The 252,598-nt window shown below is 38.0% G+C and overlaps 32 protein-coding genes and 1 pseudogene across 57 annotated transcripts; 15 read left to right on the top strand and 18 right to left on the bottom strand.

Annotated features, from left to right (window-relative positions):
• Positions 1-4,571: 4,571 nt before the first annotated feature.
• LOC105171636 (uncharacterized) lies at positions 4,572-7,017 on the bottom strand. Of its 6 annotated transcripts, none has more exons than XM_020697507.2 (3): positions 6,675-7,017; positions 5,940-6,036; positions 4,572-5,793 (listed from the first exon to the last, which is right to left on the bottom strand). In XM_020697507.2, exon 3 carries the CDS (start codon positions 5,586-5,588, stop codon positions 5,004-5,006), a length of 585 nt encoding a protein of 194 aa, XP_020553166.2. In that variant the 5' UTR covers positions 5,589-5,793; positions 5,940-6,036; positions 6,675-7,017; the 3' UTR covers positions 4,572-5,003. The 6 variants fall into 6 exon arrangements, with proteins under 6 accessions (XP_020553166.2, XP_011091111.2, XP_020553167.2 ...); XM_011092809.3 differs by having other exon boundaries at positions 4,572-5,740; XM_020697508.2 differs by lacking the exon at positions 5,940-6,036.
• Positions 7,018-15,642: 8,625 nt separating this feature from the next.
• Positions 15,643-18,333, top strand: LOC105171637 (auxin-responsive protein IAA14). Its single transcript, XM_011092811.3, has 5 exons — positions 15,643-16,032; positions 16,396-16,628; positions 16,757-16,892; positions 17,147-17,208; positions 18,039-18,333. The coding sequence occupies exons 1-5, from the start codon at positions 15,776-15,778 to the stop codon at positions 18,074-18,076; spliced, it is 726 nt and encodes a 241-aa protein (XP_011091113.1). The 5' UTR covers positions 15,643-15,775; the 3' UTR covers positions 18,077-18,333.
• A 5,929-nt stretch (positions 18,334-24,262) lies between these two features.
• LOC105171638 (Sec23/Sec24 protein transport family protein) lies at positions 24,263-29,221 on the top strand. Its single transcript, XM_011092812.3, has 2 exons — positions 24,263-25,242; positions 27,352-29,221. Exons 1-2 carry the CDS (start codon positions 24,532-24,534, stop codon positions 29,005-29,007), a joined length of 2,367 nt encoding a protein of 788 aa, XP_011091114.1. The 5' UTR covers positions 24,263-24,531; the 3' UTR covers positions 29,008-29,221.
• A 1,229-nt stretch (positions 29,222-30,450) lies between these two features.
• LOC105171639 (magnesium transporter MRS2-I) lies at positions 30,451-35,608 on the top strand. The gene is made up of 11 exons (XM_011092813.3): positions 30,451-30,992; positions 31,333-31,362; positions 31,982-32,129; positions 32,297-32,418; positions 32,960-33,034; positions 34,125-34,352; positions 34,422-34,466; positions 34,875-34,919; positions 35,023-35,052; positions 35,132-35,251; positions 35,348-35,608. The coding sequence occupies exons 1-11, from the start codon at positions 30,717-30,719 to the stop codon at positions 35,432-35,434; spliced, it is 1,206 nt and encodes a 401-aa protein (XP_011091115.1). The 5' UTR covers positions 30,451-30,716; the 3' UTR covers positions 35,435-35,608.
• Positions 35,609-37,579: 1,971 nt separating this feature from the next.
• On the bottom strand, positions 37,580-38,335 carry LOC105171640 (PRA1 family protein D). The gene has a single exon (XM_011092815.3). The coding sequence runs from the start codon at positions 38,227-38,229 to the stop codon at positions 37,717-37,719; it is 513 nt and encodes a 170-aa protein (XP_011091117.1). The 5' UTR covers positions 38,230-38,335; the 3' UTR covers positions 37,580-37,716.
• A 1,300-nt stretch (positions 38,336-39,635) lies between these two features.
• LOC105171643 (phosphatidate cytidylyltransferase 1) lies at positions 39,636-46,560 on the bottom strand. 4 transcript variants are annotated; one of them, XM_011092822.3, is made up of 12 exons: positions 46,472-46,560; positions 45,369-45,572; positions 44,645-44,898; positions 43,078-43,229; positions 42,598-42,739; positions 42,008-42,164; positions 41,703-41,750; positions 41,522-41,608; positions 41,046-41,174; positions 40,888-40,944; positions 40,363-40,446; positions 39,636-40,272 (listed from the first exon to the last, which is right to left on the bottom strand). In XM_011092822.3, exons 2-12 carry the CDS (start codon positions 45,450-45,452, stop codon positions 40,183-40,185), a joined length of 1,284 nt encoding a protein of 427 aa, XP_011091124.1. In that variant the 5' UTR covers positions 45,453-45,572; positions 46,472-46,560; the 3' UTR covers positions 39,636-40,182. The 4 variants fall into 4 exon arrangements, with proteins under 4 accessions (XP_011091124.1, XP_011091125.1, XP_011091127.1 ...); XM_011092823.3 differs by having other exon boundaries at positions 46,405-46,507; XM_011092825.3 differs by having other exon boundaries at positions 46,400-46,496.
• A 2,389-nt stretch (positions 46,561-48,949) lies between these two features.
• Positions 48,950-52,222, bottom strand: LOC105171641 (DNA-directed RNA polymerase V subunit 7). Of its 7 annotated transcripts, none has more exons than XM_011092820.3 (4): positions 51,769-52,212; positions 51,258-51,369; positions 50,869-50,938; positions 48,950-49,746 (listed from the first exon to the last, which is right to left on the bottom strand). In XM_011092820.3, the coding sequence occupies exon 4, from the start codon at positions 49,729-49,731 to the stop codon at positions 49,201-49,203; it is 531 nt and encodes a 176-aa protein (XP_011091122.1). In that variant the 5' UTR covers positions 49,732-49,746; positions 50,869-50,938; positions 51,258-51,369; positions 51,769-52,212; the 3' UTR covers positions 48,950-49,200. The 7 variants fall into 7 exon arrangements, with proteins under 7 accessions (XP_011091122.1, XP_011091119.1, XP_011091121.1 ...); XM_011092817.3 differs by having other exon boundaries at positions 50,869-51,040; positions 51,769-52,207; XM_011092819.3 differs by lacking the exon at positions 51,258-51,369 and having other exon boundaries at positions 50,869-50,941.
• A 586-nt stretch (positions 52,223-52,808) lies between these two features.
• LOC105155230 (DNA-directed RNA polymerase V subunit 7) lies at positions 52,809-56,310 on the bottom strand. 5 transcript variants are annotated; one of them, XR_016067779.1, is made up of 2 exons: positions 54,404-55,068; positions 52,809-54,297 (listed from the first exon to the last, which is right to left on the bottom strand). XR_016067779.1 is itself a non-coding variant. In XM_088885723.1 (2 exons), exon 2 carries the CDS (start codon positions 55,051-55,053, stop codon positions 54,496-54,498), a length of 558 nt encoding a protein of 185 aa, XP_088741849.1. In that variant the 5' UTR covers positions 55,054-55,062; positions 56,192-56,310; the 3' UTR covers positions 52,809-54,495. The 5 variants fall into 5 exon arrangements, 2 of the variants coding, with proteins under 2 accessions (XP_088741849.1, XP_088741850.1); XR_016067778.1 differs by having other exon boundaries at positions 52,809-54,287; XR_016067777.1 differs by having other exon boundaries at positions 52,809-53,178.
• An 828-nt stretch (positions 56,311-57,138) lies between these two features.
• CFM3A (CRM family member 3A) lies at positions 57,139-62,070 on the top strand. Its single transcript, XM_011092828.3, has 9 exons — positions 57,139-58,257; positions 58,942-59,431; positions 59,508-59,638; positions 59,954-60,304; positions 60,489-60,645; positions 60,722-61,014; positions 61,245-61,304; positions 61,424-61,513; positions 61,683-62,070. The coding sequence occupies exons 1-9, from the start codon at positions 57,322-57,324 to the stop codon at positions 61,833-61,835; spliced, it is 2,661 nt and encodes an 886-aa protein (XP_011091130.1). The 5' UTR covers positions 57,139-57,321; the 3' UTR covers positions 61,836-62,070.
• A 1,095-nt stretch (positions 62,071-63,165) lies between these two features.
• On the top strand, positions 63,166-64,728 carry BHLH92 (basic helix-loop-helix (bHLH) DNA-binding superfamily protein). 2 transcript variants are annotated; one of them, XM_011092831.3, is made up of 3 exons: positions 63,166-63,562; positions 63,893-64,186; positions 64,518-64,728. In XM_011092831.3, exons 1-3 carry the CDS (start codon positions 63,233-63,235, stop codon positions 64,593-64,595), a joined length of 702 nt encoding a protein of 233 aa, XP_011091133.1. In that variant the 5' UTR covers positions 63,166-63,232; the 3' UTR covers positions 64,596-64,728. The 2 variants fall into 2 exon arrangements, with proteins under 2 accessions (XP_011091133.1, XP_011091132.1); XM_011092830.3 differs by having other exon boundaries at positions 63,167-63,562; positions 63,893-64,728.
• A 94-nt stretch (positions 64,729-64,822) lies between these two features.
• Positions 64,823-67,236, bottom strand: LOC105171646 (DNA-directed RNA polymerase V subunit 7). Of its 2 annotated transcripts, none has more exons than XM_088885810.1 (2): positions 66,905-67,236; positions 64,823-65,659 (listed from the first exon to the last, which is right to left on the bottom strand). In XM_088885810.1, the coding sequence occupies exon 2, from the start codon at positions 65,643-65,645 to the stop codon at positions 65,115-65,117; it is 531 nt and encodes a 176-aa protein (XP_088741936.1). In that variant the 5' UTR covers positions 65,646-65,659; positions 66,905-67,236; the 3' UTR covers positions 64,823-65,114. The 2 variants fall into 2 exon arrangements, with proteins under 2 accessions (XP_088741936.1, XP_088741935.1); XM_088885809.1 differs by having other exon boundaries at positions 64,823-65,679; positions 66,905-67,231.
• Positions 67,237-67,807: 571 nt separating this feature from the next.
• On the bottom strand, positions 67,808-69,783 carry LOC105171649 (Ribosomal protein S19 family protein). Its single transcript, XM_011092832.3, has 4 exons — positions 69,660-69,783; positions 69,421-69,566; positions 68,719-68,776; positions 67,808-68,242 (listed from the first exon to the last, which is right to left on the bottom strand). Exons 1-4 carry the CDS (start codon positions 69,660-69,662, stop codon positions 67,994-67,996), a joined length of 456 nt encoding a protein of 151 aa, XP_011091134.1. The 5' UTR covers positions 69,663-69,783; the 3' UTR covers positions 67,808-67,993.
• Positions 69,784-71,093: 1,310 nt separating this feature from the next.
• Positions 71,094-75,293, bottom strand: LOC105171650 (P-loop containing nucleoside triphosphate hydrolases superfamily protein). Its single transcript, XM_088885788.1, has 9 exons — positions 75,134-75,293; positions 74,722-74,916; positions 74,211-74,434; positions 74,016-74,074; positions 72,970-73,191; positions 72,720-72,849; positions 72,201-72,514; positions 71,928-72,072; positions 71,094-71,649 (listed from the first exon to the last, which is right to left on the bottom strand). Exons 1-9 carry the CDS (start codon positions 75,141-75,143, stop codon positions 71,410-71,412), a joined length of 1,539 nt encoding a protein of 512 aa, XP_088741914.1. The 5' UTR covers positions 75,144-75,293; the 3' UTR covers positions 71,094-71,409.
• A 1,879-nt stretch (positions 75,294-77,172) lies between these two features.
• On the bottom strand, positions 77,173-82,209 carry TZP (zinc knuckle (CCHC-type) family protein). Its single transcript, XM_011092838.3, is given in 8 exon segments — positions 77,173-77,569; positions 77,754-77,866; positions 77,962-78,077; positions 78,269-80,381; positions 80,564-80,710; positions 80,816-81,066; positions 81,068-81,256; positions 81,886-82,209. Coding segments are annotated over 7 exon segments (2,934 nt in total). The 5' UTR covers positions 81,154-81,256; positions 81,886-82,209; the 3' UTR covers positions 77,173-77,461.
• Positions 82,210-87,028: 4,819 nt separating this feature from the next.
• On the bottom strand, positions 87,029-93,770 carry LOC105171652 (protein WVD2-like 3). 5 transcript variants are annotated; one of them, XR_016067957.1, is made up of 9 exons: positions 93,550-93,741; positions 91,726-92,248; positions 91,138-91,223; positions 90,927-91,014; positions 90,751-90,822; positions 90,364-90,474; positions 89,925-90,206; positions 87,771-89,645; positions 87,029-87,539 (listed from the first exon to the last, which is right to left on the bottom strand). XR_016067957.1 is itself a non-coding variant. In XM_011092844.3 (7 exons), exons 2-7 carry the CDS (start codon positions 92,242-92,244, stop codon positions 89,934-89,936), a joined length of 1,149 nt encoding a protein of 382 aa, XP_011091146.1. In that variant the 5' UTR covers positions 92,245-92,248; positions 93,612-93,770; the 3' UTR covers positions 89,679-89,933. The 5 variants fall into 5 exon arrangements, 4 of the variants coding, with proteins under 4 accessions (XP_011091146.1, XP_020552740.1, XP_011091144.1 ...); XM_011092844.3 differs by lacking the exons at positions 87,029-87,539; positions 87,771-89,645 and having other exon boundaries at positions 89,679-90,206; positions 93,612-93,770; XM_020697081.2 differs by lacking the exons at positions 87,029-87,539; positions 87,771-89,645 and having other exon boundaries at positions 89,679-90,206; positions 90,927-90,996; positions 93,550-93,742.
• Positions 93,771-97,072: 3,302 nt separating this feature from the next.
• UAH (ureidoglycolate amidohydrolase) lies at positions 97,073-102,326 on the bottom strand. The gene is made up of 12 exons (XM_011092847.3): positions 101,857-102,326; positions 101,133-101,218; positions 100,676-100,750; positions 100,251-100,379; positions 99,577-99,663; positions 99,130-99,329; positions 98,919-99,021; positions 98,288-98,379; positions 97,944-98,006; positions 97,537-97,777; positions 97,392-97,432; positions 97,073-97,243 (listed from the first exon to the last, which is right to left on the bottom strand). The coding sequence occupies exons 1-12, from the start codon at positions 102,049-102,051 to the stop codon at positions 97,146-97,148; spliced, it is 1,410 nt and encodes a 469-aa protein (XP_011091149.1). The 5' UTR covers positions 102,052-102,326; the 3' UTR covers positions 97,073-97,145.
• Positions 102,327-102,474: 148 nt separating this feature from the next.
• On the top strand, positions 102,475-105,306 carry XRCC4 (DNA ligase IV-binding protein). The gene is made up of 5 exons (XM_011092848.3): positions 102,475-102,900; positions 102,978-103,120; positions 104,282-104,410; positions 104,772-104,894; positions 104,986-105,306. Exons 1-5 carry the CDS (start codon positions 102,756-102,758, stop codon positions 105,205-105,207), a joined length of 762 nt encoding a protein of 253 aa, XP_011091150.1. The 5' UTR covers positions 102,475-102,755; the 3' UTR covers positions 105,208-105,306.
• Positions 105,307-105,335: 29 nt separating this feature from the next.
• Positions 105,336-106,750, bottom strand: SYP111 (syntaxin of plants 111). The gene is made up of 2 exons (XM_088885926.1): positions 105,962-106,750; positions 105,336-105,840 (listed from the first exon to the last, which is right to left on the bottom strand). Exons 1-2 carry the CDS (start codon positions 106,565-106,567, stop codon positions 105,511-105,513), a joined length of 936 nt encoding a protein of 311 aa, XP_088742052.1. The 5' UTR covers positions 106,568-106,750; the 3' UTR covers positions 105,336-105,510.
• A 616-nt stretch (positions 106,751-107,366) lies between these two features.
• Positions 107,367-109,231, bottom strand: LOC148786759 (polygalacturonase inhibitor-like). The gene has a single exon (XM_088885645.1). The coding sequence runs from the start codon at positions 108,629-108,631 to the stop codon at positions 107,642-107,644; it is 990 nt and encodes a 329-aa protein (XP_088741771.1). The 5' UTR covers positions 108,632-109,231; the 3' UTR covers positions 107,367-107,641.
• A 265-nt stretch (positions 109,232-109,496) lies between these two features.
• LOC105171659 (uncharacterized) lies at positions 109,497-110,857 on the bottom strand. Its single transcript, XM_011092852.3, has one exon. It carries the CDS (start codon positions 110,838-110,840, stop codon positions 109,653-109,655), a length of 1,188 nt encoding a protein of 395 aa, XP_011091154.3. The 5' UTR covers positions 110,841-110,857; the 3' UTR covers positions 109,497-109,652.
• Positions 110,858-110,987: 130 nt separating this feature from the next.
• On the bottom strand, positions 110,988-113,220 carry LOC105171660 (PPR containing-like protein). Its single transcript, XM_011092853.3, has 2 exons — positions 112,406-113,220; positions 110,988-111,975 (listed from the first exon to the last, which is right to left on the bottom strand). Exon 2 carries the CDS (start codon positions 111,930-111,932, stop codon positions 111,099-111,101), a length of 834 nt encoding a protein of 277 aa, XP_011091155.1. The 5' UTR covers positions 111,933-111,975; positions 112,406-113,220; the 3' UTR covers positions 110,988-111,098.
• A 596-nt stretch (positions 113,221-113,816) lies between these two features.
• On the bottom strand, positions 113,817-120,852 carry LOC105171661 (CwfJ-like family protein). The gene is made up of 11 exons (XM_011092854.3): positions 120,736-120,852; positions 120,071-120,176; positions 119,284-119,764; positions 119,052-119,200; positions 118,038-118,241; positions 117,793-117,957; positions 117,080-117,469; positions 116,468-116,547; positions 116,001-116,364; positions 115,265-115,477; positions 113,817-114,657 (listed from the first exon to the last, which is right to left on the bottom strand). Exons 2-11 carry the CDS (start codon positions 120,113-120,115, stop codon positions 114,328-114,330), a joined length of 2,421 nt encoding a protein of 806 aa, XP_011091156.2. The 5' UTR covers positions 120,116-120,176; positions 120,736-120,852; the 3' UTR covers positions 113,817-114,327.
• An 844-nt stretch (positions 120,853-121,696) lies between these two features.
• On the top strand, positions 121,697-123,846 carry LOC110012694 (uncharacterized; annotated as a pseudogene).
• Positions 123,847-135,050: 11,204 nt separating this feature from the next.
• LOC105171662 (uncharacterized) lies at positions 135,051-140,804 on the top strand. 2 transcript variants are annotated; one of them, XM_020697488.2, is made up of 7 exons: positions 135,051-135,234; positions 135,325-135,612; positions 136,276-136,345; positions 136,957-137,216; positions 138,184-138,297; positions 138,767-138,818; positions 140,011-140,804. In XM_020697488.2, the coding sequence occupies exons 2-7, from the start codon at positions 135,517-135,519 to the stop codon at positions 140,556-140,558; spliced, it is 1,140 nt and encodes a 379-aa protein (XP_020553147.1). In that variant the 5' UTR covers positions 135,051-135,234; positions 135,325-135,516; the 3' UTR covers positions 140,559-140,804. The 2 variants fall into 2 exon arrangements, with proteins under 2 accessions (XP_020553147.1, XP_011091157.1); XM_011092855.3 differs by having other exon boundaries at positions 135,052-135,234; positions 135,484-135,612.
• Positions 140,805-141,485: 681 nt separating this feature from the next.
• Positions 141,486-146,318, top strand: LOC105171663 (quillaic acid 3-O-glycosyltransferase CSL1-like). The gene is made up of 8 exons (XM_011092857.3): positions 141,486-142,217; positions 143,343-143,429; positions 143,604-143,735; positions 143,950-144,162; positions 144,273-144,372; positions 144,474-144,652; positions 144,940-145,287; positions 145,728-146,318. Exons 1-8 carry the CDS (start codon positions 141,564-141,566, stop codon positions 146,190-146,192), a joined length of 2,178 nt encoding a protein of 725 aa, XP_011091159.1. The 5' UTR covers positions 141,486-141,563; the 3' UTR covers positions 146,193-146,318.
• A 6,700-nt stretch (positions 146,319-153,018) lies between these two features.
• On the top strand, positions 153,019-157,176 carry LOC105171675 (quillaic acid 3-O-glycosyltransferase CSL1). Its single transcript, XM_011092866.3, has 8 exons — positions 153,019-153,648; positions 153,786-153,875; positions 154,017-154,133; positions 154,269-154,478; positions 154,585-154,687; positions 154,765-154,943; positions 155,076-155,423; positions 156,414-157,176. Exons 1-8 carry the CDS (start codon positions 153,043-153,045, stop codon positions 156,960-156,962), a joined length of 2,202 nt encoding a protein of 733 aa, XP_011091168.2. The 5' UTR covers positions 153,019-153,042; the 3' UTR covers positions 156,963-157,176.
• A 441-nt stretch (positions 157,177-157,617) lies between these two features.
• On the top strand, positions 157,618-161,114 carry LOC105171665 (quillaic acid 3-O-glycosyltransferase CSL1). The gene is made up of 8 exons (XM_011092858.3): positions 157,618-158,294; positions 158,389-158,478; positions 158,616-158,735; positions 158,978-159,187; positions 159,289-159,391; positions 159,500-159,678; positions 159,774-160,121; positions 160,303-161,114. The coding sequence occupies exons 1-8, from the start codon at positions 157,686-157,688 to the stop codon at positions 160,843-160,845; spliced, it is 2,202 nt and encodes a 733-aa protein (XP_011091160.2). The 5' UTR covers positions 157,618-157,685; the 3' UTR covers positions 160,846-161,114.
• Positions 161,115-162,605: 1,491 nt separating this feature from the next.
• Positions 162,606-166,345, top strand: LOC105171676 (quillaic acid 3-O-glycosyltransferase CSL1-like). The gene is made up of 8 exons (XM_011092867.3): positions 162,606-163,229; positions 163,322-163,411; positions 163,963-164,082; positions 164,320-164,529; positions 164,630-164,732; positions 164,816-164,994; positions 165,087-165,434; positions 165,656-166,345. The coding sequence occupies exons 1-8, from the start codon at positions 162,621-162,623 to the stop codon at positions 166,196-166,198; spliced, it is 2,202 nt and encodes a 733-aa protein (XP_011091169.2). The 5' UTR covers positions 162,606-162,620; the 3' UTR covers positions 166,199-166,345.
• Positions 166,346-167,793: 1,448 nt separating this feature from the next.
• Positions 167,794-171,562, top strand: LOC148786758 (quillaic acid 3-O-glycosyltransferase CSL1-like). Its single transcript, XM_088886173.1, has 8 exons — positions 167,794-168,687; positions 168,781-168,870; positions 169,054-169,173; positions 169,415-169,624; positions 169,722-169,824; positions 169,909-170,087; positions 170,178-170,525; positions 170,748-171,562. Exons 1-8 carry the CDS (start codon positions 168,079-168,081, stop codon positions 171,288-171,290), a joined length of 2,202 nt encoding a protein of 733 aa, XP_088742299.1. The 5' UTR covers positions 167,794-168,078; the 3' UTR covers positions 171,291-171,562.
• Positions 171,563-175,483: 3,921 nt separating this feature from the next.
• LOC105171666 (quillaic acid 3-O-glycosyltransferase CSL1) lies at positions 175,484-179,516 on the bottom strand. The gene is made up of 8 exons (XM_088886069.1): positions 178,788-179,516; positions 178,617-178,706; positions 177,926-178,045; positions 177,480-177,689; positions 177,281-177,383; positions 177,019-177,197; positions 176,581-176,928; positions 175,484-176,359 (listed from the first exon to the last, which is right to left on the bottom strand). The coding sequence occupies exons 1-8, from the start codon at positions 179,394-179,396 to the stop codon at positions 175,817-175,819; spliced, it is 2,202 nt and encodes a 733-aa protein (XP_088742195.1). The 5' UTR covers positions 179,397-179,516; the 3' UTR covers positions 175,484-175,816.
• Positions 179,517-185,620: 6,104 nt separating this feature from the next.
• On the bottom strand, positions 185,621-189,298 carry LOC105171678 (quillaic acid 3-O-glycosyltransferase CSL1). Its single transcript, XM_020697206.2, has 8 exons — positions 188,676-189,298; positions 187,734-187,823; positions 187,523-187,651; positions 187,219-187,428; positions 187,025-187,127; positions 186,760-186,941; positions 186,338-186,685; positions 185,621-186,243 (listed from the first exon to the last, which is right to left on the bottom strand). The coding sequence occupies exons 1-8, from the start codon at positions 189,285-189,287 to the stop codon at positions 185,695-185,697; spliced, it is 2,223 nt and encodes a 740-aa protein (XP_020552865.1). The 5' UTR covers positions 189,288-189,298; the 3' UTR covers positions 185,621-185,694.
• A 10,900-nt stretch (positions 189,299-200,198) lies between these two features.
• On the top strand, positions 200,199-203,750 carry LOC105171679 (quillaic acid 3-O-glycosyltransferase CSL1-like). Its single transcript, XM_020697111.2, has 8 exons — positions 200,199-200,846; positions 200,994-201,083; positions 201,225-201,344; positions 201,512-201,724; positions 202,147-202,249; positions 202,355-202,536; positions 202,630-202,971; positions 203,079-203,750. Exons 1-8 carry the CDS (start codon positions 200,229-200,231, stop codon positions 203,619-203,621), a joined length of 2,211 nt encoding a protein of 736 aa, XP_020552770.1. The 5' UTR covers positions 200,199-200,228; the 3' UTR covers positions 203,622-203,750.
• Positions 203,751-208,141: 4,391 nt separating this feature from the next.
• Positions 208,142-212,681, top strand: LOC105171680 (quillaic acid 3-O-glycosyltransferase CSL1). The gene is made up of 8 exons (XM_020697458.2): positions 208,142-208,787; positions 209,091-209,180; positions 210,659-210,790; positions 210,895-211,104; positions 211,191-211,293; positions 211,376-211,557; positions 211,648-211,995; positions 212,072-212,681. The coding sequence occupies exons 1-8, from the start codon at positions 208,176-208,178 to the stop codon at positions 212,627-212,629; spliced, it is 2,235 nt and encodes a 744-aa protein (XP_020553117.2). The 5' UTR covers positions 208,142-208,175; the 3' UTR covers positions 212,630-212,681.
• The last annotated feature ends 39,917 nt before the right edge of the window (positions 212,682-252,598 follow it).

The following is a 252,598-nucleotide window of genomic DNA, read 5'->3' as shown; positions in this document are numbered from 1 at the left end:
GTGAGATGAAATTGTTGTAATAAATGCGTGGGCATTGCATGATCTGGGCAAACACAGACAGACAGACAGAGCCACATAAATCCTTGCTAAGGGTCCACTCTTATTTGGTGCAGTGCATGCACTCAACCCTATTACATACCACACCACTCCACCCACCAAAACCCCAAATTCATTCTTACCATCTTTCAACCCCATTCATCCATGTCTCAACTGATGTCCCACAATTCACACCATGTAAAACTCTTACATTCATTCAGCCCACTCAAATTACTAAACAGTTTGTCTTCATAATGGGTTTGTTTTATGTGTGTGAAAAAATGTATTGTGAGAATTGAAATGGAACGTTTATTAATTTGTTGCCATGAATGATGTTGTTGTAATTTTTGTTTGTACAAGAAAGTTTTAGGGGAGGGAGGCTGCCCTAATCCCGAGCCGGGGTGCATGTTTGCAATGTGTGTTTATGTCATAAACTTACAGACTTGTCGTTTGGAAAAAAAATAAATCGCAGTAAAGAATCTTTTCAAACTACTCACTTTTGTGCAGAGCATTGAATAAGGCGTGAGCGGATGCTCAAGTCTGTTTTCTTCTCATCTTTTCTTGATCACCTTTTGGCTCTATTTTCTTCAAACGAATTTAATATCAATCATTCACTTAATAGATGCATAATTCAATTAGCGAAAATTTCATTTTAAAAAATCTTGAATTGGACATGCATTTTAGTGATAAAACACATTCCATCACCAAACACCAACCAAACCGGTCCTTAACATATTAGTTCTTGTCTTATTCAAAAGATAAAATATCTCAAAAAGAAAGAAAAGAAAATTCTGAGGCATAACCATGATGACCAAACAAATTTAGCAAAAAAATAAGGACTAGTTTGCAATTCTTGAATGATCATTTCCAAGAAAGAACAAATTGAGTAGCAAAAAATAAGGGCTACCCCACGAACCACCCACCCCCCGCCACACACACGAGTGCTGTCCGTGTCCCTTATACCTGGGGCCCGAACTCACACGGGCCTTTGCTGTACTCTCTCATCACTGCTTGCTGAGCGCCCCCCCCCCCCCCCTCTCATACCTGGGAAGGAAAATGCCTTGATATCTGTCTGTCAGCTCTCTTACACAACCATACTCTTCCCAAGTTGCCAATTTCGCCACGTCAACACCCCAAACACCACTCATATCTTTTTCTTTTTAATTATTGTAATAATTAATTATATTCGAATCGAGTTTCGAAACTTATGTGGGGCTTGTGAAGTTGGAATTAATTCGCGCGTAACCAATATCTCAATATTTGCTGGTCGTGAGTGTATATCGTCATGTGGTGTCGTGGACCAGTAGTCCACGATGCACGAGAATAAAACGTACGCGAGTGGGACTCAAGCCAAGTAGGCACCAACACTAATGATGTAATTAAAATCCAAAAAGCTCATCTTTGCAGACCATCATGGATGCTAGAAAATCAAGTTTTAGAATTATCAGCACTCAAAGCACACTTGATAAATGTATCAAATTAAACAAAGAAAAGAAAAAAAGAATGATATTTATGCACTTGTAAAAAAAGAAGTTACTAAAAACAATTAACACCTTTTTATCATAATACAATCAAGAAATAAATTATGATAAAAATAGATAAATCAAAATAGTATTAAGTATGCATGAGTATAGGATTATTGCAAGATTTAATCAATTAGAGAAATGAATAATTACTTTTAGGGTCACATCTTTAATATATGTATATATATATATATATATATATATATATATATTACAAACATCGCCTATGTTGAGGCGAAGAATTTGACGGACCCCTACCATATGAACACGAAATTTGGGTATAAAATTGTATGGGGGGTGGTATATATCCTTTTAGGTTGGACCATCAACCATCAAGGTATTTACCCCTATAAATGCATGAAAATGAGTTGGTAGTGACATACATTCAACATTCTTGCTCTATTTTTCAATCCAATTCTAAATTATAATAGATTTACTCAAAATTATCTAATTTTACTATGATTGAAACAAATTGTGTTAGTAAGCTAACCGTTTAAGTTGCATTAAGTGGATGAATACCTAAGAACATGCATGACTTGTTTTAGATATGCACTAAAAATTATTATTATTATTATTAGGCTTAAAGGCAATTTTCGTCCCCTAATTTCAAGTCATTCTCGTTTTAGTCCTCTAAGTTACTAGGATTCTATTTTGGTCCCGTAAAATTGAAAAAATCTCAATTTTGGTACAAATTTGGTCGGAAAGTTGAGTCACTCGCCGGAAAAAGTCACATGCTAGGCATGTGACTTTTTAAATTGGGGCTTGTATTGTGATTGGCTGAAAAAGATGATATGGTGAAGACATGGCCTGAAATTAGGGGACTAAAACGAGAATGGCCTGAAGTTAGGGGACGAAAATTGCCTTTAAGCCTTTTATTTTCAGCCAATCACAATGCAAGCCCCAATTTAACATGTGACTTTTTTCGGTGAGTGACTCAACTTTCCAACAAAATTTATACCAAAATTGAGATTTTTTCAATTTTATGGGACCAAAATAGAACCCTAGTAACTTAGGGGACTAAAACAAAAATGACCTGAAATTAGGGGACGAAAATTGCCTTAATCTTTATTATTATCATCAAAGTGTAAACAATATAAAAAAATATTGAAGGACTACTTGAGGATTCTAAGATTTTGTGGGAAAATTAGCAAAATAAAGATTAATACTTCAATATTTAAATCAATAATAATTTTGTCAAGAATCAAGCAATCGTATAAAATATATTGAGCAGTGTAGGTTAAAATAAGAACAGAATTTACCACATTAGTTAAAATAAAAATCCCATTGGAGGCTAGATTTGAGGTTTATGTCAAAATTCCTCTGCTAACTAGTTTTTCGTTTAAGGTGTCATATGAGGTGAAAAATATTGTTACTGTGTCAGCTAAGTTGATTGGGCCACCAACGGGTGGGAAACATGCCTAAATTAACTCCATTTTGCTAGTAAGCTCATCATTAAGATTTGAAATTCTAATACCCTAAGTATTAATTATTATTATCATCATCATTGTTCTAATCGACCCTTCATGTTCTAAATACCAACAACATGAAATGATGACGATGAAAATAAGAATAGTAACAAATAATAATGTCATGCCGACTTCGTGTCTAGCATATATGCTAATCAACTTAAAGGAAAAATGAAAAGGATGGATGAAGTATCAATTTTTGTAGTCTATTTTTTTGGAATTATGGAGCAATATGATTAAATTGGTAACAAGGACTGAAGTTGATGGGGGAAGGAATGTCATGAGGAGTAGTTGTATTCCTATGGTTTCCAACAATAGTAGGATTTGTAATTAAAGTGAGATCCATATAAAGATGTCATAAAAGACGAACGAAAGTATTTTAATTTTGAAAGCAACCTCCTAGTCGAAGATCAAGGGGTTGGGAATATCTCTCTTATTTCTCTACTTGATAATCAGGGAGCCCGGCTGCAAGAGCATATCCCTCCGCAACTGGGGACCGAATCCAAAAGAATTCTATTGTATCCCTCACGCCTCACATTTATGCACACAACCAATCTGCTTTATTTAGTTGTTTTATTCATTTTCAAATATTGATTCCAACATTGGAGTGTTAATGATATTTTTACAAGTTCTATTCTTGGAATTTGGGAGCCGAAGCCTAAATATCCCAAATTGAACCATGGGACATCAACCATTTTTTGCTCACATAATTATGATTTGTGTAATATAGCAATAGAAATTGTATAGTAAACTTGCACTGCATTTAATAGTTTGGTGGGGATGTAAATTTAAAAAAAAAAAAAAAACAACAACAGCCAGAGAATTGAACTGTCAAATATACATATATTGAACTTTTTTGTAAATTATATATATATATATATATATATATATATATGTATATATTGAAGCAAACCGAAAGTAATGAAGATTTTTGTTGGAGATTGTTCTGATATATTGAATAATATTTGTTGATGTGTTATCTTTGGATCATATACGAGTAGAAAATCACAAGTAGGAATTAATCAATAATCATGCAATAATAAAGTAGATATCATATTTATTTATACTAATCATAAAGAAAGTAAAATGTATTGATTTTATTATACTTTGACCAATTTCCCATCTAGTTTTTAATGAAATTTATTATTTTCTCATTTTCACTCATCAGTATGGATACTTGGAATGCTTCATCATATATATCTAATTATTTAAACAATGTGAATGCTTCGGTTTCATTTTGTTCAAACAATAATAAATTTTATGCTACATTTGAAATCTTTTAAATTTATAATTATTCAAACAAATTTAAAAATTTTGTGAGTAAAAACTTGAAAATTTTTATAATTTTGAATTCATCAATTCAAATATAATTTAAAAAACTAACTTTTAAGTAATTATTATGAAAAGAGGATAAAATAATTGCATTCAGTTAATATCGCCCATCAGTATTTTATACAATGAAAACTCATAATGGTTTGATACTCCTTACAAAATGATTTGAAATTCATCATATCTGATACCAGCAAATTATGTATATAACAAGGGCTTTCACAATAGTTGGATAATCATTCATATAGTATTCACTCCTAGAACAATGCTAAGTACATATTTCGGACGTCTCCTTCCCACAAAAACAAAAAAATTTCTAGATTAGAGGGACTGCTCTTAGTACAGTTATCACATTAACGTCGAAGTTCATTTCTTGTACATATTCAGAAGCTAATAATGCTTCCTAACATTATTAAGATGAAACAAGAAATGATCCTGTTGTAGCAGAAAAGGGAGATACAGTTTTCTACCAAATTTTGCGATTCCTGCAGAGACAGGTTAGTGAGTAGAGCCAACGGTTTAGCTTGAGCTTTAATGCTTCTGAATAATAAATCGTCCTGAAGTAATTATTCCCCTCGGCTGTGAAAAAGATGAACTTCGTTGTGAGACTAATAAAAATCTAAAACACCCTACAAAACGGAACAGAGCATTATTCCATCACTGCAACTCCACCGACAGCTGTGATTTTCTCTATGATACTGTTTGCCTCATCTTTCGTCACTTGTTGCTTGAGAATAACTGGTACTTTCTCAACCAAATCTTTAGCTTCCTTCAATCCTAGATCCGTAAAGGAGCGAATCTCTTTAATCACCTTTAGTTTTGCACCAGCATCAAATTTTTCTAACTTGACATCAAAAGTGGTTTTCTCAGCCTTTTTCTCCTCAGCCTTAGAAGATCCAGCGCGTGCGCCCACTTGGGAACCCAAATCCATTCCTTCAACAGAAATACGTTGCAACATGGGATGCATTACCTTATTCCTCAGAGCTGGGCCGATTTGCATTCGCTCTTCTGGGGGCAGCGATGCAATTTTTTCAGCAAGCTGAACAATCTTGTCTGAAGGTGGAGGTCTCGGCCCATATGGATCATAGAAAACAGGGTATTTGTATATCTTGGGCTTGGCTTTGGGATCTCTTGGAACAAAGTCAGGTTGAAAACACCTGTGCTGTAAAAAGTTGGTTTTTGTGCACACGTTGGGGCAAGAACGAGCAATTCGACATAGAGTACCTAATTTCATGGTTTGTGGATTAGTAGTAATGATGAGCCAGGAAAAACTGATGGCCTGACAGGAGCAAGATTATATATTTGTAGACTCAGTGCAAATGTTTAGTGATTCCACACCAATCAATCATCACCAGCTGATCTTTGCCTTCCAAAATCAGCTTGCAACTTGAAGGGGAAACAAAGAGAAAAAGCAAGAGACCATCATATTCGTTGACCACCTTCACAAAGATAATTGGGGAAAAAGAACCAAAGATAGCAAGAGGAGAAGAAAATATATGGATACAACATAACATACTGGGTATGAAACATAGTGAACAGATAACATGCTTCGCTTTTGATATTTGCAAGTTTAGCAAACACTTACAAGTATGATTCCAAATCGAGAAATGAAGAAATTGAGCCTCAACTAAAGAAGGCTTTATCTATTTTCTCAATGCCAACTTTCTCCACAATTGCTCAACCTATAGAAAGACAAACCTTTAGTGCCATTAAACAGTCTCTGTCACTTCGGGTAATTAGTAATAAGATAGTATTCATCAAGCATCTCCATGTGCTTTCTCACTAGGCGCATCTTTATCCGAAAGACAGAATATTAAGGAAAAGAACCACTACAAAATAAGTGCTTAGATGATCACCTAATCATCATATAGATTTTACTCTTTTAAGATGGTTAAGAAAACACCAGTTGCAACACATAACAACCCAATTTTGGATTAATCGGTAAAATATGCACCATGTCTTTGGTTTATTCAAGAACATGCATACAGCATGTCGCCTCGAACAATTAGCTAATTAGAAGCATAATGTTATACTGTAATCCTAGAAACTTGTACTAAGAACAGCAAATGGTTGTACCAACAGCGAATAGACAAAATGTTAAGAATCACTGGCCCAAAACCAAGAGATGGAAATATGACAGGGAACACAAACAAAATCGGTTCCCAAGTTTAGATCTTGCAAACACACACACACAAGACATGGTTACGAACGAGGTTTAGAGGAGAGACATTTGCAATAGATAAAAGAAAATCTTATACTGGAAAATATTTGCAGTCACAATATGTTAATCAAGAGAAGAAGCAGAAATGGTGCAACGAACCAAAAGAAGCAGAGGTAGACTATGGCCGGAGATTGCAGCAGTAGCGTTAGACTGTGGATGGAGATGGAAACGGCTGCCGTACACCGAGAATAGAGACCTATCTTTTGAGTAGGTGCTGGTGACGGTGGAAAAGGCAGAGAAGCGTATGTTTTGAGGAGGTGCAGGTGAGGTTACCCAGCAGGCGGCAATGGCAATGGCAATGGCAATGGCAATGGCGATGGCGATGGCGATGGCGGAGGCGGAGGCTGAAGGTGGTGGTAGGGGGCGATCGACGAGGAAGTGGGGCAGAAGTGGAGTTGGAGGAGGATGATTCATGATTAGGGTTGAATTCGGGTATAACCCAAACCCATGTAACCAGTTTTAGCGGGTCAAGCTATTTGTTGATATACGTATGGATATTGTTTGTGCACTTAACTAAATGATTTAATTAATTTTTTATTAATATTAAGAAAAATATAATTTTATTTTAGAAAAAAAATGTTGTGCCTTATTAAAAAAGAATTAAATTCCCATAAGGAGAAAATTTTGAGACTTAAATTTTTTAAAATTGTTATATATATGCTACAAAAATAAATAAATAAAGTTCTTATATGAATATTACATTAATATACGCGTATATATATTGATTCATCGGGCGATTTATAATCGTTGAAACCACCATTCAATGAAAAATTAATAAATATTAATATGTAAAAACTGTCATAATTTATGAAAATTTTAAAACTGAAATTCATGTATATATTTATAATATTTTATTAGAATAATAAAGTAAAAACATAAAGATTAGTAAAGCTGAGTATTACATGTACATGCATAATAAAGATAGTCTTATCAAAATTAATATTCTAATCATAAAGTATCATATATAATTATTTCTAAAATTCAAGTAATGTAATTATTTATTTTATCCAAATGGTCAATTTCAATTTATTTAGATAAGTAAGTTAATAAACTAATTTAATTCAAATCTTTCTATGTTTGATATGTTATTAGTGACTAATTATTGCTTTTCACTGCAAAAATAAAAGTTGATTTATTTCTTTAAAGTTTTTTCGATATTCGAATTAATAAAATATTTTCACTCGATCTAACTTTCTACATTTATCCCATGCAAGAATGTAAACGGGATTTTTATAATATTTTAAATATTCCAAACATTAAACGATGACGACGATGAAAGTAAGAATAGTAATAAATAATAATGCTATACCGACTTCTTGTCGCGCATATATGCTAATCAACTCATGAAAACTTTAAGGATAGATGAACTATCAATTTTCTTGTTTATTTTTTTGGATTATTATGGTTAAATTGGTAACAGGGACTGAAGTTGATAGGGGAAGGAATGTCATGGCAAGTAGTTGTGTTCTTTGGTAATTCTAAGTTAGGTCCATATATATAAAGATGTCGTGGTACTAAAAAATGGACAACATACCTATTTAGGACCACCTCAGTCGTTCTCAACGTCGGCCCAGAAAATGTCATTTTAGGCCACGTACGTGTATAGTTTGCAAGAATTCTTTAAACCCCAACCAATTTTATGATTATATGGTAGCTAATAATTACTCATCTTTAATTTGTGTTTTGAGTTTGAATTTGACTAAAAATGTACAATTTTTTTTTTTTTTGGGATAATTATGCTCCCCTTTTGAGATTTGATGAATTATATGTGAACCCCTGTAGTTTGAAAAATTATATGTAACATCCTTAAAATTTGCTTCTGTCTAACAAATAAGTCCCTCTGTTAGTTAAAAAAATAAAAAAAAAATCTATATTAACTCCTGATTGATTTATTATTGATCTATTGCAGATCAAATAAACTCTTTTATGATCAAATTACCCTCATACGTTTTCACGCATTAACGCATGTGAGGAGGTATATTTTCATCATTATAAGGGTAGTTTAGTCCCAAAAAATTTTTTTGACCTGCAATAAATTAGTAATCAGTCAATTGAGGGTATATCAATTTTTACTCAATTTCTTTTATTAATATTAACTTTGATTAATGGAGGGACTTTTTTGGTCAGGCGAAAGCAAATTTTAGGGGTGTTAGATGTAATTTCTCAAATTAGGAAGGATCTATGTATAATTATATCAAACTTCAGGCATGGAGAGTGTAATTATCCCATTTTTTTTTAATTTTTGTTGTGCACGTATTGGAAATTGACGGTGGCTGATTTGTAATACTTCTTTAAAAGATCTTATAAGTTCTCGCATCTTGTAAGATGTTAAATCTTACTTTTAAAATAAATTTATTAAATATTTGGATAAAATAAGATTATGGAGCTTATAAGGTATTAATAATGACATATTTAATAATTGACATGTAACTTAGAAAAAAACGATCAATTACATAACAAATATAGTAATAAATAACTCGATTAGAGCATAAAAAATTTTCATAATTTGAGAGTGATTACTTATTATATTATATCCACGTAGCTCGTGGCATATAATTATATTGTTTCATTTTGACCCAACACAAAATTGGTTAAAGATGAATATACAAACATAAGTATTTACGTTCTTATCCTCGAAAAGGTTGTAATTGACAATTGGAAGACATACTGTCTCATTAGGCCTTTTTTTTAGTATTATATCTATTCAACGAATATATTGATAGACTAAGAACAATTAACAACAAATTACGATAATTCTTGATTCAATCAATATATTAATATAACTGTAAATAAATTACAATAACTCATATAAAATAAGACATATACCTAAATATTCGATAGGACTCGAATTATAATTTTAAAGCTCTTTATGAAACCCATCTTTAGTCTCAACCACTGTCCCAAATCTCATTAGGTTCAAAAGGGTGAAATTGTGACAAACAGAAAATAAAGACAAAAATGTCATAAACAAGGAAAAAGATCCTAGAGAAAATCAAACATCGTAAAAGAGATTGTACACCCCTAGGAACTGCGATTCACCCGATCTTTTTTGAGCCCCAAATTGATATTCTCCACTCCCATAATCTTTTAATTATTTTAATTACTTAATCTCCACTTTTAACTTTGAGTTCATCACTAATTATATGCATATGATCTGTCACATAATCTCCCCGAATCGATCAAGCAACTAGTCTTCATTTCCTTATAATTAGTTCTTACAAACCCTATATATATCATGGAAATTGAAAATAATCAACATAGGATCTCTCACAACCTTGCCTCAATCATACCTAACTTTATTAATTTTAATTTCTTGGTTAATTATATCTCTATGATCATGGCATTAATCATCAACCATATGAAATAATTATTTGCCGACAAATAATGGGATCATATATATACAACTTAAGTCCCATAATCATTATTTAGTATACATATTATAATTTTGAAATTAAGAACAACTCGTGTGAATCATCTGATTGCTAATAGGTATAAAATAAATCTGAATTATGTTACTTACTAATTTATTTGAAAAAAAAAATTAAGTTATCCAAAGATAATTATTATACATTTATCTAATCTTCAATAAAGTAAAGGATACTTAATCAAATAAAATTTTGATAAATCGTTTGGATAAAGGTAAACGATCTTAAATTTATTACATACAGTTTCATATTAATTAGGACATGCAGAGTTTCAAAAGACCAGTTTGTTTGAAGTGCTAGAATGTTAATAATTGAACGAGTAGCTAATGTTGTTTCGTGAAGAATCTTGATTAATATATATATACTAGTTTGAACGATCGGATCGTATCTTTTGAAAGATCTAGATCGTTAATAATCAAATGAATGGCTGGTGTTATTTTAATTTTTGGTATCGATCACTCGATACTAATTCGGGAATTTATTAAATTTAGGTTAGAAAAATAGATGGAAGAAAAAAGAAAAGAAAAGAAAAATAGTTGAGCCCAATGGAACTCTTTTGGGTTAGTAATGATTTAGTGAAGTTGATTAATAAAAGAGATGAATGGTACCACAAATATAAAGAAGGTGGTGAGGTGAGGTGAGGGCAATGCATGTAATTTCGATAGAGTTGAGGACTACAATGCAATTAAAATAAAAAGACATTCCAAAGCAATAAGTGGGATGATGAGCCCCCACCATGGGGGATCCATTGTCCCAACTTCAACCAACATATGGAATAATTATTATTGTGCCCAAGATTCTCATATATTGCATTTGTGGGACTCACAACATTAAACTACATTAAATTTGGTAATAATTTTATATTACCTATGCTTTTTTTAATGAATTTTGTATTACCTAGTTGATGTAAGATGTCTCCTCTGAATAGGGTAATCAAGAGGAAAATCATGTATTACTAGATCTCATGATCAGTTGACCAATAATGAGTCATCTTTATACATAATTTTTATTTTTTCTTATTTAAAGATTTTAATTAAGTGAAATTAATTAGGTCAAGGTCAAAAAGTGAACTATTTACTACTGTCAATTCAAAGGGTTTTCTTTGGTTTTTTTTTTTTCCGAAATAGGTAATCAAATAAAATTCTAATTTTGGATCATTATTATTTTTTCGAACTCAGTGACTGTACATATATAGTAAACTGATAAATATTAATTTTTACATCAAGATTCTTTTTTTTTTATTCATCGTACTTTCTTCTCCTCTTTTTCTACTTTTCTCTTCTTTTTTTTTTTAAATAAATTAGTTACATCATAAACATCAATTTATATCAATAATCATAACAATTATTTTTAACTAAAATTAAAAAATTTCCTATATTTGTGGGAGGGTGTGGAAAATTTCCCTGATTTAAATGTTTATAATTAAGTCCTATAAATTAGAAATATTATCACATGTATTACAATTTGGTTTGCATAAATGGTCGTTAGCTATCACTTCAATATATAGTTGTTACGAGTGGCAACATAGGTGTCCACGTGCGATAAGGTTCAATTTGGCCACATCTTCCTATATATAATGTTACAAAAATTAATTTACGCTCTCTAAATATTTCGCATTTTGATTTAATTCGATACAGGCATTTGTAAATATTGTTTAACTGTTGTTTTTCCATTCTAGGGTCTTATAAATTTCATTTTATAAAGTTAAACAACTTTTAGATCATATGCTTTGGTAGCAAATACTACAAAAAATAAAAGAAAATGAAGAAATTATTTAGGAAAGTCCTAATTGGTTAGTAAATATATATAGTAAATTAATTTCTAAAATTTATTAAAAATGATTAAGTATAATTTTAGTTTATATAATTATACCATTTTTTACATTTAATTCTTTATTTTGTTAGGGTACTTGTTGGACTGTAAATACTACCGTAACTTTTTTTTTCTTGATTTAGATGAATTTGGCTGAAAAGTGGCACGTGCATTGTATGTGCTGGTTAAAAAATTGAATTTCTCACCGTATTGGTTTTTTTTTGGTATGTGGCATTGATTTTGGTTTATTTTTCTCATGTCTCCTAAATATATACCATGAATATAAACTATATTTATCTTATAGAAAAAAAATAATCCTTGGTGAGGGGTTGAAATATTTTCCATTTATTCATGAAAAAATAAATATATAGTTTACAATTAATTTTACACCTAACACATTGACTATATTTGTATATGACCACTATATGCTTAGATGGTCCATTGCCCACCTGATGATTTCTTCACTACAATATGTTGAGGGGTGTTTGGACCACCTCCAAACACTGCCCAATTCATGAAAAGTTAGGTTATTGTAAGAGAAATAAGACTCCAAAAGTAAACTCAAGTGGGAGTCACTTTCTTTTAATTATTATATTTATTATTGTGTGTGTGTGTGTAGATAAGGAGTAGGTATTTGAATTTCTTGATTTTGCCAAAAAGCCAAGCAAAAAACAGTCTCTTGTTTTCTTATGTGATATTGACTCCACCAAGTCCCAAAAGATGAAAGTGGTGTGTTTATCTTTAGGGGAGCCCTTTTTTGGACAATTTGTATTTGGGAAGAAAATGTGGATGGGAGGGTTTTATATGATGGGCTTCTATCATTGTTTCTATAGATATCATATATTTCTGTTGTACATATTGATTCAAGGGGTAAAAATGAATTATTATTTTTTTTGTCAGTCAATTGTACGTTCAGATTATTGTGAAATAATTCGTAAGTATTTCTGTATGTGAATTTCAGTCTCAAGAATATATGAGCAAAATCACAGTTTTAGTCTCATAGAATATATGGTTCAACACTTTTAATTTTTTGCTTTACAAGATTATTGAAATGGTCCCAGATTTTGAAAAAAATTGCCTTCTAATTTATCGAATTTTCAAAATGGTCCCAAAATTGAGACAACTCCACAGTCCACACATCTAACTCTCTAATTTACAAAATTTATAGGACTAAATGTATCAAGTTTACTCGATTTGTGATTATTTTGAAAGTCACATAAAGTATAGGACTAAATATTTTAAGAATGTGGGTCATTTTAAAAATCTCATAAAGTAGAAGACTAAAAATATTATTCGTCTTATCTTATATATGTAACTAAAAGTGTAATTTTACCAGAATTTATGTTTGGATTTGTTGGTGGAGATTGGAATCGGAGTTATTCAAATTGTTATGCATAAATTAAGAAAAAGAATAATTGCATAGAACAATCAAGAAAGGGCCGGGGGAGGGGGGGGGGGGGGTGATGGTGATGGGGCAAGGGCACAGCTAGGGTTGGGGATGTTTCCTTCTCTTGAGGATGTGACCTGTCTGAAAGTCACCACCATGGGCTAATAAAGCTTTAGAATGAGTGATGTTGATGAGTGGCATGCAATGCACTGATTGATGCTCATGTGTCATGCACCCCAATTTTTGACATAACATGTATGCTACCTCTACCATTTTCATATATCCTATATATCTATTACTCACACCAAAATCATTTTCGGGAAATTCAAAACATTTTTATTATAACTTTATTTTTTTATGTACCCATAATTCTTCTCTTTTACCTCCTTTTTTTTTTTAAATATATATATACAACAATATTGCAATATTATATATATACTATAAGAAAACATATATTTATATTATAAAATAATAAGTGGCGATGACAAGATTATCGCTAATGATATATATATTGAGTTATAATAATTTTTTATATTTAGCATAATAATTATGTATAAATTGTCAATTATCAATATTAAATATATAAAATTAATTAATAATTATTATTATAATAGATAATAATTATTATTAAAATAAATTATGAGATTCGAACTCATAATCTCCTAATTAGGATCTCAGTTTCACCCACCAATGCATGGGTCTTAATTCTGAAAAACCCCACACATATACATAATGAATTACCGCTCTAATCATTTGAATTTCATTGAATTATTATATACATGCTAATATCTTCTTTTATTATGTCATGCATGAAATCATATGAGTGTGTATGTGTGTGTGTGTGAGAATGTGGAGTTTCATACAACAAGATCTCCATTATTATAATATGTATATCTATCTATATATATCATATGAGAGAGAGAGAGAGAGAGAGAGAGAGATGTCAAAATTACAATTAATCCGTGCAATGCATGAATGATTTCTTCATGTGTGTGCATATGCACAATGGATGGTGAGCAGCTTCCTCGAAGAATCTCTTCTCAAAAACACACACACACACATGTGGGTGTGTGTATATGTATGCAAAAATATTTGATATATATATATATATATAGATAGATAGATAGATAAAAGTTGCAGGGTTAATTGCGCCTCTGATATGTTCCCTCCAACATGCAGCCGACCCCATTTATGGTGGGAAGGAGATGCAGAAGATTGGAGGGCAGCCATTTTCGGCCATTTCTCCTTTTTTAATTATTATTAATATTGCTTTCACACTTATATATTTATTTTATATTTATACTGTAAAATGAAATTAATTTGTCTAAACTCAATTAAGATATATCTATCTATATGTCCCAAGAAGAAGACTTAATCCTAATTAATTTTCATAATTAATAAGCTAGCTATCCAGAAAAATATTATATATGATGTAGGCAGACGTTCCATGTTAAGTACAAATCAAGAAGGTGAGTGATTGATAAATCACAAGGCCTTCTTTTCCTAATGAAACGTCTGTTCATAACAAAACTGTAGCGCTCATATATACAAAGCTTCCAGAGAAGACAATACTTCATGCAACGGGACATCGATCGAGTCCCAAGCTAAATTCTTTTTTAAAAATAAATTTATTTCCAATTAAGAACACCTTAATTACATAACTTTCATAATGTGATTAATATATATTCATTCAACTATATATATATATATCTGTATAACGTACTCAAACTTAACTATCAAGTAACTTTGGCCACAAGTATGAATTCTTTTTAATACATCAGTAATATATACTACAAAAAAAATAATCACCAATAACTATATAGCATATAACTAATTAATAAATATTTTTTTACTAAAATTCATTGTTAATTGTTAATTTATATTAACAACAAATTCCACTATTTTGCGATGAATAAATGTTGAAGTAATTTCTTATAGTAATATTTTTCGTGCTATATCAGAACAATATGAATCCCATCACTACGCATCATTTTATGTATTATAATATTTTCAAACTTTAATACATTTATATATATATATATATATAAAAGATTAATATCTTTCATTATTTTGGAATAGAAAATGAATTAATGATCATGGGTTTTCATGGACCACATCCATTAATTGCTCCCCCTAATCATGCCATTCCCATATGTTATTTAATTCCTTTCCCATAAAAAAAAACATCCACTTGAACCATTAATTAACAGATGAATAAATTATTAATCCATCATATATATAATTCTAAAAGAAATTGGCTTAGGACCCTTTAATTTATTTATTTTTTAAATAAAGAAAATAACTTTAATTATTTAATTAGTAACATGGTAGCTCTTGATCCCAGAAGATCAATATATAGTATGCATTTTCCACGTGTCGGCATGCTATCCGTCGATACTTGATAGACCAATGCATCCATTGGTATATATGTACATCAAAGTTATACATATTGCTCCCCTTTGATATCATTACAACACACACACACGCACAAACACACACTTTGAATCATCACGAAGTAGTGGGAAGAAGAGGAAGATCGACGACGAAATCGAGGGTTTTTCAGAGCAAGATTTTCCATGGAAGTTGGCCGGAAAATGGGGGGGTTGCTGGCGGAGGAGCAGGGACTGAATCTGAAGGAAACCGAGCTCTGCCTCGGCCTGCCTGGCGGCGGCGGCGGCGCTGACAAGATTACTGGGAAAAGAGGCTTCTCTGAGACTGTTGATCTGAAACTCAACCTTCAGCCCAATGAATCAGCTGCTTTAGATCTGAAGGAAACCTCGGCTATGGACAAGCCTGTGCTTCCTCCCAAGGATCCAGTCAAGCCACCAGCCAAGTATGTATATCTATACGCTCCTTATACCTATACATATATTTACACACACAATCATGTGTATGTATATGTGTTTGTATATATACATATATACATATATGTATGCATGTGTATATAGTCGATCGTTCAAAATAAATTTAGTCAGACCTAACCAATTATACTGCAGTTGTGCTGTTTAAACCGTAAACCATAAGTGTAATATACTGATCATATGATTAATTCATGAAATATGTATTAAAGTATTAACTTTTCTGTACCATCTTTTGTTAGTAACATAGGACAATACTACAACATATTTTGTAGTGAAATATCATGTCCATAACACTATAATTAAACACATATATATGTTTGGATATACATTATTAGGGCACAAGTGGTGGGATGGCCACCAGTGCGATCGTTCCGCAAGAACATCATGGCCCACCAGAAGAGCTCAGACGAGGAGGCGGAGAAGGCGGCATGCAGCAGCCCCACGGCCGCCTTTGTGAAGGTGTCGATGGACGGGGCGCCCTATCTTCGTAAAGTCGACCTGAAAATGTACAAGAGCTATCAAGAACTCTCCGATGCCTTGGCCAAAATGTTCAGTTCTTTCACCATGGGTAATTTTACAACTCTTAATTTCATCTATAATATATATATATATATATGATCATGGATTGAAATTAATATTAATTCAATTTTTTCATATATATTATTGAACTTGGTGAATTATGTATATTTAAAATAGGTAACTATGGGACCCAAGGAATGATCGACTTCATGAATGAGAGCAAATTGATGGATCTCTTGAACAGTTCTGAATATGTGCCCACTTATGAAGATAAGGATGGGGACTGGATGCTCGTGGGGGATGTACCATGGCAGTAAGTATCCATAAATTCTAATTTAAATTGAATTTGGTGAACTAATTATATGGCAAGTGAAATATATTTGTATATAGTTCAAGAAAAATAAACAATCACATAGTAAATGCATCATACTTTCTGTAATTAATTTGGTTCGATCGAACCTAATTTGAATAAGAATTCTCCATATCTATATTTATATATATTAACTAATAATATTTTCAGAAAAAAATAAATTATAACTAATTATTATCACGATTTATTATATACAGGATGTTCGTGGATTCATGCAAGCGCCTTCGCATTATGAAAGGATCTGAAGCAATTGGCCTAGGTACCTATCTTCCTTTATACGGAAAAAAAAAAAAAAAAAACCCTTGTTTTTGTTTAACTCATATATTTATACTACATCAAAAGTATTTGTCTCTCACAAACGAAGGTTATGATACCGCAATGATAATTTTATCGTTATGCCAATAATACTCTTAAGCTGATTTTTTTTTCTTTTCTTTGTTGCTCTCTTTCTTTCTTTCTTTTTTTTCATTGTTTTATATACATTTTTTATTCATAATATCTATATATATATATATATACATATTACATAAAAAAAAAACTTTTTTTTCTCTCATAAACGACGGTTATGACACCACAATACCAATTTTATCATTATACCAATACTCCTAAATTAATTTTCTTTTTTTTTCTCTTTTTATTGGTTTATATATATTTTTTTATTCATAATATATTTTAAAACATAAAATGTATCTATATCTATACTAATATAAAAAGAAAAATTCATCTACACTCACAAACTGTGGTTTATGACACCGTTGCACCAATTTTTTGTGAAGTAAAAAATGCCCTTCATATAAAACAACTAACTTATCCAACTTTTCAAAATTTACATTAATTGATAACTTTTTTTTTTCTTTCTTTTTATTAATGTAATGTGCTGGTTTATATATTTTACTCTAATTTATAATATATTCTAAATATAAAATATTATTTATTATATACACGTAGAAACGACGTGTCACAATTACTAGTATTTTCAAATACATACTGTATTCACAACCGTAGATAAGTGTGTCTTACATCGAGATCGTCCGTATTTTTGTTTAATTATTATTGATTTTTTTCTCTTTTTAATTTTGTGAAATTCAGCACCAAGAGCCATGGAGAAATGCAAGAGCAGGTGCTGATGGAACTATATTACATGTATGTTGTGAACAACTTGGTTTGATTTGAGCAGGGGAAGTTGTTTCTACGTGTGTTTTCAATTTTCTTTTTGTTTTTTTTTTTTCGAGTTTTCGTGTCGACTGTGTCTGTATTTTATTTTACAGTATATATAGATATGAAAAACCGACGGACATTATTTGTATTGGACAAGAAGCAAAATGCAGTACTCTCATATGTTGTCTGGCTTGTTATCTTATTATTACGACTTTAAATTAATTAATTGTTGGGCTTGCTTAATAATTATTATTATCTGTACGTATATAATTTGGCCTTGCTGTCAAATTTATGTTCGTGTCTTCTTTTTCGTGAAATAAACTTTAAAAAAATTGAATGTTTTATTAATTAATTCGTCCCCAGATTCTTCATATCTTGATTTTTATATTTAAAATTTATTAATTATTGCAAAATCACAGTATATTGATTATTGTAGTCCCCCAAGTAGAGGGCTGAGGGGAACAAGGCCATGTGCATGTTCATGGGACTATTCCTTGCATTACCATTTCTTAATTATTATTTACCTATATATATAAACATTTATTACAATTTTTAAATTATATGATTTTTTAAATATTTGATTTGAATGATTGGATATTTATTTGTCTGCAGATGATATGATAAAATGTTATAAGTCAACTTGGATGTGTTGGAAATTTGTATCAATGCATATAGTAATGGTGGTTGGGACTTGCGAGCACATGCATGTTTCATACATTTTTCTTTTTTTTTTTTTGTTTAATATAAGGTTTTATAGAGGAAATTTAATTTATAAAGTTATAATTAATTAAAACTTAGGCATAATTACACTCGCTTCTTCTTAGATTTTGTGTAAATGCACTGTAGTTTGAAAAATTTCATCCAATATCCCTGAAATTTGTTTCCATCTAACAAATAGATATCCCGTTAGTCAAAATTCACTAAGTCTGTTGATATTAACAAAAATAACTGAATGAAAATTAGTGTTTATCCGCAATTAGCTTATTAATGAAACTATCATTATAACGATGAAGATATACCTCTTCATATAAATGTATTAACGTGTGAAGATGTATAAGGATAATTGGATCATAAAAATATTTATTTGACCATAAATCAGTTTTAAGTCAATATGAGGTAAATATGAGTTTTTATCCGATCTTTTAATTAATATCAGCAAATTCAATGAATTTTTAACTAACAAGGAAACTTATTTATTAGAGAAAAGCAAATTTAAAAATATTAGATATAGTTACACTAAATATGAGTTTATGTCAATGGTACATATTTGAACTTTCTATTTCAAGAAATATTATTAAAAAAAATGAAAACGTTTTAATTACTACCTCTTAGGACTATAATTTCTGGTCAAATGAAATTAATGCATGTCCAAAGTTAGCAAGAAAGTGCTCTTGGATCGCAAAATTAATTGTGTAATTCGAGGAATTTGTCTTTTTGTGTAAATAATTAGAGAATTAAATCCCAGTGTATCTAATTAATTAATTGTAGTCTAAGAATTTAAATATATATAGATATATAAATATATATTAGTTTCTTGAAATTCAATAGGAAAAATTGTTTGTTTAATCTTTTAAGTTTTGTCTATTATTAATTTTAGTTTTTTAAATTTATCTATTTTAATTTTAGTAGATAACTTTCAAAAAATACTTAATTTTAGTTCTTTTGACCCAATTTTGAGCAATTTTAGCCCTACACAGCTCTTTAAGAGTGATTTTAGTCCATATTATATCCATTTATTTTGCATCTTGTAGCCAATACTCGCCTAGAATGGTATAAGAGTCTAGATTTATTGAGAAAATATTTATTATTACACTTAGAGCATTAGGATGGACTATTAGTTTTTATAATCAAAAGGGCAAAAGAGTCATAAATTAGGTTAAAGCACTAAATCTATGCAAAATTAATAGATAAATGACTAAATCTTATAATATTATCAAAGATAAACAACCAAAATGAACTCAAAATTAAAGTTATAGGCCGAAAATTTTCTTTTTTCCAATAAAATATAATTCTAATATGCAACAACTAAAAATCCAACAAGTAAACCTTTATAGTAAACTTCGTTATCAGGGACTTTAAAATCACATATATTTTCTATACATGTGGGCCCTTTCTATACTTTTTTCAAAAAGAAAATTAAAATTACACTTACACCTCTTTCTCGAAACTTTACTGTTTATTGACGTTCGCAAAAAAATTACATAAAATTTTTATTTTACCCCACATTTAATATTCTCATGTAATAATTTTGTAATTATAAAAAAAATATATAATAATATTAACCTTATTCCCTATCTATATATTATATTTATCCCTTTATAAGTACAAAAATTATAAATAAAAATATTAAATAAGGGAATAAAATTTATATGTAATTTTCTTTTGTTGATGTCAATAGTTTTCTTTCAAGCCCTAACAGAAGAGGGTCAAGTGTAAATGAATAATGTTCAGAGAGGTGTTAGTATTATTTCAAAAAAAAATAAAAAAATTAGAGAAAAGTGTAATTTCACATTTTTAAAGGAATCTAAGTATAAATAATCCCGTATTTTTTTTTTTAACTTTAATGCAAGTTTTATAATCAAATATGTGTCCACTACAAATTAAATGTCAAAATTTGTCGAAGTTGATTAAGGACTATATCTAAACAAGGTTTTGATTGTCGCCTCATCTCATCTCATCTCACTCAAAAAATGTTAATATAAGTGGCTTTCTCAAAAGAGGGCTATCTTGAAATCGGTCGATTGGAATTCTTTTAGCCAATTCAATTCTTTCGAGTATTCTCTATCGGATTTTTTTAGAGACTTTATTCGGATTGGACTTCTTAGGAATATTTTGGGCCTTCTAAGGACACTTTGAACTTTGCATTTTTTTGAGTTCTTGCGATATCTTTTTTCTTTATGGATGATTTAGATCTTTTTGGGCCAACCCATTTTAATTCGAATCAATAGAAATGAGTAATTTTTTAACCCAAGTTAATTGTCACCGTTTTGAAAATTCTATTATAGAAAAAGATACCAATTCAAAAATGGGTCGGGTGTGAAATTTGGCCCAATACTTTTGTTGTGCTCGGTGATCGTTTAATTTCTCAGCCCAAGAGGAGGTTAAGGTGAAGCCCAATGAGTTGCAAATGCAATGCAGTAAATTGGTTTATTCATTTTCCAACCATGCCAAAATTGGTTAGAAATTACAATTTATAAATTAAATTTGATTGGTGTTTCCTTCGTGTCAAAGCCCCCCCAAAAAATAAAATTCTTAATATTCTTCAAATGACAAATTATTTAATTAAATCATAGGATTAATTATATTTAAACTTCTTATAAAATCAAAAAATTACACGTTCCTCAAAAAGTTTGAAATTACACTCCACCCTCTCCAAAAATTTTCTTTTTTATACATAACCTCCATGGCCGTTTTTCATGTCTCGCCCGAGTAGGACCGTATCACAAATTCGAGGCCCATTCAATATGCCAACATCTTGCCTTGATCCCGCACGGCATGCCCGATATGCCTTCTTGCCTTTCGGCGTGGCTTCACAATTTTCCCACAGTGCGGCGTCGCCCCACGATCGCTCATCTTAGCCAACGAACCCCCATGGACAGCTAAAACCCAATAGCACGTGCCATGAGTTGGATTGCTAGGTCTTAGAATGCTTGCCTCAATCACCCATTCGCACGAGAGGTGTTGCCCCTGATATCTCGTAGCCTGCGGAACAACCTTGCGCGTCATATGGAACCTCTTGGCCGCTTTTGTGCTCAACGTAGGCCATCCTGGCCCTATGCTACCCTTCCGGTTCTCATGTCTTTCGGGGACTCTAAACACTCCTTTAAGATGCCTAGAGTCGGCTCTTGAAAGCCCCCAAGAGATGCTCATTCAGTGTCGAAATTGCCTACTGTCGCTGTAGTCATGCACGGGGAGGGTTGGCTGGAGCTCACCACTGCATGCCTCTCTTATAATAGGCTTAAAAATATTTTTTTCTTGTTCCAAGAGCAGACATTGAAATGGCCGAAGAGCGCACTTTTTTCGCATCTCCTTAACCGACGTCCAAATCACGTGCCGCTTGAACCATTCTGTAGTCTACGACTTCCACATCATAACTCTAGAGTTTAGCCTCATCGGATCATCCATCGCTGAGGAATTGCCATGCAATACTCTGAAACTACAGTATCGCCACTGCATTGGGAGACTCTGAACATCATCGTCATTTCCTACTCAAACAAAACCGTCTAACTTTGAAACATCTTGGAGGTGTTCCCAACACTCCAAGAATCTCGCCATTGAAACAATTTTGCAAATCTTCAAAGATAAAACACTCTATTTCACATATTTATCTCCTACTCATGCACAGAGTGACGCTTGATCGTCACCCTTACATCTCCATGCCCAAATGTCCTCTAAATGACTTCATACTTGGCGGATACCATCCCCACACATCAAGGAAGTTTTTCATTTGAACAGTATTGCAATCCCCAATTGATAAAAATCTCTGCTCGAAGGTCGTTTGGGCACTTGCGTACCGGTCGGCTTCACCTAGCCGCCCGCACGTCCTCCACAAGTCGCTGCTGGCCATCTTGCCCAAGGAGCTGCCAATGACACATGGGGAGAGGGACATGACGAGAAGGTCCAGGGGAACAAATCTTTGAAGAAGTGAGACTCTTACTAACTAAAATCTCTTGACTAGGATAGGTTTTTTTTTAAACTTTTCCAACCAACAAGATTAAGATTCCAAGAAGGCTTATCCGCTAACAACCACCTCCCCAACTCCCTTACTATTGGCGAAATTTGGCTATAAGACCAGGTTCAACTCCCTCAAACAAGGGATGTATCTCCAAGCATTCATAAGGTATTTCTATCATACATACTCGTTTTTACTCACGATTTTTCATCATAATTCATTATCTCATTATCATATTATATCTTTTCAATATTATTGTTTTAATATTACATATTGATTAGGCGTCGAAGTACTAATATTTATTTTTGCAGGTTTTCATCTTTAAGCTTGCTAATTCGGCCCACTAACAGTGCATTTTTTGCACGCATCAAACTTATAAGCTCATAGATCTTATAAGATATTTTAAGAGTTTAAACATGCTTCATCTTATTTTAAAATAAGTTTTTAAAAATATTTGAATAAATAAGATGCCAGAGCTTATTGATTGCTAGAATGATTGGCATAATATGCTTTTTATATTTTAATAATAATCGAGAAAACTATCAAATTATATAATTATATAAATAGATAATTTTACTTTTGGGAAAAACTTCAATTATATGGCTGGTAAAAGTAAAATACTAATAAAATTATGAGTGTATTTTTATTTATTGAATATTAAGATTAAAGAGCTTATAAAATATTTTAAAAAAAGATGAGTGAAGTTCGCTTCTATTTTTTTTTTTTTTTAAGTAAAGAGTTTATAAGAACTAAAACATTATATTTTAGGAACTTATAAACTCTTCAAAAAATAATTTGTTGAACGATTTCAAGAACTTATTATATGTTTAGCCAAACATCTTCTTATAGATCAACATAAAAATAAAGGATAATTACGTTCTCCTCCCCTGAAATTTGGTCTAATTACACATAGATTTTATATAGTTTAAAAAATTATATTTAGTACCCCTGAAATTTGCATACCTACAATAAATAGGTTACTCGTTAGTCAGAATTCATTGATTAGTTGATATTAATAAAAAAAATTAATATTTATTCTCGATTGAATTATTACTAATTTATTGCAGATCGAATATTTTTTTTCTGACTAGACTACCCTTATAATTATGAGATATACACATGCATTAATATGTGAAGATGTATAACTGTAATTTAGATATAAAAAGATCTATTTGACCTATAATAAATTAATAATAAGTCAATTGGGAATGCATATGAATTTTTATCCAATTTTTTTGTTAATATTAATAACTTCAGTGTATTATTAACAGAAGAACTTATTTATTAAATAGAATCTTAAAAGTACTGAAATTAATTTTTTAAATTATAAAAAATTTACATGTAATTATATCAAGTATAAAGGAAATTAGTATAATTATACCTGAAAAAAATATCAAATACTTTTCATAATTCAAACTTATTTTTTCATCAAATCCTATAAAATCAAATCCAAAACCATCTTCAAACATTTCAAGCAATGTCTTTTTGGGTCACGTGACTAAGCACGTGATGCACAGTCGCCGCAGAACTTTTCTGAGTTCTGCTTTATTCCCAGTTTCACCCTTCGCCGGTATCATCATCATCAATCATCTTTGCCGGCTGACAGCAATTTGGAAAAGTAGTAATCTCAAATTAAAACCCTCATTTCTGAAATATCATGAAATCCCCACAATCTGGATATCCCTAACCCCTTAATCTGGATTGGGATTCATTTAGTCCCGGAATCCTAATGAAATTCATCTGATTTTGTCAATGGATTTCTCCGAATTGGAAGGGATCGAGGGTTTGCGTTGGTCATGGCATTCATGGCCCATTTCCAAGCCCGAAGTTGCATCACTGGTGGTTCCACTATCGATTATGTGTACTCCGTTAACGCCATTCAGCGAGCTGCCTATCCTCCCTTACGAACCCCTCAATTGCTCCCAATGCGCCGCCGTCTTGAACCCCTACTCTCGCGTGGATTACGTATCCAAAATCTGGGTTTGCTCGTTTTGCTATCGGAAAAATCCCTTTCCGAGATCGTACGCTCATATAAATGAAAACAACATCCCTGCTGAGCTTTTTCCCACTTATAGTACCGTTGAATATCATCTAGGGACGGGTCCGGCCTCGGGTTTGGCTTCGGGCCTGGTAAGAAGTCCTAGTGGGCTGTCCGGATTGAGGTCAAATACTAGTTCGTTCTCGAGTATCTCTGCCTATTCCGGCTCGGGTTCGGGTTTGGATTGGGCTGGGGTGGGAGTTGCAGTTGGACCAGCATTCGTGTTTGTTGTGGATGGTTGCTCGTCACCGGAGGAGCTGGAAGCACTGAAGAGGGAGTTGCTGCACACAATTACGCGATTGCCGGAGAATGCTTTGGTTGGTCTGGTGGTTTTTGATGCTATGGTGAAGGTATATGATTTGGGATTCACGGAGTGTTTGAAGGTGGTTGTTTTTCATGGCGAGCGTGAGCTTTCGCCTGAACAGGTACAATATTTTCAAAGATGTCGAATTTACAATTGAAATGTCTTGTAGGATGAAGTTAAGGATGGTTTTTATAGTCCTATCTGGGTTTGAATTGGTATTGTTTTACATATCATTTGTCCCTAAAAGATTTTAAGAATTGCCAATTAGAACGAACTATCTTTTTTCAGTATCAGAATAATGTTGTTGCATCAATGGGAAATTCCCTTATTCTCTATGATATCAGTTACATTGCTGTGATGGGCTTACTAGAGATGCTTTACGCTGTTACTCTATCCACAAAGATACCTATCTATATGGAAATAGATCTATCTATGAATCAATCTAGTCTCTGCACATTGCTTGCCTTGTTGGTTTCCATGTCTGATATCGATTGATATTGCTCAGGAGTAAATGCCTTAATTCACCCTTTCAAATGTCAATTATGCAATGGAAAAAGGATAGTTTTTCCCTTGTGCCCCAGTTCATGCCATTATAGGTAAAAATTGCGGATCTGATAATCATAGACTCATTTCCTGCTTGGATACAAACTTAAGTATTGCATACTTAATTAGGGTGGGAAAATTGAAGTTAGTCTTCGTTATCACAATAATCTATGAGATAAATTTTATATACTAGGAGTTTAGCCATAAAAGGCTGCAATCAGAGGTGTGCTTTACTGATCTGTGTGTAGTAGTAATACATTGCCGTAGTCAGTGTCAACACGACTTAAGGACCAATGTACTCCTTGCCTTAAACATTATGTTCTTATTGCCTCAAATGATTTTAAGTAAATCAAGTGCATTACGAGGACATTGCATAGTGACTTTGCATTATTTTTCTCATATTTGAAGCTTTGAGAATTTCTTTGCATAAATAGTAGATTTAACTGTTTTGGCAATCGGATTAGGAGATCTGACATGATCTTCATGCTTTTCTTGTTTTGATACTGGATTGAAATAAATGATTCAATAGCCAATGTTGATAAGTTTTTTATGTTCATTTTGTGCTCGTTAATGTACTAATTGCAATTTTACCTGTATGACCAGTCTTTGTGTAGGATACCCCTCCTTCAACCCGCCTTTGTTGTAAACAATTAAGTTCTTCTGACATGAAAAAGTAACCATTCAACAATTTCGTCATATTTCTTGCATGCGAAACTCTTCGCATCCACTATCAGATTGTACGCAGTATGAACTCCAAGTTTGGCAATACCACATGCAGGTTTCGGCCATTTCCAAATTCTCACCTTTTGCCCCTTGTCTTAGCCTTTGCTAAATGGAAGAACACCACTAGTCCCAAAACTCAACCAGTGTAGCACTAGTACCTTCTTCATAAGGCCGTGTAAAGCTGATCTACATGCTCTTTTTTAGATGCATTTATACTTCATGTTTGGAGCAAAAATTTCTGGATGCTGAACCTTTGAAAATATTGGAGTTAACATAGTACATTTTGCTGTTATTGAATGGGAACCACCAGCCACTGCCTTAATTATCATAAACTATTAGGACATTCATTTGCACAGAGGAAACAGAGTGAAGCATGAAGTTCTTTATATTTCGACTTATACTGCTTTTATTTGCCATTTTAGCTTGTGCTACTTCACCATCAGTGCCTATCCTGCCAGAAGAGACTGATTAAAGTGACTATTACTGTGTCAGTAACTTTTTATGGCAGATTTTGAGGTGTTAATTTCAAGTTGCATGGTGGTCTTCTAGAGTTGGATTAGTGAGCCCAAAGGCTCATGACAATACTTCGGCCGCTGAGGTTGATATGGATCGCAACTATTTATGTTCTAATTGCTGTAGCAGTTTTTGGTAATTTGTCTAATGGAGGCTGTATATTTGTGATATAATAAGTTATTCTAATCTGGTTGAGCTATAAAGGTGGTATATTACTTCAGAATGGGTCTTCAATGGCTTCAGCTGAGGAATTTTCATATAGCTTAAGTGTCACTTTTAGTATTTATTATGGTTAAAAACCATGTAGGGGATACATGGTACTAGAATTAATCGAACGGCACCTTAAGAAACTTAAAATAAGCTGAGATTCTTTTAACTTGCTCTAGTTGCCTTTTCCATTCTCATATTCAATCTGTTTATTTTAATCAAATGCATAACTACTTATTGTCAGGTCAAGGAGCTTTTGGGTCTCCATCACATGAAGCAGTCTCTTGGGAAGGCATCAGCAGTACAAAAACAAGGCTTTCTATTACCAGTGTCTGAATGCGAGTTCAACATCATGACAGCAATTGAAGATATCCATTCGTCACCTTTAGTCAAGCCAGGACATCGACCTCTACGGTCTACAGGGGTTGCGATATCAGTAGCAGTTGGGCTTTTAGAAGGATGCTTGATAAATACTGGTTCCCGTGTGATGGTCTTCACATCAGGACCTGCAACTACTGGGCCAGGGATGATTGTTAACTCAGATCTTAGTTATTCCATTAGAACTCACCGTGACCTCCATAATGGTTATGCTTCCTACTATAAAACATCTAGTGAATTTTACAAGCAAATATCTCACAGATTATCCGACTCATCGATCATTCTTGATCTGTTCGCCTGCTCTCTGGACCAGGTTGGCGCAGCTGAATTAAAATTCCCAGTTGAAAGTTCAGGCGGTTTCATGATGTTAGGGGAGTCATTCGAATCTGAGCAATTTAGAAAGTGCTTGCGTCACATGTTTGACCGTGATGATGATGGAAACTTAAAGATGTTTTTTGACGCAAGCATAGAGATAGTTACAACCAGAGATGTGAAAGTTTGTGGAGCTCTTGGCCCTTGTGTTTCTATGCAAAAGAAGAATGATTCAGTGAGTGACAAGGTGATTGGTGAAGGTGGCACCCTTATGTGGAAACTGGGTACTCTTACCAGCAAAACATGCATTGCTTTCTTCTTTGAAATTGGGCACGAACAGAAAGCTCAACCCAGCTCTGCATTTTTCATACAGTTCATAACTAAATACAGATGTAATAACATGGGACTTCGGAAGAGGGTGACCACTGCCGCAAGAAGGTGGGTGGGGAAACATTCACCAGAAATTGCTTCCGGTTTTGATCAGGAAGCAGCAGCTTCAGTTATGGCCCGACTTGCCATCCACAAGGCGGAGAGAAATCTTGCTGAAGATGTTATCAGATGGCTTGATAAGACTTTGATACAGTTTGCATCTAAATTTGGGGATTATGCACAGGAAGATCCGTCTAGCTTCCGCCTTTCAACCAATTTTTCCTTGTATCCACAATTTATGTACTACTTGAGGAGATCCCAGTTTATGGATGTTTTCAACAGCACTCCAGACGAGACGGCCTTTTTCCGTTTGATGTTAAACCGTGAAGGGGTGGTGAATTCTCTGATCATGGTCCAGCCTACCCTTTTCCAGTATTCATTTGATGGGCCACCTGTCCCAGTAGTTTTGGACGTATGCTCGATCTCCCCGGACGTGATTTTGCTTTTCGATTCCTTTTTCTATGTTGTCATTCACTATGGTTCTAAGATTGCACAGTGGAGAAAGCTTGGGTATGACAAGGACCCTAGCCATGAAAGTTTCAAGAAACTCTTGGAAGCTCCAGAGCTTGATGCCGAACAACTGGTGGCCGAAAGGGTTCCAGTGCCAAAACTTGTAAAGTGCGACCAGCACAGCAGCCAAGCAAGGTTTCTTCTTGCCAAGTTAAATCCATCTGTTACTCAGAATTCGACTCATACAGAAGGTTCGGAAATTATATTCACCGACGACGTGAGCTTGCAAGTATTCATCGAGCACTTGCAAGCTCTGGCTGTGCAGGGTTAGTGGAAGGAATCTTGTAGAGAAGTTTGCTGGTGTATGTAATATTGGAGGGGTTGTTGTATCATTGTATTCTGAAGTTTTGGGTGTATAGGGGAGGAGTCAAGAAGAAGAGGAGGAGGTTTCATAGATATAATTGGGTGTGTATTATCATGTGAGAATTTTGTTTCATTTCACCATTCTTGGCTGTTTCAATAGCTAATGCTATTATTTAGACCTACATTATTATACCCACTCTAATGCTTACTTGGATAGATTTGGATCCCACCCTATCCTGTTGGGTAGCCCTTGTTTCAATACTCCATAACACCCCAAAATGGATTTTGTCCTTCTCTTTTAAAGAAAGTGTAATTTGTTATAGACATTGGGAAGAAGTACACTTAGGGATGGTGAGGCGATGGGTTTGAGTGGACTCGGGACTCCTTCCATTAATTTTGGGAAGGATTCGGGTCTTATCCCCGTACCCCCTCCTCTCAACTTTGAGAATGACTCGAGACCTATCTTGTATTGGGCCGAATCTAATTCGGGTGGTTATTTTATTTTATTTGTTTGTTCTATAAAGAGAAAATATTTAAAATATGAATTATAAATAAAATTATTTATCAAATATTGAAGTCCACAAAGTAATTCTCAAGCACATATGAAATTGTTCTTAACAAAACAATCTACACAATTCATAATTATTAAACGTTAGTAACAACTTTTTATTTTCTTTATCATCAAGTATTGCGGGACAATTTTTAAATATCTAAGAATAAATAAATAAAATAATATACTATTTTATTAATATTTAAACTTTAAAAAATTTTATAGAAAACAGATTTATAAGTGAAGAAAAGTAAAAAAAATAAAAAGTATATATAATATATGTCGAGGGTTTGGATTGGGGGGTGGTCTTTAAGGAGCCGAGCTAGTTCTAATTTTTAGAATTTGCTATCCGCTTCGTCTTTAAGTTTTTGAACCTAAATCCAGGGCAGTAGGTGGGGTTCCAAACTGAGTTGTGTAAAATTTCAAATTCAATTGTCATCCCTAATTATCTTTCTTTTAAACACAAAATTTTTTGGTTTATTAGGAGACTATTCTCTCTCTCTCTCTCTCTTACATATAGTTGTTGCTACAACGGATTATTATAAGTTTATTCTACATTAATCGAGAGAGGGGTTCTTGAATATTTACTTCTTTAATAATTGAAGATTATAATATACATACATAAAATATATAATTTTTACTGCACAAGATGGTGTAGTTACTCTCTCTACAATATTAGATGAATATTTATTTCATAATTTTTAATTTTATTTATAAATTATTGAATTAATGCAGTAATTAACTTTCTAATTTATTGAATATTGATTTCATGTGGGCTTCTAGAAAAAAAAAAAAAAAAAAAGGGTTTAAATAAAAATTTAAAGCAACCATTGGGCTGTAGCCCCAACCCCACTCCACCCCACCCCAGATTACGTATAATTCATACTTTTTTATCGGGAAAAGAGAGAATTCTCCGAAGACAAGACTTCTCCTTCTCCAGAGAGATTACAGTTACATACACAAAACAACTATATATATATGTAATCTCTATATACGCGCACTTTCTCTATCTAGGATTTTGTGATCTTCTTCTCAAGAAACTGGAACCCCATGCAGCACACCTATTAATCTAAAGAGAACATTAAGAAATTTGGGTTTTTCTTTTCCGCAGCTAATGGTATTTGAGAATGACGGGTCGAGAAGGTGGCCATGTGGTGCCGGTAGATGCTCCCAACGCCGTCTCCGTCTCCGTCTCCGTCGCCGGGTTCAAGAAAAAGGGTGCTGGGTCAAGAAGCTGGATTTTAATGGATTCTTCGGGTCAAGAAATTGTATTGGATGTTGATAAATACGCGATCATGCACCGGGTGCAGATTCACGCTCGTGATCTCCGCATCCTCGACCCTCTCTTGTCTTACCCCTCAACTATTCTCGGACGTGAGAGAGCCATTGTTCTCAATTTAGAAGTAAGCATTTTCAATTTTCAGAATTTCTGTATTTTGGACTTCACTTTTCTTGTTCCTACTTCTTTTTGTTTTTTTCCCGCTGTTTTAGTGCCTTCAATAATCTAGTAATGGGTTCTTGGAAAGAGTACGTTAAGGCCCTTTTTCCTTTTCTGGCTTTGTTTTTCCAAAAGTCTAAGGTTAAGGGCTCCCCCCTCCCCAAGTAAATGTTGAATTTTTAATATTATTCTTGAATTTGTACTGAATAATCTTTAGTTTTTTTCTTCGTGTTCGTTCAGTCAGTAAATATTATTTTGAAGGTGTTAATGTATGTACTTACCTGGTTTCTTTTGTGTTCATGCAGCATATCAAGGCCATTATTACAGCTGATGAGGTGAATTTTTATATATATGTATTTTTGTACATTAAAGCCAAGGTTTTCAAAAATTTAGTATTGTCAAATGGAGTTGGTGAAATTTGATTTGATGCTTGTGAAGCATAAGTGTTTGTTTCGATGAACTCAATGACAAGGTAAAAAACGTGCTAAGGATTTAGGTTGTCTGTTTGTTTTCCAAACTCCTAGTTAAATGAGTTTGGCTTTGGCCCTTACAGCTGACATTCATTGGATGACCTCACACTGTTTTTCCAAATAACATGAAAATGACTATGCTGTCGCACTTATATAATACTGCTTACCTTTAATACTTATTGACATGAACCTTTTTCAATTTGACCTGTCTCCTGTTGCATTTTCACTGTGAACGTTGTTGCTACTTGGATGCTTCACCTAAGTTGATGTTTTTGTTTACTGATGATACTTGTTGTTCAAGCTTCTTGAATCATGGAAGGTCAAATTCACAGCATGAAGAATGGCCACCATATCTCACTCACACTGACCATTTTTTAGGGAAACTACTCTTTGGTAGTCAGAATTATCTGATAGATCTTGAAACATACTAGACAGGACTGTTGCTTCAGTTGCAGGCTTTGATTTTGACTCTGCTATTGGTTAGGTGTTGCTTCGCGATCCATCAGATGATAATGTAGTTCCTATAGTGGAGGACCTTAGAAGGCGACTTAAATCAGTGAATTTGAATAGAGAAGATAATGGAGATGGCAATTTGGCAGTGCACAATGATGTTGAAACTGCTGATGAAGATGGTAATTTTTTTCTTTCCTTATCTGAAATGGCATGCTGGTCTTTCTGATTCTGATGACAGGGGAGGGGCCTATTTTTTCTCTTTCAGTCTTGCTGGATGTCTAGAAATTTCAAGTTTCTTAATGACTAGCAGTTCAGTGTATATAATAATCTATATGGAACATTTTAGATTCTCCGTTTGAGTTCCGAGCCCTCGAGGTGGCCTTGGAAGCCATTTGCAGTTACCTGGCTGCCCGCACAATAGAACTGGAGACTGCTGTTTACCCAGCTCTAGATATGCTTACATCAAAGGTGCATTTCTCTTTTTTTTTTTGTGCGTGTGTGGCATGGAATATGATACTTCAATTAGAAAATCTAAAATATAAAATATGTAATACAGCGCAAAACATTCATAATTCCTTCCCCATTTATGCAATTTTGCTACTTTGTTCTTGCATCTCCGAAGTGCAAGTGACTTTTGGCATTGGGTGAACCTCCAAGTGTGTTCGTTATGCTGGGGTAGTGATAGACCTGATTAGACAGGGGCTTTTCTCCTTGCATACCGTATTTGTTCAACTTCCGTTAATGTAGTGTAGCGACATAGATCTCTCAGAACTACATTATGGTTTTCATCTGAAGTCAAAATCTTTTTTCCTATGAACTCTATGTAATCTTTGTAATTTGGTTTTTGATAGTAGTTTACTTTTATTCTTCTTGGACCCTAGTGTAGATCTTTATGTGCCTCATTTGGTTGGACCACAATCCCTTTTTCCCATTTCATTCTCTATGCATTCCAGTGAAATATTGTGAAGTTCGAGTATTATATGTTGTCTAATTATGTAATTCTTTGCAGATTAGTAGCCGTAATTTAGATCGAGTGCGTAAATTAAAGAGTCAAATGACAAGGTTGACTGCTCGTGTACAAAAGGTAGAAACCCTTTTAAAAAGGTTGAGTATGAAAATTTCCATTTATGACAGTAAAGCTCCATTTTTCTTCTTCTGTATTTTGCATTGAGGGCCACCTGCAACGACGCCTTATATGGTTACCTTCTACAGTTCACTGCTTTTACCACAGATATAACTGATGTATGTGATTTAGTCTGAAACAATATATAGATGTTTGTCATTTTTGTCTGGAGAAAATGCTTGGCTCTGTTGACTAATGAAGTCTCAGCCAGCTGAACATTTTAGCTAGTATTTAAAAAACTTACCTAGCCAACATATAATTTCTTGTTAATGCAAGACATTTAGTTTTATTAGATATTGTTGGGGACAGATACAGTTGTCAATACCCAATCCTCCACCCCCCCCCCCCCCCCCCAAACTCCCCTTTGACATAGTTTACCAAGGTTCCCAATCTTCTTGCTTCTAAAGTACCATGCAATATTTGGCTCCAGCTACTCCCCCAAAATCTTCCAAGAGGATCATTTTTTAGGTCCTTTGATCAGATTTTATTTCACATACCGTATTGGTGGTGCAAATGAATCAGGATGAATGGGAATCTGGGTAATAGTTCTTTTAGTCGCTGTGACATGGGGTTGGATGGTAAGGGTTTTTTAGTCTCAACCTTTTCATTTCTAAGAGCATATACACCTTCACCTTAAGAAAACATTTCTATTCACCTAGCCATGAATTAATAGTCTACTTTCCTGTACAAGGACCTATTCTCTCTGTGTATACCATGTAATCCTTATGTTCTCCACAAGTTGAAATTTAGATTCACATGACGCCACCAGTCATTTTATGTCCAACCAGGTCCTTCAAGGATATACCTCAAGACTGCATTATCATCCAGTCAATATTTAGATCCTACCAAACTATAATATACAAGTACCAAGTGTCCAACTGAGGTTATGGGATCTGGAAATTAGTTGGAAGAGATCCTAGAATCTTGTCTAGGATTTTCATAAATAACCTCGATGTGCATCACAGCCAATTGATTTCTGCCACGCGTCTTACAGAGAGAGGAGAAATATTCTATTAGTTACCGCTGATTTTAGTCCAATATCTTCATGCAGGTTAGAGATGAGCTAGAACAGCTTTTGGATGACGATGATGACATGGCGGACCTTTACTTATCTAGAAAGTTAGCTGCCGCGTCACCTTTGAGTGACTCAGGCGCAGCTAATTGGTCCCTTGTGTCACCTATGGTAGGCTCCAGGATATCTAGAGCTAGTAGGGCAAGTATGGCAACAGTTCGTGGTGGGGAAGAAAATGATGTTGAGGAACTCGAAATGCTACTTGAGGTACAAATTCTGATCGTATCAGGATTGAGTTTTACAAGTTGTTTTTAAATGGTGACTATTCTTTTTCAGGCTTACTTCATGCAAATTGATGGCACACTCAACAAACTAACCACGGTATGTAAATTATATTAGTTATAACTTAAAGCATTTCCTGTCCAAATGTTATTTAACACCTTGAATTATGTATCTCATCCAAATGAGGGGTGGAATTGCGGCTGCTTCAACATTTGGATTTATGTGAGGAAAGGTTCTTTTTTATTGAAGAGTTACTGAATGAAGTGATAGGATCACCAGGGGATTCATCAGTCCTCCAATATATAGTTGGTACTTGACAATTTATGACCAGTTCCGGTTGAGCTCCATTTGAAATTATTTGTTCTCTGGAAACTAAAACAGTCATTATGTCATGTCTTCATGCTGTTTTGGCTTTGCAGTTCAATACTTTAATTTATCTTGGACTATTATCCTTTGTACAAAATAACCACAGGGATTCTTATGCAATCTTGGGTTTAATATTTGCAGCTTCGGGAATATATCGATAACACAGAAGACTACATCAATATCCAGGTAACCAAAGAGTTGAGACATTTGACATTTGACATTTGATTGATACATTTTTTCCATCTTGAATGAGCCGCAATCTAAACCATCGTAAACTGTTACATTTCAGCTTGACAATCACCGAAATCAGCTGATTCAGGTGTGTTTCCATGCACTTTGGAATAGATTATCATCTTCTGCTGGCTGAATGTCATTATGCTCTTCTTTTCTGGCTGCAGCTAGAGCTATTTCTCAGCTCTGGAACTGTGTGTTTATCCATTTACTCGTTGGTGGCTGGAATTTTTGGTATGAACATTCCATATACGTGGAATGATGATCATGGTTACATGTTTAAATGGGTCAGCATTGTATCTCAATTTGTTTAGAATCATCTTTTTACTTTGTAATTGATGTCAATCACTATCTACTATTGATATCTGTGTTAACTTCTGCAGGTGGTTATCTTCACAGGGGTTCTTTGCTCAACAGTTTTTGTACTTATAATTTCTTATGCTCGCTACAAAGGTCTTGTTGGTTCTTGATTGAACGGAGAGGATGCGATGGAAGTTGAGTCAATCCAATGTATAGATGACTGCAAATTTTTTTTAGCTAGCTTACCATTTTGGGTTGTGGTGACTATTATAGTGAATTCATAAAGAAAAGCATGCTATTCTTTGATTATTTTTTTTTAATAAATTATTATTGCTAGATGTATATACAGGTTCAAGGTTAATACTCCAAAGAAAATTCTTTTTCCTTTTCTCTTCGCTTGCTCTTTATCCAATTCAACCAAGTAGAATTCTTGATGTGTACATTCTTATAATAACAGCAGTTTCAGTAATCCTGGGAATTTTTGTCACAAGCTCTTCTCAATTGCCGTTGGATGTTTTTGTTCAGTTAATTTTGATTGTCCGAAACCTTTTCAACCAAACCGAATCTATTACATAGTATGCGTCAGTTCACTCACCCACCTCTCCTATTCTCATCACTTGTGAATTGACCATAAAACCCTCACTTGCCTCAAAAAATTGTCGCAAATAAAGTAAAAGGGCAGGTTGGTCGCTACTTGTAAACTGTAATTTTTTAAAAGCAAAAGAAAAAAAGCATTTCGTCTGATGAACAAAGAAGCAGTATATGTTGTACTCTTTGTTGTTGTCCTGAAAATAATTGTGCAGCTGCACCACATGTAAAATTCTTGAATTTGCTGATAATGGGGCAACCAACCATTTCTCGGTCTTGATTGGTAGAAGGTCCCAAGACAGCAACTTCCAAAGTGTTTGCTTCCAATGAAATACAATAAATCAACATCAATGAAGGTAATTTGGTGATTTGAGGACTAAACTGAATTTGTTAAGAGATATTTTGGGCAAGGTCTTTCACAACTCCAGGCTCACAAAAGCACTGCATACCCCTAATGTATAAGACCAATATTGATACCAATATTCGCTGGTTTTTTCCTATACGATTATCTTGATATTTCCAATCAACAAGTGTATGCTACCAAATGTTCCACCGAAAATCTCTAAATCTACCTTCAAAGGAATTCTCGACAAGAAACTTTATCAGATAAAAGCAGAGTTCTTACACTTGTGTTTCCTCATCTAAGGTCCAGTAGATAGATCTTTTCTCATTACGAGAGCTCTTTCGGATCCGCTGGTTCCATGGACTCCAGACATTATGATGAGGCGTTTTCAGCTCTTCTTCGCTCTCTGTCAGTCTTTGGAGATTTTCAAGTGAACAAAGTTCCAAAGATGGAATAAGGAATAAAGAAAACCAACTGCAAGTAAGCAAAAATAACATCCATACACACTTAACAGTAAGGCTAAAATGTTTGTTCCACTATAGCAATCAGCATTACTCATAGTCATACTGAAGTAAAACGTATGAACTTCACTTCTCCTCAAGCTTTCTGACAAGGCTAGCTAGGCTAACACTCTCTGCCGTCACCTTTTGTTCTAAATTTCTTTCATGCTGCTATTTCACCCAGTCTAGTGTTTGCATCTAAACTTTAAATTAAGAGTAACTGCTCTCCAGAACATCAGCCATTTTTCCCACATAGAGTGACCAAACGGGTTTGTTCTTCTTCACCTCCCAAGGCCTTTGCCAACCCCTTATCCTCATCTTTTACATTGTTTGAGTTCATGTTCTCTTGGCTAACCAGTGCTGTCTGTCACTGTCGCCTAAAGGACGAAATCACAAGAATATTTGACAACAAGTGTCGGTAACAGCTAACAAGTTGAGATACAACTTACCTCCTCACAAGAATGAGGAATAGATCTACATGTCTATATCAATGGTATTTGGATTGAGCCGGTAATCCCAGGATTATACAACAGAAACCATACATTATCACCTCATGCTAGTCTAAATATGGTATTATTTGCATTTTCACAATCAACAAAGTACCATAAGTCATCAAGTGGATCAACCCAGAATTTCTGTAACCATATCAAAAAATGTCAGGAAGAATTACAGCATGATGAAGTATAACAGGTAAAAACATCATGAACTCCATGTTTACTGTAATCCTGATTAACAACTTCAGCAGTACACTAAGTCGCATACTGGGATTAACAAGCTTCCAGCTTGCATCTCAATTCACAAGATTAAACAAATAAGCAAAAGAATTATGCATATAGGGTAACACACGCTCGATTCAATCCCCTGACATAAAAATCAAGACTCTGTAAAACTAAATGGAACTCCCATTAATCCAACATTTGTGATCAGAACAATGGCAACAGTAAACATAGAAAATGAATAAAGAACTAAATTTCAAAACTAAAATGCCCCTAAAAATCAGAAATCCAAAGAACCCTAATTTTCAGACACTAGCATACTCCCCCCTGGGACTATCCACAGCATTAAGCAACGACCCATATGGCGAATCCTCCACAGAATCCTCGGGCGACCTCAAAACCCCATGAAGAAGCACGATCACGGCCCCAACAATGAGAGCAACCAGGAGTTTGGACCAAACTTTGGTCCACAAAAGTGCAACCAAAGTCATCACAACGAGAAACCCAACAATTATTTTCTGATCAATATCGTAATCCAATATAGTGAGGGGTTCATCGCGCGAGACCAAGTATATCCAGGCGGCAAAAATGCATAGGAAGAATATCAAGGTGAGGGGGCGGGTGAGAAGGGTGAGGAGGAAGACGAGGAGAGTAAGGACAACGTAGTTTGGGAAGAAAAAGCGGAAATTCTGAGTGAGACGGTAGGAGGATTCGGAAAGGGAGATGGGGAGGCTAAGAGCTGAAAGGTCTAGGAACTGCGGCCATGGGCGGAGCACGGCGGAGTTGGTGGTGGCCGGTGGTGGAGCCGGTGATGACATTTGTTGGTCACTGATTTTCTTGGAATTGATGTTAGAGAAAGGAGCAAAGGTGCGAAGTGCAAACGAATTTTTGAAAGAAACAATTAAAGAGTAAGGAATTGTTGTTTACTTGTATTGAAGTAGTCATTTTTTCAGATTTAGGTGAATAAATAAATGAAATTAGTAGATAGATAGAAATTAAATTTAGGGTCAACAATAGTGACTTTTTTAAATAGGACAAATTACATTTTCGCCCATTTAAAAATATAAAACTATATTTTTTCTCAAATAAATTTTAAAATTGTACCTAAAATTCTTTTACACCTGATCCCCAATCGTTTGAGGTTGGATGAAAAATACTGACATCAATAAAAAGATACATAATTTTCAAATTTACTTCTCATTTAACTTTCTCATATAATTTTTTATATTTATAACGAGATAAATATAATATATATAAAATTAAAATAGTATAATTGTAATCAAATATTATTTTTGAATCATTGCTATTGGATAATCATATACTTTTTTTCCTTCCTATGTGTGAGATGGGGTGAGATGAACATTATTATTGTGTATATTTCTTAAATCACTAGATAAAGTACTTGAACAGTATATTTTCAAAAATTGATGCATGTTAACCACACTCCATTTATAGGAAGTAAAAAAGCACCATCACATGACCAATTTTTTCGTTCATCTATGGCTATTTTCGATCCAATGGCTATAGTTTGATAATAATAGTTTATAATAATTATACTCTTTTGACAGTATATATATTACTTTCCATCCGCTTACAAGTATAAAACTATTACAAGAAATCGCAATTTTTTTTCTTGCCAACGTCAGTATTTTTTTCATTAAAACCCTAATAAAAGGAGGATCATATGTAAATGGTGAATTTTTGGAGGCAATATAAGTGTAATTGCAAAAATGTAATTTAGCATTTTTAGATGAGATTTAAATGTAATTAATCATTTTAAATATAATTTTTTGTGTGCAATTAATAGAATATTTTCCTTCAAATTTTAGGTCATCCCATTTAAATAAGTGATAATATTTAATGAAAAACAACATGTTTCTATTTTGAAAAGGTTATGGGGGGGGGGGGTGTGATGATTCTGCACAAGAACTCATTATAAGGGTCTCCTTTCTTTTTGAAAGTAAAAATTATAAAAAGAAGGTTTGTTGCAATATCAGACAAACTAACCATATTTATTTAGGGTCCTTATAATAGCTATTGAATATTGAGCCAAACTTTACCAAACGTACTTTTGCCAAACCTGACAACCTTAATTAATGTCAATACTTTCTTTTTATTTGAATTACATAAATGAGAAAGCATAGCAGAATTACGTAGAAACAAAACCTGTGCATCAACCGATGATATATTTATAGAAGCATTACGTAATGAATCTGCCGAAAAATGACATTAAACCACGAGTAATAACTAATAAGAACCAACACTCAACCTCATTCAAAGACAAATACATATTAGAACCAACGTCTGGCCCCATCAAATCATTCTGGTAAGAATTCAAACCCACATTGCAGTAAAAACTTTTTGCCGTCAAACTACTAAACACCACAAGTTTTGTGGTAGAATGGAAACTGCTTCTAAAAGGATGACAACCTTCTATTCAGTCAATGGTGTACACTTTCTTGAGCCCAGAATGCAGCTGAAAACTTGGTCTTATTGTGTGCCGCCTTAAACTTAAAGAGACAAGATACAGTAGGTGGAAAAACTCCAAAGAAGCGTATAGATTTGGCACTACATACTGTGAACATCATCACTATCAATGGTCCAAAGTACTATACAATGCAAAAAAGATTGGACCGCCTGCACCTAAATATGGTTGTAAGGAAGAAAGACATGGAACATGTACATGACATGCGAGTTTTAAGAAAAAAATGAAAATACATGAAATGCAGACGCGGTGGATATGTAAATTACAGGGGCTGGTTTTCTGAGATTCAGGATTCTCCAAATTGCCTCTCCATGATTATCTGCCCAAGTTTCATGTACAGAGCTCGCTGCTCCTCGTAGGTGAGGTTCATCAGTATCTACACCAGAGGAACAAGATTGACAAATATTTTTTAATTTGTAGAAAATCATTAGATGGGTTAGCAACTGACTTAGATGTAGATGTTTACCTGGTCCATAATCATCTCGATCGATAAGCTTTGCGGTATGACAAATGACTGGTGATAAATGTACGCAAAAACAGCCATCACCATCTGAAGAATTGATGAGTGTTAACCATGGATTGAGACAGAGCAAGTATTAATATTACAGGTCGCTTCAAGCATTTAAGTGAAAACAGAATTCAGATAATCAACTATGCGTTTCTTAAACTTTCAGGAGGCCATATTAAGATTTTAAAATGGCGTGATGCCTACAAACATTGGAAGGTATGTGGGGGTACTGGGGTTTGTTATCAACAGTCAATTTGTTCTGTATATCTTGCAGGATTGTTTCAGTTAAAACTAGTAATAAAACTGAATTGTTTGATCAAATAAGTAGTTAATTTCAATCAGGGATCTTAATACAGGAACCGTAGATCTAATCTAGTCAACTTCAACAAGAGACTCAGAAAGAAAAGAGGGAGAGAAATGAACAAAATGGATGAAACTTAAGTTTACAGTATCCCTTTCCATTAATACTTTTTCAATTACTACCTGGCAATCCATTCTATCAGTGATCCCACCATGTCCAGGAATGCTATCACCAAAATCCTGTGACAAACACAAGATAACGAGGAACAGGTAGAAATTAGATCATAACTAAGAATATCGACAGTCATGGATAATTGGATTTCAGAATAGTGATGTCAAACCTTAATCTTGAAAGCTCTTTTAAAGCCACTGGCAAAAAAGCCTCCAAAAGGTGCTATAATTGAAGCAAACAGACCAAGACCCAATGCATGCCACTGCACAGGCAAAACAGAAATCTCTCTCCAAGGAAACTGCAAAAAAAGTGAACAGCGAGCTCAGATTGCCAGTTCAAATCTGAAAATCAGTAGCGTTTCTTAAACTTTCATTTTCAATGATCTTAATGACAGGGGAGCTTGGCAGCATAGGATAATGCTGCTGATGATCAGAAAGTAAGAGGGTTGAGGCATAAGAGAAGTTATCAACTCCCTTTGAATTTAGCTATTAATGTGGTGAATATTTGTACAATTCACAGAAAATAGACAAGATTCACTGTCAGAAGACTCACAAGATAAACAAAAACTCCCAAGCATATCATGTTCAGTATGTCAACAATAAAATTTTTAGATAACAAGATGTATCAAGCATAAATCGTACTTACCCATCCAGGAAACCACTCTGGGAGAGTAAAATATTCCGGCTTAAACAATGGACCAGGATCGCAATGAAGCCAACCAGTCGACAAATCCTATAATTATGTAGTAAATAGAACATTTAAGTCTCTCAAAAACAGACGAGTAAACTACGTAACCAAAGAATATCTGGTTTAAGGCAGCAATTACCTTCCTTGGACAAGTCAACCACTGAAAGCGACCCAATATATTTGCCAGCTGAAAGAAGAAAGCACGATAAATGCATTGGTAAGAATGTTGAATTCACTTGCCATCTTATTTGTTTATTTTGAAGAATATTCTGATGACGCAAAGTACATGCAGCCATGCAGGTTATTTACTAGCATAGAAACACCTAGAAGTATATCATCCCAAAAAAAATACATGAGTTTGAAAGTCCAAAATAGGCATTGATAGGTAGCTAGAAACCTCTATCACTTAAATAAAAATTGTCATTAAATGGATAAATTGCTTACCACGAAGGCAGAGATCATAGTAGTAACAGAAGCTCCAATAAAGCCCTCCCATGTCTTCTTTGGTGAGAGCTTGATCAAAGGAGTTTTCCCAAAGAAGAACCCAAAAATGTAAGCAGCAATGTCATTGATGACAATAAGTGATGCTGGAAGAAGGAACCTGCATTGTTGTTAATCTGTGTCTGAAGTTCTTTATACAAGCTCAGCTAATATGGATATAATTAGAAGACTTCATGTTAATTACAGAAATAAATACAACCATTTTATGGTGTACACTCAAATTCCAGAGAAGTTGAAATCCAGATATAGAAGATCTAACAGTAAAAGAATTTTGGTCAGTAATTTCTAAAAGAAAGAGGTAGAAGAAAAATTCAAGTTTTCCTTCACATATTCTCCAAAGACCTACCCACAGTATTTTCTCCCTAGGTTCCATAGCAATTTAGGGCATACAACCAAATCAGGACAATGGTGTGTATACAAATTTTCTGTTAACTCAGCCAGAAGGTGGCAAACTGGTGAAAGTAAAACAACTAGACCAGTACAAGTCAAATAAAATTAAGACAGAATAAAACAGGGAAACAAAACTGTTATACCAGAAAATCCCTTCAAAAATATTTGCCCCGGTGAAAGATGACTGTGTAAACACCACAATCAAAATCATATGCGTCCATGCATATTGGCCAAATTGATACTTGTACATCTTCTTCTTCAATGTAAGAATGAACCACATAAAACCTGAATCCACCCAGAGAAAGATGATATTCAGTTTCATATTCGACTGCCAGAAGACATCCTAAAGAGCACTGCAAAATGATTACATGAAATATGGGAACCAGACAAATTTCATAGGTATATACGAAGGCAGAGTCACATTTTGCTGATGGTAATATCTAAAGACTAATGTTGTATGTGATCCTGAATGTAAAAACAAAAGAGGCTCTCGGTATGTGATATTAAGTGCCATCCACCACAAAAAAGTATAACATAGAAGAAGATGTAATTTAGCAATTAGATATCTCAGGGCCATGTAAAGAAATAAACAAAAGAAACAGTTACCAATTATCTGTACCAACCTGCGATATACAAGAAATAACAGGTAACCATGTGATACTTGATAAATCTGCCAACAAGCTTATACAAAAATTTGTCTGTAGTGACAGTATTCACAAGCCTCTGACTGAGAATCCGACCATATACAAAAAGCATTGCTGTGAAGAAGAAGTGCCTGGAAACAGAAGCATTGAATTATGTTTCAAAATCCCAAGAGAACATCCATGTTAGCCAGGTGTAATCTTCGAGTAAACAAGAAAAAGGAAAAGCCAGAAGCAGAAGCAGTCCCGTAAAAGATAAAGAAAATAAAGCCAATACATCCAAAAGTAAGAGACTGATGCCGGATGTTATAGCTGTGCAAGAATGTCAAGGAGCATAAGAGCTTCACAACTGAGACGTCTAAACTGGTTGTAAGTGTTGATTACCTGCAGGCGTATCTCTCAGCTTCGCCAAGAAATTGAAGAACAGATGATCTATTGTTTGGTCAATTTCAGTAACTAGGTGCAGAAAAATTATCATAGAGAAACATTAAGTCAGAGCAATGTTATCCTTCAGATGACGTGATACTCCACTCTTATGCAACTAAACAAGCTGTTGGAAGAAGCGCGTCAAGTGACCAAATAACACCACAAAATACATTTTCTCAGGGATTAGGACTGATAGGACATCTCATTACATCCTTTACACACAGCCATTAAGTTCAAAAAGGAACAATCATTTGAGCAACTGTAAAGCGAAGCAGGTGGCTGAATACATAGGGGGTTGGAAATAATACCTTCTGGAAGTGGTAAAGGACATAGAAACTTGTAATGCAGAGGTTACTCCAAAAATGAGAAGATTCATCAAAAACATGAACCAAAATACAAGGTCTTTAGAACAACTGATTGTACAGCAACTGAGGCAACCAGTTTAATCAAAGGTGACGCAAAAGACAACCACCTCAAAAACACACATAAAAGAGGATATATATATATATATATATATTGTTGCCATTGGCAATATTCAATACCCACTGTCCTTTAAGATGGTGGAAGGCACCGGATTACCCTTCCTAAAATTCAATGTGAACGGTAGTGAAGTTCATTACAAAAACATGGATGAAACAAATGATCCTTAGATATGTTCACAGATTAACTGCTATTTCACTTTCATGTTACAGACGCCAAAGAAAATTTTTGTACAGTTCAAATTAAGCAGATTCTCTTAATAAATCAAATCAAGAGGAAGTATCGTATAGTGCCAATGCTTTTAACTTATCATAGAAGGAAACAAAGTAAAAGCATTAAATTAAGAGATGGAGGACATAAGAAGATCACGAGAAGATTATGATAAACTGCATATGCTATAGAACTAGTTTGTAACAAATTCAACATAAACAAACAATCCCAGAATGATCATAGAGAGGTTGATTAAATTCAAAGTAAGCTAAAAGCCTACAGAAGCTAGTTTCTGGCTTTTCACGTGCTGAGAGACCACAAGCACTAATTACCTAAGTATTTTAGCCGTAGCAAGAGATCGTACCCAAAGCACAAAAAAGAGAAGACCAATAACATAAAATTGAGAGACCCGAGAAGAGGCGAAGTCACTTACCAATTTAAGAGCCTAAAACCAGGGAGGTGTCTGTCTTCATGTGCTCTCCTAAGTAAATTGAACAACTCCTTAGCCATAAAAATTTGAATGACAACAACCATGGCCCATATATAAAGGTGACCCATGTAAATTATCAAGACAAATCCTCCAATCATCCAAACAGTTGAATACGTGCGGATTAACATTGACTTGTACTTATTATGGTCATTAACGAGTAGATGACTGCCATTTGCTTTATCATCTTCTGGAGGGACCTGGAGTTACAGAAATGTAAAGGAAAAGAGAATGAGAATTTTGAGAATAATAAGTTCTGATTAATACAGTCAAATGCTAAAATAGCTCATGAATTGTTTCAGATTGAATTGGTAACGACAGGACAAACAGTTTAGCTCACAATTATCTTCAACGTGATTAAATCTTTATTACTGTATTTCAGCAATGAAAAGTTCCACAAAAACATTATTTTCTTATGTTATTTCCACAGTTCCACTTACATTCTCTTCCATAAGAGAACTCAACCTCATATCCAAAATGAGGGCAGGTGATTTATCCTTTGTTTACACAAACTCTAAAATTTTTCCAAGCAGACAAGCATACTACAATGAACTTTTATCAGTCCATGCAACACAATTGAATGGAAATGGATCTTATAAAAGTGTGCTCAGATGAAGGTTGCTATTATAAGAGTATGCTTCTTTAGTTGTATCTTAGAAAGATAAGTAACCTCATTTGAACTTTTGCGCCGACGGAACCGTGAAGTGGGCCCACTGGATGTTGACGTACCACCAGAACCAGTATCCTTTTGCATCTTTCTCTATGTATTAGACCCACCAACAAGCATTCACCTCAGAATTTTAATTGAGAGACCACCTAAGCAACTATGAGCAAGAATAAGGATGTTTATAGCCCCACTTCAATCTCCATGTTGCTGGAATAAACAAAAACAAAGTCAAATAAGAAAAAAAAACTCCTTCCTTTTGTACTGTCAATACCAACACAAATTCAAAACTTCCCAACATGGTCTGCAAGAAATAAGAAAAAGGAGGAAAAATTAGCCAAATGCAAAATTAAACTTCTCCTAGTTATTCATTATGATTTATTTTTTTTTCATCTTTGTAACAATTACCCTTGCTCCATCATATCCCATCCCATTTAAACATTCAGGGTCTACTTTTTACGGCAACTACAAAGATACGAGAAAGATCCAAAAAGCAAGTCAGAAGCTTCTAATAATGTTCCGAGCAATAAATACACGTCAATTTCCTTTCTTTGGTGCTGCTGCTTGGCAACCAGAAAACGGAATCCTGGATTCTTTGTTTTGATTTCATTAGTAATTTCACCATAGAGAAGAACAAGAAAGAAAAGACATATTGCTATATACAAATTTCTATGCTCTTCAAAACCCAAAAATTATATGAAGTAGACATATTTTCTACAAGGTTGAAGATTAAAACAGCAGAAAACCAAAGAATGCATCTTGATGCGAAAAACAAAAGGTCGGCACTTAAGAGCAGAAATATATAGCAAATAGAGATTGCAGCAGCTGTAGGATGCATCTTGATAACAAAAAAATTCAACCAACTTAAACCCAATACAGTATAAAATTTACTTGAGACATATACATCAATTCGCAAAACCAAAAATGAATTCCGCCCACCATTAACATAAACTACGCTGCATTGCTTCAACAAAACCAACATAATCATACAAGAAAAAAAAGAATCCAGCAGCGGAAGAGGAAAAGAAGAACGAAACTTGACCACTAGTAAGGTGACAGGCGCTAACTCAGAACAGAAAAGGAGATTAAAAGTGCGAGAGAGATCTGACCTCTGCCTCTCTCTCTCTCTCCTCTCTCTCTGGGAAGGGCAAAATAGAAGTCTTGTAGACTGCAGTAAGTGTGAGGATTGGACTTCAGAGTTGAGAGTTAGTGAAGTTAGGTAAAATATTTGGGGTGAATAAGCAATTAAGTGAAAATGTGGGGGTTAATTGCAATTTTAGTCTACTTACTACTCTGCTTTTACTTTTAAGGATTTTTCATTTTTTTTAATCATAGATATCTTTATGTAAATTTTTATTTGATTAGTGGTATTGCATCAGATTCCTATATTACTATGTATTGTTATTATAATAGTTGAATAATTTAAACATATTTTTATAACTTAATAATTTTAAATATGTAAAAGATAAATATAAAAATTACATAAAAAATGGATTATAAATGAGTATGTATATTTGGAAAATATTTGAGGTAGATGATAATATATTTTGGACGAAAAATAATGATGAATAATTTCTTTTATGTGAATGATTTTTTTTTTTGTTAAATTATTTGTCATTATTTCATTTAAATATATATTCTTTTAATAATATCTGTTTTTTTTTTAAAAATTTACTCAAGATGTTTACCGCTAATAACAAATTTTTTTTCTTAAATTGTTTATGTTACTTGTCATTGACAAATAAATTTTTATGTTGTGAGAATACATTTTCGGTTGATAAAAGAGCTCAAGTAATTTGTTTGTTTACCGTTATTTATCTCACTTTATATGAGTTATTATTTATTTTAATTTATTTATTGATCATAATCATATTAACATATTAGTTAAATCGTCCACTATTTATGTTAATAAACAAAAGTCAAATAGGGATTCAATGAAAATTTGTGGCGTGTAAGATAATAAATGAAAACATGGGAGTTCATTGGACTTTTTGTTCATTAATTATGCTGAGTTAGTCCATTTCAAGTGGAGTTATTTGCATTCGCCTCTTCAAGATTTTCTTTTTTTTATGCTCACGCATTCGTATAAATTTGAACTTAAAATCCCCCCATAAAAGATTTTAAACCCAAATTATTAGGTTGTCCTCTGAAAGACCCCATCTCCTCGAGATTCTAATTTTTGGCATTTATCCTTTTTAAAATTTTAAATTTGATGGAGTAAAATTTATATAAAATTCCACCATCCTTAGACGGAATTTCAAAATTGGAGGTGAATATAAAAAAAAAAAATTAGGGGGTTTGGTTGTAATATATTTATTGTAACTATAATTAAAGGTGATTAAATTTGAATGGTAGAGGGGATGTGATGAGAAATTATACAAGTTGATACACAGTGTATAGTTGTCAGTTGTTTGGAAACACATGGTTTGCACAGCTTGCTTGCTTATTCAGGTGCTTTCCCACCTTTACACCTTTAGAATCTTGTAAAAGAAAAGCAGCAATGGTGGAGTGGGCATCTCTTCCCTAGATAATAAAATGTCTCATCATCAGATACTCTTCCCTGTTGTTTTTGGAATAGTGAATTTAAAATTAGAGATTTTCAAATTTTTACTGGTAAATTTTTTGAATTTATTTGGATAATTCAATGTTATTAGAAAAGCTTTAAATAGTTCAACTCTTACTGTGAATTATATTTGCTAAAATATTACATTTGGTTTGAATCGATAAATTTGAAACTAGAGATTTTAAATTTCTAATAAGAGATCGTTTGAATTTGTTTGAATAATTTAATACTAAAATGATTTCAAATTCGTCAGTTCTCATTTTGAATCATTATACCTTGTGAAGTATTGATGGATTTTCATTTCTTTTAATAGCGAGTCGTGCAATTCAAATAATTCCATCCAGATGTAGCCTTTAGAAATTTCAAATTCTTTTTAACACGAAATCAATTAGAAATCGTTTCGGTGGATTTCCCTTTTTGGAACTGTTATATCTCAATCTTAAAAATTGGCAAGTTAATCAATTTTCCACGCCTTTTTTCGATTTAGTCAAAATTATATATTTGGTATACTACGGATCATTAGTACTTTTAATTATGTAAATTACTCCATTTACACATTTGGTCTTGAACATCTCATATTTAGTCATTTTTTTATAAATTTAATTATGTGTCCGACAATTTTAGTCCTAACTACATGACAATAAATGATATCTACTTCAATATGAAGAGGACCAAAAATTTCAACATATGATTAAATTTCCCAAAATAAAGACCAAATGTGAGGTGAAAACAACCAAATTTGTTGTAAATAGAGTAGACTATGGACCAAAAATATAATTTTGCCTTCCAAATTTATTACACCTACCGGTAGGAGGAGATTAACAGGCCAATGACAACATAAGGTCTTTTGTTTGGTTTATGTTGTATTCAGCACACAGTTGCATTCAATGATCAGCTTCATAAAAGAAGTTCAATAGCTAAATGAAATATTTCTATCCACATTTTTGGGTGATCAATGTTGACTTTCATGACATGTTGATCATAACTTCTGTTTCTGGGTGATCATTTTAGTATATTATGACCGTAATCAAGTTTAAAATTTACATAAAACTACTAACATTAAAATGTAATGTACATAATCTCTAGTTATTAAGAGTATTGTCAAAATCAATATTTAAGACTAACTACATCGGGAGTGGTCCAATCTTTACATCCTAAGTATGAACCAAAGGTAAAAGGTTGCAAATAACAACACTGATTCATCCATCATTTGTAAGATTAGAACCAGAATACAACATAATCAGTAAAACCAAGAAAAGGGAGGATAAACATGTCCTAATTGATGGGTCCAAGAAAATCACCCTCCAAGCTGACAACAGCCCTGAAATCTTTCTCAGCTTCGTCGTACTTCTCAGCAAGCACCAGAAAACGTACCACCGTACCCTTTTCGATTTTTGTGGACTTGTCGTTCCTGAAACAAGGGTTCTCACCGGGCACGTACTGATAATCAGCCATTTTAAGATGGGAGATGTATACTTTCTCTGCTGGGCCACATTTCACGAAGACACCGTGCTTCAGAATTTTGTGGACGATGCCTTCCAAGATCTCCCCCGGGAACATCTTGAAGGTGATGCAGCTGAAGTCGACAGGAAAGAGGAGGTCTCCGGAATGCTGCCTAATGATGCCCTTCCCAATGTGGTCCAGAGTCGTTACAGCAAGGAAGTAACCTATATCTTTTGAGGCCTTCTTGGCAGCAAATTCGTCCAGGAGGCCGATTAAAATGGCCTTCTGAAGGATTAAACCTTCAGCATCGAGGTTCTGAGCCGGAATCACCACATTCCATGATAACTGTGATCTAAGAAACATTTTTCAGGATACTACCTGCGGTGGACAGTAGACATGTGAGTGGAACTTTAGAACAATTACACGTAAAACTAACATTGTAATAAGAAATTTGTGGTCATGGTAGAGGGGAAAAGATATTTGGATTATTAGCATAATGTCTCTGGGAAAATGCAAGAACAGCATGGATTCTTGATGTTTATTGGCCAAATGATCACAACAGAAAAACGAAAATGACAGCTAAATGAAAAAAATGGTAAGTAGAACTAACCGAGCACTAGAAATACACAATAGGCACCAAATTGGGAAAAACAACATGATGGCATTAGTCTATTCACACCATGCTGGCATTTGTTATAGTTTGTGTCCCACATGGGATATTATTAATACCGAATGAAATTCAAAACACTGACCAACTTATCAATGATACCATGTTGTGCAGTTGTTTGCCAATCGATTATCAAGTTAATATCTGAGGAAGGATAAAGAATCACTTTTGTTCTTTCCAAAGTAATTAGCCCATCAAATTTCTACATATAGAACAGCATGTTCAAATCTTAAACACTCATGGAAGCCATATGGTCACTGGCATATGTGAAAGAAACCCTAGATATTCATCCGATTGGTTCAATGCTACCATTAAGACCAATTCAAGAAAGATGAATGTTTTATAGTTAGGCGCAAACCTCATAGAACCATAACAAGTTACGACTATTATCAACTGATTGGATGGTGATCTTAACAACCCCAATGGAGATGCCAGAATCATTATGAAACAACGGATCTTCATAAAAAGTTGACTGTAATGACAAACAAAGGATAAAACCAAATAAGCATCCCTTCCTTCACTATATAGAGTTTCTGAGGTTTTTAGAGCTATCCAAGTAATATGTAGTTCTTTTTCCTTGAAATAGGAAAAGAATGCAATCAGTCCATCAGGTTTGATATTGAACAAAAGATCTTTGTTCTGATCGATTAGTGTAGTATCTAAACTATAGACCATTCTATTCAATCAGGGAGTATCACGAGAAACAGCACATCCAAACAGAAAGCCAAATCAATAGTAACCAAAAATATATAACAGAATATTTAATGGAAATAGCACAAGAATGATATCAAATTTATCTTCATGACTTGTAAGATGGTCCTAATATATCCCACCTCAGAAAGGTAAGAAAAAGCAGATTGCTGTGTCTCTGTTTCAGGGGCTCGAGAAATCCAGTAAACAGGCCTGCTAGCAGAACAGAGAACACCACAAAATCTGTATTAAACCTTATCCTCCAGGCATTACAATACTTCGGGCCTGCTGTTCAGGTTCTTTACATTATCTTATCTACACGACAAACAATTCGACAACTTCTGTTCAATAAGTTACTGTACTCATAATCTTTGCAAATCACACAAATTTACTAACAATAAAGAAGAAAACAGAAACTATAGTGAAAAAACCAGAAACAAGTTCTTAACATAAGATTAGAATTTATCAAAGATAAAGAGAGGAAGAACAAAGGTCTATTTGGCTTTCTGAAGATTTGAGTAGAATCCACCACCCTTTTTGTCAATTATCAATGCCTTCGACCCCGTCCTTCACTTCTTCTTCTTGCATCTTAAGTTTGATCCCAGGAGAAAACACAAGCAACATCCTAGAACTCAGCTCAAAACCTAAAACCCAAACCCAAAACAATGCAGAACAAATTCAACCTATGCTACTGAAAACACACACACTCACACAAAGAGGGGTAAAAAAAGCGATGCTCAGAAGCCAGCTTAGCAGAAGAGTCAACAACCCAATTCATGAATCAACATAAAATCCAGTAAAACTCAATCTTTTTCTTTTGTGATGGGGAATAAGATAGAATTCATAGGTGATCAACACAACGAAAATTTCAGCATACGCTGCTACAGACAGACCCAATTCAAGAATCGATACAAAAACTGCAAAGATTCAACCTTTGACGCGTTATAAAAGAAGTAAGGAGCGGAGGCAACAAACACTGCATTTGTAGTGGTGATTACATAATACATCTCAAGAAAGGAGAAAAAACATTGCAGATAATAAACCTGAAGAATGCAGCAACCAAATTCTAGTGAATCTCTCGTCTTCTCCGTAAACACCTCAATAAGCTGCTTCGGTGGGACAGTGTGTTGAGGGCTAGAAGCAGGCAGTGCGCTTTATACCTTTTTTAGATTTTTATTTAAACACAGGCCTGGCTCTCGTAAATACCGATTTGACCACTGAGACCCCGCCACCCCGGCCACCGTAAAACCCCGCCACACCGGCCCCCGTTGGTTGGTGTGCGTGTGAGTCGCGACTTGGCATAGAAAGGAGATTAAAAGTGCGAGAGAGATCTGACCTTTGCCTCTCTCTCTCTCGCTCTCTGGGAAGGGCAAAATAGAAGTCTTGTAGACTGCAGTAAGTGTGAGGATTGGACTTCAGAGTTGAGAGTTAGTGAAGTTAGGTAAAATATTTGGGGTGAATAAGCAATTAAGTGAAAATGTGGGGGTTAATTGCAATTTTAGTCTACTTACTACTCTGCTTTTAATTTTAAGGATTTTTCTTTTTTTTTAATCATAGATATCATTATGTAAATTTTTATTTGATTAGTGGTATTGCATCAGATTCCTATATTACTATATATTGTTATTATAATAGTTGAATAATTTAAACATATTTTTATAACTTAATAATTTTAAATATGTAAAAGATAAATATAAAAATTACATAAAAAATGGATTATAAATGAGTATATATATTTGGAAAATATTTGAGGTAGATGATAATATATTTTGGACGAAAAATAATGATGAATAATTTCTTTTATGTGAATAATTTTTTTTTTTGTTAAATTATTTATCATTATATCATTTAAATATATATTCTTTTAATAATATCAGTCTTTTGTTTTAAATTTACTTAAATTTTATATATAGAACCATAATTTTCTATTAATAATGTATAAGTAATTTATTGGACCCAGACCCATCCCAAACCCAGTAAATAAAGTACCAAATCCACCCCAGGCAGATCCGGGTCGGGGCCAATTGCCATCCCTCAATCTATTTGGGGTCTGGGGTATTTCTTATATCTTATTCTTTTTCCCTTGTGTCCAAGTGCAAAACAGAACTGATAATTTTTTCAAGATTTAAAGAACAGAACCCCTGTTTATTGTATAACCTGGCTGCATGTAATTTTTTCCAAGATTGACTGGCCCTTCACTCTGACTACATGCTTCACACGGAAAAGAACTGATAAACAACCCCTGTTTCACAGCTTGATGAAGGAGACCACGTCTAGTTAATAGAAAAACGTGTTGGGACAGGGACTTGTTATATTCCTGTCATCTGCTATTCAATCTGGAGACTGCAAGAAAGTAGAGGTCTTTCACATCATTTGCATGGACCTTTCTGTTCTTGTCCAGCAGGAACTGACACTTTCAAGACAAAGTCCACTTCAGGAAACATAGGAGCCACCTGCATCAGATGAGAAACAAATAGTTAGACTCGCAATGGTGAGATAGATTTGAAGGACTATGCAGTAACTAAAGGCTTGCAGCTATTCTCCGGTGGCCCCCTGTTTAAGTAAAAGGTCAAGATTAGATAAGACGACAATCATATACTGCAAGTAAAGGTTGAAAAGCCACGTTGGGCTCACTTCAGGAAGCATATCAGTGATGTACATCGGATGGAAAAACAAGAAGAAATGAAAAGCTATCACCCAAACGTACCTTTTGAGGGTGACGTGATCGATGAGTTTGAGAACTTATTTTACATGTCTCCATTAAGACATTCTAAGTTAGGCATAAGAAATTCAATCATGCATAGACTGAAAACTTGATAACTGGAAGCATGATGCGCAATTACTTTCTAATGTTTCCTAAATGCAATGAAGAATTTATCAGATCATAATACTTCAAACCAGAAAGAAGAACCCCAGATAATACATGTGAGAAATCCAGCTCCAGATAGAAAGGTACATACTAGACAAACAGGAAGGAAAATTATGTAGCAGAGAGGAAAAAAAAGAGATCGACTGAAATTCAAAGATTAAGAGACACATTAGACATAAACTTTTATGAGAGTAGTGTTCTAATATTCCTTGTAATAAAGAAAAATGTTACATATGTGTTTATAGCTGAAAACAGAGATGCATCTAAAGGCATAACAAACTTCAAAAGTTTGTTATTTAAGAAGAATAAAGGAAAAGAGAGCTGATACAGTCTAACAGATTCCGCAGATTATAAATCCACAATAAGAAAACTGTCTCAAAGTTTACAAGTATTTCCTCTGGGTTGTTTTAATTAAATCGGAACGATTCATTTGTTTATGTTTGATGGTAGCAGGCTGCTAGTCTATCTTCTCTTCCTAGAGCAGTTAAACTACAAAAGTCGGTGGTTCCTCCCACTGCATATGCGACCACATTTGCCTTCACTTTTAATCTCCATTCACCAGGATACCACCCAGCTGCCGGACCCCTATCCTTAAAGATTAATCTTTCAATATATTGAGCATACGACATCCTGTGTCCTTTACTTCCTTATGCATCCACACATTAAAAGACTTGGCTAGAAGGTCCACACTGACTGTTTGAAACTGAGAGCAGTTAATGTTACCAGGCCATATTCATTAAAGCAACTTCCATAGTGAAAATCCCATGAGTAAACAACAAAAAATAGGAAAGAAATTTACTCTTCCGTACCTAAAACGGCTCATCAAGAATTTGTTAACACCCTTTCCCTTTTCGCACAAGTGACCGCAAAGAATTGACCCTGAATAAAACTGATTATTGCTTTACAAATCTATTCCATCTAACCCGTTCAATGAAACTGGGCCAAGGCCATCAGCATCTATAGTTGCCAGAACTCTAAATTCCCTCCACCTGTCCTCTACCCATTTAACAGCAAAAACCATGTAACGGAGCACCACACCAACCTCAATCTTGGAAGAATCCTCCCGCACATAGATTGGATTTTCCCCCGAAACAAAATAGTAATTTGGCATCAACCTTGATGATAAATAAACCATGTTCATGGGTCCAGACTTGAGAAAGACACCACATTCATTTATTTTGTGTACAATCCCAGTCATGACTTCGCCATCCACAGGTATAAAGGTTCGGCAGCGGAAGTCTACTGGAAAAAGGATGTGTTGTGAACTGAACTTATTGTCTCCTTCCCCTATACTAATCAATTTTGTTACTGCAAGCAAGTAACCATATTCACAGGCCTTCATGTTTGATAGTTGCTTCAGAAGGCGGTTTGCAATAACACTTGCTAAGACCTCTCTGTTTTCATCCAGGTTTTTAACAGGGACTCCAACCCTCTTGGTAAATATTACTTCACGCAGCATACCTACAACCTGCATAAGATGAGAAAGGAATATTTGGAACCGTGGATCTATGACACATTTGAATGGCAATAGTAGTGAACAAGCAGCTTCGAAGAATCTCCACGTTCGAGTTAAAATAAAAAACTAGATTGAAAAATTAGACATGGACTGTGAACAACCTTAATATAAAATGTCATATTATGCTCATGCAACTAAATAGAAACACCCCTGCTCATAAAACAAGAAAATCGAATTCCAAGGATTTAGAGTCCAACAAAAGTTTTGACTTCTAGACATTACTCAAAATTTTACATTTGTGGCGACAGATTTACACTAACAACCCGACATGAAACATTCCCTGCAAGCTACTATCCTAAGAAATCAACAAGACTATGTAATCATAACAACTAAACTCAACCTGAATTCTTCTCAGACGATGCATACTAATCGGACATTCCTACTCTAGCTCTCAGGTCTTCTAGTTGAAAACAAGTCCTTATGTTGTAGTTATTACCAATGCAAAAACACAGATTTTATAGCAACTGGTCAAAAAGAACTTACACATGTAAAAACACATTCATATGATGCTTGATTTTTTTATGCATTTTTGGAACATGTGAAGCACGGCCTCCATCTATAAACAGATCAAACGAATATGCAGCATTCTTACTGACGTTTCACTCATTAACGTCCACGAGATACGACGCCCTCTTGTTTCTTACTGCTGGATGCTTACAAGAACAGGCAAATTTCCATGGAAAAGAATAATATTGCCTCAAGGATTCAATTACACTCATTTTGATCTTGGGATTAGCAAATTTCATAAAATTAAACCTTTTTTCCCCCTAAAACAAAATCCCACTTGACTGAAACATAATTCGCAATCCTGCCTAAACCATCTATGATTCTGTATCATATTTTAGAATAAACAAATAAAAAACAATGCCAGAGTATGGAAATCAAACAAAGCCCATGAATCGAAATAAACCAAGATCCAAGAGAGACATACGCATACAGTCTCAACGTATAAGAAAACAAGCAAACAAATTCAGCAAGATAAATCCAAATGGCATCCTAAAATCACATGTATTCATACTAATTACACACCTATAGGCATAGCAAGACAAGGAAAAAAGGGAAGGAAAAAAAAAAATCTTACTTGAACGAAAAAAGCCAACTGAAATCGAAATTTAAACTACAGCAATGGGGGAAATCGCCACCGAGAGAGAGAGAGAGAGAGAGTATATTATTTCATTGGCTATATAAGTGACATTTTATGACAAATAAATACTAAATTGATGTTATTAATTCCTATAAAATGAGATTTAATAATTTTAATTTTAATATATTTAGGAAATCCTAATTATAAATATATAAATATTTCCAATCACTAAAGCAAGATAAAGTGTGACTTACACTTATATATCCAATTAAAACGATTTTGATGAAATTAAATTTTAGCATTTTTTTATATTCTAAATCTCTTAATTTAATTAGAATTATTATATTTCTTGAAAATATTCTATACAGATATTAATTTTATTTAAGAACTAAATTTGTCATTTTAAATATCTATGTAAGTATTTTGATTATGTGAAAAAATATCGAATACAAATTTAAAATTGGGGTAAATTGCAATCCACTGTCCAAATATGTTATAATTACAAATACTCCATTGTTGTTCAAGAAATTATAAATACTTTAAAATAAATGGTTGTCTAATAAGTATCTCGTACAATGGGCTGTTATAAAAAGATATTTATTATACCGTCATTAATTCTAAAGATATGTGTGAGATTTTTCAAATATTGATAAAGTATTTATAAATATGATAAATCTTATAAAAGTTCATTGTAATTTATCCTGTCTATGTTAATTTCTTCTTTATTAAAGAAATGAAGATTTGTGTTTTTCTTTTTAACCAAATAATAAAAATTAAATTGTTATAAAATAATGGAAAACCAGAATAAATTGAGAATTCCTTCATAAAATTTCCCAATTTCTGAATATTAAACAACGTGTGCAAGTTAGCGTGTTTGGAAGCAAGAAGCTAGCGTGCGCACCTCGAATATCAAACACAAGCGCCCAGGATATAATCTGAGAATGACAAAGCTCAGCAGTAAACCTCTCCAAAACCTTCACATCATTACTGTATCAAAGTTGAATTTCTGTATCTTCATCAATTTCTCCCTCTCCAATTTTCTGTATGCAAATTCTGTTTTTCACCTTTTCTTTTTAATGCAAAATTGTAATTTTCATTGTGCTGTTAAATGTGCATAGAATCTGAGAATGGCTGTCATGCCCAGTTATCAATTTTATCCCAAGAACAGTTTCTTGATGGATACATTCCAGAGCTCAGTCTCCAAATTCCATGTTAGAACTACCCTTCAGTTCTTCAGGTACAGTTCTTCTTTGCCTGTCAAGAACCGATTTTTTTGTGTAATCGATGAGACCAGCAGTAGAAATTCCGTCCCACAGGAAAACCCACATAAAAGATTCAATCTTTTGCCCAGAAACAAGAAGGGTGGATCGAGTTTTTCTGGTGAAGAACCTATTTCACAGTCGAGCAATAGTAGAGTTATCTTATCTCGTAGTTCTTGGTTGGCAAATTGGGATGTGACTTCCAAGCCCAATGGTGGGAGAAGGCCTCAGGCTGTGGTGAACTATAGGAATAGAGGGGATGTTTCGAGTTCGGATTCCGAAGAGGGTACAAGTACTAGTAGTGGTGGTAGCACAATGCAGAGGATTGTTGAGAAGTTGAAAAAGTTTGGTTACATTGATGATGATAGTAATAAGAACGAGAATATGGGGGGAGTTATTGAGAAAGGGTCGATAGAGGACATATTCTATGTTGAGGAAGGGTTGTTGCCTAATACAAGAGGTGGGTTTTCGGAGGAATTCCCTTTTGGGGATGAGAATGGGGTTGCAAGAGGTAACGGGGAGGTGAGATTCCCCTGGGAGAAAGATGCATTGGGTGAACAGAAAAGGAGTTTGGATAGCCGAAGGAGCCGTAGTTTGGCAGAATTGACTCTGCCTGAACCGGAGTTGAGGAGGTTGACGAATTTGGCTCTTAGAATAAAGAACAAAACAAGGATTGGCGGAGCAGGGGTGACGCAGCAAGTTGTCGAGACTATTCGTGAGAAGTGGAAAACATCTGAGGTTGTCAGGTTAAAGATTGAGGGGCCTCCTGCCCTTAACATGAGACGAATGCATGAAATCTTGGAGGTTAGCTTCTTTAAAAGTTTGGAAACTTTAGTGTATTTTAGAGTTGATGCTACTAAAAAGATTTTAGTGCAATCTGTAATCACAATATGTTGTTTCATGATCACGTGAAGACGTTGTATTAAGGGTTGTAATAGGACTGATACAAATAGTGTTTTAGGTCTTTATACCTCAAAATTTCAGAATTTTGCCTGTAGTTTGTTAGAATATGTCAAACTTCCAGAACATATGTGCTAACCATAGTAAAGAACTTGTGATAAATCTTATAGCAATCGGATTTTGGATTTGTTTTACTCTCTTTGGGCAGCAAAAAATGATATATCATCTGTATGACCATAACACATGGTGCCGTTGTACTGCATTTCTGTTATAAATATTTGTAAAGCTTTTAACAGGAAAAAGCTGCATATTTCTTTCATCATTAACTTTCCTTTGCCACATGTGTCCAACCCTGATTCGTATAGTCTAATTGTTCCATGGTCAAGCATCCCCAAGTCTGTCATTATCTTACTAAGTCTCGTGGACCAGTCGAACTTCGCTGAGATCTTAATTATATCTATGATGCCTAGAATTGAAAAGCAGTATAGTTCTACTTTTCCTTACCAAGTATTGAAGATCTCCATTTTCAATTTATGATAATATCGTTGTTCTTAACTGTACAGTTAACACTGTATTTCTGTTGCATAGAGAAAAACTGGTGGATTGGTTATCTGGAGATCTGGCACATCTCTTGCGCTTTATAGAGGTGTGACCTATGAGGATTCTGCAACAAAATTGAAGAAAAGAATATTCAGGAGAAATGAACTACCCCATAAGTCCCACTCTGCCACTGACAAGACTGGTCAGGATTCTTCCGAATCTGGTGTGTTACCTGACAGAGAAGTACCCTCACCTGAATCAGTTAGCCTCAACCCAGATGATAGAGATCCTGAAACATCATCTGAAGTGAGATATGAAGATGAAGTTGACAAGCTATTAGATAGCCTAGGCCCACGGTATACAGATTGGCCAGGAGATGATCCACTTCCGGTAGATGCAGATTTGCTCCCAGGAACCGTCCCTGGTTATCGACCTCCATTTAGATTGCTTCCTTATGGTGTGAGATCAACACTTGGGATGAAGGAGGCAACTGCTTTACGAAGGCTTGCAAGAGTTCTGCCACCACATTTTGCTCTAGGTATGAAACTTTTACATAAAGAAGAGATTCCATAATCAAGCCTGATACTATGGCATTGATGATTGGCGGTCTCCAGGAAGAAGCAGGCAACACCAAGGATTAGCTGCAGCCATGATAAAGTTATGGGAAAGAAGTTCAATTGCTAAAATTGCACTTAAACGAGGGGTTCAGCTAACAACAAGTGAGAGAATGGCAGAAGATCTCAAGGTAACATAATATGCTCCATATCTCAAGTTTGTTTAGCTTCCTTAGACTCAAAGAAGAAAGTAATAAGGTAAAAATCAATGAAAAATATTAGAAAGGTTTTAAATCCTATGGGAATGACTAACTACCTCAATCAATTCCTAGCTAAGTCCTTTAGTTAAAGGTCTTATATCTTATGCATTTCATTGTCCAGTGAGCTCCTCCTCTCTTCTTGTAAACAAATGTGCAATAGTGCAAAGAAGACCTAACTGATGGTCAAAGCCAATCATTTTCTTGACAATTGAATTGACATAAGGGGTTAATGTGCAATCGATGCAGAGATTAACTGGGGGCATGCTGCTCTCGAGAAACAAGGATTTCCTGGTCTATTACAGAGGGAAGGATTTTTTGTCACCTGATGTTGCCGAAGCATTACTAGAAAAGGAGAGATTGGCAAAGGCCTTACAAGATGAAGAAGAACAAGCACGGCTGAGAGCTTTAGCCTTGATTGCTCCAGCTGTGGAAGAGACTGATGAATCTGGGACTGCTGGTACACTTAAAGAAACTTTAGACGCTGACACTAGATGGGGCAAACGACTGGATGATGTCCACAAGGAAAAAGTGATGAGGGAAGCAGAAGTGTTGAGGCATGCCAACCTTGTCAGGAAGCTTGAGAATAAGCTTGCTTTTGTAAGTTTCATAGCTTTGTTGTCAAGAGGAATCTTTCTGTGATGTTATTCACCAAAAATGGCAATTGATCTGAAGAACTTAAGATAACGTTGTTGATCATCTTTTAGTGCTCTTATTTTCAAATTTTCATAATGTGTATTTGCCTTCCCTACCATCTTAAATAACTTGAAATTTATCTAAACAGGCTGAAAGAAAACTATCGAAAGCGGAGCGAGCCTTGTCAAAAGTGGAGGAGTCTTTATATCCAGCAGATCGTGCACAAGATCCAGAAAGCCTTACTGATGAGGAAAGGTTTATGTTTCGGAAGCTTGGTTTAAGGATGAAGGCATTTTTACTTCTCGGTAAAACAAAATTATCCATTCCCCTAAAATTTTTGCTTCTATCTACATAATTCGTTTTCACACTTCCCCTTTTCAGGTAGGCGTGGTGTTTTTGGTGGAACAGTGGAGAACATGCACTTACACTGGAAATACCGGGAATTAGTGAAGATCATTGTTAAGGCTCAAAACATTGAAGAGGTCAAGAATATTGCACTAGCTCTTGAAGCTGAGAGCGGTGGCGTATTGGTTTCCGTAGACAAAGTATCCAAAGGATATGCGATTATTGTTTTCCGAGGCAGGGATTATAAAAGGCCTTCACTGCTGAGGCCTAAGAACCTTTTGACGAAGAGGAAAGCATTGGCACGGTCAATTGAACTTCAGAGACGTGAGGTACCCGAGTGTGGTTGTCTAACCTTTTAACATTTCAAATCACTTCTGGCATGTGCATCCTGTTGGATGATAAATTAATAGCTTATGCCAACTTTCTAAAATAATTCTTCTGCCTCTTAATTGATTTTGTTACTGTTTTTACAATTTTCATGTACTTTGTAAAATTCAGAAACTGGCCATGTGATCATTAATACCTTTCTGTTTCTTACTTATCTTGCGTTGTTTCACAGGCCCTCTTGAATCATATGTCAACCTTGCAAACAAGAGTTAACCAGCTCAGAAGCGAAATAGTATGGCTTCTATTCTGCTCGTTAAACGCTCAAGAACTATTTACCGTTTTTTTCTGCTTTCGACAATTCTTTTTTCTCCCTTGTCAAATGTTAGTGAAATCATTATTTGACAACTGTAGGAACAAATGGCTGCTGTTAAAGAACAAGGTGATGAAGAACTGTACAATAAACTGGATTCAGCTTACCTTACTGAAGATGAGGACAGTGAGGTTCGTACGTTCTTCTGATTCCAATTTTCAAATCGCTTGATAGTATGTTTCAGATACTCTTTACCAAGTTATTTCTTCTCGAGTAAGAACATGCCGTAGAATTTGATTTTTCTGCTTCTCAAGAACTGCATCAAATGCCTTCCTCACCATCGTCTCCGACCTTTTACAGGAGGAAGGAGACGAAGAAGCTTACCTCGGGACCTATGACAGCGACAACGACATGGTTGATGAAAATAACGATTCAGTTCATAATACCTATTTGGGAACAAATTTTCCTTACGATTTCCAAGAGGAATCGGAAACAGAATTTTCTGAGCCATAGGGCAGTAAAAGATCAGTAAGGCTGGTAAGAAAAGGAAGCAGAAGATATAGCTACTATACTTTTAACCTTTCTTGGCAGCATTGATGCAAGAAATGTTTGATTCCATCTGGTCCTCCAGTCATGTTCAGATTGAATATAGCGCGCCGTTAGCCTTACAAAAGGCGAAATATGTAGAGCTGTGCGATGTGTAAAAATTGTTGATTATTGGAATTACAGTGCTTTTTAAGTGCCTCAATGATGTTGAAGAATGCAAAAATCAGCTTATTTTCTGCTTGAGACTTTGCAGCATTTATGATTTCTGGCCATGGATGATCAATTTGCGAGTATTAAGCATGTCGGACAAGCCAACAAGGGGGAACAAATAACCAGCTCTGCTGAAGTATCTTTTTGTTATATTCAGAGTGTTCAAATTTTTTAAGGGTAAATTATAACAAAATTTCTTACATATAATTTTATTATTTGGAAAATTATAAATATTTTTTAAATAAAAAATAATTATGCAATCTTAGACGATATGGTGGAAATTTTTATTTTACAATTGCTGTTTTTTTTCTTTTAAAAGAAAACATTTGTAAAAATGTAACAAAATCTGAGGGTGGTTGGATTAGTTCATAAAAATATTTTAATAAAATTTTAAATAATATATAAAATTATAATTTATAATTCAAAAGTGTATTTTGACTAATTTACCATAAAAATTGAATGAAAATTTGATGGATCTAACAGATGGGTTTGTTATTGAATAGATGTTAAAAGAGAGGACTATTTTGCATTTTTTTCAAGTGACGAGGATATTTATTATTACATCGTACCTAAAAAAAATGGTAAGTTACTTAATTTTCTATTGCAAATTAATTATTGGATTTCATTTTACATATGCAATTTTTTTTTTAAATTATATAGATGACATCAAAGTATATAAAAAGTTAAATATAAAATGCTACAGAGAATTCAAATTCATTACTGCAAAGAAGATTTGAGACTTTACAAGGAAGCCTCCTTTTTTCTTACCAAAAAAAAAACATAAAATTAAATTAAGAAGACACGCTCTATAAAATTGAATTATAGCTCTTACTAGGTAACATCTTCTCTCTCTATACATAAATATATATAATAAAATATTCTAACAAGTTCACTCGTTAGTAAGACTTTCTAAAACAAAAGGCATGTGATAATTTCCATCAACTAATTAACACTATACACTAAAATAAACTACACTTATGCCGAGGTCCACACTGATTTGACCAAGAAACCTCAATTTTTGACCACATGTTTAATGTGATTCATATGACAACTATGTTGTTTCTGCATATATAAACCACAGCCCAGATAGTTGTAGTAACCGTTAAAGACCAAGATTTGAAATTCCTAGGAAAAGGAGTTAAGAAGGAGAAGCCATGGATGAATTCTTCCAACTATATAATTCCCCGGGGAGCATTTCATGGTTTGAAGAAGCCCTTTTGGTGGATCAAAGTGCTTTTGTCAGATACACAGACCAACCCTTTGAAGGTCTTGCATCAACGAGTAGTGGATCGAATCATCGGATTAACGTAAACAGGAGGATGATAGAGTTCTTGAAGAGGAGTCGGGTGGCGCCTGTCCTAATCGAGATGGTAGAACCTGACGAAGATAGAATCCACAAGCATAGGATGGATGAGAGGGTGAGAAGGGAGAAACACAAGCAAGGCTATCTGGCCTTGCATGAGTTATTGCCACTTGGAACAAAGGTAGGTTAGTTTAGCTACCTCGACATATTGCATGGACGTTAGATGTTATTCATGTTGTTAACAATTTCTTACATAATGATGTCAGCATTTCACTTTACGACATGATCATATTTACTTTAGATTATTGCATCATCATGCCAGCATTTCAATTTATGACATGGATCATATTTGATGCGTGTAGGTTTCCTAGCATGAATCATCTATGCTTGTACACATATTTTATACATACATGTAGCGTGTTGAGCTGACACTGATATCCGGACATAAATGTATGATTTTCAGACACAAACTTGTATATATAGAGGTCTTGATTGATTTGGTTTGTGACAGAGTGATAAGAAGTCAATACTTGAAATGGCCGCCAAGGAGATTGAAGAGCTGCAGAAGTACAAGAAAGAGTTGAAGAGGCAAAATTGGGGAATGGAGATGGTCTTGGATGCGAGGAAAAATGAGACAGCAGTGGAAAAAGCTGAAATTAAGCTGAAAGTAGCTTATCCTGCTTCCGGGGTTGATTCTATGTTGGAGGTTCTTAGATGTTTGAAAAACACTGGTTCAACAGCAACAGCCATACAATCAAGTTTTTTGGAGCATGAATTTGATGCAGTACTAGAGATTGAGACCAAGGTGTCTGTCTGTCTCTCGTTCTGGGACACACAGACAACACGGACACTACACAAACATGGAACGCGACAATTTTCTCTTTTAATAGATGCTCTCTTAGAAAAGCATACAGATATTTCCTATAACTACACTTCCATCATTGGTCTTCTGTTTTAAGCGAAAATCTATAACATATAACATAATAACCGTAGTTGCCTGTCATTTTTCTAGCCCATCTCATGATATCAAGTTCTCAAACATGTAATTACATAGACAATGAGGTCTTGACTTATATAAATCTTTGCATTTCAGATCATAATTTTTCAATTTTATATATTTTCTCTTTTTTGGGCAGATAAGAGCACAAGATGTTGAAAAGGCAGTGCAGAGGACTTTATTTGAAGCGGAGAGGAAATTTCGTTTCCAGCTCTAAGTAAAGAAGGGCAATGGAAGCTGCTTGACAGTGTTTGATAAGTGGACAAAATGTGATTGTGGCTATGCTCAAAGACAACGTTGTTGCCAAATGTTGACCACTAATATTATATTACATAGTTTCTCTGCACAAATATATAGTTGTCACCAAAAGAAGTATCTGGGGATGTAGAAGCACTGCTAAAATCAGATTCTCAGAAATTCAGGCACTGCTAAAATCAACAAGAATGCCAACTAACAGTACAAATTCATTAATTAGGCAGAAGTTACAAAATCCTAGCCAACTTTTTTACACAGCTCAGAAAAGAAACTAAGACAACAAGGTAGAAAAAAGGTTCAGAAGCACAGCAATTCTGCCCCCTTGAAATCCCGCAATAATTGCAGATGAAGCATATTCTAACTTCAAAAGTGCGAAACCTTAAGAGTGACTGTGGAACCAATACTAGGTCTCCTGTTCTTGATTGGCTTATACATGTTCAGAACTCGAAAAGATAGCAGCCAGTTGTTTCTGGTAAACTTGCTAAGAGATGGGCCCCAGGTAATCACCCTCCAGGGTGACAACAGCTCGGAAATCTTTCTCAGCCTCTATAAACTTCTCCCCAATCACCAAGAACCGCACCACCACGCCTTTTTCAATTTTCGATGACTTGCTGTTCATGAAGTAGGGGTTTTCGCCAGGCACATACTGGTAATCATCCATTTTCTGATGAGAGAGATAGACGCTCTCTGCCGGCCCACATCGCAAGAAGATGCCGTGTTTCAGAATTTTGTGGACTATGCCTTCCAAGACTTCTCCAGTTAGCATCTTGAAGGTGATGCAGCTAAAATCGACGGGAAAGAGGACATCGCCAGACTGCTGTCGGACTTTTCCCTCCCCAATGCTGGCAACTGTAGTCACGGCAAGGAAATAACCAAGATCTTTGGAGGCCCTCTTGGCAGCAAAGTCAGCCATGAGACGAGTGATGATAGCTTTCTGAAGCATCAGACCTTTCGCATCCAGATTCTCAGCAGGAAGCACCACATTCCATGACAACTTTGATTTAATATACATTTTCTAGCTAGTAGCTGTCATATACAAGATAAAACTGCAGATGTTCTTGAGAATTAATCACTATCCATAAAGTCATTTGTTTACAGACGTGCAGAGGCAAAGAAACAGTGAGCGATACAAGTATTTAAAGGAAAATGTCTTCAGGACTAGAGAAAATCGTCTCCTTCCCTCTTTCCAGGGAAGGAAATGATAGACATGAAGATTGATCATAAAACAGAACATCAAGTTAAGCCAATGCAAATAATCTCTCTACTAGAGCCATCACCAACTATTTTACCAGCCTAGTTTTGGCAAGAAAAGAATGAAGCAAATGCAATTGGACTAATGGGGCACGTGGTTGGTGCCCATCAGGCGGTGCTCAAATAACTGAGATAGGATATCAATTAAGGAAAGTCATTTCTCAGACTATAAAGAAATTAAACCAACGGTAAAGCAAAACTAGCATATTTATGCAATGCCCTCATTGGGAATTATTCCAAAATCACTACACTTTTTCTGTCAGGCTTATTAATATCAAGAAATTATCCGGTGAATAATTTTTCATTAGATAACAACTATCAACCGTAGTCTTCATCGTTTGCAAGGTTCTCCCGGAAAAGATGACATTACTCTGCTTCCTGATATAACATTTATTATATATAATTTGCAACATCATTCAAAGTCCCCGAAGCAAGAAGTCTCAAGCCACTGCTATGGTACTGACACCTACTCCATCTATGTGCCAACAATGATCAAACTGAGATCCAATCAAAGATCAAGATTCATATTTCTCAAGTGATTACATCCATCAACTGACTAGGACCCTAAAAGAATCAAAGTCTTGTACACTCAGTGAAGCCAACAGTAAATAGCCTAGGGAAGGAAATACACAATCATCTCACAGAATCAGTAAGAACAAATTACCCATCCCAGGAACGATAAAACTTTAGGCATTAAAATTTATTACTGCCCAAAAAAAGGAAATAAGGAGAGAAACTTGTTAGGGTTGCCACAAGCAATAGGCGATACTTGGTCTTCAGTAACTGATGCTACGAATTACAAAAAACACAGAGAAAGGCTAAGGAAAGAGACACCCAGAATAGAGGAAAAGTAGTAAAGGTAAAGACCCAGTTTCAAGAATTGAAGAAAAGGCGCAAAGATTCAACCTTGCAAGAAAGTATTAGGCGCAACGCACGCACGCACATGCATTCAGAGAAGTCAAGACAGTAAAAATTGAACAACAGGTGAATGTAGAAGAGGGAAATCTAATGAGTGTCGACCTGAAGAATGCGAACTGTAAAATTTTCGGCTGCTCTCTCTATAACTCCTGGAAACCTGCCCCGTCTGTGTGCGTGGTGCCTTCTTGTCTTCTGGGCCGGAAAAGGGTGTTTTATTTTGTACAAAGCATCATCAGTCTTGGCCCTTGTGGGTGGTTCATTGTTCAAACCCCCACCCACTCGACAGGGGGGGGGGGGGGGGAAGAAAAGGAAAAAGAAAAAAAGAACCACACAGTGACGTAATAAAGCTATGCAAAGGGAATTACCCCATTTTTGGGGGTTGAATAGTAATGTTATAATGATTGAGAGGGGTTTGTTTTGAATTTTGAGAAAAGAGAGATGTGCATTTGCTTTGTGAATGGTGGTCAGGTCTCTTCTCTTCTGCTGTTCATTTTTAGTCTGGCCCTGGTCGGTCTTCACTCTTCAGTGTTTGACATCCATTAATTTCTTCTCCCTATGTAACCCCCACAATATTTTCAATTTTTATTGTATAGATACAATGTCAAGAAATTCTTTAGATATTATTTACGCCAAAAAACAATATTTCACTTACAGAATCATGCATCATCATCATTTACCTGCCCAATACTCGAGAATCACTTGAATCATATTCGTCTGAACAAGGGTATAATTTTACAACTGAACAAAGACTTAACTGTTGTCTTTCATCAAATAAAACATGGTAGCTATATATATATATGTGATATCTGAGCTCCACTTGTAAAGAGTAACCATATGATGGTTTTTCAAATAGACAGGAGTCAGGACAGCTTTTTTCCCTGATTTGTGTTTCATACATCAATGTCTCATCCTAGCACAAAATTGGCAGCATGATAGTGTTAATCTCTTGACCAGTATTAACACAAGCTAAGCAATCAAAACATAAGCCTAAGTAACACCAGAGTGTGAAATATAAACCTCTTTCCATTAAGTGAATCAAAATAATTATCCATCAGCAAAACTTTTCAAAACTAGTTGTCTCTCAACTAAAATTCCAGCATCTAAGAAACAAAACTAACAAAACCACGCAAGAAATAAAACTTGAGGATCCGGACATTCATCTTTCCCCTGGTATTCTTGAACTTCGGTTGCTCACTTCAGAGGAATGAACCTTGAAGAGTGGGTGGCACCAATACCAGGTCTTCCGTGTTTGACTGGTTTGTATGAGATTGAGAACTCAGCAAGATAGTGCCCAATCATTTCAGGCTTGATCTCAACTGGGTTGAAGGTCTTGCCATTGTACACACCAAGTACACTTCCAATCATCTCAGGTACAATGATCATGTTGCGCAGGTGGGTTCTGACTAATGCAGGCTTCTCACCTGGTGGAGCCTCGCGTTTCTACAAATTTACAATGTAAAACCATAAATTATAACTAGAAGATAGAAAACCATTTGTCACCAATCATAATGAAAAGCAAGTAGCAAGTCAATCTAACATTATGGAGTAGAAGGAACCATCTACGCTAAACAAGCTACTAAAATCAAGTTAGTAATATAGAAAGAAATATTTTATAAGCCAAGATTCAATTGCAACAGACATAACTTTGGGATGTGCATGTCAATCCGTATTCCCTCAATATTTATTAGCCAAAAGACAGTTCTGCAAGAATTCATTATCTGGTACTTGTCAATAACAATTCCTAAAATTTCATGAATGACAAATGCTTAAAACAGCAACTATCAAGTCACTAAGGAACATCTAACAATTGTCCAGCTCGGACAAACAAATATAACATGCAATGAGATAAGGTCGAAAAGGAAGAAAACAAATTGGCTGAATATTATAAGACACAATTCACTGTCTTGATCACTTACAGCCTTGCGTAGCTTCTTAATTAAAGCCATTGGCTTCCTCTTCAACCCTCTCTGGAACCTGCCCATTTCATCATGCAAATGAGAGAGAATGCAAATGTCAGATGATCCTTACATTCAAGAACACAATACACCAAGCTACTGGCTGAACAGCACAGCCACACAATCAATCTTGTCATACGCTATAAGAAACCAACTTAGTTACACCTTGAAAATGCACAATAATCGTGTCTAAGGCATAAAACAAGCAAGATTCATCATCACAATCACACATTGCAGAAATCAATAATACTTGTAGAAAAGCACCTTATGTAAAATTAAGGCTTTGCCATCCATTAAATCTACTTTAAGTAGTGCCTATTCAACTGCGCAACTGACTGATAATAGCTATAGCTAGTAGTTGAACTCTTCAGCGCACAACACCAAAGAGATCACACATAATTACATCCTATTCAATGTACTGGACAGGTATAATACAAACGCTTGCAACCAATACAAGCACAGAATTCAAATACCAAAAAGACAGCCAAAAAGTGCTATAGAAAAATTCAATATTGCACCTCATATTACATTCCGTCCGATTCACTACCCATGCGTTAGTTCAGTAAAGAATACTTATAAACAGAGGGGGGGATAAGAAAAAGACGAAATCGTATCCAAAAACATAAAATCAACCGTGTTAAAAAAGAAGAATATAGTACTTACCTTCTTCTGGGACGCGCATTGAAGAGCTTGACGAGTTCCTCGGTTGACATATCAAGAAGTGCATCAAGATCGACGCCCCTGTAGCTGAACTTCTTGAACGTCCTCTTCTTAGGCTGTCCCGCCGCCACATCTGCGTCGACGTCCGCCTGAAAATTCACAAAAACACATAGAGACAGGAAAATAAGACGAGCGTGTTCGACGTATCACAGAAAAGTGATATAATCTTGAAAATAACCTACCATTGTTGTTGCTGCTGAGGCTGGTAGAGATGGTTGTTAAGTGAAAATCTCCGCGGCTAGGGTTTCTTGGTTAAGGAGATTGAGAATGAAATGGGCGGATTCTTATATAGGAAGTTTAGGGCAATTGGATGATAATGGGCTCGGCCCAACTTTTCAGCCCATAAGAGAGCCCTAATATTTCTTGAATTTGTGTCTTATAAGACAAGCCCAATAGATATTAACCCTTCTTAAATAAAATCGAATTTAGAACCCAATAAATTATCTATTTACATAAATTATTTTTATATTAGGCAAAATTACAAAAATCGTTCACGACAAATAAAAATAGAAGTAGTTTGTATGATGATGTTGATATTTTTTAGGGGTATATGTATAATTTTTTAAAAAAATAGGGGTAGTTTGTGTAAATATATGTGAACATTTCTGATTTTATATGTGTAATTATTTAAAATACATGAATAATTTGTATAAATATAATGTAATTATCCATGAATTTATAGGAAATCATGTCAAAATTAAATTCAAATAATTGAACTTATACATTTTACCCTTCATATATCTTTCACACTATACATTTTTTAAATTTAGAGTTCTTGAATCTTTGATAAAAAATTTTGAATGAAATAATTCAACACCAAAGATATAATCTATATATGAGGTTGGCTCTTAGAAAAAATGTAAACTTCTATGCATTTTAATCAACTTTTCATCTTATTTCTTCTATGGGATTTTTTTTTAAACACCTTAATTTTCGATAATCATTTTGCCCTTTTCAATTTTAGAATATACCGTTTCTACGATCGGTCAAATTAAGATAAATCGCATAGAGGGTGCGTACGTCAAACGGCTAGTTCCGAGAGAGATAAATTGTATTTAACCCTCTAATATTCATACTCAAGTCATATGAGATGTGTAATTTTTTATGATTATATATATATATATATATTTGTCGTGGTTGATAACTAATATTTCGAAATTATTGATTAAAATTTGATGATCCATTATTAATAATTAATATATGACATATTAAATATTTTATAATGTACTCCCTTTATACCTAATCTTTTGTTCCTATTTCTTTTTGGTTTTCCTTCTTATGAATGTCCCAAAATAGCCAATTTCCTAACACGAAATCCCTTTTCCCAAAATTGCAACATCATTCAAAATAGGGATTACTTGTAAAATTTCATCCTCTAATTAAATGGAATACATAAATTTGGATTATTTTTATTATATAAAATGATTCAATCAATGTCAAAGTTGCAAAACCTGGGTAAGAACTAATGTTCGTTGTTACTTTGACACGCTTGTAATTGTTTTTATTTAAGACTTAGGCCAATTAAATGACCTTCTCTCCTAATTTTCGTTTAATCCTTTCTCCAAATTGAAAATATTTCGCCATAATTGAATATGGCCAGACCAAATCAAGAAAAATAACAAATCATACGAAAAATATATTACAAACCGATTCGATCAAATATAACCTGGACAATAATTTTCTGTCCAAATCTTGATTTCCTACAAAGCTCATTGCCCATGTCGCAACAAATGTTACCAAAATCAGGCAAACCCAAAAGATACACTGACAGTCCTTTCCTTTTGGCTCAATCTGTTTGCAACATTTTATTTGCACTTTGAAAGCCACATAAGAGTGCTATTAGCACTGAGCTCAGAACATGCAGCAAAGTTAGCTCCAGACAGAAATGATCAAAGATTCAGGTTAAAAAGAACTTGACAGTGCCTAATCTAATTAAGCAACAGGGATTTCAATTTTCATGACTGCAGTTTTGAGCTCCAGCTGAAGACTTGCCCTCGTAGAAAGCAAGACTACATCATTCCAAACTGAGCCAGGCTCGTGTATCTGATCCGGCCCTTTGTAGAGCTCGTATACCGACTCTGCTTCATCGTTCAAATTGCTTACTGATTCTAAGCATTTGATTTCGTCGGGATCGACCAACAGGTTGCTGTCTCCGTCTTTCCATGCAATCAACTGTGCATACACGAAATGCGATAGGAATAATGAACTCAATCATATAGAACAATGTGATTGATAGCTCTATAGATTTATGAAATGATTCTGAGTGGCCCCACTGCAGCCCCATGTTGGATGAAACTAGGGACTTTAGCAGCACATAAGCCTAAGGCTCCGTTGTCAGTGTTGAGGTGCATTTTCAGTACAAAACAATGCAGCTCTGGTCAGAACGGACAATAACTCAACAGAGCTTCTACATTAGGAATAGAAAGAAGTTTGGAGTTGTTTAACTTTACCCTGGGTGGACCTCCTGGGGCGTTTGTGCAGTATAGCCTAGCATTATCCACAAGCTGAGAGTATCTTGGAAATGAACTAGCAAATCTCTTGTGGGATTTCAACTGAGCCTTCACTCTCACTGCCCTTCCCATGTGTATTGCTCTCCTGCAACCAGATTGCAACGTAGTTATTCATGTTTCCCAACGACCACCCGAGTCCTTAATGAGATTTCTTTCAACTAAAATCTTGTAAAGGAGCTGCTTGATGTCATATGAGCTTGGCTGCAACCTTACCTTATACCTCTGACAACAGCAAGGTAAGCATCACAAACAACTCCAACCAACTCAATCCTGTATGGTTTCCTGACGGTAGCCTCTTCTCCCTCGTCTTCCACCTGAACCCAATAGTTCTCGGTTATGGTGCCATCCTCCGCAACCTTGTAGCCTTCTCCCATCCGGTACCGGTGCTTGTGCACATTTCTTGCCATAGCTATTGTCTGCTCCACAAACGGCTCCCACGACAGGGTGCCGTCCATGATCACATCACGTCCTTCATTGAGCGCAGTTACCAGGAGGGATGATGCAGCATCGGTCGATGATTGGTGCACCTACCACAATCCGGTCATGCTAAATAAGGGATCTAAGGATTAAGACCAAATACAGTGTAGACCGGGTTAAATGATTCTGTTCTTCACTAAAACAATGATCCAGGTACAGATGTGCATTCTATGTACTTCCGAAAGCTTTGAGATTGCAATATAACCATATCACATAGTATAACATTGACTTTTGCATAGGAAACAGAGACATTACAAGTTCAGCAGTTTGAAGCATGTCTTGATGATGCCCTCGTGAGCTGAGGGCTCGGTAGATAACATCTGTCTCCTTGAAAGCATCAGCCTCGACAACCACAGCATTCGCTGCTGCTCCTGACCAAAATGATCTGCCACATTCCCAAACATCCGACGTCAAGACAACTCAACCTCGTTTCCACTTCATGTTACAAGAATAACCATAAACTAGACTGAATACTTCAGCCTTTTAATTTCATGTTGGGACTTACTCTTTCATGATGTCTTTTAGGACAGTACTCTTACCGGCCCCCATGCCGCCACCCATAAGGAGGAGCACTGGAGATCGTTCGCTTAGAGCCGCCGGCACCATCACGTCTGAATGATTTAATGCTTCATTTCCTTTAGTCCCAATTGCTTTCATCTCCTCTACAAGTGTGGAGAACAATCTTTTCACTTTGAGGTCCTTTGTTATTTTCTCGAACCTTTGTTTCCTAGAACAATGTTGTTAGAAACAAGTGATCAGCTACACATTGGTTATTATCTCGTCCAAATTAAATATCGACGCCTGCACAAAAAAGAGCCCTCATAATTTTGCAGCATCGAATAAACAGTTGCCTAAAAATTGATAGAGACTACCAAATGATACCGTGGGAAATTCTAACTCCAACCACATTTAGTCAAACCTGAATCAATTACATGGTAAGTGCAATACACTGATTGTGTGATTGGTGTACAATTCAAGAATTGTAAATATATCACACTTGATATATGACTAGTTTGATTTGATCGAACCTAATTTGGATAAAAATTCCTACTAACGCGGTATCATGTCAAGTTTATGGGCAAGACTCTCTCTTTAACATAAAAACAAGAACAAAGAATACAATTATTGGAGCAGCTGAGGTTTGTTGTAAACTTCCCCCCGGTAAGGATAAGCACAAATTGGGGAAATAAGTGGAGTGTTAAAGATCTTTTGTCCTACTTTCGTACCCATATCACACTCACGCATTAATAATATATATGATACCAATATATATGTGACATAAGACTATGACTGAAGATCTACACTCTGCATTATTATTACACTTACAAAAGAAATTGGATGCAACACGCCGTATCCATCCAAAAACTTCACATTCTACCCACACTAGCTAATTCAACACTCCAGAATACTGCTCCTTTTGTTATATCTATAAATTCTAACTCAGTTGGTAAAATTGATTATAACTTCAAATTCTACTAATATGTAAGAATTAGTAATTGAAATTTATAACGTAATTGGAACCAATTCACTGGTCAAAACAAAACTTCTCACCTTGTAGCTGCCATCACTAAATCCTTGAGCCTTTTTTGTTCAGAATCAACACTCAATACCTGCAAAATTTAACACCCTTTAACATTTTTTTAATAATAAAAAAAATCTTGAAAATCCTAACATAATATCTTCACTTTATTTTCTTTTTTCTTAAATTCAAAAAAATAAAAATAATAATTAAAAAAAAGAATGGACCTGAGTGATGATGAGAGGGGCTTGAGACCAATGAAAGGCAAAGTAGGCAAGAATGCATCTCTCAAATTCTTCAACCAATTTGACAAATAAAGCCTCAGCGTTTGGGTGATTGGCTAAGTACTCATATATCTTACCATCAACACCTTTCGACCTCTTCAAGTACTCATATCCCAACTTTATTAATTCCGGGCACTCACTTTCATCTTCAAATCCCATTTGCCTTGCTGCCAAATTCAAATTCCCAATATTCTTTCATAATTATACACACCCAACTTCCCCAAAATTACAGTTACATACTCTTATTTTAAGGGTGTTTGTGCAAATTTTTAATATTAAACATGGTCTAGTTATAATCACAATTATTGTCAACGAGTGTAATTGTAATTTTACAAAATAGATAGGGTGTCTGTGTATTTAAACTTAACTTCAGGGGTGGCCATATAATTCACCCTTATTATTAATTAAATGGACAGATACACGTACACAGTACATTTAGTTACCTACGACATACCAAGATAATGGGAAAACCTCTCGATTTTTCCGACGCGGCCGGACTCCGTCCGGTCCAAGAGCGGAGCAAGGTGGTTGTCAGCTCCCGAGGACTTCGACTTGCGGTGGCGGAAATGCATGACGACGGCGGAGATCACCCCGATGGAGGTTGCAGCAGCTACGTGTGCAAGAACAATCTTGCCAAAACCGTGTAGATCTACACCAAAAAGATTTTCATTACTTCGTACCTTCTTCTATCTACACACACCCCATATATATATATATATATATATATATATATTGGGTTTTTTAGTGTGTTTATGTGTTTTTGTGTGTGCATATACACAGAGACACATGTATATATGCACATACATATTTGCAGATATTGGTGGTTGGGGGGGGGGGGGGGGTCAACGAGGGTGTGGCTTCATTACCAGGATGCATAGTGCCTCAGAAGAAACGTCTGAGAAGTTGAAAGGAAAGTTAATTTGGGTGAGTCTGAGACGTGCAGTGAGTAGTTTGATGTGGTGTGGATGAAAGATGATATAGTACATATTGATTCCTCACAGGAAGATGATACAGTACATCGTGTGGGTCAACGTTTCCATGTTGTAATAAAAAAAAATATATATATATAAATATATACACACGCAATCACAAATATATATATATATTATATGGTATATTATGATTAAAAAAAATGCATGAATTATTTGGCCACAAATGTCCCATTTCTCGTCCCAATCTAAAGAGTAGGAGAATTGTTTTTTTTTTTCTTTTTAAATAATGTGTGAAAATATTAGATATTTTGGGCGAGGATGTGGAAAATGGGGATGCATCACAAAAGTAGCTTTACGGGTGTATAACCAAATTAAGATGAAAACAGTGTTTTTGTTTTTTAATTGCTTAAATGAAGTTGATTTTAATTAAAAGTTATAAATAATTTTTTATTAATTTTTACAATTTAATGATATAATTAGAAATATTAAATAATTTTTAAATATCCAAAGTTTAAGTTATTTTATTTCAAATACACTCTGACTTTTATTATTGTCTAACTTTTATGGTCTTTTCATAAATAAGTCAAAATTCATGTACACATCATTTGCACCTTTTTTGTCTTCTTTTCTTGGAATATTTCTATTTTTTAAATTTCTACTCATAACTATTTATTACAAGCACTCTTCACTTTTTCTTTAATTTTGAATTTCTATTTTTGTTTTTTGTCAAAACTACACGTTCTTGCAAATATTTGTTTAAGTGAATGTAATAACAACGAGTCCAGAAAAATCATATAACACAATACATAAAAAAAAATAAAAAAATAGACTCTTGAAATAATAATTAATGAACCTACAAAAACTGAGGTAAATTAATAAAATATTATCACCTAATTATTTTGAAAAATATTAAAACAAAAGAAGGAATAATTAATATCATGATATAAATGTTGAAGCTAATAATTTTTAATTCTTCATTCTCATGTATGTGTGGGTGGGGGTACCCACTGAATTATTATCTATCTTACTATTTTTATTTAATCCAAACAACCATAAAATTAATTTCTTAATCCACTTTTCTTGTAAATTATTCTTTGGAATTCGGCCAAATTAAAATGGGTTAGGCCAAGGGAACAAATTAAAATGACTTGACCAGCTACTAATCGCTATATTTTATTATTATTGGGGAACATTTAATATTCTTTCTATATATTATTTTGTTGGGTAGATTTGAATGAGGTAATGAAGACAAGCACTAAATTCCCATTCACCAATTTTTATTTATTTATTCACCACTAAGTATTACGGCTTGGTGATTCGGGCCTAAATGTTGCCACATGAACCACGTGGATTAAAGATTTTGTCAAGATAATGGTTTTTATCTTTATTTTTATTACTTTATGTTTATCTTTTAATGAATTAGAATTTTAATTTTTGATGGACTCATATGATTTTGAATATGTCGAACCGAACATTTCGTCTAAAAATTTAAACTGTTGAAAAAAAAATCATTTCACATTAAAATCTTAATAAATGAGATTCGAACTTAAGATCTCTTATTTAACTGCCTCTAATAATATGTCAAATGAATAGTGTCATTGTATACCAATCGCACGACAAGTGTATTATACTTACCATATAATTACTTTAAATTTGATCGAGTCAGATCCAAACTAAAATGGGGTTAAGTGTGAGGAGAATTTTTGAAGGAGAAATAAGCGTAATTCAATTTTTTTTTAGAGAAAAATATAATTTTATATTTTTAGAGGAGGTTTAAATATAATTAACCAATAAATATAATTCTTGATAACAGAAACATTTAAAATCCATTGACTCAGATTTTTTTTTTTTGAGTTAATTGAATAAAATCTCAATGATTGAATACACTTTGTTCGGGCAGGTGGGGTTGAGCAATCTGTGCTCAAAGGTTCACGGGAAAATTTCCCAACAAATTCAAGAATGCTGTCCAGAAGTAAAGACAAAAACAGCTTCATCAACATCAGCGGTCATCATCGAGAATTCTTACCATCCCTAAGTTGTAACCATTATTACTCAACAAAACTATGCACATGAATACCACTCATGTCCATGCCATTCTGGACAAAAGAATCAATAACATAACAGACTCTGTTTTTATCTCAAAATTTCGTTGTCGGAACGAAAGGGAAGAGCATACCTCATACGGTGCTTCTGGCAATGTGCCTGCACAAGCTAGACATACGCATGAGTGTTGCGTGTGCGATGGAAAGAAGACGAATAAAACTAAAAACCTAGACGTTTTCTGTCAATGAGTTTCGAGTTCAACTCATGTAAAGAAGGCATCTGGCCACCGTTGTTCACTATTCTGATCCACCATGCCTTGATCTCGTCCTGCATAACAAGTTTGAGAAGTTCGGTTGAATTGATATATAAACATGTCGATACGAAGATGAAGCTTTGACAGTTGTGCATGAACAGAGACGTAATCATCGTGTCGAGTTTTCAAGAATACGACAGCCATTTTTAGTTGAAGTGACCTCTTTAGAGTATCAGAGAGAGTTGATAAGAAACCAACCTCCAGAAAGTCATGGTTGGACACGTACTGACTCCCTACTGACGATTTGATCCCTCCAACGTCTACAAAGATAGAGTTCTTGGACGTGCAGTGAATAGTCGCTGCCGTATCCCCTATTGATCCATCTCAAAAGAAACACAAAGAGAAGGATGTTTACAAATATAAGCAGCTTTAGCTGTTTGGATTTTATACTTTAAACAAAAAGTACCTGTTATGCGAGCAACATAGTAACCTGTCCCACCTAATCCTGCTTCCCACTGTGCAAGCCGCAAACGCAGGAAAAAACCATTTAAATGCGGCAAAGAGATGTTGGAACTCATCCATCTGTGAGCACAAGCATAGGAGCTGGATCAGATATTGATCAGCAGATATTCAAGAATGGAATCAGATGTCAAGAACAAGCAGCCAGAACGAGTATCTGAAAATTCTTCTTCATTCAGATATTCATAATGAATTATTAAAAGTCTCAAAAACAACTTCATCATCATTTGGTGTTTCTGGAAAATCTTTCATACCTCAGAATATCAGCACGAGACATCTGCAGTTTCCTTATCGCATGAAATATCTCCTCCGGAACAGCTGCACTCCGTGCATTAATGAAATTACATGGTGAAGAGTTCTGTTTGTCTTTCAAATCATTTTCTGAATTCAGTGCCGTACTCTTTTGATATTCATTTGAAGAATCCAGGCATGGTTTGCTACTGCTGCAAGCCATGACACGAGCAGCAACTTGCTTATTATCATCATTTTCTCTGCCAGGATGGCTCGTCTCATTGTCAGCACAAAGCTGCAGATAGCAAGCATTGTACCGACTAATGACACCACCATTCCGTTCTGATTGTATATGCCTATGTGATGACACCAAGGGACAAGAAATCGCCCAGTGACCGGACTGAAAGCATCTGATGCATAAACAAGGAGATTCTGGCACCCTATCAAATGAACTAATCTTTACTAGGAGATCGTTGAGCTCAGTATCAGTTAACTCGGGGCATTTACGCAAATCATGGTCACTTTGGCCACAAAAAAAACATGTCAGGGTGGAAGTTGAAGATTTTCTTTTTTCCGATGGATGTTTAATGTGCTTGATGGCATCCAATCGCTTTGCAAACACAGACGTCATTGCCTCTGAACTTCTAAGTTCTGGAGAAAGTTGGACAGGACTCAGTTTATTAATGGGCTTAAGATCAAACGATGAATCAGATGTAGCTGCAATTCTCTGCATCTCTCGTCCAGAAGCATGAACATGGTCGTCAGAGGAATTGCCCCTAGCCTCAGAAGTCTTCTGATCAATAGAGAAAACATTAGTTATCCGACTACTAAGTTTAGCCTTTGGGGGTGCCATAGAGCAAGCACCAGCTTCTTGAGTAATCTGGTTGCAGTTTTCTAAAGTAGATGTTTTTGTATAAAGGCGAGTAATCCACAAGCTGGCAGGAGGATTACTTTTTTCAGGCATACAATTCGCCAGTGGGGTGTTAAGACATCTATGCTCTGCAGTGCTATTCAGCACGACGTCTGTAGCTTTATTTTCCGCTGAGCTCGTACCACAAGCATATGAAGTGCAAGCAAAATCTGCAGAGAAGATCCACGGCTTACTGTTTCTTGATATATGTTGACTTACTTCTTTTTCAGATAAAATAATCTGCTTGCAAGAGTTATCATTGTTTCCGTCACATGATTGTGGAAGATTCTCGATCGACTTCTTACCAGCCACCATAAGTTCTTTAGACTCTTCTGTGGAAGAATGATCCTTCTGCACTACAGAGTTAGACATCTTTGCGTTTCGACAATACAAGGACTGAAACATAGTTTCGAACCCCATACTTGGGCTCTCACAATCATGTTTCTTCTTGTCCTGATGATAACTGCCAAAATCATCATTGGAAAGAGCAAGTGGAAAAGACCCTTCTTTACTAGAATCTGAGAGACACTTTACCATGTTCGATATCCAATTTGTAAAAGAGCTATCATGTCTGGCAATGGATGTAGAATCATGACATTCTTGTACTTGCTTTTTCATCCTTTTGCTCCCAACAAGCTGTTCTTGATCATAACTATGTCTTTTTACGGGTTTCGAGAATAATCCAGTGCTGTTACAACTTTCCACGCTCTCATTGCTGTCATCCCCATCATTTGATGATCTCCCATAGTCATAGATACCTCCATCAGATAGTGCTTTCTCTTTCCCCTTGTCCTGATACAAATCAATCCTGCTATTCGTAGGAGATCTGACAACAGGAAGAGAGCTCTCCCCCAGAGGCCTTGCTTCGTGTAAAATGTGAGCTGCCTCAGCGAGACGGCACGAGTCATTTTCAGCTGACGACTTCGTTTTCAGAAAATGGCGACCAGATATAGAAACAGGGATCCTGGTTTTATTCTTGTTCACGTCTCCAGAAGCCGATGTTACTTCCTCATCTGATTCCTCTCGGGCTTGCAAATTTGGAAGGGAACAAGCAAGAGGCTCCGAACGAAGGGGAACGGCTAAGCGCATTATATCACTGCTACTAGTGTTGAATTCCAAACGATGACTCTTGCAGCGAGTTCTTCTGCTAAGCTTACCAGAGAATCCCCTGTTCATGGCCTTGTCGATTTTACCGTCAACTGTCCCTTCTGCTAAATTATCCTGCTCTGCAGAAAACCAACAGCCGGATTAGATGCAATGACAAGAAAGGGCCATAAACTAACAAAACCATGATTTCCTTATTTTCTTTTCGGCATAGATCTTGAAGGTCAGTATAAAGTGAAAACAAATTTTAATACTGGAACAACATACAATAGCATAGCAACAAGATAGACAAAGGACGATATACCAGAATGTTTCTTGCTGCTTTCTGCAATATCAGCAATTTGGACATTACGTGAACTCGACAAATCCTCCTCTCCATTGTCCTCGCCCTTTTCCACCTTATTTGCATCGCTCCTTCCAGCATCTTCTTCCATTTTGCGTTTGCTCCCGCCTAAACAACAGTTCACACGATTTTCATACAGAAAAAAGCTCTCAGTCAGCAACGAAAGAAGACAATACAAGAAAGGAGTTAATGAAACAAGAAATAACATAGTACCATCACACTGTCCATGAATTGCATTTAACTTATCATCGACAGCTTCATTATCCCCATTCTCCTTGGATCTCATACTCTCTGACATCGAAAGATCCTTTACTCTTGGTCCTGCATCCCACATGTTGTCAGGCATGCTTGAATCTGCACATTTGAGGCTCAAACCGTTGCGTGGCGACCAAACTAATTCAGATAGAGGATCATATGCTGCAAACGCCATCTTGATACTTGAGGTTGCATTTCCACCTGCACCTGCTACCATCCAACCATGTCTCTTCACTGTAATTTGTCAAACCCAAAGCAAGTCCTAGATCAACGTCCTCGTCATTTGTATTTGTCATCAGCAACCTCTGTAACTATACATCCTGGATTTCAGGAATAACCCGTAAATTGCTTTCGTGACCTGGATATCCGAAATAGAGAACCATATTTTTCAAACACAACCTAGTAAAAAATGAAGAAAATCAAGATTTAACACGACCGTCTTGCAATAAGACCTGCAACTAATAACTCAAGCATACAGAAGAGAAGGAAAATGCAGAGAGGAATCACAACGATAAATCAATAAGACTTTGTTTCTCGATGCGCTTGATCTCAACTACAATAAAACTTGTATATCGTGAGTCTGGATGAGCAAACACCCTTCAGCCAATTCAGATGCAATCCACCAGCTCTATTTAGAAACTAATGACGAAAGCTCTATCTTTATTCTAGAAATCCAGAGGCTACCTTTGACTCAGAATATTACAGGCTTGAAGTAACAAACTAACAGAGCCCAATCATGATATCTAAATTTGGCGAAAAAAAGTGATTTCTTGAATTTCAGACATACATCTTAGGATGTCTTACTTCTCAAACTCTTGATCCCTCCATTTCTCTAAAAAAACCCAAAATTTAGAGTGTCCTGTTTATAAAGGTACTCAGATCTGTAGTCCCATATCCTTGCATACAGTTGTTGTGAAACAACTTAGCAAAAATATATGTCAAAACAAGAGTATTATTACCAATTAACAACAGTTATTCAACAGAAACATACCCATTTAAAGTAAGCAAAAATTGATAGTCCCACATACCTTTTTAATCCTCAATTCATTGCAGTTGGATCAAACCACTGTTTCTCTCTCTTTCTCTCTCTCTAATGCACAAAGTTTTATCAACAACACCATCAACATAGTGACTACATTAATCCAAGAAAGAAAGATTGTAAAAGAACTGCACCCCATATCACAAAAGCAGTTTCAGAAGTCTGCAGTCATTGAAGGCAAAATTCATGCACTAGTGGCTGAGAGGCTGCCACGTGGGCGGCTGCATCCCCAGAAATTCCAAAACTAGTATGAATAGATTCTGTCTGTATTGCAGTACGTATTTTGTACTACGCACATACACACACTCAAACACACGCACACACACGCACACATACTAGTGATAAAAGTACAGAGCTTAAAGATTCTTTAATAATACACAATCAAAGTCATTCACATGAGTACAAAGTAGATTCTTACATTTTTGGTTATGTACGACTAATTAATAAAATGATTAGGGGTTTGGACACAATTATCTATTAATTACTGGGAGGTTGGTGGAATATTATACTACTGTCTTCTTCTTTTAATTATTTGTATGAACGAGGATTTATCTTTTCTTGCAAACGCGTTTTTGACTATGATTAAGAATGTTTTTGGACATAACAGCTACGTCGTGACATTTGGATCTTTCATTGATAGTAGGTTTGTGTTTACTTCCGTCAATAAAATATGCTTTTAAAAAATGGTATAAATACATCTAAATTTTTGTCCAAAGCAAAAAATTATAAAAACCACGTCGAGAAAACTCTAACCTAAATTATATCCATCGCAAGAACCACATCCTAAGATAACCACTTAATGTCATATGAAATATTAATCCATCCCTAGGAAGAAGGTGGACTCAGCATCAAGCACATTCAGTCTTGGAACGTGGTTCTACTTGTTCGAGTACTATGGAACATCCACCGCAAGGCAGACACGTTGTGGGTGCAGTGGGTCAACGGTGTCTACCTTAGAGATGCATCAATCTGGGACTGGCAACCGAAGATGGGAGATTCACCACTCCTTCAACGGCTTGTCGAAATCCGCAACAGGGTGGTCACTGAATTCGGGTCTTCGGAGGCAGCGATTGAGCAGATGACGAGATGGTCCACCCCAAAGGGTCTCCAAACGTCGAAAGCTTATGAGTACTTCAGGCCGAAACTTGCGAGGCATCCTTGGAAAGCAGCTATTTGGAGGCTTTTATCCCGCCGAAGTACTCATTTATCTTGTGGCTTGGCTTGCGCGGTAGACTAGCTACGAGGGACAGACTTGGATTCCTCCAAGAGGAGGATATGTGCTCACTATGCATCAACACCAAGGAATCGGCCAAGCACCTTTTCTTTGAGTGCCCGTTCAGCAACTTCGTTTGGTCACGCATCCGACAATGGCTTGGCATTAACTGGACTATGTCAACCCTTCAAAGTGCGGTCAAGTGGCTCAAGAAGGAGAAAACAGGTTCCTCCGTGCAGAACAAAGCGCGACACCTCGCTTTGGCATGCACGGTGTACACACTTTGGAGGCAGCGCAACGAAGTCATCTTCGAGGGGTCAACGGCCTGTCCCGAGAGGCTTATTAATTTAGTCAAGGTTACATTGTATAGGGTCCTATGGACACTCTTCCCACACGGTTTTGATTGTTCTTAATCTTTAGCGTGGGCTTTTGTATCACCCGGAGTACATTGTAAATATTATTCTTGGTTGAATGAAACTTACATTTCACCAAAAAAAAAAAAATATATTAAGATAGAAAAAATTATACTTGAGATATATAATTATATAATTTTATGTGAACAACTGATTAATTAATCGTGACGTGGTCATATATACTTGGACCATGAAAATACCACCCCACATGAGGTCCGAAACTTTTACTACATAGATAGATTCCCATTTAAATTTCGTGTGAGGGTTGTGGTCCTGAATAATACATAAAATGGTTTGGGGCTATCCATAAAGAATATTTTTGGGGGATCTCTTTCAAGAATATCCATATGGACCATGCAGACAAGACAGCCCACCACCACCACCACCACCACCACCCACCACCAGACATCCACCCCTCCATTTCCATTCATCCTAATTTGGGATCACTTTCACAATTAAGGTTTTGATAATTTATGGTTGATGCTACAATTAGAAGATATATGACTTCGTTTTTGTTCATTTAGTATTTGGAATTGTGCTGGATGCAACATATTTTGACACATACGTTTCAAAAGATGTAACGATAATTAACACACATCTCGTTATAAATACAGGTCAAAAGTTATTGTATTTAGTGCAATGAAATATGCGTAAATCATTATTTCGCTCACGAAAAGATAATACATGTCGGAACCAACTGGCCGACACCTAGTACACGATACTAAGAGGCAACATTTGAAGAAAACATTCATTCACTCATAATTGTATAACAATCCAAACACACAAAGAGAAGAAAGGAAATTTAATTTATATTTACGTCAAGGTTCCATAAGGGAAGTATCAGACCGCCCCAATTTGGGTACACAAAACTCAAGTACATAAAAATCAAAGGTAGTATGTACACAACGTTCTGTAGTGATTTGAAATTAGCAATGCTTTTTCCTACCAGTCCTTTTTGAAGCCCATCAACAAAGGCAATGGCTTTGCAAGCGCCCAACCCTTTCAAACGCACCACAATATAATGCATCCGTTGTGTGAGGGCAAAATATTTTTGTAATCCCATAAAATAAGGATAGAAATTTTTTTGGTATCACAACTATGATAGGTAGCGCTTTTGATTTCATAAAACTCAAAATCAAGTCTTTTTAGTCCCAAAAATATGATTTTTTGCCTTTTTAGTTTCAAAATTACGTTGTCTTTTAAGTCCCAAACAACCCATTTTTAGTCCCAAACCCACAATGTACGGACTTTTTGAAACTAAAAATACGTAATAATGAGTTTCATAGTATTAAAAGCGGCATTTGTCATAATTGTGGTACCAAAACAAATTCTGGCCCTTATTTTATGGGACTAAATAAGCATTTTGCCCGTCATGTAATTAACTCTAATGAAAACCTAACTCATTAAATTTTCTCCCACATTTAGTTATTTTTATACGAATATCAGTCCGCTACTCTAACTTTCGTAAAGGAAAAATAAAACGTCAGAAATCATATTGTACGACTAGATGTTAATTAGCTATAACATATATAGCAAATGTTAGTTTAGAAACAACAGAGCAACTTGTACTGAAATAACTTTGATGGAAGTTATTTTCTGAGATTAGTCAATGCTTCATTTTATTTGAGTAAGAATTTCCATATTTGGACTTAGAATGTAACCATGTGGAATTTGTTTGGTCAAACAAATAGGCTTTCCAGAAGAATGGGTTGGACTTGGAACAATAATTCCTGTATTCTATACCCCTATATTTTATGTTATTATAATATTTTGTTTTTTTTTTCATAATTATTGTAGAGAACCATATATGCATGATAAATTTCATTATATTCGCTTCAAAAATACGAGTATTACAGTCTGCTGCACAAACTAATATCGATTCATTCGAGAGTTGCCCCAACATCAACATTTTAACTCTTAAATCAATCACGAGTTTTGAGTAATTTCAAAAAAGTCAAGAATTTGACGAGCAACGTACTTCCTTTTTTGATTAAGCGACTTGCAATTATTAATTTTTGTTTGCCCTAAATTAAAATTTTATTTATTATTATATAAAGAACAATAGTGGAAACTCATAAACACTTTTGTCAACAAACAACTTCCTTTACAATTGGGTCACTAACTCACAACAAAATTTATCTTTTATATCATCAAATAGACTTTTCTTACCTTCTTAAAAATGAAATATTGGCTGCTTTTTAGGATTTATAGTCAAGTCACAAAAAGCAAACCTAAGGCATTTATTTGAACACACAAAACAATTTTCTTTTTTTTTGGTCCAAATTGTGAACCCTTTTATGAGCACAAGACTGCTTTTTTCTTTCAACATACTCAAGTTGTCTCTTCTCTTCTTTTGACTCTTGTTAATTATGAGCTCTCAGTGTCATCACCAAATATTTTGTGCCCTAATAATGAAGCAATTTTCCAATATGGTTTTCAAGTGCTAAATAATTGTTGCAAAAATCAAGAGTCCCACCATCATCACCAAATGTTTTTCTTTATTTTATTTTTGTGATAGTTACGTCTATACCTCTTGATTTATGATTTATTTTACAGAAATCACTCATATATTTAAAAAATTACGCCTACACTCATAAGGCACGTCAAAATTATTCACATAAATTGACCTTAATTTTTTGAAAAAATATACATATACCCCTTGAAACGTCAACATCTTACACAAACTACCCCAATTATTTTTTTATTGCCATGAGCAATTTCTGTAATTACACAAAAGACAGAGATGGTTTGTGTAAATAGAACATAGAGCAGAGATGTAAATGTAATTATTCCTTTATTTTTTAAAACGAAATTGGTTCCATATTTTTAATCAATATGTTGGATCTTTTGCACTAATTACAATAAATAAAATGCGTCTATCAATATCCTCGACTCATTAATTTGTCAATTCAACATACATAAATCAAATATTATAATAAGAACTTTTTGACTTTTACTTTTTCATATATATATAGACATATAAATGCCTTGATTTATTTAAATTTTCAGGACCTAACAATGTGAAAAAGAATTAGTGAATGGTGTGTAAGGAAAATTATGTCTGTTGTAATAATATTATCTTAATAACTGTAAGAAAGAAATCCAGACAGTAAGCACAAAATCTGTACAAACTTTCACTTTGTAAAAGTTTAAGAAGGGGTCCAATAATCAGGGGAATGTTATGATGGCAGTGTAATGGGTGTAAAGGCTGTAAATTTGTTGAGAAAAAAAAAAACATCCTTCATCTCATGTAATAATAATACTAAAGTAAAAGTTCACAAATCTATATTCTTTGTCACTCTCAACAAGTAAAGTCCAACGGAAAGATGAAACCTTGCTTTGTTTTTGCTTTCCACTCACATTTTCACACCCAACCCCATTACTGTTTTTTCAAATAACTTTGGTGAAAACATTGAAAACATAAACTAAACTATATATATACCAAACATCAAAGATAAATGTGTTAATGTTTGATACTATTACTTTTGGTTTATATTAAAAAAAAAAAAAGAATACATTATAAAGACTCCCCTTAAATTTGGTATAATTATAAATATTTCATACTGTTTGAAAAATTAAAAATACCCTTTTAGAATTAACGACTGTCTAAAATTGTATAATAGGTCGTTGCGATGAAATATTTGTTAGATAGTCGTTAATTCCAGGGGATATTTGTAATTTTTTGAACAACGAGCGGGGATGCCTTTTGTAATTTATCCTATTAAAAAAGATAATTTCTAGCCGGTTCTTTATTAGCCGGAAGCTTGTACTACCATCCAACACGTCAAATAAAGACGAAAGATTTGAGCAACGTACAAGTCCCAAAATCCTCCTTTTACCTAGTTAGGCGGCTTTCGTTCCGGTTGATAACGCACAACATATTACTTGTGCTCTTTCTATCTTTTTCCTTTCTTTTTTCCTATGTCCTTGAGAGATTTCCAGAGCTCAAAACTGAAGCAGTTGGCTGCAGATGATTTACAGTCTTTTCATATATCCTTCTTCCACCAACACCCCTTTCTGAAATATACTCAAATAGACAAATTACAAACAAGAAATTATATCTTATAAATGGTAATCCAGAAGAAGTAATTAGACTACATAGTCTTCAAACTTTGATACAACTTCAAGAATTAAATAATTCAATATCATCAAGTGCCGTAATAGATACACAGACACATACATATATTAAAACAAAAACCATGAGATAATTGAACCAAAAAAGCTTTTGGATTCATCAAGAAAACATACCTTGGACATAGGTCATCAGTTCCAGAAGCTGAGGGGAATGAAGCCTGGTCCGAGATCACTCAACAGAATCTGTATACATACGCACTCAATCACTCAATCAAAGAGCGGTCTCGAACCAGACAGCATTCCCCTCAACATTTCATCACAAAGTACACTTGTGGAGGGTGGGGTGGGGAGGTGTTGTTCGAGAGGACTATGTTCGATTTCTGGTATAGCCATGCATTGATTTTTCATGGGGCCTTTTTATATACGTTGAGGGGGAGAAGAGGGGGCTTTCTTTTTTGACAAGTAGTCCCACTTTTTACACCTTCCCATATCATGCTTTTCACACACAAATATTCATTAAGACAGCATAGTTTGGCATAGTTATCACGCATCCTTAATCCTTTGTAAATCCCAATATTGACTATAGAGAGTGTAAATCAATATTCTATGTTTGGATCCCATAATCCTCTCAAGAACAAGGTTTGTGTATGAGATACTTTCACATTGAAGATTTAATCACACTAGTTTTCCAATTTAATGATTTCTTTTTTCGATAATCCAATTTAAAGATTGTTGAAAGTTAATGACGTAAAACGCGTATATAAAAGATTAATTACGACAACTTTCTCTAAGAATCAGTATGGATTATGGAAATATTTTCACATCTATTTTTTGAGGAAATGAAACATTAATTTCGAGGAAAATTATTGTAAGTAACTTTATGTATGTATGGGTCAAACGCTTATATTGTGGGAACAATGACCTAATCGGAATGCTGTCTATCAACTGCAACATACTCAATAACACAAACTATTTATTAGAGATCAGAGCAGTGAATTTGATTGCTTAATGTGAAATTGCAACTGAAATTATTATGTGAAGGGGTGTTTGTTTTGGCTTTCCCAAATAGGAAAAAGCAGAAAGAGAGAAGTAGGAGTACTTTAATCAATGAAGTCATTGTTCCAGATAAGAGTGATCCAAAGCTTAAACATAAAGGAAATGAACAAATAGGGGTGTGTATGAATGCATTGTGTTGACTCTGCTGAATTCTGGCTTTCCAGTTTTGTCTAAAGTTGATGCACTAATAATCTTGAAAATGATATTTAAAGAGAGAATAATAGATTTGTCGGAAGAATTTCAAACGATTCCATATTACAAAGAATTTAAAATGCTGTAATATCTCAGAAAATAGCTCAAAGTTAGAGTTGAAGAATTTAAAAATTTGTAGTAACATGAAATTATCCTAACAAGTTGAATGGTTTGTTATGAATTCTGTATATTCTAAATCCATCAATCCAAACACAACCTAATAGCTTTTAACTGCTGTGACCAGGTCTTGCATTTGTGGGGTAAGTACAGTATGCAATCTCTACTGAAACAAAAAGGTTTGGCAAACATGTGTATGTAGGGCTGTTGAGCAACCTAACTTCCAAACTGTGGAAAAGTCTTTTTTCCAGTGGTCCCAAACATGTCACAACCTAGTGGCAACCTAGATTGTGAACATGAAATCTCACCTCCACATGTTATGTATTTGAATTGAACTGCTTTTCTTGTGAAAATAATAACATGTATGGTCCCAGGTAGAGCAAAGGAAAAATGCAAGCAACATGTCAATGGGGACAGCCACAGTTTCATATGTGGAAATCAAGCAATTTGCTGAAAGTGAATACTTTGAAGCTGATAATTAAGTGGGAAACAAACATAGTTTCCAAAAACTCCAACAATCTGTCTGAACAAGTTTCCTGCTATTTGGATTAAATACATTGTTCCAAGAAGCCATAAACTGGTGACTAGTGTAAGAAAGTCATTATATACGGATCATTATACCTTAACACTTCAATTGGCTTCGTGTGCTATGAGCATCTTTCTTTTGCGTTTTGTTCATATGACCTAAAATATGACATTAACCACAAATGCTGTATGTAAGACAAAAACGCGTGACTTTCATAATAAAAGGAATGTGATTTACAGCTGGATGGATGTTTTTAGACATGTTTCACTCATGTGGCTTTACACTTCAGGAAATTAATCCGAAAAGAAAAAGAAAAAACACTCGATGGGTTTACTGTGTAAGAATGCATCCAAAGGGAGCAGTCCCAAGGCGAGATCCAGAATATATTATCACTCAACATAAATTAAGTTCTTTCCAGCATCGATTAGATAACTTACAAGGGTTCATCAAGAATGAATAATAATGTCCACACGTTTCTCTCCAATCAGCTTAGGTGCAAAAGCCTCTTGTGTCTCTCTGCCTTGCAGGGTCGCTCCTCTAGGTTTGCAGGCAGCAGTTCTGCTTTGTGTATTGGTCCTAACTTTCCTATTTGTTGGGGAGCTGTCTCTGAAAATCAGAAAACTCTGGTGAGCTTCATGGATTTGCTGGCCTGAACCTTTTGCATCAGTGCAGCTCTTTCGACGGCCCAACTTTGGTGATTTTGCACGAGTTGGAGGTGGCTGACAGTTCAATAGAATATAACACAATCTAAAGATGATCACAAGCACTAATGGGAAATAAATAAATTTTTTCTGTCTTCAACTTTGATAATCTTTTCCTAAAAGTATAACATCTCAAAATTCTTTGGGATAATGAATACATGGAGTAAATCAGCACCTTTTTCAATTCAACCTTGGGTGGCGGTCCCTCATGGTAGAAGCTTGGCATTGGGCTTGCCTTAAATAACAAACTCTTCCTTAGTTGCTTAATTGCTGCTTCTGTCTCTTCCTACAGATATCAAGTGGACAAGTAAGAAACATGCACCTTAGAGAAGGGACTTTGACGTACTTTTACACTTCGTTTAAATTGTTGGAGTTGGAGATAAGCTATTTTTTAAGTTGTTCTGGTGGATTTGAAATCTATTTAATATGAATTCATTTGAAATCCTTCCACCAAATCTTCTCTCAAATCCAACTCCTATACCAAGGTAACCTTGGGGTAGGTGTGAGTATTGAACTTCATACTTATAGTCGTTTCAACCATTTGTATAACAGTGTGATGTACCTTTGTCCTAGCCTCAGATTGAGTTTTCTCAGCCTCCAATGCTTGATGTTTCTCCTCTAATTTTGAGTAGAACTGGAGTAGATGAGAATAGTTAAATGAAGAAAACAGAAATACGGAATCTATTTCAGCTTAATATGAAGAAATCTCGACTGCAAAACAATATGATTGAACAATACCTCCTTCCTTCTCTCGGCGCGTTCACTGCTCTTAAACACCGGGGCTGATGCAACAGTTACCTTGGTCTTTCTTATTGAAGCCGCAGTTCTTTGATAGTTGATGAAAACTCATATTAAGCAGTCACAATGAACGGTAAAGAGCCTTAAATAGGGAAAGATAAAAGAAAATAAAATAAAGAAAATAAAAATATAGAAGCTTTATATAGGATACGATGAGGCAACTGAGCAAGTATCATCATCAGGGTGTTTCTTGTTGTCAGGTTGCAATGGCTTCCTTGGAACAATAGGTGGGACTGTCTATATCAAAATCAAGAAAAACAGAGCATTAGAAGTTCACATGGTAATCCCAGATGTGCAAAGAATCTCTTTTATGATCCAAACTAAGATTAGTGTTTCTTATCTGCACCAACTTTCTCGTGCATGAAAATCCACATTATAAATACTTTAAACTAAGCACAAAGCAAGTGCCAAAAAGAAACCAAGAAAGAGAATGGGAATCTTTCATTCACCAAGTAAAAGAAGCAGCTGCTCAGTTCTAATAGAAAACTGAGTAATTTTCTTTTCAAGGACACATTTCTAGGTAAAGAGGAAGAATGTGTGAAACATCATGAACATTAAGTCCATTTGATAACCTTTAGTTTACTTAGAACAAAAGATTTACTGAAAATTGGGCTTACCCAAGGCAAAGCAAAATGCCTTAGAACTAATAGATGAAAATGTTTACAAACACCTATGTGCACCCCATTAAAAGATACTAGGATGAAGCATAAAAGTCTAAATATTGGAGTAAGACATTTACTGGATTCTGCTTTGCAGAAGTCTGATGTTGCAAAATGTGAACATTAGATGGTTTATCTCCATATAATGCTCTTTTTTCAGTTGCCAGAGCAAATGGTTGTGGAACTGTGCATTTTGATTTACAGCTTCCAACAGCAGCCCTGGTAGTCTTTTTGTCACAAGCTCGTGTGTTCTTATTGTCCTTCACTGATTCTCGACCTTCATGTGTCTCATCCTCCTTGGACAAGTTAATTTCACTATTGTCGCTCTGCAACTGCTGCTCATATGTCTCGACTTGACAGACTTTTGGAGCCTCAGTTGGCTTTTCTCTATTACATTCCTGGATCTCATGGTGCGTCACTTCAGAATTCTCATCCAATGTATTGTCAGGCTGCAGGGCCATATTAATAAACTCAGACTGCTGCTGCAGATCTTGCTGATTAGCATTTGCATAACTAGTGTCATGGTTGACACCATTTGAGTACATTGTGACACCATCTGGCTCCTTGTCAATGTGGATGTCACTGCCTTCCAGTCCCATATTACTGAGTTCATAAGAATAAACATTATATGAGCAGGTCGCTTGATAAGGACCAGGTGCTAGTTCATAGAATATCTATAGATCATCATCCAAATTGCAATAAACATTTAATTAAAGCAATTTCACAAAAACAAAAAGAAAAGCAAAAAACCTTCAGTAGCATTTTTTTTTGGTATATATAAAATGAACATGGGCACAAGAAAACATGACATCATACAGCAAGCAATATATCAGGCATCAGAGTTAAATTCAATGGTTGAGGTAATAACAAAAATAAGGAAGAGTTTCACCCAAGAAGAAGATGACTCGAAATTGTTAGGCTTCAGAAACTTGCCATTAGATTACACATTCCATCCAATTGCACGTATTCACATACAAGATAAGTCAGAAGGTAGCAGCAGCTATGTGGTAATTTCTTGTTTTTTAATTTTTTCCAATTATCTTGACGCTGGCCAAAAATAAGTAAATGGAAAGCCAATTTTTCAGACATGGCACTGAGTTTAAAGATGTTTTGGAACATAATACTACATTGGAAAACGTGAAATCACCATTCCTCAAGGCACCCATGGTGCAACCAAAAAATCTAGAAAATTGCAACAAAAAGAGCAAGTGAAACTCGAGGCCGGTCATGTCACAAAATTTACCTAGCCTAGCATAAGTTTCTCCTACACAAACATCATCATTTGCATATCAAACACACCCTCACATAAGCTCATTTTTGGGATGAATTTGACTGCTTATCAATACTATAGCTAGAAAAAGATTCTAAAATTTAAACTTCCAGACATTTACACCTTAAACAAGAAAATAATAGTAGCTCCTGTGCAAACAAATTCCAAATTTTAAATGTTCAACCATCTAAATTAGCATACTAACCATTTCATGACAACAGGAGGGCCTATAGGCCACATAAAACTTCTTCCATTTTCATCCACATTTCAAATTAATCATACGAAGGGAGTCTAAAATCTGGCAACACATTGTTAGGTATAACTTTTGGTGCACAAAGTACTAGAAGATAGCATAAATAGATACATGGTTTGCATCAGAATCTCTGTTTCTAGAAACAAGTTACTCTGAGATATCAGTAAATGCCATTTACCGTGCCCAACAAATACTATTCCGCAATTAAAGCAATCAAACTTTAAAATCCACAAAATTTACTTGAAACACAAAACAAGCTAATGCAGATTAACTCAAACGAACAAAAACACAAAGCAACCTTAACTAGATCTGCTTGCACCAAAAACCTTAATTCTCAAAACCAAATGAAACCTAGATCGAATTACATGAATATACATATACCTATACTTATACATCTCCATGAATGTGAATAAATAATTCAAAATGAGCGAAAATTTTCTCACAAATAGTTCAAAATTCTGATCTTTTTGGTTTATTCTTCGTCTGAGATTTCCTTATCGACAGGTTTCTTCAACTCCCAGCGTGTTTCTTGTGTGTGTGTGTGTGTGTGTGACAGTGGGCTTTCTTTGTCTTCTGTTGCAGATAGTTATAGAGGGGGTGGAGTAAAATAACGGCGTTAGTTGACGGCGGTTGAGAAAACGGTGCGGAGAAGAATTTGACAGTGAAATGTTTGGGTTTAAAATTTAAATTCTGTCATGAAGCGGTGGGGTTTGGAAAATGACTACTTTGTCCTTTGGGTTGGAGGTAAAACTTTTTGAATGTTTTTGTATTTGAAAATAACCTCTTCTATTTTTTTTTAAATCACACTTGATTTGCGTGCATAACTAATTTTATTTATTTAATTAAATAAAAAATTAATCAATTAATCAGAACTTATAAAATATAATAATTTTAAACGTAAATTATAACTACCTTCCTTGATATTTAATAAAATTATAAATACCCTTCATTGTCTCGAAAATTATAAATACCCCTCAATTTGAAAATAATTATGTAGTCCTAAACGATAAGATAAAAGATTACTATATTATTCTTGTTGAACTTCTTTTTTTAAAAAAAATTGAGAAAGTGTAAAAAATCTAAAAGTAATGTAAAAAATTCATAATTTAAAAATATATAGAATTATAATTTATAGTCCAAAAGGACATTTTAGTCAGTTTATCAAAACCTAACGGAGGCTGACAAAATTGAATCATTGTTAAACGGACGTTAAAATGAGGGGGATTGGTAATTTTCTAAATAACGAAAATGTATTTATAATTATGCCTAATCTCATGAAAGATGTAATTTAATATAATTTTTTAAATATACTTGAATAGAAAATAATTGATAGAACAAATTAATTAAAAAGATAGATATATTGGTAAATGAATAAATATATTGGGGGTATTTTAGTCGATCAATATTATAACAACAAAAATAGTACTCTAGTAGGGGTTGAGCCTTATTAAGTAGTATTAGCAATTAGGAACATTTGATGCGTGTGTGTATTTAAAAATATATATGGGATAATTATATTTGCATCCCCTCATTTATAATTATTTGCACAAATTACTTTTACTTTTTGAATAATTACACATACAATCACGAGAAACGTCAACATCATTTACAAAAAGCACTCCTATTTTTTTGAAAATTTCACATACACTCTCCAAAAACGTCAACATTATTACACAGACTATTCATATTTTTATTCTCAAGAGTAGTTTTTATAATTATGCAAAAAAACATGAGTGGTTTGTATAAATAAACCATAGGTCAGAGATTGCAAATATAATTATCTCTATATAAATTTGTGGAAAAGAGTATTAAGTACAATAGTTTTTTTTGTATAAAGGTAATTTACTACGAGCTCCCCTTAGGTTTGCATAATTGCAATTTACCTTCTCTTATTTGATGAAATTATGTAATCCTCCAATGGAGATTTGCAATTGTTAATTTTGCCCTTATTGTATTTTTCAAAAGAAATAAAAATTATTAAACGCGGTGGATGAAAATTTTTTAAAAATTATAAAAGAAATATTCACTTAATCTATAAAAAAATTATAAAATTTTAAAAAATAAATAAAATTATAATTCATAGTCCACAAAGGGTATTTTGGTCAGTTTATAACATAAAATAAATGTAAACATAATGAAGACTAACGCACTGAGCTAATTGTTAGAGGACCGCTAAAAGATCAGAAGGTATTTATAATTTTTCAAATGATGAGAGAGTATTTATAATTATGTCAAATTTCAGAAAAAATTTATTGTAATTTACCCTTTTTATAATTATAGCATTAATTAGTTATTGATGGATTGACATAACACCAGTAATGAAATTCTGATACAGTATTATTATACTATGATTAGTTATAAACGCATACGCGCTTTCTATATATGCTTAGCAATTAGCCAATTACAGCTAATGACAATTTTGAGATTAAAAGTGTTAGTTCATGAACAACGACATTTATGGCTAATACTCTCCACAAATCATGATTACCAGACACAGACAGACAGCAAGCTGTGATCAAACTTTGATTACTATTGCTAACCCCTTTTGATTAACCCCTCACACCACCTCATTATCTTTTCTTAATTATTACGTAATTATTTAACTAATTCCCACTAATTATAAAAAATTAAATAAAAATAAAACCCATTTTTGTAAAATAATTTGTCCCCCATATATATATATATATATTGGGTTCGACAGTTCTAATCAATTAATTTAGCAATTTAGTTCATAAATTTATTATTTTCCTTAGATTTAAGACTTTTTTTTCATTAAAATTCAAAAAACTCGAACGATTTTCCCACATGCACGTCGCACAAGAGCATAAAACTCCAATTAAAAAATCATCAATTTAGAAAAACTGATAGATTAATAGTTAAAATAACTTTTCGTAGGATTCAAACTGCTATATTTCGGAGGACGAAAATTGCAATTAAGCCGCAACCTGAGGTATCATTTTTTGAAGCAAGCATGTTCTAATTAGTTAAGGAGTAAGCCTTAATTTGGCAGCAATTTTTGTTGGACTCGAAAGAGAAAGAAAACCTAAAACTTGAATCATCAACATACAATAGAATGGCTGGCATCCCTAATGTGAGTTGGCTATTAATCGAATTCACACATATTTATATGCAAACATTTGGTTGCCTATTAATCAAATTATGACATGTTTGATATGTTAAACTTAATTTTGACCTTAAAGAATGGAAATCAGGACTTACAATTATTTATTTCTGGGGTTTATTCACACTTAAAGTTATATATAGAGAGAGAGAGAATAACGATTCTTTCAGTACAGATATAATGTTTTATTTGAGAAACACAAAAATTCTAAAATTTTGAGAGTTTCGAAATATTGAGCATATATTAAAAAATGTCGGACTATTGTTATGATCGGTGAATAAAGATCACATTAAGTCTAAATATTTATGTGGTAAGTAGGAGTTGCGGATTTATGTATGTCATTTAAATGAAATAGAAGATGAAATACGGGATGAAATCAAATGAAAGAGGGTGGAGTCCCCTTTCTCTTTATTACACCTATAAATCTTGAATCCTAAGGTAAGAATCTTAGGCCCCATTACATGATCTTATAATGCACTCCAAGAAACTCTGTCAAATCCCATCAACTTATGCTGCCTACCATCTATTTTTGCATATAACTTTGCATTTTTAAACAAACTGTCATTGTTTTCTTTGTCTCAGATAATCAAAATGTAATGAGTTTGAGTTTGATGGTCAAATAATCCGAGCATCGTTTGATTAGATCAGATTTTTCAACAGAAGTCCGGTGTGAGCGTTCTCTTATGAAAGGAACGTTTTGTGACGGTTAGGTTGTCTTCTATAACGATTTTAACTTTGATGAGTTTAAACTTTGCCTAGTTTATTCTGTCTGAATCAAGCATCGATCCGAAGTTGAAATATGTAACCAGATGCACGAAATATGTGTAACTTCTACATACATTGTTACTAAAGTGCATCAGGAAAGAGACAGCTTAGCAAGTGTAAGTGCTAATACTCTGACCCCATTCGCAATGTCCTTAGGGGCAGCGAATTCTTCAGGCTTATGGCTATATCCTGTCCCCAGAAACGAAAACAAATTAGTACCACATATGCAAGTGTTAAAACCAAGACGAATGAAACAGCTGTCTGTCTGGTAGCATGAATGTAATAAAATGGAGACATGGAAACTCAGGATGCTTCAGGAGAAACTGAAAAAGACTACCTTTATAGCATGGTATGAAGATCATGCCCATTGGAGATATTCTGAAAAGATTTACGATAAATGTAAGATAGGGTTAAAAAGAGGCGTACATAAGTTTTCAGGATGCAGAGAGTTTTGTTATCAGAGAATATTTCATCGTCATTACCTGGCCATGAACAGTGAATCGTGATAGGCTCTGCTGATCATCTTCCTGTAGGACAAGTTCAGTTCTTGACAAGCTGATTCTGTTGCCTTTACAATCGAGTCGTCCGACAGAGCAGGTGGATCTTGATTGACAATTTTGAATTCTGATAGCTTCACATTACGCTTTTTACATATGTTGAGTGCAGAATTATGGATTTTCTCAATGACATTGTTTCTTCTTGCCTCGTTTATGTCACGAGTGTCTGCAATACAAAGATGAAATACGAGTGGATATTCTCATGTTCTTCACTGGATTATGTATTAATATATTAATTAATAGAAAGCAAAATGCTTTTGATAACAGCGGGTGTTATCAATCACCCAAAATAACAGCTAAACAGCAAAAAGGAATATAATCGAGAAACATACCAATCTCAAGATGTGCTTTGCTCGGAATGCTGTTTATTGCTCCAGGATGCAGCTCCAGAATACCTTAAAGTAACAGAATTTTCATGAAACCTTGAGGGCCGACAATAGAAAGCAAAGGCACAACAGGTTATGGGCATGCTATGTTTCACCAAGAGTAGAATATCCATCTAGCATGTGTAAGAATACTCGCAGCTGATACAAAATTATGAAATATTACTCTGATTGGCATGTAAATTCCATTGTAATGTGAATTCTCGATGTCACCATACTTGTACAAAGACTTTTCCACTGAACCGAGCAGCTGACACAAATTAATAAAGAGGCATGACCCAAATGCAACTTACCAACTGTTCCAACAGTGTCAATGGATCCCGAGTCTAATACATGTTTCTCAACCGCAAGTGCAAGCTCTGCAGCAGCAAGTCCAGCATCGTTTCTGTATCATGCAATTTGAGTAAGAACTAATGATAATATTGTAAAATCCATTCAAGTCATCCATAAAGAAAACTCAGTGAAATTATATGATTGGCAAAGCTCAGAACAGATGAAAAGAGAGAGGATTTCTCCTATTGGGCAAAACCCAAAAATCAACAGGAAAGTTGGGAAAGGGAAAATCTAATCCAAGACCACCGAGTAAATTCAAAAATAAAAGGTACAAGTAAGAACAGAGATATTTTCTTTAAATCTTGGCACACAAGAGAATACTATGAATTGGGAAGCCTTGCTTCTCATGAGAAACAGAATGGAGCAAGAAAGAACTCTATCATGGCCAGATAATAGACGTGGGACGACAATTCAGTTGATTAAAGATGCGAAAGTTGGTTCTGGATTTTTATTCTACTTTAATTTTTCCACTATTATATTTCTGAAAGAATTCCAGTTACTTCAGAATTTCCTCATTCATGCATCATTTCATGTTTCAAAGCCAAATGGTGAGATCTACGCTAAGTGCTTACCCCTGAAAAAAAAAATTACCTCATTGGCATTAGAACAGCTCCGGCATGACCACCATTGCCTTCAAAGTCCACCTTAATGCTTGCTGGAGCAGCGATGGCAGTCACAACACCAATCGGTATAGCTACATAAAAGGTGAGCCTGTCAGAAATGTAGTGGGAAAGATGCAGCCTTTGGAAATATTGAGAATTAAATGATTAAGTAGTTGTATAGTTTTAAGGAGGCAACCGACCTTCCTCTTCTAAAATTGGACCTTGCTCGATGTGCAATTCAATGAAAGCCGAATAGCTTCCTTTAGGTAGAAAAACACTAGACAAGTCCTTAGCATTCTCGTACCCAGCAAATCTTGCAGCATCGGGAAATGATATGTTCTGACCATCCACTGTTGTCTTAAGAAGTTCTGCCAGTTCTTGACTTCCGGCTAACAGGCGGCTAAAAAGTTTCAGATGAACTTCAGAAGCTTCAAGCAAAATAGGGAAGGAAATAGTAGAACAAAGAAAGAAACTGAGGAAAAAAAGAAAAAAAACTTACAGAAAAATGGAAAAGAAAAGGATGAGAAAGGACAAAATGGAAATCACATATACGAGCTTAAGAGCCGTCAATATAGTAAAAGTAGAAACCAAACGATTCAGAATAAAGAGCATATACAATATTCAGATGCAATGGTTAAGAAGTAAACCTTCCCAGGCAACTAATTCCAAACCGTGTAGGCTCTTCTGATGTGAACAAGATCACCTCCAGAGACCTCTTAGGCTTAAAACCTGACCTGTTAAAGTTGAATATGCATTACTTTGAAAGAAATTAAGAGCTTCATCAGAGAAAGTGAAAGAAAGGGAACAAAATCTCAAAGTGAACAGATATAGTATTAACAGAATGACAATGGGTACAGTGCGGAATCGCCAAAAAGATAAGGAATAGCATGGTCATCTTTGTGCAACCTCTAAGATAATTGTTTTGTGATTTTATAAAGCTTTTACCATGTTTATTTTACACTGCTCCGACTTCCATTCTAGAAGTAAATTTGTGCAGCTTGATTAGTTGCTGCAACAACCTTCAAGAACGACGATAAGGTTCTAAAGGTAATGCTTCAGATTAGATCCTGAATGCTATTCCACCTGCTACTTTGGTTTGCACTCATTACTGAAAGCAAGGATATTACATGTACTTATCCAACTCCATAAGTCATGTTATACATTCACAAGCGTCATTGATGTGGCTAAACAGCATTTTACAGAAACTCATGAGTGGAAGGAGAAATCCATATGGTGCAATTCTAAGGTTATGCAAACCGTGTTGAGAAATATAAGAATGATAATTCCATGACTCTTGATATGTGTTTGATGATCTGCATACCGTTTTAGTACATTAATGGCTTCTATAGCACCCAGGACACCAATTACTCCATCATACTTCCCGGAGTATGGTATAGCATCTATGTGAGAACCTGTAGAAACAGGAGCGAGCTCAGGCTCATAACCATCCCTGAATAAATGGGAGTTAGAGTCAGAATCAAATAACTACATAACAATGCAGAGTCCCATGTGGGGATGAGGAAATCAAAGCGACAGCTAACATAAGCCTGAAACATAAGTAGAGTAAAGCCACTTAAACAGCAACACACAATCTAGGTACAAAGGCCAAAAAATTGAATTATAAACAAATTATGCCATGACTAAGAAGAGGGTTTATGTGGCAATTGAATATTTGAGAAAGGAAATTTTTTGCACTAATTGATCCATCAATAACATGGAAAAAAAATGAATGCATTTTTAACCCACCATCGACCAAAAATGTTCCCAACAGCATCCTCTTTGACAGCAAGTCCAGAATGTGCCATCAAATTTTTAATGTACCTGCATGTTAATGTGAAGCACACTTTAGTGAATGAATTGTAAATCATATAACCCCTAAATTATTCGGTTACTCACAAACAGCATAGCGCAATATACAAACTCGACCAAAGCCTAGTTTATGTTAGTGGACGTTTCATAAATCAGCAGGGATTACCATATATGAACAAGATAGGTGTTGCATACGTTATCAAAGATACTGCAATAATTCATGCATTAATTTGCAGAGAACTCCTGCAAATATTTTGTACATAATATTTGAACATCTTCTATTTCATCCCCATATCCTCTCCTATCTTACAGAATACCAGAATATAGATGTTGAACTCAGATTAGAGTCCTGGATTAAACCTAAGCACATAGATAAGTTAACTCCAGTCATTACCTCCTTGCAGATACATCCTTCTCGCTGTAAAGGACCCTTGTAACTGAGGGTGCAGGACTATCTGAGAAAGTTGATAGCTCCTCAATCTTGAAATACATTAAACACAAAAATCAGTTCCTTCAACCTTCCAATGACCTTAAAGTGCAAATTACTAAATTTTAACCAAGTATTTATAAGCTTGAGAACAAAAAGTCATCTCGTATATTAGTACTTAACCATGAAGATTCGGTCTCAAGTAGATAATCGGGGATGTTCACTTAGCACAACTCTATGAGTAAATAATGTCAAAATTGCTGCTTAAACTAAGAACCACTTAATACTATATTATTCAATCTTATGCATTAAGAATTCCATAATATTTTCATACACCCAAAAACCAAGTCAACAAAAGAACCAGAATAAGCAAAACAATAAACTCAAAATCCAGTTTCAGAACCAAAGTAGAAATCATAAAGCAAAGCTCCAGCAATTTCTTGACTATCATTCACACCCAATTCACCAAGTTCTTCCATAGAAAATCCATATCCCGGTTTCAAAGTATTTATCAAATTACCTATTATTCATCAAGATTGAACCATATCCCGGTTCAGAGAATCAGAATTCACAGAGAACCACATTTCTCCGCATGAACACTCATCAAGACTGAATCTTTCCAACAATACCAGACTGAAAATCCAATAAACTAAACGGAAAAGGATTGGTTTCAAAAGATTTCATTCGTTACCTGTCTCTGCAGGCTTTCAGTGTCTACTGAAAGTGAAGTAAAAGAATCCTGCAAATGTGGCTCATGAACTGGGTACCCCGAAAACTCCTCCATGGTTTTGGTGATTGGGTCATATACATCTTTCTGAGAGTTGATCACCATAAAACAAGACATGAAGCAAAGAGAAGCAATAAGAGTGAGGAGCTTGAGAGCCATTTCTCTTGCAAATTCCGGTTCCAATCTTGGCTCTATACAGTATAATTGAGTGTTCCAGTGTCACCTGCTCGCTTATGTTTTATGAAATTCTGAGTAGATTCCCCTAATGGGTATAAACAATTGCACCTTTTTGTACTCTATAGTCTATATAAAGAATCTTGTAAATTGGAACACTAATCCCAATCAAACATTCAATATAGTTTCATAGTGGAATCCCACGTGATAAGGCAACAGTAAAGGACAAACTGTACTCGCACCTCTCCAGAAAGTGTAAATCAAAGCTACTACATAATAGTTCATGGAATCACCTATTTCTTCTTTGATTTGGTGGAATCACCCATTTTGACGGGTCCAAGAGAGCCCATTATATATAAGGTTCGGGCCTGGCCAAGTGGTAATGTTTGTGGTCTTGTCCCACTTTAAGGTTGGTTGGGTTTTGGGCTCATACCAACTTCACTCTTGGACGCATGTTGGCCATATATTCTAGCAACCGGGTCGGGCTAGCCCTCTGTAAATTTATTAGAGCACACCAGTTTCAACTTTCAAGAATCAAGATACTCTGTTGAATGCTTCACCGAAAGAAAGTTATACAAGTTGAAATGGTTAACGCACAATTAAATAAAGCGGGAATTCTCCGCGTCTGTTTCTAAAAGCTTCCTTCACACACTACACACAGGGAGCTCGCAGAACTTCACCGTCCGAAAATGGAAACGCCGAAGCACACATGCCTGAAACTGGAAATACGGGTGGACGGCAGAAAAACCGAACCCGTATTCGTGAAGGGAACCTGGCACCGGACCCGCTTCGACCTTTCCATAACCGACGGACTCCAGGCATGGACTTGCCACGGTAGGTGGACTAATGGTGATAATATCAATTGATTAGTAGTAAAAGTGTAATCTTTTTTATTTCTTTTTGTGCGGAAGCTACTGAGGAGGAGGTCAAAGAGAGGGCTTCAAACTGGGACCAAACTGTGGCGGATTACATTGATTTGGCCGAGAGGTATCTCGGAGTTCAACAACACGGGTCGGTTTACGGGTTTGCGGATGCTGGAAACGGATGCAAACGGGTACGCGAGATTACTTGGAGTTTATTACTTTTCTACCTCAGAAATAATTGGTTAAAGTGTTTGAGCAGTTGAGGTTTTTGCGTTGGTTTGTTATTTCATGCTTTCTGCTTCGTATAATGAGTGTTTGAAGAGTGAAAGATGGAAGGTTTCTGAAACATTTGAAGAAAAAGCTTCTAGCAAAGTCCTTGAATGTGTTTGGGAGTTAAACCAGATATAGAAGTCATTTTGCTGGAAATCTGATGGTAGTTTCTTGTTCTAGATTATTAGCTGCAAGTGACCAAGTAAGTCTGTTGTTTCAAATGGTTGAGAAATGGCCAAGTCGACCTGTGAAATTAATTATGGAAGCAAATGTAGGCGAAGACGTCCAGTTCGAGAGATCATCATCTGTACCTTTTGAATTCTTGAAACTGAAACTTTCTTGATGCACTTCTTGTGCTCTCATGCCTGTTGACTAGTTCACTTTCTTTTTCCTAGTTAATTGGAGAAAAGATTTATAATGTTTAACATTTGTCTGGTGATCTGATGGCCCGGGTGATTGATATTGTTTGTTTGATTTAGAAAATTCCGAGACCACAGTTGTTGGATGTAATTTTGTTATTTTATATATGTAGGTGTGGAACTTCAGGATCTGATAGAACTGTTTGCTTATTTTGCATTTAAATTATTATCTAAGCAGACAAAATATCCTCATTTTAGTCTTAGAAGGTTGGTGGGTGTTTTTTTTACATGATCAAAAAAGTTACACTGCGATGGTTTTTGTTGTTAACTGGAACTGTAAAGTTAGTGGCAATACAAACAAGAAAAAGTTATGACGTTAACTGGACCATTAGTCTTTGTTTCATGGTTTATGTTGGAAGGATGTTCTTTAAGCAACGGCTGACTAATTATGATGCATTATAGCAACCATTTTTGCAAATGCTGGCTGCAAATATGTATAATTCATTTTTCCTAAACTTTTGAAATCCCTATATTCTGACCAATACTTAGATAGTATTGGACCTTGAACCACTGAATATATACTTGATTTTCAAGATATGATCGAAATTCATCCACATTAGGTGAAAACAATTTTCAGAGACCTTTTTGGAATGGCGGTGGAAATGTTATTTGTTTCTGGGTAGGAAGTCAGTTCTCCTTTTCTTTTGATGTTGCCATTTTCAGTTATCATGGACATTTGAGAAGGAGGGTACAAAACTGGAATGGCGGTGGAAATGCCAACCTTCATCTGATAGCAAGAAAACCACAGCAGAGGTCTTGGACTTTCTCATGGATGCCAACATAAGACTGAGTGTAAGAAACAAGACTTTGTATCATATTTTACTCTCTTTCGTATTTGCATTTTTCATGAAGTTTAATAAGATGGTTCAGGTGCCAATTCATTCTGCCGTAACATTACTTTTTTATACTGAGTATTTTGAATTAAGTTACGAATACTCGGTAAAATTAATTATATCTCCCCACCACACACACTGTATTAGATGATTTGAGTGAAGTTTCAGGATTCTATTTGTGTGAGTGCTGTGAATGGATCAACATAATATCTTAAAAGATACTTTGCTAGGTGACCTCTTCCATGTTTGTTCTTCTTCTGAGGTGTTTGCTCTTACAATTGATTCTATTTTTTCATGTTTTTGTTGTCTGGTATGAATAGGAGGAAGTTGTCTGGAAAACACAATCATTTGACAGGCTCAAACTAGAAGCTGAAAAATGTTTAGAACAAAGTGAGAAACTCAGCAGTGAGAAGGCAGAATTTGAATCTGAAATCTATGGGAAGGTGACTAACTGGATTTCCTTTCTTTTTCCTATCTGATTAGTTTTATAATCTCACCCAACTTAGCTATGACACTTAATTTCCTTGCTTTCAGTTTGTTAACGTGTTGAACTCCAAGAAAGCAAAACTGAGAGATCTCCGAGATCGACTCTCCAAACAAGCACCCCACCAGTTGCCAGAAGAGGAGGAAGAAGAGTCTACCGACAGGACCGAGAGCTTCGATGAAGAAAGTGATGAAGAGGCAGAAAAGAATAGTGGTGCTTCCTCTAAAGATGTCCCTGGTAGCAGTAAGCCTCGTGGTAGAAAACGGAAATAAGCTAGTATTACAGGTTTCCCGTTTTTGTTCCTGTCACCTAAACTAATCTCTCTCTGGGACTTTCTTTGTTAGAAATTACAAATTTTACTTGTCACACAATTGGTACATGATGTTCTTAACAAGAAATATAAGTGAATCGAGGCTATCGGTAGAAGCAAACTAGTATTACATGAAATGATAGTCATCCAAAGATCAGTCCTTAAACAAGAGGACCATCAAACCGCACTCTTAGGCTACGCTCAGATCTCACGAGAGTGAAGCGAAAAAGAATAAAAGAATGCTGCACCCCCCCCTTGCAGAAGTTCAAGATTTACTGAAACTGGTGGCGATGGGGATGACGACAAGAATAATGAGCACTAGGAGAAGTATGATTCCAAAACACAAACACCGCCTGCTGCTCTTCTGGTGTTCTTTAGCAATCTTGAGGTTCTTGGTTCCATCACTGACATAGTGGGCTGCATTCATCACATGGTGCTCAATGTCATCCATTTGCTCGCCTTGTGCCTCCACCATCACTGCCATGTCCAGGAATATCTGGTGGAGCTCCAGCAGGCTCTTTTCAATTTCCTTGGCTGCATCGTGGCGGTCCTGTATCTCCACCACCGTCTCCAGCACCTTTCCCCGCCCATGCTCCTATTTCAGAAGGGAAAATACCAATGAGCATACGCTATGTCCCAAAGAAAACAAGATTCTTGAACTAAAAACAAAGAGTTCGATCAGACAAAAACAACAAAAGGAAAGTTTCTTAGGATACCTGAATGGCTCTAGACAAGAATTCTTCACCACCATTACCATCACCACTTGAGATAATCTTGTCAATAACTTCCTCATCTGGGTACTCTCCAGTGACAGTAAAGTATCTTCTTCCGACAGTTTCCTTGTACTCAGTCATCATCCTCTGCCTCAGCCCCTGGAAATCCATCATCAGCTCCTTCAGCTTCTTCCTCAGCCCGTTGGTGACGGCGGATCGGGTCCGGTCCACCGGAGTTCCAGCTTTGCAGCCGGAAAGTCTTCTATTCATTGCATTTGACCGGTCCATATCCTCCAACCGGGTCCTTATTGCCCGAGCCCGTTTCAAGACTGACAAAATGTCTGCATTTACACGAGCTCGTAGCGATTTGAGTGCTTCGGGCTTGTGAAGAGCCTTGCCTTCCTCATGGGAGGCTTGTAACCGGGCCAAGATTTCTCTGATTGAGTTCATTTCTTTCTTGACTTCTTCTGCTTCTTGCAGGAATGCGGTGAGGTTGTTGTCTATCTGGGTCATTCCCAGTTCGAGGTCCGGACCTGCCTCGAGATCTTTCATGGCTTCTTTCTTCAGATCGACATAGCTTGTGAAAGACTTTGTCATTAAATCATTCATCTTGATTTGCTTGCCTTTAGATCGTTGTGGTGTGTCTGTGTGTGTGTGTGTGTGTGTGAGAGAGAGAGAGAGAGAGAGAGAGAGAGACAGAGAGAGAGAGAGAGAGAGAGAGAGAGATGAAAATGGTGAAGTTTGGATATGGGACTAGAAATGATTAGCAGAACGAGACTGCAATGAGGAGAAATATATGCGAAGAAAGAACTAACGGGCATTTCTAGATACGTAGATTTAATTTGATAGCCGTTACAGTTCACTCAACGGCTAGTTTTTGTGTCACAATAATGTTTCTTGGACACGTGGTACAACGTAAGCTGCCCATCACCCAATACCAAGAAAAGCTTCTTACACGCTCCTTTTTCTCTTTTTGCTGGCTAGATTTTTATTTAACAATTCGTATCAAAATTAAATTTAATCAAATTAAATTAATTACATAATAAGTGAAAAAATTATATTTTTAATTTCAGATGATAGAAGATGTTGCACTTTTACTTTAACAATTTACGAATATAATACATTTGGTACATAGGATAAAAAATTGTAGTATTTGGGACAAATAATGATATGAGCATTTATTTTATAAAATTAAATGTGCCACATAACTTTTGATCTTCTGCGACCAAATATGTTGAGCTCATACGCTATGGGATCAAAAGTGCAACATCCTCTATCGTGTGGGACTAAAAGTGTAATTTTTCTATAATAAGTATAATAAATTTGTAATTATATTTTTACTAGATTGCAGACTAATAGCAAGTATATTTATCGTATAATTAATTTTGGTGTGGACAAATATAGTCAGTGCTAGAAGTTTGAGCTTTTATCTTCTTCCATATAATAATAAGATCTGATCCTGCATAATTATCAAAAGAAAAAAAAATCTGATCTTGCCTAAATCCCAAGACTGCAAGTTATAAAAAACACAAGCAAGTTATCTTTGCTGGTTGAACTTCCATACACTTCCCTGGTCCAAGAAAACATAGTAAATCAACCTAAAGATCTTTTATTTCGAGATATCATCTCATCATTAATCCACATAGCAAGCTAAAATAGAAACTTCTGTTCAAATCAAAAGGGTCATTTGCAATCTGGCAACGGTGCACCACACAGGCACTTGTTGTGGAAATACGAAGTGTAGTCCAATGCCTGCAACCTCCCACCCACCGGAATCCGACCGCAGAGCCTGTTATAACTCACATTCAAAAAAAGAGAATCCAATTTAGCCAACCCCTCCGGCAAGCTACCGGTGATCCTGTTATGGTTCAAGTCCAGTGTACTTAAGCTGTCCGGAAACTCCACATTTGACAGATCGAACTGCAGCATATTCCTAGAGAAGTCAGCTATCTGTATAGTCTTGTTCTTTCCAAACAAAAATGATATGTCACCTTCAAGTCGATTGCGTTGCAGTTCGATCCAAGTGAAGTTCAAGCCACCCAAGGCTCTCGGGACTGTACCCGAGAGCTGGTTGTGAGAGAGGTACAAATACTGAAGACTTGGGGTCAAATCCCCGAACGATTCAGGAATGCTCCCAGTGAGTTTGTTCCTGTCTAACCTCAGCCCACCGAGATTTCTGAGTTGGGCAAGTGAGGGTGGGATTGAGCCACTGAAGTTGTTGAATGACAAGTCTAGAAAAGTGAGGTTTTTAAGCTCACCAAGGAATGAAGGGATAGGACCAGATATGTTGGTCCAGCTGATTGTGAGCATCTTGAGACGAGTGAGCCTGGCGAGGGCAGGTGGAATTGTGCCAGTAAAATTGGTGATTTTGTGAAAGGTTAGAGACTCTAAGTATGGGAGCTCAGCCACAGCTTCTGGGATTTGGCCTGAAACGTTGGCAGCAAAAAGGTGGAGGTTGTTGATGCGGTTGGTCTTGCGGTCGCACTCCACCACATACCAGTAGCAGCAGTCTGTGTCCGGATTCCATGAGGCCAAGTGGTAGGGGTTGTTCAAGGCTTCTTTGATCTTCAGAAGAACCTTTTTGTCATCAGGATTGCACCTCACTGAGTGAGAGTAGAAAGGTTGAGATAGAAAGGTAAGCAGAGAGAGAATGCAGAGAAGTGCAGTCTTCATGCTGGTTATCTTGTCTGAAGAATTCGGAAAAGTGATCTACTGAAGTTGTTTAAGTAATAACATAGTCAAACACAATCCATATACAAAGAGCATTTGTAGTGAATAGTGGGGGAGGAAGACTACTTAGAATTGGCATCTGACAACTGGAATATTGAATGCAAATGCGCGCATCATGTGAAAATGGGGATCTTCATGCGGCTGATCTTATCTTCAATATTCAACTAATGGACCTAAAATAGGAAGTCCACTCTAGCACACATGGGACTTTAAAAAAAAATATGAAAAGATGATGCCATGTTTCCTGGCTGCTGGTTTCCATACACTACAATGGACATTGTGTACTGGTCCTACAACAGCAGCAGAGCTAGCACCAAGCTAAAAGTAGAAAGGGTCCCCCGCTTGTTAAATGTATTTTTCATATGTGCAAGCAATTCTAGGCAGATAAAACTAGGAGCAGAACAAAGAGAGAGTGGCAAAATGCAAAGAGAAATGGCGACTAAAACGAAAATCTCAAGTCCGTGAGGACCTGGGTTTGCTTGTCTTGTGCCTGAAAGTATTGAACTCAATCGATAAGCAAAGAATGGCTGGCAGATAAACACAATGCGGACAACGTAAGATGTTAGTATGGTCAAGTTTAATGGAAGTTTTGTTCTCTTTCTCCAGATCATTTGCGCTTCTTGTGAGTTGTGCCTTTTACTTGGGAGTGTTCAGTTTTTGCAAGCTTTCTGATAGATTAATTTTCCTCAAAGAGTTCCGGTAAACAGGATGCCATCTTGCCCCAGTTTTGTCAATGTTTCTTTTCTTTCATTATCATTCATTACCTATGGTTATCCGCTTGCAAAATATACTGATGTTTCATGCGTCGTAACTTACAGTTTTGTCTCTTGAATTGAATAAGTACGATAAAGATCAAAATTTTAGCTCTATAAATAGTCAGACGGAATGCAAGCCACAATCGCATGCTTATATCTAATCTCTAGAGCACTTACTCTTTAATAAAGCTGTTATTGATTCTGAAGAATCATTTGCAATCAGGTAACGGGGCACCACATAGGCACCTGTTGTGAAAATAAGAAGTATAATCAAAGCTCTGCAGCTCTCCACCCGCTGGAATTTCACCACAAAGCCTGTTGTAACTCACATTCAAGTACTGGAGATTCAACTTCACCAACCCCTCTGGCAGACTTCCAGTTATTCTGTTGTGGTTTAAGTCCAGTGATGTCAAGCTGTCGGGGAACTCCACCTTTGAAAGATCAAACTCAAGCATGTTCCTTGAAAAATCTGCTATCTGTATAGTCTTGTTGGTGCCAAACAAGGAGACGTCTCCTTGAAGCTTGTTATGCGAAAAGTCAAGTTCAGTGAAGTTTAAGTCACCTAGGGATCTTGGAACTTCGCCTGTTAGCTGGTTGTGGGAGAGGTAAAGATCTGGGACTTGTCCAGTGAATCTCCCGAGCGACTCAGGGATGTTCCCTGTGAGACTGTTGCGGTCTAAATGGAGAGCTCCTAGGTTTTGGAACTCAGAAAGCGAAGAAGGGATTGAACCAGTGAAGTTATTGAATGATAAGTCGAGAAAAGTCAGGTTTTTGAGTTGGCTAAGGAATGGAGGGACATGTCCTGACAGATGGTTCCAGCTCACGTCAAGGAATTTGAGGTTAGTGAGCTTGGTAATGGATGGTGGGATTGACCCTGTAAGATTCAGTTTATGAAACCTTAGAAGTTCAAGATATGGGAGCTCAGAGACAGCAGCTGGAATCTGGCCGGATACGTTGGAGGCAAAGAGATGGAGCTGAACAATGCGGTGTGTTATGCGGTTGCATTCTACCACGTACCATTCGCAGCAATCGGTCTTGGGATCCCATGAGGCCAACGCGTACGGGTTGTTGAGGGCTTTCTTGATTTTAAGGAGGGCTTTCTTGTCATCTGGATGGCATTTCTCTGAAAAAGAAGGGAGCAGTAGAGAGAGAAAGAAGAGAACAGAGAGCAGAATTATGAAAAGGTTTGAGGTTGGCATGTTGGGGCAGGGATGGAGGACACTTGAAGTTTGAGTAGTTTTATAGCATTGTGTACACCAAACTCCAAAGTCCAAACTTTGACTAATGAACATCACAATTATGAGAAGGTTGGCATGTTGGGCAGAGATGAAGGATAAATGAAGTTCCAGTTTTACAGCATTGTGTGGTCCAAACTTTAAACTTTGACCAATGAACATTATGCGAGTCAAAGCAAAACCACGTACCTGGTTTGCAATAAATACAAGCCAGTCAGGCTACATTTGGGTTCCCATGAGAGTATTAGTGCATGAAACTAGCCACCTAGATGAGAACCTAATTATCAAGCACAAGAAAGATAGAGGAGGTTATCCAGAAAAAAGTACAGGCCGTTAATACTTATGTAATTAATGATTTAAGGAGGGTGACCAACAACAGTTGTAATTACAAAATGGATAATGAGACCCAACTCACACATTCTAGCTTGGTTTTCTTTTCTTTGGGGAACGACTACGGCTGATCTTCTTAGCTTTTTCGTTAGACGACTCAACAAACAGATCCTTGTACTTCTCCAGTATTCTTTCCTTCTCTTCAGGTAAGCCCAGCAGCTCATATGCATCAGCTACTTTCTGCACTATGGATTTCTCTGGGGGTTTGCGGTCAAAAGCTTCCAAGCCCTTGAACAGCTTCACAAGATCATCTAGCATGTTATTTCTATAATATACTGAGATCATAAGCTTGCATAGTTTCCATGGGACTGAATGTAAATCAAAAGCAAGTTTTTTCTTCCAAATCTCCTGTGCTTCTTCTACCCTATGGTCCATATCCAGAGCCTGAATCAGCTGGCCATATGTTCCCCTCGTGGTGCCCTGTCCTTTGCTCAGCATCCATTTAATAACCTGGATTATTCTATGCCACTGTTGCTCTTTCTCAAGAGCAACTAACACCTGCTTCAAAGCCCCAATGGGGAAGTTCCGTTCCCACGCAACCCAAGCATCGAGAGTACTGTATACAGCTTCTTTACTATCTTGCAGATCCATAAGTGTGCTCACAAGAAAGCTGATCTTATCCTTTCTTGAAACATTTTCTCCTATTTGGCGTTGGGTCACAGTTCCGAAATCTTTAATCTGAATCTGAGTCGTGGAATTGTTAACAGTCCTATGGTTTGGGAATTCCATCTTATCTTCCTTGCTCCATTGATAACTATTTGAGTGCAGCACTGTACTGTAACTTGAAGACAGAGGCAGAGCTGTTTCTACCTTGAGTCGGTTAACCTGTCGGGCCAGTTTTGTTATAGATGCTGTTCTTGACATTGTGTTGGTTTTTGTACTCACTCTGAATACAACTGCTGAGTTACTGCAAAATAAAAAATGCAAGTTAACAACCACCTGCAAAACTGTCCGGTAAAACACCAAAGTTTCCAATAACAATAAAGCTTCAACACTTAAAGACAGGCCCATCATGATGATGATGTAATTTCATCACAGCAATTCTCAACAACCCGAAGCCAATCGACTCAGGCATTTCTTCAAACAGGTAAGAAGCATACAGAACAAAGTATGAAAAACCCACATGGAATTAGCATCCGGTGCATAAAAATCATTTCCATTTCAATCAAACAAAACCATCTCATGCAATAAGCAGGAAATCAGTGTTCCCCAACAGACATGGCAAGAAAACAAGTAGGTGCAGCTAAGAACACAAAGACTGACAACCAATCAGAAAAGAACACAGTTTCTTTTAACATATAAGGAGGGACAATGAGCTTTGAAGAATCTCATCTCACCTCTTTCAACCGTCCCTTGGATATACGGTTTCTCGTTCTCCTCCACCTGAATCCCACAATCTCAGTACCTACACAGGGAAAAAGAAAACAAAGAAGCGCGGCAACCACAATAGGAGTAAAGTTTTGGGTTTAATTTCATGTGGGTTTGGGTTATTGGGCTGTGCTATGTTATATACACAGAAAAACAAAAGCCCATTTGTACGGATTTGCCTATATAATAGGTCGCTGGCCACCCAATTTTAGCTAAAAACCTGTCGGCAGCATTTAGCCCTAGCTCTGCACTTTGCCATTTCCATTGACGGCGGTGGTGGTGGTGGTGGTGGTGGCGGCGGACCCTTTTCATTCTGTTATACAGAGAAACGGCGGTTGAGAAGGGGTTCGTCCTTTTCCTCCTTCGTCTCGACCGCCTTTCTTTGTATAACGAGATGGAAACGCGTCATTTTTTCTTTATCAACACGAATGAAGGGATCCTGGCTTTCTTCCTTACATATTTTTTTCCATTGAATCTTGGCAATAGAGATCTGTTGAATTGCATTTTGTGGGCGGCTGTGTTTTTATCTTTGTGCATATTCGGTTCAATTTTCGGGTCTTGAACTTTTCAAATGGATTATGCATGTATTGTATTCTATTGTCTCATAATGGTGATTTCATGCAGGTTCAGAGGTAGATGCTCTGTGTTTTTGTCATCTCCAAAAAGTACGAAGCAAAGTGTAACAAAAGATGATGGGAGACAAAAGGCATTTCGGATCCTTTGAGATTTTTCCCTTTTGTACTTGTTCTGAAAAAAGTGGCAGAACTCTTCTGTAATTTATAGCACTGAGTTCTTGGATTTAATGTTTTTTGTGTTGTACGAATAAGTTTTGATGATGGGTACAATTGATTTTGTATACTTTTGTATAAAATGCATACATCTCCAGCTGTTCCTCATACCCTGTTGCTCGTTTTGGTTAGATTTGTTTTTCACCCTTTTACCGAAAAACTGTACTTTTTGTCCATCCGATTGAGGGTGGTTTACTACTTCTAATATCTCAGTCTACGAACTTAATATATTTGGTCTCATAATATAAAAAGTTGTATTTTTGTGTTTATAGAAAATTTCGAAACATTTGATTCCATAACATAAAAACTTGTAGCATTTTTCCACCTCAAATACTATAATCTTTTAGCCTATGGAACCAATATGCTAAATCATTAAACTGTGAGACCATAAATACAACACTATCTATCGTGAGCAACTTAAAATACAATTTCACCTAATGCAGTTGTTTCTTGTGTCTAACGTATTGAACCACCACTTTTTGGATCTCCGCTCAGTCATTCCCAGTGCGGATACAGTGGTTCCATCAGTATTGGAGTTTTAGCGCAGTTGAACTGAAATTTTGGCTTCTTAAAACAGACAACCAAGACAAACTCGCACCAAAATTGTGATTGCAGGCTGGTATCATAAAAATTAAAAAGATTCGTCGAAGAATGGATTTGTCCACATGACTATTATTGACAACATCAAAAAGAAAAAAAGGAACAAAATTTCTCTATTTTTTTCAGCAACATATAGACAGTACTGATCTACAGCGTAGTAGCTCAGATGCAAGCCTGTAGCTGCAGCATTACACGACTTATCTAGCAAAAGAACCAGCAGAAGCTCTGACCTACATGAGATTCTTGAATGGCAAACCCCATACATTGGACTTGAAAGTGCGTAAGTGATGAGCACCACCCATACATCCCCATAATCCACCATCCACCAGTCGTTCCATTGGGTCATACTCAATCCAAAGGCGATAAACAGACAACTAATGTCCATTCAAGTTACCTTTCTTCTCAGTTAACTTCACTCGGCCACACCAATAAGGTGGCACAAGACTGGAAACTTGATAACAAAAACACAACTTTAAAAGTGTTTACACTTTCTGAACAATAAATTAGTCCAGCTGCTTTGTCCAATCAAAAGGTTCCCAATCCCGTGCAAAACTGGCAACTGCTTGCTTTTGTATATCTACAGGCTCATTCCTCCGACGTCGGTGCATGTCCTCAGCCGGCAGACGGAGCATACCTCTTACTACGTTGAGGCCAAAGCTGCTTTTAAATTCTTTTTCATCATCTATCACGTGAACAAATCCCTTGTCCAGTCCAAATTCAACATGGAAATATGGGAAATTCTTGGGGATAGAACTTCGGAGGCCCTTTTCACTTGTGTCAATGAGCTTCTTAGCATTGTGCTGACTCCATTCATCTTCAGCTTCATCAATTGCCTGCAGCAGGTATACGTTTAGAGAAATAGAAAATTTCTATGAGCTTGCACCTGTAAGCTTAGGTTGAACTAACAAAGAACTTCAAAATTAATTAATAATAGTGTAAAAATTACCCATAACAATATGGATGGAATCAATAAGATGCAAAGAAAATTAGAATATGCAAGATTGAGGCTTCATTTCGGTTGCACATTCTGAATTAATAAAATAGACGGGCTTGCTATTAATTAGGCAGCAACTCTGATTGCAGACAATTGTGGTAACAAGCTATTCTATCTCAAAAGAGGTTAAAGATTTATGAACTCCAGGACATCTTATAGTGGTTCTTGGGATAGATAACTAAGCAGAGAGTAGGTACTCTCTTACAGAGCACATAGTCTATTCAGACACATTTATGTGACTAAACACATTTGAGAGACCGATGTAAAGGCCAACTTCACCAACATCTGATCTTCTGTAATCCGTGATGCAGATAAATTTTAGAAAAATACAAAATGTGAAAGATCCGAGAGCAGACAAAATGTTCCTGTCTCCTCTCTGGATAAACACTCCAGCAGATTATTACCAGGAAACTCATGCCGACGAAAGCTCATATCAGATGACTAACCTTCTTGAAGTATACAGGTGCCTGCTTTGCAACATCTTGGGGCAAAGGAATGCACTCAACCAAACAGTGGCGCTTCTGTTGTGCCAGTCCCATCACAGTCTCAAGGAACAGTACGTCCTTCTCCTGCTTCGCAAACATCATTATCAAGCATTTCTTGAAGTTTCGAATTTCATTCCACACGTTATCATCAACAGTTCTCGTGGAAGATTCATGCTGTTGGGCCGAAAGGTTGCAAAAAAAAGTTAATTGACTACTAAAAGAGCAAGTCCTGAAGAGCAGCACAGAACTTTAATAATCTACATATTAATGCTTTCTGACAAAATAATAGTTTATGCGACTGTCTTGCTGCTCAGAGAGAATAGTATGCTAGCCAAACAACGACACTACCAGGAAAAATAGCAGAACACCACAGATGTGAGTTATGCGCTACACAGTACTGCAATTGACATAGCATTCAAATTTTGAGGTAGCATAATTCACATTCTCTGGCACTATCTGGAAGTGGATAGTTTAAGCATTATCTGAAATAGAACATAATTGACTTTTTGATGGGATGAAACAAGATTTTCAGAGTGAAGTCAAGAAATGCAAAAGGAAATGGGAAAAAAAAAAGAGTCACAAGCTTAAGAAAAATAGAAAAGGTTTCCAGAAAATACAAGACTCTATCTGTGAAAATCAGTTAGATTTAATAAAATAGTCTTCTGATAAGAAAGAGAAAAAGGTATCGCAAGGTCACCTGCAATGTTAAGATGGCACAATGACCCGGGACAACAGGTTGTTGTTGAGGTAGTGACAAGTAAGTAAAGTTCGCAATAGCAACAACTAGATGCTTGGGTCTATTTGGATTTTCAAAGCAAAATTGGCAGCGGTCCTGCTGAGTCAAGAATCGGTTTGCAGAATGAGTTATCTCAGATGCTTTATGATTGCCAGCCCCTCCTTTCTTTCGAGTCTTCCTCCTTGGACCATCATCATAATCATATTCTTCATCCGCCTGATTAGATATGCTGTATCGATGATTATGCATGATCTTTTGAGCTAGATGCAAATCTGCATCATCCTCCTTCTTCTTTTGCCTTGCAGATACGTCTTGCATAATAATCCTAAATAGAACACATAACCAAATAGAGTGAGATAAAAGGCATATTCGAAGGACCAAACACAATCATGAAAATAGTACAAATTCGGGGTAACATGCAAAAGAACCTGCTTGTGGTCCCATCAATTCTCTGTCTACTTGATTCATTGCTAATATTCTGCTTCTCTTTCATATTCTCAACTTCTTTCTGAGAAACGAAGGGGAAAAAACAAGATCAGATCACAGAAACGAGGGGGTGGGGTGGGGGATTTCTTCTAATCATTGATATGAAGCAGAGACAAGAAGTGAGATCAGACCTAATAGTGACCATAATCATACTGGTTACGGTGTAGTCATTATCATCACAAGTGCTTAGTGCATGCAAGAAACTATATGCTAAAGAGTTCTAAAAAACTTAAGAAATAAAGGACTCGTTGATCATACAAAAGCAAAGAAATCTACAACGCCATCAATATATTGAGAGCTAAATAAAAATTGAAAGCAACATCAAGACTTTTACATGAACCTTTACCCAACACAACATTTCACATCCAAAATAAGAATTCTCAAATCTGATGAAGACAACAGAAGCATGTCGATGCACATATTCAAGGTATATGAAGACAGAAAATGTCAAACACTTCTATTCCTTTAGGTACTCTTTCAGGGGTAAAGCATAAATAGGATTCTATGAAAAAAAAAACATGAGAAGAAAACATGCAATGAAAATAATCTCCTACCAACACTTTCTCTGCTTCCTCATGCTTTCCTTTCATACGGAGTTGCAAGGCCTTGGCAGCCAATTGATTTGCACTCATGTCTGGCTTAACTGTTCCAGCATCATCTTTGGTTTCTCCGTGCACAATTCCATCTGAAGTTGGACCACCTCTTCCTTCAAAATTCAAGGAATTGCTGGGATCACCCGTCTTCTGATGCATAAATGCGTCCATGAATCTTCCATCATTGGAAAACTTATTTAAACTGGACAAGGCAGCAGAGACAAGAGCAGTATCCTCAGTTGACAACTTTTTACTTCCCCGCTTCCCCCAAGACAAAGAATCATCAACTTTCGGCACTCTCATTTTAGGATGCCTAGGCTGAAAATCCTTCACGCTTTTCTGATCAAAATCCTGATATAAATGAAACACAACAAGTCAACATAGACACTACCTTCTTATTTCTTGCTCAAACAAAAACATTGTTACTTTAACTTCAGCACATGAAAACTAAATCAACTCAATCTCAGGATGATAAGGAAATCTATTATCATTATTAATTCATGAATCTGTCAATCATGTGAACACCCTAAGCTACACCAAAAGAAAGAAAACAAATTGTAATTTTATAGCCTAGAATTTCAATACTTGGAAGTCGATTGAAAGGGATATCATTGTTCGTAACACAGAAATGTAAAACTGATTCAATGATGCAGTGACATATGGTGAACCATTACCTTCTTACTCTGATCATTTTCTTCATCTATATTTGTCTTTTCTTCATTAAATAGTCCCTTCCTCCTATGTTTTATGGCTTGAAGATGGGCATGAGTTGGCGCAACACTATGAGAAGCCACAGAAGCTGCAAAATGACCCATGGAACCCCAGCGCTCTTCAACCACCTGTTGAAGAAACTATTGCATCATCCATTGCTACATAATAGTTGAATAAACAACTAAAGCACAAAGTTATTCATACAAACCTCTTGAAGTTTCCGTCCCTCACGCGCTGCTTGTTCTTGGGCTCTTTTCAAAGCTTTAAGCCTCCAGCTGGCGCCTCCATCACCAATAACAGCAGTAGATAGGATTGGTTTGCCCCCAGTCTCCACTCCATCTGAATCTTCTGGATAACCACTCCCATTATTTTTAAGATATGGATTTAGTTCCCTAGGATTATCCTTCTTTATCTTGTGAGCAAAAAACACAAGTTAGAAAGTAAAGAATTAATAAGCCAGAAAGCCAAAATGCTGTAAGGCATTCAGAGGAACTTCATAAAGGCTCCAGAATAAATGAACATGATTCTGAAGTTCTAATTCTTAATTTTTTACTTTTTTTTTTAAAAAAAAAAAAAGGAGAGATCCATTCTTGGCAACAGGAAACAATTACAAATGATCAACTATATATTAACATAGGAAAAGTTTGCATTCCAGCATTTGAAGGATGTTAAAGGAGTATTCTTTCTAGCACAAACAAAACAATGTCACTAAACAAAACCAAGCATTTAAGCTTAGTTGGCTCAAATTCAAATTGATCTAAGAAGCTTATGATGTCAGACCAGAAAACTATAATCATTTACTGGCACAGAAACAAGAACAAAAACAGAAACCCTAAATGATTTCCAATGCACCTTTTTTAACCTATCTATACAGCCACAATTACACTGGTTCCAGCATCAACCCCTTTGCAGCTTTTGTTCAGAATAAACCCAGGGTCTGTGTAGACGTAAGACTTTTACTTTTGCTCTTTTATAGAGGGAGGGTAATCAACATTTTTAAGCATAAATGACAAGAAATAATGAGCACGGACACCTGGCATGTAAGCCTGGTAACTCACCCTTACTATTAGAGGTAGCTCTTGACCTTGAAAACCATTAGACAAACTGAAAAATAGAAATGCTTCATCTATGCATTTCTTTGTCAACCCCCCTCCCCCCAACACACACACACAAAAACAAAAGAAAACAGTAAGAGAGAGAGAGAGAAGGTTTGGGAGTTTACCTCTTCTTCTGGAGCTGCCTCAGGCTCATTATGAAAAGATTTATTAGAAGCCTTCTCTGTATTGTCTTTCGGTCGAAGCATCCATTCCAACCCCATTTCTTTCCTCACAATGCTACTGGAGTTTTGTGATTGAGATCCTCTATTATCATCTGATTTAACATGTGAAATCATGGTGAGGAATAATCATGAAATTTAAGAAAGATAGACAAGCGTAAATTTTATCAATGCATACCAATCAAGTCATTTTCCATATGGTCACTCTTTTTGCCCCATTTCTCATCATCTTTCCATCTACTCATCCCACCCTTATCGTGACTCCCTTCTTCACAGTTATCTTCTCTCTCAGAACAACTCAACGATTCATCTTCAGATGAATAATTTTTTCTTCTACGACTAGCTCTCTTCTTTGACCGACTTTTCCGTTCACTGTCTGAGCTATCATCACGCCTTTTCTTTTTCCCTTTCCGCCTCCTATGTTTCTTCCGATCATGCTCCTGATCACTTTCGCTACCACTTTTTTCGGAAGACAAAGACAAATCCTCTTCTGAATCATACCACTTCTTTTTCTTTCTAGACCCACTTTTTATTCTTTCAAGGCCTTCATCATCAGAACTACTATAATGGGAATGCCTCTTCTTTCTCTCCGATTTTTCCTTCCTATGCCCTGATTTTTTTCTCTCATTCCTTGAAGCGCTGAATGTGTCATCTTTTTCCTTAAAAACAACATCATTAACAAGCATAAGAATGTAGCAAAAGAAAATTCTGATAACAAGCTAATGACTGGAAAGCAAAAACAAGCACTTAAAAAAAATGCCATACCCTGAACTTGCAAAAGACATGATTCGGAATTTGGGTTATAAAGTCTTATCTATGTTACCCATGCACAAGGTAGCAAAGTCACAAGAGCATTCTAACAATGTTAAAGGAGGGGCACAAAACATATGAACCAAAAGCTAAATAACCTAACAAAAAGCAATTCTCCGATACTTCAGCACACTACAGGAAGGAGTGAGACTTACTTTATCAATTTGATCCCGTGGTATGAACTTCAGTCCTGAAAGCATAGTTTCTTTCCGCAAGTCACAATATTTACAGAGGTCGTACAGCAATGAATCAAGTAATTTCCTGATATTTAACAAAACCAATCAAAAATAGGATACGTGAGGTTACCAACACGGGGCAGAAGCTTGGGTATGAATTATACTTAATTAGACCCGTTCACGTAATTTCAAATACATAATTAACCGGAAATTTCAAGCCGAAAAAATGGGATATTGAAGTCTGCCGGAGGAATAAGTTGCAACATTTAGGGCGGAATTGCTCTTTTCATACCGAAGCGTGAGGGAGTCAAATTCAGTCCTTGCTTTACAAGGTCAAAACATTGAGTCCCACAATGCTAAAGAGTTAGTAATTTTCTCCTTTTCAAACCCTCCTATATAACATCACTGGTTCCTCTTAAATCTCATTCATAGACGTTTATACGCGTAAATAAGCATACAGAAGCAGAGGAAATCCATGTTCTGCAAAGGAACTTCCACTAAATTTCATTCTCAGCCACAGGCCTAGAATATCAAAGTACTAACGACAAAACCCTAATATGAGAAATCCGCACATAACTCTGCAAAATAGCCTAAACCTTAATTAAGCCCTAATTTCACAATGTCCCAGTCAGAAAACTGCTAACCTGTAATCAGAAACGCTCTTCAGCAGACACAGCCGAACGACGATTGAGAAACAGCGGCGTGGAAATTCCAGCTGAAGCCTGATGGAATCCTTATTATTCTTATGAGAAAAACTGGGGTCGCTCTTTATATAATATATATATATATATATATATATGCTTGCTATTTTTTCATTTATTGATTTAATTTTTGAATGCTTGGGAGATTTTTTATTGTTTTTTATCTAATTGTTAATTAAATAATAATAGCTGACATTAACATTTACTAAATAAAATAAATATATATTTATATAATAAAACATATATAATTTTACATACCTGATTTTTCTGTCTAAAAAGTTCATATCCAATTAATTATATACCAACCACATGAGTATTAATGATTATAAAGCGCACTTCTCAGTTTTGAACGACCATCACCAAATCTAAAATTACGATACAAGTAAAATTTTTATTTTCTTTTTGCAAGTTTTCAATAACTTAGTATTCGGTGGGTAATTTTTTTGAATGATCAAATTATATTCGAACCACACGAGTGCTAATAACTGTACAACGTGTTTCTCATTTTCAGCGACCTATGGTAATAAAAATATTTAGAGATTCACACTATCAAATTTTATTGCAATGTTTCAACTTAAGAATTATTCTATTTAATATATACATGTTGTACATAATAATTATATTATTTATTTTATTTTTTTAAAGAAATTAATAACGTATCATATTTATTTGCAATAAAAAATACCATAAGATTTAAAATAAAAATCTAATCCCAATTTATTGAAATTTGTTTTCTTTTTCATTTTTTGGGACAATATCCAATGTCCTTTGCAGCATTGTTGAAAGCTTGGTTTTTTCAGTCAAATTCTCCTCATTGAAACTGGCTGGAGGACATGATGTTGAACCAGGCTGGGTCTGCTATTGGGTTGATTTGCAGAGGAATTGTTCCTAAATCTTCATGTAAATTGACTACTTTTCTCTGAATTATGGCCCATTTCGTTTTCCATGCTTAACTTTTGGCAATGTCAGTGAGTGTAATCGATGCTTTTCCGCCGAACCCAGATTGGATTTTGGTTATATTCGTGAGCTTGATGATGCTATTGCTCTGTTTCATGAAATGGTGGGAATGAGACCGCGGCCTTCTGTTGTTGATTTCACCAAGTTGTTGGGTGCTGTTGTGAAGATGAAAGCGTTACTCTGTTGCCGTCTCTTTGTTCGAGAAAATGCTTGACTGGGATGTTCCTATAAATGACTATACCTTGAATTTTGTGATTGATTGCCCTTGCCTTTTGAATCGAGTCGGTCTTGGGTTCGCAATATTAGGCAGCTTCTTCAAAAGTGGCTATGAACCTTAATGCCATCACCTTCACCATTCTCATCAAAGGGCTTTTCTTAGAGCATAAGGTCGCTGAGGCAGAAAAATTGTTCAAGAAGTTGAGAGAGAAAATATGTGAACCTAATGAAATTATGAAAAGCTGGAGAGACTCTCACCACCCTGGATTTGCTCGGTGTATTGGAGAAAAGCAGCTGGAAACCCAATGTCAAAGCATATACCACAATAATTTATAGTCTTTGCAAGGATAGAATGGTTGCTGATGCTCTCCAGATCTTCTCCAAATTGACCGAGAAGGGCATTTCACCCAATTTTCCAACGCATAGTTCAATGATTCAGGGGTTATGCAGTTGCAGTAGATAGAAAGAGGTGAAGGACTTACTGAACGAGATGGCAGCTCAAAAGATCTCTCCTGATGTGTTTACTTTCAGCATTTCGATAGATGCATATTGTCAGGAAGAAATGGTGGAAGAGGCTGAGGAAGTTCTGAAAATTATGATGCAAGCAGACGCTCGTCCGATATTTTCACTTACTTAGCCCTGATAGATGGATATTGTTTGCAAGGACAATGAAAGCCAGAAAAGTACTTGATTCTGCAGTGGATTCAGGCCTTAAGCCAAACATTATCTTCTATAATGGATATTGCAAAAACGGCAACGTAGGTGAAGCTTGGCGTCTTTTTCTTGAAATTCCTTCTAAAGGATTAGAGTACACAACAATTACTTACACAACCATGTTACTGGGATCATTTCCTTAGGTTAGATGCGCCAATGGTTTAAAGCTTTTTGAAGAAATACAAGCGCATCAAGTTTCTCCTGATTTACAGACTTACAATATCTTGTTGGATGGCTGGTGCAGGACTCAGCATATCGCTGAGGTATTTTCATTTCTACAGATGATGGAAGATAAAGGAATCACCACTAACATAGTAACATGTGCTATCCCCATCGATGGATTGTGCAAGGATGGAAAACTTGACATAGAAAGAAATATTTTCAGTGAACTTCCTCCAAAAGGCTTGCAGCCCAATGTTACAAAATACACCATCCTTATTGGTGCACTTTGTCGAGAAGGGCTGAGAGAGGAGGCTAATTTGCTAATGAAAATGAAAAATAGTGGCTGCGCACCTAATAGTGTGACCTACAATGTTTTGTCCAAGGTTTCCTCAGAAGGAATGAGTTTCATGAGGCAATCCCACTCTTGGAAGAAATGAACAGAAGGGGATTCTCACCCGATTCAGCTACCTTTTCCATGTTACTTGATCATCTGGAAGGAGGAGGTGAAGATTGTATCTTCTCAATAAGATTAAGAAGTTTATGCTAAAGAATAAATGATCGGTTTCTGGCTATCACAAGGCTTAAATTGCATACTATTCCTCTGCTACAAAATGTGAAAAGGATGCATTGGAGGAAAGTTTAATCATAAGGAACAATTGGACAAGTTTCTGATGAGTGTAGACTCTTAGCCATTTTTCTATTACTCACAACACTTCAGCCCGATGAAATATTTCCGAAATTAATTAAAAGACTTTGTCGGTCTTCTCAATCTTGGTGGATCACTGATTCACTGTAACTGTGAAGTCAAAGAACAAGATATATTACTACATCAGTGAGAACAAGATTCATCCGCAGCAGCCGTCATCGGCAGTGAGAACAAGTGAAGGCCACCTTAGTTGAAGATGGGAGTTTTCCAAACTAGTGATTTTCTTTGTGACAGGAGCCGAGTTTGAGTTAATGGCAACGGAATCATGACTCAGGGCCCAACATCGAATGAGGTATGAAAAGGAGAAAAAAGGTTAGAATTTCTGAAAATTTTAGCATTTGTCCAGTTTTATCTGTTTGTTATGAGATAATGGTTTTCATGTTGCACTATGTGCTCATATCATGTGTTTTCATATCCTTCAGCATGGGGACTAATGAGCTGCATCTTTTTTATACCGTACACACATTTCAAGTTTCAACAAATTTAATTCCACGTTTCTAGCTTGAGTATACACAGTTTTTTATGTTCACAAGTCCTGCAATTGCAACTCATTTGTTGCAACTAGTGTAGCACAGCTTCATTTGATGAGGATTGCACTTGAAAAACATGTAGAGTGGCACTAATTGTAGTACTACTTCCCCGTTTATGACAAGGGTTGCTCTTGAAACACATGTACACTTGGACTACTTCCTCCCCGTCCGAGAGTCACGGCCCCCATTTGGCAAGACAGTTTTGTATGAAATTAATAATCAAGATTTTAGATATATTTGTACTTTTATCCTTCACAGAATTGGTGAGAATTAGAGATTGTTTAGCTAAATTTATTTTGTAAAATATTTTTAGGTAGAGTTTATAAAAAAATAAGCTTTTGAGTTTTTAAGTAAGATAAGATCATAGAAATTATAAAATCTTAGTAATGATATTCTTGTAGCTAATAACGAACTCTTATTTTATTAGTAATTAACTAAATACAATAATTATTTCAATATTTAAGTTTACAAAAAAATTAGGGTTGATGACACGTATATCCCCTCTGAAAATGCAAAATTATAGTTTCCCCCAAATAAATTTTGAAATTACACTTACTCCTCCTCCGAAAATTCACTATTTATACTTGACCATCTTCTGTTAAGATTTGGACGAAAAATACTGACGTTAGCAAAAAAAATTGTATAAATTTTCTATTTTTCCCATCATTTAATGTGTCAATGTAATAATTTTATACTTATGAGAAAAAACCAATGATGTTAACCTCACTTCATATATATATATTATATTTATCCCTTTATAAGTACAAAAAAATTATATATGAAAATGTTAAATAATTGACAAAATTAAAAATTTATGTATTTTTCTTTGCTTTCATTAGCATTTTCCGTCCAAACTTTAACGGAAGGGGTCAAGCGTAAATTGAGAATTTTCAGAGGGAGTGTAAGAGTAGTTACAAAAAATTTTTGAGAAAAAGTGTAATTTAGCATTTTCAAAGGGTTTAAGTGTAATTAATTCAAAAAATTAACATGACATCAGACATTCTCACACTTTGAATATGCAGAACTTACTATTATGAGGAATTTTGACATTTTGTACCCAGATTTTTCCACCTCACCTACTTCTGTTCCAAATTATAAACTCATTCAACTAGCCCCCCACCTGTTATTTTCCACTTTTCTCTCTTCTGCTTTTCTTATACTGTATGCACTTTGTTCAACTTCCAATTAGTCAAAGATGATAAACCCATTGTTAATTTAATTCCCTTTTCAACCTTTCTTTCTTTTATGAACTAATATATTGCTTCCCTATTCAAAAATCCGTGTCTTTGAATTGGAACAACTCAAACATTAAACTACTTAGGATCAAGATTTATCCTATGTCCCGGTCAGAACTAACCAAGACCGCAACAACTTATTAGGCCAAGTCAAAATCCAAAAAATAAAAAAGAAAAACAAGACTTTCCATTTCTTGAACTGTCTATAAATACTTTCCACCTCATACTTTGCTTTGCATATCTTTTCTTCTTCTTCAAGTCCTAAGAGCTGAAAGAGAAGTTCATGCACTCATTAAACCTCCCTCCGAACATGGCATCGTCTAGGTTTATGATTTTTCTTATTTTCAACATTTTGCTCGTTATGTCGATGACTCCAAATCAGGTTGATGCGATGAGACTTTTGGGTATGGAGAAATGGTTGAAGGAACAAGCCCTATTGCTCGAGTCTCTTCCACGAGGTCCAGTGCCACCATCAGGCAGTTCTCCATGCACGTACATCCCAGAGCAGGGCGGTGGCTCTTGCCCGTTGAACGAACGACACTTTGCTGGCCGGAGATCTGCCCATGCACCACCGGCTGATATAGGTTTTGTGGTGGCGAAGGGCCAAGAGAAGGACAAAGATTCAACTTCTTGAGCATTTGTTTTGGTGTATAAGTTAGGAGATACAAGATTTGAAATTATCACACTTTTTTCTTCTACCATTTTTCATTTGTTTATTCTTTTTTTTTTTTTTTCTCCTTTGTGGCCTCTTGATTGGAGCAACCATTAAAGTTTGGTTGTTAATCATGGGGTGGTGTAATTCAGTTGTAATAAAAATATTGATACACCTTCTCATTTTCGTTTTACTTCTCAAACTTACATCCTTAATTAATACATACATATACATAAATATGTATAGTTTTCGTTATTGCTAGCTAGTAATTATCACTATACTTACTCACGACCAAGAAAAACAGAAAAAGCCACCAAATTGTCGGTACATCACCAAAGGATATTAATATTTGTAAGAATTCCATACAAAACATATGCATCAGAATTTTCAAACTTTGCAATGTAATTATTGACTTTTTTACGTGATTACTCATTGAAATAAATGATATATGGACTTAGAACATTTCAAACTTAATATGGTCTACATATGTTTTTCTCATGGCAATAAGATTGACATTTGAAATTGGTATGTAATATTATTATTATTGCAGTAGTTTTTTGACATTGTTGAGGAGCAAAGGTTGCATTGCATGCCAAGAACGTGGGTGTTTGAATTGAAGCATTCGTAGTGGAGAACGGGTCAAGACCGATATGGATTCAAATATTCAAGTCTCTTCACTTTCTCTGCTCTTTTTATTCTTTTTTTTTTTTTCTCAATTAATTGTCTTTCAGTCAACGATTCAACTTAAAATCAAAATATCTTATACGTTATAGATCGATAGTCACGATCGGACTCCCTGTATTTAAATTTGATCCTCAATCTATTCTTTTGGAAATTATAAGGTTTATACTCGGTTACTAATTAATAAATTGATTATATATATAACAGTACAAGAAATAAATGATTGTGAAAAATTATTCCGTAAAATAAAGACCCATCAAGCATTAAAATTTATAGTCAGCAATCTTAGCTTAGTGTTTGAAGTTAGAAATGTAAGGTGAGTCGAGCTAGCTTCTGAAGTCGGTGAACTAATAGAGACTCAATTCAAACTTGAGATGTTTGAAATCGAGCTTTATGAAAATAGAGTGTAAGTGTTTGATTTAACATTTCTTTTATGAAAAAATTATGAGATATTTATTGTCCGATTTCATTGTTATAATTCTTTCACGAAAAATCGTGAAAAAATAAACACAATTCTTGTAAATTTTAGTTCAGATCAAGAAAGAAAAAATGATCAATTCTATAACAAATATAGTCACATTTATTATGTAATTTGTTCGGTCCGAACAAATTGGATTTAATTAAATAAAATATGGTCCATTAATATTAAACAATTATTAACAATTTTTTTTTTCCACTTCCCTAAAATGTCAAGAGTTGATGGGCTGTGTATGCGATTTCCTTGTTGCTTCCAAAGTGCCAACATGATCACCAATTTTTGTACGTAATTGATGATGAATTATTAAATAGATAAAAATTAATAACCACATGATATTGCATGATTAGTCATTATGCATTCAAATTTGTAAATTGGCCAAACTTTCCTAAGTTGAGTAAACGGAACCACAACCCAAATTTTGCATTTTATAAGAATATCATGAATTTGAATATGTTTAAATTAATTGTTAATAAATTGGTTATTAGTTTTTGCAGTAAAAGAAAATCATCGCCACATAGTTATTTATTTAATATCAGGACTGATAATTGCAAATAATAATTCTTAAATTTAATAAGAGAATTTATAATTTTAGTCCTGTAACTATAAGAAGGTGGCAATTTTATCTTTAATGTGCCAATTTTTTAAATTGAACTTCAATAGGACTAAAATTATTAGCCAACATAATTATGGGATCAAAATTACAATTTTTCAAAATCATATATTATCTTTGGTTGTAATAAAGATTTAGTTTATTTCAGCCTTCAAATGCTAGGATGAATTTGATGTTTGAACAAATTAAATAAATGTATACTATAAATGAAAAATTAGAAATTAATAAATTTATATTCCTAATAATCAACTGAAATTCCTATTACATGATTTCATGCATCTTTCTACAACCACTAAATCCTGAAAGAATTGCTTCCAGGCTTGTATAATATGTACAAAATGTAGTAAGAAATAAAGTCATAAAAATAGTAAAAAAAAATAATATAAAAGAATTACTAGTAAAAAATGATCATCTGCAGCTAGCCATGAATAAATCAAGAACTACTTCATTTCTGTTTAGTGGCCACCCCAAACGACGCCGTTGAATGCGGATACACGGTGGAGCCACCGGGATGTGGCGGTGCATGGCCACCGGCAAAGTGCATTTCCTTGATGGGACAGCCGGGGCCGCCGCTGCCGGGGATGTTGGTGCAGCCTGAGGGGCCGGAGGGAGGAACAGGACCCTTTTCAAGTGAATGAATGAAAATGCCCTTTTCTTTTAAGGCTTCCTCTTCATCATGCAACAATCTGCTACATTGGACACATGATGAAGAGATACTAAGTAGTAAGATTAGGACAAGGGTCATGTATAGGTGCCTCATGATTTTTGTAGTAAAGTTTGGGTTTGTGAGTAGTTTTGGTAGGGTTCATGTGTGTGTTTATATAGAAGAGGGGTGGTTGGAATTTTGTAATTTTTAATGTGTTACTGGTTTTGACTATTGCCCAAATTAAGACAATTCTTGGGCATATTTTGATCAAATTAGATAAGTATTAGTTGAAAGATAGGGTTTGAATTTGAGTCCCATGTTTTTGTAGGTTATTTGATGGGTTTGGATGGTGCCTTGCATTTTCCTTTTTAGACTACAATTCTTCTTTCTCTTCTTCTTTCAATTTCTTCTTTTCTTTTTTTTTTTTTGGAATCAAAAAAAGATAAAAAAATACAGTATGAGCGACAATCTTGTTGTCTCAACCAACACAAAGTGTAATTTACGAAAATTGATAGTGGGCTATTAGATTTTCTGGTACATGAACGAGCAATCGATTCGACCGGCCAGTCCGAACAGTTTCAAAAACTATGCTCGAGAGTTAAATAGGTTAGAGTACTCAAATATAGTTGTCGTTATAATTACAATTGTGATTCATGTCATGAAAGAGATGAAAGAGAGAGAGGTAGACTTGATTTTCTCTGTAATTCAAGTGTACTAAATGACTTCAGTTCCCATTGTCCTATGTTTGTTTATATTTTTGTGTTCAGTTTTTATTTTCAATTTTGTACAGTTGTTTATATGAAATTGAAAATATATTTAAATTAATTCATGAGATTGTGTTTTATATTAATCTATGCTGTCATATTAATATATTTTCAATGAAAATATGTACAAATAAATATTTTCACTATAATTTCTATTTCAGAAATTAAAATATGAAAATAAAAACATCAACTTTATGAAGAAAATGTATAAATTAATATCCTCAGACAAACAAACTCAACTAAATTAAATATAGATACGAATATAAATTAAAAATCGAATAAGTCCGTTCAACTCCATTTATTTACACTCATAGTCTTTATAGTTGACTTGGTTGCTTAACAACCCTCTCAAGTGGAGTTGTTTCATCGTAATACTCGAACATTATTTAATAACAAATAAATACATAAATAAATATCAGTTCATTTCTTGTGCATCTCAGTTGGAGTAGTGGGCCAAATGTGAAAAATGCAAGCAATTCTATATTATAAATGAGTAAATTATTTTTTATAAAAAAATATTAATTTATCTTTAAATAATGAGGTAAATTGCTTCATTTTAAAAAATATAAGAAGAAAGTTACTATTATTTTTCTACAGTGGGATAATTAGCTCATTTGCAATATCACAAAAAAGGTAAATTGCATTAAATCCTAAGCCAAATTATACTTGTTAGGCTCACAGGATATGAGTTTAATATTTTTAGCTCTTTATTTTATAAAATAGTATTAAAAATTAAAAAAACTCGACATATTTTTAGAAATTTCGTAATACATGAAATTAAAAGGATTGAAATGCTATGCTATGTGATGAGGGTAATTTATTTAAGGACCAAAATGCCCCTATTTATTAAAGCAGTTTACTACTAATGGCAGGATCCGTGTGTGACCCGACCCGAATCCATAGAACCCGCCAACCTTGCTAGCTGTTGGATCACCTGAGGTCAGATCACCCAAATGATGCCACGTGGCACTCAACCATGCGGTATCGTACGACTATAAATACTAGCATTTATGAATATTTGGAAAAGTGCATTTATTACATTTTCTTGATCTTGTTTGTTCTCTCTTGATCGCGTTCCACCTCTCTTTTCCTAACTTAAGTATTGGAGGGCCTTAGATGGGGGCTACCCGACAAGCCTAATATTCGCTCTGTTCTCAGGATCTACTTGTAGGAAGCTCAAGAAGGGATTCAGAGACCCGACCCAGAGTACAAGGTCCGACGACCCAATCCCAAAATTTGAGCGACCTGCATCACTATGGGACTATAATCGTATGTTTTGCATGGAGTAGTGCGATTTTTCTTTCTTAGGAAGAATCTTGGTACCCACGCTTTCTTCCGTAATTTCACATGTTTGAACTTTGAATTCTTTTTTTTTCATTCTCTTTTGTCAAACTCAAAGCAGACATATAGACTAAGGTGAAAATTCCAATTTTCTCACCATTGATTTCGTCGTGGAAAATTTCTGGTTCAAAGTAGGATTTTTTATTTTTTTTTATCAAATTCAAACCAAATCTAATTTTAGGATAAATATATTATATTTATCATATAATTTATGTATAATTTTTTTATTAAAAAAAAAACCTTTTCTGGTAATACAAAAGCACATTGGTTTTCTTTGCTTTTTAAGTAGCTAAGTGGCAGGCCGTTTCTTCGTATATATAATACATAATTTTTTTATTTTTAAAATGTGTTATAAATAAAATTAAGATATACAAAGCAATACATCATATTTTTAAAAAATAAAATAAAATAAAATAAAAAAATTAACTTAATGATATTATCGACACAACAAAAAAATTGATAAAATGGTGTTATAAACTGCCGCTTATGAGTGAAAATAATCTTTATGTTTTATCTATATTAATATTGAAATGTCCAAACCGGTATTCCACGGTTTTCTAAGTGTGAGTCTCCACTCTTCGACCTTTATATTAATTAAAACAATTTAGACTACAATTAATTTAATGTGATCAAATTTAATTCAAAATAATATTCATATCTTATAGAAAATAAATATATATTTATTTTATGGGATTTAATTAAATTTACGATCCCCGACTGTGAGGTTTCAATTTTATCATTGGAACAAAATTATGTTGACGTTGTGAAAACGAGGTTGTGTGCATAAATGTTTTCCACATGCTTTGACCTGTCAATTCAGACATGAATTGTGAAGCACGCAAATGTGTCATCATCTACAAATACTCTACTGCTCGTTTGCTGAAAAATTCCAGTAGAGACAGCTTGACGGGCAAGCTTTTTCGGACCAAGACTTCAAACTATTTGATGTTATCTTTTGTGAGTCTTCATGCCACCATGTCTTAAATACACATGTAAACCATATAATTAAAGGACATTAACAATATGTGCGTAAATCTTTATAATATATTGTAGATAAATGGATTTTGCACCCAATTAAATTATGATAAATATCAAATAACATATTAATTGTCAATTTTCTATTTATATGTTGGAATTTATTAAATTAATTTCAAGTATAATAGTCAATCTAATTGATATTTTAATATATATTTTATCATCAAATTGATGGCCGGCAAGTGTCAAAATAAAGTATTTCGGCCAATCAAATGATGCTTCGCAGTCAAAGATTCCAACCAATCAGACTGCGCCATGTGGAGCAATTGCATGTAAGCTCCAATCAAATTAAAACAAGATCCTCAAATTATCAGTTATAAATATTTAAATATCCTCTCAACAAGATCCAAGTGGCGAATTCACTTTCAAATTATTAAATTTCAAGTCAAGACTATATCGTTTAATTTGGAATTACAGGCGGGAGTCCTCGAATTAACGTTATAGAAATTCAAATTCAACTGCAAAGGAGATCTACGTAGAGATTACCCTTTGAATTTGTCAAATTTGTCACAGATATATTTTGAAGAAAAGAATCAAGGGATTGAATAGATTGTATCCATTTTAACATTTTAATCTATATATTTTTATTTGTGTTTTGATTTTTCAAACACAATAAAATTAGCAATCACATATATACAAATATTTTTTTATTTGAATAAGATTTGGTTAAATCAAATTAATCAATTACAGGATGATTAATATACTTGTGATATACACTAATTAGGCAGTTCTGGAATTATGATGCTTATCGACTACAAAATTTTAGACCTAGGTAAGATGATGGCCCTGATGTCTTTGAATTTTATATAAATTAAGAAGTTTCAAAATATGACGGTGATCAGCTACAAAATTTTAAATTTAGGTAAGATGATAACCGACCGACTTCTTAACTGTACTAGAATCAGGTAATTTCGCAGTATGATGATTATCAACTACAAAATTCTAGATCTAAGTAAGATGAAGGCGAATCGATCTTTTTGAACTGTATAAGAATGAGACAGTTAGTATGATGGTTCTCAACTACAAAATTCTAGACTTAGGTCATATGATGATCGATCGATCTCTTTGAACTGTATAAAAACGAGGCAGCTCTGTAATATAATGATTATCAACTACAAAGTTGTAAATCTAGATAAAATAATGGCAACTGACCTTTTTAACCATATATGAATGAGGCCGTTCCGTAATATAATGGTTACCAACTGTAGAATTCTAAATCTATAAAAGTTGATGGTCGAAAAGTCATTTAAAAACATAACTTGCTTTTTGTTTTTCAATTACATTCACCAAACACTCATAACAGTTGTGCGTGTTTCTATTTTTGGAGAACGCTATAATTAAAAAAGATTTAAAAATTATAGAAAAATAAATAGTATTTGTAAAAAAAAGTAAAAAAATAGATAAATATTAAATTAAGAGTATTTGAAATCAAAAATCACTTTTGAGAAAAGATTTACTGACCAATGGCCAATTTATTTCTATGCATTAGAAAACCAATATGGGCGGACATCAGTATTCTTAATCCAAATTCTAACAAAATGAGATCACGTTTAAATAATATTATTTAGAGGGGATGCAATTATAATATTTAATTTTTTTAGTAAAAAATGTAATTTTGCATTTTTAGAGGCAGACTCAAGATGCGCAGTGGACCAAACTGAGTTAGCTCGGCCCAGGATTGAATGAACTAATAAAATATGGGTTAGGTTGGCTTAGGTCCACTTGGAATTGGCGTGGTCTTGGGCCGATACCAGGTATTAAAATCTAGAATCAGCCCGGTCCAGTGATCCAGGACCGCCTGGTCCTGATCCGAGCTTGCTGGGCTATTTTTTTCTATATTAATAATACATGACATATAAGTTCATTTTATTCTCCCTAACTAGCTATTCTAGTAGCTTTTTTATACTTTTGAAATTCTAAAAATTATTATCATTATTTTTCTATTTCTAAATTTTTAGTACTTTAAATTGATTAATACTTTTTGTTTATTTTTTTTTCAAATTATAAATCCTTTTCGAATTTATTATCATCTAATTTCATTATATAATCTTAACTATTATTTTTTTCTATTTATGATTTTTTGTGTCATTTAATTTATTATTTATTTTATTTCATAATACTACCATAAATTTAAATAATTGTTCAAATGAAAACATCTATTTCATAAAGAAATAAAAATAAAATAGACATATTCGGGTCTGATTTGGGCCTGGTCTGGTCCAGGTCGGGGCCTCAATCGGACCGGTTCATTGGTTGGGCCTAAGTTTATAAATGGACCAAATGGGGCCCATTTAAAGGCCTTGGACCACCACTAGACTGGTCATGAACAATAGTAGATTGGTTCTAGGCTAGTTTTCTGAGCTGGTCCGCGCCAATCTTGAGTTGTCCCAGCCCATTGTGCACCTTGAAGGCTTAAAGTAGGGGTGTTAAAAAAACGGTTAAACTGGCCGAACCGAACGCAATTGAATTTTTTATTCGGGTTGAAAACAGAACAAAAAAATTCGATTCGATTTTCATTTTTTTTAATCTGTTATTCGATTCGATTTATTGGTCACCATTTGGTGATCGGACCGACCAAAATAACCAATTTTTTAATATTACATTAAATAAAATATATTATTATATATTATATATTATATTATATTTAAATATTAATATTATATTACACCATATATATTATCTTATTATAAAATAAAGATAGATAGACTGATAGTTAGAGAAACAAAAGAAAGAAGAAACGCAGAGTTACAGAACACAAAAAAAAGAGAGAACTGAGAAGAGAAAAGAAAACGGCAATGCGCGCGACAGACCTCCTGTACGCTCCAGCCGGCGGCAGCAACTCTCTCCACCAGTCTTCTTCATCATGTAGGTACTTTGCTCTCTTACAAAGAAAAGAAAATTAAAAAAATTTGACTTACAAATTTTGCTTTGAAGGTGTTTCATGAGCCTAATAGAAATTTTGTCTTTTTTTTTTGTTTGATTCATTAGTTGTGTGCTTGAACTTGTATTAAAGTGATTTTATATTATCAAATTTTCAAGTATTGAGGTTGAAGTGCCGAAAAATCAAACTTTTTCGATTTTAACCGAATCGAAATCGAACTATTTCGATTCGATTTTCGGTTCTTAAAATCCTCTAATCGATAAAAAATTCGATTCAGTTCGGTTCGATGAACGAAAATACACAGGCCTACCTTAAAGGCATGCCAAGTGCGATTAATCTATTAAAATATAAATTATAACAAAAAAAATGATAAATATGAAATAGAATTTTTTATTATATTAGCAGTCGTGGTACGTTGTATTTAAGTTAATATAATAAATAATATTTCACATTTTAAAATATAAAAACCAACAAATCGTAATATTTAAAAAGAAAAGAAATAAAATCAACTTAGGATATTATTCATATAATTAAAAAAATTAGTAGAATAGTATTAAAATAATGTTAATTTAAATCAAAAAATAATTACAATTAATTTTTAAAAATTATCTAATCGAAAGTATAATCTGAGGCATACAAAATTTTGCAACAATCAAAAGTCGATTACAAATTAATTGTCGAATCAAACATACATTTCATCTTCTTCTCCTTTTTGTTCATCCATGTTTTCCGTCTGTTCGTATCCATAGCAAAAAGTGTTCTTGCCCCAATACGGTGGAGCAGAGTGGCGGATGCGAAGCCCACCGGCGTACTCATGTTTTGAAGGGAATTCAGGTTTGTTATATCAGTTTCACTTAAATTGGAAGAACTGGAAAAGGGGATGAAGTTGTGTTAAGAATTATTCAACAAAATAAGGATTTTCAGGTTCTGAAACGGCAGAATAGAAAAGCTTCGCAACCATATGTCGCTGTGCTCTGTTCTCTTCTCTCTCTCTCTCTCTCTCTCTCTCTCTCTCTCTGTAGCAGTACAAGTAATTCATGGTGCATGTGTTTGAGATTGAGATGTGGTTTTGGTTGGATGTAGTCACAGGGATATAGATTTCTGGCTTAATTTGTAATGGAGAATGTTATTGAGCTGTACTTTAAAGTTGGAGAACTGGCTGAAGCAAGGTCTTTCCAGAGTGGCTATCGCGGTGCGTGGTTTCGATGCAAGGTAATGTAGTATGTGAATTCCATATTGTTTTCGGAAAGTATTATATTTTTTTGTCCCTTGGCTATGTTCTGGTAGTGTTCTCTTGTTCAACGTGGTATGCAAACAGGGAGGAAAAGACTAATTAGCTAAGATTTGTTGCTCAATTGTTAAAATGGTTTACGTTGGTAGGACTGCATTCTTATTGTTTTGACTTTCTGTTGACGTAATACAACTTTTGTGGGAATTCAGAAATTGTACCGTGGCGTGTATGCATCCATTAATCGCAAACACCCCTGATTTATTATTGCATATTTTCATAGACGGGACACCGTGCTTCAGTATGAAGTCGTTATCAGCTCCAAGTAACAGTTGCAGAAGTTTTGCGTTATTAATTATTTAGCAGGACTGGTAAAACTTTTTACCAGTATGATGTTTATTGTTACATAGAATGCTGTGGACATATTGTCTGGAAAATGAACTCCACCTTTCTGAGATTAAAAAGAAACCCGGTTGCATTTGATTTTGAAATACATTTATGCGTATCTTATTTTCATCTTTCTGTTCCTGCATAAAGCCAGTTATCTGCCTAGAATTACAGGTGCTTTGTCTGAGCAGTGTGCTCTATCTGCAAAGCTGCATAACTGTTTTTTGATTTTTACATATGTATCTATTTTTGTCAATCAGATTAGAGACATTACCAAGAGAAAAGGACATATTGGGCATGTCTTAGAATATTACGATTTCCCTGATGAAAGTAAGTCTTGCAGTTTGCTTAAGTTGATATATTTTGTCTTTGGTTTCAGATTTGTGATATGCTGTTGTAAATTTTTGCTCCTAATTGTTTTACATTAGTTTGTATGTACATGTAGTTACTAATGGCTTGTGGGGGACCAGGTTATGTTGAGAGTTAATTATACACTATAATATTTGTTCTTTTTTTCAAAATTTATTAAGATTTAAATCTGAAGTATGTTTTGCAATTAAAACAGTGAGACACAATCATGCAATACAGAATTTACTCTACCTCTTATTAGCTTTACAATAGCCATCTCAATGAAATACAGTGGATGGAGATTATAAGTTTATTGTATTTCACTTCTAGTTGCTGGGTGTTGGATTATGTAAATGGACGAAAGCAAGAGTAAAACATTGCTCTCTTTCATTTTTCATATCTTTTATTGGCCTTGCTCTACGAGTCCAGATGTAGAGATGATCAAAATTGTTCATAATTAGGAATTTGGCTGTAGAAACAACTGATAACAGATCTGGTAATAGAGGAGCTGCAATGTTCTAAATTCAAAGATGTGATTCATTTGGAGGTGTAGAAAAACACTTCTTTCAATTTCCATTTGTTGCTTTCTGCAGAATTGAAATGGACGAAGCTATATCAGCAGGTGCCTCCTCATCATGTGGGGAAGGGAAAAGAGAAACATAGAGAACTGATGCTAAGGCCATGCTACCCACCTATTTATAACAAAAAGCAAATGCCTCAAGTCAGTGAGATTTCAGAAGTGGCAGTAATTGTTGATGATTCCTGGAAAGTGGGGGATTTGGTGGACTGGTGGACTACTGATTGTTATTGGTCTGGAAGAATAACAAAGTTATTGGGTGATGACAAGGCCGAGGTAATAACTCTAGGTGGCTAAATGTAAAACTTGAGTCGATATCTACTCCCAAAAAAGGAGAATGATGAAAACTTCAACTGGATGCTTAAAGATTATAGTTACTCCCTGTCAGCTGTTTCTTTAAACTTTCTCAGTTACTGGGCTTGATGTCTTAGGAAGGATGGCTTCATTGCACCACCTTAAAATGGGAACGCATTCTCATATTGATTCTGGGAGTGCTCCAATCAATTTTAATTGATAATACAATTGAGAAAACAATGTCAAATACTTAAATTTTAGTTTAAACTATTTGGTAAGTTTACTAAAATTTGCATTCTAGAGGTTACGTTATAAACCAATGTGAGGCAGATGAAGAATTGCCAAAGGCTGCTCAGCACTAACCTAAAATGCAACTGGCATAATGTATTCATGTTGGAAGGTGCTTTGGTCTTTGACATGTATTCTAATGTGCGTGGCAAATTATGCATTATCCATAAAAGTTTTCTGTTTTTGTGCACCTTCATGATTCTTCTAAATTTGATACCATGACCGAAACTCGGTGATCATTATAGAAAATGATTTAGGTAACTTTATTATATCCAAAGACATGAGCATTTCTGTTTTAATTATCAAAAAGCGAATGGGATAGAGATGCATCACTTATCAAGAGAGGGTGGAAATTGTTACATCATACTACCTTCTTTCTGTTGGGAAAACTTATTGACTGAAACCAATCCTCATTGTACAAAGTTTGTCACAAGCTATAACTGCCTTAGCTTTGCAGAGCTGCAGCACATTTTACGCGATACAAGTCTTTAAGTTGAAGTTTTTTCTCCCAGTTTTGTGATTGTATGAGAGCATTTTAAACTATGAACATAGTAAGATGTTGTTGATAGGTTTTAATAAGATTTGCAACTCTGGTGTGGCTATGCTATAGCTGGGCACCTAATAATTAACACATGTTTTTGTTGGGTGGTTGTTGTTTTAGATTGAGCTGCACCCACCGCCTCTTGGCGAAGGTTCATCTTATGAAGTTCATGTCAAGGATATACGCCCATCTTTAGATTGGTCTCCGCAATGTGGTTGGTCGGTGCCTAATCAGGTCTGTTATCTTTCTCTAATTTGCATAGTGCTAAATATGCCTGTTTCTTTCCCACGATAGAGAATTTTCTATCCTGACTCTTCTATTATAGAATACACATAAATATCAAATTATGTAGAATTTGCAGTATGTGATACGTGTTGGTCCACATACTGCATTACATTTCCTGTGTGACCTATACGTAATTGAGTATTGGGATCCATTATGCTGGTAATTTCATCTAAAGGCCATTCTGACCCAACACAGTGCTAACTAAGGAAAAGGGTTGGCCTGTCTCACCAGGACGAGAAGATCAGGTTACCATTAGCTCTACAAAAAGCAATTCTTTCCATCCTATTTGATCCAAAACACTTCCAGATTATTTGAGTCTGTTAAGCTACATGCATGTGTGACCTGATGTTTGATTTTGACTTTGTTGATGCCGTTTTCATATATGGAATATTTATATCTGCATTATGATGCGTTGTAGGAAGGTGACACTGGTGGTGCCTGCGCTCAGCTTATTAAACCTGTAAATCAAGGTATGATCAACTACAACCTGGAACCTAGTTTAAGTGAATTTGTTGTCTCATCAAATCTGATTAGACTGCCAAATGAAGGCACAAGTGTAAAGTATTCTGCATAGCTCTGACCTGAGATTCCTCCTTCCAAGTTCCATCTGGTACCACATTGTGCTATTCCTTCTGGTACCAGATCATTTTACGAAACAAACCTATGCCTACAGAATGACAAGTCATCCTCTAAAATTTGGCTTTTGTGTGATGATCTTTTTTATTGTCAGGGAAATACTTATAGTTTCTTGTTTCTGGATGTCAGCTTTGGATTTATTATTTTGGTGAATTTTAGGCATAAGAACAGAACACTCCTAGCTGGAATTCAGGGGACCTTTGGCTTGAAAGACAAACTTAGATGGTATTTTATAAATCCTTGTTCTGAATTAAGTGTGAACTGTGTGATTAATCTATCTGAGTTTGGTTAATGGTTTTTGGAACAAATCCAGATTTGTGTACACCAGTGTAGATTGATTGAGGCAGAAGGGGGGCCAGATATAATCCTAATCAGTAATTTCTACTATACCAAAAAGTTTTGCTATTTAATGTTTTTAGAAGTTACACAATAGAATTACTTTTTAAAAATAAGTTTTTGTTGTTAAGACTATAGAGTAAATGACTTGACATTTCCTTCTCACCTTAAATTTAACTAGTTTATAGTTCAACTTAGCTGAACTAGTATTCATGACATCTCGTTTACCAAGGTTCTTGTTTAATTCAAACAGTATAGGTTAGATCAGATCTGGTTGTCTCATGTTCCACAGGTTCCTTCCCAAACCCTTGATAGAGCTTAGTGAAGCTCAGATGTGTATCAGAAAATTTTAGTTTGATGTTTGAATCATGGCTGAGCTTGGCATAGTTAAAATCTTTGGCAATTTTAGCTTGGCCATTTTCTTCTAGGGGTTACTTTTTAGGTAAATTTGCCTGGTGAACATCTGAACTTCTCATTCACATTGTACCCCCAGAAGCAAAGGGTTGATACAGTGAACATTTGAAACTTGCAAGTAACTACAAGTTGAACGTCTGATTTAAAATGTGGTTACATTGGCTTGAAACCACAGAGTGCTGTTGCAGGTTACTTCTTCCTTACTTGGATCCTTGCTATTTTCAGTCTGTTTTTCGCTTTCAATCAATAAATAATGCTGATATTTGAGTGTTGCAGTTATTGGCATGCTTCAAGTTATGGATACCAATAGTGAAGGTCAGGTAACTGAGGCTGGTGTTAGGACAGCTGATTTATCGGTTGGATTGTGTTCTCCAGTTTCCTCCAACTCCGGAACTGTTTCAGATGAAGTGAAGAGCACAGGAACAACAGAGAGGCAGATACGGTCTTTTGGAACAAGAGTCTCTGAGCAAGTGAAGGACATACAAGAAAAAGGTGTGAGCCTGGGATGTGGGGATACTCGCACAAGGATTACAAGTTTAACAGATTGTGCTTCTGGGCGGACTTCAGCTGAACCTGCGGTTGAAGTTGCTGAGAAGGACCTCAATTCCAGTACTCCCCTGAAGAAGTACGGAGCCAATGGACAAGTCACTCTCCATTCCATGCGTTCCGACACATTTGAAGCAGCAATTTTGGACCTCGAAGACTATTTACACAAGGTTAAAAGGCTCAAGGCGATTTTGCATTATGGAGTTTCATCCTCTGATGCTCCCAGGCCTCAATGGGAATTTGTTGAACCCCATGCTGCCTCAGAAATACCAAACTGAATGCCTCATATGTGTAATTACTCCTCCTTTAGCTTTTAAGCTGAGCAAATTAAAGAAACTGCTTTGAGGCTGCTTGAAATTTTTGTTGTCTGCCATGCAGCATTAGTTCGCATCTAGTGAGTGATTAAAAAGCTTGGCTTTCTGGAGATCATTGAGTAATCTTCAAGTTTCTGAAGTAGAAGCAAGGAAAAAAATAACTTCTACGCTTATGCATTGTGAATCTCATTTCTTCTTCTTTTGCATGAATGATTCTGCACTTGGTTACAAAATTGATCTTTAGACTAAATGCATTATTTTTTTAATTAATTATAGACCTTAGTTACAAATTCGATATCGGAGAGAGCCAAGATTATATATTTCCCCGCCCAAAATATAACCAAGTTAGTTGTACTAAAACATTCTATAAATGGTGCTAATGAAGTCTAATTTAATTGACAAATCTATACCCTCATGATCAAGAGGTGGATATTTGTTTTTTTTTTTTTAATAATAGTTCTTGATTTAATTACCATTATTAATTTATTATATATATTTGATATTAACAATTAATATTTAATAATCAGAATTCATAATACAATTTTAATCGATTCACTTAAAAAAACAATTCACTTAAAAAAAAAATTAATTCCGTAAATGGTTAGACATCCATGTGAAATTATCAATTCTCATTTCAAGTTTCAATTAATTAGACAGGTGATGAGTGGTGTATATTAATTAGTAGTAATGGCACACACACATACACCTAGATGTGTGTGTATATAAGTAGCTAGAAATGCTATATTTTGTCATTTTTGAAGGTATATATTTGGCCAACCTTGTAATCAACATTATTTAATTTCAACAATTAATGCCCAATCAAATTCAGACCAAAGTATTAATAATAATTCGACATCTGAATCCTAAAATGTTCTCTAATTTGTTCTCTACCATCCAAATCAACTCTATTTAAACATCAACTAATCCAATTTTCATTAACTATTCCAACAGACATCAAAGTACTCAAAAATGGCAGCCATTTCTCTCCACTCGAGCTACAGTGTACTCAGCTCAAGAACATCAAGAATAGCGCCAACCACCCCGTCTCTCAACACATGCACTGTCCAGCAGCCGCGCGCCGCCCTCGGCCGCCTCCACATGCTCCTCCACTTCTTCGCCGTGTCGGCCTTGCTCTACTACAGAATCTCAAACCTCATTCACGGCAGCGTGCCGCTTCTGTCCTGGGGTCTGATCACTCTCTCCGAGCTGGTTTTCGCCTTCATATGGACTCTGGCGCAGGCTTTCCGGTGGAGGCCAGTGGTGCGCACTGTGGCGCCGGAGAATCTACCCGGAGACGAGAAGTTACCAGCACTCGACGTGTTTATATGCACGGCGGACCCGAAGAAGGAGCCGGTGGTGGAGGTGATGAACACGGTGTTGTCGGCCATGGCATTGGACTATCCGACGGAGAAGCTGGCGGTGTACTTGTCGGATGATGGCGGCGCCGCCGTGACGTTGTATGCGATGAAGGAGGCTTGTGCGTTTGCTAGGTCTTGGTTGCCGTTCTGCAGGAAATATGGGGTGAAGAGTAGGTGCCCTGAGGCATTCTTCTCGTCTTTTTGTGATGATGAGAGGGAGGTTTTGGAGACTGATGAATTCAAGGCGGAGGAAGAAAAAATCCAGGTCATTTTCATTATTTTTCAAATATATATAAATTACTATAATTTAATCACTTGAAAGTTGGATTTTATTATATAGTATAGAAATTAAATGATAATGGATTTAGTTAAAACATATTTAATCAGATGAGGCAAAATTATAATTTTTGTCGCGTAGGACAAAAATTTAACATATTTAGTCATTTGTTTTATGATATTTTTAAGATGGTTTTAAAATTAGGAAAACTCTACATATTTAGTCATCTATTTTTTGAGATTTTCAAAATTGAGAAAACTCGGCATATTCTCAAAATGGTTTGAAAATTAGAAAAACTCAGTGATTTAATCAGCTGCTTTATGGGATTTTTAAAATTGAAAAACTCGACATATTTAATCATTTACTTTATGGAATTTATGGAACTAAATGTGTCGAGTTTTTTTAATTTTGAAATTATTTCTAAAAATTTCATAAAAAATATAGAATTTAATATATCGAGTTTTTTTAATTTTGTAACTATTCTCTAACGCTAAAAGTGTAATCTCGTCATCAAATGATGATAATAATGGAACTTTAATTGCACGTATTTGCTGAGAATATGTAGTTTTATTTGTGTTGGATTTTATGATCGATAAATAAAAAAAATATTTTAAATTAACATTTGGGACGAATTTTCCAAGGCAATCAATCAGACTTCTATCTTGTAATTAGCCAAACGTATGTATCACAAACAAACACTAACTTCTGAAAAACAGAATTAACTAACGATGTTGGTATACTAATTACCATAAAGAAAACTTTTACATTCTTTGTAATAAAATTGTGAGCAAAGAGGTAGCGGGGAATCCCATGTTGCTGTCAATACATAGCGTATAAGTAGGGAAATTCAAATTCTCATCGGATTTGACCCTAAATTTAAATTAAATTAATTATATAGTAAGTACAATATACTTATCATGTGATCGATGTAAAGTTTAAAAAAATTGATCAATTACATTATAAGTATGTCACATTTGCTTAATAATTGGTCTAATTCGACCAAATTTGATTTGGACTAGAATTTCCTACAGTAATTATCATAACTATGTTTGTGTCGGGCAACATCACAGTAATATTTGATGTGATTACATATATATTTACGTCAATTTGCAGTCAAATTATGAACTTTTCAAGAGAAATGTGGAGAAGGCAGCTGAGGTTGAAGATTCCATCGACGACGACCGCCCTGCTCGTGTTGAGGTTAGTATTTTTAATTTCTTTATTAAATTTTTAGGAGATTATTAGCTCGATTTTAGTATTTTATTACAGAATTTTTATGACGGGGCACAAATATATATGTCAATCACATTTTCGTATAATATAAACGTGCGACGTCAGAACATGGAATTTCATGTATGCATGTCCTTGTTGCAGGTTATATATGATAACAAGAAGACTGAAGGAGCAATGGATGATCACTCTAAGCTGCCACTTCTTGTTTATATGTCCCGCGAGAAAAGGCCATCTCGCCCTCATCGCTTCAAGGCCGGGGCCCTCAATGCCCTCGTACGTACTACTTTTTAAGTCGGATTTATTTATACTGAACTGCTATTTTATATTTATATTTGAAGTAATATTATATATACGATGGAACTCGTTACTCAAAACGGAGGGTCAGATCGATAACTTTCCTTCTTGCACGTCATCTTTTCCGACAAGACTAGTTAATGGTATGAGGATTATGTCGCATCAATGATAAAGCAATAAAATTGTATTGCAGCTCCGAGTTTCGGGGATAATGAGCAATGCTCCTTACACGCTAGTGTTGGACTGCGACATGTATTGCAATGATCCCACCTCAGCTAAGCAGGCAATGTGCTTTCATCTCGACCCCAAGTTCTCAGATTCCCTCTCATTTGCACAGTTCCCTCAGATCTTCTACAACGTTAGTAAAAACGACATATACGACGGTCAGGCACGATCCGCTTATAAGGTACACTTAATGTCATGAGCTTATAGTCGCAGAGTTTCAGCTTCGCCAACGAAATTTAGTTATCTGTTGCCAAAAAATTGAGATTTATGAATTCTTGAATTTATTGGCAGACTAAGTACCAGGGCATGGATGGGATAAAGGGCACTGTTTGTGCGGGTACTGGCTACTTTTTGAAGAAAAAGGCTTTGTATTGCAGTCCCAATCAAGAAGGTATATTTACAACTTTCCTCTTATATATGTTGTTTGGGAAGATTACTATATCTAGAGAAAAACAACATAGTATTAACAAATTCGTTCTGGGATTTGGACAGATGAATTCCTGGAGGAGCCAGAAAAGAACTTTGGCTTCTCTACCCAGTTGATTGATTCACTACAAGCACTTAATGGGAAGAATGTGAGAGAAAGGGAAAATATGTCTGATGCGACTATAGAAGAAGCCAAGAAACTGGCATCTTGCACCTATGAACAAAACACCCGATGGGGGAAAGAAGTAAGTTCTAACAAATTCCACAAAAATATTTGTCATGTCCCGGGCCCGCGTGCTCGTTGGACGTGAGAAAATTGTCTTAAAACCCATTCAAGACAACTCAATTTCAAAAAATTAGATTAGTAACCCCTCTAGGTGTATTTATCCATTACATGATGTAATTTATAATGCAAACCATGAAGGCAGGGAGTGTAATATAATTTTTTAAAAATAATCTTTTTTCATAATTAGATCATAATAATGTTTCTTGTGCTATATACTAATCAAGAATGGGACATATTGTTCGACAGATTGGTTATTCATACGATTGTTTGTTAGAGAGCACGTTCACCGGCTATCTCCTGCACTGCAAGGGATGGACCTCCGTCTATCTATACCCGGAGAGGCCGTGTTTCCTCGGCTGCACCACTATTGACATGAAAGACGCGCTTATCCAACTCATGAAATGGGCGTCGGGCTTGGTACAAGCCGGCCTCTCGAAATTCAGCCCTCTCACTTATGGGATGTCGAAGATGTCTGCTCTTCAAAGCATGTGCTACGGATACTTCATGTTCACGCACTTATACTCCATTGCCTGCTTGCTATATGGCATCGTTCCTCAACTCTGCTTCCTTTACGGGCTTCCCTTGTATCCTAAGGTAAATTTTTGGACTACGTCGTTTTCCATGGCCTAAAAATTGATAAAGTGAACTCCTTATAACCGTTCCTTAACATTCATAGCACATTATTTTCACATAAAATTGTTCATGGCCCAGTTTCAAAATGTATTCCGTGAGTGTCTTTAGAGACAGATCTGGCGTTCAACAGGCTCACGGGCCTGGGACGTGCCAGAATTTGAATGACATCCCTTTTTGTAAACAGTACACATGACCCTAAATATATTATGTTTCATCAATTTTAACTAATATTTTTTTCTTTAAAAAAAAATCTTGGGGTTTCATATTACATTTGATTAGATTTTATTTTTTAATTTTGTAATATTTTACATATGTCCTAATTATATATCTTTTCTGGGTGACTGTTTTCGCATTGATTTTGCACACATTTGACAAACTCTCGTACTGATGGTCTCTTCCAGGTTACAAATCCCTGGTTTGCAGCATTTGCAGCTGTATTTCTCTCCTCCCTCAGCCAACATCTATACGAAGTCGTCTCCAGCGGTGGATCAATGAGGACAATGTGGAACGAGCAGCGAATCTGGATGATAAAATCAGTGACGGCCTGCCTGTTCGGGTGCTTTGATGTCCTAATGAAGTACGTAGGAATGGCTAAAGCAAATTTCAGGCTGACTAACAAAGCGATCGATCAAGAAAAGCTGGACAAGTACGAGAAGGGAAAGTTCGATTTCCAGGGAGCCAAGATGTTCATGATACCTTTGACAATGCTGGTTTTGCTCAACTTGGGCTGTTTTATTGGCGGCATGAAAGGGCTGATCAGCAGAGGGGATGTTAAAGAGATGTTCGGACAGGGTTTTCTGTCGTCGTATGTTCTTGTTCTCAGCCTTCCTATTCTGGAAGGGCTGATACCCAAAATTGGCAAGTGATGAAAGTTTTAGTGTTTGATCATTAGCTTTAATTGTTCTTGTTGTCTTGTGATTGAAGGTTTGTTGTTGAGGGATGTGTGTGTATAATGGAGGTGTGGTTCCTAATTTTACTATTTCAATGAAACAATGAGATAGTTTAATTTGTGTATATGGGTGCAAGTTGCTGTATTTGCATACTCAATTAAAACTAGATATGCTATTCTAAGTAGAACTTGTTTCAATCAAGCATACTACATTGCAAGAAAATGAATATGATTTAAAAAATTAGGGTTAATTATAGTTAAATTCCCTCTATAAATTTTAAATTACACTTTTTATTTTTAAATTATACTTACACTCTTTTAAAAAATTCTCGATTTAGATATGACATTTTTCCATTAGAGTTTGGACAGAAAATGCGGACATAAACAAAAAAATACATAAATTTTTAATTTTGCCCCTCATTGAACATTTTAATATATATTTTTGTATTTATATATAAATTAAGGTTTACACCATTACACTGTTTCCTTCATAAGTACAAAATATCAGTATTTGTTGTTCAAATTCTAAAAATTATGACTGATTAATATACAGTAAATCAAATTATATATTGATTTAAGTCTAGGAACAAAATCAATATTACTAATTATCTTAGTTATAATCCAAAGCATTTATCATTATTCTTTAGGGCAAAAGCATGTTTGCATTTGCTGAGAGTAAAAACTCTTGTAATAACTAAAAAAAAGGTCCATTGTCATGTCGACTGTTCTTCTTTTAGAAATAAAAGAATAAGTTAAATTGTTTTTTATTCCCATAAAAAGGGATTTTTTTTTTTAATCTCACGATTTATGCAATCTTTTTTGTGTCCCAATTTTTTAAAAAAAGTTGTCAAGTTAATCTCAAACCCCATTTGCCTCTATTTTTAAGGGCAAAACAAAGATGTAAAGGAGATTGTTTGGACTTTTTGGAGGCAAAATTTTGCGAGGAAAATAGCCAATCTCTATAAAAGAAGGTGTTCCTTTTTGCCTTCCTTCTCTTCAGTCACTGTCCACTATGCAATTTTTCTAACATACTGTGCTTTAGGAATATGCAAAAACGTATCTTAATGTTGTACTTTCAAAGTAATAGCAAATTCATATTCATTAAAAAAAAAAAAGAGAGTATATTTAACTATTTTATATTGTTTGTAATAAACGAAAATAGTAAAAACATTAAAAAAAATGACTAAGTTAGAAACAAGCAAAGGCGAAATACAAATATAATATCTTAACATAATGTCAAGACAAAGAAAAAATATTTTCAGGATCACAACACAATAATCAATACAAAAAGCACAAGGAACCGTACTTACAGCACAAATAAAAAAAAATAATCTATTTTTACAGCAAAAATCGAGAACAAATATAAAAAAAAATCAATAAAAACCAAATCCAAGCCCTAAAATTTCCACACATTAACTTACAAACAAGTACAAAAAAAATCAAAGCTTTAAACCAAAAAAATTCAACCAAACTCTAGCTAGGGTTGCCAAAATTGATTAGATGACTAGTAGCAGAGTTGCTGTCGTCTATCTTCAAAATTACTCAATCTTCGAGCGATTTTTTGGACTTTTCTTTGAATCAGACGGACCATACTCAAAATTTTGGAGAGAATTTTGGCTAGAGTTAACCTACAAGAACATGAGGCACAGGCATAGTTGGATTTTTAAATGAGGCTTGGGACTAACTTGACAACTTTTTTAAAAACATTGGGACCAAAAAAGAAATTGCTTAAACGGTGGGACTAAAATGGGAAATTCCTTCATTTTTTGGGACCAATTTAGCCTAAATAAATATTTTGAGGGCTTCTTTTCAATTCCCCAGAACTTCTTCTGGTTGTTGAAGTTCCTAGCTACTGTTATATATATATTCTTGGGGTTAAATACAATTAACCCCTGAATTAATAAAAAAGTACAAAAAAATTATTGTGAAAAAAAAAAAGTGCAGTTCACCTCTTTGTGATTTAAAAAATAAAGAAGATAAATAGCATCATTTTTTAAATTATAAGAGAATTTTATACACTTTATTTTTTCACAAAAACTTTTTTATATTTTTTCATTAATACAGGGGATAAATTGCATTTAACCTTATATTCTAACGAGCTTGGCTTCGTCATGATATTGTGATGAATGTAATTAGAATGACCACAAAATGGATGATATTAGGGCCAAATTAAGCTGTAGAGACATAACTTTATCTTTTAGGATAATTACATTTTCATCTCTTGAAATTTGATATATTTACATATAGATACTTTGTAATTTAGAAAATTACATTTAGTACTCCTAAAATTTGCTTATATTTAATAAATAAATTCATTCGTCAGTCAAAATTAACCGAGTATGTTGATATGAACAAAAAACCATATAAAAATCTATATTTGTTCCTATTGACTTATTATTGATTTATTGCAGTTCAAATGAATATTTTTATATACAAACCATCATTGTACATATTCACACGGTAACAAATGTGAGGAGATATATCTTCCCATTATAAATAAAATTATAGCTAATGAAAATAGAAAAAAGAATATCAAATGCTACGTAATTGTAATCAATTTACCTTTGACAAAACTTATCTGGCTATTAATTAATTGCATTGAATATTTCTTTGGCAGTATGAGACTTTTGGGTTGGGCGGGGGACCATCTTTATAAAGTTGGTGTTTATGTGTCTTAATTAGCTTAGATAGAGGTTTTGGACCACTAATTATGAGTTGAATTAATTACACCTACTTTTGTTAAATTTTTGTGAAATATATATATACGGATATTTGATTGGCTGTATCTGTATATATTTTGAACCAAGGAAGCATTCCATCAATGGAGCTATATATATATATATATATATATAGATGTGTGTGTCTCAATTATAAGGCTGAGGTACCAAACGTGCACCTTGTTAAAGTCTAAATTATTAAATTGAGTTTGATGTGGTCGATGTTTTTTTACTAAAGGAATAAATCGGGAATTTTACCTCGGCATAATTGCGCACTAGGTGAATTACAATTTTCGCAAAAAGGTGTTGTTTTCAAGAGAGATGGGTCTAATCAATGAATAGTCCCCCATAAAAAATTAATATTTTAGTATTTATAGTAGTGTTGCAAATTATATGGTGTGGTGGGTTGTAAATGTTTAGTGTATGTCTTCTACACAATAAATTATATTTTTGCCCTTACAAGTTAATAATTTTTACCAATGTATATCAGAGTTCTTGTCCAAACCTATGCATTCATATTTTTTCGATTTTTATAATAATCACTAGTTGGTTGTCTTTCTATCTAATTTTGCTATATATGAAATTATATTGAATTAATATAATTAAGTTATATATCTCTTCTAGTACTTAAAAAAAAAAAAAAAACCCAAGAAAGCATCCGTTATATTAACTTAGCAAAATCATCTTGGTACTGTTAAAATATTAAATTCTATATATAATATATAAATATGTATACTAATAAAATGACTTTATTCATCAACATAGCTACTAATTTTTTTTTTTTTTAAAAAAAAGTGTATGGTTACTCAATATCTCGATGGATACATTGATCAATACATTAATTTAATTGATAATAATAACATAAATTACAATAAACTCATAAACTTATATAAATAAAATAAATATCATATGTCTAGTGGGATTCGAACATATAATCTCAAACTTATAAATATGATCTGAGCTGTTAACCACTAGTTTAGGATTTAAAAAGGTAGTATTTGTCAATTGTGGTAGGTATACTTTTCAACTTTCACCTCTTTCCTAATTAATTTTCTAATTAGTACTTTTAAAAGGTAGTATTTGTCGATTGTGGTAGATACAGTTAGGTCATACTTTTCTTTAAGAATCCTCCCCCACGTGTAGTTATATTTACCCTCGAAAACTGTTCCTAAGCTAGAAATGTGTTAATTTTTCTCTAATAAAAAATACTTAATTAGCAAATGGCCAACGATATTAAATTATAGAGAAAAGTGATTGAGGACCACAAGTGCTAATTTCATAAGGTATTGTACTAAAAGTGTAATCCTGTAACAAATGAGTTCAAAAGTAAAATGAGCCTAATTTGAGGGACCAAAAATGTTAATTCCACATACTAGAAAAAAATAATTATTGGCTACAATTTTAATAACTATGGAATAAAAATCATATTAAATAATTTTTATTGACTACGGTTAAATAAGACTGATGAAAAAACATATATTTTTCATCAAGAAAAAATTATTTGTCGTGGCTAAGAGTCATGATAAAAATATTTAAGCCATGACAAATGTTATAACCATCCTCGCAAATACCATAGCTAACAACCCGTTGTATGACCGTGATCAATAACTATTTACTATACCTATTTATTTTTTACCATGGCTAATATTGCATTTTTTGTAGTGGGAACATATTAATCTTATAGAGCTTATAAGATATTTTGAAAAAAATAAAAATCAGTAACTTTTTTTAAAGAATTTATAAAATTCAAAACATATTTTTTTTCAATTTTATAAACTGTTTATTTTTTTTTTTGGCCAAACATTTTATTAGAATTTATAAAATAACAAACATTTTTTAAAAATATTTTGAGTAGGTCACACACCCTCTTATCTTATGAGCTAAGATTTAGGCTCCTTAAGCTCAACTCTAAATAGCCTGATATTGGTGAAAGTTGTGGTTGAGCTTATTAATAGGCATCCACATTTATATCCTACCAATTAACCAATCACATAATTATTTCTTTTCCTACGTCTAAATTATACGTACTTACTTATTAGAAGCTAAAGATGGAGTTTATAGGCTTTTCAAATATTTATTCTATAAAATGTTTGGGTGCTTATAATGCGTGGAAAAGTGTCGACGGGCCTTGTTTGATTGGTAAGATTGAGACATCATAATTAAAAAATCTATTTTTGTAGTTGTTTGTTGTTTTCTTATCCATTAATTTGATTTATTGATAAATTCAATCAATATTTGAATTAAGAAAAGTAAAAAAAAAAAAAAAAAAATTATTTTAAAAATCTTAACAAAATCCTTCAATTTTGAACATATTAGTTATAAAATTATCATTACTAATATTTTAAAAGCTACATAATTTTATTTCATCTAAATACTTCGAGACCTTGTTTCTAAAATATGATATAATATTTTATAAACTCTAAAAATATATTATAGGATATATGAAATTATAAAATATTTTAGATGAGTTTAGTCAAACAATGCCTAAATATATACGGATTCCTCCCGCTTGGAGGCAGTTTCATTCAGAGGAGAGGTGTTTTATCACACTTTGGTTGTTATCTATATTAATATAAAAAAAAAAAGACCTTCGACACGCACATATAGAAGTGCCGCTTTAGATATGGCAATTATACCCTATCCCTCAGATAATTCTAAAGAGTAATTATAATTTTTCACAAAAGTGACTCAACATTATTTTAATACTAAGTATACCAATTATGTTATTGTGCCAATAATATCTTAAGTTTTTTTTTTAATTGAAATATGATTTGTTAGTTTGAGAAAATTACAATTTAAGTCCCATAATTTGGAGTGTAGCATTTTTTATTCTATACAAATTCATTTTTAATTTAGTCCCATAACATTAAAATTTTGACAATTTTAATAATTTTTCGGCCAAAATTGCATATGACCCAATTAGATTATAATTTGAGTTTTGCAACTTAGGGGGATTGAAAATTTTAGCTTTACATGAATTAATTATAGGGCTAAGATTGCAATATAATTATATCATGTGCAAGTAATATATAATTTTCGGCCAAATTTGCAAAAAAATGAATAAATTTGTCAAAATCTTAAACTTATAGTATTAAATTATGAAAATCAATTTATACAAAACAAGATTTTCAAATTTATTTTATCGATTTATATATTTTATCTGTATTTATAATATATTTTTAATATAAAAAATTATTTATTATATACACACAGTAACAATATTTTTACGCGACTAGTTTAATAAAATCTAAATTTTTAGTTGATGAGCGGATGCAATGAATTCCGTTGCGGGTGCGTCTCGTGTCGCTATGAATGCATGATCTTGTGGGGATTCTAAATTGCTGTAATTGGATATAATACATCAGATAAGTCAGCATCCAAGCTTGTGATTGTGGTACAGATTTGTTGCCTGCATACATTGCGTTATTGCTCACGTACCCCAGCAACCTAATTCTATGGTTCCTCATCTGCCTTCTTGTACAGGCTACCTCAACATCCAGCGCCAATGTTAGCAAATCATTTTTTATTTTGCATAAAATGAAAAAAGTTGTAAGATACAAAATTTAAGTTGTTCGTCGAGTAATTTTTCTATGTTTGTGATCGCATAAAATCAGTTTCACGTTAATAATTTCATATGAATTATAAAGTTATGTATCAATTATTTATACTAGAGCCAATGAAAATCGCATTTTTAGGTTCATGAAGTACTTTAGTCCTAATTTTTTGTGATTTTTTTTACGTTACATTTCATAAGTTTAAAATTTTCTCAATTTCATTAATTTTCACGTGCATTTTGTGTCCAATAATTAACAAAAATAAATAAAAAATGGTCGTGAGAAAATTTTCATCGAATTATGGTATGTAATATAAGAAAATTATAATAAATGAGATTAAAGTGAAACATGTACTAACACTAAAATGCAATCTTTTCACCAGGGTTCTTTTAAAACATTGTGAAATTATAATTTTATCTTGACAAAAAGTTCATAGGCGGATTTAATATTTGATTCATGATTGATGAGCTTGGATGTAATGTTTGGACATGCTTCACAATATAACTTAATTACTATAAATGAAACTTCGGACAATCCATCCAGCGCTCGAGAACCAATGGAGAAAACTAGACTCCCTCTCCATCATTGCCATGTAATGAAAACTGACCTGATAATAAACAGGCTTTACATGTTCTTCCTTGGAACTGCTCTGTTGTCATTGTTCTACTACAGAACCACCACTCTTTCTCATATCATCAAAACCGGGGAATCTCCCCTTGTCCCTCATCTTCTTGTCTTCATCTCTGAGCTTCTGTTCACTTTTATATGGGTTTTGCAGCAAGCTTATCGATGGAGGCCCGTTACACGAACCGTATATCCCGACAGGTTACCAGGAGACGATAGGTTTCCACCTATTGATGTGTTCATATGCACAGCTGACCCGAGCAAGGAGCCGTCTCTTGGAGTAATGAACACTGTTATATCAGCTATGGCCCTGGATTACCCGCCTGATAAGCTCGCTGTTTATCTGTCGGACGATGGGGGCTCTAACGTGACTTTGCATGCTGTTCGTGAAGCCTGGAAATTCTCGAAATGGTGGCTTCCTTTCTGCAGAAAGTATGAGCTGAAAACCAGGTGCCCCGGAGCTTATTTTTCGGCTGAGAGCCGTGATGACAGGTTCATTAGCTGCAGCCAGTTCTTGGCTGAGGAGAAGGAAATTGAGGTTGGTTAATTGTGTCATTGTCATTTATGTTGTTGGATAGGAAAGATGTTTATTGTTTCAAGATGCTCGTTTATCATTGTTTTCATGATTTCTTGGTTGTTATTGAAGTTGAATTTGTTGTTTTCTGGGGGCTGCAGAAAAAGTACAATGAATTCAAGGAAAGTCTGGAGAAGAATAGTGTGAATGCAAGCAGTTCTGCGAGCAGAGATCATGCACCCATCATTGAGGTAGAAGGGCTATTGAAAGCTAACGATATTGCAGTGTTCTGAATAGGGCATTTCCCTGTACAGTGAGATGATCAATGCTTGCTATTTTCCATGAAAGAGCAAAGTGATGATTTGGATGAGCTGATAAGATTTAATTGACAGGTAATGAACGACGCAGTCGACTCAAGCCAACAAGAGATGCCTATTCTTGCTTATGTTGCTCGGGAGAAAAGGCCATCTCGTCCACACCATTTCAAAGCTGGAGCACTTAATGCTCTTGTAAACTTCCCCTCTCACTCCCCTGTCTTTATATTTTGCTGGTTAATTCCTTGCATTCTAGGAGAATTTTTCTCATGATTTTTCACTTAATTTGCATTTACATGTAACTTATGATTTTTGTAAAACAATTTGCAGATCAGAGTATCTGCAGTGATCAGCAATGCTCCATGCATCCTTGTGCTGGACTGCGACCATTTCTGCAATGATCCAACATCTGCCCGCCAAGCGATGTGCTATTATCTTGACCCTGAAATATCACCAAAACTAGCTTTCGTTCAGTTCCCTCAGAAGTTCCATAATATAAGTGGGCATGATCTCTACGATGGTCGCCTGAACTTTTATTGGGTATTGTATACTAATTTGAAGTAATTCTATGTTTTTCAGGATTAACAAGATTGTTTATTTCTTGCTTGTTTCATTAAACGATGCTATGATGTCTTGAAACTTGCAGAGAAGATGGCTTGGGTTTGATGGACTTGGAGGGCCATCTATATCTGGTTGCAACTTGTACTTGAAAAGGGAAGCACTCTATGGGACTAAGAATATCAAGAATGGTACTATAAATTTCTTAACTAACTCAAACTCATAGTAATATAACTGTTTGATAAGACATTGTGGTTTCTTCGATCAGATATCGATCTCAACCATTTGAAGAAGTCCTTTGGTTCAAGCAACGAGTTAATCAGATCAATTTCCAAGAATTACGAACCCCATTTGTCCAAGGACAGAAAACTTACCGATGCACAGGCCAAAGAGGTCGAGCGTCTAGCCTCATGCGATTATGACGGCCAGTCAGAATGGGGTAAAGAGGCAAGTATCTAGTATTATGAGACATCAACGATGAAACTTCAAATAAAAAAAAAAACAAAAAAAAAAAACAAGAAAAAAAGGAATGAGACAAGAGGAGAAGTATGATTTATTACTTGTATGTTCCGCGTGCAGGTGGGGTTCATATATTTTTCTGTAGTGGAAGATGTCATTACGAGCGAATTTTTACAGAGTCAGGGGTGGATTTCTGTGTTTGTTGATCCTCCCAGGCCATGTTTCTTGGGCGCATGTCCTACAAATCTGAGTGATACGTTGGTTCAACACGGAAGATGGGCTCTTGGCCTGATGCAGATTTCACTATCAAAATATTGTGCATTTTTATATGGGCGTGGGAGAATGTCGACTCTTCAGACCATGTGTTACGCGGCAGGTTCATTTGACCCTATCTATGTCGTCCCGTTTTATGTCTTAGCTATCGTTCCCCAAATCTGTCTTATCAGCGGCATTCCTCTCTATCCAAAGGTAAGCTTTAGATGAGAAGATAAGGGATTAGAAACGCGTCGTGCCTAAACCATGCGATGTGTTGTTCGTCCGCAAGACTTGAGCAACATCTAATTTTGATGGTGTTTGGATGAGCTATAAGCTTTTTACACCATCTTATAAGTTATTTGGTAAATTTTTGAAAAAAAAAATTAAACTATAAAATTTTAAAATAAAATATTAGCAGTCTTTTTTTTTTACACTTATTTTTAAAATTTTATCAGACTCTTTTAATTTTAATTATATTAATTAATATTATGGGCACTAACATTTTATAACTTCTACTATATATCTTACTTTATTCCAATACATCAAAATTTTAGTCTATAAAGTAAGATTTTAATGTCTTATAAGCTTCAAACATATTGATTTTCTTAGAGTTCATCGTGAGATAGAGAAGTAATTTCTCCTTTCATGTTTTGTTAAATGATGAGATGGGTCGACATGTAACTATTAGAACATTGGCCTGAAAATACACTGGGAACCTTTCTTCCCAAACGTGGTTAGGGGCATCTAAGGGTTTTTTCACCTAGAAACCTCTTTGTTGCACGATATTACAACGTATGTTTCACTTTCATCTTTTGGTCCTAAAATGTAAGACTAATTTAAGGGAAATTTGAATTGAGATTGAATTTGGTCGAATTTAAATTAATTATATAACAAATATATTTATATAACAAGTATAATATATTTATCATGTACAGTTCAAAAAAAATGACAAATATATTATACTTGCTTTGTAATTAATTTAATTCAACTTGATTCGAAATAAGAACTTTTTCTAATTTACCCAGCTTCTAAGGATGTCCTTCGAGGCCCCACCAAACAGGATGGCAAGTAGACCCATCTCATCATCCAAATTAAACGTGGAACAATGAATTGGCTTCTTCACCCAACCACGGCTATCTAATTACATGTCATATCATATTTGGTACCTTCTTAAACATGATCTCCTCCCCTTGTTTTCACTAGGTCTCGGATCCCTTCTTCATCGTCTTCGCCTTTGTTTTTCTCGCATCACAACTCAAACACGTGCAAGAGGTCATGTCCTACGGAGACTCCCTCATGTCGTACCTATACGAACTCAGGATGTGGATGATGAGGTCGGCCTCAAGTTTCTTGTACGGAAGTTTAGGTGCGATCTTGGACAAGATCGGCCTGCACGAAGCACATTTTACATTAACAAACAAGGCAGGCGACGACGAACAAGCCAAGCTTTACCAGGAAGGCATATATGATTTCCAGGCATCACCTGTGTTGATTGCTCCAATTTGCAGCTTGTACATTCTTAACGTGATCTCATTTGTTGTCGGAATGGGAAGGATTTTTCGGACTCAAAGCGGCAGTGAAATGTTGGTACAAGCTTTTATCCCGTTGTTCGGAGTAATTGTGAATTACCAGGTGTTTGAAGGGATGGTGTTGAGGAAGGATAGAGGTCGAATTTCGACATCAGTTTCTCTTCTGTCTGCTGTGATAGCGATATCTGTCCTGTGCTTTGGATCTCTTGTTCTCATTTACTAAGTGAACCGACATTAATTGCTTCGTGATTTTACTTACTTTATACTATTTTAATGAGCTACAATTTTCTTTTCTTTTTTATTTTTTGTTCAGAGATTGAAAAGTTAATGTAGGGCTGAGATGATGGATTTACTAAATCATAGAAAAAAAAAATGTAATTTTATTTCTGCAGTTTAAAAAATATTGGTATTTTTATTTTGTACGAACTGATTTATAGGACTAATTGGGTCATGAATAATTACATTGATTTTTCTAAAGGTTTAATATAAATATATTTGGATCTTATATGGTTTAATTTGACGTATGTTTCTGTCTAATTAATAGACCCACACGTTAGTTAAAATTCACCAAATTTATTAATAGTGCAAAAAAAAAATTTGAACGAAAATTCATATTTACCATCGATTGACTTATTATTTCTCACTTATTGCATTTCAAATAATTTTTTTAATCAAAATATTCTTACAAATGTAAAAACATGCCTCTTTATATATTATCGTGTGAAAAAATATAAAAATAGTTTGCACTTATACTATTCGAATCCCGTCAATCGTATCATTAAATATGTCAAATTCGACCAACTCAAATTATTCAATTTGAAAAGATTATTAAATTCCAATTGAATTCGAAAACATCCATATTTATTGGGTCGGGCTAACCGACCCCGACAATACCCGTCCAAATGGTATTTCAGTAAAGCAAACATGAGCTACGGGAAAGGAAGCCATGGATGGGCCTTCACTTCCTCTGAATGTTCGCCGTTTGTTGACGACGAATCTCCTTGTCAACAGGCTCCATATGTTCGTCAATGGGATTGCTATACTCGCCTTGTTTCACTATAGAGTTTCCACTCTTGTTCGTGCTTTCAAAACCAGGGAGACTCCTCTTCTCCCCTATCTTATCGTTCTTGTCTCTGAGATTGTACTCACGTTTCTCTGGGTTCTGCACCAAGCCTATAAATGGAGACCCGTTAAACTTGAGGTGTACCCGGAAAGATTACCCGGAGATGAGACGCTTCCGCCGGTGGATGTGTTCGTATGCACCGCGGATCCCAGCAAAGAGCCCTCCCTGGGGGTGATGAACACCGTTATTTCGGCTATGGCGCTTGATTATCCTCCTGATAAGCTTGCTGTTTATCTTCAGGATGATGGGGGTTCTTACGTTACTTTAAATGCCGTTCGTGAAGCCTGGAAATTCGCCAGATTCTGGGTTCCCTTCCGTAGAAAGTATGAGCTGAAATTTCCGTGCCCAGTGGCTTATTTATCGGCTGAGGAAAGTGTTGATGAGAAGTTTATTGGCAGCAGTGGATTCGCAGCTGAGAAGAAGATAATCGAGGTTTTTTATATAATTAGTATTAAACAGAACAGTATTGACTTCTACAAATTTGATATGCTTTTTTTTGTCTGAAATTTTGTGGTTTTTGGTGCAGAAAAGGTACGCCGAATTCCAGGAAGCTCTGGAGAAGAATTCAGTAAATGCAAGTGCTTCTGTTAGCAGAGATCATCCACCTGTAATCGAGGTATAAAGAACGTTGACTGGACTGTTTTGCTTTTCACTGTCTGACACGGTGGTCCATGTGTTTCTATATTTTGTAAAGATCAAACTTCCACTGATAAATGAAGATTGAAAGCAGAATGGTATACCTTTTATTGACAGGTGATGACAGATGAAAATGGGGATTCCAACCTAAAAGAATTGCCTCTTCTTGTTTATGTCGCTAGGGAAAAAAGGCCTGCTCATCCACACCATTTCAAAGGAGGAGCACTCAATGTTCTTGTAAACTCTCTTTACCCCTCTGCCTTTTATGTTCAATAGCAGGATTGTTCTCATTTTTCAATTTATGGACAAGATTGTGGAATAATTATAGGAACTTGATTGTTTTACAGAAGGGTCGGTATTAACATTTAAACTTGCACTATTAGTAGAATGGAACTTCTATCTTTGCTTGCATCTCTTTGCTTCTTTTGTATGTTTTTTCCTTTATTATATACATTATGATTAGTGGAAATCATTTGCAGCTCCGAGTATCTGCAGTGATCAGTAATGCTCCTTACTTTATGGTGCTGGACTGTGACATGTATTGCAATGATCCATCATCGGTCCGCCAAACAATGTGCTTCTATCTTGACCCAAAAGTATCTCCACAAATAGCTTGGGTTCAGTTCCCTCAGAAATTCCGTAATCTGAGTGAGCATGATATCTATGGTGGTTCGCTGCATCACCTTTATGTATGTGATCTTTGACATTTTCCTGTTATACTTAAGTCAGATAATAACCACAAATTCTTTTGCTTGCATCAACATAATTTATGTTCTTGAAAATCATGCAGAGAATAAGGCAAGGCTTAGATGGGCTTAGAGGGCCTCAAATATATGGCTGCAACTTTGTGATGACAAGGGAAGCGATCTATGGGACTGACAAAATTCAGAAGGGTACAGTTAATTATGTCAGCTACATATGGCTTAGTATATACGTTTCTTTGAAATGGTAACCTAAGTAGATGTTAGGTAAAACATACTTGTTTCTTATTTGGTGTCCAGAAATCGATCTCAATCAGCTGAAGAAGTCATTTGGCTCAAGCAATGAGTTCATTAAATCAATTTACAAAAATTACAAACCACTGTTGCCGGAGGACAGAAATCCCTCTGCTGCATTGGAAAAAGAGCTCCAGCTGCTGGCCTCTTGTACTTACGACAATGGCACACAATGGGGAGAAGAGGCAAGTAAATACTGTTATATTTTCTGAAACTCATCACCCTTCAAAGAGCCGTGTACGAAAGCGGATCATAATATACTTCTATGTTTCAAACACAGGTGGGTTACAGATACTTTTCTGTTGTGGAGGATTGTATTACAAGTCTTATTTTACACTGTAAGGGCTGGATTTCGGTGTTTCTTAACCCTGCCCGACCATGTTTCTTGGGAGCATCTCCTACAAACCTGAATGATATGTTGGTTCAACAGACACGATGGTCTTTTGGCCTAATGCAAATAGGTTTGTCAAGGTTTAATCCTCTTATATACGGCCCACTGAGGATGTCGATTCTTTATAGCATGTGTTATGCTTACATTATACTTGAAAGTCTCTACACCGTGCCCTTCTATGGTTTAGCCACCATTCCTCCGATCTGTCTACTTTACGGCATTCCTCTGTATCCGAAGGTCAGTATAGATAAAAACATGTTTAGTCCTTTCATGTACAGAAAGTGAACCATGAACTGTCGATCATGCTTTCACTTAGCTTGAAATTTGACGACTTAATATCTGTTCAATAGGATGTTGGTCATACAACCATTTTCCTTTGATGCCTTTCTAAGTATTGCTTTATTACACTGTTTCACAGGTTTCAGATCCATATTTCATTGCGTTTGCATTCGTTTTCCTCTCACCACGACTCAAGCATGTGCAAGAAGTTGTTTCCTTTGGGGATCCATTCTGGACTCTACTTTATGAACTGAGGGACTGGATGATGAAGTCAGGATCATGTTACTTCTTTGCACTCATGAATGCATTTTTGCAGAAACTTGGCTTGCATGAAGCAAATTTTTCACTAACAAGCAAGGTGGTTGACGACGAACAAGCCAGGAGATATGAGCAGGGGATTTATGATTTCCAAGTATCACCTTTGCTGCTCGCCCCGTTATGCAGCTTATACATTCTTAATTTGGTCACCTTGATTCTTGGAATCCCAAGGATCTTTCACAAGGCCGATCAGTTTTTCGGACAAGCTTTTCTCTCATTCTTTGGGGTAATTGTGAACTACCATTTTCTGGAAGGTATGTTCTTGAGAAAGGACAATGGCCGGATTGCACCATCTGTTACTCTGCTCTCTGTTGCAATTTCTGCAATCATCTTGTGTTGTGGATCCCTTCTTCTCATTTACTAAATTCAAAGGATATAGGCTCCAATCACTTGGACATCATGCTTGGTACCAGGACTAGAATTACAAACACTCCCATCTAAATCTGAATAAATCTTGCAAAATATTTAGTTCTAGTGTGAATTGTTGTATTGATGGGATACAGAACTCTGGAGTTTGAAGCAGTAAGTGCAAATTTTAGGAATGTGTAGATACTTGTATTTAGTATTACAAAATGGCTATCTCAGTCTCACAAAACTAAATATATATAAAAATAGAGTTATTTGTGTCCACCACTTATATGGGGTTTTAGTCTTTGGCATCCGCTCCTCTGATGAAGTTTTGATGTTTGACAAAAACCTCTCTTCTCCTATTATTTAGTCAAAGATTCTTTCACATTTTGCTCTAAAACTAAAAGACCCCTAACCTAATATATATACACACAAATAATATATTATTTTTAAGAAATAATTTGGAGGTAATTTTATAAAATGATGTAAACACAAAAAATGAGGACATCAAAATTTAAGCTGTGAGAATCTTTTCAATTATACACAATAACATTAATTTAATATAAATAGAATAATATCTATACTAATATTAAAAAAAAAACTTTCTACCATCACAAACAATAGGAGATGACACTGCCGTGCTGATTTTTAAATAAGCATTGTACCTTTAATTAGATAATTTTTTAAAAATTAATTCTAATTATTTTTATGGTTTTACAAAAAAGTGACTCTAAATTATTTTAATACCACTATATCAATTTTTTTTGTATCGATAATACGTTTAAGTTAATTTTTTTTATTTGTTTCTTTTATGTCTTATATATATGTGTGTATATAACATTAGGGATATTTTAGTATTTAATTAAAATTTTAAAAGAATTTTTGACGAAAAACTATAAGAGGAGATGCCTTCTCCCATAATTAAAATCTCAAATAATCAAGTCTACTATATTTAATATGAATGAATCTCAAAATTATATTTATATATATATATAAAATATATCTCAAAAAATTTAAATAACATAAAAGAACCTATTCTTTTTAGTCCCATTAAATAATTGTACGAATCTTCTTTACACATCTATATGTACACTACTACATATTTGACCAATAAACTCAATTCTAACGCAAGTTGTTTACATTCTCATAATTCTCGCAACAGAATAAGTAACATATCCCTAATATATTTCTAATTCTTTTTGTCCTACACCTCTAGTAATTATAAATTTAATCCAATAGTCTATACTTCTTCACATATATAATCTTAATTTTGAATTCTTTAATTCAAGACATCATACATTTTATTCAATATTGACAAATTTGGTTCATAAATTTTTTCAGCCAACATATACTATCAGAAAAAATGTGTTTAATGTCATGTGTCTTGACATATCATTGCCACATCCCATGTATGTCACTGTACCTTTTTTTGATAGCACGTTTTGGCTCAAAAATATTTTAAAATGATAAAATTTGACAACTCGAGAACAAATGTACGAGAATTAGTATTAAATTTGCGGAAATGCCTTGGGCCAAATGTATATGTGTGATCGGTATAAATTATCATACTATATTTATGATTGAGATTATAGGATTAAAAACAGAATTTATTTTATTTTTATTTTATGTTTAAATATAAGTTTTTGAGAATACAATAACACTAAAATTTTAATTTGAAAAGTTCCTCTGTGGTTGATCATTTCTCTCCTTCCTCGGTGGTTTGGTTCTTGGGCGACTCCTCACTGATTCACTCATTTCTCCAGGAGACAAAACTCATCATAATTCTCTGATATGGATGGGTCTTCACTTCCGCTGAATGCTCGCCATGTGTTGACGAAGGAGCTCATCATCAACAGGATCAATATGTTCGTCAATGGGATTGCTATAGTGGCCTTGTTTTACTATAGAGCTACCACTCTTGGTCGTATTATCGAAACCAGGGAGACTCCTCTTGTCCCATATCTCATCGTCGTTTTCTCTGAGATCATGTTCACTTTTATGTGGATTCTTTACCAGGCTTACAGATGGAGACCCGTTAAACTTGAGGTGTACCCGGAAAGATTAACGGGAGATGAGAAGCTTCCGCCGGTGGATGTGTTCGTATGCACTGCGGATCCCAGCAAAGAGCCCTCCCTGGGGGTGATGAACACCGTTGTTTCGGCTTTGGCTCTTGATTACCCTCCTGATAAGCTTGCTGTTTATCTTCAGGATGATGGTGGTTCTTATGTTACTTTAAATGCCATTCGTGAAGCCTGGAAACTCGCCAGATTCTGGGTTCCCTTCCGTAGAAAGTATGAATTGAAAATTGCGTGCCCAGCAGCCTATTTATTGTCTAAGGAAAGTGCTCATGAGAATTTCATTGGCAGCAGTGAGTTCGCTGCTGAGAAGAAGATGATCGAGGTTCTTGATATAATTAGTATTAACCAGAATAGTATACACTTTTACAAGTTTGATTTGCTTATCTTTCTGAAATTTTATGGTTTTGGGTGCAGAAAAAATACGCTGAATTCCAGGAAGCTCTGGAGAAGAATTCAGTAAATGCAAGCGCTTCAGTTAGCAGAGATCATGCACCTGCAATCGAGGTATAAAGTTCTGAAATCGATCGGGTTCATGATCATAATTGATTTGGTGCTTTAGAATTGAAAACCAGGTATTCTATCCAAGTTGAAGCTATCAATGGAGTTTATTCAGGAGGTGGAGCCCATCGATATCTCAAGAAACTTAACTAGGGCAGTAGATGAATGCATGCAGGCCTGTTATATAGTTGTTGATTTCGATGTTTTGAAATAGAAGTGCTCAAATCCTTAATGCACGTCATGACTGTGGACTCCTGTTCTTGCAATGCTTTTAGTCACTTTGATTTTCAAATAGGTTCTTGTGGGCATGAGATTTTCTGGATATAAGGAATTCAATCCATGAAAGTATAGGCTGCTAAATATTCCCTCAATTTGGTCTTTCTTTTGGTATTCACAAGCAAGAAAAGAAGATTAACTGGACCATTTGTGTTTCGCCTGTCTGACACAGTGAATGCGTCTCTGTATTTTGTAAAGCTCACACTTCCACCAAAAAGAAGAACGAGATGAAGATACATTGAGAGCGCCATAATATACTTATTATAACCTTATATTGACAGGTGATTACAGATGAAAATGGGGACTCCAATCTAAAAGATATTCCTCTCCTTGTTTATACTGCTCGGGAAAAAAGGCCTGCTCATCCACACCATTTCAAAGGAGGAGCACTCAATGTTCTAGTAAACTCTCTTCATCTCTCTGCCTTTTATGTTATGTGTACAATTTTCCTTGATTTTCGAGCAGCAACAAGCTTAAAGAATATTTATGCGACCTAAGGGTCTTTATTAGTGTTACAAACGTGCACTTAAAAGTACACTACCGAGTAGAATGGAGATTTCGTGTTTGCTTGCATCTCTTTTCTTCTGTATCTTTTTCCTTTTACACATACATTATGCTTATTCTAAAATCATTTGCAGCTTCGCGTATCTGCAGTAATCACCAATGCTCCCTACTTTTTGGTGTTGGACTGTGACATGTACTGCAACAATCCATCATCGGCTCGTGGAGCTATGTGCTTCTATCTTGACCCTAAAATAGCTCCAAAAATAGCTTGGGTTCAGTACCCTCAGAAATTTCATAATTTGAGTGAATATGATATCTATGGTGGTTCGTTGAATGCCATTTACGTATGTGATCTCAGACATTTTCCTGTTCTACTTAGTCAGATAATAACCACAATTTATTTTACTTGTATCAATATAATCTATTTTCTTGAAAACTATACAGAAATCAGCGATAGGCTTCGATGGGCTCCAAGGACCTAACCTATACGGCTGCAACTTTGTCATGACAAGGGAATCGATCTATGGAATTGGCAAAATTGAAAAGGGTACCTTTAGTTATCAATGCTACAAAATGATAACCTAAGTTGGTGTTCCATAAACCATACTTGTGTTTTCATTTTGTTTGCAGACGTCGATCTAAATCAGCTAAAGAAGACATTTGGTTCAAGCAATGAGTTCATCAACTCACTTTACAAAAGTTACATACCACAGTTGCCGGAGCACAGAAAGCCCTCTGCTGAATTGCAAAAAGAGCTCCAACTGCTAGCCTCCTGTACTTATGACAATGGGACAGATTGGGGAGAAGAGGCAAGTAACATACTCTTAGATTCTGAAAGTGAACCCTTCAAAGAGTCATGTACAAAGGGGCAACATTAATTTACTACTTGTTTCAATTGCAGGTGGGTTACAGATATTTTACCGTTGTGGAGGATGCTATTACAAGTCTTAGTTTGCACTGTAAGGGGTGGATTTCTGTATATATTGACCCTGCCAGTCCATGCTTCTTGGGTGCAACCACTACGAACCTGAATGATATGTTGGTTCAACAGACACGATGGGCTTTTGGCCTAATGCAAATTGGCCTGTCAAGGTTTAATCCTCTTATATACGGCCCGTTGAGGATGTCGATTCTTGAAAGCTTGTGTTATGCTTACAATTTTTTGGAATCTCTCTATGTTTTCCCTGTTTATGGTTTGGCCATCATTCCTCCAATCTGTCTACTTTATGGCATTCCTCTGTATCCAAAGGTGAGTATGGATAGAATAAGGAGCAAAATCGTGTTTCTTCTTTCATTTTCTGAATACGTATCATAATGTTGACCATGCTTACACTTCTCCATGGGTCTTACTTTGAAGACTTGGTATCTGTTTCACCATGATTTTCCCAAACTGGATCAGTGCCATGGTGCTCATCCAATCATTTTCCGCTGGGGCCTTTCTAACACTTGCTTTCTTACATTGTTTCATAGGTTTCAGATCCATACTTTATTGTGTTTGCATTCATCTTTCTCTCATCAAGACTCAAGCATGTGCAAGAGACCATTGCGTTTGGGGATCTATTGAGGAATACAGTGTATGAGCTGAGAATTTGGATGATGAAATCTGTAGCATGTTACTTTTATGCAATTCTGAATGCAATTTTGGACAAAATTGGTTTGCATGAAGCAAATTTTTCGTTAACAAGCAAGGTGGTTGACGATGAACAAGAAACGCGTTTCAGGCAGGGGATATATGATTTCCAAGTATCACCGATGCTGCTCATCCCATTATGCAGCTTGTACATTCTTAATTTGGGCGCCTTTATTATCGGAATGGCAAGGCTCTTTCAGAATAATGACGAGTTGTTGGCGCAAGCTGTTCTCTCATTCTTTGTGGTAATTGTGAATTACCATTTGATGGAAGGTATGTTCTTGAGGAAGGACAAGGGCCGGATTGCACCGTCTGTTACTCTGCTCTCTATTGCAATTTCTGCAATCATCCTGGGCTGCGGATCTCTCCTTGTCTTTTACTAATTGAAATGATGCTGGCCTGAGGCCTGCAATATCGTAAATGAGCACCTTTATAAAAAAAATAAATAGCAATTTACCTCCTTCTATTTTTTAAAATACAATAATTTACTCCCCTTTGATTTTTAAAATGAAGCAATTTACAAGGAGGTAAATTGCTTCATTTTGAAAAGTATAAGGAGGTAAATTGTTATATTTTTTTATAGGAAGTAATGTGCTCATTTTTAATATCACAGGGGGATAAATTGCTATTCACCTCCTTTTAAATGATCGATGTTGCTCATTACGCGAATGTTCTCAAATATTTATTTTTTATTATATATACATATAATGATGCATATATACATATGTATACATTTATATATCTATATAGTTATATATTATATCTATGTTACAAGGTGGCGGCGGAGGCAAGTCGCCACTCGACTAGGCGACGGAGGTTGTCTGGATGACCCTCATCTCCCAAATCAATGGCGGGGAAGGCGGCTGCGCTGGTTGAAAATGTGGGGAATACGATAGTTTTTATTTTTTTTATTTTATATAAATTTTCTAATATAAATATATGCATATGATACAAATTTGAATTTAAAAATTTTAGTTTTTGAAAGATAAGTAAAAATAATTTAATTTTTCAAATTTTAAAAATAATAAAGAACTATTAAATTTGTATTTTTTAAAATACGGTAATTGTAATTAAGTATTTTTTATAAATAATAACACTTAAAAAAGTTTATATACATTTTTAGTATTTGATATTTGCTTGATATATTCTATAGATAAATATAATTTATTGAAACATATTTAAATTAAAATATAATTTAATTTTGTTGGTAATATGTTTGTTAAAATCGATTTCTATTCATGTTCATATAAAAATTTAAACTTAAAAAGTTAATTTTAGTATATTAAATTTTGTATTGTGATTTGTTAATTTTAAACTAAAATTTACATATATTACCAATTTTGATATTTAGTTAATATATTTTATAAATAAATTATATGTATTTATTAAAATGATGCTCTTTGTAAAATAAAAGTGAAAAAACATTCACACTCTTTAACAAAGAGAGCAAAATGGACATTTGTTAACTAAAAATAATAGTAAAAATGCCAAAATGATGTGGATTTGCACAAATAGCGCGTGTTCATCAATCTCCATTAAAATCAAATGCAGAGGGGGTATTTTGGTGTCTTTCAGACAACACAGGGAGTTTTTGTTTATAAACATAACACAGGGGGATTTCACGTTATTTTCCTAAAACATAAGAGGTGTTGTGCAATTTACCCTTAATTTTATAGATATAGAGTAAGTTTTCTCCTTATAAATAACATGCTATACATAGGGATATTAAATAGTCGATAAAGTTAGAAATTTATATAATTTTTTTTATTAATATCAATATTTTTTATCTAAACTTTAACGAAATAAAAATCAAATGTGAACGAAGAATTTTGAAAAAAATGTAAACATAATTTTAAATTTTTTAAAACAAAATATAATTTTAATATTTTTAAAGAGAGTATAAATATAATTAAATCTTTTATAAGGAGTGGGAGCTCAGTTTTTGCCCATTAAACTTATCAGAAGTAAGTGATATGCAATTTATCATAAAAAGGAGTTTATATCCCAAAGAGATGAGAGAGGAGTAGTGAAGAAGGAAGCATCAAGGACTTCAGCAATGACATCATCAAACCATTACAGGGTAGCTCCATTTTTGTAGTCTCAAGTGTGAACATCTTCAAGTCAACTATAAGTATAAGTGGAGCTAGAGACCTTCCTGTGTGGTGGAACATTTCCGTAGTCCCGATTCTCTCGCTCCTCTCTGGTTTCCTCTTTTGGCGAGACCTCACTGATTTTTTCATCCTTCTCAAGGGAAAAGGAGGCAATGGATGGGCCTTCACTTCCGCTCAATGCACGCCGTGTCTTGACCAAGAGTCTCATCCTCAACAGGCTCTATATGTTCGTCAATGGAATTGCTATACTCGCCTTGTTTTACTATAGAGCTACCACTCTTCTTCGTGTTATCAAAACCAGGGAGACTCCTGTTGTCCCCTATCTTATCGTCATTTTCTCTGAGATTGTGCTCACCTTTTTCTGGGTTCTTTACCAAGCTTTCAGATGGAGACCCGTTAAACTTGAGGCGTACCCAGAAAGATTACCGGAAGATGAGAAGCTTCAGCCAGTGGATGTGTTCATATGCACGGCGGACCCCAGCAAAGAGCCATCCCTGGGGGTGATGAACACTGTTATTTCGGCTATGGCGCTTGACTACCCTCCTGATAAGCTTGCGGTTTATCTTCAGGATGATGGTGGTTCTTATGTTACTTTAAATGCCATTCGTGAAGCCTGGAAATTCGCCAGATTCTGGGTTCCCTTCCGTAGAAAGTATGAGTTGAAAATTGCGTGCCCAGCTGCTTATTTTTCGTCCAAGGATAGTGCTCATGAGAAGTTCATTGGCAGCAGTGAGTTCGCTGCTGAGAAGAAGATAATCGAGGTTCTTGATATAAATTAGTGTTAACCAGAACAGTATTCACTTTCACAAGTTTGATTTGCTTATTTTTCTGAAATTTTGTGGTTTTGGGTGCAGAAAAAGTACGCCGAATTCGAGGAGGCTCTGGAGAAGAATTCAGTAAATGCAAGCGCTTCTGTTAGCAGAGATCATCCACCTGTTATCGAGGTATAAAATTTAGAAAAATGGTTCCTAATCATAATTGATTTGGTGCTTTACAATTGAAAACACAGGTTTCTCGCATAAACAATTTTGTAATATTCAGTATTCTATCCAAGTTGAAGCTCTCAAATGGAGTTCAGTATTCGAGTGAGTAAAAATTTTTAATTTCTTATAACATTTTATTGACAGGTGATCACAGATGAAAATGGGGATTCCAGCCTAAAAGAAATGCCTCTTCTTGTTTACGTTGCTAGGGAGAAAAGGCCTGGTCATCCACACCATTTCAAAGGAGGAGCACTCAATGCTTTAGTAAACTCTCTTTATCCCTCTGCCTTTAATGTTCAATAGCAGGAATATTTCTTAATTTTCAGTTCAGCAGCAAGCTTGTAGAGTAATTATGTGAACTAAGTGTCCGTATCAATGTTACTTCGCGCAGTAAAAAGCACTCTCCCGAGTATAATGGAGATTTCATGTTTGCTTGCATCTCTTTGCTTCTGTATCTTTTTCCTTTTACACATACATCATGCTTATTCTAAAATTTCATTTGCAGCTCCGAGTATCTGCAGTAATCACCAATGCTCCCTACTTTTTGGTGCTGGACTGTGACATGTACTGCTACAATCCATTATCTGCTCGCCTAGCTATGTGCTTCTATCTTGACCCTAAAATAGCTCCGAAGATAGCTTGGGTTCAGTTCCCTCAGAAATTTCATAATTTGAGTGAGCATGATATCTATGGGGGTTCTCTGAATGCAATTTACGTATGTTATCTCAGAAATTTTTCTGTTGCACATAGTCAGATAACCACAAACTATTTTGATTGTATCACTATAATTTATTTTCTTCTAAACTATACAGAAATCAAATATCGGCTTGGATGGGCTTAGAGGACCCAACATCTACGGCTGCAACTTTGTCATGACAAGGGAAGCAATCTATGGAACTGGCAAAATTGAAAAGGGTACTTCTAGTTATCTGTGCTAGGAAACGATAACCTAAGTTGGCGTTCCATAAACCATACTCGTGCTTTCATTTTTGTTTGCAGAAGTCGATCTCAATAAGCTGAAGAAGTCATTGGGCTCAAGCAATGAGTTCATTAAATCACTTTACAAAAGTTACAAACCACAGTTGCCGGAGGATAGAAAGCCCTCTGCTGAATTGCAGAAAGAGCTCCAACTGCTGGCCTCTTGTACTTATGACAATGGCACAGATTGGGGAGAAGAGGCAAGTAGTTACTGTTAGCTTCTGAAAGTGAAACCTCAAAACAGTCATGTACAAAGGGGAATCATGATTTACTACTCGTTTCAATTGCAGGTGGGTTACAGATATTTTTCTGTTGTGGAGGATGCTATTACAAGTCTTAGTTTGCACTGTAAGGGGTGGATTTCTGTGTATATTGACCCTGCCAGTCCATGTTTCTTGGGTGCAACCACTACAAACCTGAATGATATGTTGGTTCAACAGACACGATGGGTTTTTGGCTTAATGCAAATTGCTCTGTCAAGGTTCAATCCTCTTATATACGCCCCATTTAGGTTGTCGATTCTTGAAACCATGTGTTATGCTGCCGGTTGTTTGGAATCTCTCTATGTTATGCCCGTCTATGGTTTGGCCATCATTCCTCCAATCTGTCTACTTTACGGCATTCCTCTGTATCCTAAGGTGAGTATAGATAGAATAAGGGGCGAAAGCTTGTTTCTTGTTTCATTTACTGAAAGTGTACAATGGCATTGACCATGGTTACACCTCTTGGTGGGTTCTTAATTTGAGAGCTTAATATCTGTTTTATCACAACCCCTCCAGACTGGATCAATGCCATGGTGCTCATTCAATCATTTTCCTTTGACGCCTTTCTAAATCTTGCTTTCTTAAATTGTTTTACAGGTTACAGATCCATACTTTATTGTGTTTGCATTCATCTTTCTCTCAGCACGACTCAAGCATATTCAAGAGACTGTTGCGTTTGGGGATCCATTGAGGAATACAGTGTATGAACTGAGGGTTTGGATGATGAAGTCGGTAGCATGTTACTTTTATGCAGTCCTGAATGGGATTTTGGATAGACTTGGTTTGCGTGAAGCAAATTTTTCTCTAACAAGCAAGGTGGTTGACGATGAACAAGAAACGCGCTTCAAGCAGGGGGTATATGATTTCCAAGTATCACCAGCGCTGCTCATCCCAATATGCAGCTTGTACATTCTTAATTTGGCCGCCTTTATTATCGGAATCGCAAGGCTCTTTCAGAAGAAAGACGAGTTGTTGGCACAAGCTGTTCTCTCCTTCTTTGTGGTAATCGTGAATTACCATTTGGTGGAAGGTATGTTCTTGAGGAAGGACAAGGGCCGGATTGCACCGTCTGTTACTCTGCTCTCTATTGCAGTTTCCGCAATCATCTTGGCCTGCGGATCTCTCCTTGTCTTTTACTAATCGAAACGATGCTGGCCTCCTTCATTTTGTATTGCTGGTTTCTGAACTTGGAAGTACTGGAACTCAAATTAGAACTACCACACTTTTAAATCTAGTCTAGTCTTTGTCAAATATCAATTCTTGCATGAATTGCTGTATTGATAGATGAGTGTTCAGTGTTTATTCCAGACTTTGAGTGAGGATGAGCTAATGCAGTCTGTTGGTAAGCATTAGACTTGCTCTGTTTGGTCATGATTTTTGAGTTACCTCAATAAGTCTTCATGCTCCTTTTATATGTGTGTGTATATTTTATTTATTTACCACTCTATTTACGTACTATTATAACATTCGATATGCAATACATTAATATTTCTAAATCCTTAATAAATTTCAAAACAAATAAAGAAATATGTTGCTATTGAAATTAGACTAAATATTTATTTTTTAACTCACAACCTTTCGGTTATCTATCTATCTTTCTCTCTCTATATATATACTAGCGTAGAACTCGTATTATGTATAATTATATATTTTTTCATTTATATATATGTGTAAAGCTATCCGAGCATGTAACACAAACCGTCCAATTGAACTTGGATAAAACCTTATTTAGTGTTATTTTTAAGAAAATAATACAAACCTTACACACACATAGGGGTGTGTGCTAAAATTATGATAAGTTTTCATGACTAGACATGCACATTTTTGGGGCTGGACCACTAAATTAGGTTTTGATATTGTATTGGGATTCTTGTTGTCTCCTTTTCTTTATTATTACAAATATACACTACTTTACAAAATTCATTTCTTACATGTTTTTTTCATCTTAAATAGATTATCTGCCTGACATGATCTCAGTGTGTGAACCTGTCTTCTTAGCCCACCAAATCAGATTAATTCAAATATTTTTAATTCATTATGTCAGAAATTGCAGCAATAGTTGAAATTTTGATACTATCATCATCAGTTAAATATTTAACTTTTTTATTTAGTTTCATATCATATTCTATTGAGATAATTGCACTGTTCTTTTATGATATTTGATATTATTAGATATTTTGTAGTTTGAAAAATTACATTTAATATTCCTAACTCTTATTTTTATCTAACGAATAGATCCCTTCATTAGACGAAATTCACCGAATTTATTGATATCAGTAAAAAAATTAAACGAAAAATCATACAGGTCAATCAAATATTTTCTCATCAAAATACCCTTATAAGAGTGGAGATGCTCCTCCTCACATGCATTAGATGTATGAGAGTAATTTGGTCAAAAAGATTTATTTAACTTGCAAACGATCAGTAATAAGTCAATTTGGGGTAACGATAGATTTTCATTCAATATTTTCATTAAAATCAGTAAATTCGATAAATTTTAACCAGTAGAGGAATCTAGTTATTAGAAGAAACAAACGTCAGTAGTATTAAATATAATTTTCCAAATTATCAAAGGTCTTCGTACAGATACACACTCTCAGGAAAAGGAAGTATAATTATCTCTATTCTGTATGTACGAACGTGTAAATATCGACCTGAATCAAGGAGCAAATTGGCAGTATTTTATGTAATTTAAAGAATTGGGGTAAGGTACAATTAACAAGACCTTCTCATCAAGTCGACTGAGGAATATGTAAATATTAAAATTCGAAGTCGCGTTTCAGATTCATCTATAATTTATATTGCATTTAAAACGAGATGAATATTAAAACCCCACATACATACCCATTAAATGCTTTATTAATTTATACGACTCTCTCCATTTTTCTTTCATTTGAGTATAAATTAGAAACTTAGGAAAGTTGAATTTAGAAATTATTTTTAATTAAGACATGAATCTGATTAAGATGCCAATTCCATTCAGACTTGTCTTCTCCAAAACTAAAGTATTCCTAGATTTAAAATAATGAATTAATCAAGTGAACAAGCCACTCAGACGCACACACGTGGATTCTCACCCATCTCGATGATGGACACCACATGGGTCTACCTCAAATTTGGATGCATCCATCATTTATTAATTATAGATATATAAATAAAAATTATTATTATTTTTATCTTTTTGGTAGTGGGTTTTGAGTGGACCCGTTTCTCAACTCCCCCCATTACTGTAAGTTCCGATTCAGTCACGTGTCCATCCAAAGTCCCATCTCCTACAACTAAACTAAGACAATATGTCATTTTAAGTAAATTCTAATTCGAATTTGATCCGATTAAATTTGAATTAATTACATAATAAGTGTAATATATTTATTTTATAATTAATATACAATTAAAAAAAAGTGATCAACAAGTATATTATATTTATTTTATAATTGATTTGATTCGATCAAACCTGATCTAAACTATAATTTCTCATTTATTTATGTATTTTTCTAATTTTACAAATCTCTAGTCGTATGTATACTTGTATAATACGTATATACGTATATATACAACTAAAAATACACATTTTTCCTTGACTATTTTCCTTGTCTTATTTTTTCATTTATCAGAACTTATGTATCAGAGTCAGTACAACCATTTAGCTAGTCCAACTAAACATAGTATAGAGTGGATTGGAACTGTGTGGGCCTAACATATGCCTCTTTATTTTTTTTTTTTACATATTTCTTTTTGGTGCTGAGTACTATGTTTTCTCTCTCTCTCTCTCTTTTCTTTTTTCTGGTACACTTCTGTTACATAAAAGGTAAAGAAGGATGACAGGCCATAGACCTGTCGAGAAGGACTACATGTGTAAATATTTTGTGTTAGTTAAGGTTTTTATACTTCATCTATTCAAAAATTAAAGTCTAATTACATGGTGATCAACACAATCAAGTATTGATTTATTGTCATCAAGAATCATGAGAATCAACATCGAGATCCCTATAATTGATATACAATTGTCAAAAGCCATGAGAATGAATACCTACCAAGATCCTTATAATTGATTAACTATAAAAAAAAATTAAAATCTAATCACATGAGAATTAATACAGGTTAGATATATATTTAGACTTACTCAATACCTTGTAAGAATTTGAACGCACATCAAAGTATGACACACTCAATCTTAACAGCTAAGCCATAATGATTTGTTTGATTTTTTTTGGTATAATAAATGAAAAAATATAATTATATTTTGTCCATGTGCAGGATTTTGGTTCTTATATCAAAGCCAACAAAATACTACATTATTTCAAAAGCAAACACAAAAATGGGACGTATTTTAGTTTCATCAAACGTTTTGATAATAAATTTTTTTGCATATAAAAGAAATTCCAAAAAAGTAGAGATAATTAAATTAAAGTAAAGGGAAGAGAATATCATCTAAAAGAATCCACAATGTGAAAACAATTATAATGCTGGTTATTATAATGTAAAGAAGCTAACCCTAGTGATTAATCAATTAATTGTGTTAGACCGTTGTGCGAATAAGACTTTACTTAATTGATAAGATTGAGATCTTACGATAAAAATATTGTATATTTGGCTCCTACAAATATAGGTGTATATCTAGTTTTATAATAATACTTTTTTTTTTTCTCTCATTTGAATATTTTTATTGATTTGAATTAGTAATTTACGGAATCAATTTTTAAATTTGAATGTAATGAATTACGAGTATTGAAAAAAAACATTAGGGCCTCAAAGAATTAGCTAATTGATCTAGTAACCATATGCTTTACTTGTGAATAGAGGAAAACAAATGTGAAAACGGGTCGAAAAAGAGAGTAAGTAGAAAGAAGAAAAGCGTCCTAAAGACATAATTCTCGAATTATTTATATTTTTCTTGATCCTTAAAATCGTATAATAGTATTTTATATCATATATAAATAATCCGTTCGTGGGAAACACTTTATACCCGTTTTATACTTTTTTTCAGAAATCATTTTCGTATTAAAAGAACAAAAAGCAAAAAGAGAACGACTGTTTGATAAAGATTGAAACATTGAGCTTGACATCTGCCTCCCGTGGTGGGAAACGCTCATCGCATGTTTTTTGTGAACCTAATTTCATCATTCTAACCAAACATGCCTTTGACAAAAAGATATGATTGAGATTTTGTTCATGTGCAGCGATTTTGGTTCTTATATCATATTCATAGAAGCAGTGCATTATTTCAAAAACAAACATGAGTTGAGACGTATATTTAATCTCATCAAACGTCTTGATAGTTCGTATCAATTTGTTGAATTTTGCAAAGGTATTGTCATTAGCAGACTAAGAACTAAGGACAATAAAACTATTGTGCATATATGTAAAAGGAACATCAAGAATTATGAGGTAACTCAAACTCATCACCAAACAGAGCAAGCTAATGCCTACCAACAAGCTGCATTAGCTCATCCTAATATGAAATTCTTCAATGCATTCATTGAGTCTGGAATATAGACAATGCACGCTCACCAAGTCCTCATCTATCAATACAGCAATTCATGCAAGAACTGATGTTTGAGAAATTCTAGTCAAGATTCAGAAGAGTAATAGGTGTAATTCCAGTTCCAGTACTTCCAAGTTCAGAACCCAGGAATACAAAATGAAGGAGGCCAGCATCATTTCAATTAGTAAAAGATAAGGAGAGATCCGCAGCCAAGGATGATTGCAGAAATTGCAATAGAGAGTAGAGTAACAGACGCTGCAATCCGGCCCTTGTCCTTCCTCAGGAACATACCTTCCAGCAAATGGTAATTCACAATTACCACAAAGAAGGAGAGAACAGCTTGTGCCAACAACTCGTCATTCTTCTGAAAGAGCCTTGCCATTCCGATAATAAAGGCGGCCAAATTAAGAATGTACAAGCTGCATAATGGGACGAGCAGCATCGTTGATACTTGGAAATCATATATCCCCTGCTTGAAACGCGTTTCTTGTTCATCATCAACCACCTTGCTTGTTAACGAAAAGTTTGCTTCATGCAAACCAATTTTGTCCAAAATTGCATTCAGAATTGCATAAAAGTTACATGCTACAGATTTCATCATCCAAACTCTCAGCTCATACACTGTATTCCTCAATGGATCCCCAAACGCAATGGTCTCTTGCACATGCTTGAGTCTTGATGAGAGAAAGATGAATGCAAACACAATAAAGTATGGATCTGAAACCTATGAAACAATGTAAGAAAGCAAGTGTTAGAAAGGCCCCAGCGGAAAATGATCGGATGAGCACCATAGCACTGATCCAGTTTGGGCAAATTGTGGTGAAACAGATACCAGGTCTTCACATTAAGACCCACGAAGAAGTGTAAGCATGGTCAATGTTATGATACGTATTCAGAAAATGAAAGAAGAAACACGATATTGCTCCTTATTCTATCCATACTCACCTTTGGATACAGAGGAATGCCGTAAAGTAGACAGATTGGAGGAATGATGGCCAAACCATAAACAGGGAAAACATAGAGAGATTCCAAAAAATTGTAAGCATAACACAAGCTTTCAAGAATCGACATCCTCAACGGGCCGTATATAAGAGGATTAAACCTTGACAGGCCAATTTGCATTAGGCCAAAAGCCCATCGTGTCTGTTGAACCAACATATCATTCAGGTTCGTAGTGGTTGCACCCAAGAAGCATGGACTGGCAGGGTCAATATACACAGAAATCCACCCCTTACAGTGCAAACTAAGACTTGTAATAGCATCCTCCACAACGGTAAAATATCTGTAACCCACCTGCAATTGAAACAAGTAGTAATTTATGTTGCCCCTTTGTACATGACTCTTTGAAGGGTTCACTTTCAGAATCTAAGAGTATGTACTTGCCTCTTCTCCCCAATCTGTCCCATTGTCATAAGTACAGGAGGCTAGCAGTTGGAGCTCTTTTTGCAATTCAGCAGAGGGCTTTCTGTCCTCCAGCAACTGTGGTTTGTAACTTTTGTAAAGTGATTTGATGAACTCATTGCTTGAACCAAATGTCTTCTTTAGCTGATTTAGATCAACGTCTGCAAACAAAATGAAAACACAAGTATGGATTATGGAACACCAACTTAGGTTATCATTTTGTAGTGTTGATAACTAAAGGTACCCTTTTCAATTTTGCCAGTTCCATAGATCGATTCCCTTGTCATGACAAAGTTGCAGCCGTATAGGTTAGGTCCTTGGAGCCCATCGAAGCCTATCGCTGATTTCTGTATAGTTTTGAATAAAATAACTTATATCGATACAAGTAAAAATAATTTGTGGTTATTATCTAAGTACAAAGCAAAATGTCTGAGATCACATACGTAAATGGCATTCAGCGAACCACCATAGATATCATGCTCACTCAAATTATGAAATTTCTGAGGGAACTGAACCCAAGCTATCTTCGGAGCTATTTTAGGGTCAAGATAGAAGCACATAGCTAGACGAGCCGACAATGGATTGTGGCAGTACATGTCACAGTCCAGCACCAAAAAGTAGGGAGCATTGGTGATTACTGCAGATACTCGGAGCTGCAAATGATTTTAGAATTAATTATGCATGTGTAAAAGGAAAAAGCTGAAGAAGAAAAGAGATGCAAGCAGACAAGAAATCTCCATTCTATTCTGTATAGAACTTTTTGATGCACGTTTCAAACATTAATACAGACCCTTAGTTTCCATAAATATTCTTTAAGCTTGTCGCTGCTCCAAAGATTAAGGAAAATCCTACATAAAACATAAAAGGCAGAGGGATAAAGATAGTTTACTAGAACATTGAGTGCTCCTCCTTTGAAATGGTGTGGATGACCAGGCCTTTTTTCCCTGGCAATATAAACAAGAAGAGGCATCTCTTTTAGGTCGGAATCCCCGTTTTCATCTGTCATCACCTGTCAATAGAATGTTATAAGAAGTTAATACATTTTACTTAGTAAAATCTAGTTGTGCACATATATTATGGCCCCCGTAATCTTGAATTCTTTCATTTTTCGTTTTTGGTCTATTCCTAAAACTTTACTGGTGGAAGTTTGATTTTTAAAAATTACAGAGACACAAATGGTCCAGTCAATGTTCGTGAGTAACAAAATGAGAGACCAAATTGAGAAACAACCATCAGAATACATCAAAATTCAAGTAGTGCAGCTCTCAATTCTATCCATCAACGAACTGTAAGGATTTTAAAATGCATTAAGGATTTTTTTAAGCTCAGCTTCATTCTTGTAAATTACAATCTAGGAGAACTTTTATTTCAAAACTTTGAAATCAAAAACTTATAGGTCTGCATAAATATTCATCTACTGCTCTAACTAAGTTTGTCACCTTCTGAATAAACTCCGTTTTAGAGCTTCAACTTGGATAGAATACTAAAGGGCACAAAATTGTTTATACGAGAAACCTGTGTCTCTAATTCTAAAGCACCAAATCAATTATGATTAGGAACCCTATTTCGAAATTTTATACCTCAATTAATGGTGGATGATCTCTGCTAACTGAAGCGCTTGCATTTACTGAATTCTTCTCCAGAGCCTCCTCGAATTCTGCGTACTTTTTCTGCACCCAAAACCACAAAATTTCAGAAAAACAAGCAAACCAAACTTGTAAAAGTGATTTGTACTAATTTATATCAAGAACCTCGATTATCTTCTTCTCAGCAGCGAACTCATTGCTGCCAATGAACTTCTCATGAGCACTTTCCTTAGACGATAAATAGGCTGCTGGGCACGCAATTTTCAACTCATACTTTCTACGGAAGGGAACCCAGAATCTGGCGAATTTCCAGGCTTCACGAATGGCATTTAAAGTAACATAAGAACCACCATCATCCTGAAGATAAACAGCAAGCTTATCAGGAGGGTAATCAAGAGCCAAAGCCGAAACAACGGTGTTCATCACCCCCAGGGAGGGCTCTTTACTCGGATCTGCCGTGCAAATGAACACATCCACCGGCGGAAGCTTCTCATCTCCGGGTAATCTTTCCGGGTACACCTCGAGTTTAACGGGTTTCCATCTGTAAGCTTGGTAAAGAAGCCAGAAAAAGGTGAACATAACCTCAGAGAAAATGACGATAAGATAGGGGAGAAGAGGAGTCTCCCTGGTCTGGATAATACGAAGAAGAGTGGTAGCTCTATAGTAAAACAAGGCGAGTATAGCAATCCCATTGAGGAGCATATAAAGCCTGTTGAGGATGAGATCCTTAGTCAAGACTCGGCGAGCATTGAGCGGAGGTGAAGGCCCATCCATGGCCTCCTTTGCCTTTGAGAATTGCAAAGAGTGAGGAGAGGAGTAAAAGCAGAGAGGAAAGAGAGACTAGGAGTCACACAAATGTTCCACCACAGGCACAGAGACGGGGGGATGTCTCTACCTCCATTTTATACTTGTCCTTTATTTATTACTACAATTTGATTTTTGGGTGTGAAATGAAATTTACCATGTGATGCTTTGATTTGATGATGTCATTGCTGAAGTCTTTGTATTCTTATTCACAACAATTATTTTGCCAACCAAAATTTCCTTATTAGTTACACTCCCTAAAATATGACTACTACCATCTTTCTTTTAAAATATAATTTAAATTATTATAATTTTTTTATCAAAAATAAAAATTTATGATTTTTATTGTTAGTGAGGTCAAATACATTTTGCACTCGGAAAGTATGTTACCCTCATCAATTACTTCTTAAAATAAATAAACGTTCATTACCCTTATCTTTTGATAATCCTGTAAATTAAATAAAAATTGATGAAAATACCCTTAACAATTAATAATAAGATATAGTCACATTAATACCTTTTGTTATTAAATATATCAATCAATCAATTTTAAAAATTTATTCAACTACGATGTTTATAAATTAATATTAGATTTGTATAAATTAATTAAGTACAAAATAATTATTTCAAATTTGAGTGTATAAATAGTTGTATTGATAATTAGCAAAAGTGTATATATATAAATTCACTGATTTTAAAAATTATCTCATTAATTTTCAAATTTCAGTCGACATTTGGGTGCTAAAATAATAGGCTCGATGACCACTTGTAATCTTTTTGTTATATCTCGTATAATGCACAAACACAAATTTATAAATTTATTTTAATTTTAACATACTAACATTGATCTTATTGATATGTGACTAATCCAATATTAATTTATTAACATCATAAATGAATAAAAAATTGAAGCCAAATTGACTAGTAAGTGAATTACAGGGTACAATTTAAAGAAATTAAAATTTCGAGGGACTAAAGTGGAGCCTTATAAAGTTTTTGAGATTAAATTATATAGGTTTAAAAATTGAGGGGCCAATTTGTGATTTTTATGAAAGTTATTTAAAAAAATAAAAAAAAAAAAGGCGCAAAGGTGATGGCCAAAGTGGGACTGCAACGTGTCAAGTCTTTTTGTGATTAAATAATGAGGGGCCTATTTATAATATTTAAATCTATATATTTAATATTAATAAATTTATTTTTAACAAAATAATTTATTATTTTCATTTGGGGTGCAACGTGTCAAGACTTTTTGTGAAAAGAAAAAGGGAAATTGTCTTCAGCCACAGGTATTCTTCTTCCGCTCTCTAAAACGTTCCAATTCACTTTCTTAACTAATTTAATTATTTCTTAGTTAATATTTTAAGAAATTTCTAGATTCCCTTAATTGTTTATTAGGATAATTTAATCAGCATTTATCAAGTATATTATTATAATTAATTAAATAAATTAACTAATAATAGCGATTAGAGTCAATGAAGCCTTGCTTGAATGGTGAAGTTGAGGCTTCGTAATCACAAAGTCGTGAATTCAAGTTCCATGGATGAGTCGGTAATCTATTTTTAATAATAGTGTCTTATTTGTTGGTTTACTTTAAATATGTTGGTTGATTTGAAAATATTAATATCTTGGTTTTTTTTTAAAATGAAAGCGATGGGCTATTATTATTTAAACAAATGGATACAATAATCAATATCAAATATTTATATCTAAATTAAAGTAGAATAGCATTCCACACGCTGATGAGGCTCGAACTCATGGCCTTAAAGTCATGGGACATCGACTTCGTCAATTGAACTAGGCTTTATTGACATATTGATGTATTGAATTAGTATTTGAGTCTGTATATACTGATATAACAACAAACAATTAATTGAATTGATCATCGTAATCAACAATTTACAGGGTAAACCTTATTTCTTCAAGTAATGAATGTTTAGTTGATGAAAATAGCTCTCAATTGTATCAATGTTTCTATAATAACTTATTTAATGTGTCTTGAATAATCATTTTGATGCCGCCTAATAACATGTATGTGTACTCAATTTTATTTTTCTTTAAATTAAAAGCAATGAATTATTATTAATTAAAATAAATTGATTATAATTACAATTACAATCATTTCTGACGATATCAATATCTAATAAGAACTATTATAATAATCATATCATGTTTAATAGTACTTACTATTACAGTAAACAACATCCCATACACATGGTGTGATTCTAACCCATTGCCCCTAAAATTTTGAATATTTTGAATTAGTGGCGTAGGAGGACAGGTTCGTACGCTGCAATTATGTACAAATATTTTTAAGAAGAGGAACGTGTGATAAATGAATTGAGTACAATCGATCTTGTAAAGTAATGTATAGAAATGAATTGTATTTGTTTTTGTTTAATAAAGAAAAGGAGACAACAATGATCCCACAACTCCAATATGGACAAAGCTAATTTAGTGGTCCAGTCCCAAAACTTGGGGGTGTCTAGTAGTGAAAATTATGCGCGAATTGGGTTTAGTTCAATTTGTGAAGTTAAAATTTTAGGATTTTAAAGTTATGGGTACGAATTTTATCAATTTGTGAAATGTTATTCTATTTTAATAGTGTGTTAATTAAATATAATTATCTGATAATGATGGTTAGTATATATAATTGTCTAATTATTGATAGTTGTTTGATATTCATGACTGTAATTGATTTATTCAAAAAAAAAAAAAGAATAATATTTATCGCTTTCACTTGAAAAAAAGTAATAAAAATCATCATAATTTGGAAATACTTATTATTAGAAAAATATGATATGTTCAGTATTTTTTATTTCCTTAAAAAAATGATAACTTTTATTGAGTTCTCTTGAGATTTTAATATAATTACAAGTACCTCTTTATTGTTTAAAAAACTATTGATGTTCTCTGATATGTGACATAATTATATAATCCTTGAACAGTAATATTATAATTTAGGTTCCAAAAAAGGATTTTTGAGCAATTTAATACAAAATTTGATCCTAGCGAAAGGTAACAAAATGGGTCAATTATTGGACGAGCGTCGTTATTAGGGAGAGAATCGATAATTTTTTTTTAAAAAAAATAATTACAATTATATAAAATCTTAAAAAAGCTGGATATATTTTACCATAAAAATAAATTGATATTTATAGAAATAGTTGGAAAGTTGAGAAAAGTGATGAGGAGGGAAAGAGAGTAAAGATCACAAAAGGTTTATTGTCTCTTAAACAACAAGTAACTCCAAAAGTTAAAAGACCCTCTTGAGTATCATAAAGTTGGCACTTCATCATCTCTAGGGTTTTTTTTTTTTTTTTTAAATATTGTGGCTTCATAATTAATAAATTTTAAATTTGAATCTTATAAACGTGAATAAGGTGTATATATATATTTTTAATTATAAAAATTTAAAAATACGATGTAAGAAACTTATAAATTCTTCTGAAAAAAAATATGGAGTTTTTCTAATTTATCTTTAAGGCATTAACGAACTCTTTTAAGTTTCATTGTACGTTAGAAAAAATATACAATTTGGTACGATTGTATTGATTATGAATTAAAACTGTGGTAAATAATAATTATTAATTATAGTTAAAGGAAAATCGATGCAAACATTTAGATTATTCATTATGAAAATTATTTTTTGTCATGTCTATGAGTCATAACAAATGTCTTAACCATGACAGTTTTAGCCACATTCGCAAAAAATTACGATCGACAATTGTTGCATAGTTGTGATTAATGACTATTTATTATAATGATTTATTTTTAATCATGACATCTAGCAATTATTAGATGTTAATTCTTTTTCTTTTTCTTTTTTGGAAATGAAAAGAATGACTGGTATTTATTGAATAAATTAATAACAATCATCAGTATCAAATATTTATATCTAACTACAACCTCAATTATAACATTTATATACTACAGACTACGAATTCTTAGCAAAAATCTTCCTAGCTTTGTTAACTCTAGTGCACTTTATAGATTATGGCGTATCCATTGGCCTGTTGAGGGATAATATATCATACTAGCACTGTTGTACTATATTTCCTTTTCTCATTTATGAAATTTACCTTTTCCCAAAAAAAAAAAAATTATTTATATACTAATCATCAATAGCAGATAACTGTATCTATTAATAGTTCATGCGTACTTTGCTCTGATGGTGCTGATGAGACCCATGATCATCTTTTTTCACTGCACTTGTTCGCGTGGCTGCTTGAGGGTGAATCGATGCACACTTCAGTTCGATTGGCCAAACCGAGTTTCGGCTACTGAAGTTTTATGGGCTGCTCGCAGATGGAGAGGCAAACACTATGTTTCTACGGTCTACCGCGCTCTTTTTGGCATCATGTGTGTACCATATCTGGCGTGAGCCCAACATTAGGCGATTTGATGGATACATAGAGATACATGCACTGTGGGTGCGCTGATGGTTCGAGATGTGCAGCAGATGATTCTAAGTGTAGAATTACCTACTGCTATTAGCACTTGTGCACTTTACCACTTATAGCGGATCCCTTGATAGCAAGTTGTATTGTACTATTGTACTTTTTTTACTTAATAAAAATTATCTTTACCGAAAAAAGATAATTATATCTAATTAACACCTACTATTAAGTAGAATAGCATCCCATACGTTGTTGGAATTTAGACCCATAACCTTAAAATCATGACGCCTCAACTTCACCAATGGAACTAAACCTAATCAACAAATGTTAAATTTCTTCTAGTGATATTAATTGTAAATTCGTCATAATTTAGATACAAGTTTCAAAGTTGTATTTAATCCAAATACTTTAAAACTTATCTTTCATTTTAAATATTATAAATTTAATTAAAAATAGTTTATAAAATATATGAAATGTACAAATTTTTTTAAAATTAAGTATTTAATAAAACACCTGATTAACCAATTTTTGATATTTGAACGGATTAAATAAGGCGATCAACGGTGGAAAAGCAGTGGAGGGGAGGGGAGGGTTGTGATTGAGGGAGACAACTCGAATCATGCTTTCCACCATTCCAACAATGGGCATCTCTTGGGCCCCACTCCTCCAACTTCTAAGGTTAAATGTCTTCCGGAACAATCATGAATCAGCATTTTTTTTAACAATTTTTTTAAAAATTTGGTATAATTATATATTTTTTAATTTAAAAATTTATAGATATTAATAAAAAAAATTAAATAAAACTTCATATTTTTCTCGGATTAACTTATGGCACAGTTATGGCATACCATATAAATATTTTTTTCTAATCAAAATATTATTATAAAGGTGAAGATATATCTCTTCAGATGCACTAACGCATGAAGATGAATAAGGGTAGTTTGGTTAGAAAAATAATTATTTGACATGAAATAAATTTATAATAAGTGAATTTGGAGAAAAAATAGATTTTCATTCAACTCTTTTTTTTTATTGTTAATATCAGTAAATTTGATAAATTTTGAGTAATGAATTGATCTGTATGTTAGATAGAATCAAATGTCAGAAATACTAAATATAATTTTTTTCGAGTTATAAAAAATTTACGTGTAATTATATCAAAACAATGTAATTATACCTTTCTTTTTAGAACACCAGCCAATCAAACAACCCATCATGCTACCTGTGCATCTTTTGAGAAGTAATTATAATCCAATTTTTTAATATTTTTTTATAATCAACAATTAAATAGAATTATTAAATTTCAATCTTAATCATCAAGTCATAACTTCATAAACAATTAAATACATAATTAATCAATAAATATTATTAAAATAGAACCATAGCCCAAATATTGATATGATTGAAATTCATAATTTTATTGTTATGAAATCTAACTTCGCTGTCTAATTTGGGCTCAATTGACAAAAATTGTGCTTATTTTCTGACTCCAATATCGCCAATGAGCGAACTGGGCTGAGCCTCTCTTGCACTAAATATCTAAAAAGTAGACCAATAATCGGGCCCAAGGCTTCCCTAGGGTTTGATGTACTGTGGCCAAAGCCCACGATTTGTTAAAATCGCACTTTACACTCTATTAAGTTGGAATAATTTTTATAATATTTAATTAGATTAATAATACTTATATAGTAACAAATACCGTCTCAAAGGTGCAATTTATGTAATTCTATAAACCTCTATAATGAGACATCCTCCAATACCCTTTTGATTAGTACTAAATTTTAGATCTGACTTTTCGGACATGATTGATAGGTCATTGAAATAAAACTTTGACAAGCTTTTAAGTAATAACCATATACATACAATCTAACTTAATAGTAATTGAGGAGCAATGCAAAAGACAACAACGTTGTGGAAATTATAGCAGAAAGAAGAGAGACAGATGCTGAAACTCGGCCCTTGTCCTGCCTCAACACCATTCCTTCGAGTAAAGGGAAATGCAAAATCGTCGCAAATAACGGGATAAAAGCTTGTAGAAGCATCTCACCCCATTTCTGAGTCTGCAAAATCCTTCCGAATCCAATGATAAATGAAGCAACGTTCAGTATGTAAAGACTGCACAATGGAACCATGAAGCGAGCTGGTGCTTGAAAATCATATACTCCCATTTGGTAACATTTGGTTTGCTGGTCGTCAACCACCTTATTGGTTGGCAGAAAACTGGTTTCCGTCAACCCAATTTTCTCCATTGCAACTTCCAGTCCAGCAAATAAATAGGATGTCAGTGATTTCATCATCCACATCCTTTGCTCGTTCGCCCATGTCTTCATTGAGTGCCCGGTCACGAACACCTCTTGCACGTGTTTGAGTTGCGCTGAAAGGAAAATAAACAAAAAGACGACGAAAAGCGGACTTGAAACCTGTCAACAAGCACGAATTTGTCACTTAAGTCGCACGCTCTCAAAATTTTTAGGCGTAATCAACTACTCATAAAGAATTCATTTCAATGAGTACCTCGGGGTACAGAGAAATGCCGCGTATTAGGCAGAGTTGAGGAATGAGGGCTAGAACGTAAAAGGATAGGAAATAAAACTGGCTATAAGGAAATTCTGCATAGCACATGCTATGAAAAGTTGACATTTTCAGGAGTCCATATATGAGGGGAGAAAACCTCGACAACGTGACTTGGTAGAAGCCTACGCTCCATCTCGTTTGCTGAACCAGAATTTCATTAAGACTTATAGGGGTTGCACCCAAGAAACCTGGCCTGGGAGGATCATAATACACAGAAATCCAGCCCTTGCAGTGTAAAATGAAGCCTGTAAAATAGTCTTCCACCACACTGATATATCTGAAGCCCACCTGTAAAGATAAAAATTCTCAAATGTTTAACTTTAATTCCACTTCACTTTTGGAATATGATGTATATAACTTGCCTCTTTCCCCCATTTCGTGTCGTTGTCATAGCTACACGAAGCTAGCAATTGGAGCTCTTTCTGCACTTTATTTTCACCAAACTCATGTTCAATTTGATAATTCCGCCTGTAATATATACTTATTGACTTGATGAACTCGTAGGATGAACCAAAACACTTCTCCAACTTGATAAGATCAACATCTGTACGGAGTAGCAAAGGGTAAATGTATCTATACAAACACTCATATGGTTTCAAAGCTTGCTAACAGTAGAATTGGCATTACCCTCTCGAAATTTTTGAGTTCCACAAAGTGCTTCCCTTTTTATATAAAAGCATGTTCCAGATAAGATTGGTCCTCCCAGCCCATCTAAGCCTTCCCATTTTGACTGAGATTTATACGGATAAAAAACCAACTTATGAGAGTTAATTGATAAATAGGACAAATAGAGTATTAGTACTGCGCGCAGTTAACATTACCCAAACGGATCTTTGCTGCCCATCATTTATATCCGTCTCATTGATATTGTAAAATCTTTGTGGGAACTGAACAAAACCAAGCTTTGGGGATAATTCAGGGTTGAGATGAAAGCACATAGCTTGGCGGGCCGATGATGGATCGTTGCAGTACATGTCACAGTCCAGGATCAGAATGTATGGTGCATTGCTGATCATTGCAGAGACTCGGAGCTGCAAATCATTTTACAGTAATAAAAAGTTGAGAGAAAAAAATAACAAGAAAAAGGATGCTAATTGTGAGCTTTTAGAGGCCCAAAAAGTTTACAAGAACGTTAAGTGCTCCTGCTTTGAAATGGTGCGGATGAGAAGGCCTTTTCTCCCTAGCAACATAAACAAGAAGAGGTATCTTTCTTTTGTCCGAATCCATTCCATCAACATTTGCATCATTAATCACCTGTATAAATAATTTGAAAAAATATATTAGAAGAAACACCATCTCTTAGACTGTATTCTTCTGTAAACAGTATTTTCAATACCTCAATTACGGGCGGATGATCTCTGCTCACAGAAATCCTTGCATCTGCAATGATTTTCGCCACAGATTCCTTGAATTCCATGTACCTCTTCTGCATTCATTTCAATACAACCAAATTTTAGGAGGGTGCTGTATAATTATTATCAAATATAGGCTTGCCGATGGGATGGGTAGGGTAATATACTTAAAAAATAACTCTGAAACCCATACCTATATAAAAAGCCCTACCGTACCCTATACCTAGAGCCTTTCATGTTGATTCCATAACTGCTCAAAATTATGCAAACTTAACTTGACATTTAGAAAATTAAAAAAATACAAATTAAGGCTTGTACTTTTTGGATTTTCAACGTTAGTTCATATATTCATATACATAGATGTATTACATGTATAGATACAAAAGTACTACATTGATGAAAGTTTGTTTGACATTTCCAACATTTTCCCTTCACAATAAAAGTACTATTACTATTACATATAATGCAATTATGATTTATGCTATGTGATAATTTCTTGCAAAACATAATTCTTTTTTGCAATGTTCTTGATTAAATACATATATGTATTTAACATATATAAATGCATATAATGCGCAATCAATTGAGACACATTAGATAGGAATTAATTTAGTCATTTTATAAAAAATACTTATATAATTTGATGAAATCAAATCTTATCAAAAAATAAAATTTAATTTCAATATTTTGAAGTAATAAAAAGAATATAAAATATAATCAAAATTAAAATTTAATATATATAAATATGAACTAACGTAAATATCTCTTAGAATAATATTATTTTATGAACTTAATTATGTGATATTTTAAATAAATTGTGCCAAATACCCTGAGTCCTACACATGTACTATACTTCCTTGTATGATTGATAAAAACACATGGACTCAAGAAATAGTGTTTAAGTTAATTAAAGCGAAATATCAAACCTTGATTTCCTTCTTCTCAGCTATGAACTCAGTCCTATGGAACATGGCAACAGGAGCACTTTCGTCTGTCAAAAAGTAAGCCTCCGGGCACGCAATATTCACCTTATATTTTCTGCAGAATGGAACCCACGACTTGGAGAATTTCCAAGCCTGTTTAAGGGCCTGGAAAGTTGCAAGACAACCCCCGTCGTCTGAAAGATAAACCTGAAGCTTATCAGGAGGATAATCAAGTGTCATAGCTGATATGACAGTGTTCATAACTTCCAAACAGGGCTCTTTGTTAGGATCAGCGGTGCATATAAACACATCAATGGGAGGAAGCTTTTCATCTCCCGGCAATCTTTCAGGGTATGCTTTTCGAATAACAGGTTTCCATTTTGAGGCCTGACTGAGAAGCCAAATGAAAGACAGTATGAGCTCAGAAATGAGGATGAGAATGTGGGGTAAAAGGAGAGCAGTACTGTCCTTGGTTTTGATGATTTGGGTAAGGGAACTGAGCCTGTAGTAAAACAAGGCTAGTAAAGCAATTCCATGAAGGAAAGCGTGGAGCCTGTTTATTACTAGCTCAGTGTTCTTGACACGCCAATCACTGAGAGGAAGTGAATTCTCCATTTTTACTTCTTTTGCTGATGCACACTAGGGAAATGAACCAAATCTTGCTCTATTTATAGTTGAAGTCGTGGGATCCCGTTCTAACAACCGTGTTCCTGCATCGACAACATAAAATATTATTATTGTCTTTATTTGAAGTAAAGAGTGACTCCAGGAAGGTTCCCAATATGCAATGAGTTGAGCTTCATCATTTCATCATACATTGCGTCATACATACAAAAAATAGAGAAGATGAGAAATAATAGATAGCATCCTTTTGCTTGCTTTAGAGTATGCGGGTGTTAGTCTATTTTTATATTAATAGAAAATGTACGTGATTTTTTGTGATTAAAAATACATGATTATGAGTTTTATGGGATTAAAAGTAATATCTATCAAAGTTGGGTACCAAAATAAATTCTACCCTTATTTTATGGGACTAAAAAGGTATTTTAAGATTTAGTGATAGAAAATTGTGCATAAAGTTGACACTAAAATTAATTAATGACACATATAAAGTATCCACAACCTAATAACGACAAATAATATATATTGTTGTTACTATAAAATCTGTTTATTTACGTATATATAATGACGACTTTGTGCGTGAGTTTTGTCCCTAATAATTATAAGTAACATGATCGATCATCGTTGTTGTCATTTAATGTATATTCTAAAGTGATATTTCGAAATTCTCACTTGATATTTTGTGATATTGAAATTGATATTTTTCTTTTGACCATTTGATTGATTATGTTGATAGGAATTCAATTTAATTGTTAATAATGATTAATTGCATTTACAAACGAGATGATGATAAGAATAAGATAGGCAGTATGAACAAAAAGAAATGTTAATCTGAACACATATTTTTATTTTTAATAAGATAGGCAGTATGAAGAAAAGCTGCTTAATTCATTCAAATGATTTCAATTTTTTATATATGTTACCCTATTAGCATATTACGTATATCACAATGCAGATCTCTTACCTGTCATTAACAATCAACATAAAATGATCTAAACCTACCAAAAATGTTTGTTCACACGTATATAGGAATAATTACGCTCTTTTTTTTGGATTTGGTGTAACTACACATAAATTCTTCATGGTTTAGAAAATTATATTTAGCACCCTTGATGTTTGCTTCTGTTTAATAAATAAGTCTCATCCGTTTGTTAAAATTCACTGAACTTGCTGATATTAACAAAAAATTGAATGAAAATTGTTATTTACCGTTACTTTATTTAAAACTGATTTATTGCAGGTCAAACATTTTTTTTCTAACTACACTATCCTTATAACGGTGAAGATATGTCTCCTCGCATGCATTGACGCGTGAAAATATAGGAGGGTAATTTGATCATAAAAAGATTCATCTGACCTGTTATAAGTCAGTAATAAATCAATCGGGAGTAAATAAAGATTTATTTCTGACTTTTTTTATTAATATTAGCAAATTCGATAAATTTTGACCAATGAAAGGACTTATTCGTTAGACGAGAGCAAACATCAGGGGTGCTAGATGTAATTTCTCAAACCACAGGGGGTCTATGTGTAATTTACACATTTAGTCCAAAACATCTCAGATGTGGTCCTTCTCTGGTAAATTTAATCTTTTATTGACAGTTCATAACAACTTATAATTACAGGACAAAAAGTGACATATATTATAGCGTGAAAGGGATTAAAATTGCAAATACAGGACTAAATTTATAAAAAATGACCTATTTAGAACTAAATTCGCCAGAAAAACATAAATGTGTAAATAAAGAAAGTTACAAAACCAAAAAAATAATTTTGCCATTACTTTAACACTATAATTCAATGTAAAATATAATTAAATAAACTAATTAAAATATATTTTTATTTTTACACAAAAGTCTATACAAAATTGAAATGAAAATGAAAACATAAATAATGAAGTTGTAACTCGTAAGATTTCCAGCATGAATAATTTCGTGGAAATGCGTGCATGTACCGACCGTCGCTCTACCCTTCTATTCAAAATTAATTAACAAACTTGACCAAGACTTAATTAAGGACTTTTCAGATGGTCCAACCATTTTAATATATATTTTCCTACGCTCACTCCAAATTCTGTGTATCTGTGTTAATTGTTCAGTTAGTTTTTCGTTAAATGTATTTTTTGTAATTTTATAATTAATAAATTAGTTAATTATTATTTCATAAAAAATATTGTAAAATTTCTTAAATAATTATATATTTTCTTATTTTGAAAATATTGTTCAAAAGTTGATGTAAAAATATAAAATTTTATATTACCATTTTCCTAATAAAAGAATTAGTAGCAAAAAGTTAGAAACAGTGATGAGGATTACAGTAATAAATAAACAAAGCAAACGTATATAGTCTAAATTTAACAACCAAATTAAGTACAAATACAATGATAGTTAGAAAAGCCTACCAACCTTAAGATATTCAATATAAACATTGTTGGAGTAGTTAAAGAGGTTGTTAGAAAAGGCAAAAAAAGAAAAGAAAACACATATAAACATGTTTGTGAGAGTATAAAATTTGTCTAAGATAGAATTTATTTGACGATAATTTCCAGCCAAAATTTACAATTTTACTAAAATATTCTTTTAAAAAATATTTTACCTTATAATATTCATGAAACTGAAATCATTTGATAGCCTAACTTTTTAATCACAATTTTAATTTAGTTTTTCGTCTAGGGCACGATGATTTGAGATGAAACTGTTTTTGCCTTCTCAACAACGAAAGAAAAAATTTCATCTTCGAGACAAAAATTAAAGTTTTCTAGGCCAGATATTTATAACTTTTTTATCGTATCAATTTTTGAATATCTAAAATTACCTTTTAATTAATTTCTGAAAAATTATTTAAAAAATATAAAAAACAATTCAGTATTGGGATGAATCTGAAATTGTTAGATATAGACAGGACCACGTTCTGCCAGTTTTTTTTTTTTTTTTTAAAAAATTATTTCATGACACCTCGACGTAAAATTGCGCTACCATTTTTTTAATTAAAAAAAAAAGAAACAAAGGCTAAGAACCGCAATTTGGGATAGCAGTTCTTAGCTGAAAATAAAATAAAAAAAAAATATGGGTCAAAGCAGCCTGCCTTTGTGTGGGAACAGTGTTGCAACACCTTTCCTGATCAGCAGCGGTGCCTCAGGACTATAGAATCTGGACTCTATTCTCTCATTCTCGTTTGTGTTTCAGCAAACACTCAAACCATCTCTCTTACATTCGTAAATGCATTCTTCTCCAATTTTTTATTAAATTTTTTTGTTATTTGTTAATTTGAACATCTTATTATGATATTATTGAAATTTTTAATTTTAATGTGTATTTTATTTTGTTGTGAAGATATGACGGAGCAAAACACTGTTGATATTGTTATATATTTTGGAGTCAACAAATTCTTCTCTTCAGAAAAAAATTGATCAGATTTGTAATTTCAATATTTTCTAATATTGTCACAATTATGTATTTTTTATTTTTCTTAACTACCCATTACTCCACACTTAGAATTATAATTTAATTTTTTTTTACAAATTTCTTTGTTCTTATTAACTTGAACTACGATTCTTTTTTATATGCTTTGGGGGGAAGTAAATGTATTTGTTTAAGTAAATGAAAGAGAAAGAAGATATGACAAATAATTTATTGAAGCTACTAAAATATTTTAATTGTAAATGTGGGTGAACAAAAAAATATTGATAATTCAAAATGATGAATATTTTGTGTTCAAATAATTACATGATTAGGGTATTTTAACAAACACAAATTTTGACAACTAAAGTTAATAACCTCATTGTATAAAATAAATTACAATAATTTTACATTAAATGAGATAAATATCCACAAATCCAAAGGGATTCCTTACAACTTTTCAACACAAATTGTTCATTTCTTATATATCTCAACTTATTAAAATTAATTCCAATTTTCATTATTAGAAGTAAACGACAATATTTCAAAAAATATTATGTTAAGAGAAGCAAAATACTATAAAAGAGAATAAATTAAGAAATTATTCCAGCTGGAAATCTTAGTAACATAAGTCTTTGATCATTTGATGTTGATTGCTAATGAACCTAAGCATAATGACAAGTTATAGATACTCTGATTTGTGATATTGAATTCAATTAAAAATAAAATACGTCTTCAGACAAGTGCTGAATTCATTTGAAAATAAAATGTATTCAAATTAACACTTCTTTTTGTTCACACCGCCTATTTAGTTCTATCATCATCTCCTTTTCATTAATGATTAATTGTGACACTACAAAAAAAAAAAAAAAAAGAATTATTCCTTAATCACACTATTAATTAACTACAACCTTAAAATCGTAAAAAATTAATATTATATATCATAATCAAACAAAATCGATGAAAAAACTTAATTTCTTATCACGAGTAATCAATATTTGCTATAGTTTTTATCTGTTGCTAATGTTTTGACATGTCTACAGAAATAATAATTAATGGTTGTTGTGCAGCTATAATTAATTAATTAATATTTGCTATAATTGTTTACTCTTAGCCACAATAATTAATCATAATGAAAAATAATATTTTTTTTGTTAGTGTTATTAACATTTAAACGATATTCCTATCAATGTAATCAATTACATGTTAATTTGACCACATATTTTATTTTTAATTGAATTCAATACCAAACCTTCATAATGAAGAAAAGCTCCTTAGTTTATTCAAATAATTTCATTTTTTTTTATATGTTACCCTATTAGCATAATACATATATCACAAAGGAGATCTGTTACCTGTCATTATGCCACAAGAAATAAGACTTAGGTTCATTAACAATCAACATAAAATCATCTCAACCTACCAAAAAATGTTTGTTCACACATGTATAGGAATAATTACATTCTTTTCTTTCGGTTTGGTGTAACTACACATAAATTCTCTATGGTTTAGAAAATTATATTTAGCACCCTTGAAGTTTGCTTCTGTTTGACAAATAAGTCTCTTCTGTTAGTTAAAATTCACTGAATTTGCTGATATTAATAAAAAATTGAATGAAAAGTGATATTTACCGTTGCTTGATTTAAAACTGATTTATTGCAGGTCAAATATTTTTTTCTAACTAAACTACCCTTATAACGGTGAAAATATGCCTCCTCGCATGCATTAAGGCGTGAAAATATAGGAGGGTAATTTGATCAAAGATTTATTTGACCTGCGATAAGTCAGTAATAAATCAATCGGAGGTAAATATAGATTTATTTCTGATTTTTTTATTAATATTAGCAAATTCGATGAACTTTGACCAATGGAGGGACTTATTCGTTAGATGAAAGCAAACATTAGGGGTGCTAAATGTAATTCCCAAACCACAGGGGGTCTACGTGTAATTTACACATTTAGTCCAGAAGATCTCACATGTGGTCCTTCTTTGGTAAATTTAATCTTTTATTGACAATTCATAACAACTTATAATTACAGGATAAAAAGTAACATATATTATAGCGTGAAGGGGATTAAAATTGCCAATACAGAACTAAATTTGTCAAAAATGATCTATTTAGGACTCAATTCGTAAAAAAAAATATAAATATATAAATAAAGTAAGTTACAACGCCAAAAAAATAATTTTGCCATTACTTTAACAGTACTATAATCCAATGTAAAATATAATTAAATTAACTAATTGAAATATATTTGTATTTTACACAAAAAATTATACAAAATTGAATTGAAAATGAAAACATAAATAATCAGGTTATAACTCGTGAGATTTCCAGCATGAATAATTTCGTGGAAATGCGTGCATGTACCGACCGTGGCTCTACCCTCCTATTCAAAATTAATTAACAAACTTGACCAAGACTTTATTAAAAAGTCCTGGCCAAGTCGACAGTCAACTTTAAAAGTTCTTCTTAATTAAGACATCAGTCTATTTAACTTGAATTTGATTCGATAAAATTTGGATTAATTATATAATAAATATAATATATTTTTTTTGTGATTTATGTATAGTGAAAAAAAAATGATCAACAAGTACATTATACTTGCTTTGTGATTGTTTTAATTTGATCTAAACTACAATTTTCCCTTCATTTCATGTATTTTCCAAATTTTACCAATCTCTAATCGTATGTATACTTGTATAATACATATATAATTGTTATTACAATTTGGAAGGGCTCTTTTTTTGGACTCACCATTCCAAAATTTAGTCCAAAGATTGTTTTAAATATATAATTGCATTGGTTGTTACAAACAACAGTACAAATTTTTTCCGATATAAATTTACTATAATTTTTTGATTGGCCGTGTTAGCTTTGTAACGACCAGAAGAATGCAACTAGAGGGATCCTGAAGCAAGTTCTGCTTGTACTTATCTTTTTGTTCCCAGTGTTTGGTTTTTATTAGTATTCTAGCATTTAATTTTTATTGAGTCTGTTGACAACTAGAGTCCAAAGTGAGTTAGTTTTTTCTTTTAGCTAAAACTCTATTATTTATATATAGTTTCACATCTCTGTAACTTCAGTACTTGAGTTTTAGATAAATAAATTAAGCATAGTTTTTCCTTCTTTTCATTCTTTAATTTACTGCCATGAATGTACTCCGTTTCCATCCCTCAAATTCTTCACATGGTATCAGAGCCATAAAGGTCTCTGGATATCACCCCTGTTAACTGATTCTCAACACAATATATCTTTACGAGATTGATTACTAATGGCGGGGATGTCTACCTTTTCAACGCTACTTGAGAGATTGCAACTTCATAAGTCGGATCACCCAGGGATGACACTAGTAAGTGCACCTCTTACCGGGAACAATTACTTGAATTGGAGTTTTGGAGTTAAACGAGCACTGCGTGAGAAAATGAAACTGTGTTTCATCGATCGAACTTTGACAAAATCGAACGCTGATGATCTCCTTCTTCCTTCTCTGAAAGCCTTAGTGGCAAAAACCTTTGTGGTTCTATAAGCCTTTGTGGATATTGGTTGAGCCTTTGTGGTTCTATATGCCTTTGTGGCTTTGAGCGATTTGTGCAATCGTGAAGTGGTTGTGGCTTTTGGTCTTAGTAGGCCTTGGGTCTTTAGGCTTTTGAGCTTTCATTCTGTTCTATGTCCCCTTGTTCCCTTATTTTACAATTTCTAGGTCTGATCAAATTGCCGATCTCTTTATCAAGTCTCTTCCTACTGCTAATTTTGCTCTATTCCTATCCAAGCTGGGCCTCTCTTCCTCGGCTCCATCTTAGGGGGGGGGGGGGGGAGGGGGGGCTGTAGCAAGTTCTACTTGTATTTATCAAGTTCTGCTTGTACTTATCTTTTTGTTCTTAGTGTTTGTTTTTTATTAGTATCTTTTTCATTATCATAGTGGATCTTCCAACAAAAAGACTTTGTATCGAATAAAGTATATGAATATTTCTAGTAGAAGAACTTTCAGAGAGATGTTTCACTAATAGACCGATGGATAAATAATTCGACTCATTCATATCCAGATCATGAATGTTTTTTTTTTCTCTCCACTCGGACCAACCCGGCTACTCGACTTCTTATATTTAAAGTAATTTGTGTATCTACTCCAATGATACTATTGTTCCGCACCATTATAGAAGAAGGTCCGGGTAAGATATGCACTTCCTCGGGAATGAAAAAAAACTGATCCACTTTCATTTGGTATTTTGGCTTAAATTCCTTGCCTCCTCGACGATACTCAATCAAATCATCCTTTTTGACGATTGAATGCATTTCTAGAGTCTCATATTTAGTAATGTTCGAACTTTTTCTTCTGTATCGAGGATCGTCGAAATAAGCAAGAATATTATTTCTACGAAAAATGTCGTTGATGGAAATTTCAATCGAGATACCTGAAGGGGGCATTAGTTTGTTCTCGCGTTCTTGAATCGATTGGAGTGGAATGGTGAATCTATTTCTTTGCCTCTTTGAGAATAAATCAGAATTCTGGTAGAGAATGGTATGATCTTTGAGATTACAAAAACCAATATATATGATTCGACTAAGGTCTAAATAATCAGGAATCCTATCTTCTTTTTTACCCGAAAAATCCGAAGTAAAGAATTTTTGTCTCGACTGATCATTTGTTCCTGAGAGGTTAGAAGTAGATCTCCTCTTGACAGAACGAGACTGCGCACTCAATTGAAAGAATTTTTGGGCCTATCAAAGAATTTGTTCTTGTGGAAATTATCGAGTAATCGGAGATGAAAAAGAATACCCGAAATTTTGTGAACAATGCAGAGTCAAATTTGTTGATTCTCGGATATGAAGATATCCTAAGGTAGAGAAATTTCTTGTCTGGTAAGTTCCGACCCACACGAAAGGTGTAAAGATCTGGGCACTGTCTCGGAGAGAGGCTCGGTGAAATAGACATATCTGTGAAGATGCGGACTACTTGCACCTCCTCGGTAATGCGACATAAAGACTCCTTATTCTTATTTAAAATTCATTTCATTATTTTTTTTTGAAAAGATTTTTTATAGAATAAACCTAACTGAGAAAAAAAAAAAGAATATTTGTTCTAAAAATTGAATATAAAGCCGTTACAAAATGCAATACACTTGGACGGTGTACAAGCCATTCCAATTATTTAATATTTTGAGACCATGTGATTTTAGATCAGACTGCTTGATATATTCATGTATGAAAATTATTGTTAAGCGTTTAAGTTTGGAATTAATCAAGGTCCCAGATGTTGAGATATGCTAACCGAAAAGTGAATGAGGAATCTGTGGACTTATTTAGAAACGATTTTGGAAGTCGTTTAGGAATAGTTTTTTGTCAATCATTTTAGGAACGGATATTTACACGTTTAGGCACGATTTTAGTTACACTCATCTTAGGAACGGTCAAATATTTAAAAATCGTTCCTAAGTTTATTTTTTCCTCCACTTTTCATTTGAAGCAAAATTAAAATTTTTGGAACTGATTTTGGGACGGCCAAAATAAATTAACCGTTCCAAAATTTTGATTGTTCTTCTTTTTTTATGTAGGATATTGTAATGTATTTTAGGAATGTTTTTTTTAGAGTCTGTTCAAAGTTAGAACGGTTTTTTTTTTTTTTTTTTTTTCCGGACAGTTTCTAAACAAAAAATATTTTTTCATTTTAAAAAATAATTTTATTTGTGTGAGAATATTATTTTGCAAATTGTCCACAAAAGCAGCTCCAAAACCTTTCCACTTTGTAATGGATTTTAGAACGATTTTTGAAACACATTACTTCTTAAGTAAAACTCATAAATTTAGAATGATTTTTGGCATAATTGATTAAGTGTGTACTAAAATCGTTCCAAATTGTATCTCATTTTGGAATACGTTTTCTAACTGTCATCTTTTGGATATCTATTATCGCACATATAGGAACGGTCATTGCAAGACCGTTCCTAATTCTAATAATCTGTTCCAAACAGAGTTCCAAATGTTAACTGTTACTATTTTGGAGCGGTCTTTGGAACGAATTTTGTAACGATTAGTTTGGAACATATATTGAAATGGGTTGGCCGTTCCAAAATTATAACCCAAAAAATTGTGGATCATGACGTCATCTATCAATATTCGTTCCTCATGTGTTCCAAAGCCCGTTCCAATATGGAACGGTTGCCTTACCCCTGTCAAATTCCGTATTTTTGTAGTGTATTACAACATAACGCATGGCCGTTACAAAAAGTATTTCAAAGATTGCTCCTATATTCAAGCACAACCATACTTATATGTGTTACAAAGACCGTTTCAATAATAATTTAATCAAATTTAATTTGGTTGTTCAAAAACATGTCCAAATGCAAATTTTGTAATTGAACTACTATTGTAAGTCTCTCATGGCCGTAAAGAAAGCCGTTACAAAGATTTTGTAACGCCCAAAAAAGCTGTGGTAGGATGTGCCGTTACAATTTTTAAAAACTGTTCCAAATTATTAATTTGATTGTTACAAAAACTGTTACTATTAAGTAATTTTTTTAGTGTCCTTTGGGTGATGATGAAGTACAATTTTTTTTTTTTACTTTTCGTATTTAACTTTTAGGTTTTTAAAAAATTAAGAAATTAATTTAAAATTTAAAAAGTTAAATATAATAATTAAAAAGAAGTATTAAAATTTTATTTTTAAATACGGAAAATGGTAATTTAATTTTAGTATGATTTATAATAAATAAATATATTTATATTAAATAATAATTTAAATTAGTTGATAATATATCATTGATTAATATTTATATTCAGTAGATAGTTAAATTTGAATAATAAATTTTAGTATTTAATTTTTAGTTGATGTTAATTTAATATTTCAATTTAAGTTATAAAAAATAAAAAACTTGATATGCTTTTATCGTGTTTTGATATTTAAATAAATGTATTTAAGACAACATGCATGCAGTTATTTAGTTGTTTAGGAGGGAGAAAAATAAAAATAAAAAACCCACAAAAATCAACCTCAAAATAAAAGAAACAAAAGAGGGTGATTTTATAAGATCAACAAAGGTATTTTAATCAAATTGAGTTAAAAAAAGAGTCTTTTCTAAAGAGGAATTTTTATCGTATTTTTACATTACCAAACACATGCCTTTGCAGCTAACAGATATCGAGAAAAGTGAAAATAATCATAACTACTTTATATTTACATTAACTTGCAAATATAGTAGAACTTGATTTGCCTATTGATTAGTTAGGTCTGAACGAAAGACATTAAGATAAGAAATTTGCCTCCATAAAACCCACTTATATTTACAAAGACTTGCAGATATATTAAATCTTGATTTTTTAATGGTTAGTAGGTATATATGGATCGATGAGGACATCAAGTTAAGAAATTTGGTTCAGCAATAACCAGACCAGTCAAAATTGAACACCAGAACCATCCCTCAAAATTTGTATATAAGTGCCATTAATATTTTACACAAATAAAAATATTCGAACAGATCAAAATTTTGCTATAAATTAGTGAGACTTGGGCAAGTCTGGTGCAAGATTAAGGGGAAATGGAGAGTAGTACTAAACTTCCAGTACACGTTTGTCATGTCAAGAAAACTGAAATGGTAATAAACAGGCTTCACATTTTCCTCCATGGAATTGCTTTATTAGCCCTGTTTTATTATAGAATCATCACTTTCTCTCTTATAATCAAAACCAAGGAAACTCCTCTTGTTCCCTATCTTATCGTTATCGTCTCTGAGATTGTGCTCTCATTTCTCTGGGTTATGCACCAATTAGCTACTCAATGGAGGCCCGTTAAACGAACGGTGTATCCAGAAAGATTGCCGGAAGACGACAAGCTTCCGCCTATTGATGTGTTCATATTCACAGCCCATCCGAGCCAAGAACCCTCTCTACAGGTGATGAACACTGTTTTATCGGCTATGTCTCTGGATTACCCTCCTGATAAGCTCTCTGTTTATCTCTCGGATGATGGCGGCTCTTATGTGACTTTATATGCTGTTCGAGAAGCCTGGAATTTTGCAAGATTGTGGATTCCTTTTTGTAGAAAGTATGCGTTAAAAATTAGGTGCCCAGAATCTTACTTTTCGGCTGATGTGGAAAGTGCTGATGAGAAGTTCACTGGCTGCAGCGAGTTCGCGGCTGACAGGAAGATCATCGAGGTCATTAATTAAGCGGGTGTTTGATTTGAAGCTATACAATTAGCAGCGGATAACATATTTATATATATATACATATATATATATATATATATTATCTCTTACATATTTGATTTACCTTTTTCTGAAATTTAAGGTTTTATGGTGCAGAAAAACTATGCTGAATTTCAGGAAGCTCTGGAAAAGAACTCAGTAAATGCAAACGCTTCTTATAGCAGAAATCATCCGTCCAGAATCGAGGTACTACGTAGAAAGCTGGACGAGAATATGATGTTCCTATAGGCTGGAAATTCGTATCCGACTGCAATTTAGTTTCTTCTTTTTATTTATTTCCTTAGTTGACTTGGCTGTGTAGAATTTATTAACTTGTTGTGTTGACAGGTGATAACTGATGAAGATAAGGATTCCTACCCGAAAGAGATGCCTCTTCTCGTTTATGTCGCTAGGGAGAAGAGGCCTGATCATCACCACCATTTCAAAGCCGGAGCACTCAATGTTATGGTAAACGCTTCTGCCTTCTATGATTTTCCTTGCCTATGCACTAATCTCAATAACTAAAACTACGTATGACAGTAACACGGAACTGTCCAACCTCTCTTGCATCTTTCTTCTTTCCCCTTTTCCCTTTTATTACAGCCACCTTATGACTAGTTCAAAATGATTTGCAGCTCCGAGTATCTGCATTAATGAGCAATGCTCCATACTTGTTGGTACTGGACTGTGACATGTACTGCCATGATCCCTCATCGGCTCGCCAAGCTATGTGCATTTATCTTGACTCTGAGATATCTGCACAAATCGGTTGGGTTCAGTTCCCTCAGAAATTCCATAATATCATTAGTGAGCATGATATCTACGACAGTGGGCATAACTCAGATTGGGTATTTGATTTTTGACGTTTTTCTGCCGTATTCATTGGATAAAATGGGGAAGATTATAATTTTAGTTCTGTAAGTATGAATTGTGGCAATTTTAGTCCTCTGTGAATTCATTTTGACAATTTTATTCTTCACCCTTTGATGATGACCAAAATAGCCGGAATTCGCCACAATGACAAAAAAATACACCTAATTAAGATTGTCGCGTGAACTTTCGGCTATTTTAGCGAATTCCGGTTATTTTTTTGTCTTCATTGTGCGAAACTTTTAAAATTACAGTATAATTGCCAATTGATTCATACTGTACATATTAAAATTGCACATACTTACGAACTAAAATTTTGCAAATTTTTCAATATAATCTAAAAAATTGTTTTTCCTGGCTGTATGGATGTATATAATTTATAATCTCCAAAATTCTACAGAGAGGATTGCAAGGGGTAGATGGGCTTAGAGGACCTATGATGTGTGGCTCCAACTTTTTCATCAGAAGGGGAGCAATCTACGGAACTGACAGAATTCAGAAGGGTACTGTTAAATTGCATAAACTAGATAACCATTATATATAAGTTATGCATGGAATATATTTTTCTTGGAATGATAAGCTTTAATAATTTTTTGTTGAGTGTGCAGATATTGATCTCAAGCAGCTAAAGAAGTCCTTTGGTTCAAGCAATGAGTTCATAAGATCAATCTACAAAAATTGCAAACTACAGTTGCCAGAGGACCGACTAAACCCTGCTGGAGCATTGCAGAATGAGCTCCAACTGCTGTCATCTTGTACCTATGACAATGACACAGAATGGGGAAAAGAGGCGAGTGTCTACTCTTAGAATTGGAAAGTTTAACCTCCAAAGAGTCATGTACAAGGGGAGAATTTTAATTTACTTATTATGTTTCAACTGCAGGTGGGATACTTATATAATACCGTTTCAGAAGACATGGTGACAAGCCTTGTTCTACATTGTAGGGGCTGGACATCTGCGTATGTCGACCCAGCCAGACCATGTTTCTTGGGTGTATGCCCTACGAACCTGAATGATATGTTAGTTCAACAGACACGTTGGGCATTAGGCGCAATGCAAATTGCCCTATCAAGGTTTTCTCCCCTCATATATGGAGGATTGAGGATGTCGATTCTTCAAAGCATGTTTTACGCTCAAGTTGGTAGTCTCTACGTTGTGCCCTTATGCGGTTTAGCCGTCATTCCTCAAATCTGTCTGCTTTATGGTATTCCTCTATATCCCAAGGTGGGTGTGGTTCTTCTTAATTTCTTTTATACCGAGATTGAACCATAGCTAATTTATCATTTCCATGTAATGCCTTCTAACTCTTGCGTCTTTGCATCGTTTCATAGGTCTCCGATCCATTTTTCCTTTTGTTTGCCTTCATATTTATATCATCACAATTCAAGCATGTGCAAGAGGTCTTCTCCTATGGAGATTCATTCAGGCATGCAATCATTGAGCTGAGGGTTTGGATGATGAGGTCAGGCGCGAGTTACGTGTATGCATTTTGGGAAGCGATGATGGAGTGGATCGGTATGCACAAAACAAATTTCGTTCTAACGGGCAAGGTCGTTGACAAAGAACGAGCCAAGCTTTATGAGCAAGGCATATATGATTTTCAAGCAACGCCGCTGCTGCTCGTCCCGATGTGCAGCCTGTACATTTTTAATTTGGCTACCTTTATTATTGGAATCCCAATGATCTTTCACAAGGGCGATGAATTGTTGGCACAAGCTGTTCTCCCATTCTTTGGGATAATTGTGAATTACCATTTGCTTGAAGGGATGGTCTTCAGGAAGGACAGTGGCCGCATTGCACTGTCTGTTAGTCTGCTGTCTATTGCAATTTCTTCAGTCATCTTCTGTTGTGGATCTCTCCTTCTCCTTTACTAATCAAGAGGATGTAAGCCCCAATATTTAGTATAGGTTTCGTGGTTTAAGGTTGAAGTCTTAGGTTAAGAATTAATAAGTTTGAGGTTTTATGTTGAATACATGGATCCTTCACGATTGAAGGTTCTAGCATGAATTGTTGGATGATAGGCCTGTTAAGAAGAAAATACTTCATTATTTAATAATAGATAAATAAAAAATAAGATTGGTATTGATATTATATTATTAGAAAATATAAATTTAAAATATTATAAATTATATGATTAGAAATAATTATTGCATTAATAAAGAAAATATCAATTATATATCTATATTAATATTCTACTAGCATGAATATACATATATATTATTTTATTATTCAAAAGTTTATATAATAATTCATTATTTTTTTTGTTATTGGAAAAGATTATCTATTAAATTTTTATTTAAAATTAAACTAATCTATACTATTTATAAAAGTATTTTAAAATTTTTTAAAATAAAATATGTTAAGAAATAACAACTTATTTGATTCTGATAGCATCATTTCCATTTTGATCATTTTACTGATAAAAGACCTTATTATGTGAAACGCCCTACATTTTGTAAGATATTGTTTTTACATCTTATAACCTTTAACATCTTATTTTATCAAAATACTTTGAGTTTATTTTTCAAATAAGATCATACATCTTATAAGCTCCTAAAATATTTTATAAGATGTAGGAGCTTATAAGATAATTTAAATAAATTTAGCCAAAAACCCTTTTAATCACACTACAAATTAAAGAAATAATCTTTTCTTATATTATAAATGACTATGATTTAAAAATATTTATTATGATTTTTAGCTCTCCCCGCTCGCCCACCCGCTCTCTCCCAATCCATCTCTCCTTGCACCCGCAACCTCTCTCCCCCCCCTCCCAAAAAAAAAAAGGGAAAAACCACCCAAAGGGAGTGACGTGGTCGTTGCCCAATGCGCAACTGGATGATGGTGGTCACTCAGATTTGTTGAGCACCTAGATCGCCCCCTTCTATGGGGGATGGGGGTATGGACAGCTCGTGGTAGATGTGTTTAATTTTTTATTTAAATTTATATTATATAAAATAATAATTTTATTTTTAATTATATACAAATATAACTCAAATTTTATTTTGTGTAGTAAGATATTTTTTTCAGGTAAGTGTTTATGTGCGGATGAAAAATAAAAAGCCTTAATTTTTTCTACCTCAACAAATTTCAGCCACTTTCAAAATTTCAATGGTCAGAATCTTGAAATCGGTAGAAATTAATTCCGGCCACTTCATTAATATCCCAAAATAAGGCAATTTTTCCTCCTTTCCCTCAAAAAATTGTTCGTAAAAACTTTCCCTAGAATGCAAGTTAATTTTCTTCCTTGTCAAAATGTCAAATCTTGAGTTTTAACGGAGCATATCAATGATACGTGTTGATTCTGTTGGAAAATTAACGAAGAGTTCCCTTGAGACGGAAATTTGCAAAACTTTTAGAGTTAAATGATGCAATGTGGTAAGGTGAGTAATATTGGAATTAAATTCACTATGGACCTGATCAATTATGAGATGGAAATGCAAATTTTTCTATTTTTGTTGAAATTAATGAATAAGTTAATCCCCTCATTAGGACAAGACAGATGCTTAGAATTTTTTAAATCAGGTGGCGCAATCTTTTTCTGCTCCATGTTTTTGTCCTAAACTCAATCAACTGAAATTATTGGCAACTCTGAGTCTTTCTCACACCCTCTCACTTTCACATTTGTACTATAATCTTTCTCAAATCTCACATGTTTACGAACGCTTCTAGAATGCGCTTTCTCATCCTCGTGTTTCAGCTACCATATTTATTTTACGGGTAAATATCATTTTTGGTCCCTCAAGTATGCCACTTATCAAATTTGGTCTCTCATATTTTATTTTCATCAAATTTAGTCACTCAAATTTAAGAATTCCATCAATTTTGATCAAAATTCATTAAATTTAATGAATTTGTTAAAAAAGAAAAACTATAAATTGGCTGCCAAGAAGCAAACCCACACAATCACCTTAGCAAGTTTGTAGGCTCACCACTAAACCAAATTTTTAGTTATTTTGCTAAATGACATATTACTTATACGGTAAATTAAAAAAGAATATTAAAAAAATCTCAAAATTATATTGAGAAATAAAAAATCAACCAAAGATTTAATTATTCTAATAATCGGATCAAATTCCAAAAAATTCTTATATACCTAACCAATCAAAATAAGACAAGTACCAAATAATTTCATAAAATTATAATATATAAAAATACATAAAAAAAAACATAAAATTCATAAAAAAATAGATAAAAATTATGTCATCAAATACATAAAAACAATCTAAAAAATATTCTAAACATCAATTAAAATATAATTCAAAAATTGGTTTCATCAAAACAAGAATATTTATTATTTGTTTTTTTTCTTCTTCTTATTTCCGCTCCCACTTAACTCTCAGTTTGCGTGGCTGCTAAGGTTCATGAAAAAAAATAATTTCTTTGGATTGTTTCAGGAGATTTGGGACTAATTCATCATTTGTGGGAGAAATTTATCCGTATAAATAATATTTGGGTTACTAAAAATCCAAGAAAGAGATTTGTGGAGTGGTGAGGTCTCTCTCATGTTAAATGGAAGGTGTGGGGTTTGATTCCTTGGTACTCAATTTATTTTATTTTTTTAAATAAATCCATTAAAATTAACGAATTTTTAACGGAAGGACCAAAGTTGATGAAACCTTTAAATTTGAGGAACTAAATTTGATGAGGAGGAAAACTGGATTATTTTTTACATTATAAATGACAACTGTCTAAGATTATGATAAATCAAGACTTTCTGCTATGTTCAAACAAATCGATACGTAAACTTAAATTTTCACCACAGTTAATCAATATTTGACATGGTTTTAGTTATGGCCGAACATTTGCCATGACTTTTTATTATAACTAATGTTTTAGACTCTTCCGCATAAACAATGGTGGCTAATAGTTATAATTACACAATTATAATTAATTAATATTCACAATAATTTTATTTTTAATCATGATAATTAACCATGATAAAATACCGTATTCCATGTATAGCAATTAAAAATTTATATTTATCAAGAGAATTTATATATTTATCGAATATAATTATTCATAGTTATCAATTTATAAAATTAAGTTTAGTAACTCGTTTTAAATTAAATGTAGAACCAAGTTTGCTCTAATTACATGCATGGACTATCAGTCTATCACCAAAAAACATTTTTGATTTTTATACCCCAGATAAGACTGGGTCAACTTGCTGAAGATTCGTGACGGCTTTACAATGATTTTTAGTCAGTGAAGTATTCATTACCAAGTGGAAAAGTCTCGGCGGATAAGCGATATTGATGAAGAGACCAATATCTGAACATTGTCGTTGCAATCCTCGTAAGAGTCAAGATGGTAAAGGACAAGGATAGGCTGTCGGATGTGGGAATAGTAGAGCAAATATTCTAGAAGATATGTACAAAAGTTTCATGCCTTGCATACAATTCATGGGTAGAGGGAGCCGGGTCATACACATCCTCTTTGACAGACACTCGTCATGACTGATGCAATCATGCATGGTGACTGATACTATTATAAACACTTTGAATATCTTTGTTTCATTTCTAAATTGTAATTAATTACTAGGTGCAGTCTAATTATATGTATAATTTACTACAATTAAAAAATAACATTGAAGATATTAATAATAATATTAAGATTAAATTTCAATTTACCCTCAGTATTTTTTCGAAAAAATTGAATAGTTGTGTTTTCAAAATAAACAAAAAAATTTCATATATTTTATAAAACTTAGCATGAAATTTTCCTTTTGTTGGAAACTAACAGAAGGTGGAGAAAACGCACTAGTGGTGTAATTTGGGGAATGTTTTCGTGTCCTTGCACGATTTTTTTGAGATCTTTATGACTAACATTCCCGCATTGCGGCTATATAATAATTTTGGACACTTTTACTGGTTTTTAGTTTGGTTTGAGAGTTATTTATGTATTTATTTTTTATACATTTTCATCTCTCTAGAAAATTAAATAATTTTTTAAACATATATTTATTTGGTAGGAGTTAATTTTATTTAATTTATTTTTTAAAATAATATTCTAGTTTTATAATATATATTTAAATTAATTAAATCTAATTTTTTATTTTTCTTATAAATTTAAGATTTAACAATTAAGATTAATTAGTTAGATTTAACGGCTCTCATATAATCATTAAAAATTCAACGATTGTAAGATAAAAAATAATATATAATATGTGTACTTTACATTTAAACTAGTGATTGAAAGTTAGTGATACGAAATTCATGTTCAACATCACACAACAAGGGAGGAAATAAACAAAAACTTTATATTTTAGGAGAAAAAGATTGTTTTTATGAATATTATTATATACACTTAAAATATAATATAAACTATTAAATTAAGATAAAAGATTCAAACAGAACATCGGCTATTTGGACTATAAATGCAGCAAGACAGTGTCGTTTACTCATAGTGTATCAAGGTAAGAAATAATGGAGAATTCACTTCCTCTCAATGATTGGCATGTCCGGAAAACTCACCTAGTAATAAACAGGCTCCATGCTTTCGTCCATGGAATTGCTTTACTAGCCTTGTTTTACTACAGACTCACTTCACTTACCGAAATCATCATCGAAAACAAGGACACTGCTCTCCTTTTACCCCACGTTCTAATCTTCATTTCTGAGCTGATTCTCTCTTTCATTTGGCTTCTCAGTCAGCCTTCCAAATGGAAACCCATTGTTCGAACCGTTTACCCTGAAAGATTACCAGGAGACGAAAAGCTTCCCTCTATTGATGTGTTTGTTTGCACTGCTGATCCCACCAAAGAACCGTGTTTGGAAGTGATGAACACTGTTATTTCCGCTTTGGCGCTTGATTATCCTTCTGATAAGCTTGCCGTTTATCTTTCAGACGACGGTGGTTCTTTGGTTACTTTCCAGGCCATTAAACAGGCCTGGAAATTCTCCAAATTTTGGGTTCCGTTTTGCAGAAAATATAAGGTGAAGATTGGATGCCCTGAGGCTTATTTTTTGACAGACGAAAGTGGTCCTGATGGCAAGTTTAGTAGCAGTCAGTTCGTAATTGAAAAGAAGGCAATTCAGGTCTGAAACTTTGTGCTTTTTATTTCTCTCATATACTAAAGTGAACTGTCTGAAATTGGGACAAGAGAGAGTGTTGGCTGATCTAGACTTCCGATATATCTATATAGATTATATATTTTCTGATTTATATACATATATGCAATTAATTATATTGTGCAACGGTCAAAGTAAATTATATCGGATGCTTAGCTACAGCACATTATTTTAAGTTTGGCGGGTATATTACATATATGTGTGTGTGCGCGCCTGTGTTGCCTACTTAATTGTACAATTTGTTGAAACATGTTGGCACTTATGATGCAGAAAAGGTACGAGGAATTCAAGGACTCCTTGGAGGAGATTGTCGCGAAAACAAGTAGTTTTGCAAGCAGAGACCACCGACCAGCAATTGAGGTATTGAAACCAATGTTGTACCACAACCAAGAGTTTTTTGGTTTGATTCAAACAGTACAACGATGATGTCGCATTAATTAAGTACTGTTGGATAAGTACAAAAAAAGGTGGAATGTTACGAGAATCCTAGATGATCTGAACAATAAACTATCTTGGAAAATTCTATGGCTAGTGATATATATCCTGATTTGACTTCCTTGCGTAAGACTTTCACACAAATTAATGAGCCGTCACTCGTCGGGCCCGTGAGAATTTTCCTACCATATAGTCTAAGCTGGACTTGAACAACCGGAACCCTTTTTTACTTGATTAACTCGACCCTCTTCTCTTGAAGACAATCAGGTCGGACCTACACTTGCATCACTCATTTTGAGTATCTACCTCCACCAAAAGGAATATGTATGACATTTATGTGGTTAATTACTAATTCAAAGTAAAAATTATTATTAAATACTAATCAATTATGTACCGCTGCACAACAACTATTAATTATTGTTTTTGTAAGCGAGTCCAAACAGTTGCTACAATTAAAATTGCATCAAACCTAAAATCATAGCGAATGTTGATTAAGTATAGGTAAAATTTAAGTTTTTACAGTGATTTTACTTAAACATGGTAGATAGCATTGATTTACTATGATTTTTAAGCAGTGGTGATTTATAGCGTAGGGTTAATTACTTTTTTGTTGCGTCCTATTTAATTATATATTCTACACTGCCAAAATTTATAAATAATTCTTTTTTAAATATATAGTTCTGATACAAATAATTACAAATTTGCAGATATGGTGTATTCATATATGATTGCATCTCGATGCTTTAGAAGATTTGAGTTCTTATGATAAGAAACTTTACTTGGACATTGATCATTAGTAAGTTTCAAATGACTCAACGAACCTGAATTTTATTGGATCCAGGATTTAACATGTCAAGGTCTAAAATTGGCCTGGTGGAATCATTTACTTGCTAGATTGGCTTTATAATTTCAAAATTAGAGATATTTTTCAAAAAAATAATATTATTAATAACTTTCTAAATGAGGAGAAATGTTATTAATTAGCAAACAACTAATTGTTTACAAATTGTACTAGTGATGTCATATTAAAAGTGTCAGATATAGTTACCAATTTCATATGTTAAGAAAATAATACTATTCCATAAGATAATTCATGTAATTTATAAGAGTATTATCTTTCTGTGATGTAAATTATAGAGTTCAATAAACACATATATTTTTCATATATACATATATAAAATAAATGCATATGTAATTAAAAAACAAAAAGCTGCCTGTTGATAGGTCAAACCTTAAACCTGAGACTTGTCCCGATACTGATTTGTGGTTTCCAAAACCCACCCACATGGGACTGATCTGAAACTGTCCAGATTAGATTCCAAAGTTTATTGAATGCATAAACATGAGTCCGTACTAGTGTAAAGAGATTATTTTCTTCTAAATATAAGGAATTATGTCGACAGGTGATTAGTCACGCAAATGGCGAGAGAACGGATACAGACAACGAAGAACATATGCCTCTTCTTGTTTATGTTGCTCGGGAGAAAAGATCTTCTCAGCCGCACCATTTCAAAGCCGGAGCACTCAACGTTCTTGTAAACTTGCTCCACTTCTCAAAGTTCACATTTGAATACCAAGCGTTTATGCTTTTTCGTTTCTTTTTCACCTGATTTTTTTTATTACTATACATTCCTTGCAGCTTCGAGTATCTGCCATGATCAGCAATTCACCATACATTCTGGTCCTGGACTGCGACATGTACTGCAATGATCCATCATCGGCCCGCCAAGCAATGTGTTTACATCTGGACCCAAAATTATCCCGAAAGTTGGGGTTTGTTCAGTTTCCACAGAAATTTTACAATATCAGTGAGACGGATATCTATGATGGACAGCTAAGATATATTTGGGTAATGTTACTACTAATCTATATACTTTTTCTATTTTTTGTCAATTAATTTTTGCTCATTTCTTTTTTATTTCAATAATTTTTCAGCCAAGATGGGAAGGCTTAGATGGGCTCAGGGGACCAATCTTGTCTGGAACATGCTTTTATATAAAGCGGGAAGCACTTCATGGAACTAAAAAATTTCAAGAAGGTATTTGCATTAGGATGTCTTGGAATTAATATTTCTAGCTATTTTCATGTAAGATTGCTTGTACATTCTTTGCGTTGTCCAGATGTCGATCTTGTCCAGCTGAAGAAGTGTTTTGGCACATCCAATGAATTCATCAAGTCGATTTATAGAAATTACAAGCCGAATTATCCGAAAGAGAGAAATTTTTCTGATGATGCCTTGCAGAAAGAGCTCCAATTGCTAGCTTCATGTAGATATGATAATGACACAAAATGGGGGAAAGAGGCAAGTAGTACACAATATACATCATATTCGGAAAGTGAACTAGAATTATACTTTAAAGCTTTAGCTTTGTTACTTGTATGGTAAGTGCAGGTGGGCTTCAGATATTTTGCGGTTGTGGAAGACTATTTTACAGGATTCAATTTACACTGTGAGGGTTGGATTTCTGTGTATCTTCAACCTTCTAGGTCAGCTTTCTTGGGGGCATCCCCTATAAGTCTCAACGAACTTCTAGTTCAAAACACGCGATGGTACGTTGGCTTGAATCAAGTTGCCATGTCGAGGTTCTCTCCCCTTGTATACGGGCTGATGAGAATGCCAATATCTCAAAGCATGTGTTATGCAGAATTTGCATATAGCCCAATTTATTTCTTGGCCCTCTACGTTTTAGCCATCATTCCTCAGCTCTTCCTAGTCCAGGGAATTTCTCTGTATCCTGAGGTACTGAACAACTATTAGTTGATTATGCCTAAAATCTTGAGATGGACTTAAGTGACAGATTCATGCTTGTTGACAGGTTTCAAGTCCGTTCTTCGTTGTCTTTTCGTTCGTTTTCCTGTCATCCCAACTCAAACATGTCCAAGAGATCTTCTCAACCGGGCACTCAATGAGGACGTGGTCGAACGAGCAAAGAATATGGATGATGAAATCATTGACATCTTACTCATACGCTACATTGGAAGCTGTAATGGAGAAATTTGGATTGACGAAAGCCAGTTTTTTGCCAACAAATAAAGTGGTTGACGATGAACAAGCCAAGCGTTACCAAATGGGGATATATGATTTTCAGGCACCAGCTCTCTTCATGGTTCCGTTATGCAGTCTTTATATACTGAATGCTGCTTCATTTATCATTGGATTTGGAAGGATTTTGCAGACTCAGAAATGGGGTGAGATGCTTATACAAGCTTTTATCCCGTTATTTGCGACGATTCTGCATTTACCTTTACTCGAAGGAATGGTGTTGAGGAAGGACAAGGGCGGAGTTTCAGCATCTGTCTCCCTTCTTTCTGCTATAATTTCGTCGGCAGTTTTTTCCCAATTTTTTTTCAAACTTTTGGTACGCATAATATAACTTAATATAATAAAATAAATGTTTCGCGATACAAATACGATACGTAAAAAATTAAAAAATTATTCTAATGTGTCTTCATATTTTTCCCTTTTTTCCCTTTTATTTATTATTTTTTTACAGCACTGCCGACAGGCGCCCGCGCGGGCGCGCCTGAGCGGGCACTGCCGATGGGCGCCCGCGCGCGCGCCTGCGCGGGCACTGCCGACGTGCGCGCGCACGCCTTGGGCGGCTGCTGCATGAAAAATTTTCACGTCGCCTCAAAATCACATGATTAATTCATTTTTGTTGAAATAATTTATTTTTGAGTTATTAAAATATTTATTTAATTATTAAAAAAAATAATAAATAAATGGAAAAAAAGGGAAAAATATGAAGACACATTAGAATAATTTTTTAATTTTTTACGCATCGTATTTGTATCGCGAAATATTTATTTTATTATATTCAGTTATATTGTGCGTCCCAAAAGTATGAAAAAAAATTGGGAAAAAACTGCCGACGGCGGCAGACGCCGCCTGCCCGACCACTGCCGACGCGCGCGCGCAGGCAGCCACTGCCGACGTGCGTGCGCGCCTGTGCGGACGCTGCCGGCGCGCGTGCGGAAACAGCCCCGCCTGCGCGAGCGCGCCAGTGCGGAAACAGCTCCGCGTGCGCGCGCGCGCCTTTGCGGACGCTGCCGACGTGCGCACGCGCGCCTGTGCGGACGCTGCATGAAAATTTGCACGTCACCGCAAAATCACATGACTAATTTATTTTTGTTGAAATAATTTATTTTTGAGTAATGAAAATATTTATTTAATTATTTTAATTATTAAAAAAATAATAAATAAAAGGGAAAAAAGGGAAAAATATGAAGACACATTAGAATAATTTTTTAATTTTTTACGCATCGTAATTGTATCGCGAAACATTTATTTTATTATATTAAGTTATATTATGCGTCCCAAAAGTTTGAAAAAAATTGGGAAAAAACTGCCGACGGCGGCAGACGGGCACTGCCGACGGGCGCGCGCGCGCACAGGCAGGGCCGACGGGCGCCCGCGAGCGCGCGCCTGCGCGGGCACAGGCAGGGCCGGCGGGCGCCTGCGCGGGCACTGCCGACGGGCGATCGCGCGCGCGCGCCTGCGCGGGCACTGCCGACGGGCGCCCGCGCGCGCGCCTGATCGGGCACTGCCGACGGGCGCCTGCGTGGGCACTGCCGACGTGCGCCCGCGCGCCTTGGGCGGCTGCTGCATGAAAAATTTTCACGTCGCCTCAAAATCACACAATTAATTCATTTTTGCTGAAATAATTTATTTTTGAGTTATTAAAATATTTATTTAATTATTAAAAAAAATAATAAATAAATGAAAAAAAGGAAAAAATATGAAGACACATTAGAATAATTTTTTAATTTTTTACGCATCGTATTTGTATCGCGAAATATTTATTTTATTATATTCAGTTATATTGTGCGTCCCAAAAGTTTGAAAAAAAATTGGAAAAAAACTGCCGACGGCGGCAGACGCCGCCTGCCCGACCACTGCCGACGCGCGCGCGCCTTTGCGGACGCGGCCGACGTGCGCGCGCGCGCCTGTGCGAACGCTGCCGGCGCGCGTGCGGAAACAGCCCCCGCCTGCGCGAGCGCGCCAGTGCGGAAACAGCCCCGCGTGCGCAGTTGTGCGGACGCTGCATGAAAATTTGCACGTCACCGCAAAATCACATGACTAATTTATTTTTGTTGAAATAATTTATTTTTGAGTAATGAAAATATTTATTTAATTATTTTAATTATTAAAAAAAATAATAAATAAAAGGAAAAAAAGGAAAAAATATGAAGACACATTAGAATAATTTTTTAATTTTTTACACATCGTATTTGTATCGCGAAACATTTATTGTATTATATTAAGTTATATTATGCGTCCCAAAAGTTTGAAAAAAAATTGGGAAAAAACTGCCGACGGCGGCAGACGGGCACTGCCGACGTGCGCGCGCGCGCACAGGCAGGGCCGATGGGCGCCCGCGAGCGCGCGCCTGCGCGGGCACAGTTAGGGCCGACGGGCGCGCGCACGGCCGACGGACGATCGCGCGCGCGCGCCTGCGCGGGCACTGCGGACGGGCGCCCGCGCGCGCGCCTGCGCGGGCACTGCCGACGTGCGCCCGCGCGCGCCTTGGGCGGCTGCTGCATGAAAAATTTCCACGTCGCCTCAAAATCACACGATTAATTCATTTTTGCTGAAATAATTTATTTTTGAGTTATTAAACTTTTTATTTAATTATTAAAAATAATAATAAATAAATAGAAAAAAAGGGAAAAATATGAAGACACATTAGAATAATTTTTTAATTTTTTACGCATCGTATTTGTATCGCGAAATATTTATTTTATTATATTCAGTTATATTGTGCGTCCCAAAAGTTTGAAAAAAAATTGGGAAAAAACTGCCGACGGCGGCAGACGCCGCCTGCCCGACCACTGCCGACGCGTGCGCAGGCAGCCACTGCCGACGTGCGCGCGCGCGCCTGTACGGACGCTACCGGCGCGTGCGCGGAAACAGCCCCGCCTGCGCGAGCGCGCCAGTGCGGAAACAGCCCCGCGTGCGCGCGCGCGCCTTTGCGGACGCTGCCGACGTGCGCGCACGCGCCTGTGCGGACGCTGCATGAAAATTTGCACGTCACCGCAAAATCACATGACTAATTCATTTTTGTTGAAATAATTTATTTTTGAGTAATGAAAATATTTATTTAATTATTTTAATTATTAAAAAAATAATAAATAAAAGGAAAAAATATGAAGACACATTAGAATAATTTTTTAATTTTTTACGCATCGTATTTGTATCGTGAAACATTTATTTTATTATATTAAGTTATATTATGCGTACCAAAAGTTTGAAAAAAATTGGAAAAAAACTGCCGACGGCGGCAGACGGGCACTGCCGACGGGCGCGCGCGCGCACAGGCAGGGCCGACGGGCGCCCGCACGCGCGCACGGCCGACGGACGATAATTGGGAAAAAAACTGGAGAGTTCACGTTCGCGCGGACACTGCCGACGTGCGCGCGCAGGCAGTTACTGCCGACGTGCGCGCGCAGGCAGTTACTGCCGACGTGCGCGCGCGCGCCTGTACGCACAGTGCCGACGGCCGCGCGCGCGCCTGTGCGGGCACTGCCGACGTGCACGCGCAGGCAGCCCATGCCGACGTGCGCGCGCGCGCGCCTCGGGCGACCACTGTATGAAAATTTTCGCGTCACCTCAAAATCACATGATTAATTCATTTTTGTTAAAATAATTTATTTTTGAGTTATGAAAATTTTTATTTAATTATTTTTATTATTAAAAAAAAAAGGCCTGTGCGGACACTGCCGACGTGCGCGCGCAGGCAGCCACTGCCGACGTGCGCGCGCAGGCAGCCATTGCCGACGGCCGCGCGCGCGCCTGTACGGACAGTGCCGACGGCCGCGCGCGCGCCTGTGCGGGCACTGCCGACGTGCGCGCGCAGGCAGCCCGTGCCGACGTGTGCGCGCGCGCGCCTCGGGCGAACACTGCATGAAAATTTTCGCGTCACCTCAAAATCACATGATTAATTCATTTTTGTTAAAATAATTTATTTTTGAGTTATGAAAATTTTTATTTAATTATTTTAATTATTAAAAAAAAAAAAAAGCCTGCGCGGACACTGCCGACGTGCGCGCGCAGGCAGCCACTGCCGACGTGCGCGAGCAGGCAGCCACTACCGACGGCCGCGCGTAGGCAGCCACTGTCGACGTGCGCGCGCGCGCCTGTATGGACAGTGCCGACGGCCGCGCGCGCGCCTGTGTGGGCACAGCCGACGTGCGCGCGCAGGCAGCCCGTGCCGACGTGCGCGCGCGCGCGCCTCGGGCGACCACTGCCTGAAAATTTTCGCGTCACCTCAAAATCACATGATTAATTCATTTTTGTTGAAATAATTTAATTTTGAGTTATGAAAATTTTTATTAAATTATTTTTATTATTAAAAAAAAAAAAGGCCTGTGCGGACGCTGCGGGCGCGCGCGCGCAGTCAGCTACTGCCGGACTGTGCCGGCCTGCGCGCGGGCGCCTGCGCGGACAGTGCCTGCCTGCGCGCGGGCGCCTGCGCGGGCACTGCAGGGCGCGCGCGCGCCTGCGCGGCCTGTGCAGCCTGCGCGCGCGCGCCTGCGCGGCCTGTGCCGGCATGCGCCCGCGCGCCTGCGCGGCCTGTGCCGGCCTAAGCGCGCGTGCAGGCAGCCCGTGCCGACGCGCGCGCGCGCGCGCCTTGGCCGACCACTGCATGAAAATTTGCACGTCACCTCAAAATGACATGATTAATTCATTTTTGTTGAAATAATTAATTTTTGAGGTGTGAAAATTTTTATTTCATTATTTTAATTATTAAAAAAATAATAAATAAAAGGAAAAAAATGGGAAAAATATGAAGACACAATAGAATAATATTTTAATTTTTTACGAATCGTTTTTGTATCGCGAAATATTTATTTTATTATATTCAGTTATATTGTGCGTCCCAAATGTTTGAAAAATAATTAGGAAAAAAACTGGAGGGTTCGCGCGGACACTGCCGACGTGCGCGCGCAGGCAGCCACTGCCGACGTCCGCGCGCAGATAGCCACTACCGACGTGCGCGCGCACGAAGCCCGTGCCGACGTGGGCGCGTGCGCGCCTCGGGCGACCACTGCATGAAAATTTTCGCGTCACCTCAAAATCACATGATTAATTCATTTTTGTTAAAATAATTTATTTTTGAGTTATGAAAATTTTTATTTAATTATTTTAATTATTAAAAAAAAAAAAAAGCCTGCGCGGACACTGCCGACGTGCGCGCGCAGGCAGCCACTGCCGACGTGCGCGCGCGCGCCTGTACGGACAGTGCCGACGGCCGCGCGCGCGCCTGTGCGGGCACTGCCGACGTGCGCGCCCAGCCAGCCCGTGCCGACGTGGGCGCGTGCGCGCCTCGGGCGACCACTGCATGAAAATTTTCGCGTCACCTCAAAATCACATGATTAATTCATTTTTGTTAAAATAATTTATTTTTGAGTTATGAAAATTTTTATTTAATTATTTTAATTATTAAAAAAAAAAGGCCTGCGCGGACACTGCCGACGTGCGCGCGCAGCAGCCACTGTCCACGGCCGCGCGCAGGCAGCCACTGCCGACGTGCGCGCGCGCGCCTGTACGGACAGTGCCGACGGCCGCGCGCCCGCCTGTGCGGGCACTGCCGACGTGAGCGCGCAAGCAGCCCATGCCGACGTGGGCGCGCGCGCGCCTCGGGCGACCACTGCATGAATATTTTCGTGTCACCTCAAAATCACATGATTAATTCATTTTTGTTAAAATAATTTATTTTTGAGTTATGAAAATTTTTATTTAATTATTTTATTTATTAAAAAAAAAAATACGCTTGCGTTGATGCTGCCGACGTGCGCGCGCAGCAGCCACTGCCGACGGCCGCGCAGGCAGCCACTGCCGACGTGCGCGCGCGCGCCTGTACGGACAGTGCCGACGGCCTTGCGCGCGCCTGTGCAGGCACTGCCGACGTGCGCGCGCAGGCAGCCCGTGCCGATGTGGGCGCGCGCGCGCCTCAGGCGACCACTGAATGAAAATTTTCGCGTCACCTCAAAATCAGATGATTAATTCATTTTTGTTAAAATAATTTATTTTTGAGTTATGAAAATTTTTATTTAATTATTTTAATTATTAAAAAAAAAAAACACTTGCGCGGACGCTGCCGGCGCGCGCGCGCAGGCAGCCACTGCCGACGGCCGCGCGCGCGTCTGTGCGGACAGTGCCGACGGCCGCGCGCGCGCCTGTGCGGGCACTGCCGACGTGCGCGCGCAGGCAGCCCGTGCCGACGTGCGCGCGCGCGCGCCTCGGGCGTCCACTGCATGAAAATTTTCGCGTCACCTCAAAATCACATGATTAATTCATTTTTGTTAAAATAATTTATTTTTGAGTTATGAAAATTTTTATTTAATTATTTTTATTATTAAAAAAAAAAGGCCTGTGCGGACACTGCCGACGTGCGCGCGCAGGCAGCCACTGCTGACGTGCGCGCGCAGGCAGCCACTGCTGACGTGCGCGCGCAGGCAGCCACTGCCGACGGCCGCGCGCGCGCCTGTACGGACAGTGCCGACGGCCGCGCGCGCGCCTGTGCGGGCACTGCCGACGTGCGCGCGCAGGCAGCCCGTGCCGACGTGTGCCCGCGCGCGCCTCGGGCGAACACTGCATGAAAATTTTCGCGTCACCTCAAAATCACATGATTAATTCATTTTTGTTAAAATAATTTATTTTTTAGTTATGAAAATTTTTATTTAATTATTTTAATTATTAAAAAAAAAAAAAAGCATGCGCGGACACTGCCGACGTGCGCGCGCAGGCAGCCACTGCCGACGTGCGCGAGCAGGCAGCCACTGCCGACGGACGCGCGTAGGCAGCCACTGTCGACGTGCGCTCGCGCGCCTGTATGGACAGTGCCGACGGCCGCGCGCGCGCCTGTGCGGGCACTGCCGACGTGCGCGCGCAGGCAGCCCGTGCCGACGTGCGCGCGCGCGCGCGCCTCGGGCGACCACTGCATGAAAATTTTCGCTTCACCTCAAAATCACATGATTAATTCATTTTTGTTGAAATAATTTAATTTTGAGTTATGAAAATTTTTATTAAATTATTTTTATTATTAAAAAAAAAAAAAAAGGCCTGTGCGGACGCTGCGGGCGCGCGCGCGCAGTCAGCCACTGCCGGACTGTGCCGGCCTGCGCGCGGGCGCCTGCGAGGACAGTGCCTGCCTGCGCGCGGGCGCCTGCGCGGGCACTGCAGGGCGCGCGCGCGCCTGCGCGGCCTGTGCCGGCCTAAGCGCGCGTGCAGGCAGCCCGTGCCGACGCGCGCGCGCGCGCGCCTTGGCCGACCACTGCATGAAAATTTGCACGTCACCTCAAAATGTCATGATTGATTCATTTTTGTTGAAATAATTAATTTTTGAGGTGTGAAATTTTTTATTTAATTATTTTAATTATTAAAAAAATAATAAATAAAAGGAAAAAAATGGGAAAAATATGAAGACACAATAGAATAATATTTTAATTTTTTACGCATCGTATTTGTATCACGAAATATTTATTTTATTATATTCAGTTCGTCCCAAATGTTTGAAAAATAATTGGAAAAAAAAATGGAGAGTTCACGTTCGCGCGGACGCTGCCTGCGCGCGCGCGCAGGCGGGCACTGCCGGGCGGACGCGCGCAGTAGCCACTGCCGACGGCAGCGCGCGGGCAGCCACTGCCGACGTGCGCGCGCGCGCCTGTGCGGACAGTGCCGACGGCCGCGCGCGCGCCTGTGCCGGCACTGCCGACGTGCGCGCGCAGGCAGCCCGTGCCGACGTGGGCGCGCGCGCGCCTCGGGCGAGCGCCTGTGCCGGCACTGCCGACGTGCGCGCGCAGGCAGCCCGTGCCGACGTGGGCGCGCGCGCGCCTCGGGCGACCACTGCATGAAAATTTTCGCGTCACCTCAAAATCACATGATTAATTCATTTTTGTCAAAATAATTTATTTTTGAGTTATGAAAATTTTTATTTAATTATTTTAATTATTAAAAAAAAAAAAAAAGAACTAAAACGCTTGCGCGGACGCTGCCGGCGCGCGCGCGCAGTCGGGCACTGCCGGGCGGGCGCGCGCAGCAGCCACTGCCGACGGCCGCGCGCGCGCCTGTGCGGACAGTGCCGACGGCCGCGCGCGCCCCTGTGCGGGCACTGCCGACGTGCGCGCGCAGGCAGCCCGTGCCGACGTGCGCGCGCGCGCCTCGGGCGTCCACTGCATGAAAATTTTCGCGTCACCTCAAATTCACATGATTAATTCATTTTTGTTGAAATAATTTATTTTTGAGTTATGAAAATTTTTATTTAATTATTTTAATTATTAAAAAAAAAAAAAAAAAAAAACGCTTGCGCGGACGCTGCCGGCGCGCGCGCGCAGGCGGGCACTGCCGGGCGGGCGCGCGCAGCAGCCACTGCCGACGGCCGCGCGCGCGCCTGTGCGGACAGTGCCGTCGGCCGCGCGCGCGCCTGTGCGAGCACTGCCGACGTGCGTGCGCGCGCCTCGGGCGTCCACTGCATGAAAATTTTCGCGTCACCTCAAAATCACATGATTAATTCATTTTTGTTGAAATAATTTATTTTTGATTTATGAAAATTTTTATTTAATTATTTTAATTATTAAAAAAAAAACAAAAAAAAAAAACGCTTGCGCGGACGCTGTCGGCGCGCGCGCGCAGGCGGGCACTGCCGGGCGGGCGCGCGCAGCAGCCACTGCCGACGGCCGCGCGCAGGCAGCCACTGCCGACGGCCGCGCGCGCGCCTGAGCGGACAGTGCCGACGGCCGCGCGCGCGCCTGTGCAAGCACTGTCGACGTGCGCGCGCAGGCAGCCCGTGCCGACGTGCGCGCGCGCGCCTCGGGCGTCCACTGCATGAAAATTTTCGCGTCACCTCAAAATCACATGATTAATTCATTTTTGTTGAAATAATTTATTTTTGAGTTATGAAAATTTTTATTTAATTATTTTAATTATTTAAAAAAAAAAAAAAAAACGCTTGCGCGGACGCTGCCGGCGCGCGCGCGCAGGCGGGCACCGCCGGGCGGGCGCGCGCGCGCCTGCGCGGGCACTGCCGGGCGGGGCCGCGCGCGCCTGCGCGGGCACTCGGGCGGGCGCGCGCGCGCCTGCGCGGACTGTGCCGGCCTGCGCGCGGGCGCCAGTGCGGGCACTGCCGGGCGCGCGGGCGCCTGCGCGGCCTGTGCCGGCCTGCCCGCGCGCGCCTGCGCGGCCTGTGCCGGCCTGCGCGCGGGCGCCTGCGCGGCCTGTGCCGGGATGCGCGCGCGCGCCTGCGACGACCATGCCGGCCTGCCTGTGCGGCCTGCCCGCGCGCGCCGGCGCGGCCTGTGCCGGCATGCGCACGCGCGCCTGCGCGGCCCGTGCCGGCATTCGCGCGCGCGCCTGCGCGGCCCGTGCCGGCCTGCGCGCGCGCGCCTGCGCGGACCGTGCCGGCCTGCGCGCGCGCGCAGGCAGCCCGTGCCGACGCGCGCGCGCGCGCGCCTTGGCCGACCACTGCATGAAAATTTGCACGTCACCTCAAAATGTCATGATTAATTAATTTTTGTTGAAATAATTAATTTTTGAGGTGTGAAAATTTTTATTTAATTATTTTAATTATTGAAAAAATAATAAATAAAAGGAAAAAATGGGAAAAATATGAAGGCACAATAGAATAATATTTTAATTTTTTACGCATCGTATTTGTATCGCGAAATATTTATTTTATTATATTCAGTTATATTGTGCGTCCCAAATGTTTGAAAAATAATTGGAAAAAAAACTGGAGAGTTCACGTTCGCGCGGACGCTGCCGGCGCGCGCGCGCAGGCGGGCACTGGCGGGCGGGCGCGCGCAGCAGCCACTGCCGACGGCCGCGCGCAGGCAGCCACTGCCGACGTGCGCGCGCGTGCCTGTGCGGTTAGTGCCGACGGCCGCGCGCGCGCCTGTGCGGGCCTTGCCGACGTGCGCGCGCAGGCAGCCCGTGCCGACGTGGGCGCGCGCGCGCCTCGGGCGACCACTGCATGAAAATTTTCGCGTCACCTCAAAATCACATGATTAATTCATTTTTGTTGAAATAATTTATTTTTGAGTTATGAAAATTTTTATTTAATTATTTTAATTATTAAAAAAAAAAAAAAAAAAAACGCTTGCGCGGACACTGCCGGCGCGCGCGTGCAGGCGGGCACTGCCGGGCGGGCGCGCGCAGGCAGCCACTGCCGACGGCCGCGCGCGCGCCTGTGCGGACAGTGCCGACGGCCGCGCGCGCGCCTGTGCGGGCACTGCCGACGTGCGCGCGCAGGCAGCCCGTGCCGACGTGCGCGCGCGCCTCGGGCGTCCACTGCATGAAAATTTTCGCGTCACCTCAAAATCACATGATTAATTCATTTTTGTTAAAATAATTTATTTTTGAGTTATGAAAATTTTTATTTAATTATTTTAATTATTAAAAAAAAAAAAAAAAAACGCTTGCGCGGACGCTGCCGGCGCGCGCGCGCAGCCGGGCACTGCCGGGAGGGCGCGCGCGCGCCGGCGCGGGCACTGCCGTGCGGGGCCGCGCGCGCCTGCGCGGGTACTGCCGGGCGAGCGCGCGCGCGCCTGCGCGGTCAGTGCCGGGCACTGCCGGGCGGGGCCGCGCGCGCCTGCGCGGGCACTGCCGGGAGGGCGTGCGCGCGCCTTCGCGGGCACTGCCGGGCGGGGCCGCGCGCGCCTGCGCGGGCACTGCCGGGCGGGCGCGCGCGCGCCTGCGCGGACTGTGCCGGCCTGCGCGCCCGCGCCTGCGCGGCCTATGCCGGCCTGCCCGAGCGCGCCTGCGCGGCCTGTGCCGGCCTGCGCGCGCGCGCCTGCGCGGACTGTACCTGCCCGCGCGCGCCTGCGCGGCCTGTACCGGCCTGCGCGGCCTGTGCCGGCATGCGCGCGCGCCCCTGCGCGGCCTGTGCCGGCCTGCCCTCGCGCGCCTGCGCGGCCTGTGCTGGCCTGCGCGCGCGCGCCTGCGCGGCCTGTGCCGGCATGCGCGCGCGCGCCTGTGCGGACCATGCCGGCCTGCGCGCGCGCCTGCGCGGCCGGTGCCGGCATGCGCGCGCGCGCCTGAGCGGACCGTGCCGGCCTGCGCGCGCGCGCAGGCAGCCCGTGCCGACGCGCGCGCGCGCGCCTTGGCCGACCACTGCATGAAAGTTTGCACGTCACCTCAAAATGTCATGATTAATTCATTTTTGTTGAAATAATTAATTTTTGAGGTGTGAAAATTTTTAGTTAATTATTTTAATTATTAAAAAAATAATAAATAAAAGGAAAAAAATGGGAAAAATATGAAGACACAAAAGAATAATATTTTAATTTTTTACGCATCGTATTTGTATCGCGAAATATTTATTTTATTATATTCAGTTATATTGTGCGTCCCAAATGTTTGAAAAATAATTGGAAAAAAAACTGGAGAGTTCACGTTCGCGCGGACGTTGCCGGCGCTCGCGCACAGGCGGGCACTGCCGGGCGGGCGCGGGCAGTAGCCACTGCCGACGGCCGCGCGCAGGCAGCCACTGCCGACGTGCGCGCGCGCGCCTGTGCGGACAGTGCCGACGGCCGCGCGCGCGCCTGTGCGGGCACTGCCGACGTGCGCGCGCAGGCAGCCCGTGCCGACGTGGGCGCGCGCGCGCCTCGGGCGACCACTGCATGAAAATTTTCGCGTCACCTCAAAATCACATGATTAATTCATTTTTGTTAAAATAATTTATTTTTGAGTTATGAAAATTTTTATTTAATTATTTTAATTATTAAAAAAAAAAAAAAAAAAAAAAACGCTTGCGCGGACGCTGCCGGCGCGCGCGCGCAGGCGGGCACTGCCGGGCGGGCGCGCGCAGCAGCCACTGCCGACGGCCGCGCGCTGGCAGCCACTGCCGACGGCCGCGCGCGCGCCTGTGCGGACAGTGCTGACGGCCGCGCGCGAGCCTGTGCGGGCACTGCCGACATGCGCGCGCAGGCAGCCCGTGCCGACGTGCGCGCGCGCGCCTCGGGCGTCCACTGCATGAAAATTTTCGCGTCACCTCAAAATCACATGATTAATTCATTTTTGTTGAAATAATATATTTTTGAGTTATGAAAATTTTTATTTAATTATTTTAATTATTAAAAAAAAAAAAAAAACGCTTGCGCGGACGCTGCCGGCGCGCGCGCGCAGGCGGGCACTGCCGGGCGGGCGCGCGCAGCAGCCACTGCCGATGGCCGCGCGCAGGCAGCCACTGCCGACGGCCGCGCGCGCGCCTGTGCGGACAGTGCCGACGGCCGCGCGCGCGCCTGTGCAAGCACTGCCGACGTGCGCGCGCAGGCAGCCCGTGCCGACGTGCGCGCGCGCGCCTCGGGCGTCCACTGCATGAAAATTTTCGCGTCACCTCAAAATCACATGATTAATTCATTTTTGTTGAAATAATTTATTTTTGAGTTATGAAAATTTTTATTTAATTATTTTAATTATTCAAAAAAAAAAAAAAAAACGCTTGCGCGGACGCTGCCGGCGCGCGCGCGCAGGCGGGCACTGCCGGGCGGGCGCGCGCAGCAGCCACTGCCGACGGCCGCGCGCAGGCAGCCACTGCCGACGGCCGCGCGCGCGCCTGTGCGGACAGTGCCGACGGCCGCGCGCGCGCCTGTGCGAGCACTGCCGACATGCGCGCGCAGGCAGCCCATGCCGACGTGCGCGCGCGCGGCTCGGGCGTCCACTGCATGAAAATTTTCGCGTCACCTCAAAATCACATGATTAATTCATTTTTGTTAAAATAATTTATTTTTGAGTTATGAAAATTTTTATTTAATTATTTTAATTATTAAAAAAAAAAAAAACGCTTGTGCGGACGCTGCCGGCGCGCGCGCGCCTGTGCGAGCACTGCCGACGTGCGCGCGCAGGCAGCCCGTGCCGACGTGCGCGCGCAGGCAGCCCGTGCCGACGTGCGCGCGCGCGCCTCGGGCATCCACTGCATGAAGATTTTCGCGTCACCTCAAAATCACATGATTAATTCATTTTTGTTAAAATAATTTATTTTTGAGTTATGAAAATTTTTATTTAATTATTTTAATTATTAAAAAAAAAAAACAAAAAAAGCTTGCGCGGACGCTGCCGTCGCGCGCGCGCCGGCGGGCACTGCCGGGCGGGCGCTCGCAGGCGGGCACTGCCGGGCGGGCGCGCGCAGCAGCCACTGCCGACGGCCGCGTGCGCGCATGTGCGGACAGTGCCGACGGCCGCGCGCGCGCCTGTGCGGGCACTGCCGACGTGCGCGCGCAGGCAGCCCGTGCCGACGTGCGCGCGCGCGCCTCGGGCGTCCACTGCATGAAAATTTTCGCGTCACCTCAAAATCACATGATTAATTAATTTTTGTTGAAATAATTTATTTTTGAGTTATGAAAATTTTTATTTAATTATTTTAATTATTAAAAAAAAAAAAAAAAACGCTTGCGCGGACGCTGCCGGCGCGCGCGCGCAGGCGGGCACTGCCGGGCGGGCGCGCGCAGCAGCCACTGCCGACGGCCGCGCGCAGGCAGCCACTGCCGACGGCCGCGCGCGCGCCTGTGCGGACAGTGCCGACGGCCGCGCGCGCGCCTGTGCGAGCACTGCCGACGTGCGCGCGCAGGCAGCCTGTGCCGACGTGCGCGCGCGCGCCTCGGGCGTCCACTGCATGAAAATTTTCGCGTCACCTCAAAATCACATGATTAATTCATTTTTGTTAAAATAATTTATTTTTGAGTTATGAAAATTTTTATTTAATTATTTTAATTATTAAAAAAAAAAAAAACGCTTGCGCGGACGATGCCGGCGCGCGCGCGCAGGCGGGCACTGCCGGGCACTGCCGGGCGGGCGCGCGCAGCAGCCACTGCCGACGGCCGCGCGCAGGCAGCCACTGCCGACTGCCGCGTGCGCGCATGTGCGGACAGTGCCGACGGCCGCGCGCGCGCCTGTGCGGGCACTGCCGACGTGCGCGCGCAGGCAGCCCGTGCCGACGTGCGCGCGCGCGCCTCGGGCGTCCACTGCATGAAATTTTTCGCGTCACCTCAAAATCACATGATTAATTCATTTTCGTTGAAATAATTTATTTTTGAGTTATGAAAATTTTTATTTAATTATTTTAATTATTAAAAAAAAAAAAAAAAAAACGCTTGCGCGGACGCTGCCGGCGCGCGCGCGCAGGCGGGCACTGCCGGGCGGGCGCGCGCAGCAGCCACTGCCGACGGCCGCGCGCAGGCAGCCACTGCCGACGGCCGCGCGCGCGCCTGTGCGGACAGTGCCGACGGCCGCGCGCGCGCCTGTGCGAGCACTGCCGACGTGCGCGAGCAGGCAGCCCCTGCCGACGTGCGCGCGCGCGTCTCGGGCGTCCACTGCATGAAAATTTTCGCGTCACCTCAAAATCACATGATTAATTCATTTTTGTTGAAATAATTTATTTTTGAGTTATGAAAATTTTTATTTAATTATTTTAATTATTCAAAAAAAAAAAAAACGCTTGCGCGGACGCTGCCGGCGCGCGCGCGCAGGCGGGCACTGCCGGGCGGGCGCGCGCAGCAGCCACTGCCGACGGCCGCGCGCAGGCAGCCACTGCCGACGGCCGCGCGCGCCTGTGCGGACAGTGCCGACGGCCGCGCGCGCGCCTGTGCGGGCACTGCCGACGTGCGCGCGCAGGCAGCCCGTGCCGACGTGCGCGCGCGCGCCTCGGGCGTCCACTGCATGAAATTTTTCGCTTCACCTCAAAATCACATGATTAATTCATTTTCGTTGAAATAATTTATTTTTGAGTTATGAAAATTTTTATTTAATTATTTTAATTATTAAAAAAAAAAAAAAAAAAACGCTTGCGCGGACGCTGCCGGCGCGCGCGCGCAGGCGGGCACTGCCGGGCGGGCGCGCGCAGCAGCCACTGCCGACGGCCGCGCGCAGGCAGCCACTGCCGACGGCCGCGCGCGCGCCTGTGCGGACAGTGCCGACGGCCGCGCGCGCGCCTGTGCGAGCACTGCCGACGTGCGCGCGCAGGCAGCCCCTGCCGACGTGCGCGCGCGCGCCTCGGGCGTCCACTGCATGAAAATTTTCGCGTCACCTCAAAATCACATGATTAATTCATTTTTGTTGAAATAATTTATTTTTGAGTTATGAAAATTTTTATTTAATTATTTTAATTATTCAAAAAAAAAAAAAAACGCTTGCGCGGACGCTGCCGGCGCGCGCGCGCAGGCGGGCACTGCCGGGCGGGCGCGCGCAGCAGCCACTGCCGACGGCCGCGCGCAGGCAGCCACTGCCGACGGCCGCGCGCGCCTGTGCGGACAGTGCCGACGGCCGCGCGCGCGCCTGTGCGAGCACTGCCGACGTGCGCGCGCAGGCAGCCCATGCCGACGTGCGCGCGCGCGCCTCGGGCGTCCACTGCATGAAAATTTTCGCGTCACCTCAAAATCACATGATTAATTCATTTTTGTTAAAATAATTTATTTTTGAGTTATGAAAATTTTTATTTAATTATTTTAATTATTAAAAAAAAAAACGCTTGCGCGGACGCTGCCGGTGCGCGCGCGCCTGTGCGAGCACTGCCGACGTGCGCGCGCAGGCAGCCCGTGCCGACGTGCGCGCGCGCGCCTCGGGCGTCCACTGCATGAAAATTTTCGCGTCACCTCAAAATCACATGATTAATTAATTTTTGTTAAAATAATTTATTTTTGAGTTATGAAAATTTTTACTTAATTATTTTAATTATTAAAAAAAAAAAAAAAGCTTGCGCGGACGCTGCCGGCGCGCTCGCAGGCGGGCACTGCCGGGCGGGCGCGCGCAGGCGGGCACTGCCGGGCGGGCGCGCGCAGCAGCCACTGCCGACGGCCGCGTGCGCGCATGTGCGGACAGTGCCGACGGCCGCGCGCGCGCCTGTGCGGGCACTGCCGACGTGCGCGCGCAGGCAGCCCGTGCCGACGTGCGCGCGCGCGCCTCGGGCGTCCACTGTATGAAAATTTTCGCGTCACCTCAAAATCACATGATTAATTAATTTTTGTTGAAATAATTTATTTTTGAGTTATGAAAATTTTTATTTAATTATTTTAATTATTAAAAAAAAAACGCTTGCGCGGACGCTGCCGGCGCGCGCGCGCAGGCGGGCACTGCCGGGCGGGCGCGCGCAGCAGCCACTGCCGACGGCCGCGCGCAGGCAGCCACTGCCAACGGCCGCGCGCGCGCCTGTGCGGACAGTGCCGATGGCCGCGCGCGCGCCTGTGCGAGCACTGCCGACGTGCGCGCGCAGGCTGCCCGTGCCGACGTGCGCGCGCGCGCCTCGGGCGTCCACTGCATGAAAATTTTCGCGTCACCTCAAAATCACATGATTAATTCATTTTTGTTAAAATAATTTATTTTTGAGTTATGAAAATTTTTATTTAATTATTTTAATTATTAAAAAAAAAAAAAAATGCTTGCGCGGACGCTGCCGGCGCGCGAGCGCAGGCGGGCACTGCCGGGCGGGCACGCGCAGCAGCCACTGCCGACGGCCGCGCGCAGGCAGCCACTGCCGACGGCTGCGCGCGCGCCTGTGCGGGCACTGCCGACGTGCGCGCGCAGGCAGCCCGTGCCGACGTGGGCGCGCGCGCGCCTCGGGCGACCACTGCATGAAAATTTTCGCGTCACCTCAAAATCACATGATTAATTCATTTTTGTTAAAATAATTTATTTTTGAGTTATGAAAATTTTTATTTAATTATTTTAATTATTAAAAAAAAAAAAAAAAAAACGCTTGCGCGGACGCTGCCGGCGCGCGCGCGCAGGCGGGCACTGCCGGGTGGGCGCGCAGCAGCCAGTGCCGACGGCCGCGCGCGCGCCTGTGCGGGCACTGCCGACGTGCGCGCGCAGGCAGCCCGTGCCGACGTGCGCGCGCGCCTCGGGCGTCCACTGCATGAAAATTTTCGCGTCACCTCAAAATCACATGATTAATTCATTTTTGTTGAAATAATTTATTTTTGAGTCATGAAAATTTTTATTTAAATATTTTAATTATTAAAAAAAAAAAAACGCTTGCGCGGACGCTGCCGGCGCGCGCGCAGGCGGGCACTGCCGGGCGGGCGCGCGCAGCAGCCACTGCCGACGGCCGCGCGTAGGCAGCCACTGCCGACGGCCGCGCGCGCGCCTGTGCGAGCACTGCCGACGTGCGCGCGCAGGCAGCCCGTGACGACGTGCGCGCGCGCGCCTCGGGCGTCCACTGCATGAAAATTTTCGCGTCACCTCAAAATCACATGATTAATTCATTTTTGTTGAAATAATTTATTTTTGAGTTATGAAAATTTTTATTTAATAATTTTAATTATTAAAAAAAAAAAAAAATGCTTGCGCGGACGCTGCCGGCGCGCGCGCACAGGCGGGCACTACCGGGCGGGCGCGCGCAGCAGCCACTGCCGACGGCCGCGCGCGCGCCTGTGCGGACAGTGCCGACGGCCGCGCGCGCGCCTGTGCGAGCACTGCCGACGTGCGCGGCAGCCCGTGCCGACGTGCGCGCGCGCGCCTCGGGCGTCCACTGCATGAAAATTTTCGCATCACCTCAAAATCACATGATTAATTCATTTTTGTTGAAATAATTTATTTTTGAGTTAAGAAAATTTTTATTTAATTATTTTAATTATTAAAAAAAAAAACGATTGCGCGGACGATGCCGGCGCGCGCGCGCAGGCGGGCACTGCCGGGCGGGCGCGCAGCAGCCACTGCCGACGGCCGCGCGCGCGCCTGTGCGGACAGTGCCGACGGCCGCGCGCGCGCCTGTGCGGGCACTGCCGACGTGCGCGCGCAGGCAGCCCGTGCCGACGTGGGCGCGCGCGCGCCTCGGGCGACCACTGCATGAAAATTTTCACGTCACCTCAAAATCACATAATTAATTCATTTTTGTTAAAATAATTTATTTTTGAGTTATGAAAATTTTTATTTAATTATTTTAATTATTAAAAAAAAAACAAAAAACGCTTGCGCGGACGCTGCCGGCGCGCGCGCGCATGCGGGCACTGCCGGGCGGGCGCGCGCAGCAGCCAGTGCCGACGGCCGCGCGCGCGCCTGTGCGGGCACTGCCGACGGCCGTGCGCGCGAAGGCGGCCCGTGCCGACGTGCGCGCGCGCGCCTCGGGCGTCCACTGCATGAAAAAACGCTTGCGCGGACGCTGTTGGCGCGCGCGCGCATGCGGGCACTGCCGACAGCCGCGCGCAGGCAGCCACTGCCGACGGCCGCGCGCGCGCCTGTGCGGACAGTGCCGACGGCCGCGCGCGCGCCTCGGGCGTCCACTGCATGAAAATTTTCGCGTCACCTCAAAATCACATGATTAATTCATTTTTGTTGAAATAATTTATTTTTGAGGTATGAAAATTTTTATTTAATTATTTTAATTATTTAAAAAAAAAAAAAAAAAACGCTTGCGCGGACGCTGCCGGCGCGCGCGCGCAGCAGCCACTGCCGACGGCCGCGCGCGCGCCTGTGCGGACAGTGCCGACGGCCGCGCGCGCGCCTGTGCGGGCACTGCCGACGTTCGCGCGCAGGCAGCCCGTGCCGACGTGGGTGCGCGCACGCCTCGGGCGACCACTGCATGAAAATTTTCGCGTCACCTCAAAATCACATGATTAATTCATTTTTGTTAAAATAATTTATTTTTGAGTTATGAAAATTTTTATTTAATTATTTTAATTATTAAAAAAAAAAAAAAAACGCTTGCGCGGACGCTGCCGGCGCGCGCGCGCAGGCGGGCACTGCCGGGCGGGCGCGCGCAGCAGCCAGTGCCGACGGCCGCGCGCGCGCCTGTGCGGACAGTGCCGACGGCCGCGCGCGCGCCTGTGCGGGCACTGCCGACGTGCGCGCGCGCGCCTCGGGCGTCCACTGCATGAAAATTTTCGCGTCACCTCAAAATCACATGATTAATTCATTTTTTTTAAAATAATTTATTTTTGAGTTATGAAAATTTTTATTTAATTATTTTAATTATTAAAAAAAAAAAAACGCTTGCGCGGACGCTGCCGGCGCGCGCGCGCAGGCGGGCACTGCCGGCGGGCGCGCGCAGGCAGCCACTGCCGACGGCCGCGCGCGCGCCTGTGCGGGCACTGCCGACGGCCGCGCGCGCGCCTGTGCGAGCACTGCCGACGTGCGCGCGCGCGCCTCGGGCGTCCACTGCATGAAAATTTTCGCGTCACCTCAAAATCACATGATTAATTCATTTTTTTTAAAATAATTTATTTTTGAGTTATGAAAATTTTTATTTAATTATTTTAATTATTAAAAAAAAAAAAAATGCTTGCGCGGACGATGCCGGCGCGCGCGCGCAGGCGGGCACTGCCGGGCGTGCGCGCGCAGCAGCCACTGCCGACGGCCGCGCGCAGGCAGCCTCTGCCGACGGCTGCGCGCGCGCCTGTGCGGACAGTGCGGACGGTCGCGCGCGCGCCTGTGCGGGCACTGCCGACGTGCGCGCGCAGGCAGCCCGTGCCGACGTGGGCGCGCGCGCGCCTCGGGCGACCACTGCATGAAAATTTTCGCGTCACCTCAAAATCACATGATTAATTCATTTTTGTTGAAATAATTTATTTTTGAGTTATGAAAATTTTTATTTAATTATTTTAATTATTAAAAAAAAAAAAACGCTTGCGCGGACGCTGCCGGCGCGCGCGCGCAGGCGGGCACTGCCGGCGGGCGCGCGCAGGCAGCCACTGCCGACGGCCGCGCGCGCGCCTGTGCGGGCACTGCCGACGGCCGCGCGCGCGCCTGTGCGGGCACTGCCGACGGCCGCGCGCGCGCCTGTGCGAGCACTGCCGACGTGCGCGCGCGCGCCTCGGGCGTCCACTGCATGAAAATTTTCGCGTCACCTCAAAATCACATGATTAATTCATTTTTTTTAAAATAATTTATTTTTGAGTTATGAAAATTTTTATTTAATTATTTTAATTATTAAAAAAAAAAAAAATGCTTGCGCGGACGATGCCGGCGCGCGCGCGCAGGCGGGCACTGCCGGGCGTGCGCGCGCAGCAGCCACTGCCGACGGCCGCGCGCAGGCAGCCTCTGCCGACGGCTGCGCGCGCGCCTGTGCGGACAGTGCGGACGGTCGCGCGCGCGCCTGTGCGGGCACTGCCGACGTGCGCGCGCAGGCAGCCCGTGCCGACGTGGGCGCGCGCGCGCCTCGGGCGACCACTGCATGAAAATTTTCGCGTCACCTCAAAATCACATGATTAATTCATTTTTGTTAAAATAATTTATTTTTGAGTTATGAAAATTTTTATTTAATTATTTTAATTATTAAAAAAAAAAAAAAAAAAAAACGCTTGCGCGGACGATGCCGGCGCGCGCGCGCAGGCGGGCACTGCCGGGCGGGCGCGCGCAGCAGCCACTGCCGACGGCCGCGCGCAGGCAGCCACTGCCGACGGCCGCGCGCGCGCCTGTGCGGACAGTGCCGACGGCCGCGCGCGCGCCTGTGCGGGCACTGCCGACGTGCGCGCGCAGGCAGCCCGTGCCGACGGGGGCGCGCGCGCGCCTCGGGCGACCACTGCATGAAAATTTTCGCGTCACCTCAAAATCACATGATTAATTCATTTTTGTTAAAATAATTTATTTTTGAGTTATGAAAATTTTTATTTAATTATTTTAATTATTAAAAAAAAAAAAAAAACGCTTGCGCGGACGCTGCCGGCGCGCGCAGGCGGGCACTGCCGGGCGGGCGCGCGCAGCAGCCAGTGCCGACGGCCGCGCGCGCGCCTGTGCGGGCACTGCCGACGGCCGCGCGCGCGCCTGTGCGGGCACTGCCGACGTGCGCGCGCAGGCAGCCCGTGCCGACGTGCGCGCGCGCGCCTCGGGCGTCCACTGCATGAAAATTTTCGCGTCACCTCAAAATCACATGATTAATTCATTTTTGTTGAAATAATTTATTTTTGAGTTATGAAAATTTTTATTTAATTATTTTAATTATTAAAAAAAAAAAAACGCTTGCGCGGACGCTGCCGGCGCGCGCGCGCAGGCGGGCACTGCCGGCGGGCGCGCGCAGGCAGCCACTGCCGACGGCCGCGCGCGCGCCTGTGCGGGCACTGCCGACGGCCGCGCGCGCGCCTGTGCGAGCACTGCCGACGTGCGCGCAGGCAGCCCGTGCCGACGTGCGCGCGCGCGCCTCGGGCGTCCACTGCATGAAAATTTTCGCGTCACCTCAAAATCACATGATTAATTCATTTTTGTTGAAATAATTTATTTTTGAGTTATGAAAATTTTTATTTAATTATTTTAATTATTAAAAAAAAAAAAAAAAAAACGCTTGCGCGGACGATGCCGGCGCGCGCGCGCAGGCGGGCACTGCCGGGCGGGCGCGCGCAGCAGCCACTGCCGACGGCCGCGCGCAGGCAGCCACTGCCGACGGCCGCGCGCGCGCCTGTGCGGACAGTGCCGACGGCCGCGCGCGCGCCTGTGCGGGCACTGCCGACGTGCGCGCGCAGGCAGCCCGTGCCGACGGGGGCGCGCGCGCGCCTCGGGCGACCACTGCATGAAAATTTTCGCGTCACCTCAAAATCACATGATTAATTCATTTTTGTTAAAATAATTTATTTTTGAGTTATGAAAATTTTTATTTAATTATTTTAATTATTAAAAAAAAAAAAAAAACGCTTGCGCGGACGCTGCCGGCGCGCGCAGGCGGGCACTGCCGGGCGGGCGCGCGCAGCAGCCAGTGCCGACGGCCGCGCGCGCGCCTGTGCGGGCACTGCCGACGGCCGCGCGCGCGCCTGTGCGGGCACTGCCGACGTGCGCGCGCAGGCAGCCCGTGCCGACGTGCGCGCGCGCGCCTCGGGCGTCCACTGCATGAAAATTTTCGCGTCACCTCAAAATCACATGATTAATTCATTTTTGTTGAAATAATTTATTTTTGAGTTATGAAAATTTTTATTTAATTATTTTAATTATTAAAAAAAAAAAAACGCTTGCGCGGACGCTGCCGGCGCGCGCGCGCAGGCGGGCACTGCCGGCGGGCGCGCGCAGGCAGCCACTGCCGACGGCCGCGCGCGCGCCTGTGCGGGCACTGCCGACGGCCGCGCGCGCGCCTGTGCGAGCACTGCCGACGTGCGCGCAGGCAGCCCGTGCCGACGTGCGCGCGCGCGCCTCGGGCGTCCACTGCATGAAAATTTTCGCGTCACCTCAAAATCACATGATTAATTCATTTTTTTTAAAATAATTTATTTTTGAGTTATGAAAATTTTTATTTAATTATTTTAATTATTAAAAAAAAAAAAAAATGCTTGCGCAGACGATGCCGGCGCGCGCGCGCAGGCGGGCACTGCCGGGCGGGCGCGCGCAGCAGCCAGTGCCGACGGCCGCGCGCGCGCCTGTGCGGGCACTGCCGACGGCCGCGCGCGCGCCTGTGCGGGCACTGCCGACGTGCGCGCGCAGGCAGCCCGTGCCGACGTGCGCGCGCGCGCCTCGGGCGTCCACTGCATGAAAATTTTCGCGTCACCTCAAAATCACATGATTAATTCATTTTAGTTGAAATAATTTATTTTTGAGTTATGAAAATTTTTATTTAATTATTTTAATTATTAAAAAAAAAAAAACGCTTGCGCGGACGCTGCCGGCGCGCGCGCGCAGGCGGGCACTGCCGGCGCGCGCGCGCAGGCGGGCACTGCCGGCGGGCGCGCGCAGGCAGCCACTGCCGACGGCCGCGCGCGCGCCTGTGTGGGCACTGCCGACGGCCGCGCGCGCGCCTGTGCGAGCACTGCCGACGTGCGCGCAGGCAGCCCGTGCCGACGTGCGCGCGCGCGCCTCGGGCGTCCACTGCATGAAAATTTTCGCGTCACCTCAAAATCACATGATTAATTCATTTTTTTTAAAATAATTTATTTTTGAGTTATGAAAATTTTTATTTAATTATTTTAATTATTAAAAAAAAAAACGCTTGCGCGGACGATGCCGGCGCGCGCGCGCAGGCGGGCACTGCCGGGCGTGCGCGCGCAGCAGCCACTGCCGACGGCCGCGCGCAGGCAGCCTCTGCCGACGGCCGCGCGCGCGCCTGTGCGGACAGTGCGGACGGCCGCGCGCGCGCCTGTGCGGGCACTGCCGACGTGCGCGCGGAGGCAGCCCGTGCCGACGTGGGCGCGCGCGCGCCTCGGGCGACCACTGCATGAAAATTTTCGCGTCACCTCAAAATCACATGATTAATTCATTTTTGTTAAAATAATTTATTTTTGAGTTATGAAAATTTTTATTTAATTATTTTAATTATTAAAAAAAAAAAAAAAAAGCTTGCGCGGACGCTGCCGGCGCGCGCGCGCAGGCGGGCACTGCCGGGCGGGCGCGCGCAGCAGCCACTGCCGACGGCCGCGTGCGCGCATGTGCGGACAGTGCCGACGGCCGGGCGCGCGCCTGTGCGGGCACTGCCGACGTGCGCGCGCAGGCAGCCCGTGCCGACGTGCGCGCGCGCCTCGGGCGTCCACTGCATGAAATTTTTCGCGTCACCTCAAAATCACATGATTAATTCATTTTCGTTGAAATAATTTATTTTTGAGTTATGAAAATTTTTATTTAATTATTTTAATTATTAAAAAAAAAAAAAAAAAAACGCTTGCGCGGACGCTGCCGGCGCGCGCGCGCAGGCGGGCACTGCCGGGTGGGCGCGCGTAGCAGCCAGTGCCGACGGCCGCGCGCGCGCCTGTGCGGGCACTGCCGACGGCCGCGCGCGCGCCTGTGCGGGCACTGCCGACGTGCGCGCGCAGGCAGCCCGTGCCGACGTGCGCGCGCGCGCCTCGGGCGTCCACTGCATGAAAATTTTCGCGTCACCTCAAAATCACATGATTAATTCATTTTTTTTAAAATAATTTATTTTTGAGTTATGAAAATTTTTATTTAATTATTTTAATTATTAAAAAAAAAAAAAAAATGCTTGCGCGGACGATGCCGGCGCGCGCGCGCAGGCGGGCACCGCCGGGCGTGCGCGCGCAGCAGCCACTGCCGACGGCCGCGCGCAGGCAGCCTCTGCCGACGGCTGCGCGCGCGCCTGTGCGGACAGTGCGGACGGTCGCGCGCGCGCCTGTGCGGGCACTGCCGACGTGCGCGCGCAGGCAGCCCGTGCCGACGTGGGTGCGCGCACGCCTCGGGCGACCACTGCATGAAAATTTTCGCGTCACCTCAAAATCACATGATTAATTCATTTTTGTTAAAATAATTTATTTTTGAGTTATGAAAATTTTTATTTAATTATTTTAATTATTAAAAAAAAAAAAAAAACGCTTGCGCGGACGCTGCCGGCGCGCGCGCGCAGGCGGGCACTGCCGGGCGGGCGCGCGCAGCAGCCAGTGCCGACGGCCGCGCGCGCGCCTGTGCGGACAGTGCCGACGGCCGCGCGCGCGCCTGTGCGGGCACTGCCGACGTGCGCGCGCGCGCCTCGGGCGTCCACTGCATGAAAATTTTCGCGTCACCTCAAAATCACATGATTAATTCATTTTTTTTAAAATAATTTATTTTTGAGTTATGAAAATTTTTATTTAATTATTTTAATTATTAAAAAAAAAAAAACGCTTGCGCGGACGCTGCCGGCGCGCGCGCGCAGGCGGGCACTGCCGGCGGGCGCGCGCAGGCAGCCACTGCCGACGGCCGCGCGCGCGCCTGTGCGGGCACTGCCGACGGCCGCGCGCGCGCCTGTGCGAGCACTGCCGACGTGCGCGCGCGCGCCTCGGGCGTCCACTGCATGAAAATTTTCGCGTCACCTCAAAATCACATGATTAATTCATTTTTTTTAAAATAATTTATTTTTGAGTTATGAAAATTTTTATTTAATTATTTTAATTATTAAAAAAAAAAAAAATGCTTGCGCGGACGATGCCGGCGCGCGCGCGCAGGCGGGCACTGCCGGGCGTGCGCGCGCAGCAGCCACTGCCGACGGCCGCGCGCAGGCAGCCTCTGCCGACGGCTGCGCGCGCGCCTGTGCGGACAGTGCGGACGGTCGCGCGCGCGCCTGTGCGGGCACTGCCGACGTGCGCGCGCAGGCAGCCCGTGCCGACGTGGGCGCGCGCGCGCCTCGGGCGACCACTGCATGAAAATTTTCGCGTCACCTCAAAATCACATGATTAATTCATTTTTGTTGAAATAATTTATTTTTGAGTTATGAAAATTTTTATTTAATTATTTTAATTATTAAAAAAAAAAAAACGCTTGCGCGGACGCTGCCGGCGCGCGCGCGCAGGCGGGCACTGCCGGCGGGCGCGCGCAGGCAGCCACTGCCGACGGCCGCGCGCGCGCCTGTGCGGGCACTGCCGACGGCCGCGCGCGCGCCTGTGCGAGCACTGCCGACGTGCGCGCGCGCGCCTCGGGCGTCCACTGCATGAAAATTTTCGCGTCACCTCAAAATCACATGATTAATTCATTTTTTTTAAAATAATTTATTTTTGAGTTATGAAAATTTTTATTTAATTATTTTAATTATTAAAAAAAAAAAAAATGCTTGCGCGGACGATGCCGGCGCGCGCGCGCAGGCGGGCACTGCCGGGCGTGCGCGCGCAGCAGCCACTGCCGACGGCCGCGCGCAGGCAGCCTCTGCCGACGGCTGCGCGCGCGCCTGTGCGGACAGTGCGGACGGTCGCGCGCGCGCCTGTGCGGGCACTGCCGACGTGCGCGCGCAGGCAGCCCGTGCCGACGTGGGCGCGCGCGCGCCTCGGGCGACCACTGCATGAAAATTTTCGCGTCACCTCAAAATCACATGATTAATTCATTTTTGTTAAAATAATTTATTTTTGAGTTATGAAAATTTTTATTTAATTATTTTAATTATTAAAAAAAAAAAAAAAAAAAAACGCTTGCGCGGACGATGCCGGCGCGCGCGCGCAGGCGGGCACTGCCGGGCGGGCGCGCGCAGCAGCCACTGCCGACGGCCGCGCGCAGGCAGCCACTGCCGACGGCCGCGCGCGCGCCTGTGCGGACAGTGCCGACGGCCGCGCGCGCGCCTGTGCGGGCACTGCCGACGTGCGCGCGCAGGCAGCCCGTGCCGACGGGGGCGCGCGCGCGCCTCGGGCGACCACTGCATGAAAATTTTCGCGTCACCTCAAAATCACATGATTAATTCATTTTTGTTAAAATAATTTATTTTTGAGTTATGAAAATTTTTATTTAATTATTTTAATTATTAAAAAAAAAAAAAAAACGCTTGCGCGGACGCTGCCGGCGCGCGCAGGCGGGCACTGCCGGGCGGGCGCGCGCAGCAGCCAGTGCCGACGGCCGCGCGCGCGCCTGTGCGGGCACTGCCGACGGCCGCGCGCGCGCCTGTGCGGGCACTGCCGACGTGCGCGCGCAGGCAGCCCGTGCCGACGTGCGCGCGCGCGCCTCGGGCGTCCACTGCATGAAAATTTTCGCGTCACCTCAAAATCACATGATTAATTCATTTTTGTTGAAATAATTTATTTTTGAGTTATGAAAATTTTTATTTAATTATTTTAATTATTAAAAAAAAAAAAACGCTTGCGCGGACGCTGCCGGCGCGCGCGCGCAGGCGGGCACTGCCGGCGGGCGCGCGCAGGCAGCCACTGCCGACGGCCGCGCGCGCGCCTGTGCGGGCACTGCCGACGGCCGCGCGCGCGCCTGTGCGAGCACTGCCGACGTGCGCGCAGGCAGCCCGTGCCGACGTGCGCGCGCGCGCCTCGGGCGTCCACTGCATGAAAATTTTCGCGTCACCTCAAAATCACATGATTAATTCATTTTTGTTGAAATAATTTATTTTTGAGTTATGAAAATTTTTATTTAATTATTTTAATTATTAAAAAAAAAAAAAAAAAAACGCTTGCGCGGACGATGCCGGCGCGCGCGCGCAGGCGGGCACTGCCGGGCGGGCGCGCGCAGCAGCCACTGCCGACGGCCGCGCGCAGGCAGCCACTGCCGACGGCCGCGCGCGCGCCTGTGCGGACAGTGCCGACGGCCGCGCGCGCGCCTGTGCGGGCACTGCCGACGTGCGCGCGCAGGCAGCCCGTGCCGACGGGGGCGCGCGCGCGCCTCGGGCGACCACTGCATGAAAATTTTCGCGTCACCTCAAAATCACATGATTAATTCATTTTTGTTAAAATAATTTATTTTTGAGTTATGAAAATTTTTATTTAATTATTTTAATTATTAAAAAAAAAAAAAAAACGCTTGCGCGGACGCTGCCGGCGCGCGCAGGCGGGCACTGCCGGGCGGGCGCGCGCAGCAGCCAGTGCCGACGGCCGCGCGCGCGCCTGTGCGGGCACTGCCGACGGCCGCGCGCGCGCCTGTGCGGGCACTGCCGACGTGCGCGCGCAGGCAGCCCGTGCCGACGTGCGCGCGCGCGCCTCGGGCGTCCACTGCATGAAAATTTTCGCGTCACCTCAAAATCACATGATTAATTCATTTTTGTTGAAATAATTTATTTTTGAGTTATGAAAATTTTTATTTAATTATTTTAATTATTAAAAAAAAAAAAACGCTTGCGCGGACGCTGTCGGCGCGCGCGCGCAGGCGGGCACTGCCGGCGGGCGCGCGCAGGCAGCCACTGCCGACGGCCGCGCGCGCGCCTGTGCGGGCACTGCCGACGGCCGCGCGCGCGCCTGTGCGAGCACTGCCGACGTGCGCGCAGGCAGCCCGTGCCGACGTGCGCGCGCGCGCCTCGGGCGTCCACTGCATGAAAATTTTCGCGTCACCTCAAAATCACATGATTAATTCATTTTTGTTAAAATAATTTATTTTTGAGTTATGAAAATTTTTATTTAATTATTTTAATTATTAAAAAAAAAAAAAAAAACGCTTGCGCGGACGCTGCCGGCGCGCGCAGGCGGGCACTGCCGGGCGGGCGCGCGCAGCAGCCAGTGCCGACGGCCGCGCGCGCGCCTGTGCGGGCACTGCCGACGGCCGCGCGCGCGCCTGTGCGGGCACTGCCGACGTGCGCGCGCAGGCAGCCCGTGCCGACGTGCGCGCGCGCGCCTCGGGCGTCCACTGCATGAAAATTTTCGCGTCACCTCAAAATCACATGATTAATTCATTTTTGTTGAAATAATTTATTTTTGAGTTATGAAAATTTTTATTTAATTATTTTAATTATTAAAAAAAAAAAAACGCTTGCGCGGACGCTGCCGGCGCGCGCGCGCAGGCGGGCACTGCCGGCGGGCGCGCGCAGGCAGCCACTGCCGACGGCCGCGCGCGCGCCTGTGCGGGCACTGCCGACGGCCGCGCGCGCGCCTGTGCGAGCACTGCCGACGTGCGCGCAGGCAGCCCGTGCCGACGTGCGCGCGCGCGCCTCGGGCGTCCACTGCATGAAAATTTTCGCGTCACCTCAAAATCACATGATTAATTCATTTTTGTTGAAATAATTTATTTTTGAGTTATGAAAATTTTTATTTAATTATTTTAATTATTAAAAAAAAAAAAAAAAAAACGCTTGCGCGGACGATGCCGGCGCGCGCGCGCAGGCGGGCACTGCCGGGCGGGCGCGCGCAGCAGCCACTGCCGACGGCCGCGCGCAGGCAGCCACTGCCGACGGCCGCGCGCGCGCCTGTGCGGACAGTGCCGACGGCCGCGCGCGCGCCTGTGCGGGCACTGCCGACGTGCGCGCGCAGGCAGCCCGTGCCGACGGGGGCGCGCGCGCGCCTCGGGCGACCACTGCATGAAAATTTTCGCGTCACCTCAAAATCACATGATTAATTCATTTTTGTTAAAATAATTTATTTTTGAGTTATGAAAATTTTTATTTAATTATTTTAATTATTAAAAAAAAAAAAAAAACGCTTGCGCGGACGCTGCCGGCGCGCGCAGGCGGGCACTGCCGGGCGGGCGCGCGCAGCAGCCAGTGCCGACGGCCGCGCGCGCGCCTGTGCGGGCACTGCCGACGGCCGCGCGCGCGCCTGTGCGGGCACTGCCGACGTGCGCGCGCAGGCAGCCCGTGCCGACGTGCGCGCGCGCGCCTCGGGCGTCCACTGCATGAAAATTTTCGCGTCACCTCAAAATCACATGATTAATTCATTTTTGTTGAAATAATTTATTTTTGAGTTATGAAAATTTTTATTTAATTATTTTAATTATTAAAAAAAAAAAAACGCTTGCGCGGACGCTGTCGGCGCGCGCGCGCAGGCGGGCACTGCCGGCGGGCGCGCGCAGGCAGCCACTGCCGACGGCCGCGCGCGCGCCTGTGCGGGCACTGCCGACGGCCGCGCGCGCGCCTGTGCGAGCACTGCCGACGTGCGCGCAGGCAGCCCGTGCCGACGTGCGCGCGCGCGCCTCGGGCGTCCACTGCATGAAAATTTTCGCGTCACCTCAAAATCACATGATTAATTCATTTTTTTTAAAATAATTTATTTTTGAGTTATGAAAATTTTTATTTAATTATTTTAATTATTAAAAAAAAAAAAAAATGCTTGCGCAGACGATGCCGGCGCGCGCGCGCAGGCGGGCACTGCCGGGCGGGCGCGCGCAGCAGCCAGTGCCGACGGCCGCGCGCGCGCCTGTGCGGGCACTGCCGACGGCCGCGCGCGCGCCTGTGCGGGCACTGCCGACGTGCGCGCGCAGGCAGCCCGTGCCGACGTGCGCGCGCGCGCCTCGGGCGTCCACTGCATGAAAATTTTCGCGTCACCTCAAAATCACATGATTAATTCATTTTAGTTGAAATAATTTATTTTTGAGTTATGAAAATTTTTATTTAATTATTTTAATTATTAAAAAAAAAAAAAACGCTTGCGCGGACGCTGCCGGCGCGCGCGCGCAGGCGGGCACTGCCGGCGCGCGCGCGCAGGCGGGCACTGCCGGCGGGCGCGCGCAGGCAGCCACTGCCGACGGCCGCGCGCGCGCCTGTGTGGGCACTGCCGACGGCCGCGCGCGCGCCTGTGCGAGCACTGCCGACGTGCGCGCAGGCAGCCCGTGCCGACGTGCGCGCGCGCGCCTCGGGCGTCCACTGCATGAAAATTTTCGCGTCACCTCAAAATCACATGATTAATTCATTTTTTTTAAAATAATTTATTTTTGAGTTATGAAAATTTTTATTTAATTATTTTAATTATTAAAAAAAAAAACGCTTGCGCGGACGATGCCGGCGCGCGCGCGCAGGCGGGCACTGCCGGGCGTGCGCGCGCAGCAGCCACTGCCGACGGCCGCGCGCAGGCAGCCTCTGCCGACGGCCGCGCGCGCGCCTGTGCGGACAGTGCGGACGGCCGCGCGCGCGCCTGTGCGGGCACTGCCGACGTGCGCGCGGAGGCAGCCCGTGCCGACGTGGGCGCGCGCGCGCCTCGGGCGACCACTGCATGAAAATTTTCGCGTCACCTCAAAATCACATGATTAATTCATTTTTGTTAAAATAATTTATTTTTGAGTTATGAAAATTTTTATTTAATTATTTTAATTATTAAAAAAAAAAAAAAAAAGCTTGCGCGGACGCTGCCGGCGCGCGCGCGCAGGCGGGCACTGCCGGGCGGGCGCGCGCAGCAGCCACTGCCGACGGCCGCGTGCGCGCATGTGCGGACAGTGCCGACGGCCGGGCGCGCGCCTGTGCGGGCACTGCCGACGTGCGCGCGCAGGCAGCCCGTGCCGACGTGCGCGCGCGCCTCGGGCGTCCACTGCATGAAATTTTTCGCGTCACCTCAAAATCACATGATTAATTCATTTTCGTTGAAATAATTTATTTTTGAGTTATGAAAATTTTTATTTAATTATTTTAATTATTAAAAAAAAAAAAAAAAAAACGCTTGCGCGGACGCTGCCGGCGCGCGCGCGCAGGCGGGCACTGCCGGGTGGGCGCGCGTAGCAGCCAGTGCCGACGGCCGCGCGCGCGCCTGTGCGGGCACTGCCGACGGCCGCGCGCGCGCCTGTGCGGGCACTGCCGACGTGCGCGCGCAGGCAGCCCGTGCCGACGTGCGTGCGCGCGCCTCGGGCGTCCACTGCATGAAAATTTTCGCGTCACCTCAAAATCACATGATTAATTCATTTTTTTTAAAATAATTTATTTTTGAGTTATGAAAATTTTTATTTAATTATTTTAATTATTAAAAAAAAAAAAAAAATGCTTGCGCGGACGATGCCGGCGCGCGCGCGCAGGCGGGCACCGCCGGGCGTGCGCGCGCAGCAGCCACTGCCGACGGCCGCGCGCAGGCAGCCTCTGCCGACGGCTGCGCGCGCGCCTGTGCGGACAGTGCGGACGGTCGCGCGCGCGCCTGTGCGGGCACTGCCGACGTGCGCGCGCAGGCAGCCCGTGCCGACGTGGGCGCGCGCGCGCCTCGGGCGACCACTGCATGAAAATTTTCGCGTCACCTCAAAATCACATGATTAATTCATTTTTGTTAAAATAATTTATTTTTGAGTTATGAAAATTTTTATTTAATTATTTTAATTATTAAAAAAAAAAAAAAAAAAACGCTTGCGCGGACGATGCCGGCGCGCGCGCGCAGGCGGGCACTGCCGGGCGGGCGCGCGCAGCAGCCACTGCCGACGGCCGCGCGCAGGCAGCCACTGCCGACGGCCGCGCGCGCGCCTGTGCGGACAGTGCCGACGGCCGCGCGCGCGCCTGTGCGGGCACTGCCGACGTGCGCGCGCAGGCAGCCCGTGCCGACGTGGGCGCGCGCGCGCCTCGGGCGACCACTGCATGAAAATTTTCGCGTCACCTCAAAATCACATGATTAATTCATTTTTGTTAAAATAATTTATTTTTGAGTTATGAAAATTTTTATTTAATTATTTTAATTATTAAAAAAAAAAAAAAAACGCTTGCGCGGACGCTGCCGGCGCGCGCAGGCGGGCACTGCCGGGCGGGCGCGCGCAGCAGCCAGTGCCGACGGCCGCGCGCGCGCCTGTGCGGGCACTGCCGACGGCCGCGCGCGCGCCTGTGCGGGCACTGCCGACGTGCGCGCGCAGGCAGCCCGTGCCGACGTGCGCGCGCGCGCCTCGGGCGTCCACTGCATGAAAATTTTCGCGTCACCTCAAAATCACATGATTAATTCATTTTTGTTGAAATAATTTATTTTTGAGTTATGAAAATTTTTATTTAATTATTTTAATTATTAAAAAAAAAAAAACGCTTGCGCGGACGCTGCCGGCGCGCGCGCGCAGGCGGGCACTGCCGGCGGGCGCGCGCAGGCAGCCACTGCCGACGGCCGCGCGCGCGCCTGTGTGGGCACTGCCGACGGCCGCGCGCGCGCCTGTGCGAGCACTGCCGACGTGCGCGCAGGCAGCCCGTGCCGACGTGCGCGCGCGCGCCTCGGGCGTCCACTGCATGAAAATTTTCGCGTCACCTCAAAATCACATGATTAATTCATTTTTTTTAAAATAATTTATTTTTGAGTTATGAAAATTTTTATTTAATTATTTTAATTATTAAAAAAAAAAACGCTTGCGCGGACGATGCCGGCGCGCGCGCGCAGGCGGGCACTGCCGGGCGTGCGCGCGCAGCAGCCACTGCCGACGGCCGCGCGCAGGCAGCCTCTGCCGACGGCCGCGCGCGCGCCTGTGCGGACAGTGCGGACGGCCGCGCGCGCGCCTGTGCGGGCACTGCCGACGTGCGCGCGGAGGCAGCCCGTGCCGACGTGGGCGCGCGCGCGCCTCGGGCGACCACTGCATGAAAATTTTCGCGTCACCTCAAAATCACATGATTAATTCATTTTTGTTAAAATAATTTATTTTTGAGTTATGAAAATTTTTATTTAATTATTTTAATTATTAAAAAAAAAAAAAAAAAGCTTGCGCGGACGCTGCCGGCGCGCGCGCGCAGGCGGGCACTGCCGGGCGGGCGCGCGCAGCAGCCACTGCCGACGGCCGCGTGCGCGCATGTGCGGACAGTGCCGACGGCCGGGCGCGCGCCTGTGCGGGCACTGCCGACGTGCGCGCGCAGGCAGCCCGTGCCGACGTGCGCGCGCGCCTCGGGCGTCCACTGCATGAAATTTTTCGCGTCACCTCAAAATCACATGATTAATTCATTTTCGTTGAAATAATTTATTTTTGAGTTATGAAAATTTTTATTTAATTATTTTAATTATTAAAAAAAAAAAAAAAAAAAACGCTTGCGCGGACGCTGCCGGCGCGCGCGCGCAGGCGGGCACTGCCGGGTGGGCGCGCGTAGCAGCCAGTGCCGACGGCCGCGCGCGCGCCTGTGCGGGCACTGCCGACGGCCGCGCGCGCGCCTGTGCGGGCACTGCCGACGTGCGCGCGCAGGCAGCCCGTGCCGACGTGCGCGCGCGCGCCTCGGGCGTCCACTGCATGAAAATTTTCGCGTTACCTCAAAATCACATGATTAATTCATTTTTGTTGAAATAATTTATTTTTGAGTCATGAAAATTTTTATATAAATATTTTAATTATTAAAAAAAAAAAAAAACGCTTGCGCGGACGCTGCCGGCGCGCGCGCAGGCGGGCACTCCCGGGCGGGCGCGCGCAGCAGCCACTGCCGACGGCCGCGCGCAGGCAGCCACTGCCGACGGCCGCGCGCGCGCCTGTGCGGACAGTGCCGACGGCCGCGCGCGCGCCTGTGCGAGCACTGCCGACGTGCGCGCGCAGGCAGCCCGTGCCGACGTGCGCGCGCGCGCCTCGGGCGTCCACTGCATGAAAATTTTCGCGTCACCTCAAAATCACATGATTAATTCATTTTTGTTGAAATAATTTATTTTTGAGTTATGAAAATTTTTATTTAATTATTTTAATTATTAAAAAAAAAAAAAAAGCTTGCGCGGACGCTGCCGGCGCGCGCGCGCAGGCGGGCACTGCCGGGCGGGCGCGCGCCTGTGCGGACAGTGCCGACGGCCGCGCGCGCGCCTGTGCGAGCACTGCTGACGTGCGCGGCAGCCCGTGCCGACGTGCGCGCGCGCGCCTCGGGCGTCCACTGCATGAAAATTTTCGCGTCACCTCAAAATCACATGATTAATTCATTTTTGTTAAAATAATTTATTTTTGAGTTATGAAAATTTTTATTTAATTATTTTAATTATTAAAAAAAAAAAAAAAAAAAGCTTGCGCGGACGCTGCCGGCGCGCGCGCGCAGGCGGGCACTGCCGGGCGGGCGCGCGCAGCAGACACTGCCGACGGCCGCGTGCGCGCATGTGCGGACAGTGCCGACGGCCGCGCGCGCGCCTGTGCGAGCACTGCCGACGTGCGCGCGCAGGCAGCCCGTGCCGACGTGCGCGCGCGCCTCGGGCGTCCACTGCATGAAATTTTTCGCGTCACCTCAAAATCACATGATTAATTCATTTTCGTTGAAATAATTTATTTTTGAGTTATGAAAATTTTTATTTAATTATTTTAATTATTAAAAAAAAAAAAACGCTTGCGCGGACGCTGCCGGCGCGCGTGCGCAGGCGGGCACTGCCGGGCGGGCGCGCGCAGCAGCCACTGCCGACGGCCGCGCGCAGGCAGCCACTGCCGACGGCCGCGCGCGCGCCTGTGCGAGCACTGCCGACGTGCGCGCGCAGGCAGCCCGTGCCGACGTGCGCGCGCGCGCCTCGGGCGTCCACTGCATGAAAATTTTCGCGTCACCACAAAATCACATGATTAATTCATTTTTGTTAAAATAATTTATTTTTGAGTTATGAAAATTTTTATTTATTTATTTTAATTATTAAAAAAAAAAAAAAAACGCTTGCGCGGACGATGCCGGCGCGCGCGCGCAGGCGGGCACTGCCGGGCGGGCGCGCTCAGCAGCCACTGCCGACGGCCGCGCGCAGGCAGCCACTGCCGACGGCCGCGCGCGCGCCTGTGCGGGCACTGCCGACGTGCGCGCAGGCAGCCCGTGCCGACGTGGGCGCGCGCGCGCCTCGGGCGACCACTGCATGAAAATTTTCGCGTCACCTCAAAAACACATAATTAACTCATTTTTGTTAAAATAATTTATTTTTGAGTTATGAAAATTTTTATTTAATTATTTTAATTATTAAAAAAAAAAAAAAAAAACGCTTGCGCGGACGCTGCCGGCGCGCGCGCAGGCGGGCACTGCCGGGCGGGCGCGCGCAGCAGCCAGTGCCGACGGCCGCGCGCGCGCCTGTGCGGGCACTGCCGACGGCCGCGCGCGCGCCTGTGCGGACAGTGCCGACGGCCGCGCGCGCGCCTGTGCGGGCACTGCCGACGGCCGTGCGCGCGCAGGCGGCCCGTGCCGACGTGCGCGCGCGCGCCTCGGGCGTCCACTGCATGAAAATTTTCGCGTCACCTCAAAATCACATGATTAATTCATTTTTGTTGAAATAATTTATTTTTGAGTTATGAAAATTTTTATTTAATTATTTTAATTATTAAAAAAAACGCTTGTGCGGACGCTGTCGGCGCGCGCGCGCATGCGGGCACTGCCGACAGCCGCGCGCAGGCAGCCACTGCCGACGGCCGCGCGCGCGCATGTGCGGACAGTGCCGACGGCCGCGCGCGCGCCTGTGCGAGCACTGCCGACGTGCGCGCGCAGGCAGCCCGTGCCGACGTGCGCGCGCGCGCCTCGGGCGTCCACTGCATGAAAATTTTCGCGTCACCTCAAAATCACATGATTAATTCATTTTTGTTGAAATAATTTATTTTTGAGGTATGAAAATTTTTATTTAATTATTTTAATTATTTAAAAAAAAAAAAACGCTTGCGCGGACGCTGCCGGCGCGCGCGCGCAGCAGCCACTGCCGACGGCCGCGCGCGCGCCTGTGCGGGCACTGCCGACGTTCGCGCGCAGGCAGCCCGTGCCGACGTGGGCGCGCGCACGCCTCGGGCGACCACTGCATGAAAATTTTCGCGTCACCTCAAAATCACATGATTAATTCATTTTTGTTAAAATAATTTATTTTTGAGTTATGAAAATTTTTATTTAATTATTTTAATTATTAAAAAAAAAAAAAACGCTTGCGCGGACGCTGCCGGCGCGCGCGCGCAGGCGGGCACTACCGGGCGGGCGCGCGCAGCAGCCAGTGCCGACGGCCGCGCGCGCGCCTGTGCGGACAGTGCCGACGGCCGCGCGCGCGCCTGTGCGGGCACTGCCGACGTGCGCGCGCAGGCAGCCCGTGCCGACGTGCGCGCGCGCGCCTCGGGCGTCCACTGCATGAAAATTTTCGCGTCACCTCAAAATCACATGATTAATTCATTTTTGTTGAAATAATTTATTTTTGAGTTATGAAAATTTTTATTTAATTATTCTAATTATTAAAAAAAAAAAAAACGCTTGAGCGGACGCTGCCGGCGCGCGCGCGCAGGCGGGCACTGCCGGGCGGGCGCGCGCAGCAGCCAGTGCCGACGGCCGCGCGCGCGCCTGTGCGGGCACTGCCGACGTGCGCGCGCAGGCAGCCCGTGCCGACGTGCGCGCTCGCGCCTCGGGCGTCCACTGCATGAAAATTTTCGCGTCACCTCAAAATCACATGATTAATTCATTTTTGTTGAAATAATTTATTTTTGAGTCATGAAAATTTTTATTTAAATATTTTAATTATTAAAAAAAAAAAAAAAAACGCTTGCGCGGACGTTGCCGGCGCGCGCGCAGGCGGGCACTGCTGGGTGGGCGCGCGCAGCAGCCACTGCCGACGGCCGCGCGCGCGCCTTTGCGGACAGTGCCGACGGCCGCGCGCGCGCCTGTGCGAGCACTGCCGACGTGCGCGCGCGCGCCTCGGGCGTCCACTGCATGAAAATTTTCGCGTCACCTCAAAATCACATGATTAATTCATTTTTGTTGAAATAATTTATTTTTGAGTTATGAAAATTTTTATTTAATTATTTTAATTATTAAAAAAAAAAAAAAAAAACGCTTGCGCGGACGCTGCCGGCGCGCGCGCGCAGGCGGGCACTGCCGGGCGGGCGCGCGCAGCAGCCACTGCCGACGGCCGCGCGCGCGCCTGTACGGACAGTGCCGACGGCCGCGCGCGCGCCTGTGCGAGCACTGCCGACGTGCGCGGCAGCCCGTGCCGACGTGCGCGCGCGCGCCTCGGGCGTCCACTGCATGAAAATTTTCGCGTCACCTCAAAATCACATGATTAATTCAGTTTTGTTAAAATAATTTATTTTTGAGTTATGAAAATTTTTATTTAATTATTTTAATTATTAAAAAAAAAAAAAAAAAGCTTGCGCGGACGCTGCCGGCGCGCGCGCGCAGTCCGGCACTGCCGGGCGGGCGCGCGCAGCAGCCACTGCCGACGGCCGCGCGCAGGCAGCCACTGCCGACGGCCGCGTGCGCGCATGTGCGGACAGTGCCGATGGCCGCGCGCGCGCCTGTGCGGGCACTGCCGACGTGCGCGCGCAGGCAGCCCGTGCCGACGTGCGCGCGCGCCTCGGGCGTCCACTGCATGAAATTTTTCGCGTCACCTCAAAATCACATGATTAATTCATTTTCGTTGAAATAATTTATTTTTGAGTTATGAAAATTTTTATTTAATTATTTTAATTATTAAAAAAAAAAAAAAAAAACGCTTGCGCGGACGCTGCCGGCGCGCGCGCGCGCAGGCGGGCACTGCCGGGCGGGCGCGCGCAGCAGCCACTGCCGACGGCCGCGCGCGCGCCTGTACGGACAGTGCCGACGGCCGCGCGCGCGCCTGTGCGAGCACTGCCGACGTGCGCGCGCGCGCCTCGGGCGTCCACTGCATGAAAATTTTCGCGTCACCTCAAAATCACATGATTAATTCAGTTTTGTTAAAATAATTTATTTTTGAGTTATGAAAATTTTTATTTAATTATTTTAATTATTAAAAAAAAAAAAAAAAAAAGCTTGCGCGGACTCTGCCGGCGCGCGCGCGCAGGCCGGCACTGCCGGGCGGGCGCGCGCAGCAGCCACTGCCGACGGCCGCGCGCAGGCAGCCACTGCCGACGGCCGCGTGCGCGCATGTGCGGACAGTGACGATGGCCGCGCGCGCGCCTGTGCGGGCACTGCCGACGTGCGCGCGCAGGCAGCCCGTGCCGACGTGCGCGCGCGCCTCGGGCGTCCACTGCATGAAATTTTTCGCGTCACCTCAAAATCACATGATTAATTCATTTTCGTTGAAATAATTTATTTTTGAGTTATGAAAATTTTTATTTAATTATTTTAATTATTAAAAAAAAAAAAAAAAACGCTTGCGCGGACGCTGCCGGCGCGCGCGCGCAGGCGGGCACTGCCGGGCGGGCGCGCGCAGCAGCCACTGCCGACGGCCGCGCGCAGGCAGCCACTGCCGACGGCCGCACGCGCGCCTGTGCGAGCACTGCCGACGTGCGCGCGCAGGCAGCCCGTGCCGACGTGCGTGCGCGCGCCTCGGGCGTACACTGCATGAAAATTTTCGCGTCACCTCAAAATCACATGATTAATTCATTTTTGTTAAAATAATTTATTTTTGAGTTATGAAAATTTTTATTTAATTATTTTAATTATTAAAAAAAAAAAAAAATACGCTTGCGCGGACGACGCCGGCGCGCGCGCAGGCGGGCACTGCTGGGCGGGCGCGCGCAGCAGCCACTGCCGACGGCCGCGCGCAGGCAGCCACTGCAGACGGCCGCGCGCGTGCCTGTGCGGGCACTGCCGACGTGCGCGCGCAGGCAGCCCGTGCCGACGTGGGCGCGCGCGCGCCTCGGGCGACCACTGCATGAAAATTTCGCGTCACCTCAAAATCACATGATTAATTAATTTTTGTTAAAATAATTTATTTTTGAGTTATGAAAATTTTTATTTAATTATTTTAATTATTAAAAAAAAAAAAAAAACGCTTGCGCGGACGCTGCCGGCGCGCGCGCGCAGGCGTGCACTGCCGGGCGGGCGCGCGCAGCAGCCACTGCCGACGCGCGCGCGCGCGCCTGTACGGACAGTGCCGACGGCCGCGCGCGCGCCTGTGCGGGCACTGCCGACGTGCGCGCGCAGGCAGCCTGTGCCGACGTCCGCGCGCGCGCGCCTCGGGCGTCGCGTCACCTCAAAATCACATGATTAATTCATTTTTGTTGAAATAATTTATTTTTTAGTTATGAAAATTTTTATTTAATTATTTTAATTATTTAAAAAAAAAAAAAAAAAAACGCTTGCGCGGACGCTGCCGGCGCGCGCGCGCCTGCGCGGGCACTGCCGGGCGGGGCCGCGCGCGCCTGCGCGGGCACTGCCGGGCGGGGCCGCGCGCGCCAGCGCGGGCACTGCAGGGCGGGCGCCTGCGCGGACTGTGCCGGCCTGCGCGCGCGCGCCTGCGCGGCCTGCGCGGGGTGTGCCGGCCTGCCCGCGCGCGCCAGCGCGGCCTGTGCCGGCCTGCGCGCCCGCGCCTGCGCGGACTGTACCGGCCTGCGCGCGCGCGCCTGCGCGGCCTGTGCGGCCTGCGCCGGCCTGCCCGCACGCGCCTGCGCGGCCTGTGCCGGCCTGCCCGCGCGCGCCTGCGCGGCCTGTGCCGGCATGCGCGCGCTCGCCTGCGCCGGCCTGCCCGCGCGTGCCTGCGCGGCCTGTGCGGCCTGCGCCGGCCTGCCCGCGCGCGCCTGCGCGGCCCGTGCCGGCATGCGCGCGCGCGCCTGCGCGGCCCGTGCCGGCCTGCGCGCGCGCGCAGGCAACCCGTGCAGACTAGCGCGCGCGCGCGCCTTGGCCGACCACTGCTTGAAAATTTGCACGTCACCTCAAAATGACATGATTAATTCATTTTTGTTGAAATAATTAATTTTTGAGGTGTGAAAATTTTTATTTAATTATTTTAATTATTAAAAAAATAATAAATAAAAGGAAAAAAATGGGAAAAATATGAAGACACAATAGAATAATATTTTAATTTTTTACGCATCGTATTTGTATCGCGAAATATTTATTTTATTATATTCAGTTATATTGTGCGTCCCAAATGTTTGAAAAATAATTGGGAAAAAAACTGGAGAGTTCACGTTCGCGCGGACACTGCCGACGTGCGCGCGCAGGCAGCCACTGCCGACGTGCGCGCGCAGCAGCCACTGCCGACGGCCGCGCGCAGGCAGCCATTGCCGACGTGCGCGCGCGCGCGCCTGTACGGACAGTGCCGACGGCCGCGCGGGCGCCTGTGCGGGCACTGCCGACGTGCGCGCGCAGGCAGCCCGTGCCGACGTGGGCGCGCGCGCGCCTCGGGCGACCACTGCATGAAAATTTTCGCGTCACCTCAAAATCACATGATTAATTAATTTTTATTATGATAATTTATTTTTGAGTTATGAAAATTTTTATTTAATTATTTTAATTATTAAAAAAAAAAAAAATGCTTGCGCGGACGCTGCCGGCGCGCGCGCGCAGGCGGGCACTGCCGGGCGGGCGCGCGCAGCAGCCACTGCCGACGGCCGCGCGCGCGCCTGTGCGGGCACTGCCGACGTGCGCGCGCGCCTCGGGCGTCGCGTCACCTCAAAATCACATGATTAATTCATTTTTGTTGAAATAATTTATTTTTGAGTTATGAAAATTTTTATTTAATTATTTTAATTATTAAAAAAAAAAAAAAAAAAAAAACGCTTGCGCGGACGCCGGGCCTCGGGCGTCCACTGCATGAAAATTTTCGCGTCACCTCAAAATCACATGATTAATTCTTTTTTGTTGAAATAATTTATTTTT

Source organism: Sesamum indicum, linkage group LG10, assembly GCF_026168435.1.
Source record: "Sesamum indicum cultivar Baizhima isolate 11 linkage group LG10, ASM2616843v1, whole genome shotgun sequence".
In the NCBI taxonomy this organism is placed as follows: Eukaryota; Viridiplantae; Streptophyta; class Magnoliopsida; order Lamiales; family Pedaliaceae; genus Sesamum; species Sesamum indicum.
The sequence above is the reverse complement of the archived record's forward strand: the minus strand, read 5'-3'. Positions and strand labels throughout refer to the sequence as shown.

What these genes read in the sequence shown, in the direction of transcription:
- LOC105171646 (XM_088885810.1), bottom strand. Translation starts at nt 65,645, where the DNA reads ATGTATATTAAATCAAAGTTGTCATGGAATGTGGTGCTTCCTGCTGAG.
- CFM3A (XM_011092828.3), top strand. Translation starts at nt 57,322, where the DNA reads ATGGCTGTCATGCCCAGTTATCAATTTTATCCCAAGAACAGTTTCTTG. An exon ending in GCCACCACATTTTGCTCTAG is followed by an intron (nt 59,432 to 59,507) that starts GTATGAAACTTT and finishes GGCGGTCTCCAG; the next exon opens with GAAGAAGCAGGCAACACCAA. An exon ending in TTGAGAATAAGCTTGCTTTT is followed by an intron (nt 60,305 to 60,488) that starts GTAAGTTTCATA and finishes TTATCTAAACAG; the next exon opens with GCTGAAAGAAAACTATCGAA.
- LOC105171643 (XM_011092822.3), bottom strand. Translation starts at nt 45,452, where the DNA reads ATGCAAAAGGATACTGGTTCTGGTGGTACGTCAACATCCAGTGGGCCC. An exon ending in CTATGATCTCTGCCTTCGTG is followed by an intron (nt 41,751 to 42,007) that starts GTAAGCAATTTA and finishes TTCTTCTTTCAG; the next exon opens with CTGGCAAATATATTGGGTCG. An exon ending in GGTTGACTTGTCCAAGGAAG is followed by an intron (nt 41,609 to 41,702) that starts GTAATTGCTGCC and finishes ACATAATTATAG; the next exon opens with GATTTGTCGACTGGTTGGCT.
- LOC105171680 (XM_020697458.2), top strand. Translation starts at nt 208,176, where the DNA reads ATGGAGAATTCACTTCCTCTCAATGATTGGCATGTCCGGAAAACTCAC. An exon ending in TTGAAAAGAAGGCAATTCAG is followed by an intron (nt 208,788 to 209,090) that starts GTCTGAAACTTT and finishes CTTATGATGCAG; the next exon opens with AAAAGGTACGAGGAATTCAA. An exon ending in CCGGAGCACTCAACGTTCTT is followed by an intron (nt 210,791 to 210,894) that starts GTAAACTTGCTC and finishes CATTCCTTGCAG; the next exon opens with CTTCGAGTATCTGCCATGAT.
- LOC105171650 (XM_088885788.1), bottom strand. An exon ending in GAGGTTTTCCCATTATCTTG is followed by an intron (nt 74,435 to 74,721) that starts GTATGTCGTAGG and finishes TGAATTTGGCAG; the next exon opens with CAAGGCAAATGGGATTTGAA. An exon ending in GCTGTTGTCAGAGGTATAAG is followed by an intron (nt 72,073 to 72,200) that starts GTAAGGTTGCAG and finishes ATCTGGTTGCAG; the next exon opens with GAGAGCAATACACATGGGAA.
- LOC105171665 (XM_011092858.3), top strand. Translation starts at nt 157,686, where the DNA reads ATGGATGGGCCTTCACTTCCTCTGAATGTTCGCCGTTTGTTGACGACG. An exon ending in GAGGAGCACTCAATGTTCTT is followed by an intron (nt 158,736 to 158,977) that starts GTAAACTCTCTT and finishes AATCATTTGCAG; the next exon opens with CTCCGAGTATCTGCAGTGAT. An exon ending in GCATTCCTCTGTATCCGAAG is followed by an intron (nt 160,122 to 160,302) that starts GTCAGTATAGAT and finishes ACTGTTTCACAG; the next exon opens with GTTTCAGATCCATATTTCAT.
- LOC105171639 (XM_011092813.3), top strand. Translation starts at nt 30,717, where the DNA reads ATGACGGGTCGAGAAGGTGGCCATGTGGTGCCGGTAGATGCTCCCAAC. An exon ending in CCATTGTTCTCAATTTAGAA is followed by an intron (nt 30,993 to 31,332) that starts GTAAGCATTTTC and finishes GTGTTCATGCAG; the next exon opens with CATATCAAGGCCATTATTAC. An exon ending in ATGGTTACATGTTTAAATGG is followed by an intron (nt 35,252 to 35,347) that starts GTCAGCATTGTA and finishes TAACTTCTGCAG; the next exon opens with GTGGTTATCTTCACAGGGGT.
- LOC105171661 (XM_011092854.3), bottom strand. Translation starts at nt 120,115, where the DNA reads ATGCTTTCAGGACTGAAGTTCATACCACGGGATCAAATTGATAAA. An exon ending in GTGCCATCTTAACATTGCAG is followed by an intron (nt 115,478 to 116,000) that starts GTGACCTTGCGA and finishes TCGGCCCAACAG; the next exon opens with CATGAATCTTCCACGAGAAC. An exon ending in CACCTGTATACTTCAAGAAG is followed by an intron (nt 114,658 to 115,264) that starts GTTAGTCATCTG and finishes TACCTGCTGCAG; the next exon opens with GCAATTGATGAAGCTGAAGA.
- UAH (XM_011092847.3), bottom strand. Translation starts at nt 102,051, where the DNA reads ATGGCTCTCAAGCTCCTCACTCTTATTGCTTCTCTTTGCTTCATGTCT. An exon ending in GCTGTTCTAATGCCAATGAG is followed by an intron (nt 98,380 to 98,918) that starts GTAATTTTTTTT and finishes TGCATGATACAG; the next exon opens with AAACGATGCTGGACTTGCTG. An exon ending in TGACACTGTTGGAACAGTTG is followed by an intron (nt 98,007 to 98,287) that starts GTAAGTTGCATT and finishes TGTTACTTTAAG; the next exon opens with GTATTCTGGAGCTGCATCCT.
- LOC105171637 (XM_011092811.3), top strand. Translation starts at nt 15,776, where the DNA reads ATGGAAGTTGGCCGGAAAATGGGGGGGTTGCTGGCGGAGGAGCAGGGA. An exon ending in GTTCAGTTCTTTCACCATGG is followed by an intron (nt 16,629 to 16,756) that starts GTAATTTTACAA and finishes TATTTAAAATAG; the next exon opens with GTAACTATGGGACCCAAGGA. An exon ending in GTGGGGGATGTACCATGGCA is followed by an intron (nt 16,893 to 17,146) that starts GTAAGTATCCAT and finishes TATTATATACAG; the next exon opens with GATGTTCGTGGATTCATGCA.
- LOC105171652 (XM_011092842.3), bottom strand. Translation starts at nt 93,569, where the DNA reads ATGGAGATGTATAAGTATAG. An exon ending in ACTTGCTCAGTTGCCTCATC is followed by an intron (nt 91,015 to 91,137) that starts GTATCCTATATA and finishes CAACTATCAAAG; the next exon opens with AACTGCGGCTTCAATAAGAA. An exon ending in GCGCCGAGAGAAGGAAGGAG is followed by an intron (nt 90,823 to 90,926) that starts GTATTGTTCAAT and finishes CATCTACTCCAG; the next exon opens with TTCTACTCAAAATTAGAGGA.
- LOC105171675 (XM_011092866.3), top strand. Translation starts at nt 153,043, where the DNA reads ATGGAGAAAACTAGACTCCCTCTCCATCATTGCCATGTAATGAAAACT. An exon ending in ATCATGCACCCATCATTGAG is followed by an intron (nt 153,876 to 154,016) that starts GTAGAAGGGCTA and finishes TTTAATTGACAG; the next exon opens with GTAATGAACGACGCAGTCGA. An exon ending in GTCGCCTGAACTTTTATTGG is followed by an intron (nt 154,479 to 154,584) that starts GTATTGTATACT and finishes TGAAACTTGCAG; the next exon opens with AGAAGATGGCTTGGGTTTGA.
- XRCC4 (XM_011092848.3), top strand. Translation starts at nt 102,756, where the DNA reads ATGGAAACGCCGAAGCACACATGCCTGAAACTGGAAATACGGGTGGAC. An exon ending in CCAGGCATGGACTTGCCACG is followed by an intron (nt 102,901 to 102,977) that starts GTAGGTGGACTA and finishes TTTGTGCGGAAG; the next exon opens with CTACTGAGGAGGAGGTCAAA. An exon ending in AATCTGAAATCTATGGGAAG is followed by an intron (nt 104,895 to 104,985) that starts GTGACTAACTGG and finishes CCTTGCTTTCAG; the next exon opens with TTTGTTAACGTGTTGAACTC.
- LOC105171659 (XM_011092852.3), bottom strand. Translation starts at nt 110,840, where the DNA reads ATGTTCATTGGTCAAAGTTTAAAGTTTGGACCACACAATGCTGTAAAA.
- SYP111 (XM_088885926.1), bottom strand. Translation starts at nt 106,567, where the DNA reads ATGAATGATTTAATGACAAAGTCTTTCACAAGCTATGTCGATCTGAAG. An exon ending in TCTTGTCTAGAGCCATTCAG is followed by an intron (nt 105,841 to 105,961) that starts GTATCCTAAGAA and finishes CTTCTGAAATAG; the next exon opens with GAGCATGGGCGGGGAAAGGT.
- LOC105171679 (XM_020697111.2), top strand. Translation starts at nt 200,229, where the DNA reads ATGGAGAGTAGTACTAAACTTCCAGTACACGTTTGTCATGTCAAGAAA. An exon ending in ACACAGAATGGGGAAAAGAG is followed by an intron (nt 202,537 to 202,629) that starts GCGAGTGTCTAC and finishes TTTCAACTGCAG; the next exon opens with GTGGGATACTTATATAATAC. An exon ending in GTATTCCTCTATATCCCAAG is followed by an intron (nt 202,972 to 203,078) that starts GTGGGTGTGGTT and finishes ATCGTTTCATAG; the next exon opens with GTCTCCGATCCATTTTTCCT.
- LOC105171662 (XM_020697488.2), top strand. Translation starts at nt 135,517, where the DNA reads ATGGAGAATGTTATTGAGCTGTACTTTAAAGTTGGAGAACTGGCTGAA. An exon ending in GTTGGTCGGTGCCTAATCAG is followed by an intron (nt 138,298 to 138,766) that starts GTCTGTTATCTT and finishes GATGCGTTGTAG; the next exon opens with GAAGGTGACACTGGTGGTGC. An exon ending in TATTAAACCTGTAAATCAAG is followed by an intron (nt 138,819 to 140,010) that starts GTATGATCAACT and finishes TGAGTGTTGCAG; the next exon opens with TTATTGGCATGCTTCAAGTT.
- LOC105171666 (XM_088886069.1), bottom strand. Translation starts at nt 179,396, where the DNA reads ATGGATGGGCCTTCACCTCCGCTCAATGCTCGCCGAGTCTTGACTAAG. An exon ending in CTGAGAAGAAGATAATCGAG is followed by an intron (nt 178,707 to 178,787) that starts GTTCTTGATATA and finishes TTTTGGGTGCAG; the next exon opens with AAAAAGTACGCAGAATTCGA. An exon ending in GAGGAGCACTCAATGTTCTA is followed by an intron (nt 177,690 to 177,925) that starts GTAAACTATCTT and finishes AATCATTTGCAG; the next exon opens with CTCCGAGTATCTGCAGTAAT.
- LOC105171638 (XM_011092812.3), top strand. Translation starts at nt 24,532, where the DNA reads ATGGATTTCTCCGAATTGGAAGGGATCGAGGGTTTGCGTTGGTCATGG. An exon ending in GTGAGCTTTCGCCTGAACAG is followed by an intron (nt 25,243 to 27,351) that starts GTACAATATTTT and finishes ACTTATTGTCAG; the next exon opens with GTCAAGGAGCTTTTGGGTCT.
- LOC105171678 (XM_020697206.2), bottom strand. Translation starts at nt 189,287, where the DNA reads ATGGAGAATTCACTTCCTCTCAGTGATTGGCGTGTCAAGAACACTGAG. An exon ending in GGCAGCAAAGATCCGTTTGG is followed by an intron (nt 187,128 to 187,218) that starts GTAATGTTAACT and finishes TATAAATCTCAG; the next exon opens with TCAAAATGGGAAGGCTTAGA. An exon ending in ACACGAAATGGGGGAAAGAG is followed by an intron (nt 186,686 to 186,759) that starts GCAAGTTATATA and finishes TTATCTTTACAG; the next exon opens with GTGGGCTTCAGATATATCAG.
- LOC105171663 (XM_011092857.3), top strand. Translation starts at nt 141,564, where the DNA reads ATGGCAGCCATTTCTCTCCACTCGAGCTACAGTGTACTCAGCTCAAGA. An exon ending in AGGCACGATCCGCTTATAAG is followed by an intron (nt 144,163 to 144,272) that starts GTACACTTAATG and finishes ATTTATTGGCAG; the next exon opens with ACTAAGTACCAGGGCATGGA. An exon ending in ACACCCGATGGGGGAAAGAA is followed by an intron (nt 144,653 to 144,939) that starts GTAAGTTCTAAC and finishes ATTGTTCGACAG; the next exon opens with ATTGGTTATTCATACGATTG.
- LOC105171636 (XM_020697507.2), bottom strand. Translation starts at nt 5,588, where the DNA reads ATGAAATTAGGTACTCTATGTCGAATTGCTCGTTCTTGCCCCAACGTG.
- LOC105171660 (XM_011092853.3), bottom strand. Translation starts at nt 111,932, where the DNA reads ATGTCAAGAACAGCATCTATAACAAAACTGGCCCGACAGGTTAACCGA.
- LOC105155230 (XM_088885723.1), bottom strand. Translation starts at nt 55,053, where the DNA reads ATGCTGCGTGAAGTAATATTTACCAAGAGGGTTGGAGTCCCTGTTAAA.
- LOC148786758 (XM_088886173.1), top strand. Translation starts at nt 168,079, where the DNA reads ATGGATGGGCCTTCACTTCCGCTCAATGCACGCCGTGTCTTGACCAAG. An exon ending in GAGGAGCACTCAATGCTTTA is followed by an intron (nt 169,174 to 169,414) that starts GTAAACTCTCTT and finishes TTTCATTTGCAG; the next exon opens with CTCCGAGTATCTGCAGTAAT. An exon ending in AACTGGCAAAATTGAAAAGG is followed by an intron (nt 169,825 to 169,908) that starts GTACTTCTAGTT and finishes TTTTGTTTGCAG; the next exon opens with AAGTCGATCTCAATAAGCTG.
- LOC105171649 (XM_011092832.3), bottom strand. An exon ending in AATGCGCGTCCCAGAAGAAG is followed by an intron (nt 68,777 to 69,420) that starts GTAAGTACTATA and finishes TGAAATGGGCAG; the next exon opens with GTTCCAGAGAGGGTTGAAGA. An exon ending in TTAAGAAGCTACGCAAGGCT is followed by an intron (nt 68,243 to 68,718) that starts GTAAGTGATCAA and finishes GTAAATTTGTAG; the next exon opens with AAACGCGAGGCTCCACCAGG.
- LOC105171640 (XM_011092815.3), bottom strand. Translation starts at nt 38,229, where the DNA reads ATGTCATCACCGGCTCCACCACCGGCCACCACCAACTCCGCCGTGCTC.
- LOC148786759 (XM_088885645.1), bottom strand. Translation starts at nt 108,631, where the DNA reads ATGAAGACTGCACTTCTCTGCATTCTCTCTCTGCTTACCTTTCTATCT.
- BHLH92 (XM_011092830.3), top strand. Translation starts at nt 63,233, where the DNA reads ATGGATGAATTCTTCCAACTATATAATTCCCCGGGGAGCATTTCATGG. An exon ending in TATTGCCACTTGGAACAAAG is followed by an intron (nt 63,563 to 63,892) that starts GTAGGTTAGTTT and finishes GGTTTGTGACAG; the next exon opens with AGTGATAAGAAGTCAATACT.
- LOC105171676 (XM_011092867.3), top strand. Translation starts at nt 162,621, where the DNA reads ATGGATGGGTCTTCACTTCCGCTGAATGCTCGCCATGTGTTGACGAAG. An exon ending in GTTCGTTGAATGCCATTTAC is followed by an intron (nt 164,530 to 164,629) that starts GTATGTGATCTC and finishes AAAACTATACAG; the next exon opens with AAATCAGCGATAGGCTTCGA. An exon ending in GGACAGATTGGGGAGAAGAG is followed by an intron (nt 164,995 to 165,086) that starts GCAAGTAACATA and finishes TTTCAATTGCAG; the next exon opens with GTGGGTTACAGATATTTTAC.
- LOC105171641 (XM_011092821.3), bottom strand. Translation starts at nt 49,731, where the DNA reads ATGTTTCTTAGATCACAGTTATCATGGAATGTGGTGATTCCGGCTCAG.